Source organism: Zootoca vivipara, chromosome 11 (genome assembly GCF_963506605.1).
Source record: "Zootoca vivipara chromosome 11, rZooViv1.1, whole genome shotgun sequence".
In the NCBI taxonomy this organism is placed as follows: domain Eukaryota; kingdom Metazoa; phylum Chordata; class Lepidosauria; order Squamata; family Lacertidae; genus Zootoca; species Zootoca vivipara.
Genome location: NC_083286.1, coordinates 49,818,916 through 50,103,067, shown reverse-complemented (window position 1 = coordinate 50,103,067; position 284,152 = coordinate 49,818,916). Strand labels below are relative to the sequence as shown.

Sequence of the window (284,152 nt, the reverse complement as noted above, 5' to 3'; positions counted from 1 at the left end):
ACAACGAAAGGGTCATATCATAGTCATTGATTTTCATGTGGAATTCGCCATTGATATTTCATAACCTCATTGAATATTTCAGAGCCATAGATTCCATCGGGGAGTCCAACTTCAAAACCAACAGCTCAATATCATCCAAAGCAAATTACTTTTTTTAACGTATCAATACTCTTGGTTTCAGGGCAGAAGTCTCTCCTTAAAGCAAAGTGTATGATTCACGACCATGCATTTCCTATATGCTGTTTTAATCCTACTTTTGAAAACTGGTGTGATCCTACAGTTGTTAGCCAAAACTGTAAATAGCTTTTATTTTTCTGGTGGCATCAGTTGAAAGGACTTTCACTGTGTTTGTCCAAAGCAACCCCATTGCCGAGCCCAAGAGAGGCTGTTCAGCAATCGTATAAATGCTTGAGTACCATCAGTCCTAGAATGGTATGTAACACTCATGCAACATAGATTTTTAAATGAGTTGTGAATTCTAGGGTGACACAACTCCTTGAGTAGCATGGCTTCTAGAGTAGCATGGGTCCTTGACTAAGAGATTCAAGAGATAGATAGATGCAGCAGAAATGTAAATATAGGGTAGGGCAGGACTTAAAAAAGATGTCTATCAAAACAAACAAAGTACTACCAGTAGTTACAGGTAGGTAGCCGTGTTAGTCTGACGTAGTCGAAACAAAAAATTAAAAAAATTCCTTCCAGTAGCACCTTGGTCTCTAAGGTGCTACTGGAAGGATTTTTTTATTATTTTTTGTTTCGAAAACAAACAAACTTTAATCCAATTATTCTAGGACCTCTGTTCACCATTGTACCAAGTGATCTGTTCTGGGCACAAGTGTTCTGGTATGTGCACACAACTTTTCCCACCTGGAAGGTTACACAATTCATTTTAGTGGAAGGAACCAGTTAAGCCACGTAGCTTGGCTCCCTTCATTGAAATTAATAGCGGGGCACAAGAGGTCCATGTGTGCACCATGGCAGACAGTAGACGTTTAGACTGGGGTGCTTGACATCTTTGCTGTTCTTCACAGCATCGTGCATGAAGACCTACCCTGCATTCACTGAAATTAAATGAGAAACTTGCACTGCCTGTGGTGGAAGGAAGCTCACATCCAAATGTATGTGTTCAAGGTGCATGCATATTCCATTGTCCACGTCTGTAACATGCCTTCATTCTCACCTGCAGAAGACCCGCAATGGCATCAAAGAGATATATGCATGTGCTAACACTCCAAATGGCAGCCCCCAGTGCAAGAACCATGCTGGTACACACTGCTGTACACAACACGTGTTGTTAAGCTCTTAATTTGATTATACATCGGAAAATAGGCCTCGGTCTATTTGTAGTTTAAATCTTTGTTAGAAGCTGCCCAGGGTGGCTGGGGAAACCCAGCCAGATGGGCAGGGTACAAATAATAAATTATTATTATTATTATTATTATTATTATTATCGGTCAATATAATCAAAACTACCTATGAGGATCTGATGACTGGGCTGGCGATTGCAACACACAATATTTCCAGACTGGAAATCCAGCTCAAGTCTATGTACTCTGGCTTACATGATTGTCCATTGTCAATTGCTCTATATAAAATATAGAACAGAGGCATGCAGAAGGGAAATTGAGATCTACTAGTAGATCTCTGAGTGACTGGCAGTAGATCAACAAAGATTTCTGATTCCCTAATTTCATGGACTTATGTGCAGGTGTCTACTTCTTAGCATCCATCCATTTAAAATGGGCCTGCACAACATTTGATACAGGTAGGTAGCCGTGTTGGTCTGAGTCGAAGCAAAATAAAAAAATTCCTTCAGTAGCACCTTAAAGACCAACTAAGTTTATATTTTGGTATGAGCTTTCGTGTGCATGCACACTTCTTCAGATACACTAGAAACAGAAGTGTCAGACCCTATATATATACATACCCTATATATATATATATATAGTTGGAGCCAAAGGCAGACAGTTGTCCAAGCATGATCCAAGTATAGGAGGTCCAAGGAAGATGGGGGGGGGGACTTGCCTGGGGCCGCACAGCCAGGGGGAGGGGGCTCCTGACAGACCATAATGTGGTGAGTATGTTGAATGCAGGCCCAATCAGATACCAACAGGTCGTCTGCTCCCATTTCTTTCCTTTAAGCATCCAAAATCCCAAAAAAGCCAAGAATAGGAAATGTGAATGGAGGTTGCAAGCAGAGGACATAATCCTGTAAATAAGTGTGAACTACTCTAAGGAGCTTGCTGTTCCTTGCTGAGTGGCATCATCTTTACACAGAAACCGCATTTTTCAGAAATTCTGCCATGGTCATCAAAACCAACCATTTGTTCTTAAATAGCCATATTAGAAAGTCTTTATTTTTCAGGTAGCAAATGTACACTAGAGTCAGGATTTAATCTCAGGTGAAATGGTGTGGAAAGCTGCACAATGTTTCAAAACGTTTGGCATGGAGGAGGAAAAAACCTGGAGGTTGTCCTAGTGAAGTCAGTGGAGATTTCACTGGTGGAGAAGCCAGTCAACGAAAAAGCGCCATTAAATGAATGAAGCATTGCCCTGATACACAACTTAATTCATTTTTGATGGAGGAGTTGTTCCCAATAGCTTGTGTAGGACTCGGTTCAGCTCCAGGATAAAAAGTATTAAAGATGGATGAAACAAGGGCCACACCTCTGAGATTGGAATGTGATCTGTACAATGTAATGTACATGTAAATATTTTGTCTGACTTGTTCATTGCCAGCTAGTTCATTCAGCCAAAATTAAGATGCTTCAACCTTACCAGTTTCAGTGGGAACATCAGAAATCTCCTCTGAAATCAAACAGGCTGAAAGGTTGGGTCCAATTTGGATGGACTGTACACCTTGGTGTGTGTGTGTTTTATTTTCTTTATTGTTTCCTTGTAGATGAATTCTGCATAGCTATTGTGATTGAAAATTATTGGGGGTGGGGTGCGGGAGATTTGCAACGATTCCTTTTGAATATTTCAACAACGTTATTGTCGGGTGTGGATGTGCCTGCCACATTGACTCATGTGCCAAAACATGATATTGAATGCATTGTTTTTAAATAAAATGTTTTATTGTGCACTGGAAACCCCCAGGCCTTCTCTATCTCTTTGTCCTCGCCTGATTTTGTAGGATCTGTTAGTTGTACTGGATGCTCTGCAGATGTTCACAGCAACATAGCAAGGCAGAAGACTCTAGCTCAACAGCGTATACAGTGGAACCTCTACTTACAAACATAATCCGTTCCGGAGGTCCAGTCATAACTAGAAATGTACATAAGCAGAGGCGCACTTTTCCATAGAAAGTAATGAAAAGGTGAATTGATCCGTTCTAGACGAGGAAAAACACCCCCTAAAACAGCAATTTAACACGGATTTTACTGTCTAACAAGACCATAGATCCATAAAACGAAGGCAATATTCAATCTACTGTACTATAAAATAAATAAGACAGTATTGTAGATGGAAAAAAATAACATTTTTTTCCTTATGTGCGCTGAGGGTGGGTGGGCCTACCTGGCTACAAGCTGGGGGTGGCGCAAGGGTCAGTAAAGAGCTGATTCACTTCGGCCAGGGTCACTTTTTTTTCTTGCCAGGCCAGGTTCTTCTCTGGACTTTCTCAGGTTAGTTCCTCGGCGGGGTTTGGGGCTGCAGTGTGCCCTGCTGTGCCTCTTGCAGGCGGCACCTCTTCTACAGCTTCGGGGGTGGGATGGGGGCCCTCTCCCCAGCCCAGCAGCAGAGGCCTCAGCGCTGCTCCACAGCCTGCGGGGTGAGCTCTGGGCTGCTGGCAAGGCCTCTGTTCATATCTAGAGGAAGGTTCATAAGTCGAAGCACCTACTGAAGGTCATAACTGGAATCGTACGTAAGTAGAGCCATACATAAGTTGAGGTTCCACTGTAAATGCAACAGCCTAATCATGCTGTGGTGTAGTGGTTAAGAGCGGTAGACTCGTAATCTGGGGAACCGGGTTCGCGTCTCCGCTCCTCCACACACAGCTGCTGGGTGACCTTGGGCTAGTCACATTTCTTTGAAGTCTCTCAGCCTCACTCACCTCACAGAGTGTTTGTTGTGGTGGAGGAAGGCAAAGGAGAATGTTAGCCGCTTTGAGACTCCTTCGGGTAGTGATAAAGTGGGATATCAAATCCAGACTCCTCCTCCTCCTCTTCTTCTTCTTCTTCTTCTTCTTCTTCTTCTTCTTCTTCTTCTTCTTCTTCTTCTTCTTCTTCTTCTTCTTCTTCTTCTTCTTCATGCTAACTTGCGTATTTATGTGAAGGTTACCCAAAAATTGGAGGTTCCCTTTTCTTTCTTATTTAAAAAAGAAAGTAGTCTCCACTTTTATTACTTCGTGACCATGGTTTCAAATTTCCATTAAGTACCACCATAACAGTTCAATGTATGATACAGATATCAACCGAGAACCCATCAGGAAATAAAAAACCTTCTCTCTCTCTCTCTCTCTCTCTCTCTCTCTCTCATTATATATATATATATATATATATATATATATATATATATATATATATATATATATATATATACTGTATATAATAATGCCAAGACAGGAGACCACTGGGAGACCACTATGTAAGTTGGCACCAGTGTGTTCACCAGCACCTTCTGTGGCACCCGTAAAAGGACTCAGTAGATATCCCCTCAAAAATCCACAATGCACAGGAAACTGATCTTCCTGCTCAGCTCCTGTTTGCTCCAGCTTAGCCAGTCCTACAGTAAAACATTCACTTAAATATGCTTATGTTTCACTGGATGCCAGGACTGGATACCCTCCCTTCCATTCTGGACAGAGGATGGATGCAAAGAGTATCTCTCTCTGAGTGAGTTTGGTGTTGCCTAGCTTAGATGCCTTTCCCCGTTTGGCAAAGAGGTGGCCCAGATACATGAGTCTGCTTGTCATGTTTTGTGCTCTTGTCTTTCAAATAATAATACTTATTATTATTATTTACCCCAGCCACTCTGGGTGGCTCCCAACAGAATATTAAAAACACAATAAAACATCAAACATTAAAAACTTACCCACTCTTCGCCACAAGTTCCTAGGACAGGTTACAATAATAAAATGTAAAATTACAAAACAAACACAGCAGGTTTTTTAGGGGGAGAAAGGTGCCGGTAGTCCCCATGAAGTTGTTACAGTAAGTGCCATATTTTTACCCCCAGAAAAAAGCACTTGTTGCAACCATGAAACAAGTGTGATGGCGGGGGGTTATGAGTATAAAAACAATTCTGTCCAGTGCTATTTTTCTCGGAAAAGAGGTGCCGGAACTCACCACGAACTTCTCCCTTGTTCTCTTAGAATGGCTATGGCACCCACCTGAGAGGTGCTGGAGCTGAGCTCTGGGTGTGGGTGGGTGGGGGAACCCTGATTATGTCACGCCTTTACAGCAGCCATTTTGTGCTATAACACAGACTCCCCCGCCACAGCAGCCATCTTGTAGCGGGCTAACAGCGATACTGGATACCTTCATCTGCCCCATTTGCAAAAACTAAAACATGTTGTTCTTTAGTCATTTAGTCATGTCCAACTCTTCATGACCCCATGGACCATAGCACGCCAGGCACTCCTGTCTTCCACTGCCTCCCGCAGCTTGGTCAAACTCATGTTCGTAGCTTCAAATAAAACATCTCTCTCCAATATAAGTCCCTACAGCCACAGCAGGCACTGTAATTCTCCTGTGCTATGACTTTACCCCTGATGGCACACTCTTCCATTATCTCTCAAGACAGACAGATGCCAACAAGGACGACTAAAACCACAGTGGTGAGACCTAAATGCATCTCTCGTCTTGGAGGCGCCTAAGCCATTTGAAATAAAGACTATCAGTTGTCATTCTGTTTTATTTATGCACCTGCGGATCAGAAAAACTTCAGGGAGCTTTTTCTAGTCAAGGAAGACAAACTAAACAAGATTGCAATTACTTGTTTTTCTCTTTACCCCACCCCGTTCCTAAATTCCTTTGCACAGCCCTATTTATTACTTCATAAATATAAGACGGAGGACACCTGGCTTACCAGTAGTACATGGGGAAAGCTTAACATGAGTCAACGGTGTGATGCAACAGGGGGGGGGAAAGCTAATGCTATTCTGGGCTGCATCAGCAGAAGTGTAGTGTCCAGATCAAGGGAAGGAATGGTTCCTCATCATCCTGGGGGAAAGTGACAAGTGGGGTGCCACAGGGTTCTGTCCTGGGCCTGTTGTTGTTCAACGTCTTTATAAATGACTTGGATGAAAGAATTGAGGGGGTGCTCATCAAATTTGCAGATGACACTAAACTGGGAGGGGTAGCTAATGCCACAAGAGACAGAATCAGAATTCAAAATGACCTTAACAGATTGGAGAACTGGGCACAAGCTAACAAAATGAATTTCAATAGGGACAAATGTAAGGTTCTGCACTGAGGCAGGAAGAGCCAGATGCACAAATAGGATGGGGGACACCTGGATTACTAGCAGTACATGTGAAAAGGATCTAGGAGTCTTGGTGGACCATAAGCTTAACATGAGTCAAAAGTGTGGTGCAGCAAAAGAAAGCTACAGTATGTAATGCTGTTCTAGGCTGCATCAACAGATGTATAGTGTCCAGATCAAGGGAAGTAATAGTACCACTCTATTCTGCCTTGGTCAGAGCTCACTTGGAAACCTGTCAAATTCTGGGCACCACAGTTTAGAAGGATGTGGACAAGCTGGAACATGTGCAGAGGAGGACAACCAAGATGATCAAGAGTCTAGAAACTAATTCTTATGAGGAGCACTTGAAGGAGCTGGGTATGTTTAGCCTGGAAAGGAGGAGACTGAGAGGAGATAGGATAGCCATCTTCCAATATCTTAAGGGCTGTCACATGGAAGATGGAGCAAGCTTGTTTTCTCCTGCTCTGGAGGGTAGGACTCGAACAAATGGATTCAAGTTACAAGAAAGAAGATTCTGACTAAACATCAGGAAGAACCTCCTGACAGTAAGAACTGCTTGACAGAGGGAGGAACTACCTCAGAAGATGGTGGACTCTCCTTCCTTTGAGTTTTTTTAAGCAGAGGTTGGAGAAGCGGACACGGAGCAATGGATTCAAACTTCAAAATAGAAGATTCCACCTAAACATTAGGAAGAACTTCCTGACAGTAAGAGCTGTTCGGCAGTGGAATTTGCTACCAAGGAGTGTGGTGGAGTCTCCTTCTTTGGAGGTCTTTAAGCAGAGGCTTGACAGCCATATGTCAAGAATGCTTTGATGGTGTTTCCTGCTTGGCAGGGGGTTGGACTGGATGGCCCTTGTGGTCTCTTCCAACTCTATGATTCTATGATTCTATGATAACTGTCTGTCATGGATATGTTAGTGAAGATTCTTGCGCTGCAAGGAGTTGGACTACATGACCCAAAAACACAAGGCTCAAGGTTTTGCCAGCCCTTCAACCAGTTCTGATTACTGCAATCTTCTCTTACACATAGAACCCTTTCCAGCTGCTTTTGCAGAGCATGCGCCAACCACATGTTAGCATTTTCAAAATGGTCCCATATTGGAACAATATATGGCAGGCTTCCTCAACCTCGGCCCTCCAGATGTTTTGAGACTACAATTCCCATCATCCCTGACCACTGGTCCTGCTAGCTAGAGATCATGGGAGTTGTAGGCCAAAAACATCTGGAGGGCCGAGGTTGAGGAAGCCTGATATATGCCCATACAGGGGGAAATCTTTTCTGCCGATGATTTACAGCATAATCTTAGACCAGTCACGAAACTTAGATCCTATTCTGTAAAAAATTCAAGTAGTAACCTACTTTGCAGGACTGTTGTGAAGATGAAACACAAAAAAGCTTTGTACATATTAAAACTGCTAGCTTTTCTCGCACCTCTGATGGTTTCAGTCACAGTTTTATATTTCTGTATATCTTGAAAGTCAACACTACTTGTTATTTCTTAATTCTGATGACTGTACTCTCCACTTACCTGTTTGTAGCTCATCGCAAATATCCATATAACCAGCTATATTATTTCCCCTTGTGAATGAGATATCCCATGCCAGCCTTGGTTTTCTTTGGTTTGGTTTTTATGTGTAAGTCTCATGGTGTTCTATTTTGTCATTGGGGTTATATGGTTAAGTAAGTTCAATTAAAAACAAACAAACATTCCAATGCAAAAGTGCTAGAATTGCTGAGTTTGTCCATAATTGTGTGAATTTTAAATGAATTGTATTTGGCTCCAAAAGAGGAGGTAGTTCATGATGACTGTGATATGAAGAAAAACATTAAAGCTATATGGAAGAAATGAATGGGGATGCAGCATTATAAAATAGAAAAGATCGTGATCAAGGAGAAATCATTCCATGTAGATCATTCAGTTCTCCCCCCCCCCTTTTTTTTTGTATAGTTGTTTGGTATAATACAATGCACAGCTTCTGAAACTGAGTATCTTACAGAATACACTGTACTTTTCCGTGTATAAGACTAGGTTTTATTTTTTTTTAATTATGCTAAAAAGTGGGGGTCGTCTTATACATGGATAGTGCACAGGGTGGACGTTTGATTGGTCGCTGCCATGGCTGTCAGTGGCTATCAGGTGTGTTATTGGTTGCTGCGTCAAGGGCTAGTGCTGATTGGCTGATGTTGCGGCAATTGGGTGAGGGGACATACGAGAGGCAGATTTTGCACTGTGTGCCGCTAAGCGATTTTTGGCAATCCCCCCTTAAAAAAGCTCAACAACCCTGTGCAATCCACCCCAAAACTCTGGGCAATCGTACGAAAAAAAAAAGCTCTGAGCCATCTCCCCATGTTCTTAAATTTGAGTCCCCCAAAATAGGGGGTGTCTTATACATGGGGGTGTCTTATACATGGAAAAGTATGGTATATTACTCTAGGGTTGGTGTAATTTTAATGAACAGCGTGCATCAACATGGACAAATGGGCACATTTGCACAGAGACGTAGGGAATGCACACAATCCACAATATCAACAGCAGATTTCAAATACTGCCTTGTCGATATGGATAATTACCAACTGATAGCAGACAATGTGAAGACTGAGGAAGTTATGTGCAGCACATGACCAGTATCCATACTCCCTAAGTCGGGGATCCAAACAGTGACCAGACCATATACACATGCGCCAATTTTTGTTGTTAACTTGTGCACATTCTTCAACATCACTTGGAAAATCTGCATTTTATCGTTAGGTATTATATTTATGAGCCACTGTGCAACAGAGTCCTCTGAGCAAACCACAAGTAATATATCGGCTTAGCAAAATTATAGAAGGCAATCAAACAAGCACTGAAAACCAATGACCAAGCGAGCTTCATGACCAGGAAGTGTGCAAAATTCTCCGTTCATGCTGTCAGTTTGTGTGCATTCTCTGTTCCTTCGATAGAATGCACACCACTATTGGTGTTCTTTGCGCTTTTACCATTGATCGCAATGCGTGCATGAATGTGCATGCGTCCAGGAGAATCCTTCCCTTGGCTCGTCCTGAATTAGATCACACCGTTTCCTTTCTTTCGACCCACTGGTCTTCGAAAGGGAAAGGCCTATGCTAATAGAAAGGACCTCGCTTGGCCAGGCCTGAAGGTGCTGACCTTTGCTTGCCTGTGCCCTGGGAGGCAAAGGGTGGGGTGAAATCAGGCTGGCTGTCTATGGATAAAGGCAGCTCATTAGATCATCACCTCTGAGATGCTGCATTGAAAGTGCAGCAGGCTGTATCAAGGACTTCCTAATGCCAGCCTCCTTAAGGCAAAAGCCATTTGTATCCAGTGACAGTGGGGCAATCTCATATAAAAGGTCAGCCTCAAGTGGAGTTACCAAGTGACCAGGAAGTCAGGGGAAGGGGGGGGGGGCTGAATCCTGAGCCCTTAACTACAGAAATAAGCAGGTGGATTTATTTATTTGTTTTCCAGCAGGGAGAAATAGACATGTTCCCTTGTTAATACTTGCCTGTTGAAGTCGCAAGTACCATGGGCCACCGAAAAACTGGCAATTCTCAGAGGTTCTCGAACTGTAATCTGTGCAGCACAAGTCCAATTCTGCCGGGAAGATTTTTGAACAGTGAAGAATATCTGTATTTGGTCTAGCGATCCATTGATTTTCTGATTGTGGCAGTTTTAACGAGGGACAGGTGATCAAACGAGCTAGCAAAACTCTGGCCTAGGAACCATGGTTTTCATAATATGACACTGGTTTTGATGAAATGCACCAAAACAGTATGGGATTTCTCTTTTGGAATTATAGGAACAAAATCCAAAAACTAACGGACAGGATACTTTTGGAGAAGGAAGCTAGGTTGATTCGTAGGTTGACATCATGGCTCTTATAGGCTTTAATAAGACTCTGGGGTGGTTACCATAACTTTGAGGTACAGTTATTTGGAATTCGGAGTAGCTGGGGTGGTATATATGGCCCTAGTTGCTTGATTTAGTATAACATAAAAATGCAACACATTTAAATGTCGAATCATTATTTCACCAAGCAAGTAATCAGTCTTACATGCAGGTATGTATACTGTTCAATCTAGTATAAGTATTAGAATACTTTTACTTGATCACTGTGTGTTTCACTTTCTGAAAAAGATCAATGTAGGGTGTTAGTTGCGCATGTGCTCCTTTTAAAGTCAATTATGGTTTTATATACTTTACATCGTATCTATAGACTATAGTTTTATATCATAGGACACTACTCAGCTCTGAAGTTTAATATAGATTCTTAAAACAGATTTTGGATTTCCCTGTTGAAGAACCAGCGGGGTCTGAAACATGCTAGATTAGCATCTTTTGCCTACCTGCTGGTTTTTGTTCCTACTTCCAACTGGTTTTGATGATGGTGGTGATGATGATGGAAAAACAGGTTTATTAAATGCTACACGAGGAACCACGGCAATTCTCAAGAAATACACACAGAAAGCACTTGAGGACCCCTGCTTTGGTTTGAAGGGACAGGGGCTGGGCAGGGAGCAGGAGATAGCATGTATGGGCACAAGCTTTTTTGAATATATCACATTGGCACGCCACAGAAAATGCCCATGTGCAGATGCATAGGTTTTGGGTGATTCCTTCCACTGTAAGAAAACTGTAAGCTATGAAATGGTTATAGCTTTCTTCTCAACCAGCTCCTGGAAATCTTGTGGAATCAATCAGGAAATAACCCTTGCAGGACACCCTGTTCCAGGACTTCAACTGGGTGAATGTACAGACTGGGAGGGAAATAATCTGACCAGACTGCTGCGATCAGTTCAATAAACCAATAAAGAAAAATCTGGATTCACACAAGCCAGCGCTAGATGGATGGCAACAGCATTCCACATTTACAAAGCAAGCTTCGAGTGTTGGAATCATTTCACATACTGTATATTATCTTGGTTAAATTTATGACAGTCCCATAAAGTGGGCCAATATTGTTGCCTGCATACAAGTAACTCGCAACTTACCCACATTTAACTTGCTTGCATTCAGCTTTACGTCCTTGGCAATCAAAAATTAAAAAGGGGCCAGAAGAGGGGTGGGCATCAGGGAAATAAAAGATTTCAACAATCCCACTCACCATAGAATCCAATGCTTTTTGACACTGTGCGTTAATGGCTTTACGCACTAACCCTGCAACAAAAACCCAGCGTAAGCTGAGCGTTGCCTGTATTGCAAGTGAGGAGTCCACTGAGGGACAGCGACTTATCCACAGCCCTCCTCTCTAAATTCCTGGCATGGGCAAAAAATAAAAATAAAAAACTGTAAAGTTGGCATGGGCAAAATTTAACCTAAGATCTTCCTGGCCACTGTGCTCTAGATAAACTGATTGTTTGGGAGCAACATAGATTTTAATTGAGCGTCATGCTCTATCTCAACAACAACAGCTGCATCTACCGTAGTCCACAACTGGATCTTAGTTTGGTTGGGATATTTCATTCCAGTGGACAACTCCATATCTTTTTGGAACATATTACAAACAGTGTGGTTCCATGGAGCGCAAGGCCATTGCTATCTGCAGCATATCACAAGGAAAGCCTTGGGAAGACCAAATATAAACCTGCAGTCCGGAAAGTATTAGGGTATCTCTCTGTAAAAGGTAAAAAGTTAAAGGACTCTCTCTGTAACTCAACATATTTATATGTATCTATCCAACTGAAGTGTTTTGTTGTATTATCTACCAGGGCAGGAAAAAGGCAAAGATAAAAGTTCAAACTCTTTAGAAACATTTGGGCAGTCATTCTGCTCCATTGAAACCAAGGGGGGGCGGGTTGCTGATGACTCCAACAGCAAAAGGATTTCATCACTTTCACCACTCCACCTGTTTACTCTGAAGCAGGCAAGGCTGAGAGCAGCGGGACTCTGAACCCCTTTCTGAGTACAGAAAGGAAGCCTAATGCTGTGCACTTTTGCTCAGAAGTAAATTCCACTGAGTTCCGCTTGGCTTAGTCCAGGAAAAAGTATGCAGAGGAGGACTGCATCTTTAATTATGGGAGCAGGGAGGGATATGAAAGGGTCGTGTTTTCTGGTGTTTGCCGGAGTATGTTTATTTGCACTAACCTAAACTGCCTGCTAGATTCTTCCTACTTCCGTTGAAAAGCTAAAACAGCTAAGAATCTTAAATAAACAGATTTATTGTGGCATTCGCTTTCTTGGACCGCAGTTTCTCCTCCTTTCTCAGTTTCTCCAAAGCCGCTTGTCAGAGAATCCCAAATCAGCCAAGGATGGAGAATCTTCTTCTCCAAGCCGCAAGGAGGGTCTCCTTTTCCGTGGCTGCTTCAGGGGGCGGGGGCTCCGCGGGAAGAGAGAGAAAGGTGGGACCCTGGAGTCCCAAATTTGCCCTCTGGTCTCCTTCGCCCACTGCTTGCAGCCGAGATGAAAGCCTTTCCTTGGGAAATGCCAATTGTGTACTTGGGGGGGGGGGGTTCCCCCATATTTGGCATGGGAGCTCTCTTTCTGTCTGGGCGATTCCGGGTATTCCTGAAGAGTTTTAAACTACAGTATACATTTGCCTACAAAAATAGCATCTTCCGAACAGATGGAAGGGCGCCCACAAAAATCACAATCCTGGCTGGATGGGTTGTTTGGTTTTTCGACACCCCTCCTCCTTTTTTCCTTTCAGCTTCCCATCTCCAGGACACTTCGTTTCTAACATTTCTGACACTCTTAGAAGACAGCTAGATCTCTCTTAAAACCAGAAATTTCCAGGAAAAGTTGGGACAGCCATGTGTATATGTATTTATATGGCTAGTCTTTTGTGTAATTAATAAATGTCAAAGAAATGAGATATATATATATATATACACATTTTAATCTATGTGTGAACATAAAGCATGCAGGAATTATATTTCTTATTATTGAAATTGCACCCTCCTCAGCGCAGGAGGCTGGCAGAATTAAATATATACCTCAGGAAGTCCACTACGAACCGAACTTTTACAAACCTCTTTCAGTATAGGTATAGCTTGGATTTCTCCTACTCAGAGCTGTAGGATCTTACACAGTTTTATATATATATTTAAAGCCAGCTAATGGAAAACGAAGAATTTGACTCTACTAAGTCACCGCATCAAAAATTTAAAAAATTAAAAGTTTCCCTCTTTTCCATATCGCCGACCACGCCGAGATCCAAATCCGAGTAGGTTTTCATTGTGGGTTGGATTTAGATGGATCTCTGAGTCGCTTTGAACTGAATTCCGCTCGAGTGCATTGCGGATCGAGCTGCAGGGAAGCTCACGAGCCGGTTTACAAGGCTTTGATTTCCTCGCTTAATTGGAAGTTTGCTGCTTTCAACAAAAGTTACTACCGAGGAGTTGAGGGAAGTGCTTTCGGGATCTTGGGAAGATGTTTGCGCGGAGCGCGAAGCCGTGAAGAAATTTGTTGGGTGTCAGGGAAACTCTTCAAGCAAACACCGGAGAGTTAAAAAAATATACAAGTTTCCTTTGTTCCCATACCAGCTTAGAAAGACATTTCCAAAAATATAGTTTTTCGGGCACCTTCTACCGAAAAGAGTTGAAACCTAGTAATTTTTTTATGCTATTCTTAAAGTTTCCAAATACCTCAGATCGAAGCAGGCTTTCCTATAGCTCAGAGTCGCTGCCTGTAGGTTTATCGTTTCCAACAAGTGGGAAACTTTTCCCTAAAGTAAAAAAGAAAAGAAAATTATTTATAGGTCAAACTTCTCAGGTTTAAAATTCGTATGTCCTCCTCCTCCTCCTCTCCCTCTCCCTTTCCTTCCTTAAACTTCAGAAAGAGAGACGTCGGCTGGATTTCTCTTTTGAATTTCTCATAAGTAAACGTGAAATGTTCTGGACGAGCGAGCGAGTGCACCCCAAAGTGGCGATAAATTTACAAAAAATCGCGGCCCGAGTTTTTCCTCCGAAGCAAGCTTCCGCTTTCTGAGAGTTAAATTTGTCCCTTTGACAATCAGCAGCAACTTTTGCCTTCCTTTTGAAAGCGCAACAAAAAGATTTCACGCCCAACTTGAGCGGAACAAAGAGACCTCGCGCCGCTTTGCTTCGGGACCCCCCCCCCCGCCCCGCCCGCCTCCTCCTCCCGAGTTAAACGGGGGGTGAGTCGCTTGTTAGGGGGGGATGAGAGGAGAAGACTCAATTTTATACATACTTTCTTATTTGAGGGAAGGGTGTCCCTGAGTTGGAACCACGAGAGGACTGCGGGTTTGAAAGGAAAAGGAAAATTCGGGGTCTCTCCATAAAGGACGTTAAAAGCTTTCAGTCTCATTGGGGTTTTTATTTTATTTTATTACTAAAATGTTCAGAAAGAAAGAAAGAAAGAAAGAAAGAAAGAAAGAAAGAAAGAAAGAAAGAAAGAAAGAAAGAAAGAAAGAAAGAAAGAAAGAAAGGGTAAAAAATAAGCCACGTAGATAAATAAAGAATGATTAAATAATCCATATGCAGAAAGTATTTAGAAATAAAATGTAGACAGAGGTATGCATAAGAATATATAAAAGGGGGTATAAATCTACACATATAACGTCTAGTTGTACAGTCTCACAAATAAAGCATGCATAAGATAAAATTGGGTATGTTTAAGAAAGGTACTGCATAAGATGTAAGGATGGGAAGGTTCAAAGTTGCCTTTGAATTTAAATAACTAAAACGCATTGTATTGTATTGTATTGTATTGTATATTGCTATCACCAACTTGCGTGTGCTCCTGGGGAGTCTGGTGTATGAATGCATACATGCAGGTCAGCATAAGGGTACACACACCTCGCGTACACAAGCCTCACACGGTGGGGTCAGCATCCCAGTTAAACCAAATTCTTTGGCGTTCAGCCGATGGAGTCCTCTTGGAAATATAAACAGCACCGGAATCGAATCAAGAGGAAAAATACGACGATGGAAACGCCAGCCTGCTGAACTCCTAGGGTGTCTTCAGTTTAATGGGAGGGACAGGGGCAAAATGACACCCCTCTTTCACCATACACAATTACCCACCCCCTCCCATTCCCCCCTTTGAGGCTTTCAATTGGGAAGTTTTCCTCTGTTCATAAAAGGAGGCTGCTCCCCCCCCAATGCTCTTGCGCCCAAGCAGCAATCGTATTAGCGACCAGTACTGTAAATCGCATTTTTCCCTTTCCAGAGGTCTACGCGGTTGACGCCAGGCTTAAGGTCATACAGTTAGACTCGTGGCTTTTAATGGGACTTAAGTAAGCCATGCCTAACTTTATGCGCGACTAAGTCTGGATCCAGCCCTAGATCTTTCCTCTGCTTTCAAGGAAACCTGTGACCTTTTTCTTTCTTCCACGCTCAAAACCCAAAATAGTATAATTGAGCTATCTTGATGCAAGGATTTGGAAGGCTGCGCGCTCCTCTCTTTCTTTTCCCCATTCTTTATTTCTATTCTGTCGAATTTGAAACTCTCCCTGATGTCCTCCTCGGTGGGTTAGAATAGAAACAGGATTAACTTTCTCTGACCTTAAAAGAAGGTGACATTTCCATCTAGCGATTCCCAGCAGCAAGAAACAGATTCCTGGAGGGGGGGGTGTTGGTGGGTTGGTTGGAGGGGTTTGAAAAGGGTGGAGAGGGTGAATTGAAAAGAGGGCAGCTTTAACAAAACAAAAGATGGCCACAGGGTTGCCAGAGATAAGATTGTCCCGCCAAACAAGGAGAGAGAGAGAGAGAGAGAGAGAACTTTCGAAGTTACTGATTAAAAACTGGGAGGTGGAAAATAAGGGGGTGTTGGACGGAGAGAAAGGAGACTCTCACACACATACGAAAAAATAAGCCCTTTAAAGCTCGAAGTGAAAAACGTGGGAAATTCAACAGTGGTAGCTATGTTAGTCTGTGGCTATTATTATTATTATTATTATTATTATTATTATTATTATTATTATTATTATATCATCATCGTCGTCATTATCATTATTATTATACTGTACATTGGTCAACTGTACGGACGTTTTCCTGGGCTGGAGCTGGAAAAGCTGGTGGTGACTGACTCCACAGTAATGTGTTAGCCTTGCAGGTGTCACAGGACTCTTGGGTTGAGTTTCATCCCCCGAAATGTGCGATCTTTCCTGGCCAACTGACTTGACTCGCCAGCCTGTGAGTCAAGGAACTTCGAAGCTTTTGGGGAGGAGACTCTGTCCTCCCTTTTCTCTTGCGCCCATCTCGGTTCTTTGCACCCCAAGCTTTTTGGAGTGGGGAGAGGGGGGGAGATGGAGAGAGGAGGTCACCGTTCCCCCAAATCCTGACAGGTGGCCAGTCTTAAGACTCACCAGTTTCAAAGCCACCATTGCCTTGACCATACCTTGAGGCCAGATTTGCAGACCACCTCATTTTGCTCCCAAAAAAAAAATTCCACCCAAAAAAGCGCTTCAGACTACCGGTACCAATCCTGCCTCTCTCCCTTCAACCCCAACTGCATTCGGCTTCAATAGAAGCAGGATCCCTCCCTTGCCTAATCGCTTTCTTCCTTTCCTTTCCCTTTTCTCCTCTGGCATTTACAGCCGCATAAATCTTGCAATTCACACCCAACTCTTTCTGCCCCCCCCCCCCGGCTTTCTCCAACCAAGAAAGCTATGAAACTCTCAAACTCCACTTCGGACACATTGCAAAACTTCTCCCTCTTGCCAGAAGAAGCGAGCCTCTTCCTCACTTCCTTACCTAGATCATCCCATAACGATGACCCTGGGGTGGTGGGCGGAAGTAATAGGATTTTAAATTCATTCACTTTGAAGTGACACCCAAGATCTCAGCGCCTCTTCTGACTCTTTCTAAAGGGGCGAGCTCATTTCAGCAGCCAAACCCTTCTCCCCTTCGCGTTCACCGTCCGGACATTTCACTGAGGTCCCTGCTTTAAATACATCCACAGAGAAAGCGAGTCCACCTCCTCTTCCAGATGTTAAACGCAGCGCCAGATGGTCTGGGGGGCATCTTCCAGCCTAGGCCTTCCTGCAAACTCCTTCCTGCTATTAATTCGTCAGTATTATTATTATTATTCATGTTCCACGAAGTCAAATCGGAGAAGCTCGCCAAATGCAGGAAAGCCTGGTCTACGGCATTTAGGTCCTTTCTCTCCCCGCCAGCCCCCACCTCCCCAAAACAAAATGTGGAGAGAGAGAGAGAGAGAGCATGACTTACCCCTGAATGGAGGCTGAAGTTGGGGCAAAGGGGGACTTGAAGGAAGGATCAGAGGACTGTTTGGGAGCGGTACGGGGCAGGCAGATGCGCTCCCTAAGCAAAGCTGATGGCCAGCAACGCTATAGATTAGCATGGGGTCACCAGCACACACGGATTTGATCAATACCCCCGCACTCACGTGCCAGATGGTTTTGGAAGAGGAGAAAGAAAAGGAAGAGAAGGAGGGGGGGCAGGAAAAACCTTCCAAACTAAAGAGAGAGTGTGTGTGTGTTCAGATCCACCCAACGCCTGCCTCCCTAGTATCCCACAGACCTGTGGAAGGGTTTTTTTTTAAAAAAAAATAAAGACATTTCACCAACAAAAATTATCAGTGACGCGTTATTCTTGGCTTCTTCACCTCCTAGAAAAAAATTACTGCCCCTGCCCCCGGATTAAATGTTGAGGTTTCACCCTCCCCCCTGTAGCAAATAGAAACTCGCTTAAAATATCTATTGCATGTGTGTATCTATTGGGCTGCGTATTTAAACACGTGTACCCGAGGATTTAGTTTGTTTCAGAGGAGACCAGGGGGTTAAAAAAAAATCAGAGGGCACTGTTCGATGGACCTTCACAGAGAATCATCAAGCACACCGTGTACAAGTAGGTTGTACCAAAAGGAATGGAGGTTTGCAAACTTTGCACAAGAGGACACAGCCGTTCGTGCTGCACACGTGCACACGTGTGTGTGAGAGAGGGGGTGGTGGTTCAGCCTGGGATCTTTCCACAATCCTCGCTCAGGACGCGAGCAAAAATACTGATAGGTGCCTGAATGCCTATCAGATCAAAACATATACAATGTATGTCAACACATTTCTCGAATAGCATTTTGTGTGTGTGTGTGTGTGTGTGTGTGTGTGTGTGTGTGTGTGTGTGTGTGTGTGTGTGTTCTTTTAAACATTTCATTGTTTTCATTGGGGAGGGGGGTGATGAATTAGAGTTAAATCTCCCTCAGTGGAATGGGACTTGAGTGCTCAAATTTGACTTCAATCTGCCCACAATTGCTCCTCGAATATTGTACGCTGGTGTCATGATGACATAGATTTTTTAAAAGAGAGAGGGGGGGTTAAGTATATATGGAGAACACACACACACACACACCCCTTTTAATATAAAGGACTGAAGAGGAGAAAGGTTAAATTCTGGCACAAGCATGCAGCATTCCTCTTTCAATTATAGAAAGACGTTGAGAATATTTGATATTTCTATTGGATGCGTAAAAACAGCTGCCTGCAAACCCACGTCTCCTATCGTTGGGGTGCATGCAATTTTTCTCAAATGTTAATAAGGGGGGACAATTCATGAGTCACTCTTATTTACTGCTTTTGCGGGGGAGAAAGAAATTAAAATAGCACGGTAAAAGGCAAAGCACTTATGTAGATCAAATAGCATGTTTCCTTTTTTAAACGAATATTATTATTGCTGCTAATAAAGGCAAATATATATGGTGACGCTTGCAGCTGAGGTTCCCAGTCCTCCTGTGAGCAAGGCGCCTTATGTGTGTTTGTCAGTCATTTAATGCCCTGGATAGGAAACGATCCTAATCTGAAATAATCCTGTGTCGTGTGCCTCTTTCCCTACAAAAGGGGTGTTGGAGACTGTTTTCATTTCGCCTTCGAGACGCTCAGCGTGGAAATCCAGAGCCGAGTCAAAGGCATATTCACCACACAAAGAGCCGCTTGCCTGCCTGATTCCATACAGAAAGCAGAGTATTGATCCGGAGGTGGGAACATGCAACACCTCACCTTTAAACTCTGGCCCACGTGATCAGGGAGCTCAGCAGCCAGAAAACAGGTTTATTTTCCCAGGTTGATCTTCTCCCACCCTAGAAAACCTCAACCCGCCATGCCCACCCCCAGGTTAAGAGAATAGGGGCACTCACTGCTTCCCTTTTTCCCTACAGGAAAATGTAGATAAAAAGGCAGTTGAGATCTTCAAAAATCCAGCCTGGGTTCTGCATGTTTACGCTTTGCTCCAAATAGGGGTCGTCGTCCCCCCCAAGCCTTACAAACGGATGGATCCGGATTTTGAGAGATTGGAAGCTGACAGCGCAGTCTAAGCCATGCCTACTTAGAAGTAAATCCTATTGCACTCAGTGGATTTTACTCCCGGGTAGATTGGCGTTGGGATTGCGGCCTGAAGTGGCACAAAAGAACAGGTGGAGCGATCTGCTGGGGCTTCGTCCGATTTAGCGCAGCGTCACGTGTGAATGGAAGCACCTTTTCGAGTAAGTCGGCTAGAGATCAGTTGGGCTTAACTTTCCGGGAAACGGGTTTAGGAGCGCGGAGTGGAGCTAATCCTAGCTAATCGTTTCCATGGGCTACAGTGGAGCCCCCTGTTCTGAGGCGAGTCAGAGAGGAGCAAAGAGGATTCGCGCCCAGGAATTGCGATTGGCTCTTCTGGAGTCAGCTATAAAGACACCTCCTTCTTAGTTTAAAACTGACACGTGGATGGATTTCCCTATTTCTACCAAACAGGAGATCCCCCCCTCTCAAGCCCCAAACTGAGCACGTTTCAAAAGTGTTCCTCCCGTCCCCACCCCTTTTTTTTAGAGGATTTATGTTGTTGTTATTTTAATGGGGAGGGAGCTGAAATAATTCTAATTGCTTTTTATTCTGCTCTGACGTACCAAAAAAAAAATCTAGAATTTTTTTTTTGCTGAAAATGTACGTGTGTGCCCATAAATTAACACACATTCTCTATCTAAAACTGTTTATGGTGACGTTTCTATTCTCTCCTCGCTCCTTGGAGAAGTCCCCTTTCCAACTTCTGTTTATCCTCATATTAACCGTGTGAGGTAGACTGGGCTGAGAGACAGTGCTCGACCAACAATTAAAAAATGCAGCAGGATGATTGGGTAAGGAACTGGACTCCTGTCTCCCTGAACCCAACTCAGAAGGGTTGCATCTCAAAGTGACTTCCTTCAATTTAATTATTATTATTTATTATTATTATTATTATTATTATTTTATGGAAGGGGTCATACTACCCACATCAAGATACAGGTAATCATTAGAGAGATTTATTTTAGCACAAAATATAACGTGTTTGGTTTTTTTGGCAAGCCTTATCCTATTTGATCATTTAATGCTACAGAAATTAAGAAAAAGCTATCTGGAAGGACTGATACCTCAACGTCTATTGAGTTAACCATGTTGCTTTACCTGAGAAGCTGGGAGTTTCCTTCCCACCGCTGTCTATGACTCTTGCATCCACGTAGGGCTTCAATTCTGAAAGCGACTGAACCTCTCGATCCTCAAATTATCCACTTATCCTCATCATCAGCATTATTCCTATCACTACCGTTGTTAGCCTACATTCAAGAGGACCAATCCAGAAGTGAGTGGTTTGAGAATTTACCGCTCCCAAGGCCAATACTGAATCAATTTCAGGTCCATGTAGTCTTGATCCTAGGCATGTTTACTCAGGAATTAACCTCGTTGGGTTCAGTGGAGCTGCCTCCTAAGTAAGCGTGCATAGGATTGCAGCCTACTATGGCTTCCATTTCCAGCCAATTTACGTGGGAGACAGTCCCAATCCACGCGGGGTTTACTTCAGAATAAACACGCTTGGGCGCAGGCCATATGTATTCATATTAAGGGCTTTACATACGAGTAACCCACCGTCTCCTATACGCAGACCTTACTTAGGGGCAAGTCCCATTCAAATGACCACGAGCACAATCCCAATGAAATCCTATTGAGTTCAGTGGCTAATAATAATAATAATAATAATAATAATAATAACTTTTGAGTAATCACGTCTCGTTCGAAGTCCTGTTTTTTTGTTTTAGCATGAGGGTTTCAAGCGTACTTAAGATTTTGGGGAAGGGCGCTACTATTCCCCCCCCTCCGCCCCCACCCAAAAGTGGTCCAAATGTCACTGGTCCAAAGATTTATTTTGCAAGCTTTTCTCAAGTTTTTTTTTAAGTGGGGCTTCTCTTTCTCCGCGCCCCCCCCCCCGCAACCCACCATTGTTTTCCGAGCCAAGTTTTCTCTAACAGCTGGAAGTGGTTGGAAGGGACTGTCTTAGGAGACCCCCCGCTCTTCTTTTGACAGCTGATCAAAAGAAAATAGGTCACGCTTTTCAAACTTATGTCCCTCCTGCCCTTAATTACTGTCTCTTTAAACAAAGGCAACATCTGCGCAGCCTCAACCTGCTCTCGCCCCCCCCCCCTTGGAGAAGCTGTTACTTCTGGAAAGGGGCTGCGCGCTCTCGTTCTCTCTCTCTCTCGGCGGCTGGCTAGTCCAAGGGGGCTGGCACAGAACATGCGAGGGATGGATGTGTACTAGGAATGAAGGGGGCGGGCAGGCAAGGGCGCTGGGGGGGGGAGGACCCCAAAGCTGCAATCCTAAGTAAGCATCAGGACTGGGGCAGAAATCCCAGGGCGCTAAATGGAGCTTAACTGGTGGATCAATGCGCATGGGATGTGGCTGCAAGCAGCCTTGCTAGGGAGTAACCCTCGCCATGATCAGCGAGGGAGGAAACATGCATAGGATCCCACGGCGAGGACGCTTGCTAGCCGAGCTGGATAGGGTTTACTTCCGAGTAAGAACGCTTAGGGCTGCACCCTCTCAGGTCCGGAATTGGCCCAACCCAATTCAGCGGAAGCCCTCAATTTCTGAATTTTGTGGGGAATGCGGGGGGGGGGAGAGAGATTTTGGGGCTGGGGGCTGGACCGCTTTCAAGCTCGACTCCTTACTCGGGAGCAAGTTCCTTAGACATCAATTTTACTTGATGTGGGTGATCTACAGGAACACTTCCCTTGGGTCAGCTTGCAAGCGCCGTCCTATATGTTTACTCAGAAGTAAATCCGACTGCGTCCAATGGGCCTTACAGTAGGTATACACAGTATAGGACTGCAGTCTGTTTGAGTCTCGGTTCTTTCACTGGCATTTTTTTCTCTCTTGTATCTCAGTTTGAAGGCATGCTTACTCAAAAACTGAGTTCAATGAGGCTTACAAGTGAATGTACATTGGACGGTAATTTAAAAAAAGTTCGGTGCAGAACGTGCAGCAGGATCTTAGGCATATTTGCACTCAGAAAGGTAACCCATGAGCTTATTAGGGCTTACTCCCAAGTAAATCTGTAAAGGATTTACTTGCACGAAGTCAATTTCCTCCTTGCAACCCTGGGCGAAGTGACCAGAGGAGGAAGCTCTGTCGAACTTCGGGAGAATTTGCTTCGGAGTAAATAAGCTAAGGAGCAGGTTCCATGTCTTGAAATGAGTCGGTCCACCTGCATCCCTTCCGGAGTCTCTGTGTTTCTGGTTATTAAGAGTTGTTTGGAAAGTAACCACCAAAACTACAGGTTTTTAATAGTCATAATTACCATAAATTTGTATTTTCTTTATTATCTGTTAATTAAACTTGAGGGTGTTCAAGAGCAGGCCTTTGCCATTTGTTTTGACTCTCTCTCTCTCTCTCTCTCTCTCTCTCTCTCTCTCTCTCTCACACACACACACACACACACACACACACACACACACGAAATCTCATTAAACTTCCTGAAGGCACAGCTACTGCAAAGTTTGTGCCATATTGGGGGTCCCTGACACAAGACAGCCAAGCGTCTCCTTGGATTTTCTCACCTTAGTGAGGTTTACATTCGAGGAAACCGTGCTTTTATAAGCTTGGCATCTATCCTACTTCCGAAGGAGGGTGTATGTGGAGCTGAGCTCCACTAAAATCAAAGGTCTTGCTTCCAAGGACAGCTAAGCGCATTGGCCACGATCCAGCCTAAATGAAATACCTTGTAAGTCCCCATTGCAGGCGCTGAACTTTCCCATTGAAATCAATGGGCATTTTAGCAGCGGCGCTTAGCTGCGGCCGTGGCTTCGCAACTGCAATACACTTCGATGTCAGTGCGCAGCTCCGACGCGTTCAGGACCCGCGTCCAGGATCGCGATACTTGCATATGCGCGCGCAAAAAGGCGACCTGGAACATTGGTAAATTTAATGCTTCGTGCCTCGGGGCAGAGACCTCTCTATTCCTTGCGTCAGTCTGTTTAAGCACCATGCGTCCTAACAGTTTAAGGATCGAGATGCCAGTTTCATAGCCCATAACTGCAGGACTCATTCGGCGCAGGCTTCCACGGAAGTCTCTTTTTGGAAAGAGGCGAGGAGGAGGAGACTGGGATGGAATGGCGAAGCAGCCCAGCTATAGGCATTCTTGGGACTGCCGAGATCTCCATAAAGGGCCATCCCCTCTCCATAAATAGCGCATATATTATGCATATTCACACACACCCCTTGTTGTTGTTTGTGGTTGCAACGAGGCAGGCGCCGCCGCTGCCGTCTACCTCGCGGGAGCTGCAGCCTCAGCCGCTGCGCTCCCTCGCTCTCGCTCCGCAGCGATGATCAACCCCACCGCTAATGAGCATGGCTGCTGCATAATGAAGCCAAGTTTGGCTAAGTTCAGTGGCGCTCCAGGAAGGCGGTGCAGGGTGGGGGGGAGAGAAAAGGCGGAAAGATTCTCCGGATCCAAAGGCGATCGGCTAGGATCACAAGCTCTGTTCTCTCCCCCGCCTCTTCCTACCCAAGAGACAGTCGGTTTTATGCATTTATTATTATTTACGATTTTTATTCTTTCTAAAAACCAGCCATCCAGCAAAGCCAGCCCAAATATTCACAGTAAAAAACAAACAAACCACAGAACATCGCCTTTGACGGACTTTGAGCTGGTGTAGAAAGGCGATGCTTGGGTAGGGGGCTGGGTGTTTGGTGAGGAAAAGCCGGATCCTCTGCCTGTCTTACTCGAAGGAAACCCCTAGGGAATCCAGGGAGGCTCGCTTTCAGGCAGTCGCGCAGAAGCGTTGCAGCCTTGGACACCTGGGTTGGCAGTGGATGGGCTCCCTACCTAAATAAAGGCCGACCATGAAAATGTGGGGGGCATCACTAACATAGACATGTGTGTGTGCTATAGCCTTAGACCAACGTTGACTAGGCGGTGCCTGTGCGTAACAGAGAAGAGATTTCTGCTAAGGCTACCGTGCCGGGCATCGCCACCCCTTTTAGGTATCTGACCGCCTCTGAATACTGCCTTGGCGGCACCCCGTTATTTTATTTTTATTTCCGAGAAGGGAGGCAGCTCCCGGGCGTGGCTCTCCTCTCCCATCTTCACAAGCTCCCTCTCCCGCGTTCCCTTTGTGCGCGCCGTGCGCCCTGCTTGCGCCTGGGCGCGGAGAGAGAGAAAGAGAAAAGGAGGGCTGGCTAGCTCCGTCTCGACACCCAAGGCAGGAGGACGCTGCATCTTTAAATTCTCTCTCTTTCATTCTCTCTCTCTGCCTCTCTCCTTGGCGTTTGATTCCAGTGCCTGGGAATCTTCAGGCAAGCTTGAAGCCTCCCGGCGCGTCGCTCCTCCTCCTCGCCTCTGCCATTGGCCGGGCTCCCGCAGACCTTGAGCCGGCTGGCTCCACCAGGCATCCTGAGTGGGCGATCGCCTCGTCCATCCGTCCGCAGAGCCCGCCTTTTCCCCGGGGCTGGGCTAGGTTGATGGGAGGCGAGCCTCGATCGCAACTCTGGACAGCTCCAGCTACCCAAACAGACGACGTAAGAGCAGGAAAGGGCTCGGACATGGCGAGGCGGCTGCAGCGGCGCTGGCCAGGCTGACGGAGAGGCTGGTGGCTGCCCTCCCTTCTCTCTCTCTCTTTCTCTCCCCCCACCCCCCTTCTCTCTCTCTCGGCTCCCCTCCCGCCCCCCACACGCACTCACCACACAATTCACACACGCACACAACTGAGAGGCCTTATATCGACACCCCCCCTGTCCAAAAAAAGAAAGAAAGAAAAACCCAACACAGCAGGAGCGTCAACAGCAGCAGCAGCATCCAGCATCCTCCTTTGGCGAAGCGCTGCGGCTGGAGCTTTCTATTCCCCCCACCTCCTCCCCATCCCCAGAGCCGAGCGACCCCCAGAGCTCCGTCTGCCTGCCTTTCCCCTCTGCACCCAGCCCCGCGAAGCCCCCCTGGTGCCGACCACCCCTCTCCATGGACTGAATGAAGACTGCGTGCACCTCCTATCGATGCCTAACCAAAGAGCTGGACAGCTGCGCCATGAACCCGGAGATGACAATGGAGACGCTGGGCCCCTTGCACGGGCCCTCCAGCCATGAGCAGGAGCTGATGGGCAGCCCCAGCCCCCACCACCACCCCAGCAGCCGGAGCGCCGGATCGCTCCGGGTCCAGCCGCCGCCGCCTCCAGGCCCTCCGCCGCCGCCGCCTTCCCACCAGGACTTGGCGTCCGCCTCGTCGCGTTCAGCCATGGTGACCAGCATGGCCTCGTTGCTGGACGGCGCGGGGGACTACCGCGCGGAGCTGTCCATCCCCTTGCACCACGCCATGAGCATGCCGTGCGACTCGTCTCCTCCGGGCATGAGCATGACCAGCACCTACACCACGCTGACGCCGCTGCAGCCCTTGCCACCTATCTCCACCGTGTCGGATAAGTTCCACCACCCGCACGCGCACCACCACCCGCACCACCACCACCACCACCCGCACCACCACCCGCACGCGCACCACCACCACCACCAGCGCCTGTCGGGCAACGTGAGCGGCAGCTTCACCCTCATGCGCGACGAGAGGGGCCTCCCGGCGATGAACAACCTCTACAGCCCTTACAAGGAGATGCCCGGCATGGGGCAGAGCTTGTCCCCCTTGGGCGGAAGCCCCCTGGGCAACGGGCTGGGCTCCATCCACAACACCCAGCAGGGCCTGCAGAGCTACGGCCCCGCGGGCCACGAGAAGATGCTGAGCCCCAACTTCGACGCGCACACTGCCATGCTGGCCCGCGGGGAGCAGCACCTGTCGCGGGGCCTGGGCACCCCTCCGGCGCCTATGATGTCTCACCTCAACGGGATGCACCACCCCAGCCATCCCGGAGGCCACCCTCAGTCTCACGGGCCGGTCTTGGCCTCCGGCAGGGAGAGGCCCCCGTCTTCTTCCTCGGGAACCCAGGTCAACAACTCCGGGCAGCTGGAAGAGATCAACACCAAAGAAGTGGCGCAGAGAATCACAGCCGAGCTGAAGCGCTACAGCATCCCCCAGGCCATTTTCGCCCAGAGGGTGCTGTGCCGTTCTCAGGGGACCCTTTCAGACCTTCTAAGGAACCCTAAACCTTGGAGTAAACTGAAATCGGGCAGGGAGACCTTCAGGAGAATGTGGAAATGGCTGCAGGAACCCGAGTTCCAGAGGATGTCAGCCTTAAGACTTGCTGGTAAGCCTTCCCACCCCTCCCTCCCTCTCGCTCTCGCTCTCCCCGGGTCTTTCCTTGTGTTTTCTTGGAGTCACGGCGGGGTCACCAGAATATTCGCTCTCCCAGGGAGTCAGCGGCCAAGTCTGTTGGTCCTCGGGTCAAAACAGGTTGGAGGCTAGGGAGAGAGGTTACTTCGCCTACACGTGTGTGTGTGTGTGTGTGTGTGTGTGTGTGTGTGTGTGTATGTGTGTGTGTAGGGCCTGAATACTCCAGATCATCTGCACAGGCTTTTGAACTTGGCTGATGGGTTGTCCCAAGAACCAACCGCCTTGGTTTTGGGGAGAGGATGCTTGCGAGACAATACCCAGGCCCTTTGCTCTCCTCCCCACCTCCCCCCGCGCCTTGTTATTATTATTATTATTATTATTATTATTATTATTATTTATTCGGTGATCTCGGTTTGGGTCTCTGTGTTACATCTGGATGGCGACACCCATAAACAATCCCCGAGGTTTCAATCTCCGGGCATGAATGCTCCAAAATTAGACATCTTCTTTGGAGAGGGTTGTGTTGTTGTTGTTGTTTTGTGCCCCTTCTCTTTCTCAGGAAAGTTCCCTGGAAGATGGAGAAAAGGGAGCAGCTCTTCTCCCCTGATCAGCTTTTAGGATGCACGGGGAGCGGGCGCGGGAGAAGACAGCTACAGCTTTGTGTATACTTTGAAACAGGGTTCGCCAACCTAGTGCCCCCTCCCCAGGTGATGCTGGACTTCATTGCTGACCCACTGACCATGCTGCCTGGGGCTAATGGGAGTGCAAAAAGCATCTGGCGAGCGCCACGTTGACTATCCCAGCTTTGGGAAAGGACAGTGCCTTTCTCAGCTCCAATCTCTGAGTGGTGTTTGTGAATTCATTCGTCTATTTATTGCATTCGAAGTGGAGCACAAAACCGAAGACTTCCTCTTTGGAGTCTGCAGCTAAGGTGTCTGTAAGATAAATAAAAGCGTGTGTGGTTGTGTCGAGGTGGAAATCTTCCATCCTCGTCTCCCCCTCCCCCTCCCCCACCTTTCCCTTCAGGTATGTGTGTGTATCATTTAAAAGTCATCATGAGTGGAAATGGAGAATTAAAACCCGCGTTTGCTCTGCGAAAAAATGAGGCGCTGAGATTGAAAGCTGCCAGATGAACGCATCAGAAAGCTTGGAGACTCTTTTGGGAGGGAGGGAAGGAAGCAGGGGAAAGGGCGCTATTTTCTGCAGAACAGATTGGATATATTTGAGCGTGGGGGGAGGAGAGAGAACAATCACATTTTTTTGGTATATTGTTCTTTTGATGTGTGCCGAGTTGTTTGCGGGCGCCCTCTAGTGGCAGCTGAGGGAAGCCTTCTACCCCCTTCTATTGTTCTAAAGATGGCAAGGAATTTCGTCCATTTGTGCGTAATGAAAAAAATATTACAGTACGGATTGTTGACAAATGAATCACCTGGATAAAGGTGGGCAGGGAGATCTGGTCGGCAGATCTTGCTATGCAAATCACGCTGAACGGGCTGAAACTGGGAGACTCCAGAAGGGAATGTGTATAAATATATATATAATTCCATCCCATATAATGTATGCATCAGAAGGGGAAACTGATTGCACCATGGTTTTGACAGTTATTTTGCGGTGCAGTCTCGGGTATGGAAAGATAACCCTGCGCGGAGATTCGCCTCTCATCCTTTCATCACCGTTCATCACAAGGTAGTTAGATGCCCAAGGCTAGAGACACAGAGGAGCGTGTTGATTTCTGGTACATTGAGATCTATTGTTTCCTAGTCTTGCTCCAGCTGGGCATTTTTAAACATTCTCACGCATTCTAACGCCCCGTCCAATGTTTACAACCGCGTTTAATAAAAGGAATCCCTCCTCCTCCTCGATCCTTGACAATTGCTTCATTCACCTGTAGTTTGATTGATTCTGGTCTGTTGCAATTAATCGTTGGCTGGTATTGATTAGCAGAGGGGGGAACTACTACACAGGGATACCTCCCCCCCCGCCCCCAAGAGATGACTCTTCGCTTCCGAATCCTTCTCACTACCCCACCCCATCCCCAAAATTACCCTTGCTATACTATAGATATACCAAAGGAGTGATCGATCATTTGCAGATTTGAAATCCCTCTCACCTCCTTCGTGGAGGGGGCGCTAGGAGGGTGGGGAGTGGGGGGGGTTCTGACGCATCTCCGGCGATTTATTAATAATTAGCATTCCTGCTCTCTTAATTATGAGCTGCGTTACCAGCTCGTGGAAAACTAAGTCAGGAGAGAAAGTGAGTTTGTAAATGTTTTGCTTTCCTGGAGAGGCTGGGTGTGTGGCCACATCCTTTGTTCGTGTGTGTGTGTGTTGTCACGTCACTCTTTCCCTAACAAGACAGTTTGTGAACAACACCACGTCTCCAAAGATGAGCTCCGCTTCCACACACCCTCCTGCCCTCCCTCTCGGCCCCCCTCCCCTTTCTCATTGGGTCTTACTGATGATAATTAACGTGAGAACCGTCTGAATTGGTCTATCGACCCGCCTTTTGCATGGTATTCCCCCTTTTAATAGCAAGGTTGTTTGCGGTAATAAAGCAAAGCGTTGGGAACGAAGGGAGGGGGGCCGGAGAGAGTCTTACGGTGGTGTTTTCCTCTTGGTTTAACGCGGCCTTATTTTAGATTGGGGTGCTGTGGGGGGGTCCCATATTTCTTTCCGATTTTTCTGAGAAGGGATTGACTCAGAGCCGAAGGAATTTAAGGATGTGGAGGGAACGCTGGAATGCACCCCCCCCCCAAAGTCTCTTGCTTTTTAGGATTCAAGTCCTCAACGCCCTTATTTGGAAGTAAATCCTATGGAGTCCAATGGGATCGCACGCACATCTTGTGTCTAGAAGCTTATATTTCAAAGCATTAAAAAATATGCTGACCTTCAAAGCTGCTCGATTATAATCCAAAATCAGAGGTGCAAGGCTGACAATAGGTGGGAAATACATTCATGTCCTGCCTATTAAATATCAGTAGGTTAAGATACTATTGTGAACATCTTTGGCGTCGCAATCCCATTTAGGTTGCACTTTTAACTCCACAGCGACACTTACTTCCGATTACAGGTAGGTAGCCGTGTTGGTCTGGATCGAAGTAAAAATAAAAAAATTCCTTCAGTAGCACCTTAAAGACCAACTAAGTTTTTATTTTGGTATGAGCTTTCGTGTGCATGCACACTTCTTCAGATACTTACTTCCGAGTAAACGTATAGAGGCTTGTGCCCTTAGGCTGCTTCCCTGCAGCTCCCCTCTGAATGCGCTACGCGAAAGTAGGGCCCATTGAAATCAAGGAGCTTTCCTTCCAGCAGGTGCGTTGAAGGTGCGGCTAGGAGTCAGTTAAAGAGTAGGGAAAACTTGATTATTTGATAAGGTTTATGGTACGGCCACAATCTCGTCCCCTCGTTGCTTTCAACAGTATGCGGGTTGCACTTTTTGAAAAGTCGCGTGTAGACGCGCTCCGGGCCCGGCTCCGTTTCGGATGTTGATCCGCTGTTTTATTCCGAGTAGCCTTGGCACACTTGTTGCAACGCAGCCTAAGGAGTTCTCCACGGTGCGGGGATGGCCAATATTGCCATATTCACCATCGCAGCAGCTTGTCTATTGGAGAAGTTGCTGGCATTGCTCGAAGGATCCAACCGAGGGAGGAGATATTACCATGGACTTTACGCGTAGCTGCAGACACCAGCAAAAGCGCGGGGGACGTGCGCAGAGAAAAAGAACAAAAGCCCTCTTTCTATGAATTATTAAACTAAATCTGGGTGCTTATAGAGAGCCGGAGAAAATGGGGGATGCTTGGGGGTGGGGGTGGATTGCGAAGCACACTCTGCTTTGGGTTGCTGGGGAGCCACAGAAATGGAGCCTTGGCAGCAAACCAAGGATGGAGGTTTCTGCGTATTTCAAGGGAGTGACAATCCACCGTTTGGTCCAGTCAATTTCACAGCTGCAACAGCAGCGACCTGTGCAGAGGGGTGGGGGAAGGTCTGGTCAATTTCAAGAGCCGCCTTTGAGTGATGATGGAAGGTGACTTGGTTTATTCTCTCCATCTCTCTCTCTCTGAGCTATTAAAAATTCATGCTCAACCCCCACAGGGCGAGATGGGCCGCTGTGCCGGGGTGATTTCTTTACATATTTAATGTCTGTTTAGGCTGTTTGCTCAAGCAGATAGCCGCCTGCAATAATAATAATAATAATACGGTAATAATAATAATAATAATAATAATAATAATAATAATAATAATAATAATAGGCAGCCACTCGAAAAAGAAGCAGCAGGAGGAGCCGACGGGTTTCACTGGTTCGAATTTTTCTATTATTAAAATTAATCCACACACACAGAGAGAAAGAGAGAGATGCAGAAGTCAGACGTTTCTCCTAACAGCCTTTTCTGGGTTGGGCTGGTAGTGGTGGTCTGTCCCTTTGGCCGCGCGTAAGATCTGAACACACCAGTTAATTGTTTTCACCTTTGCGATAAATATCACTTATGCAAAAGTCGCCCCGCCACTCTCTCCCATCCACTTCCTCGGCGCCCCCTCCCCCTCCCTAAATTTAACGATTTTCAATTAAGAGGAAGAAACATAACAGGAAGAGGGAGGAGGGAGGGGGAGAGGGAGAGAGAGGCCAGATAATCACTATAACGCATGCACTGGTTATATTTGTATCTACGCATACAACACATGCACACATTTCGCTGGCTGGCCAGTAGTACTAGGTGGAAACATTCCGAAGGATGTAATTTGCTCCACGCATATATATTCCTTTTCCATTGCTGTGCAGCGCTGGTTATTAATGAGCCTCCACATTTTCCTCGAACTGCTAATATTAGTGCTATCAGGAAGCTATCGTTTCGATTAACACCCGATGTTCCTTAATTACCATTCCCTCATTTGCCCTCCCCGCCTCCCTCTGGGGAGGACTGCGGGGAGGAGTGTGTGTGTGGAGAGAGAGAGAGAGAGAGAGAGAGAGAGAGAGAGAGAGAGAGAGAGAGAGAGAGAGAGAGAGAGAGAGAGAGAGAGAGAGAGAGAGAGAGAGAGAGAGAGGAGAGAGAGAGAGAGAGAGAGAGAGAGAGACCCGGCTGACATTTTCTCCTCTTGTTATGGCGAGTTCTGAATGCGCAATGGCCGTTGCGCAATTCCAGAGCATCAGATGTGCGCCTAATTGGCACAGGAGCACATGGCCGGGTTCCCACTCAGATCAATGCAAATGCTTCGCTCTGTTTGCAAACAGGAGGACTCTGTGTCCTCCGCCGCCGCGCCTCCCTTCCCAGAAGACACCTATTTCGTACAGAACATTTCCCTCCTTTAACAAAACAACAACAGCATTTATTGTGGGATATGCAGATCATGGAGTAATAGGGCACAATTATAGTGGCAATTAAGCACCTCTGAAGTCTCACTGAAATCGGAGAGAGAGAAAGAGCCTTTGTGTGCTTTAGTATCGCACATAGGAATCAATGGGATCTGAGAGTGCTTAACAGTGGCTGAATCAGCCCTGTGTCTGCTTCGTTGAACACATGCTTCTTTATAGATCTCTGCTATTTGCTTTATTCATTCATTTATTTTGCTTGCTTGCTTTAATTGCAATTTTTGTGTTGCCTTGCGCGATTTCATGCCATTAGCTGGCTGAAGAGTCTTCGGCCTCTGAATATGGGGTGTATATATTATATAAGGGAGGAGAAGCAGAGCATACTGGGATTTTCTCCAGTATAGACTGGGAACTGCACAAGAGTGGTGCAAGAATATTCATTATGAACCATACAGATTAGTGAATACAGCTGTAATGGGTCAGTGAAATGGGGAACGTCTTCGGCCTAATCACCATTGAAAGAATCTGGTAGTGCCCTTACACACCTCTGACTTATTTCTATGGAGCTTTTGCAGGACCATCTACCAGTGGGTTATGTTCATACATTGTGCATGATAGTTACAAAATAGGCTTACTCCCAATAATATATACCTGATTCCTGCAACCTGATTGAATTATTCCCCCTCCCCCAATTTAAACTGCAATGCACACACTACCAGAACCAATGACCAAAACCCCCATTAAATTGTTGTGAAATTCACCCTGTACTAAGGATACAGATCTATACAGACTTGCTTTGGAGTCAGCCCTGTTAAATTCATTGATACTTATTTCTGAGCAATTTTTAATTAACCGTAAATACTCCTTAAACTTATATCAATGGACACAACCCAAGAGAGTTTGAAGCATTTTTAAAACCAGTGAACTTAAGCATGAGTAAGAGTTATAGTTCAGAAATATGTTTAGAAGCAGAGTGCTATTATAATATACCAATGCCGAAAGAATACAGTATCAGGAATAATAACCCAAGAATAATGTAATGCAAACCACTCTGTTAGTTGAATACTGCACGTTTTGGCTAATATTTTAAAAACAAACTTATTTGTCACAATGTGCTCATGTGTTGTGCTATCCTGGTATAAAAATGGTGATGCACATGTGAAAATAAGATTCTGCAAATAAATAATCATTTTGGATCCTGCGCATGAAATAGTGTGTTGTGCAGAAGGAGGGGCATACACACTAAGTCATATTGCCATTGTCAAACAGATCATCAGTACAGTACTAATCTCCAGGTCATTTGTTTGGTCATGCCTATGGAATGAGCACTTCCTGAACAAACTGAAATACATATTTTCTTCAATATTTGCACTCATCCAAACTTAGCAATGCAGCTCTCTACCCCAAAAGTGCATACAAAATTCTACATATTAAGGGGAGATTGCCTGTATTCACAAAAATAACATAAAAAAATGATGGGTGTGTATCTAAGTGGAAACTACTGTACTAGCAAAAATATCTATATTAGACAAGGTTGCATACAAAAATGTGTGCAAGTGTTCATGCAAACTATATATTAAATATATTAATGAAAAATTGCAAATGGATATGGAAATGGGGAGAACTGACCTTAAGGCTGAAGAAATGAGAAACAGAAATTGACCAATCCATCCATTTTTACTTATCACATATAGATTCTATCTCTAGACTCAGAAGGTAGTGAGACCTGTCCAAAATACAGAACATAGTTTTGAATGTTACAGTTTGAGAGTTTTGCATGCTATGGTTTATGCAGTCTTTAATTCTATGGTTTGTGCAATATGGTTTGTGGGGAGACAGGGAACTGTCTCAGTACTTATATATAAAGCACTGCTTAGTGGCGGGCTTTTTGAGTTCAGCAGTGTGTATGCAATATCTCTGATTGGTGCCTGCATGTATATTACATGTATTTTGCTTTATACATTGATATCCCCACCCTTTTTTAGCAATTTCAATGAGTACCTTCCAAAATTTGCCTGGATTTGTTTACACATCACTCTCTGTTTATTCTGTAGCCTGTCATTGCAACATGCAGATATAAACAACGAAAACATTATGAGAGAGAGAGAGAAAAGATTTGGAGCACCTATTCATATTAAAGCCTTTATAACAAAACACACAGCTTCCCCTCTTCCAAAACAAACCATCTTGCAATACCATAACATTCAATACTATGTTCTGTATTTTAGACAAGTTGTCACAATGCAATTCCTTTTTATTCATAGATAATGGTGGGCAAAATATTTGTGTGCACAGATACCTTATGGAATATGCAGCAATAGAGAATATGCAGCCAAGAATCATTTGACCCTAATCAAGATGCAAAATTCTGCCCCACATATTTTTCTTCCATTTCCCCCCAGCCTACCGTAGCACACCTCTGTCCCTTGAGTGTATGGGAGGTTTTACTTCTAGCCAGACCAACAATTCCTTGTTCCCTTACAGAAGCTGGACAGGGACTGTAAACATTTTGGCAGTTTTTGAGTGACTGGAATGTTTATGAGCATTCTTGGTCATAATAATAACCCAATCAATTGGTGTTAGAAAATTCCTGATCACAACACTGCTGTGTTTGAAACATGTGCATACACAATAACGATCATGTATTAATAATCTGCCTTTTAACCAATTCGCTGAATAAAATTTAAATAATTTACATACTACAAAAACAGAGTATGTGGTTATTTTTCAGACCTTGAAATAACTTGCAATTTACAGTGCAATCTATACACGTCTACTCAACTGAACTCCACCGATTTCAATAGGAATGACTCCTAGATAAGTGTACGCAGGGTTGCAGCCTTGAGAAATAAAAGCTACTTCCCATTGTTAGTACCATGGACATACTTACTGTAATGTTATAATTTCCTTTGCTTGTTGCAGTAACACAGCAGAATTTTCAAAAGGTGTATGGAGGGATAAGCAGATGCACCAACTCAAATATTGCCCTCACCCTTTAAAATTAGCCCATTCCCAAACAATCAGACTGATTAAAGCTTGCTGTCCTTATATTACCAACTTTTTAGCTAATTGGAAAAGTTTTGATTTCCTGGATGTTGGCATCCGTCTTTCTTGGGAGGCAATGGAAAAGTGTCTCCCTTTTGGAGGTGATGTCAAACTGTTGGGAGGTTGCAGCGCCTGCTGTGGCTGCAGAGACTGATACAGGAGAGATATGTGTTGTTGCAGCTGGAGCAGATGAAGGCATCTGGTTGTGCTGCTGCAGATGCACCATGGCATTTCTTCTCTCTGCAGTTGTTTCTCCTCTGGTCACGGCTATGAAGGCATGCCCTATCTGTCTGTCTCCAGGCACTATAACCAAATCATATGTGTATGTATTATTCCGTCTTGCCTACCACTGTAAGTATATTCTGAAATGCAGTCTCTTGAGTCTCTGGTATGTTTCTGCATCAGGCTTTGCCTTGACATGTACAGGTATGTGTACAGAATTATGGAGGGGCCATAACTTAGCAGGTATTTTGCATACAGGAAGTCTGAATTTTTATCCTTGGCATGTTCACTTAGAAAGGCCAGAAGTGTGGTTACGACTCAGAACAACTTATCCCTGAGATCTTGGAAAGCCACAGACAGCAGTAGGCTTAGAAGAACCAATAGCCTAATTTGATTTTAAAAAAGAAAGAAAAAGCTTTATGTTACACTCCTGTATTATGATAGGCCATGACATGCTGCACTAAATATTGCTTCCATAAAATTCACTCTAAAAATATAAGCATCCTAAGCTCAAGAGAGTGTGGTTCAGAGAAAAATGGGTATTCTAGATTCAAATTCTAATCCAGAAACTTGTTAGTCAGGACTGGGCCTGTTGTTGTTTATAGGTTTGGGCAAGTTGTTCTTTTGACTTGCCCATCTGTAAAATGGGAGCAGTAATGAACTACCTAGAAGAGCCATTGTGTGGCTCAAGAAGCAGTGTTTGTGTGTGCACGCGTCATGCTTGCTTTAATATGAATTTTCTTTCAAATAAAATAGTGTCACTTGGCTTGTTCTAAATTCATGTCCTCATTGAACCCCTTACATGCCACCCAGTTTTACACTGGAACCACAACATGAATGATTTCAATGTGTGGGGCTCATCCCAGACAAATCTAAGCACATTTAATTGTCAATTGCTTCAAATGGAAGAGATTTAAGCACATGTAACAGGTAAGGACTCGACTCAACACCCCATGTACAAAAAAAGCAATCAAGACATATGTAGTAGGAGCAGACCTTCTCCCTAACCTATAGCAGTGCCCATGTAACTTCCTTAAAAGGAGTATGAAGTGGTTCTAACACCACAGATCTATGGAAGTGAGTTTATGCACGGCATAACATAGTGCTCCCTTTTGCTCTGTCATTCACTGTATGAGCAGAAGGCTCAGATCCCAAGCAGTAACGGCACTGCTTCACTCTGCTTTGGTTGGATACTTTCTTGTTTGGAGATCTGTCTCCAGTCCTGGGCTCTTCAGTTTAAAGGACATTGGCCAAGTGTGTCTGGAGGAGGGCAAAAGTGCATTGCAGGGGATTGGACCGGATTGACCCTCAAAGTCTACAATTCTATTATTCTTTTTCCTTGGAAGGAAAGCAGCTATTGTGGTTATTTTATGCCAAAGCACCCAGATAAGGCAGTCTCTAGTCTCATCAAACCAGAGGGGACAAATGACCTAATTTAGTGGTATGGAACCAGGTGTTCTTGGGCTACAGCTCCCTGCCCTCTGGCCATTCCAGCTGGGGCTGAGGGGAGATGGTACCCAACAACAGCTTGGGCACCAGAGGCTTCCCCCCACCCCTGATCCCTGCACCTTGAGTTACTCCAAGTCCCACGGCCAAATGAAAGGACGGAGTTCAGTGTTAGAGTACCTGGCATAGCTGCCAAGTTATCCCCTTTTTAAAGGGATTTTCCCTTATGCTGAATAGGCTTCCTCGTGAGAAAAGGGAAAACTTGGCAGCTATGGTACCTGGTAGCGAGAGCTCCTGCCAGTCCGTGCAGGCAGTACTAAACTAGATAGTCCAATGGTCTGACTTGGTATGAAGCAGCTTTCTATGTTGAGTTCCACTGTTCCCCTCAGCCTCTGGATTGAATATTGGAAAGTTGGATAATAAATTGGTGGGGCTCTCATTTCACCAAAAGGCTTTCAGTTCCTGATCCATGTGCTATGAACCATAGTGTCAAAGAATCATAGAGTTGGAAGGGATCACAAGGATCGTCCAACCCCCTGCAACGCAGGAATCTCAATTAAAGCATCCATGACAGGTGACAATCCAACTTCTGCTTAAAAACCTCCAAGGATGGAGAGTCCGCAACCTCCTGAAGGAGACCATTCCACTGTCAAACAGCTCTTAATTTCAGAAAACTCCTCCTGATGTTTAGTCGGAATCTCCTTTCTTGTAACTTGAAGCCATTGGTTCGAGTCCCAGCCTCCAGAGTGGGAGAAAACAAACTTGCTCCATCTCCCATGGGACAGCCCTTGAGATATTTGAAGAATATTATGCACTCGCTGCTTTCCATGTTTCCTTTTTATAGGAAATTCAGGCCCTTCTTCCACATTATTTAGTGTGGTATACAACCAACCAGTTACGCTAGCATGACTTAGTGTGCATTTAACCTCCCTACCCTATCCTATCCCTGTGTGCTCTCAGCACACCCCTCCGCTCCAGAGGACTGAGAAGAAACACAGAGCAGATCTAGAGGGGACAGGGCAGTGCGGGGAGAAGAGGGAGGTGGAAGTTTCATTGCGCAGCTCAAAGGCATTGCTTGCAATAATGCACCAGTTGGATACTGCCCAGTCTGTCATTCCTGTGTTTGCCTTATTCCCTGGGCCTCAACATTCCCCTTGTCCCTCAACATAAATTTACTGGTTTGAGGTATCTGCATGCTCAAACCAGAAAATTTTGCATATTATACTCAATATTTAAATTTGCATATTATACTCAAATGAATGACCAAGAGGGCTGCCTTATCGCAGTTTGATATTAGTGAAGTGATATACTCTGTCCTCTGTAGAGGACAGAGGCCCTGTTAAGACCAGTTGGTCCAAAGTCTAAAATTACCTAACTTCACCTCTAAAGCAAATGGCCAAAAAACCAACACCACGTCCTTGTCCATGCCAGTTTCATCCTTCGGCATGACTGCCACTTCTGTCCCCACAGTCTGCTCATAGGTGGGTCTTGTCATTGCACAGGGGCATGTGGGAACTGGAAAATGAGGCCGCAGCGAATTGCTCCATACATGTTTCCAGGAAAAGCTGTTGTCTGAATGCAGGTCATAGGTCGGTGGCAGAGCACATCTGTACACAGAAGGCTCCCGTGATCCAGCTGTGCAGGGAAGGGCCATAGCTTAGTGGTAGAGCAGCTGCTTTGCATGCAGAAGGTCCCAGGTTCAATCCCCGACAACTCCTGATATGGCTGGGAACGATTCCCAGTCCAAAAACCTGGAGAGCTGCTGCCAGTCAGTGTAGGCAGTGCTGCACTAGATGCACCATTGGTCTGGCTCAATAAAACACTTTCTATGCTCCTACAAAGGGTCTTGGGTTAGGGCTGCTAGAAAAGGCCTCTTCCTGAGGCCTTGCTAAGCTGCTGCCAGTCAGAGCAGGCAGTACTGGGCAAGATGGGCCAATGGTCTAAAGCAGGCACCCCCAAACTTTGGCCCTCCAGATGTTTTGGACTACCGTTCTCATCTTCCCCGACCACTGGTCCTGTTAGCTAGGGATCATGGGAGTTGTAGGCCAAAACATCTGGAGGGTCGCAGTTTGGGGATGCCTGGTCTAAAGCAATTTCATATGAGTGTGTTTTCTTGCGATGCTAATTGTATGTTTTAAGTATGTTATTTCCCCAGTGGGAAACATCTTATCTGGAAGTAAATCTGGATGGTTGCAGTAGGACTTTGCTTTTGTATAACTTACCTGACCCAACCAAGAGTGTTTATATTGGCTCCTGTTCTTCTGCCTGGTTTTTCTGGGTGCTGTTTAGAAGTCATAAGCCACTTTCAGTTCTGTAGGCCAAGCTGAACTCATTACAGTATCTGGCCTTAGGCAAGCTGTTAGATCTTGGCTTGCAACATGGGGTTGGGGGATAACAGCAATGACAGGATCCTAGAAAGGACAAACAGAAGCACTTAGTTTGGGCACTTAATGAAAACCGTCTACAAATACCAGAGCATGACTGGGAATGACTGGGACTGATGGAAGTCCAACCACAGAATAGCCATAGCTGGTGGGCAGGGTTGCAGCCTTATTGACTAAGAAACCCTCTTAGATCTGCGTAAGCATGTGCAAGACTGGGTTGAAAATTTAATGGCACATACCTAACACCCACAAACTTTTGATTGCTTAGTAATTGGTGCAGCAATTAAACTGCTAGCAAATTTGCAAAGCTAAGCATGATTTGAAATTGGATGGGGGACATATTTGTCCTGGACTGGTTGGATGGATGGAGAGGAAAGGTGGGAAGAACCAGCTGGGGAACCATCAAAGGAAGATGGTCCAGAGCCCAGAGAGTGGTGGTGGGTTGACAATGAGTGGTCAGAGGGAGATGACTGGGAAGAGGGGGTGGTGAGCTGGGAGAGCCTATGGCAGAGAGAAGTCAAGAATCAGAATCAGAGAGTGGGAGAGTGGGAGGAGAGAGACCAAGAGGCAGAGATTATTCAGGCCGATGAAGAACCATGGGTATATCTCCCTCCGGCTGTGACAATCTCCTCTCCCCACTGTATTCCAGAACCAGGAGAGGCATGCAAAGGGCGGAGGAGTGATTGGCTGCTCCTAGGTAGACACAGTTTCCGATTGCTTGGGGGGGGGGGAACCCTGGAGAGGAGGAGACATAGACAGCTGTGGGGGAGGGGAGGGACCTTCAGTCTCAGCAACTTATTTCCTGGAGGAAGACCCACCAGGAATAAAATGCTGTGCTAATAAAAAGTTAGCTCCAGCTTTGGACTGTGATTACTGACCAGTGTGCTTTGTGACACCTCATGTTGAGATTCCTGCATTGCAGGGGGTTGGACTAGATGACCCTTGGGATCCCTTACAGCTCCGAAATTCTGGGATTCTATGATTCATCAATCCAGCCAAAGTTAAGCCTCCTAAGGACACACCCTTATGAACTTTCTAGTATGTGTGTACCAAATGGGGCAGCACTCCATTGATTTTATTGGCTGATATTTTTAGAAGTGTATTTTTAATTCTCCCTTTGGGGTAAATGAGACCAGGTGGGTCATGCTCATAGTTTATCCTGATTCTCCACATTCCCGGTGCTTTGACAGCCTTGAGTCGGGAGCAGGGAGAGCCGAGTGTAACTCAGTGATAGAGCACTAAGGTCTTGGGTTCAGCCCTTGCCTTATATAGCTGGGAATAGCCTGGCGATGTGAAAGACCTCTTTGCCTGGGACCTGTCCTCTGATCTTTGTGTGTGCCAGTCTGCAGGACGGATTAAGACCTTTAGAGGTCATAAACAGGGGAAAGATTATGGTGCGCTCCCTGCATGTGCCATTCAAAACAAAAAGAACACTAGACTGTAAAAGAAAGTATTATTTTTAAAAGTGACACAAAATTTCTATGCATGCAGGCATTAAAACAGTTCTCTCTCCCCCCCCCGGTTTTCTGATTACAAACTTATTTCCAGGAGAGATCCATCTTCCTTCTTTCCTACTGGCTGCTACTCTAGCGCTGCCAGTCAGAGCAGGCAGTAGCAGGCTACCTAGGCGAGCAGCCTGGCGGCCAGGTCTCTCAGACAGCTTTTGCATGGGCGAAGCAGCTGTGTACGAGCGAGCACCTTGTCAACAAACCAACGGAGGTGTTCGATTTGGCGCAGGGCCATTGCAGACCCCCCCTTCCCTCTCCACCTCTCTGTACTTGGCGGTTCTTGCTTCCTCCCCTTCCCCCTCCCCTCTATTTGTTTCTATTTATTCCCGCCTGCCTTCTCGCTCGCCCCTGTGGTTGTGTCACTTTCTCGAGCCGATGTGTATATGCAGCCGGATCGATGCTGATAATGTTGCGAAGATTAAAAGCGCATTAATGCTGCCAACGACGGCAGAGCGTGCGCGCCCGACTTGCCATTGATTGGCCCGGCAACTCGAGCCGGCGCCTTTCCAGGAACTGCGAGCTGGCGGCGCGCGCCTTTCCCAGCAGAGGCATCAAAGGCTGCCGCCCCCCCCTCACCCGGCACCCCCCGCCCCCCGCCCCTCACCCGACTTTCCCAGCCTGGGTGGGTTTCTCGTCTGGCTCGGGCTGGCCCCCTCCCTCCCCTCTGGCTCCCTCCCCCCGGGGCATCGCCCCCTCCCCTGCCTTTCCCAGTCTGGGTGAGTTTTCTTGTCTGGCTTCCGCTCGCCCCTTCCCCACCCCCGGGCATCGCCCACCACTCTTTCCCCGAAGTCTGGGCCGTTGGTGGGGGTGGGAGGATAGAGGGAGAGACAGAAGCTGGAACTGACAATGTGGACGGCAAGGAAAGGGAGAGAGACGAAGCGAGCGTTCACTCCGAATTAAGCGCCCGCGCCGAACCTGAATTGGTCCCTCCCTTTCTCCAAAACAGTGTTTCCCAAACTTAGGTCTCCAGCTATTTTTGGACTACAAACCCCTAGCTAGCAGGATCTGTAGTCAGGGATTATAGGTACTGTAGTCCAAAAACATCTGGAGACCCAAATTTGGAAAACACTGCTCCAAAGTCTCTCCCCCCCCCCGCCGCCAATCATTTTACAATCCGATCCCAAACCCACCCGCCTACTTGGAACTCTATGGAAAGTATTTTCCCCCGCTTACTCGGAAGCAAGCCTTCCTGCATTGACCAAGGACCTATTTCGGGCGCGTAGAATTGCAGTCTTGTTGCTTTCATTCGTTTGGGCCTTCCCTTAACCGGGAGACAGAGTTAAGGCGCTAGTCCCTTTGAAGTGGGTGGGCAGTCGATGGGAATTTCGTCGATCCGGGTGTGTTTGCCTTTACAAAAATCCAGCGCCTCAATCCCCAACTGGTTTCCTTGGAAATAAATCCGCTTGGTTTCAGTGCAACAGGTTTCTAAGTTCACGTGTTTTGAAGGGTGGCAGTTGGCATAGCCATGGCTGCCAAGTTATCCCTTATTTTAAGGGATTTTCCCTTATGCTGAATAGGCTTCCTCGCAAGAAAAGGGAAAACTTGGCAGCTATGGGCATAGCTGCCTTCTGGATCGCACCTGAATTCCAAGCACAGTGAACGGTGGCAGGTAAGGCAAAATAGGGAGCAGAATCCGTGAGCCATTTCCTCGGTTACCCATTTCCAGCCCAAACGCTGGATACAGAAATATGTATACAGTATATCGCTACAGTTCTATTTTTCCTTGCAAGTCAGGTCCAGAGCGTCGTTGCTGCTTTTAATCCAAGCCCACCAATCTATGTTCATCCCGATCCTATGAATGTCTGACTCGGAAGCAGGGGCAGCAAAGTTGTGGCCCCGATGATCAATCGCTTAGATGCATTCATTAAAAACATCACCCGCTTAATCGAGCAACCGATTACCCCTCCCCTTTAAAGAATTTTAAGTAGAAATAAAATTGCAGATGAGATGGCAAAGGGTCAACTTAGAGGAGACCTCCCCCTTTTTAAATATTTCCCGCGCATCTATCTATCTATTTGTTTGCCACCAAGCGATTTACACAATACTCAATAAAACAAGCTATCAAAATGAGAGGGGGGATTGAGGGAACGCCCCTTCTAAAATGGTGCTGGTTGTGACAGATCTGAGCATCCTAAAAATAAAATAAAAACTCACCCACCCAAAATATGCCATTTCCTTCCAAACTGTTGCTTTTCCCACAGGCAGATCTATTTATTAATTGACTTGCAGCTGAAAACGCATAGAGTTAATCGACTGAAGCCGTAATCCTATGCGCACAAGGAGACCTACTTCTGCGTAAACAAGCATAAAATTGGCTGTTCGGTGTTTTTTAGTCCGATGATGCTCGGAAGTAAATCCCACTGGGCTCAGCGGGGCTTACCTTCGAGTAAACGCCGCGTGCAAAGACCTCAACTCTTTCTTGCGCGTTAACTGAATTCATTTCAGTGGTCTTTAGGCAGGTCTCAAACCTCAGCTGCTGCACCCATCGGAGCGCAATTGTCACTGTCTTCAACGGAAACAAATTCCATGGGAATCAATGAGGTTTACTTCTGAGTAAAAAAGCACCTAGGATCAGGATGTTAAACCCCACCGGGTGAATATAATAAAATCCTTCCTAGGTGGTGACTTCCTGCTTGATCTAAGGCAACTTTCCTAAGGACGCTTACTTGGGAGTAAGCCCCATTGAACTCTGTGTGCAGTGCAGATTTAAAGAAATCATGCGATCCGGTCCTGTGCGTGTTTTTTGTGCACACGTGGTATATTTAAGTCTTACCTCCACCCCCCCAAAAAAAGAATCATTGGAATTATATTTTCTTAAGGGAGCTGGGAATTGTAGCTCAGTGAGAGGTAAACTACAGTTCCCACGATTCTTCTTTTTGGGGGTGTGGGTAAAGAAACGTCCTTTCAATAAAAAATGATTTCCCAATGCATGGGAATCACTTTCGCCCTGGTCTTCTTTACAAATCCCTATCAAATCGCTTCAATGGAATGTAGCTCTCGGTTTGTGAATTTGAGGTCGCACCACAAATTTAAATACCTACGTAAATAAAGACTGAAATAATTAATAGAAGAGGCCCCCGCCTGCAAAAGCCGGTCGCCGCCCACTTTAACGCTCAGCAGCGGACAATTCGGATTGCCGAAAGACAGGGTCTAGAGACTCTAGTAGGCTTGAAGCTGTGGGGAGTCAATCTGATTTGCCAGCACGCCGCTCCGATCCCTAAACTAAGGCTTGATGCTGATGCACAGGGGCTCAGCCCCCTCATCCCCCCCCCGCACGAAGGGAAGAGAGTCGCAGGGCATGCACAGAGCGCAGTTCACTGAAAACCGCATCATCACTACAACCTTTATTACTAGGGGACACCCCTGCTTCCAAGGGGAGTTGGTTGGGTCTCATTTTAGAAAGCAAATGTATGCACGCCACCAGCCCATCCTCAGAGTGCTTTAGTTGTTTAAATAATAAGTTAAATGCAAACTGCGCGGGTGTATGTTGAGAGAATAAGGCTAGAGGTTTCCACTCCAACTGCTTTCTACATTCCACCTCCTAAATACAAGCGCCGTTATCTCCTAATTGCTGCTTAAGAATTGCAGTGCGGTGCTTTACCAAGAGGACGGTAGCAAGCCCGTTTCCCCCCCCCGCCCTGCCCCCCCCTTAGCCCCTCTGGCCCCGCAACCCTTTGGAAGGTCAAATAGGTTGAGAAAGAGGAGCAGAGCGAGCGAGAGCTTTTGTAAATTTCATACTGCCCTTAGGAATTGATTTTTTGGGGGTGGGGTGGGGGGAGGTTGTCACGTGATGTGGCCGAGCCCAGTTAAGCATTCAGGTTTCCAGCCTTTGTTTCTGTTTGCTTTCTGGATCCACACAGCCCCGAGCTGCGGGTTTGGATTTTGAAAATCGGTCGCCACACCAGTTGCTAAGGCTTCAAGAGAGGCGCTTATTCATAAACAAACATGGGGCAGGGAATGGTTTTGAAAAGGCCTTTTGGTGGAAACGTACTTATTTCCCTGGGATTTCCCATTTATTTATATAGAGATTTCTGCTCTGCCCGTCTGATGGTGCCACCGTTTGGGGTGGCTTAGGACAGATAACACCACAATAGCACAGCCTAATAACAGTATTGGATAAATTGCATTGGGGTTCAGCTAAAAGGAGGTACTTCTTCACGTAGCATGGAGTTAACCTATGGAATTGTTTATATGCAGTTATTAAAAAACAACAACAAGCCACCTGAGTTATAAGAAGGACTGACACATTGAATCATGGAGCTGTAGAGTTGGATAAGACCACAAGAATCATCTCAAGAATCTTTTGCCCAGCATGGATGGTGGAAGCACATTTGCCTTCTCTTTTGCATCCAAACCAACTGGCAAGGAAGGAATTTTTGACTATACGTTTGTGGCACGGTGTTTAGAGTACTGGATGGTACTGGGTGGTAAAGGGTAAAGGTAAAGGGACCCCTGACCATTAGGTCCAGTCGTGACCGACTCTGGGGTTGCGCGCTCATCTCACATTATTGGCCGAGGGAGCCGGCGTATAGCTTCCAGGTCATGTGGCCAGCATGACAAAGCCACTTCTGGCAAACCAGAGCAGCACATGGAAACGCCGTTAACCTTCCCGTTGTAGCGGTTCCTATTTATCTACTTGCATTTTGACGTGCTTTCGAACTGCTAGGTTGGCAGGAGCTGGGACCAAGCAACGGGAGCTCACCCCGGTCACAGGGATTCGAACCGCCGACCTTCTGATCAGCAAGCCCTAAGCTCAGTGGTTTAACCACAAGCGCCACCTGGGTCCCTGTAGGATCTGGGTGACCAGGGTTCAAACCTTAACCCCATAAGGCTCATTGGGTGACTTTGGACCAGTCATGAGAATGAACATTCTTCTGGATCAGGCCAACAACCCATTTAGTCCAACATCCTGTTCTCAATCTGGCCAACCCAAGGATGCCAAATAAAATATTGAATAAAATATTGGGCAGGGGGACAGGTAAGCCCCGCCCCAAATAATCTATCACAAGACAAGGTGCACACACACCATTTGAATGGCAATGCCTATCAACTTTGGGGCCCCCGGACTCCTCTCAAATATTTTATTGGGGGGACCAAAGGACCTAAACCCCTAGGAGTTGACTCCTATGGGCCAATTAGATGGCCATGGGAAGCCTGCAAGCAAGACCTGAGCTTAACAGCACTCTCCCCTCCTGTGGTTTCCAGCAACTGGTATTCAGGAGCACTACTGTCTGCAAAAGTGGAGGGAGAACGCAGCTATCAGGGTTAGTTAGTAGCCATTGAGAGTTTTATCCCCCATGAATTTGACCAATCGTCTTTTAAAGCCATCTAAGTTGGTGGCCATAATGATGCCCAACTGTTGAGCTGAGAGAGCCCTTTTCTCTCTGCCTAAACCTGGTCTCTTGGGTTATTGCGAGGACAAAATGAAAAGGGGGAGAACCACGTATGCTACTTTGTGTTCCTTGCAGAGGCTGGGATATGAATGTAGTTGTCATAGTAGTAGCAGTTTCACAGTGCAAGTTCGACTGCGGAACAGGCTGCCTCAGTTGTGGAGTCTCCATCTGTAATATTAGTAGATTTCCTGCTTCAGCAGGGGGCTGAGCTAGATGATTTTTACAGTCCCTTCCGATGCTACGACTATGTGATGCCCTGTGACAGGGGTGAAATTATTAGGGCCCGAGAACATCTTTTAAAATTTACAGTCTTAAGCACACTTACTAGAGGGAGGGATTCTCATTGTAGGATTTCCATCAGAGCACACTTGCTTAGGAGAAGTAAATGAGTAACACAAACTCTCTTTGAACCTGTGATTAAGAGGGGGGGGGGGAAATCTCATCAGGAGTGATATAATATCTCTTCTAAATTGTAGTAAAATCTCTTGATTACTCATATCTCAGCAGTGATTTGCTTTGTTGTTGTTGTTGTTGTTGAAAGAAAAAAAACCCCACGTGCAGTATTTCTCACTTCTAATGGGCAGATAAAAAGCTCCCTCTATTACACAAGAGATTCGTTTAGCTCTATGCACATACAGTAGTTAAAACCCTTCCTTGATTTTTAGCAGCATCCATTTCATGGGACCCCCTCATTCTATCTACATTATCAGTTGTCATGGCAGCTGCAGCAAGGGGAGGACCACTTGATATAACGGTGCTGAGCATGCATTTCGATAACTGTATGTTAAGGGCAGAGGAAGAAACTCAGTGAGGTCTTGCTGTTTTCAGCAAGTACTTATGATGTTCCTTGTCTGCCCTAAGGCAAATGCCTCAAGAATTCACAAAATTATGTGTGGAAACCAGACTGTTCAATGCACTTAGTTCCTACTGATTTCAATGCAACTAATGGGTGATGGATGGCTTAAGAAAATGAACTTAATGGTCCTTAATGGTCTGGAATCTCTCTTTCGCCTTTGGGATGTCACACTCATCAGAGTTTTGGAAAGGGACTGAGAAACAGCTAGGAAAAGTTTCGACACAGAGAATTGGAAATGTTACACTGGAGTCGGATGCGTGCAGGATTATTAGCACATGTGCTGCCTACAACAGAAGTTTGTTTGCTTCCACTATGTTCTCCTAATGCCCTCTCATCCAACAAAAACTATAGTGTTGTCCTTGACTCACCTATGCTCACCCTGGAAGCCTAGAACAGCAATGCCATATGAACATGCAGCATGTAGCATGTTCGCATGTTCATGTTGTGCCAAGAAGATATCTGGAGAAAATTAAGCACCATCCTGATGCCCTCCAGATATTTCAGATGACAAGTGTGATCCATAAATTGCAATAGCACCAATGAGAATGCTGAGCTACAACACAAACTATTTTTTCCTACTGTTTTAAGGTAGGGACAGGGTGTGAAATCGGATTCAGTTCTCATTGAATGGCAGACTTGCCCAATTTTCATATTCCGAACTGAAACAAAGGCATCTTTCAAAATTGGTGTTTCTCCAAATTTTGCAGTGCAGCCTTCTAGCCAAGCAATGTGTACAAAAATGCATAACTAGGCTAAAGTATGCATATAAATATACATATACTCCCCCCACACCAGTGACAATAGCAAACAAAACTGCATTATGTTGGAGAAATTTTTTTTGCAAAAGTGTGTAGATTGGGAAAAATCTACTCCAAAATGCTGATGAATTTCCTGGTGTGGAAATGTGGAGAACTGAACATAAGATTGGAAAAACGAGAATCCAGAATTGACATATTCACCCAACCCTACTAAGGTATGAGGCACAGTGAGACGTGGCTGTCTCTATGGAGATATGAATAGATGCTAGCAAAATACGCCATGGAACATCAAGTCAATTCCATCCCTGCCCTGCCATTGGTTGTCCTAATCAGTCCCCAGGGATGCAGGAGGTTAATGGGAACACATTTCCTTTTCCCCTTAATGGTATAGCACACTGAAGGCTGCCTTTGACCTCTAGCCCAATATTGTCCACTCTGGATGGCAGAGGCTTTTCACATCATCTGCTGCCCAGAGAGAGATCCTTGTTTAACTGGAGAGACAAGAGACTGAACCAAGGGACCTTCTGCATTCAAAGCAGCTGTTCTACCACTAAGCTATTACCCTTTGCCTGAGACTGTGGTCCCCTCCTTACAGTACCCAAAGCCTAGTAGGTGGCTTTAGTAATCTGGAGCCACTGCAATGCCAAATACAATGCCCTGCATTACTGCAGCCCTCAGCTTGTGGCACACTGTGGTGTGGGTTATTTATGGGGAATGCATGTGTGAATGGTGGAGGCTCCACATCAGTCCCTTGAAAGTCCACAGGTCCCATCTTACAATACACAGGGAAATGCCCATGAATGCAGTAGCGCTCAGGAGCTCTTCCCCTCGCATCCATAAAGCACCTGAATTCCCACTCCACACTGCCTCTTGGTGAGGACGGTCCCTTGCCCTCTCTTGAAACGTACACAGAGCTGAGGAAGTTGAAAGAGTGGCACTCTTTCTCACTTCCTCTTTCAGCTCTACGTACCTTTCAAGGCTCAGATTATACGTAATGTAAAAATACACAGAGCTGAGAGAGGAAGTTGAAAGAGTGGCACTCTTTCTCACTTCCTCTTTCAGCTCTACGCACCTTTCAAGGCTCAGATTATACGTAATGTAAAAATACAAAGAGCTGAGAGAGGAAGTTGGAAGAGTGGCACTCTTTCTCACTTCCTCTTTCAGCTCTACGTACCTTTCAAGGCTCAGATTATACGTACAGTGGTACCTCTACTTACGAATAACTCTATTTACGAATGTTTCTACTTACGAATGGAGCTCCGTCCGCCATCTTGGATGCGGTTTAGATAGGATTTTTTCTACTTACAAATTTTTAGATAGAGTTGCTTCGACTTACGAATTTTTTCTCCCAATGCATTCCTATGGGATTCGACTTACAATTTTTTTTGACTTTCAAATGTGTGTTCGGAACGCATTAAATCCGTAAGTAGAGGTACCACTGTAATGTAAAAATGGCACTCTTTCTCACTTCCTCTTTGAGCTCTACTTTCAAGGCTCAGATTGTAATGCATCTTACATTTTCCCTTGGAAAAGAGAGGTGTGCATGTCCACTCTCTGTCTCTTAGTGGGTAGCTGCTCTGATCAAGGGTGGGGCAAAAAGTAACAGAGGGGGGGGGAGATATGGTGCCCACAGTGCTCCTTCAAAAATCCAAATGTGTCTGTGAGCCTAAAAAGGTCGCCGACCCCTGTAGTGCACTATAATATCTTTTATTCAATCTTAAATTACTTTTTAATTTTTTATATACTTTATTAAATATAGCAAATTTAAAACTAGACATATAACATAGAATACAAGTTTTGTTTTCCATTCATATCAACACATTACAGTTATCTTTGAAATAATGCTAAAGACAAAAGAAAAGAAATAAGAAAAGAACAAAAAGAAAGAAAAAAGAAAAAGAGAAGAGTAGAAAAAGAGAGAGGAAACAAGAAAGAAGACATTGTAAGATAAAAAGACTTCCACCACATTTCACACAACGCTCGTATGTTTCGAACCAAAACATTCTGTCATTCTTAAACTATTCAATCTTAATTTTACTCTTTCACATTGTTATCCTTCATTTGTTATCCTTCATGCAATTCCTGCAAGGTTAATCTTCTAGAAATAGCCAAATTTTAGTTCCTGGACCTTGTTTTCCCAAGTATTCATTCAAATATTCCCATTGTTCGTAGATCTTATCTTTCAATTTTCGTCGGATCAAATCCGTCAACTTTGCTAATTCCAGATATTCCAGTCTTAAATTACATTTATTACCCACAAAGCATTTGATGTCTGTAGGCACCAACCAGAGAAGACAACGCCACAACTCCTCATCCAGCCACTCCTGGTGTGTAATTTCATTGCCGACAGGGGCGATGGGAAGAGGGGGGTGATGGGAGTGCTCCGCCCCGGCAGCGCGATCCCAGTAGGGTGCCACCACGGCTGTCCCCGCCTCCAGAACGCATGCCACACCCCTGCAGGTGCCCATCACGCCCCCAGAACGCGTGCCACGCCCATGCAGGCAGTGCGCTCCACCCTGGGATGCGCGCCAGCCCCGCCCCCGTCTGCGCTCCGCCCCCGGTGCTGGAGAATGAAGCTCCGCCACTGAGTGCCGATCCAAGCCAGGTCTCAGGTGCAGTGTAATAAAGGATGGAGATAAAGGAATGGGGAGAGAAAAGGGTTGCTTGCCTAGGGGGAGTGGGGGAGAGAAAGATAGGGAGAAAGTGAAATGGGCACTGGAAGAATATTACGACATTTGAAAATACCTGCTGCCAATGTTTTTTCCCTGGGTACGCATACCCCTAAACATTTTGTGAATCTTCGTACTTTCGTCCATTTACTGTTTTTATTTCCCCCGATTTGAACTATAAAATGGTGATTTTCTTGAGTCAAAATGAGAGTACCCCTAAACATTTTTTTAAAGAAAAAAGCACTGCCTGCTGCCATATATACTGCAGCAGGCAAAGCTGTCTATTACTGTTGTTTTCATGCTCGCAAGGCGGCATACATGGTTCTCTCACCACTCGTTTAACCCCCGCGATACCCCTGTGCAGTAAGTCAGGTTGAGAAGCAGTGACTGGCCCAAGGTCACCTAGTGAGCTTCACACCTGGTTGGGATTTGAACCCTGGTTGGTCCCTCGGGTATTGGTCCAAAATTCTAACCATGCTTCAGAGTGCTTAACTTTGACCAGACGGTGCCATTGGATTTTTGCGTGCAGCTGCGATTTGAACACTGTGTTCCATTTTGTTCTTCTCTGAAAGGATGTTGGAGGAAATCAAAGTGATCAGCAGGTTGGAACACCTTCCCTGCAAGTGCAACAACCTAAAAAGTTTGAGGAAAAAAGATTGAGGGGGGGGGGTAGGGAAGGGTCCATCAAGTCCAGGATTGTTTACCCTCTCCAGGGTTTCAGGCAGTGATGTCTGCCCACCCTACCTGGAAGATGCTGGGGATTGAATCTGGGACTTCCTGCATGAGACAGAGAGACATTTTTGTTCCTTTCTCGTGATATTGAAAGTGGGAGCAGCCAGTGAAATAGAATGGCTGGGAGATACTTCTTCACCTAGCAGGTGAGTTAATTTATGGAATTCAGGGGCACATATGTGGTACGGCAGGACTTTAGATAAATTTAGGTAAAGATCTTGTTAGAGACATTTCAACGCTCCGGTGAGCTGTTGGGAAAGGACCTTGTGGCTCAGTGGCGGTGCTCTGCGTGCAGAAAGTCCCGGAATCAAATTCAGGGATCTCCAGGCAGGACTTGGAAAGACCCCTGCCTGAAATATGTGAGAACTGCCACCAGTCATTGCAGACAATGCTGACCCAAATGGACCAACGGTCTGATTTAGCTTCCTATGTTTCTCAGTACAGATGAAGGACACATTGGTCCCAAGATGGCTGTGAGAACCTTGCAGGAAACAAGCAAGGTACCCTCACTGGGGATACTGTGCCCATTGTCTCTTCCAAAACACCTAATAAATGCTTCACTTAAGTGGCTATCATTAAGGAAGATTACTGTAGGATTGCATAGGTCTCACCTTGGTGCAGGATTTAAATGCAGGGTACAACTATCCCCGAGACTTGGCCATCCATCCTCTACTTAAATACCTCCACTGAAAGACAGCCCACTACCTCCCAAAGCAATTTCTTCCACCGCTGGACAGCTTTTACAGTTAGAAAGTTTCTCCAGTGTTCAGCCAAACAGTGCTTCCTTGCAATTTCCATCCATTAGTTCTAGCTCCTGCCCTCTGTGGTAAAAGGGGAGAAGTTTGCTCCATTTTCTGCATGACAGCCCTTCAGACAATTGAAGTTAGCTGTCAGGCCTCTCCTTAATCTTTGCTCCTCCAGACACAACATGCCAAGCTACTTCAACTGTTCCTCACTGGTCTGCTTTCAAACTTTTTGCCATTTCGTCTTGGCCGCTCTTCTCAGTCAATGTCCTCCTTAAAATATATGGTGCTCAGAGATAGATATAGTTCTGTCCTGATATTCCATTCTCCACGCCATTTGCCTTCAGGAATTAAGAAAACACTGGATGGGCCAGTTTCAAAGCTAGCATCTCCATTAGGTAAAGGTAAAGGGCCCCCTGAACATTAGGTCCAGTCGTGACCTATTCTGGGGTTGTGGCACTCATCTCACTTTACTGGCCGAGGGAGCTGGCATACAGCTTCCAGGTCATGTGGCCAGCATGACAAAGCTGCTTCTGGCGAACCCGAGCAGCACACGGAAATGCCGTTTACCTTCCCGCCGGAGCTCTACCTATTTATCCACTTGCACTTTGATGTGCTTTCGAACTGCTAGATGGGCAGGAGCTGGGACCGAGCAACGGGAGCTCACCCCATCACGGGGATTTGAACCACCGACCTTCTGATCGGCAAGCCCTAGGTTCAGTGGTTTAACCCACAGCGCCACCCACGTCCCAAGCTATTAGTTGGCCCCAAATTCTCAAGCCTCAGTGGCTAGGTGTGGTTGGTCAAAGGTCCAGAAGCAAGTTCTGCATTCAAAACCATCTCACTTTGAAAAGAACAACAAGGTATTTCCTATTGGTGGGGGTGTGGGAGAGGAGAGAGAGTGTGTAAAAGAAATGCTATTGGTCATGTTTCACATTACAATGGCAGGGCTTTCCTTCAAACTTCAGGGCTGGCCATATCATTAAGAAGAGGGAGGCAGGTAGCTGGCTTAGGGATCTGGGTATGTTTAGCCTGGAGAAGAGAAGGTTAAGGGGTGATATGATAGCCATGTTCAAATATATAAAAGGATGCCATATAGAGGAGGGTGAAAGGTTGTTTTCTGCTGCTCCAGAGAAGCGGACACGGAGCAATGGATTCAAACTTCAAGAAAGAAGATTCCACCTAAACATTAGGAAGAACTTCCTGACAGTAAGAGCTGTTCGACAGTGGGATTTGCTACCAAGGAGTGTGGTGGAGTTTCCTTCTTTGGAGGTCTTTAAGCAGAGGCTTGACAGGCATATGTCAAGAATGTTTGATGGTGTTTCCTGCTCTGCAGGGGGTTGGATTGGATGGCCCTTGTGGTCTCTTCCAGCTCTATGATTCTATGATATGAGGTGCCCCAGGTAGCAGAACCTGGAGAACTTGCAGTGGCAAGATGCTGGAGCAAAAAGCTGCCTGAGTCATCCCATTGCCCTCAGGTGCAGTAGAGGATATTGCTGTAGCCAGGGTTGAAGTACGATTCATCTGCCACTCTGGCCAGCATTCATCCATAGACTAGGGCACTATTCTATCCTTTGCCTCAGACAGCAGAATGTCTGCTCCGATTGCAGCTACGGCAATGGCTCGTCTCTCCCAAAGGGTGTGGGAGAATGTGATGCTAATGTCCGATAGCAAGATGAAGGTCTCCGAGGCTTGCGTGTTGAGCACACTGCTTTATGGAAGTGAGTCACAGGCAACTTACAACCGCCAGGAGTAATGCCTCAATGCCTTCCGCATTCGCTGTTTCAGGAAGATTTTGGGCATCACATGGCAGGACAGAGTCTCAAACAAAGATGTGCTCTCCCAAGCCCTCATTCCCAGCATGTTCACACTCCTGTCTCAGTGATATCTAGGCTGACTGGCCATGTCCGCAGAATGGAAGATGGCAGGATCCTCAAGGATGTGCTCTATGGGGAGCTGGCTTTAGGCACCAGGCGAGTTGGCAGACCAACTCTGTGTTACAAAGATGTCTGCAAATGTGACATTGTGAGAATGTTCAGGGTGGCAGGAGAGGATATATTGTTTATTAATATCCTTCCTAACGTGTGCTAGCAAGTTCCTTTACTTAGCAGAGTTACATTCCCCTTTTACATGCACAGCAGATAGCTGGTTGCAGGCTCGTGTGAGCCTCTCACTATTATACAATTCAGTCTGTCTTCAGATTGAATTGTACATGCCTGGTAAGTTCCCTTGAATCCCTCTTAAAAAGAATAAAGATGCCACAATCTTATTCAAAGTCAATAAAAGAATTCACAGTTGGATTCCTGAAGGCAGACGTAGTTACAAATATGTATATGGGGATCTACTCCCTATGGGGGAATAATCACGGTGCTTCTGCTAGCTGAGAGCTAGCAGAGCAGTCCTAGCTAAAAGCTGGTCAAATGAAGAAAGAAGTCAAAAAGAGAAAGGTTGCTGTGTGGCTCATCCTTTTTTTACCTGGACAGGTTAGGTCACGCCCACCTTCTATCACATGCAAAAGGAAGGATGCTCCAGCCAGGAGGAACAGGAAGTTCCGACTGGCTGGACCAAACATTCCCTCGCGTGTCTTCTCTAGCCTTTCAGGGAATGTTGCATTTGACTGCCTCTCATGGATCACATCCCACAGACATGAAGGCTGGCAACAACAACCCTACCATGTAGGAATCCCTTGCAGACAACTGCAGTGCCTGGAGACAAGTCAGTCAGGTTGTGTATCTGCAGCAGTGACAAGAGGAGGAATCACTGCTGGGAGGAGCGCAGAAAGAAGAAACACCCTGGTGCATCTGCAACAGCACGACTGGACACCTTCATCTGCCCCAGCTGCAATAAAACATGCCTCTCCTGCATTGGTCTCTACACCCACAGCAGGCGCTGTAACTCTCCAGGGGTTTGATTTCGCCCTCAAAGGCACACTCCTCCATTATCTCATTAGACAGACGGATGCCAGCAGCATATATAATTACGGCAGGTGCCGCTGTGGTCTAAACCAGTGGTCCTCAACCCCCGGGCCACGGACCGGTACCAGTCCGTGGATCAATTGGTACCAGGCCGCCCAAGGAACATTAAATATAATTAAATCAAAACTATTAAAACAATCTAAATAAAATATAAACAATCAATGTCCCCCCCCCTCAGCGGGCTGCAGTAAAATTATCAAACGTTGACTGGTTTGCGGTGATAAAAAGGTTGGGGAGCACTGGTCTAAACCACCGAGCCTCTTGGGCTTGCTGATCGGAAGGTCGGCGGTTCAAATCCCCGCAGCAGGGTGAGCTCCCGTTGCTCTGTCCCAGCTCCTGCCAGCTTAGCAGTTCGAAAGCACGTCAAAGTGCAAGTAGATAAATAGGTATCACAGCGATGGGAAGGTAAACCGTGTTTTTGTGTGTTCTGGCATTTGTCATGGTTCTCCGTGCGCCAATAGCAGTTTAGTCATGCTGGCCACATGGCCCGGAAAGCTGTCTGTGGACAAACGCCGGCTCCCTCGGCCTGAAAGCAAGATGAGTGCCACAACCCCAGCGTCGCCTTTGACTGGACTTAACCGTCCAGGGGTCCTGTACCTTTTTGTTGTTGTTGTTGTTTAGTCGTTTAGTCGTGTCCGACTCTTCGTGACCCCATGGACCATAGCACGCCAGGCACTCCTGTCTTGCACTGCCTCCCGCAGTTTGGTCAAACTCATGTTGGTAGCTTCGAGAACACTGTCCAACCATCTCGTCCTCTGTCGTCCCCTTCTCCTTTTTACCTTATAAATTATGGTTGTGGTAATTACAGAAGAGCACAAGGGGGGGCGGGTTCCAAATGATGATCTAACAGAAGAAGTCCTGCAAACCCTCTAATGTTTCATAAAATACAACATGCACAACCTGAGCCAAATATTACTGTATTCAATCGTAGCGTTTCCCCCAGGCACTGGAGCCATAGGCCAAAATACTAATACAGGCAGGGGAAATATTAGCATTCATTCCTTGCTGCACTGTATCATTTTAAAGATGAATTATTCTCATAGAAACAGGTTGGCTTTGTCGGGGTTATAAGCATACCTCGGCCGTAATTTAATCACATTTGGACTTTGGCTCCAGTAATCGAATATACATACACATTCTCCTTCAGGAAGAGAATAATTTAAATGTATATAGCCAGTATTGACTTTGGAGCATGTCATAAGTACTAATCATATGAAATCAGGATGGAGCAAAGTTACATTAAGAGGAACGAATAATTAAAGACATTTGGTAGAGGACAAATGGGATGTGTGTGTGTGTGTGTGTGTGTGTTATATATATATATATATATATATATATATATATATATATATATTCATTCATTCACTTCCTGGAACATCTCCTCCAAACAACCTAGACCAGAATCTTTCTCAGCCTTTGCATTCTAGGTGTTTAAAATGAAAACAGTATTCGGGGGGGGACGGGGACGGGGACATACAACCTAAAACACAGCTATCCTTTGAAACTCACACTTGCCAGAATTTTGCAAAGCAATTCTCCAGACAATGTTTTTAAAAATGCATATATTGGGGGAATGTGCCCATAGAAATCAACATATCACAGTAAAAATAACATTGAAATGCATTACATTAGGGGGAATTGCTTGCAAAAATGTGTACACCAGTCAGAACTGTGTATAACTATGTGTCTACTATGATAAATTCACTCTAAAATGCTGGTGAATTTTCATGAAGGTTTTATTATTATTATTATTATTGCAAATTGATGCAAAATGTGGAGAGCTGAACTGATTTATAGGATGAGAGACTGAGAGCACCGGAATTGACCGGTCCTTCCATCCACTCCTGGTGCTTAGAGCCTTAAAAACCAAAATCCTTGGTTCAACCAAGGCTCTGCTTCCCACTTTCGGCACATTATACTTCCTCGTCCCACAATGCACCAGGGTCATCTGTTGTTTTGTGTGCTGAGAAGCTCAAGAGCAGACATACCCAGACTTCGGCCCTCCAGATGTTTTGGACTACAATCCCCATCATCCCTGACCACTGATCCTGTTAGCTAGGGATCATGGGAGTTGTAGGCCAAAACATCTGGAGGGCCGCAGTTTGGGGATGCCTGCTCAAGAGATATTCATTTCTGGGAATAAAATCAAAATGGGAAAAAAAACTCCTGGAAATGTCTGGGGGAAATGAGTGCCCGTTGGCTAATGAATTCCCTAGTAAGTTTTCACAACGGAATATTCTTAACGTTAAGAAGACTTTGAACCAGTCCACCTTGAAAATAATAATGCAAGAGAGCAAATGCCCCCTTTTCAGCATGAGCCGATCAGTGGGTGGGTGGGGGAAAATAAAGTCAAACTACATCGGGGGAATAAATAAAGGCAGCAGCACCACCCTAGGGGAGCAGGGGTTGTATAATATGAGTGGAAAATGCAGTGAGGGGCAAAATAAAATGTGACAAAGGGTATTGATGTGCAGACGGCCTAAGGCAGAAAATCCCCACTCTGGTTGAACCACTGGGAATCTTGTTCAGCCAAACACAGCAGGATAAGGTCTGTTTAATAATTAAGGATCCATTTACATGGCGGGAGCTTTTCTTGCAAGACCTGACTGGCATGTTATCCTGGACAGCCAGATTGCTGACCGCTGCTTGCATCTCGTCAGTGTCATTCTCCTTCCATCAGGTTGGAGGCTCTAGATACACCAGCTGCTGGGTTTAAAAAGTAGGGTGGGCAGATGGAACCTGCCAAGGGGACCCTGTGGTTTCATGAAGGAGCATGCAATATGCTTGCCACGGGGATGCCACTGGGCATGGTTCCCCTTGATGACTGATCTCCACCCCGGAGCCAGCGGTGGAGCAAGCCAATCGGGTGCCTGGGGCCCAGCCGCCCACGGGGGCCAGGCCAGCCGCCTGCAGGGCGGGATAAGCCAGGGCAGGACACTCTGCGGGGCCTCCGAGGAGCCTGACTGCCTCCTCCCACTCAGTCGCCCTACAGCTAGCGGGGGGGGGGGAGGCAGCAGGCAGGCTGTTTGGGGCAGTGTGGAGCCTGCGGGCACCCAAGCCACTGTGTCACTCCCAGGAGAGATGTGTGGCTTGGGCGCGCTGCAGGCCCCGTATGCATAGCTGCCAAGTCTCCCGTATTCCCCGGGAAACCCCCGTTTTTCCAGCTGTCCCCAGCCAAAAAAATGGATTTTTTTTTGTTTTTTCCCGGTTTATTCTGGCGCGACGGCCATTTTGGAACTGGGCGGAGCATGCTCAGAAGCGACTTTTGATGCTGCTTTGCCCAGTTCCAAAATGGCTGCAGCGCTACTTCCGGTCTGCTACTTCCGGTCCAGTCCCTTATTTCTCAGGCCGGAACTTGGCAGGTATGCCTGTACGGTGAATGCCACCCGGCATTTTGTCCCCCCCCAGTGGTGACACCCGGGGCTATCCGCCCCCACCACAACCCCCTTCCTCCGCTCCTGCCCGGACCATAATGCTTGCAAGTTCTCACCACATGGATTTGGGGGCAGGGTTGCCATATTTTATTCCAACAAGAAAGAAAAGTAGAAGGCATCTAAAGAGACTGGCGTGGCTGTGCAATGAGCTTTTGGAAGAGCTGTGGTTTTAAAAGGGGAATGTATAAGAAATGGAAGAAGGGGCAAATCACAAAGGAAGAGTATAAATGAGTAGACAGCACTTTCAGAGAGAAGGTCAGGTGCGATAAAACTCTGAACAAGCTCAGGCTTGCGAGAGAAGTTTTAAATGGCTCCCCCCCCCCCAGCTATGTTGGAAGCAAGAGGAGGGACAAGAAAACAATAGATCCTCTGCATGGAGAAGACAGGGAAATGCCATTGGGTGACAGACAGAAGGCGGAAATGCTCAATGCCTACTTTGCCTGTGTCTTCACCCAAAAGGAAAGCAGCGCTCAACTTGGTTATAATAATAGAACAAGTGATGATGCAGAGACAGAGCTGCAGCCCAGGAAAAGGATCCAAACTAAGGGCTGTCACATGTAAGATGGAGCAAGCTTATTTTCTTTGGCTTCAGAGGGTAGAACCTGAACCAATGGATTAAAGTTGCAAGAAAGGAGATTCCGACTAAACATCAGGAAAAACTTCCTGATAGCAAGAGCTGTTCAACAGTGGAATAGATTCCCTTGGAAGCCCTGGGTGGTTTTTGCACATAGGTTCAATGGCCACCTGTCAGGGATTCTCTAGCTGTGATTCCTGCACTGCAGGGAGTTGGGAATCCTTTCCAACCTCCAATTCTGTGATTCTGTGAGGGCCACAGGTTCCCCATTCTGTCCTAGACCACTGTGATTTTCTCATCCCTCACTGTAGGTTTTTGAGAATGCACAGGCAAAAGTTCTCCCTCTGTCCCCATCTTAGCTGTCATTCTGGACTGAAACTTGCAGTCCTGATTAGATGCAAAGAAGAGTTACTAAATCCAGTGGGAAATAGATCGCAAGACATAATTAGTATGTGGCACCATGCATCTACGGTATATGAAAATTCGGCATCTCCTGTTTTCTTCTTACTCTGCCACGTGGTGGTTCATGCGGAGCTATGTTCTGTTGTATGCAGAGGTGATAAAGAGGCTGGTGGGGAGGGGATAATGCATGAAAAATTATAAAGTCCCCACTACTGACACCGTACGGCCTATTCTTCATTTGCAGGTGCTGTGGCTGAAAGGCTCCCTCCCCTGCCTGCTTTGGCTGCTCTGTAATGTTCTGTGTACACTGATGGCATTGCATAAATTATTGCAAGCATCTTTTTTAAAATCCAATTTGACTCTGTTGCCTGCCTAAGGTTTTGAAGATGGGTCGGGAGGCCTGTGCAGTGTTTAGCCTGCATCGTTCCTGCCGAATCCCCAGAGCCTATTTCCATGTTAAACGTAAGGGCACCTTCAATGTTTTCCATTTTATGTAAATTGGCTGTGACCCAGGGGTCTTCTGGCAGCTGTCCAGCACCATTGTCTTTGCTGGGTCTTTTCTTTTCTTTCTTTCTTTCTTTCTTTCTTTCTTTCTTTCTTTCTTTCTTTCTTTCTTTCTTTCTTTCTTTCTTTCCTTCCATTGGCTTAAGTGATGGCACTCCCCAAGTCCAGTCTGTTAGCGGAATCTGTTGTAAACACACATCCATTGATTTGCATTTGCCAGGGAGGGAAGTTAAACCATCACGAAAAGAAGGCTTCCGTCAGTTGTGTGTGTATGTGTGTGCATGCTTTATGCAGAGCCAGGGAAACCTTTTCTATTGATCCTATTGATCCAATCTTTCCCTTTAAGGAAACCGCATAGTTAAAAGGCACCCTCCCCCCCCACTCCCGCCACCCAACACACCCATTCGATAGATTTATCCTTTATGTGCCTGCAACATTCTTTTAAGTGGTTTCGTCTGGGTAACAGCGGATGGTATTAAACAAGTGGACGAAATGGAAAGCGAGCTACTTCCGCCAAAGAAAGAGATCTCGGAATTATTAGCACAAGCTCCCTGAAGATGCCCATGCAATGGCTGGCTGCTATCAAAAATGCAGCCAGTTGTGTCACAAAAGGCATGGAAGAAGAAGAAGAAGAAGAAGAAGAAGAAGAAGAAGAAGAAGAAGAAGAAGAAGAAGAAGAAGAAGAAGAAGAAGAAGAAGAAGAAGGAATAAACATAATGCCCTTTGCCCTGGCTCTAGGATTGGCTAACCTGCAGCCACTGACCAAGGTTGATAGGAATTGGAGTCATAGACTTGCAGGGTTGGAAAAGGCAACAAAGGTCATCTAGTCCAACCCCCTGCAATGCAGGAATCTTTTGCCCAACGTGGGGCTCAAACCTACAACCCTGAGACTAAGGCCTGCCCCCTCTTAATATTTCATTCAAGTTGGCACCCCTGTTTCCAGGCCTCCCACCCACACTGGTCCCAGGTGTGTGGGAGGGGAATTATTGGTTTGCCTTTGTATTTATTCTGTATTTTGGGTTCTCATTTTGTATTTTTATGCTGTGAACTGCCCTGTGATCTTTGGATGAAGGGCGGTATACAAATTTAAACAGCAACACCAATTCCAGATAGGGCTGGAAATGACTCTCCACCTTAAATCCAGGGAGCCACTGCCAGTCAGTACGGAGCTAGATGGATCAATGGTCTGATTCGATATAAGGCAGCTCCCTACACTCCTATGGTTTTATCAGAACTTGGATTATCTGAACATACTTCAGGCCAGAGTTACTCAATCTTGGGTCTTGATGTTGTTGGTCACCAACCCCCATCAACGCCATCTTTGCCAACGGTCAGGAATAATAGGCATTGACATCCGACAATATCTGAAGATCCAAGATTGAAGAAGGTTGCCTCAGGCTATTTACACAACAAGGCATTCTGGATTACACTCTCTTTCGAGTTCCCGGGTTCACATTGCAAATGTCTGCAAGGAAGGAGGCTTTGCAACTAAGTACGCATCAAGTCTCCTTCCCTATGAATGTCCAGATGTGAGGAGGTGGGGCCAGCTGGCATGTCTTGTCGTGGGGAAGGGGTTACTTGACACAGGTGCACTTATGGGTTGGGATCTGAGCGAAACATCTGCATAGGGCTGTTGTGCATTTTTAGAACCTCTCAGTTGATCTTATGAGCAGGAGGAGGGGTCATGATGATGATGGTGAGATTCAGCAGTGTTTGAGGCAAAAATATTTTAGGTAAAGGTAACCCTGACCATTGGGTCCAGTCGCGGACGACTCTGGGGTTGTGGTGCTCATCTTGCTTTATTGGCTGAGGGAGCCGGCGTACAGCTTCTGGGTCATGTGGCCAGCATGACAAAGCTACTTCTGGTGAAACCAGAACAGCGCACGGAAATGCCGTTTACCTTCCCGCCGGAGCAGTACCTATTTATCAACTTGCACTTTGATGTGCTTTCGAACTGCTAGGTTGGCAGGAGCAGGGACCGAGCAACAGGAGCTCACCCCGCCGCGGGGATTCAAACCGCCGACCTTATGATCGGCAAACCCTAGGCTCAGTGGTTTAGACCACAGCACCACCAGTGTCCCTCAGCTTTTATTTTATTTTAGAACAGATAATTAAACAGTTGGTCTGGAAACACATAGAAAAGGATGCTGTGATTACTAAGTGCCAACATGGGCTGGACGAGTTAACTGTTTGGCTGATTTGTAGCTGGTTGACTGACCGAACCCAAAGAGTGCTCACTAATAGTTCCTCATCATCTTGTGGGGGGGGGGTTGACAAGTGGGGGGCCACAGTGTTCTGTCCTGGGCCAATTGTTGTTCAACATCTGTATAAACAACTTGGATGAAAGTACTGAGAGGATGCTCATCAGATTTGCAGATGACACCAAACTGGGACAGGTAGCCAGTGATGCTGTAGACATCCTTCTTGGACCAGATTCAGAGCAGCAAAGCCAATGTCAAACAGAAACCCTTATGAACAGGGCTACACAATCAGGGGCAGCCAGAGACTGTCCCAGTAGCCCATGACAGGCAAGCCACTGAGCTACCCTTCGCCAGAAGGTCCTAGATCCCTGCCACCTCTTCCTGTTTGGGGATCTTTCCACGAACTGCACGGCTTTTTAGTTGGTGCAACATTTCCTGGAAGTCATTCTGGCCGGGATAATTCTCATGGAAGGAAACATTAGGCTGGCTCCAACTTTGGCTTCCCAGAGGCACCATTGCCTTTGTTAGGCTGAAGGTCCTTTAGTTGGATGAGAAGCAAGCAAGGAAGTGGGTGGGATGAAAATAATAATAATAATAATAATAATTTATTATTATTTATACCCCGCCCATCTGGCTGGGTTTCCCCAGCCACTCTGGGCGGCTTCCAACAGAAAAATGAAATAAAATAATCTATTAAACATTAAAAGCCTCCCTAAACAGGGCTGCCTTCAGATGTCTTCTAAAAATCTGGTAGCTGTTTTTCTATTTGACATCTGATGGGAGGGTGTTCCACAGGGCGGGCGCCACCACCGAGAAGGCCCTCTGCCTGGTTCCCTGCAATTGTCAGGAAATAGTTCTACTGTCTGGTTAACAGGGCTGGTGTGTTTTTTTTTATTTTAAAACCCAGCAAACCCAGTTCAACCAGGAACAGAAGAGCGACAGTCCAGGGTCTGATGGGAATTGTAATCCAAAGTAGCTGAAGGACACCAGGTTGGGGAAAGCTGAGCAAAATCACTGCTGGTACCATTCTGAAGAGTTCAAAGAGCAGAGCTCAAACGTGGTTCAGATTAATTGCACACAAAGCCAGGTTCCTAGGGTCTGTGTGCTCCTGCAAAGCAAGTGAAAAAATTTTAAGAGAGAGGTGCTACATCAAATCCAGGGTAGGCAAACAGCTGCATTTCTGGGGCAGTGCCACAAGGAATTCTGTTTACAGAAATGGAAGTGGTAAGACAGGCTCACGCTGCTTGGTGATAAAATTTTGTTTTCTGTTTTGTTTTGTTTGTTGAATACTTCTTATTTTTGAGGGTTTGAACCGCACGTTGAGCAAAAGATTTCTGCATTGCAGGGGGTTGGACTAGATGACCCTTGTGGTCCCTTCCAATTCTACAGTTCCATGACTCTATGAATATTCACTGGATAATTGGTATAATGGAACTACTGAGCTGCAGAGGTGAAGCTGAAACTGGAGAGAGAGGGCAGGCAGGGGGACACTCAGACCGATGAATAATAAAAAGTGGTTCTACTAGAATGGAGACAGCCTTTTGTTTATGCAATTAGGGGTTCCAGCAAGTGTCATTAACCTGTTTCTCATTTGCTGGCTGAAATATACTCGGAGTCGAGAGTGAATTTCATGCTCTTTATTCAGCTCATATTCATCAAGGAGAAGAAGAGAAGACGAATGGCTCTTTTCCCAAAACCATCTGCTTATATACATTATTTACACAATGGGCCTTGCGTGATTGGCTACTTCAGGGCTACACCTGTGGGCCAATTATATTGTGGATTGACTTCTGCCTGCAGCCTGATTGGCTGCTCCTACAGGCCAATCAGGTAGCGGATTCACTTCTGCCAGCCGCCTGATTGGCTGCTCCAGCAGGCCAATCAGGTTGCGGATTCACTTCCACCTGGAGTTGGATTGGGTAGCTCCCGCTGATTCTGAATCCTATTGTTCTAGGATTCAGCTCAGTACATAACACCCCTCCCCTCTAAGTTCCAGTCCTGCCCGGGAAGTTGCATTCGTAGTCCCCAAGGTCTGCTGGCCGCCTCCGTGTGCGTTGTGGCCTGGGGTGTTCCTTGGTCAGGGGTTCTGGTTCTGGCTCGTGTTCCGAGGCTGCTGGCTGTGCCGGGGCTGTCTGGTCTGGCGCCACTGAACCACTAGGTTGTGACTCTGGTTCCGGTGTCCTTCCAGCCTCAGGGCGCCCCTCTCTGCCTACTGCTTCTGCTTCCCCTGCCCACCCCTCTCGCTCTACAGGCCTCACTGCCCTGCTGTCCCCTTGGGACCCCTCTGTCCCGCTCTCCTCCCGGGTTCCTCCTGGGAATCGTCGCCGTAGCTGGTCGCAGTGGCGGCGCCAACATTGCCCCCTGTCACAGTGGCCGGAGTGGACTACTTCAGAGTAACGACGCTACGCAGCTCTGCATTTTATTCTTTTATTGGTGCTGCGTATTTACAGTGCTCAAGTCATTGCTATTTACACGGAGCGATGTTGTCAGTCGGTTTCAGAACCTCCTAATGGCTTTTGGCGCGTCTTTCTCCAACACAAAAGCTTTGGCAGACCCATCCTCTTGCCCCTCCTCTTCCTGCGTAATTCTGGAGTTGGGGGGATGGGTCTTCCCCCCTTACTTGCCCCTTCCTGTCCCACCTGGGACCCTGGCTCCTCTACCTTGCCTGAGCCTCGGACACGACTTCCTGCTTCCCCACTGGAATCGGAACTCTCCCTGCTTTCCCCTTTGCTCGGGGACGGGCTTGAACTCAGGAGGGGAGGGACTTCGCGATATCCCCTGTCCCTCACATCCACCCCCCTCCCAAGCTCTCCTTCACCCCTCCCCAGGCCCCCCCCATGTGTCGGTGACGACTGGAAGCCTAAAAACTCGGTGCTCTCCGAGCCCGTTGGTGTGAACACCTCCCCCCAGTCCTGCGAGCCCCCCCCTTCCGCCTGGGAGGACGGGAATCCCAAAAAGTCCGTGGCGTCAGAGCTGGTGGGGGTAAAAATGTTTTGCCAATCTGCTCCTTCCTCTGACTGGGTGGATCTTGGCGACACCCATACCTCATCCTCTGGTTCCTCAAACTCCGCTTCCCAGCGCCATGGTGAGCTGTTCTCCCGTGCCTCCTCCTCCTCCCCCTCCCTTTCCATGTGCCAGGGCTTGGGTCTGTGGGGAAAGAGGGCGTGAAATTCTTCCACCAAGAATTCCTCCTGTATCTGAGTGGCGGGGACCCATTCATTCTGGGACGGTGGAGCATCCTCCCATGCCATGAGGTACTCCAGGCCCCCCACCCCCCACCTTGAATCCAGGATGGCCGTGGCCTCATTGAGTTGCTCCCTGCTTTCCCTCTCCCCCCCTCCCTCGGGGGTTTGTTCGCTGTCTCTGAGCCTGCTGCTTTCCCTGTACGGCGACAGCAGCGATCTATGAAACACTGGATGCACCCTCATGTCCTCTGGCAGTGCCAGCCTGTATGCCACCGGGTTGACCTGTTGCGTGACCGTGAAGGGGCCCAGCCATTTGGGTGCCAGCTTTTTGCACCTCCCTCTGGTGGGAAGGCCCTCCGAGGACAACCACACCTTGTCCCCCACCCTGATGACCTCCCCTTGTCGCCTGTGGCGATCTGCCCCCTTTTTGTACGCTTCCTTGGCCCTCTCCAAGTGTTCTCTGAGCTGCTGGTGCACCGTCTCCAGTTCCTCTGCCCAATCCGCAGCCTGTGGGCCCTCCTCCTCCTCCTCCCTCTCCCTCTCTGGGAAAGATCTGAGGTCGCGCCCGTAATTGGCCTTAAAGGGCGACACCCCTGTGGAGACGTGCACTGCATTGTTGTAGGCAAATTCTGCTAGCGGCAAGCGATCCACCCAGTCCGTTTGCCGCTGGCTGACGTAGCATCTCAGGTACTGCTGCAGAATGGCGTTGACCCTCTCCGCTTGTCCGTTGGTCTGCGGGTGTCTAGCCGTCGACAAGCTGACCTCCACCTGCAGGAGGTTCATGAGCCGCCGCCAGAACCTGGAAACAAATTGGCGGCCACGATCCGAAATAACCCTTAAAGGTAATCCATGCAGTCTGAAAATGTGATCAACAAACAGTTTGGCTGTCTCTTCTGCCGAGACTGCCCTGGCACACGGTATAAAGTGACACATTTTGGACATGAGGTCCACCACCACCAACACTGCAGTCTTACCCCTGGACGAAGGCAGATCTGTGATGAAGTCCATGGACACCACTTCCCACGGCCTGTGTGGTGTGGCTAAGGGCTCCAGCAACCCTGGTGGCGCTGCTCTGACCACCTTCGCCCGCTGGCAGGTGGTACAGCCCCTTACATAGTCTCGAACATCTTCCCTCACCCCTGGCCACCAGAAGTGTCTCATGACTAGGTGAGTGGTCTTGTCCCTTCCAAAATGCCCCGCTGTAGGGTTGTCGTGCATCTGCTTGAGGACCGTACGTCGAAGCTGGGTGGTGGGTAGGTACAGCGCACCCTTGTAGAAAAGCAGCCCTCTGCGTTCTGCAAAGTCTTTTGCCTGCTCCCTCCCCCCTCTCAGTTCTCTGAAGATGCGGTTGGCAAATTCATCCGCTGCCGTCAGTGCTGTGAGTTCTGCCTCGCTCACCACTGCTGCTCCGCAGGACCATGCCGACGGGGGGAAAATGTGCCTTGGGGCTGGTGGCGCCTCCTCCTCCATGTACTCTGGCTTGCGGGAGAGGGCATCCGCCCTGACATTCTGCTCTCCTGGGATGTAGTGTATGGAGAAGTTGAAGTTCGAGAAGAACTCCGCCCACCGTATCTGCCGCTGGTTGAGCACCCTGGCAGTTCTCCAGAACTCCAGGTTCTTGTGGTCTGTGCACACCTGGATGGGGTGCTTGGCGCCCACCAGGAAGTGTCTCCAGTGCTGGAACGCCGCGTGGATCGCAAGAAGTTCCCGATCAAAAACTGTGTAGTTTCGCTCGGGCTGGGTCAACTTCCTGGAGAAGAAGGCACAGGGTCTCCACTCTCTGTTGGCGTCCAGTTGCAACAAAATGGCGCCCACAGCCTTATCAGAAGCATCTGTTTCAATGCGTAGGGGCGCGTCCTGAACCACGTGGAACAGGTTCTGGTCTGAGGCGAACACCCTCTTGAGGCTTTCGAACGCTGCTTGCGCCTCTGGTGTCCACCTGAACTTCTGCTTGCCTCTCAGGCAGTCAGTGATGGGAGCCGTAACTCGAGAGAAGTTCTTGATGAACTTCCTGTAGAAGTTGGCAAAGCCTAGTAGGCGTTGGGCATCTTTGCGCGTCCTGGGGCTGTGCCAGTCCAGGATGGTCTGCACCTTGTCCTTGTCCATTGCCAGCCCCTTGTCTGACAGCTTGTAGCCCAGGAAGTCCACCTCCTTGGTGTGAAACTTGCACTTCTCCAGCTTCACATACAGGTGGTTCTCCTTCAGGCGCTGTAACACCTCCCTGACGTCCTTCACGTGCTGCACCGGGTCGTTGGAGTAAATAAGGATGTCATCCAGAAAGACCAAGCATTTCCTGAAGAGTAGGGACCCCAGGACGTGGTGCATGAAGGCCTGGAAGCATGCTGAGCCCCCTTGCAACCCGAAGGGCATCACCAGATATTCAAAAGAGCCCAGAGGCGTGAACATCGTGGTTTTCCACTCATCGCCTTCCCGGATCCTGATCAAGTTGTACGCCCCCCTCAGGTCTAGCTTGGTGAAAATCTTGCCTCTGCGTGCCGCTGTCAGGAGATCATCCACTCTGGGCATGGGGAAAGCCACTGGCTCTGTCACCGAATTCAGCCGTCTAAAATCCACCACAAGACGGCGCTGTTGCGTGTCTTTCTTGTCCACCCAGAAGACCGGGCTGCCCCCTGCTGCCTTGCTTTCTCTGATGAACCCCCGCTTGAGGTTCTTGTCGATAAAAGCGCGCAGATCCTCCAGTTCCTGGTCTGACATGGCGTACAGCTTGGCTGGGGGTATAGTTGCCCCAGGCACCAGGTTGATCTGGCAGTCAAAAGGCCTGTGTGGGGGCAGGTGGTCGGACTCCGCTTCACTGAAGACCTCCTGCAGGTCCCAGTATGGTTTGGGTATCGCCTCACCCCCTTTGACGTGCATGGTGGCCACCGTGGCTATCGGAGGCCCCTCCCCTGGTTGGTGCTGCATGCAATGTTCCAGGCAAAAGTCCGATCCAAAAGTGATGCATCTCTGATGCCAACTTATGGAGGGGTCGTGGCGCGCCAGCCAGCTCATGCCCAAAACGATTGGGGGGTCTGAGATGGTGGTGACGTTGAATGCCAGTGTCTCTGAGTGCCTTCCAACCGTCATTCTCATGGGGGGGGTTTGATGAGTGATGGCCCCTCCCAGCAGCTCTCTGCCGTCAATGGTTGCCACGTGCAGAGGAAAATCCAGCTGCAGAAGCTGGATCTGGTGCTCTTCTGCAAAGTTTCTCGAGAAGAAGTTGGCTGAGGCACCACTGTCAATTAGGGCGAGGACCGTCAATGGATAGCCATTTGGGAGCGTGAGCGTCACTTCTAGAACCACTCCTGCTCTGGGAGGGGTGGGCTGGCTCTGCTCCTCTCTGTGCGGGTGGGTGGGCTGGGGCTGTTGTCTGCTGACTGTGCCTGGCTGCCGCCCCTTGTCTCCTGCAGCCAGGCTTTCCCGTTTCCCTGCTGTGGTGCTGCGTCAGTGGGGGAGGGCACAACCGTTCCCGCCTTTCCTTGCCACTCCCTGCGATGTGGGCAGTCTCTGACGAGATGCTGGGGGGAGTTGCAGAGAAAGCAATTCCCACCCCTTCCCTCCTTGCGTCTTGGCGCCGCTGGGGTTTGAAAAGCCCGCGCGCGCGCGCTATCAATCTGCATGGGTTCCTGGTCCTGACTGGCCCCAGGCGTGGCTTGAAAGGGTTGTTGAGGGAGTGGCTTCTCCTGCGACCGTGGGAACCAAGCCCGCTTTGCGCGCGTTGCTTGCTTGTCGCTCCATCTGGATTCCTGCCTCACCCCCACCGCCAGAGCCGCTTTGCTCAGTTGATCCATATTACTGGGCTTTGGACCTCTCGAGAGCTCATCCTTCACCTCCTCATGCAACCCCAAGTAAAACGCCGCTTGCATTGGGGCAGACTCCAGATCCCACCCCAATCTGTGCACCAGCATGGTGAATTTCGCCCAATACGCTCGAACTGTCATATTTCCTTGGCGTAAATTATGAAGTTCCTCCTTAGTCTGGTCCATATGACTATCGGACGAATACATCGTTTTCAAACCTTCTAGAAATAGTTTGACATTCTTCATGCAAGGATTCCTTGTTGCAATTAACGGTCTTAGCCACTCCCTGGCCGCCCCTGTAAGGTGCTCCACAATAAACGCTACTCTGTGCTCATCATCAGGGAACTCATCGTGGTGCAGCTCAAGAGCATACACAATCTCAGTCTCAAAGCCCTGAAACTCCTTCGGGTCTCCATTGAACTTGCTTACTAGGGTCCCGGCTCTCCTTCCTGGCAGCACTTGGACTTGGGGTGCCCCTCCCGCCTTGTTTTTCTCTGCATCCAGCTTGTTTTGGAGGTCTACCGCCACCGCCCTTAAATGCTGCTCTTTTTCCTGGAGCTCTCTCACCTGTTCCGCAAGTTGTAGCCGGTCGTCCTGGACCTTCTTAGTCTCCTCTTTAGCTGCCTTCAATTCTCCCTGCGCCTGCAGCGACAGCTGTTGCAGTTCTAGCTGGGCTTGCTCAGCGATCTGCCGCCACTTCTCCGCCTCTGACACGCTCATCCCGGCAACTCCAAAGTAGCCCAAAAATGATTAGGAGGTTGCTGTCACAGTGGCCGGAGTGGACTACTTCAGAGTAACGACGCTACGCAGCTCTGCATTTTATTCTTTTATTGGTGCTGCGTATTTACAGTGCTCAAGTCATTGCTATTTACACGGAGCGATGTTGTCAGTCGGTTTCAGAACCTCCTAATGGCTTTTGGCGCGTCTTTCTCCAACACAAAAGCTTTGGCAGACCCATCCTCTTGCCCCTCCTCTTCCTGCGTAATTCTGGAGTTGGGGGGATGGGTCTTCCCCCCTTACTTGCCCCTTCCTGTCCCACCTGGGACCCTGGCTCCTCTACCTTGCCTGAGCCTCGGACACGACTTCCTGCTTCCCCACTGGAATCGGAACTCTCCCTGCTTTCCCCTTTGCTCGGGGACGGGCTTGAACTCAGGAGGGGAGGGACTTCGCGATATCCCCTGTCCCTCACATCCCCCTTCCGTTAGTACCTCGTACGACACGGGACCGGTCACCTTGGTGACTGTGGCAGGTACCCATGCTGGGCCTGCCCCAAAATTCTTTGCATACACTGGGTCCTGGGTCGGTCATCTGATGCTTGTCGCCAGTGAAATATACTCGGAGTCGAGAGTGAATTTCATGCTCTTTATTCAGCTCATATTCATCAAGGAGAAGAAGAGAAGACGAATGGCTCTTTTCCCAAAACCATCTGCTTATATACATTATTTACACAATGGGCCTTGCGTGATTGGCTACTTCAGGGCTACACCTGTGGGCCAATTATATTGTGGATTGACTTCTGCCTGCAGCCTGATTGGCTGCTCCTACAGGCCAATCAGGTAGCGGATTCACTTCTGCCAGCCGCCTGATTGGCTGCTCCAGCAGGCCAATCAGGTTGCGGATTCACTTCCACCTGGAGTTGGATTGGGTAGCTCCCGCTGATTCTGAATCCTATTGTTCTAGGATTCAGCTCAGTACATAACACTGGCTATTTGCAGAAGCCAGGGGTCAAGGGTCAAGTAGGCCTACTGTATAAACAATGATAGTCCATCGAAAGAGTCAAAGGCAGCAAGACCCCCTTCTGCAATCTACAAACATTGCCGCCTTTCTGCATTTTCCCTCCCCTCAAGGTTGATGAGCAAAATGCTTGCATAAGTTGAATATGGATCCCAATTGCTGAACGATGTGTTTTTAAAGTACATCTCAATAGATCAGGAAAGGGGAATTTGTGGCCTTGCAGGTTGTCTGGATTCTCATCAACCTGCAGCCAGCTTGGCCAATAGGGATTATGAAAGGCATGGTCCGACAGCAACTGGGATGGGGGGGGGGAGGCACGGGTAGAGATGGGGGAGAAAGAAATGTGTTCAGGTTGCAAGTTCAGGCGACCCCACCCGATTCACATTTCCTGAGTCAACAAGCAAACCGAAATGCAGCCATCCTGTGGATATTGCACTCCTCCAAATTTTGTGATGCATTTCTTCAGCCAAAAAGTGTGCAAAAGGATGCATGCATTAATGAAAATAATGTGCGAAGCTACATTCTAGTAGACCCAAATGCGTGCAAAACTGCACATATGATTTGTGCGTTCTGTGCAAAAATGTATATGGCTCTTTGTCGGAATTTTTAAGAGAAAATGTTACATATGGATGCAGAAATGGGGAAAACTGAAAGTTCGCAAAATAAGAAATTGAAATGGGCTGATTTGTCCTTCCCTACCCACAGGTCCCTCACCCCTGCCAGAGGTGCTGACGGTGAAAGCTGGCGCAGCATCATGCCTAAGAATGGGAGCCAGGCAACTCCATGGCAAATATTACTAATAGCTTAGGAACAAAGATATGTTTATTTTCGGTACGTTGCAACAAGATTTAGCAAGGTCCAAATTCCTGCTTTTGGAGATGTTCAAGGTTAAACTGCAAGGGGGAGCGGTTAAGAGTATCATTGTGTGCCCATGTGTTTGTGTATGCTGCAATCAATAACTGTTGCAGCGTTATTTACACAGCGCTCCCACTTTTGGTTTTGAATCGTTGTTGGACTGTGTATGTTTTAAAGCAATGGAATGGGTGGTTTTGGCGTGGCTAAACAAAAGCAAACAGCTCTGCTTCATAGTTTTCTTGTTGTACGCAAACATGGCATTCAGTTCTTAAGTCTGATTAGCACAAAGCATGGTGGATCTGATGTCTTACCTGAGCCCATTAATCAAACCATCGTTGTAGGTGCTCTGGCCAAAGCCAGGCAAGAGTTCTGCACCTCCTTAAAGACTATAATTGTGACAAAAGCTTTCATGGAGTGGAACCCACTTACCCAGGTGTCTTTCATACCTAGGGGTGTTTTTGTGTGTTGTTAAGTACCATAGAGCCAAAAGGCAATGAAATTTAAGAAATGTAGAGGAAGGCTCAGTGGTAGAGAATCTGCTTTGCAAGTAAAAGGCCCCAGGTTCAATCCACAACATCTGCAGGTAGGGCTGGGGATGCCCCCCCCCACCTAAAATCCTGCAGGTTCTTGGAGGTTTATAAGCAGAGGTTGAATAGCCATCTGTTATGGATGCTTTAGTTGAAATTCCTGCATTGCAGTGGGGTTGGACTAGATTAACCTCAGGGTTGATTCTAAGTCAGGTTGCCCACTAGGGAACACATCCATATGGCTGAAAAAGGTTCCATGGACCTGCTCTAAACTAACCAGGTATAGTTTCAGACTCTGTTCTGCTGTTAGTTTGAAATAGGGTTCAAATGCCAGTGCAGTCGAATTCCGCACATGAAAAGGCAGGAGCATCTTGGCCTTCAACTCAGGCAGCAAAAAGTCCTGGGTGGTCAGCCCTGTGTAAACAGAGTTGGCTTCCCTCTCCCAGATGATGTTGTGCCACTAATGAACATGTAGCTGGACAGACATGGTGTTGTTCTGGGATTGGCAGCTCTGTAGACTAATTGGGAAAGCAGATACAAAATACACTTGGTACCATCTTGGGCTCTGAAGAAAGTTTATATTTGCGTGTGTAGACCTTTTAACCACCCCCTAAATAAATTCAGACAAGACTTAAATTTTTGGTTTGGTTTTTGGCAGAATTTAGGCCACAACTTTATTGATTACAATCACGTGAGTGGTTGCATCGGCTCTGGTTGGACTAGCTCCCTGCACCCTTGCAGGCAGCGCTGACCCAGGGCACACCAAAGGAACACCTGGCAAAGTGGAAGGCAGGGTCAAGCCAGTCCACCAGCCAGATGACCCCCTGGACTCAGGCTCAGGGCACAACCCCTCTCAGGGTTGACCAACCAAAGAGTCCCAGGATTCCTTTAATGGAATACCCATCGCATAGGGGTGGCCAGAATGCTCTGCCACCCCTATCGCCGGAACCAGAGCCTATCCGCAACCTTACAAGTTGTGGCAATTTGCTACACGGCAGGTGAAACCCAAATGGCACCAGCCAATCAGCCAAGTGGGGAAAATTCCTGCCATGCCCCTGTCCCAACGACAGGAGACACATGACGGCATAGCAAGGTCATGCGTGCAAGTCCTAAATATAGGGAGAGGTGGGCGGGTGTTCTGATGCACTAGCCCAAAAGAGGAAGCTCAGGGACACGTGCATGGCCTTAAATAGAGGTCCCTCGATGGACTTTAGCTGGCATCCCATTGGTCTAATTGCACCCAGCATCGAGGGACCTCCAATAGGGTATTGTGGCCATCCAAATGTTCCCACCCACAACACAGGGTTTGGTTGCCAGGTCGCACTGCAACATGTGCCCTCTGGTTAGGGAGGACCCGATCTGTCTTTGCCAAACCTGGTGTCCTCCAGATGCTCTGGACTGCAACTCCCAGCATCTGGGCTGATGGGAGTTGTAGTCCAGAGCATCTGGGGTCACCATCTTGGCAAAAGCTGCCCTATATCCTAGCCATTAAAACAGGCAGCTTGAACAAAGAGATATATTGCTTTCGGTTTAGTTGTTCAAGACCGAGTGTCTTCCAGGATTGGGAACAGACTCGTGGAGCTATTTGAGAACCATGCAAGGTGCAGAAGGCGCATCTGCCACGCAAGGTTTTCTAAATATTATGTTATGCAGCTCTGGGTCGCATTGCACGCAGCCTGTTTAAACCCCAGTGAAGAAATGGGCTTTCGGCTGTAGGTCTGGCATCAACACTTGGCATTCCTGGGCAGACGTGGGGCCTGATGATCTATTGGGATCTATTGATGTTGACCTGTGTGGGACTGGGGCCCTCCTGGCCTCCTGGCCTGGATTTATGTGGTGGTGCGCAACTGCTAGTATTGTAATTCACCTGCTCTTAGGAATTTCCAATAATACTTATTCCATTTGTGGGAAGTCCTAGTGACGTTGCCTTGACACGAGAACATTAATCTTAGAAGGATGGAACAACTGAATCGCATGGGGTATTTTCTTGTTTTATAATGATTATTATTTGTTAGAAAGTCATTTTCAGGAGCATACCGAGGCCTTTCTCTTTTTGCTTCCTTTGGTTTTGTTTTGTTTTAAAAAAATATTTCGTTTTCATTTTTTAACAACATTCTTATACGTTCACATCATTTTCAGTTTCTACACTTCTGGGATTACTTAGATTGCTCGGACTTCCCACCCCACCCCACCCCCTGGTTTCCAATTTTCCCCTATTTTTATTGCATCTAATTAAAAGGTAAATGTAAAGGGACCCCTGACCATTAGGACCGACTCTGGGGTTGTGGCGCTCGCATTATTGGCCGAGGGAGCTGGCGTACAGTTTCCAGGTCATGTGGCCAGCATGACTAAGTCGCTTCTGGCGAACCAGAGCAGCACACGGAAACGCCGTTTACCTTCCCGCTGGAGCGGTACCTGTTTATCTACTTGCACGTTGATGTGCTTTCTGTGTTTGCAGAAGCTGGGACTGAGCAACGGGAGCACACCCCGTCGCGGGGATTCGAACCGCCGACCTTCTGAGCTTAGGCAAGCCCTAGGCTCTGTGGCTTAACCCACAGTGCCACCCGCGTCTCTGATTGATCTAATTACATTTTTCTAATCCATTTTGGGGACCCAGGTGGCGCTGTGGTTAAACCACTGAGCCTAGGGCTTGCTGATCAGAAGGTCGGCGGTTCGAATCCCTGTGACGGGGTGAGCTCCCGTTGCTTGGTCCCAGCTCCTGCCAACCTAGCAGTTCGAAAGCACGTCAAAATGCAAGTAGATAAATAGGAACCGCTACAGCGGGAAGGTAAACGGCGTTTCCATGTGCTGCTCTGGTTTGCCAGAAGCGGCTTTGTCATGCTGGCCACATGACCTGGAAGCTATACGCCGGCTCCCTCGGCCAATAATGCGAGATGAGCGCGCAACCCCAGAGTCGGTCACGACTGGACCTAATGGTCAGGGGTCCCTTTACCTTTACCTTAATCCATTTTATCTCCTTTTTCAACCTTAAGTCATATTACATTGAAAGTGTTATAACAATCCTGCTAACATTTTAAAGTATCTACAGTGGTCTTTAAGGGATTCTATAATTTCCTCCCACTCTTGACTAAATTTTTTTATCATCTTGGTGTCTGATCTTCACTTTCATCTTTGCCATTTCGGCGTATTCGATCATATTGCTTATCCTCTCTACTTTGGTTGGGACTTTCTGCTTCCTTTGGTTTTTGGTGTTGTTCTTCTTTATGCTGATGTGGGCGCTGATGCTAGGAAAGTCGCTGGCCAGAACTCAGCAGTGCCACTCGTAAACGTGTGCTCAGGATTGGGATCCTTTTTTCCTTTCCCTTTTTTTTCCAATTTCAACAGGTTTCGCAAGTTTTCGTGTTTCACATTCATTTGGTTCCACTGGAGTAAATGCCACACTAACACTTTCTCAAGATAGTTGGGTTTTTAAAATATTTTTTAAAACAAACCCTCTGGCATTGGGAAAAACGAGGAATCCTCTCACCTCATTTTCCATATTGCACAGGGGTGCACATGGGCAGCAGGCAGGCCAAAGGGATCTGAAGAAATGCACTTCCTAAAAGAGATGGGAATAAGGGTCCCCTGGGTCGAGGCAACATCCTTTGCAAAGAGGAGAGGGCAAGAAGGGAAAAGGGCGATGAATAGACACCCACTGGTTCCCCCCCCCCTCACAACAGTTGCAACCAGCCGGTTCCTGTGCTTAATTAATGGATAATATTTCGTCGCTGCACACTTTGTGTAAATTCAGTCAATCACAACTGACGACACAGATTTACCAGGGACGGCCCCAGATTTACAGAAGCCCTCCCAGTTTCTCATTTGATCCTGGAATGTCCTGCTTTTCTTCAGGACATCACTATTTCCATCGGAGAAATGTTAGAGGGTATGGACTTATGCAACCCCTGAGCCAAGGAGATAAGTAACTATACAATCTTTAGAAGACATCTGAAGGCAGCCTAATAATAATAATAATAATAATAATAATAATAATAATAATAATAATTTATTATTTATACCCCGCCCATCTGCCTGGGTTTCCCCAGCCACTCTGGGCGGCTTCCAACAGAAGTATTAAAATACAATAATTTATTAAACATTAAAAGCTTCCCTATATAGGGAATGTGTTTTTATAAAATGTTTGTTTTATAATGTTTTTATATATTTTGAAAGTTGCCCAGAGTGGCTGGGGCAACCCTGTCAGATTACATATAATAAAATTGTTGTTGTTGTTGTTGTTGTTGTTGTTGTTGTTGTTGTTGTTGTTGTTATGGAATAGGACATACCTGTTTTCATCAGAGAAGTGTTGCAGGGTATGGAATCATATGGTGCTTTCTGCAGGTGGAGAGTAATTTTATCAGCTTTTTTTCATGTATATCCTATCTTTTCTTCAATTATGGACCCAGGTAGTCAGACCTGAGGCAGTTTTAGGGCAGTGCCACTGGTTCACCCACAATTGACATGCAGCCAAGGAGGGCACCTTCTCAAACCTAGTAAGCACTTGCCTGGTAGGGTCCTAGAGTCCTCCTACCTCCTTCCTAAAGCTGGGCATTAACTTACCGGGCATTGGGAAGGAGGAGGAAGGGCTTTAGGACCCTGCCAGAGCCTCACATCTCATTCTTAAAGCCCATCCACTTACCTAGCTTTGGGAGGGTGGGGCAAGGCTGGAGAGGGTGTCAAATTTTGGCCTTACACAGGGTAAAACATCACCAAGGTCACATATCCAGACTTGAATGGATCCAGACCTGCTTAGCTGCATCAAGGTGGTAGCTTCATTTGCTTTGAGGCTGTACCCTTGGACCTTGCATATCAGGGAGAAGACATTGGGGGGATCTGTCTAGGAATTCAACCGAGTTTGCCTTTGACTCCCAGAACCGTTCAGAAACCAAGGCGTGGCTTCCGATTGGCTGCAGGAGTTATGTTTGAGAACAAGCTACGACTGTAGTTGTTTATTTCCTTGACATCTGATGGGAGAGTATTCCACAGGGCAGGTGCGATGTTAGGTTAGAGCCACTACCGAGAAGGCCCTCTGCCTGGTTCCCTGTAACCTCACTTCTCACAGTGAGGGAACCACTAGAAGCCCCTTGGAGCTGGACCTCAGTGTCCGGGCAGAACGATGGGGGTAGAGACGCTCCTTCAGGTATACTGGGCTAAGGCCGTTTAGGGCTTTAAAGGTCAGCACCAACACTTTGAATTGTGCTCGGAAACGTCCTAGGAGATATGTAATAATAATAACAACACCATCATTCTTAGCCTCTTCTGTAAAAGATAATATAGACTGAAATCATGTTCATGTGGGTCTCCAGACACAAGCTAGCTCACCCTTTTGTCAAAAAGAAAGAGAGAAAGATCCATGTTCAGCGTTGCTCTGACAGAAGGGAATGCCATGAAAGCAGAACAGGTTTGTGTGTCGAAGTGAAGGGTCTTTTATCTAAGCCTGTTCCTGCCAGGTTGACCCCCCACCCCCATCCCACTCCACCCCCGCTGCTTTCAGATCTCCAATTGATCTCTGGCAGAGATTTGCATGTGAAGAGTGTCTTGCATTGCACTCTCATTTGATAGTCAACCAGACTTTTCATTGATTTAAACTGTAAGAAGAATGATGGGCAGTTGATAGAGGGTGAGAGATACAGAATCAAGCTGCTAGGGTGTGAAAATATGAGGTAGCGAGAACATCAGGCCGGTGGTGATGTGCACATTGTGTCGAGAAAAGAGAGAGAGAGAGAAGACAGATGGGGCATTTTTGGCAACCCAAGTTGCTCCATAGCTGCACAGAGCTCTTTGAGAACAGCTTTGGACACTCCAGAATGGAAATGGAAGAGGAAGCTTAATCTACTCTCCCTTCTCACTTCTTGAGAGCATGTTCAGAATGGCACCAGGTAACTTTCATCTCAGGAAGGGTGAATGTTTTTTTGGATTCAGGGCCATAACTTACAACCGTCTTTGCAAATCTGGTTCCCTGCAGAATATTTCGACTGCAGCTTCCACCAGCTAGTCCATACATGCTGGCTGGGAGTTGTGGTCCAAAACATCTGGAGGGCACCAGGCTGGCAGTGGCTCTTCAGCGATTCAGAAAGGGGTCTCTCCAGGAAGATGCCTGGGATTGAACTTGGGACATCCTGCATGCAATGCAGATGCTCTACTAAGCTAAGCCCCTCATTGTTAGAGCACATGCATTGCATGCAGACGATCCTTGGTTCGATTCCTTACACCTCTAAGTAGGAAAGATCCCAGTCTGAAGTCCTGGAAAATTGCTGCCCATCAGCATAGACAGTTTTGAGCTATTTGGACCAATGGTCAGACTCAGTACAAGGCAACTTCCTGTGTATCTCTTCCTGCTAGGAGAAGACACCCCAGAGAGCCCATGCCACTCAATGTAGGCACGAATGAGCTTGATGGACCAGTGGTCTCATTTGGTAGCCTCCTGAGTTCCTGATACTGTAGATGTGGCTGGACTCCAGCTCCCATAATCCCTGAACATTGGCCCTGTTGGCCAGCAGGGGCAGATCTCCTATGAAACTAATGAAGCTTAAGCTTCAAGGCCCCTAATCCAGGAAGGGCCCCAGAAGCGACTTTCGTCTGCATTGCTTTAAGAAAATTAGGTCCAGTAGACCCAATTTGAGTTGCATGACTCAAATTGTTTAATTTCTTGTTGTATATATGTTGTATATATGTCAACAATCCCAAAGTTTGAGAGTCAGTAGCACATACGTTGTAAAGGTGGAATGTCACGGTAAGAGTGCTTAAATTCTTTATTCCTATTGTCTCTAGAAAATGATATTGCAGGGAAACTCTCATAGGATGAATGGATTGCGAGAAAAATCAGAAAAGGTGTATTTTTGCCTCCTAAGAACAGCTCCTCCAAGTGTACCTATTTTCCAGGGACAGTCCCTGATTTACAGAAGCCGTCCCAGTTTCTAATTTGATCCCGGAATGTCCCACTTTTCTTTAGGATGTCCCTATTTTCATCAGAGAAATGTTGGAGGGTATGGAGTTATGAGCCTCACGAACCAAGGAGATAAGTAGCTGTATAACCTTTACAAAACATCTGCAGAATGCCCTGGATAGGGAAGTTTTTTAAAATGTTGGAAGCCACTGGGGCAATCCAGTCTGATGGGTGGGGTGTTGTTGTTGTTGTTGTTGTTTCCATCAGAAAATGTTGGAGGGTATGTAAGAAGCGTGCTCCTGATCAGGGTTCCAGCCAGCCAAACCATGGCAACTCCCACCTGGTTTTCCATTTCTCTTTGCCTATGAACACTCAGCATACCGAATCCAGACTACTGAGCATGCTCAGTCTATATTGTGAAAACCATGAATATACTGATGCCACTCCTTCTCTGTCGTCCAGTTTGGGCTTCTGTTTTAGTCTGCACTTGCCACCTGAGTTCGCTCTTATAAGCTGCCTTTGGTGGGCATTTCACCAAGAAAGATGGAATGTGCATTTTCATAATGAAAGAATGACTGGATGAAATATTTGTGGCTAACTTCACACACACACACACACACACACACACACACACACACCACTTGGAGATGTTGGAAAATTCCAGTGGAAATGGAAACAGGAGCGGGAACAGTCGCCGTTTGTGTATTCATTCCATGCCCAGAATTGAAATCAACCCAGCGAATAAGATTGCTATTCGCTGTCGCTGCTGCTGGATTCTGTTCCACCCCACTGACATTTCCTTTCCTTGTTTGCATTGGTACAAATGGGATGGAGTAATGGGATGGAGTAATTAAACCACAGAGCCTAGGGCTTGCCGATCAGAAGGTCGGTGGTTCAAATCCCTGTGATGGGGTGAGCTCCCGTTGCTCAGTCCCTGCTCCTGCCAACCTAGCAGTTCGAAAGCACATCAAAGTGCATTTTGTAACGGCATTTTGTAAACGGCATTTTCGCACGCTGCTCTGGTTCGCCAGAAGCGGCTTAGTCATGCTGGCCACATGACCCAGAAGCTGTACGCCGGCTCCCTCAGCCAGTAAAGCGAGATGAGCACCGCAACTCCAGAGTCATCCGCGACTGGACCTAATGGTCAGGGGTCCCTTTACCTTTACCATAAACACAACGTAATTTAATGATGTAACTTATGTAATTTCACCACAGTGGACAGCGAGGCGAATGATATAGTATTGGGTGGCAGATGAACTGCAGTGCACTAGAAACAGCGCTGCATGCAGTGGAATGGGAAAAACAATGCATTCTTACACCCCAGGCGCTGGTGTGTGAAGTACCTATGCAATCTGGGTGGCCCATATGGTAGGAAACTTCTCTTGTCACCAGTGCAACTTGAGCTGACCTTGGCATGGCAACCACACTCGCTAGGGCAATGTCTGAACTGGGCTTACTGTCTCTCAGTGGTCACCAAATCAGCTTGAAGTTCCAGCATCCACCAGGGATGGGAAACTTCTATGCTGGTAGGAGAACAGCTGGCTTGACTAACGGCTTCCGAATGCCTGTTTTACAGTGATATGTAAAGTGTCTTTAGAGGGTATTCCTAAGGTTAAAAATAACAGGCAGGCTTAATGGGCGGAAATAAGCAGATAAATATGTTTACCATCCTAGCCTCCCCCCTTACGCTATGTTTATTTGTGTCTTCATTCCAATTGTTCCCTGTTACATAATGGTTTTGTACACAGCGGAGTACTTAACCTAATTTATATCGATCTCAATTGCTCTCATTTGTGCATACTTAATTCAGAGAGGTAATCAAATTGATTTCTGGGGCCTACTTTTTAAGAGATTGTACTAACACAGATATACAAGAGGTTGCTGTAACTAAATTAGAGGAAAAAAGGAAAACATTTTAAACCTTTGGAAGCCCTTTTTTGACAGTCATTTCATTGTGTTCAGCATTACGGACATAATTGAATTTCTCTTCACATTGAGGTCTGTTTGAAATCAAATTGAGAAACTGCTTCGTCTTCTTTTTTAGTTCCATTGGGCAGATAACTCGACTGAGCTAGATGCACTCTGCACACGCAGAAAACAACGCATAATAAACCAATATCCAAGCCTTTCCCTTGCAAAAAATGCAGAGTGACTTAGGAATGTATTGGCTATGGATTTGATCCAGCCGAGGGTCAACGGGTTTTAGGCATATGGGTAAGGCTGCACTCCACACGATACTTCAAAAGCGGTTCGCTGGGTGAAGGGTGTTGCTGTGATAACTTCCCAGTGAATGGGTTACTGTTGTTTACCAGGGTGGTGTAGTGGTTAAGAGAGGTAGACTCGTAATCTGGTGAACCGGGTTCGCTTCCCCGCTCCTCCACATGCAGCTGCTGGGTGACCTTGGGCTAGCCACACTTCTCTGAAGTCTCTCAGCCTCACTCACTTCACAGAGTGTTTGTTGTGGGGGAGGAAGGGAAAGGAGATTGTTAGCCGCTTTGAGACTCCTTAGGGTAGTGATAAAGTGGGATATCAAATCAAAACTCCTCTTCTTCTTCTTCTTCTTCTTCTTCTTCTTCTTCTTCTTCTTCTTCTTCTTCTTCTTCTTCTTCTTCTTCTTCTTCTTCTTCTTCTTCCCAGGAGGGAAAAGAGGGGAGGGGCTGAGGTGGTGGGGAGGTCAGCATGGTGCAAATGTACCAGCAGGAACACTAGATGGGCAAAGCACTTCACAAACTGCTGCAATCACACTGGCTTTGTTCACACACCACTTTAAACTACACTTTAAGCTTAACTATGTTTTTAAGGTGAACACACAGCATGCTGGTTCACTGGGAGAAAATTGCAGCCACTTTGCCCCCCACCCCGACCCCCGATTCTGCTGCTACCAAGAGCTAAAACCATGGTTTCGCTTGGCATTCTATCCAAGCCTGGGGTGGTGCTTTGCCTCTCTCCAAGACTCCAGCTAGCCTTGGTTACAGCCTGTGCTTTGTTTGGAGAGAGGCAAACCATGAACCTGGATTTGGACATCATGCTGAGCCAAACCATGGCTTAACTCCTGCTAGCACAGAAGGAAAGATGGAAGAGGCTGTGGCTTTTTCCCTGTGCACCTGTGTGCTGCACATTCACCTGTAAACCATAGTTAGGCGTAACTGTGGTTTTAAGTGATGTGCGAACCAACCCGATGAATGCTCCATTCCTAGGTCTCTGCCCTGGGTGTTTCTATCTTAGTTGTTTTTAGTTGTATGCTTATAAATTGCATCGAGGCTTATGTGAAAGGTGACAGAACAACAGCATCAATAGCAACAGTCCCCCTCAAGTGCATGTCCTGGGGAACTGTGGAATTTGCCTTCCCAGCTGATCTCAGCAGGTGGACAAAAAGGTATTGAGAGAAGCGGTCCCTCAGGCAGTCAAGTCTCAAGTTGTTTAAGGCTTTATATACAAACAGTAGGGACCCAGGTGGCGCTGTGGTTAAACCACTGAGCCTAGGGCTTGCTGATCAGAAGGTTGGCGGTTCGAATCCCTGTGACGGGGTGAGCTCCCGTTGCTTGGTCCCAGCTCCTGCCAACCTAGCAGTTCGAAAGCACGTCAAAATGCAAGTAGATAAATAGGAACCACTACAGTGGGAAGGTAAACGGCGTTTCCATGTGCTGCTCTGGTTTGCCAGAAGCGGCTTTGTCATGCTGGCCACATGACCTGGAAGCTATACGCCGGCTCCCTCGGCCAATAATGCGAGATGAGCGCGCAACCCCAGAGTCGGTCACGACTGGACCTAATGGTCAGGGGTCCCTTTACCTTTACCTATACAAACAGTAGCACCTTAAACTTGACTCAGTAGCCCATTGGCAGTAAGGTGCCAAATGCAGATACTAAGGCTTGCAATTGTTTAATTTTGGATACATGCTCAGTGGCGGAGCAAGCTGATCAGGAGCCTGGGGTGGCGTGTGTGCCCTGCGCCCAGGGGCAGGGCCAGCCACCCGCAGGGTGGGGCAAGACAGGGCAGGACGCTCCATGGGGCCTCTGAGGACTCTGACTGCCTCCTCCCACTCAGCCGCCCTACAGCTGAGGGGGTGGCAGCGGGTGGACCGTTTGGGGCAGTTTGGAGCCTGCGGGCACCCAAGCCACCGCGTCACTCCCAGGAGAGATGCATGGCTTGGGCGCACTGCAGGCCCCACGGTGAATGCCGCCGGGCATTTTGTCACCCCCCTCAGTGGTGACACCCGGGGCAGCCTGCCCCTACCGCCCCCCTTCCTCTGCCCCTGAACATGCTCTGTGTGAAGACTTTTCTATCTCCAGTTTCCCACAATTATGCCTTGACTTGCTTAATTGTATGTATTTAATTTGAAATCTGAAATTCTGAATCCTGCTGTTTTAATTCCAGAACTCTAGGAGACAGTGGTGCAGGGGAAGGTGGGGGATCTACTGACCCATCCCTGTGTGCCTTCCTTGGACTGCCCTGGCTCTCCCTCCCCCCCCCAGCTCCTGCCTTGTGAGTGGCATCACACCCTACAAATCACTGGCCCCCTCTCCTGGGTCACTCCCCTGGTCCCCTCCCTTTGGCACACACTCTGCAGAGCCATCCCCGACTAGAGGACCCTTGGGGGTCCCTTCCAACTCTACAATTCTATGAAGCATGGCAAACCATGGTTTTCTCTGGCAGTGGCAACAGCACAAATAGACCATTGACTGTGGTACAGATCCGACTCTGGAAAGGCCCCTGATCTCCAAATAATTTGGGCTGTAGGTAACAGGCTGGGTTTTCGGCTCACCCAGTGGAGAATTCACCAAAAGCAGACTGTGACTTTCTGAGCATATTGAAATTTGGCAGCTTGAATGCAGACTTGAGACATGACCTGTGAAAGACGTAGGAAATTGTAAAGATGTGAGCTTGTTAATAATCATAATCATAATTTATTATTTGTACCCCGCCCATCTGGCTGGGCTTCCCCAGCCACTCTGGGCGGCTTCCAACAAAAATATAAAAAACATAAAAAGTGTATAATGTTGTTTTAGCGTGTGTGCGCGCAAGCGCATTTTAAAAAAATAATGGGGAGAGCAAAAGTGTTGTCTTTAAAAAGCACTTGCGATTGTTGCTTTTTAAAGCTTCATAATAATTGGTTGAAAGTTGATGAACCAAGAGTCACCGCAGCCACCCCTTGCACCAAGGATATGTACCCATTTAACTGTTTGTAGAGATAGCCACTTAATGTGTCGAACCAGTGAAATATCCATGCTGATCACATCAGAAACAAGGGGAAGGGAGGGCACTGCTTCCCCTCTGTCCTCCCTAAATGATGCCCTGGTTTCCATGCAGGGATTTCCTTTTACTGGATCAGGGGAATTGCATGTGTAAGCAGCTCCAGCTTCAGACAGCTCCAACAGATAGCTTAAGAAAGCCTGAACTTCCCTGCCCTCCATTAATCTTGCAACAGGATCAACTAAAATGCTAACACTTTTAATGTCAGCATTAAGTGCAATTTTTTTTTTAGCATTCTGCATTGGGCAGGCTTGCAAGCCTGTTTCATTAAGGATCTCACGCTAATTGAACTAGCTTTCCAGTTCATACATATAGAGTGATTCATTAATCACTCTTCCTCATTACAGATCTGATCACTTCTCCATAATGCATCCAAGGGGACATTATGATGCTTTGCTCAGAGTTAAGAAATGGATTGCACAATTAGTTGAACACAGTCACCCTGACTTGCTGAAAAGAGATATGCAGCAGCTTCCTATTGCATCCCTGGCAAACCTGCTGTCACACCTCTCAATCAACGGGGGTGTTTGCCATTGACTTGCTCGTGTGCATGACTTGCTGACTGCAACATCAAGTGATGGATTACAACAGGAGTGGGAAACCTTGGGGCTCATTGACAAATGCATGTACATCACCTGATGACTGCAACATCAAGTGATGGCTTGCATCAGGCGTGGGAAACTCTTTAGGTGTTGTTGTACTACAGCTCCCATCAGCTCCTGCCAGCTGATGTTGGCCAGGGATGATGGGCATTGTCAGGGGCGTAGCCAGGATGAAATTCAGGGGGGCCAAGGGGCAGGGCCAAGGGGAGGGGAGGGGCCACAGCGGGGCAAGGAAAGCTCCCTTCTCCCTTGCCAGCTTTCCCTCCTCCCCCTCCGCGATCGGCAGGGGCGAGGGGGCGCCAGGATCAGCCCGAAACTGGGCTGCTCCGACTCCCTCCTCCCCCTCCGCGATCGGCAGGGGCGAGGGGGCACCAGGATCAGCCCGAAACTGGGCTGCTCCGACTCCCTCCTCCCCCTCCGCGATCGGCAGGGGCGAGGGGGAGCCAGGATCAGCCCGGAATTGGGCTGCTCCGACTCCCTCCTCCCCCTCCGCGATCGGCAGGGGCGAGGGGGAGCCAGGATCAGCCCGGAATCGGGCTGCTCCGATCCCCTTCTCCCCCTCTGCAATCGCCGGGGCAGGTGGAGGGAAAGCCCCAGAGCCGCGCAAAGCGGTTGCCTGGCTTTCCCTCCACCCGCCCCACAGCCAGCCAGGGACACATTATGCCAGTTCACAAGCTGTGCAAGCCTTCCAAAATCTTCCCAGCCTGCAAAAGTGGCTCAATATGCAGAATGCAAATGTTGCAAGTTTGGGGGAACATTCTGTCTCAATTCTCCTGGAGTGGGCTCTCCATATCATCACTCATCTTTGCAGCTGGTCTCTTGTCCTCTGGTTACCAGAGTCTGCATTGTTAGATGTCTGGTAAGAACTAAAAATGTTCTTGTTTGACATGACTTTTCCTCTCTCTCTTTTTTCTATCTCTCGAGGCTTTTGCTTCTGAGAAATCACCTGATCCAGTGGCAGCTTCTTTCTCTGGCTGTGAATGCTAATGATTTTGCTGAGTGTCTCACCAGAGCGTCCCTCCGAGCCTTTCGGAGATTTCCTCAACAACGCTTTCCAAATTTCCCTGGCAAGTAGCTGACATTTCCTTATTCCCTTCCAGGGACAGCCTCAAGACAATCCATCCCAGAGACAGCTCAGCTCAGCAGTGATAGTCCGAGACATTTTGCTTCCTGAACCAAAGCGCCAAGCCGTGCCCCTTGCCCACCCCCCTCCATAGAAAGGCCAGTCCTTTCACACATCAATGCCCACCTTCATCTGTCTCCTTCATTTGGAAGGCTTCCTTGGAACAGGGATCTAACAACTGCAGCTGCCCTGGTTGAAATGTACCCAAATGATGTTAACTCTAAGCAACTCGCTTCACTTTGTGCTCTGGGCAGCTTCCAACACATATAAAAACATAATAAAACATCAACTATTAAAAATCTCCTAATTCAGGACTGCCTTCAGGTGTCTTCTAAAATGATAAAGCTATTTTTAGCCATCTCACCCCTTGCTTTTTCCTGTAAGACCAATTGCAGTCGTTAACAGTCGTCAACAGGTTTACCATACCTATCAGCCAATCACCCATTCCCACCACCCTTCTGAGTAATACCCCTCCCCACCCTCTCACTATATATAAGGGTCTGGTGACTTCTGTTTCAGTGTATCTGAAGAAGTGTGCATGGGCACGAAAGCTCATACCAATGACAAACTTAGTTGGTCTCTAAGGTGCTACTGGAAGGAATTTTTTGTATTTGTTTCGACTACAGCAGACCAACACGGCTACCTACCTGTAACTAAAAGTTGTATAGTTATTTATCTCCTTGACATCTGATGGGAGGGCAATCCACAGGTCAGGTGCCACTACCAAGAAGACCCTCTGCCTGGTTCCGTGTAAGGTCACTTCTTGCAGTGAGGGAACTGCCAGAAGACCATCGGAGCTGGATCTCAGTGTCTGGGCTGAACGATGGAGATGCTCCTTCAGTTTTGCAGGACCAAGGCCGAAACTCTTTGAATTGTACTTGGAAACGTACTGGAAGCCAGTGTAGGACCGGTCCACACACACTCAAGAGTGCTTAAAGCGGAATTGCCAACCTGTTTAGGTCCATGGGCACATGTGGATTTCTGGGTGAATGTGGGTAATTATAAAAACAAAAATATTGAAAAACATATAAAGAGAGGAATTAAATGTAGCGCTATGGGAATCATTCTGTCAGCGCAAGCATTTTGCTTTGCTGGGCAGGAAAATCTCCCCTGTCCTCCCCCTGCACAACATTCTGGAGGTTCTCCCAGGACAATTTTGTGGGGTGTATGGGGAGAAGAGAGCAGGGGGCAGCCCCATTGAGCTAGCAGAAGTCTTCTGCTTAGCGAGACTCATTAGTTGAATCCTGCCCAAAATGCTTTAAAGATGATTTGAATGGCAAAATATTATAAGGAAAGATGGAAGCCGACAAGGCTACGTCCATTGCAGTACATTTTAATACATGGTAAATGCTTGTCAGCATCTTCAAACCCCAGTCAAATGCAGCTGTGTGATACACAAATAAAAATCCTCCTCCTCATTTAATAGGAGGGAGCATAAAGGGGGATGGGCATGCAAAGTGGCTATGTGTATACTGCAGCAAGTTATGCCTTGGGACGATGGTTGTCTGCACTCAGAGCTGTCTGTGATCATACAGGGACGGGTCATAGCTCAATGGCAGAGCAGCTCCTTTGCAACATGCAGAAGGTTGCAGGTTCATTCCCTCGGCATCTCCTGGTAAGGCTGGGAGACACTCCTGTCTGAAACTTTGGAGCATAGCTGCCAAGTACCCTGTTTTCCCTGGGAACCCCCCGTATTTTCTTACTTGTCTGGAAGTGCATAGAAGCGACTTCCGGGGCCGCGGACATTTTGGAAATGGGCACAGCGGCATCGGAAGTCACTTCTACGCATGTCCGGAAGTGCGTAGAAGCGATTTCCAGGGCCGCGGCGTTGCTGACCCTGGATTTTTCAATCTGGAACTTGGCACCTATGCTCTGGAGAGGTGCTGTCAGTCAGTGTGGACAATACAATGTGTGTTAGGCCATCGCAAGGTAATTTATTGTGCTTCTATCCTCAAACATTCCTGCCTCAATCCCAGCGCACTATACATTCTGCCCGGAAACAAACCCTCAAGATTCCTCGTGTAAATTTCACACGCTTAGCCGAACGTGTATTCCTGGTGTGTAGTGTGGCGCTGGATTTTTTTGCAGCCGTGAGATGTGATTTCAAATTCAGTGGTGGGGCAAGGGGAGATGAGGAGGGCAGAGAAGACCCCCCCCCCATAATTCCTTTTCCAGAACAAACTTAACAGCTGGAGGAAAGTATTTACCGAATCGCATCGAGACGCATTCAGCCTTTGAATTATTTATTGTTCGCTACTGAGAAGGATAAGGCCATGAATTAGTGATGTGATAAAATAACCTCCCAAAAAACCTTTTAGGAACTACAGTGAAAAGGTAAGAGCTCCTGATCATATTCCGTAACTTCTCTTGGCTTTTTGCGGGACCATATTGGAGACAGGCATCATAAATAAATAACCTAAGTGAAGCAAAAAGAAAGGGGGGGGAGTGTTGAGGTTGGGGAAGAAATCTCATACAACCCTATTAAACCGGTAATTATTCCACATACACACAGTTTAAGTTGGGGGTGGGATTTATTAGAACCTTTTTTTAAAAAGCCTCTTTTAGTTCCTGCCTCATGAAAAGTACAACTAGGAACAACGGGAATGGAGCGAGGTCTTTTTCAGTGGTGGCCCCTCATTTTGCAATGTCAGACTCATCTGGCACTTCCAGGTGCCTGGTGAATACCTTTCTTATTTTCCCAGGCCTTTTAAATCCGTTTTAGATTTGAGCCATTTTTACTCTTAGCAAAAGAGTATGTTGCTGCTTCCATTTGTTGAGGGTTGGGGGGTTTGACTAGATGACTCTTTGAGTCCCTTCCAACTCTGTGTGGGTTTTATGACTTTTAGATTGTTTTATTTCTTGTTGTGGACTGCTCTGAGAACTCTATAAGGCAGACCCACTGTAAGTAAAATAAAAATGAAATTAGATAAAAGCCACAACGCTGTCATTTAGGACGTCCTTACACCGTTACACCATCTTGGAGGTATAATTGCTCAGTGGTGCAGGCAAAGTGCTATTCATATGCTCAGAGATACTCTTGCCTTTAGTAGGACTTTGCATGTTTGAAGCCTGAGTCTTGACAGTGAAAATACCTTATTTTTCCATGTATAAGACTATTTTTTTAGGGTGTTGTCTTATACACAGATAGCGTAGGTGGGGAACGGGCGATTGGTGGCATTTGCGAATTGGAGATTGTGATTGGCGAATGGGCGTGTGATTGGTGGCTGCGGCAAAGCCTGCTGATGATTGGCTGCAGCAGCAGCAATTGGGCGGGTGATTGGTGGCTGTGGCAAGGCCTCCTTGCGATTGGCTGCGGTGGCGGCAATATGGCGGGCGATTGGCGGCTGATGGTGGCGAGTGGGCAGACGATTGGTGGCCTTGTCGAGACGTACGATTTGCAGTGGGGGTCAGGCGGGTGAGAGATTGTTGGCAATTTCCGCCCCCAAAAGGGGCGTCTTATACATGGAAAAATCTGGTAGATTCCAGAGAGACAAAGGCAGGTATTGGTGTGGTTACTTGAGAATAATAATAGACTGGCTTACTTTACAAGGGTAACTGTAAGGGTAACTGAAATAACATTTGTGACATGAGGGCAGGGATTGGCTTGATGGCTGCTGATGTCATATGATTGGTTATCAGCAGTGATTTGTTCCAGTAGGGAATGGGTACTTTGGAAAGGGGAAACGTTGCAAGCTTCCTCAGCAGCTTGTTACCTTCTCTCTCATCTTTCTTCTTTCCAAGGCAGAAAACAAGTTTTGGAGACTGTGAACAGAAACTCCCCTGAGTGTGCAGGGCTATTTGTACTACTGATACTACTACTAGTAGTTGCTAGTAGCAGTGGTGGAGCAAGCTGATCGGGCACCTGGGGCGGCACGTGTGCCCTGTTCCCAGGGGCAGGGCCAGCTGGGGCAGGATGCTCCATGGGGCCTCCAAGGAGTTTGCCTGCCTCCTTCCCCTCAGCTGCCCTACAGCTGAGGGGGAGGTGACGGGCAGACTGTTTGGGGCAGTGCGGAGCATGGAGACGCATGGCCTGGGCACGCTGCAGGCCTCAGGGTGAGTGCCGCCCAGCATTTTGTCACCCCCCCAGTGGTGACACTCGGGGCGGACCGCCCCTACCACTCCCCTTCCTCCGCCCCTGGCTAGTAGTAGTTACTAGTAGTTGTTACTACTAGTACTGGTAGTTACCATTATTACTACAAATACTATCACTACAGTGGTACCTCGGTTTAAGTACACAATTGGTTCTGGAAGTCTGTACTTAACCTGAAGCGTACTTAACCTGAAGCGAACTTTCCCATTGAAAGTAATGGAAAGTGGATTAATCTGTTCCAGACGGGTCCGCAGAGTACTCAACCTGAAGCGTACTTAACCCAAAGCATGAGTGTAATTGGTTCTGGAAGTCCGTACTTAACCTGAAGTGAACTTTCCTATTGAAAGTAATGGAAAGTGGATTAATCCATTCCAGACAGGTTCGTGGAGTACTTAAACTGAAAGTACTCAATCCGAAGCGTACTTAAACCGAGGTATGACTGTATTCCACTTATTATAGTTGTTGTTGTTGCTGTTTTTTATTATTCCTAAGATCTGGAGTCATAAGAGTCATAGAACTGAGTCTTATCAAGGGATGAGGATGCATATCTTTTGGTGCCAAGATCTCACGGGAGCCAGCTGACTCACACAAGAGCTTAGCATCAAAAATAGGACATCCGATCAGAAGCCAGGATGGTGAAATCGGGATTGTTGACGGGCATGTTATTCCTATCCAGTTAGGGTGAGCACACATCATCATCATCATCATCATGTAGAAACAATCTGCCTTGGGCCCCGTTTCTAGCTGGGTGGGGAATCCTGCATCTAAACACTTGCTGCAGACATGCTTCCTCCACCTGATCCAGCCACTTATATGCTGCCCAATCAGTCACAGCAGGGGAAGACCTCCTGCAGATCTTATCAGAAGGTTCATTCCATAAAATATAGGAACCAGGCCTTTAGTGTTGTAGCATCTACTGCCCTTGGAATTCCCTCCCCTTGAATATTAGAAAGGCGCTATCTGTTGTCTTTTTGGCAGCTACTGAAGAGTTTCCCCTTTCAACATGCAGCCTAAGGCTGCATTCAGACAGCATTTATTCCATTTCCCCCGTGTTTCCACACCTGATGTTTTCTACATTTTATGTGCTATTTTGCACAAAAGCCACTCCTTGAAATCTAGCAGGTATGTTGCACTCATTTTCACGTTGATTGCTTCCAGGAAAAAATAAATAAAGTTTGCAACCTCGTTAAGCAAGAACGTTGTAGGAGTTTCGTGCTGTAATTCCCCCACATTTGTCACACATCATACCGTGGGGAAATATTTGGGGTGGCATTCCAGCAGACAGTTCTTTCCTGCCATTTTCATGGATGAATCATGTGGAAACAGAAGCCCACATGCGTATAAAAGGCGGCAGCACGTCCAGTGGTGTCAGAAGGCTGACACCAAGACCCAACAGAGGAACACTTTCGCCCAATCCAAACCATTCCCAGCCATGTGCAAAGGTTTGGTTTGCTCTGCTAGTGTCTAAACTGAACCTAAACAGTTTCTCAAAGGGAAATTGTTTTGTTTTGTTTTGAAATACATGTAGATCAGGCATGGCCAAACTTGGCCCTCCAGCTGTTTTGGGACTACAACTCCCATCATCCCTAGCTAACAGGACCAGTGGTCAGGGATGATGGGAACTGTAGTCCCAAAACAGCTGGAGGGCCAAGTTTGGCCATGCCTGGTGTAGATGTTCCTCACGGGCTTTCCACATTTCATCCAGGGAACTTCAGTTCTGCAAATGTGCATTTGGCAAGGCCTTTCCGCGCTCAAAACAAGGAGGGGAGGAGAATTATGTTGGCTCAGCTTTGTCTCCAACCATGTGCATTAACTTAGCAGATTAATGTTGCATTTACTCAGCATAGTACTGCCGAGCAGAGCAGGAAATATGGCACTGTAGAGTTCATGGGAGTAGATATAAAATATTAGGTCAAGATTGTCTGACCCGCTATGCTAAAAGAGTTATTTGTTCTGGATTCATTTCACAGCCGTTTTCACTTGCTTCAATAATATGCTATACTTTGCCTACCAGATTATGGACCAGGGCCACCTCCGTACCATCACTATTTTGTAGGAGGGATTCGAGAGCATACTAGGTTTGTGCAATTAAAGCACTTTAAAGTGTTCTGGGACTCTAGTGCAACCGATTCACTACTATTTTAAAAGCATGCCAGGGAACTGCACTGGAAATTGTGAGATGAATGAATGTTGAACGGGAAGGCATACGAACACCTTGCAAGCAAATCAGGATAGCTGCAACTCCTTGTCATATAACTGCTCTGCAAACAAACCGGAATAAATGCTCAGTAATTACCAGTCTAACCTCTGCATAAGCTTTCTGCAAGCAAATCTGCATGAATGCCCAATAAACAGATCATCTGGAGGAGCCCCGAGGCTGCCAATTCTAACCACAGCTAGTGAGAAGTAAGTCCTGTTGAATAAGGACACGGGTGGCGCTGTGGTCTAAACCGCTTGCTGATCAGAAGGTCGGTGGTTCGAATCCCCGCAACAGAGTGAGCTCCCGTTGCTCTGTCCCAGCTCCTGCCAACCTAGCAGTTCAAAAGCATGCCAATGCAAGTAGATAAATAGGTACCGCTGTGGTGGGAAGGTAAACGGCGTTTCCGTGCACTCTGGTTTCCGTCACGGTGTCCCGTTGCGCCAGAAACGGTATAGCCGTGCTGGCCACATGACCCGGAAAGCTGTCTGTGGACAAACGCCAACTCCCTCGGCTTGAAAGCGAGATGTGCGCCGCAACCTCATAGTCACCTTTGACTGGACTTAACTGTCCAGGGGTCCTTTACCTTTTACCTGTTGAATTCAGTGGGGCTTACTCCTGAGCAAGTGGTATTAGGATTGCAGCCTAACACAGGGCTGGATTTGAGGGACAGGCAGGCAGAGAAGCATGTCTCGTGAAGAGACCTTGTAGGGAAAGAGCAAAATGCTTCCATTTGGGAATATCTCCTATAGCGTTCGGATAATCAGGTCTCTTCATTTGGGGGGCGGAGGAGGGAATCAGTAGTGTAAGCCAAAACTAATAGCTATATCTTTTGGAAATACAATAATTTAACTGTGTCTGCGATAATTCTTCCCAAGGGATTAACACAGGCATAGGCAACCTTGGATCTCCAGATGTTTTGGAACTTCAACTCCCATGATCCCTAGCTAACAGGACCCGTAGTCAGGGATCATGGGAGTTGTAGTTCCAAAACATCTGGAGAGCCAAGGTTGCCTATGCCTGGATTAACACAAGACCTGCTTTTCAGTTTGTTTTGCACATAGATTTCTCAGTGTTCGTTTCCATGAATCTGTGAATGCCCAGCTTTCATTTAGGATTGTGAGGAAGATGTGAATCTTTCCACATGACCATTGCCCATAGGAATCAGTGATTGGGATTTAACACACTTTTAAATGTGTTGGGGGGGGCGCAGGGTGAGTTATTGTTTTGGTTTGCTATGTGTGCATGTGTTTTTATGTCTTTATATGTTAATGTGTTTTTATGTTGCAAGCTGCCCTGTGAGGGCAGTATATAAATTTAATTTTAAAAGGTAATGCTATTTTAGGATGCATCAATGGAAGTATAGGGGCCAGACCAAGGGATGTAATAGTCCCACTCTATTCTGCCTTGGTCAGACCCAACCTGGAGTACAGTGTCCAACTCTGGGCACCCCAATTTAAATAGGATATTGACAAAGTGGAACATGTGCAGAGGAAGGCAGCCAAGATGATTAAGGGTCTGGTAACTAAGTCTTACAAGGAATGGTTGAGGGAGTTGGGTATGTTTAGTCTGGGAATGAGGAGACTAAGAGATTATAGCCACAAAATATCTTAAGGGCTCTCACATGGAGGATGCAACAAGCTTGTTTGGAAGGAGGAATTTTGATTTGGCTCACATGTAAAGGTGGACCTTTTAAATTCACACTTTCTGAATCAATACACAAAACCGAAATGCAGCTGCCCTTCAAAATTCACACTTTTGCAATTTTGCAATGCAGCTCTCCAGCCAAGTAACGTGTACAAAATGCACATACTGGGGAGAAGTGTGGGGAGAAATGCACATCTTTGTGAAGAGGACATGCAAAATGCATTACATTAGGGAAAATGGGAAAAGAATGGGCACATTAGGGAAAATACACTAAAATGCTGTTGAATTTTCTCAATGACTTTTTTTACAAAAAAAAAAAACCAACCAACCGCAAACTAATGCGCACATCTGGATAACTGAACTTAAGGCTGGAAAAATGAGAAACTGAAATTGTGATATTCATCAAATTTGCCTAATATACACATTTCTGCAATGCAGTTTCCCCTAAAACAATTCACTTTTGTATGTTATTTTTGTATGTTATCTTCATATCATGAAGAGTCAGACACGACTAAACGACTAAACAACAGCAACATGTTATTTTGATATGCTTCTTGTACACATTACTTGCCTGGAGAATTCAGTGCTGCAAAATTCAGAAGAGCGCGAATTTCGAAGGATGGCTATTTGCATATTGTTTGGGAAAGTACAGAATAGGGTAGGTTCCCTTTGAAATGTGAACAGAACAGGGTTTCTCCTCCATTCCTAGGGCAGAGCCATGGTAGTCTGCCTATATGCTAACGTCGACCGGTTAATTACACACTCCGTATTAACGGAGGTGGTTTTTACTTTGCCTGCATTAGTCACTCCCAGTCAGAAAAGATGGGCCTGGGCAGGTTGGATATTGACGTTTCTGCAATTTGCACAATAAAAGTTTATCAGTTTACATCTTCTCTACAGCTTCGTCAATGTTTTCAATGTATCACCTGCTCAGTTGACTGGTACTTATGCACACATTGATTCTTCTCTCTCTCTGTTTCTCTTTCCTAAGCATGCAAGCGCAAAGAACAAGAACCAAACAAAGATAGGAACAACTCCCAGAAGAAATCCCGTCTGGTTTTCACCGATCTCCAACGCAGAACACTTTTTGCCATCTTCAAAGAGAACAAACGTCCGTCCAAAGAAATGCAGATCACTATTTCTCAACAGCTGGGCTTGGAACTTACTACTGTCAGTAACTTCTTCATGAATGCTAGGAGGCGGAGCCTCGAGAAATGGCAGGATGATTTGAGCACCGGGGGACCCTCCTCAACCTCCACCACTTGTACCAAAGCATGATCGAAAATCAGAATCTAAATTGGGCACAACTCAACGAATATATTTGAAAAGGAATGGATTGTTACTGGGGCCCTTCACTGGTGATTTGAAAGCACAATCCTCTTAAAACAGTAATACTGATTTACAACACAGGGCATTTTAATTTTATTTAAATGATTCTTAGGGTTTGTTTCCTTTTTAAAAATATATATATGTGCAGGTCAAAAATACATTAAAAGGCAAGACTAAGCATGTATGAAACAGAAGTAGGTCATTCATGACCCAAATTAATCCAGGGCTATCATGACAGACCCAATCAAAGCTGAAAATGTTTATCATCTTCAAGGGCCAAGGAATCGGCCAACAAGACAGTACCACCTTTGCTAAGATTTGTTCACCAAAGGAAATCCAAACACACTGGACCTATTTTGTTTCCAACATGCTTAGTTTCTCCACACTACTATACCAAAGCTCACAAGCATTGAAACATATAAGTACTGAGCACAAACTTAATCTAGACCTAAGAACAGGGGGGGGGGTTATTTTAGAAACTCAGGCATTGTTACGTTAAACATTTTCAGAACTATCCGACTTGCTTTCTCTTAAGGGGGGGGTGGAAATGTCAATGAAGATAAGGTCTTGGATCAGTACGATTCGGTTCCCTTGAACCCAAACTATCAAGCACAAAGACACCAGAAAACAGGAACAGCTCTGGACTCTTTGCCTGTTCTTACAAGACGTGCTCGGAGTTAGGGGGCGTTAGCGAACACATTGGTTTCAAGCACACTTTTGCAGGTCTTCACAATTTCTATTTGTACATAGTGCAGACACACACTCAGGAAGCCAGTTTAAGATGCTACCACGGATAGAGCAAATGCAAGACTTGAAACGCTCTAGACTTTATTTTTTAAAAGAAACTAATCATGAATATGTCCTAAAGAGTTATGAGACATCCAATTTCATCCCGTCACTTTTTTTTTAATTTAATTTTTGCCACATTGATTCTGTGTTTGAGTTAGTTGGTGTTTCCAGGCGGGAAAATAAAGCCAATGCCTTCATGACTTCACTGACCACTGGAGCACTTACTTACTCCAAGTCTGTTCCATGGATAAAAAGCATCCCACCCACCACTTCATGTAAGAATGCAACACACCAAAGATGCAGGATATTGCAAACCAAAGACCATTATAACTTGCCATTTCCCAACGTCATTGTCATCGCCATTGTCCTTGTCATCAGTGTAGTCAGTTTTTGAATATGTTTGAAATAAACGTCAGTCCATGTACAGCTCTATTCCAGTTCACCTGTCCAGTGAGCTGAAAGAGACAGTGTTCTCAAGTGAAGCATCAAATATAACTTTTAATCTCACTAGGGTACAGTGTTCACCTAAGGATACCCACACACAACACAATCTTTCTCATCAGAATTGCTATGGTCACTCAATGTGCATATTCACCAGTGAATAGCCCCCCATTCCTTGGAACACCACTTGAGTGTTCAAAAGCAAGCCAAATGCTGTAACGATCCTTTAAAGACACTTGAGACTCTTTTATGTACTACTTAATCGAAACCAAAGAAACTTTTTCTGCACCTACTTCTTCTGCAACAAACTGTTCCATTTAGGGGGGGAAAAAATAAAGAAATGAATAATAATTTAAATATAAAAAAGAACCAAACCAAGGAAGCACGTCAGGAAACAAACCAATGCTAACACACTGTGTTTTGACAGACATCTTGGAACATTTTTAGGAAGCAGAGTTCAAAGAAAGGGTTGACAAGAAAGGAAACGAATGGAAAAGCCAATGGGGATTGCTGCTTCATTTTGACAACTCAGTAATCTTAAAGTTGAAGATTGTCTTTAATTTGTGCCTATGCAGTTTTTTCAAAAGAACAAGGAACAGAGCAACCGAGACCTCAACAGCTACAATACCAAAGATGAGGATTTCTCACGACTTTTAGTTCAGTTCATTCTCCCCCCTTGCACAGCTAATATGCGTATCGCACGATTGATCTGTGCAAAGGTAAATTGATTCTGTTTCTTTTGAGCAACAAAAAACAAACACACAAAAAGGATGATTATTTTTTTTAAATACTAAAAAGTTCTTTTCTTTTCTTTTCCAATTTCTGCTCTCACATGGAATCTTCCAAAGGATTCCATGGGCTCCAAGTATAAGATGTTGGGATACTAAGCTAATGGATCTTCTCCAACCCGATGTTGTGCATGTGTGGAGGGGAGAAGCACCTCACTCTTTAAATGATAATTTGGGCTCAGTGGAGTTGCACATGTTATGTGATTTTAAAATGATAACCTAGGAGATGGGTTAGAGGGCAACTTTTGTGAATGCAAATGAATGGTATGTGTTCTTGTTTCTCATACTGTTGGAAAGGAGCTTGACGCATATAATCCAGACAGTGAATAGTTAGTTCTTTGTCAGAACCTTGGGCAGTTTAACTTCACTATCCAGTGTTCTGCACATGGCCATTAAGTCTTGACCACTCAACACCAGACCAGTGTTTCTCAAATTAGGAAATCACAGACCTTCTAGACCTTCTAGCAGTTTGGTCCCCAGCTCCACCAAGCAGGCCCAAACAATCCTATGCCTAGCTTCTGCTCACACAGTATACAGCTCCGATTCATCCATGGTATACAGCTTCTTCCCTCAGATTCATATACATTCACTCTTCCTGGGAGAACTCCTCTCTGAACTCAGGAACTGGACATAGAACATCAGAGATGCATGACTCTACCCTTCTCAGTCATCAATGTGAGTGGAGTGATAATCCTTCCTTTGGAGAACCCAGAATATTGAAAGTGTATTAGGTAATAACACACCGCCACCCTGGTTGAGAAACACTGTTCTTGGTGACTTTTTAAATATTGTGGACCCACCAATGGTATTCTGTCTCCATTGAGAGCCTGCATTCTGCTAATTCGAGCTAGTAATGAAATTTTCATAACCGCTATATGCAAAATCCACCTCCAATCACCCCACTTAAAAGGTGAACCACCCGTAAGGCATCTCCAACTCCTCTGTAGGGTATTGATTTGCTGTTTGGGAATCAATAACTTAAGCTGGATGAGGAGCTGGAGATGTTTACTTGCAGGTATCATCCACACCCATTAAAATCGTTGCTTGTATTGCTAGACTTTGGTAGCAAAACTCCCCCCCCCTTTTTTTTTAAACAATTCTGGACTAAGCTCTCAGCTCAGATCCATCACTATAACAATAACAGGGTAGTTATGATTAATTCATTGTAAGAACGAAGTTGGAACTGTTTCGCCAGTAGAACAAACTTGGATTCTTCCATGAAAAAAAGTTCAAGACGAAATGTCTTTTCAAATCCTAACCTGAAAATTTAAAGGAAAAGCATCCAAAATTCATTCCGAAGTGCTTTGGTGTGAGAGGTAGATTTTGCTTTTATCAGAAAGGAGTGTTGGCCCTAAAAGTCTTTGAGCCAAAAACCTAAATTCCCCCTTCTAATTATTTCAAGAATCGCCATGGCAGAAACTGAAAGCCTGGCTTGAGGTCTAAGCATTGCCACAGTGGCTTCTCAATGGTCACAGAACATTAACACTGCGTGAGTTTTGCAAAGCCTACAGATATACCCTCTTGTGCAAATGAAAATGATCACAAGGGCCATGTGAAAGTCTGGGTATTGTCAGATCCACCCATCGCCCGGATGATAGATGTGGCCCATCCCTACAAAATAAGATACTGTACACACTTTGCATCTTGGGCCATATTCAAGAATGTTCACTTATGCAATGCTGTTGATTCATTCTTGCATTTGATTTGCTCATATGTCTCAGACGTGTAACAATCTCTTATTGGGATGAACATTGAACTTCAGCTGAAGAGCAAAAGGTCATTTCCAATGTCTTCAAATACTGCTCTCTGTTTTCCTTCCCTTGCCAGGGAGAGAGGGGTGATTCTGGGGAACTTATCCTAGGCAGCACAGTCAGTTCAAGCAGCTCACTGACCTGCGGTCTTACTCTAAAAAGAACTCTGACAGCATTTCTGGCATAATGGTCATATTGGTGAAAAGGGATAATCTCAAACTTTACACTGTCAAATCCCGTCATCTGGTATATCTACTCAGGCATGAGACGCATGTTCTGTTTTAATTATATGAATACGAAAGACAGTGGTCTTTGACATGCCATTTGTAGCTCCACCAATGGCTGCCAACAGTTTAGCTGGTGATTTCTACTCAACGTATAACACACCTTCTTCCTTCTCTGAAGTTATCCAGTTTCTCTGTTCCCATTACAAGCAGCCGCTTCTGTTCCTAACCTCTTGTGGTCTTACTTGACTTGTCCCAACCATATTTCCTTCGTTGCAGTTGCACTGTTGGTAAACAATTATGTAACTTTGCCACCTGCCATTCACCGAATGACAAGGGCATCTTGGAGACATGGCAGCCATTGTTAAGATTTTGTTTTATTTTATTTTTTAAAATGTCTTGGCTTAAACTTCTGTATAATTGCAATGAGTACTGCTCATTTTGTCTGTTCTGCTCCACCAAGAAATGGTAGCGATCTAGTATCCCAACATCTTCCTTACCTTTTATACTTGGAGTTTTTTTTTCATGGGCACATCCAAGATGAATTCAACTTTCAAGAAACCTTGGATATTGTTTAATCATCTGTGGAGGAACAAAGAATGTGCTTGATTACTTCGGTTGAATAGCTTTATACTGGATCTCTCTTAACTAAAGCTAAATCCAAAGACCTACGGAGGACAAAAACCAGCAAAACGTAAAGCTCAGACCGACTTACGGGAATAGCAACCTCCTTTTTTTTTACCCAAAAAAAAGAGGAGATGTGGTAATGACATAGCTATGGGGGAACAAAAATTCTGATGTTTTTCTTGCTTGTCACCATATTTAAGTATTTTGTGATTTTTTTTATATAGATTATACTTGGCCTACTCTATATTTATTATGGGAATTGTTATTTTTGCTATTGTTTAAAAGTTACGCCAGTCATCTTCAAAGCCTTTTTCCTTTCCTGATACAATATTGGTGGTTATTGATCGTAAGATTTACTTTGACGAGATCAAGACCTAAGCCGAAAGCCTTAGCTCCAGTTAAATTTTCATTCCGACCAAAGCTTCTCTTGGTTCCAATGGAGCCAGTGCGCCATCTTGGATTTTCGGATGCAACTTTAGCTGGAGCTAAAACGGTAGGGTCAGGCTTCTGTTGATTACCCTTTGTGATTATTTTGATGACGTTGCGGGTTATTTTGGTCGCAGCCCACTTGGATGCGCTCCCAAACATGTCCCATTGAAATGAACCAAAGTTATGCAGGAGTATGGATGCGTGCTGCTGCCTCAGATTTCAATGGGTCGTGTGCAAGAGCCTTTTTCTGCTGGGCTGGGCCTTTTTGTTAGACTTAATTTGCTCCGCTCCCCCCCCTTATTTATCAATCCTAGAATCGTAGTGCATCCTAGATGCAAATCTGAGGTTAGCACATAAATTTAATGGGGAGGGAGGGAGTATTAGTAAAGTTCTGTTACAGACACGGGGGGGGGGGAGAGAAGGTACCAAAAAAATTAAAGAGTCCCCCAACCCCTCTCCCCAAAACTGGAGCATGCTTTATTTCTTATAATCAATCTCAATGGTTTTTATAAAATGATTGACCCTTAAGTTATTTAATTTAATTCCTCCTCACCTCACTCAAAATAATGAAACCAAAAAAACCCCAGTGAGGGATACCTTTTTAATTATTATTATTATGGCACATAAGAGCCTTCATAATATAACTTATTTATTTAACTTATTCAGCATCTACTGCAGGTGCCCTTGTATAGTTTATATTTTTATTTTTTTTATGAAATCAACTTAAAGCACTACAACTTATTTGCTGTCAGAACAACAGAGTGATGATTCTTTTTTTTCCTTTTCACTTTTTGGACAAGCAAGGAATATTTTGTCTAAACCATGCATTCAGGAACAACAGGGGATTTTTTAAAGAAAAAAAAACCAAGACACTGCAACACTTTGCCTGAACTTTGTGGCTTTTTAAAAACTTAAGCTGGGGGAAAAATATAAAATAACAACAAGCAAAAAATAATAATAATAATAATAAACGAATGAAAAAAAAACCTAAAAAGAGAGAAACCCTTAAAGTAGCTGCTTCCAAGAATGAACTTTGTGTGTGTGTAAAAAAAATAAAAATTAAAAGGATTAAAAAAAACTGAAAAAGGAAAAAAAAACTTTCTATTTCTAGTGAGAACCAAAGAGGCTACCTCACTGACTTTTTCCATTTGTAATTTTAATCGTGTTGATGATACCAAAGATACCAAAGATTTCTTTCTCTGTGCGGTCTGCATTTTGCTTGTGCTCTTTATAGTTTTAACTTTTCCTCCTTTGCATCCAATATGTACAGCTCCAACTCAGATGCCCTGTCCTCTGTCCCGACAAACACCGTTATCGGAGGGAACTGCTAATTCTGACAAAGTCATTTTCTGTGTTTTATCCTTCTGCCACCCCTTCTTCCCCCTGCCCCAGTCCCTACCCACTGCCTCCAAAAAAGGGGGACCCACAGCTTGATCTCAGGCAGAGTTGCCTACTTACAGCAAGAATGATCCACATGCAGAAAAGAGAGGGTGTGTGTGTGTGTGTGTGTGTGTGTGTGTGTGTAGCTGATGGAATTGGCCAGCAATTTTTGCATCATGATGCTCACGCTTGCTACACTGAAGGATGGCAGTTTGCATCCCTTTCTGAATCTGAATCAGAAAGACCTGAATCAGAAAGATGTACAAAATCTAGCATAGCGCTCTCTGGAGCAGACTCTCCAAATGCTCCTGTTTTCCAGGGACAGTCCATGATTTACAGAAGCCGTCCCAGTTTCTGAATTGATCCCAGAATGCCCTGCATTTATTATGGTTTTTATATATGTTGGAAGCTGCCCAGAGTGGCTGCGGCAACACAGTCAGATGGGCGGAGTATAAATAATAAAATTATTGTTGTTATTATTGTGGAATAGGATGTCCCTATTTTCATCAGAGAAATGTTGGGTGGTATGCTGGAGTGGCCTTAGCCAGCTGGATGGGAATGTGATTTCCTTTCTGGAATCTAGTTAGTTTACTGGAGCTGGTTGCCCATGAGTACAACTTGATTGGGACTATTGCCTGGGACCAATGGGGAGAGGCAGTAGCTTGGTGCTAGGTCACAGGCTATGCACCCATGAGGGCATAGCTTCAACCACTACCATCGCCCATTACAAAAATAATAATGTATCGCTGCTGAAAGAAGCATGAGATACACTACAACTACAATTACAATTGATGGGACACTGGCCTCGGACCCTGCTGGTATGTGGCATCCAACAGCTTGATTCCTGAGAGAATTCAGTTCTTGAAGATCAAAAATGTTGCCCGCTACTAGCTAGCTGGACCGGACCAGACCAATGGTCTGACACAGCATAATTTAGCTTGGTTTGTTCATAGACACACAGCAAGTGCACCAGTTTTAAGGGGACTCACATTAACTTGAGGGGAGCATTCAGACTCCGTGTAAGACTGTGATTATAGATTCCCATCCTTGGATGCAAGTTCCACTGAGAACAATGCAATCTCCAAGCAGGTGTGTTTAGGATCCGGGTCAAAGAGATGAATGCGCTAACCGTACCAAATCATACCCTTCAAGCAGGCTTTGCCTAACCCGGCATCCTCCCCATGTTTTGGACTACGATTCCCACCATCCCCAGATGGCCGGGAATGATGGGAATTGTAGTCCAAAACATGGGAAGGGTAGGCAGGTTGGTGAAGGATGCCGTAAAGTATACCCTTCCTCGGAAGTAAATCTAACTAACACCAGTGGTGCTTACTTCAGAGCAACTGTGGCTGGATCATCAACCTATGCATTTTATTAACTTCAGTTTGCCCAGTGTTCTTCCGGCTTGTGGCCGTTTGGAGGTGGAGCTCCAGCCATGTGGGCTTTTGTGCATAAACAAACTTCCAGGACGATCATGTTTCACTTCAGCAGAAGCTCAGCAAGGGATCTCTTCAAATGCAAAGAATGGCCCACTTCATTGAAGAGCTTGATTCTCATGCAAGCTTCTGCACAAGGGTCAGGGGTAGATGTGTCTGAGATCAAGTTGTGGGATCTACTAAGTAAAGAAGGCAAATGTGTTGAACATGAGTCATATTTTATTACGATTCTTGTTGTTCCTAGGAAATTACCTCAGCCGTTGTTGCTTTTCCTTCTGCTAGCTGCTAAATACTTGTTGGAAATATCTGAGGGACTTCACCCAAGATTTGTTAACACCATTTGATTCTGGCATACTCAGGTTGTCTGTGTGTCTTACTTTACAATACATAGTCATCTATTTCAGGACGGTCCTCTACTAGAAATCCAGTTTAAAGGGATAAGAAAAGAGGGTAACCGAAAAAATCACAAATATACATCTTTTGGTTATTATTATTATTATTATTATTGAAAAAAGCAAACCACAGGCAGATTAAATCAGTATAGTTTATTCAGTGGTAGAACATCTGCTTTGCATGCAGAAGGTCCAAGGTCCGTTCCAAGGCATCTCCTTGGGGAGTTCCCTGCCTCCTGAAAACCTCAAGAGCTGCTGTGCTGCAAGTTGATGTAAAAACACTTCCAAGGTAAATGCAGCAATGCCCTGACTCAGTATAAGGCAACTTCCTGTACTCCAAAATATTCAAAAGACCTTGCAAAATTTGCTTTTAGAAGTTCCTCACAAACTCGGGGGAGAACTTGCTTCTGGGTTTTGCCTGGGCTCGGAATTCCATAAAATTGACGCAGGAGAAGACCCTTTCGTAGCCATCACCAATTTGGCCTCCCCAAGAGGAACATCTGAAGCAGGAACTCATTGTCCCAGGGAAAAACAACAACTGCTTCTTAGAATACCGCTTAAACTAGCTCTATTCTGCCATTTCCCAGGTTAAAAATTTGCAAAGCTCATTTTACCTATTCCCAGAGTTTGTTCAACAATCAACCCCACCCTGGAAACAATAGCCCTGTGAGGTGAAAAGGGGTGGGGTGGGGGAAGCCATGGCTGTTTATAATAGTATATAAATGTATAGTGCAGATGAGACCTTGGTTTGTTGTTGTTGTTATTATTATTATTATTATTATTATTATTATTATTATTATTATTATTGCCTATTTCTAAGAAAGATCCAAGGCATTTTACAGCAGATTAAAATATACAAAAAGTAAAATGAGACAATATTGTATACAAATGTAATTAATAATAATAATAATAATAACGGTTCCTCTCCTATCTTCCACTTTGCTTTCTTCCAACAAGGTTTTAGCAGATCGGCATAGATTTTTTGATGTGCAAACTGTGCCCTTCATCAGTTCAACACAACGAAACCCCAATCCTGTCACAGATTCCTTTTTGCCTTCGCATCCTTCCTTTCCGCTCCTTCCTCCCATCCGCTCCAAATGACATACTTCACCCCCTCCTGCCGCCACCACTTTCTTGATTCCTATTGTGTAAAGTTTTATACATTGCGTATGGCGATATGCCTTCAACATAGAGCTATAATAATTCTCAGGATGCCTTCCATGTGTGGAAGACAATGATTGATCCTTTGTGTTGAGCCCTTCCCGGCCGGGCCCTCCATCGACCTCTCGCCCTGCAAGGGAACGTCGAAGGAAGTCCCAGAGCCTGGACACAGAAAATGATCAAAATTAGCAGGGCCCTTTGATGGCAAACCACATTTCCTACCAGACTCATGCTTCACGTGCAAAGTGTGAACTTACCACAGGATGAGTGCCTTGCTTGAACCAAAGCAACGATTTTGCCAGTCTAGACCTCTCTGTGCTTTTTTTTTTAATTCTTCCTGTGAATACCTCAGCGTCAACTGGGCCGCCATATTGTAACTGGTGGGCTTATTGTACTGTGGTGCTTTGCAATGCAACCCTGCAAAGAACATGACTTGTAATAATAATACCAAAGGTCCTTTCCTTCTCCTCCTCCTCTCCTCCTCCTCCTCTTCTCCTCCTCCTCCTCCTCCTCCTCCTCCTCTTCCTCTCTCCTCTCCTCTCTCTTTCTTCATGGTTCCAAAGCTTTAAAATATAACCATGGGCATGTTGGCAACGCAGACCGCTCAATTCCTTACCGAATTTTCTCAGATATACCTCATAGATGATAGTGTTTAGAGTAATGTTATTATAGCGTATGTAATAAATTATTCACTTGTTTCATTTTGGTAACTGTGATTTAAAAGAAATAAAAAAAAGCTTTATACGTTTTAGGTTGTGCTTTTGTAATAGACAGGAAAAAAAAAGGTGCGCTTAAAGTTGTATGTCCGTTTTTCTTCCCTTTGGATTTTTATTTATTCTGGATTGGGGAAAGTTGCAGAATGAGCCCAAAGTTTACAGTTTTTCATATTTTGCTGAAGAAACAATCTGTGTTAATTTGCTCTGTTGAAGAAGAAAAAAAAGTATGATTTATTTTCTACATTTGTGCTACTTGGTCTGAACAATTAATTGTTCTGTGTTAACGGTGTAGTATTATAATTAGCAACTGCTATAATTTCAGTGCTATAATTTTGATGCATGAGGCAAAAGAAAAAAACTTAGCAGTGTAATGCATTGTGGTTCTTAATAGCAATTTATTTTTCATTTGGAAATAGATGTTTTCCCTTTCATTTGATGAAATTTATTTATGCATGAGAGCCTGTTATCCGTTAGCGGTTGTGAAACAGTTTGTGTATACATTGCATTTAGACTGTGAAAAATGTGCACAGTTCTGTCTCATACAGTTGAAATATTGGTTTGCAAAGTGAAGGCATTTCCATTCTAATATGCATTTAGATCAGTGCACACTGGGGAGAAAAAAACAACCACACCCAGCCCAAATTAGATTCAAATTATAATGTTAACAATTGGCCAATCGGTAGTTCCCTGTTTCTGAGACAAATGTCACTTATATGTGGGTACTTTGACACCTCTTAATTGGAAATATGAGTCAGCTGTGCATTGTTTTCCAATACAAAAGGAGTTCCTTTGGCTTTATGGTTAAAAAAATAAAATAAAATAAATCTCCAGCAATACATGAAATATTATAGCAAATTTATATAGCGATTCTGAGAAGATGAAGAAGAAAGAGCAGCAATTTTCCTCCTAGCTCTGCTGGGAATGAACACCATACTGATGGTTCAATGCTTTGTTTCTCTTGGGGTTTATACAAGGTGGTCAATGTTTGGCACGAGCCAAACCCCACTGGAATTAGCAGGGTCTGTTCAAGTCTTGTTGTCTGCTGTGATTGACAACAGGCTCTTTTGGTAGTTCAGTCTTTAAAAAAATAAATTCAATTAAAAAAAACCCACCCAACACGGTTATAATAGCTACTCACCTACCTTGCCTATGCAACTGTATTTCAGTTTTCAAGTGTGTCCGAAGGGTGTTTGTCCGTTTTGTTTTGTACCTCGCCAAAAAGAGAGAGAAAGAAAATGGGGACAGCCTTCTTTACAGGACAACGTAAGGTGCCACGGCTTATATTTATGAAGGTATATTTTGGAGACAGGTCAAGATTGACTTGGTGCTTTAAGAAGCATTTTGCTAAGGAGGGTGGGCAGCAATAGATTTTGGTCCTTGGTCCTTGGTCCTTTGGTCCTTTGGACCTTTGTTGATTCCATCCATGAACGCAAAAACTGGACACCCACAAGATCCGGTCCAGCATTTTGGAATCAAAGGCTGCCTCAATCATATAGGCAGAGGAAGCCTTCGGCCTGCCATTATCAGATGTCAAGAACGAGTTCTTGCATTTGTCTCAGCCAGCTCCTTGCAAGAGTGCTTTGCAGAATCCTTGCGGTTTAACAAGAATGATGGGGTGCACTCTCAGGTTATGAGGGGAATTCCTTTTGGCCCAATTCCTGCAGCACACTCTCCTGTCAAGGGTAGGACACAATACTTGAACCAGCCTTGACCAAATTAAAACAAGAACAAAACCATAGTATGTGGCAGAACTGGCTTGTCATTAGCACACTGGATCTCCTTTGGGTTCATTACTGATCCCATTTGCAAACTTTCTGCCTCAACCCATCCACCCGGCCACACCATAAAGCCAAAAAAACTGCTAAGTACACTTTACTATGTTTAGGAGAGTGCCACTTAGGAAATAGGCCGTGTGTGGAAAACGGCAGTCTGCTATACAAGACGACGTCCAACATGAACATCCGTAGTGTGTTTCTATGTCTTTTGTCATTAAGAATATATTGGACGTGTGCTTTACATTAGTGCAAAGGAACATATTTTTTATTTGGCCTTATAAAAGTAGATTGTGATAAACGAAAGCTTTGTACTATAGTCTGTTTATTTTTGTTTTCCTATTTATCTGCCAAAGATGGTACTGGATACAAGGATTTTAAATAGGTTTTTTTGTAAGACAGTTAATGATTGTAATAGTGTTTAAAAAGAAAAAGAAAAAAAACTTCCCAAAAGCTTTATATGTTCTTCCGCAATAAGCCGAACCAAATATCTGTTTCAAGTGAATTCCAGTCATGCTAACAGATTCACAAACCATAGTTATCCAAAACGCAGCCGTTGGTTGTAATGTTTGCATAACACTCAAATGCATTTATTTTATTTTTTTTCTTTCGATCCAAAGGAAATAAGGGGTATGTGAGAGAATGGCAATGCCAGTTGTTGTTTAGCCAAACAGCAGGTGGTCCAGCTTACTAGGTTTTGCCAAGAATACTTGTAATTTAAGGTATATTTTATAATGCCATTATATGTCTTGGGTTTTCGTTTTCGTTTTTTCATTTTTCTTTTGTGAAGGTGATATGTTAAATCGAGTGTTCCAGACAAATAAAAGTAGCTACAGAATGAATGTTATTTTATTATTAAATGGTTTTTACTCAATTATTTGTGCCAACAGACATCCTTTACCTTAATAACAAATTACTGTATATGTGTCAAAGTCTTAATTTATAGTTCTTGATGTGAAAATAAAGAGAAAAACACGTATGGTTTGTCAGAGTTGAATAAATGAAGAATGCCTACTCTTTTTTATTTTTTATTTTACTTTACTTTTATTTTGTTGCATCCCCTTGTGCCATGAACAGAAAGGGGGTGATTGCCTGAAACCCTGCAGAGCCTCTGCCAATCATTGTAGACACTGAGTTATGCCCAAATGTGGTTAGAAAGCTACAAAGCCGAGCTGGTGGGAACGGACATAGGCCTGCATCCAGGCAAAGCTGCTTCCCATTGGAGCCAGCGGAACGGAAATTAAGTCAGGACTAACTTGACCCCCAACTGATTTCAATGGGAACTAAGTTCAGCTAACTTGGTTTGGATGCAACCCACAATTGTGCAGTGGACCCTCTACTTACATACCACTCTGGATACGTAACTTTCGGGTTACGAACGCAGCAACCTAGGAAGTGTATACTTCCGGGTTTTGCTGCGCGCGCATGTGCACAAACAATCACGCCGCGCATGTGCGCAGAAGCGGCGCCTCTGCCTACAGACTTTTCGGGTTGCGGGCGGACCCCCGGAACGAATTTAATTCGTATCCGGAGGGCCCACTGTATAAGACTGCATTTCTAAACACAAATGCCTGAGAGCAGTGTTGTTGTTTTTCTGGGGGGTACACAGGGGTATGCATACCCCTAAACATTTTGTGAATCTTAGTTTGGTCTCATTAAGGGGCAATATTTCAAAATGGTAGGAAAATGAGAGTACCCCCCCTAAACATTTATTTATTTTTAATAGACAAAAAGCACTGCCCAAGAGTAACTCCCACTGAATTCAGCGGGGTTGAGTACGCATGCATAAGGTGGCTTAGTCCAGAATTCATCCCAATGAAGCGGGAAACAAGCTAAGAGAGAGAATAGCGTCAATCTGGAGTTTCTGTTATTATAGTTCCCAAAGGGCTTGCCTCACTTCCCTGAGTGATGAAAAATTCCAGGGGGTGCCACTCGTAGTATTTGCAACACTTAGAACAGGCATCCCCAAACTTCGGCCCTCCAGATGTTTTGGACTACAATTCCCATCTTCCCTGACCACTGGTCCTGTTAGCTAGGGATCATGGGAGTTGTAGGCCAAAACATCTGGAGGGCCGCAGTTTGGGGGTGCCTGAGTTAGAACCATAGAATTGTAAAATTGGAAGGGAGCACAAAGGCACCTCTAGTCCAAAGTGGAGTTGGGGGGGGGGGAACTGAGGCAAATTCTGCATACAAACCATACCTTGCAAGCGTATGTAAGGCACATTCCACTTTGCCCAAAGAATGCAGGGTACTGTATACTGCGTTAAGGGTGCTGCAAATTGTAGCTATTTGAGAGGTAAACTACAGTTCCCAGAATTCTCGGGGGGGGAGTGCTTTAAATGTGATTTAAATATATGCTGTCTATGCCACCAGTATGTACTAAGCGTGTTGTGTAGCTTTTGACCTTCCTCACAAGTTCCCAATAAGAAAGACTGTCCAACAGGGGTGGGTGGGTGTGGGTGTGGGTGTGTGTGTGTGTGTGTGTGAGAGAGAGAGAGAGAGAGAGAGAGAGAGAGAGAGAGAGAGAGAGAGAGAGAGAGAGAGAGAGAGAAAATAAAAGGGCAGCCACTCCAGAGAATCCAAATATAACTGGGATAGTTATCTTTCAAGAGTTGAGCGGAACCATCCAATGTAGGCACAAAAAATTCCCCCCCAATAAAAGTGTTTTAGTTACCTAGAAGAGAGTTGAAGTCTTTCTGACAATGGATTCCGTTGACCTTCATTTTACTTTGAATGGAAAAGTCCAGCATTTGTCTCTCGAGTGGCCTCATGCAGAGTAGAACAGATGCAATTGCATCAACAAACAAGGGAAAGCACTTAGGAGTGAACTTTCCCTTTGTGTCTCGGAGCTGCTGCTTTTTTAAAAAGGAAAAACAAAGTTAAAGCATTTAGAGAAGCCATTCCCTCTGTTATCAACTGAAATGGAAAAACAGCGCACACACAAATACAGACACAGGACCTTAAGTCCGTTTCCCTTTGAAGTTAGATGATGCAACTGGTCTGAGGGCTGACATTGGCTCATACTAACATGCTGAAACAATATTTAAAGCCATCATTCCCAAGCCGGTGTGCCAGGGTACACGAGCAGGCAATGAGAAATAAATTAATTGAAGAATAAAAAGCCGCCGCCCCCACCACCCCAAAAGTACCCACCCAGAGAAACCATTGTCTTCTGTGCTCCTAGGTGGCTGTCTTTCACTACTCTGGGCTTGCGTCTTGAAGCGTGGCTCCAGTTTCAACTAAGAAGAAGAAAGTATAAGACTTCAGTATCAGACTAGGAGAAACACGGGTTTGGAACAATGGTCACAAGTGCAACAACTCTTTGCATGTGGCATGGGATGAGATCCGTTTGCTCAGAAGCAGCCATGGAGGACGACTTGTGTAAACCTGGTCCAAGGAATCTCACGATGACTGTTGTTCAGGGTGTGGGGGGGAGCACTTGCATGCGACCTAAAGCAAGGGTGCATGATGCCCTGAGTGGCTGGCAGGGAAGGGCAGTGCTGTGGGGCCACCTGGAAGCAGCATCAAGGTGAGGCAGGGCTCCAGCCAGGTGCGTTGGTTACAGGGGCACAAGATCTGGCCCATTGGTGGACCTCAACAATGCTGAGCACCAGATTGTCTCTGTTGGTGCAATGGCCTCTCAACTGCTTCATCTCTCCCCCCCCCCCCTCTCTCTTCCACCTGGTAAACAGCAGCAGCCCATCTGCTGGGAAGCTAACATAGCAACTCCACCTCAGCTGGGCAACCATTCTGCATGTCTTCCCATAAGGATTTGCTCCATCTTCTGTGTCCCCATTTTTGGAGAGGCATTTCCTCTTCTTTTGGCAATGCATAAGTGACATTCTACCAGTCCAGCAACTGGGAGGATCCATCTGTGTTGCCCTTCCATTTGTGAGTTCCATTTTGTAGACTTCGGAGCCTATATTTTGCTTGACATGGTGATAATAAGCAGCACAGACCGCGAAGATGGATGGCAGATCAACCGGCTGCAACCAATTGTCACTTCTGACTCTGAGCCACTTGACTAAATCTAAGAAACCACTTCATATTTTTCTGGAGTGGATGACTGGAGCAAACCAAATGGCCATTAAGAGGATCTGAAGTGGCAATTAACTGATGGGATCAATTCACTGTATTAATTACCCTGCCCTGCATTGTGCGGCTTGATTGACAACATCCTTTCTGAACATTTCCATTCACTCCAACAACCACCCCACTGGGAACAATATTAGACTTGGTTTACACATGCAGCAGGATAAGGTGGTGATATGGGAGGGGAGGGGGGTTGAGTGGAATGTACTATTCCAGACTGCAGATGTCAATTGTATCGCTGTCCTATACTCCAATGTATACTGGGAAAATGTTGCATGGCAGGGTGTTTGCCCCACTTTGCTAGACACAGGAAGTTTGTGTGTATTTATAACACAGCAAAGCATTCAATAATGTGACTTGTACTCTGAAGCAGTAGAGTCCATTCTACCAGCTTTGGCTTTCCAGATGTTGTTAGACTATAACACCTACCATCTCTAACCAGTAGCAGTGCTGGCTGCTGGACTCAGAGGTGGAGTCCAACAATGTCTGAAGGCCCACAGGATCCCCGGCCCAGATCTAGAATTGTTCGGGCTGATTAGCAGCCCATTCAAGACGGACAAAAGGAATGGCTTCTTCACACTCAAGTTGCAATTAATTTATTGCATTGACTGGCTTCGCTAGCTTTTAAAGAGGCCAATTTATCCGCCAACCTCTCATCCAAGAAAGCTAAACGGAGTCCCCAGATTTAAGACGCACTCTCTTTTATTCTATTTTACTTGTTTGCGTTAAGGCATCTCTGTGCCGCCCTTCCGTTTAACAAAACTCCCAGTCGTCAGAGCAATATCAAATAAAAAGAAACATAAATTAAACACAGCGGAGCAATAAAGAAAACTAAGCGGAATTAATAAAAAACAAACAATCCAGCAGAATCAATAAAGCACAGAGGCAGGGCGCTCACATTAAAGCCAGCTTAGTTGGTAAGAGCATCTGATTTGCCTGCAGAAGGTCTCGGCTCGGGTTCAATTCCTGGCATCTCCAGGGACTGGTAGAGTCTCTTGTCTGAAACCCTGGGCAGCCCTGCCAATGGGTGTGGGCAATAATGAGCATAAAAATGTGAGAAAACACTGTTGGATCAGGTCAGGTGCCCATCTGGTCCAGCATCCTGTTCTCAAAGGACTAACCAGATTGTTGTTGTCGTCGTTAAAATTTGTATACTGCCCTATACCCGCAGATCTCAGGGTGGTTCACAACACAAAACAACCACATTTGTTTATTATTTTATTTTATTTATTGGATTTATATACACGGGGGTCTCAGGGCGGTTCACAAAATAAAATCAAGATATAAAACCACAAAATACATAATAAAAATAAAAACAACAACCCAACAGCCACACACAAAACACATTTTAAAAGGGCATAGGATGTAAATCAACCAAAGGCCTAGTTATAAAGGAACATTTTTTTGCCTGGAGCTTAAAGGTGTATAATGAAGGTGCCAGGCGAACTTCCTTGGGGAGAGCATTCCACAGACAGGGAGCCACCGCAGAGAAGGCCTGTTTCCATGTCGCCACCCTCCAGACCTCTCAAGGAGGAGGCACACGAAGGAGGGCCTCAGAAGATGATCTCAGGGTCTGGGTAGGTTCATATGGAAAGATAAAAAAAACACAAAATACACAATAAGCAGGGATAAACCTCCCTTTCCCCAAAAACAATAGCCATACTTTGATAGTACAAAGATGTCTCTTGCGCACAAAACAGAAGCAATACAATTGACCTTCCTGCTCTGCAATTCCCAGCAACAGGCATTCAGAGGCTTACTACCTCCAACAGAAGAGGCAGGATATAGCCATTGTGGCTGGTAGCCATTCCTCATCTTCCAACTAGCTGAACAAATACCCTGTCTTGGCGTCCTCTGTTTCTAAATAAAATGGCCTTTGCTAGCTGTGCAGAGAAAACATCAATTTAGGCTTCAGATGAATGAACCATTTTGGGATTGTGTCTTCATCCTCAGGGGAGCCCCAAGATTTCCAGAATCACACAAAGTTTGAAAACGGAGCCCTGTGTCCCAAAAGCAGCCCCATGGGGACTGAATATGCAGGAATCTCAGCTAAGGTATCCATGGCAGATGGACACTGTGAAGAGCTGCATTTTTTTTCTCCAGAGCATAAATGGGGGGGGGGGTAGCCACCCTACACAAAATATATTATCTTCTTTGCCAGCAGGGAGACAAGAGATTGGACAGAAAATCTTTCTAGGATGTTTATGGGCTTCTTTAGATTGGTTGTCATTATAAACCACTTAGGACGAAGACTTTGGAGTCTAATTAGTCTCCCCACAATGTATGTATTTAAAAGCCGATGGATGTGAAACGCTTTTTGTGTGATTATTTCCACACGCCCCGGGTGATTTAAGCTCCCTTCTGAGGAATCTCAGCTCACTCTCGGAGCGCTTCAGTAAAGGGAGCAGAATTTGTGACAGAAGATTCACCATTTCTCAAGCCCTGCAGGTCTAACACCTGTCAGGGATGGATGGCAAGGAGGTACTGGGTGGAAGTCTAAGGGGGGGGAATTAAGTACACCCGAAATTCTGCAGCTGGCAGGTAGCAAAATTAGGGAGGCAATTTCACCAAACATGCTCCAGGAGAGGACTGAAAACTGTTCACTCCCTAGCAACTCCAAGGGGACTGAGATAACCAGAGCACTTTTTAGGCTTCATGGGCTAAATCCTGATTAGGATCCAAATTTGACAGGTAGATGGGGCTGCCCACCAGTCAATCCTCTGGTGTCCCAATGCTCAAAATGACGGCCAAGTTTGACCAGAAGACTGGAGGTTCCCCACCTTGGTAGAGACAATACCCTAGTTAGATGGACCAATGGGTCTGACTCTGTACAGTCATACCTCAGTTTAAGTACACTTCGGTTTGAGTACTTTCAGTTTAAGTACTCCGCGGACCTGTCTGGAACGGATTAATCCACTTTCCGCTACTTTCAATGGGAAAGTTCGCTTCAGGTTAAGTACGGACTTCCAGAACCAATTACACTCATACTTCGGGTTAAGTACGCTTCAGGTTGAGTACTCCACGGACCTGTCTGGGACCTGTTTCCGTTACTTTCAATAGGAAAGTTCGCTTCAGGTTAAGTACGCTTCAGTTTAAGTACTCTGCGGATCGTCTGGAACAGATTAATCCACTTTCCATTACTTTGAATGGGAAAGTTCGCTTCAGGTTAAGTATGCTTCAGGTTAAGTAGAGACTTCCGGAACCAATTGTATACTTAAACCGAGGTACCACTATATTAGCCTGCTGCCTATGTTCCTTCATTGTTCCATAATTATGTGTCACGTGGAGATGTCATTATTTTTTTACCCCATCCTGAATGTATTGCCGATTTCATCCTATAGTGGAGGGCGTGTGGGGCACTGAGAATTTCTCCCAGTCTTCTCATCATTCATAATGTTATATCCCTCTTTATAATCTCATTCAGTGCCACTTTATAATCTCATTCAAATTCTTCTCTCTGTATTCTTTAAAATTAAGGCGCAGCAAGCATAATTTTCACTAACACCACCAGGAGTTGTGAGGAGAAAAGCATTCATTTACCACACAGGAAATGCCTTTCCCTCTTGGCTGGCAAACATCAATAATATATATTTTAAAAAGCCTTCTAAGACAAAAATTACATTTCTGTCATACGGTTGTTTCTATCAGTTTAAGGTCGTGACATTTATACTCCATTCCCCACTAACATTTTACATTCTGTGCCAGCCAGATTAACTTCACTTTGTGCAATCAGTCTATTCTCATGACCTTGCCCTGGTCTCCCTGCTTTTTGACCCGACAAGATCTTGCATGATTATTTCACGTTAAACCGCTTTCTCTCTCTCTCTCTCTCTCTCTCTTTTTAAAGAAACGAGAAACAATTCTGACCTTGAACAGAGAAAAAACAACAGCACAAATGATTAAACACCTATACGGAAATATGTATTCAGAGGAGTGAGTAGTTATTTCAAAGTACTATGATTATTATTATTATTAATTGATTGATTTACCACACTATTCCTCAAAGGTAGGGCTGCATATTCCATGCAAATCCAGCACAAACACAGAGTTTTGATATCGTGTCTAGAATTTGGTATCAGGAGAAACGGAGATGATGAGGTTTGGCTTGGTTTTGGCTTGGTGACTCATAAATTAAATAACATTACATAAATAAACTGGGTCTGCCTAAACCTGGTGCCAGTCCTAAAGCCAAATCTTGGGCGAAGTAAGATTGCCGTGCTCTCCACTCTCCATAGTTTCCCCTTCATATTCTGAGCACTCCCCATTTTGAGAGTGCCGTTCCTTGACAGTGCATTCCTAAGATAGGGGTAGGGATTACAAAAAAAAAGCAGAGTAAGCAATCTGTGACTCTCCCGCCTCAAAGCAGTGGCATAAATTGGTGATTGTCTGGTCCTGATCCTCTACAATGGGAACAGAGTCATCTGAACACATGCAGATCATGGCTGTGAGACACCTAAGCCTGAATGGGGTAACTGTGTCCTTGAAGGACCAGGTGCGCAGCCTGGGAGTCATTTTGGACTCACAGCTGTCCATGGAGGTGCACATCAATTCTGTGTCCAGGGCAGCTATCTATCAGCTCCATCTGGTACACAGGCTGAGACCCTACCTGCCCGCGGACTGTCTCGCCAGAGTGGTGCATGCTTTAGTTATCTCCCGCTTGGACTACTGCAATGCGCTCTACGTGGGGCTACCTTTGAAGGTGACCCGGAAACTACAACTAATCCAGAATGCGGCAGCTAGACTGGTGTCTGGGAGCGGGCGCCGAGACCACATAACACCGGTCTTGAAAGATCTACATTGGCTCCCAGTACGTTTCCGAGCACAATTTAAAGTGTTGGTGCTGACCTTTAAAGCCCTAAATGGCCTCGGTCCAGTATACCTGAAGGAGCGTCTCCACCTCCATCGTTCTGCCTGGACACTGAGGTCCAGTACCGAGGGCCTTTTGGAGGTTCCCTCGTTGCAAGAAGCCAAGTTGCAGGGAACCAGGCAGAGGGCCTTCTTAGTAGTGGCACCCACCCTGTAGAATGCCCTCCCATCAGATGTCAAAGAGAAAAACAGCTACCAGATTTTTAGAAGACATCTGAAGGCAGCCCTGGAGGCTTTTAATGTTTAATCGATTATTTTATTTTATTTTATTTTTCTGTTGCAAGCCGCCCAGAGTAGCTGGGGAAACCCAGCCGGATGGGCAGGGAATAAATAATAAATTATTATTATTATTATTATTATTATTATTAGGAACAATGCACACCTCCAGGCAATTATGCCTCCATAGGGAGAGCTGCCTCACAGTGTGAGGCCCACAGCCATAATGCATGCCTCTCCATCTCCTGTTCTGCGTAAGAGCTGTGAGAGACCAAGAGTAGCGTTCCCTCTTATGGTACAGGGCCATTTGGAGAGAGGGGTTGGTAGGGAACGAGGGAGGGGCGGAAAGCTTTATGTTTCGGCCTACATATAGAAACCATTCCCAATTACTCCAGGGTCCATCTCTTGGAGAAGCTATAATGGCAGGAAGCCATAATATATTAAAACAGTAGATTAAAACAAACAAGAGCCTTTTGGATCGGATTACACATCACTTTCCTCACGTCTGACAACAGACGAGATCCAAGGCAGTAAAAGACAATCGTCGGCCATAATGGTCTAATAACTCTGTGCTAAAAGTACTTGTGGGAGTAGTCCGTGACCAGCTCAGCACAGCCTCCAGGATACATAGTGGGCCTTAAAATCCGCAGCGGCGTACTCTGGAGCATTACTGCATAAGTGCTCGTTTAAGACTTCCTCCGAAATGCAACACGCTCACTTAAGAAACGTAATTAGGCCTCACTTGCGGGTGATGTTCACACATTGTGGATCATCCTTAAAAATGACAGGGGAGGGGTGGGGAGGGGAGGGGAAAATGAACGACCTAGAGAGCTCTGAAAGCTCCATTACGCCTCTTGTTCCATTACGTTGCCACGTGGGGAAATTACCACTTTATGACAAACACAACGAACAAGCATAGCACGTTTTGAGTGTGCCGAACTAACTGATGGGAAGAAAACAGCGCATCTCGGGGGCCCTTCTCATATAAGGGTGTGCTTGCTGGCGCCCCTGTGTTTTCCGCACAGAAATTGAGAAAGGTGGTGGTCTTGGCAATGCTTTCCCATTTATCTCCCACATACACATGCCAAGAACTGGCTGAGTTCTACTTGTTGAAAACAGAGGGGGCAGATCCACCTGCCAGGGAAGGCCCCATAGTTCAGGGGTACAGTGGTACCTCGGTTTACAAACACAATTGGTTCTGGAAGTCTGTACTTAACCTGAAGCGTACTTAACCTGAAGCGAACTTTCCCATTGAAAGTAATGGAAAGTGGATTAATCTGTTCCAGACGGGTCCGCAGAGTACTTAAACTGAAAATACTCAAACCGAGGCGTACTTAAACTGAGGTATGACTGTACAAGGCAGCCAGCATCACATTGTTGCTTTTTCAAATAAGAGGCTTCAGGTGAGCATGCTTACTTCTGAGCTGAACATGCTCTGGAGGGTAGTAGGACTCGAACCAATGGCTTCTCGTTACAAGAAAGGAGATTCAGCCGAAACATGAGGAAGAACTTTCTGACCGTAAGAGCTGTTCAGCGGTGGAGCGGTCTCCCTTGGGAAGTTGTGGACTCTCCTTCCTTGGAGGTTTTTATGCAGAGATTGGATAGCCATCTGTCATGGATGCTTTAGCTGAAATTCCTGCATTGCAGGGGTTGGACTAGACGACCCTTGGGGGCCCTTTTGACTCTACAATTCTATTCTGTGCAACTGTTTTGGTTCAACCTTCAAGGAAATCTAACCAATCTATATCTATCTGTCTATTTAAGCATTCCATATCTCCATCTACCGAGAAACAGATATTCTAGGCAAGATCCCCGTAAGCATAAGTGCATGGCCTAGGACAGGCATCCCCCAACTCAGCCCTCCATATGTTTTGGGACTACAATTCCCATCATCCCTAGCTAACAGGACCAGTGGTCAGGGAGGATGGGAATTGTAGTCCCAAAACATCTGGAGGGCCGAGTTTGGAGATGCCTGGCCTAGAAGGACGCAAAGGTTTATAATGGGAAGCTGTAGCTCAGTTGTTATGAACGCCGATGGTCCCAATCCCCAGCTGGGAGAGATTCTCTGCCTGAAAACCAGTGTAGGCAGTCCTAATCTAGGTGGACCAGTGATCTAACCCAGTATAAGACAGCTTCCCATGTTCTTATATCATTGTGAGAATTGCATTCTAAATGAGGAAACTGAGAGGCAGGTTATTATTCAATCATACTCCCCCCCCCTTTTCTACTCAGATTAACACCTAGAGCAACTCAGAAAAGAAAACAGAAATACAATAGGCAATATTAACGCCACCAATTAATATAGCAGTCATTTAAAGCAGGAGCAGATCTAGACATCGACAGCCTCTGAATTAAAAATAAGATCAATTCAAGCAATGTATTTCTAACAGAGAACAGGGAAGGGTGGAACCAGGTGAGAACCCCACAGGGAGGGCAGTCCAAAGTCTCTATCAAGCAAGCTTTGTCTTTTCTACTCACTCGCTTAGCCACCTATAATGAGGGCACAAAGAGAGCAGAGATTCTGGAGAGATTAAAATCCGGGCAGCAGGGCCAGTCCAAGAAATTTTGCTGCCTGAGGCAGAATAGCAAATGGCACCACCTATACTCCAGTACATAGCGCCAAAGATAGTCAAGTTATGAGGGTACTTGAGCAACTGCCCTGCTTCCTAGCAATAGAAATGCAATGATAATAAATTTTAAACAAATGCCTTTCTGCTTTTTCGTGACACCCAAAATTTGCTGAGGCAGCCACCTCACTCTGCCTAATGGCAGGGCCGGCTGTTGCTATAGAAGCAAGCAGGTAAGGCCTGAGGTGACTGACACCTTGACCATTTTTTGTTTTAAGGGCCAATACCGAAGTTTTTAATTGAGCCCAGGTAACCAGTGATGCTGGAACAAACTCAGAACAATATGCTCTCGTCATCTAGCACTAGGCAAAAGTCTGGCTGTCATTTATTGAGCAGTTGAATGTCCTGAGCAATTTTTAAAGGCACACAAAATACCATTCTGTGTGATCCTATTAAAGTTTCACATTGTTCTGTGTGCGATGTCAGAAAGGAGTCTGCCTTTGTAGTCTTCTGCCTCTGTTTCAGAGATATCTTGGCCTTCTCTGCATACATCACAGTCCTGAAATGTGTGTTCACCATGACTCAACATTAGAGGAAAGTTTCATCTCAGAGTTCCTTTCTGTGAGTAAGCTCAGTCATCTATGGTCCATAGAGTTCTTTCCAGCACCTCATCCTTGAATGATGATGGTTGATCATGGTCCACTTAGCCTCCTACTCAATGCCAAATGTGACACATCTACAACATGGTATGCGAACGCATACCCCTCAACTGTTCAAATGATTGAGACATTCTGTTTTGAGGGGGTGTGCTCTTTGAAAAGCATGGTCCCCCAAAAACATGCATTTTGGGGCACCGCAGGGAAAAAAGGTGCGCTTCCTTCGGGGCAACGCAAGATTGCAGTGCCCAAAAAATCCATAACTGCCTAAATGTAACAGTGCGATCCTATGCAAGTCCACTCAAAAATGCAAAGGGCAACAGACTGTTGCACATTACTGAATGTGCCAGAATAACTTTTTGGTTCAGTTGATTAGCCAGCCTGTTTCAGAAGCCAACAGAAGGCAGAGTGGGCGACTACAGTACAATGGTACCTCGCAAGACGAATGCCCTGCAAGATGAATTTTTCACAAGACGAATTCGTCTTGCGATCTGATGGTGACTCGCAAGACGAATTCGTTTTGCGAATCATGGTTTCCCTTAGGAATGCATTGAAATTTTATTTTCCTATGGGCAAAAAAAGAAATTTCAATGCATTCCTATGGGAAACCGCGATTCGCAAGACGATTTTTTCGCAAAACGAATTGATTCACGGAACGAATTAAATTTGTCTTGCAAGGCACCACTGTACACAATAGGTGCTTCGGAAATGTCTAAACAAGGGGGAGTGGAGGCAAAGGAAGATCCTAGTCCTTGATAGAGAAAGAGAAACATTGCAAATACACGAGAGTTTCCCTCTCCTTTCCCCCTCCATCTGAATTGTTGGGATATCATCTATGGCTGGTGTGTGTGTGTGTGTGTGTGTGTGTGTGTGTGTGTTTGTGTGTGCAGGCATTGCGTTTCAAAGCGCTTTTGGCACAGAGTTAGGTGCACTATCACGACCGTCAGGGGATATTGTTTGAGGAGAGATTTCTATTTATAATGGCTCTTTTCAGACACGGCTGTGCACTCGCTGCTCTTAAGCTTTCAGCTTCACTCACATATTTTGTTTTTCTGCTGCTGTATAAGGTTTTCCGGACCTCTGGGGAGTGTAAATGTGCCTCCCCGTGCATTTCCGAAGAGATCTTTGAAGCCTTGGCATAAATCAGCAGAAGTTAATTTTTTGTAATGTATTTTTGTAGTGAGACAATGAGACACTTCCCTTGTACTCCGTGGAGGCCTGGCTTACTGGGAAATTCTGAACACCCAAGGCGTCCATAAAAATCTCTGGGAGCACCGGGGGGCACAGTCCTTCAAAGCGTCAGGAACACTAAATGTGTTCGGATTCACTTTACCCGGTAGTTGTTTTATTTTGCTGTGTATTGAGATGCTAACCTTATTCTCTGCTCTTATTCCAAGTAGATTTTCTCACCTCGAATTAGGGATGGGAAAAAAATTTGGTTAATGGTCCAGTGAGAGCTGGACCATAAAGAAGGCTGATGGCCGAAGAATTGATGCTTTTGAATTTTGGTGCTGGAGGAGACTCTTGAGAGTCCCATGGACTGCAAGAAGATCAAACCTATCCATTCTGAAGGAAATCAGCCCTGAGTGCTCCCTGGAAGGACAGGTCCTGAAGCTGAGGCTCCAATACTTTGGCCACCTCGTGAGAAGAGAAGAATCCTTGGAAAAGACCTTGTTCTCGAAGCTACCAACATGAGTCTGGCCAAACTGTGAGAGGCAGTGGAAGACAGGAGTGCCTGGGGTGCTCTGGTCCATGGTGTCACGAAGAGTCGGACACGACTAAATGACTAAACAACAACAACAACAAACATTTGGTTCAGTTTGCATTGCAGTGCAAATTCCTTATCTCATATAGTACGCAAACTGAACTGTGTTTATCTTTCAAACTTTGCACTTTCCCAGATTTGGTGATCTCCTCCAACCAAACGACGCACGCAAAATGTGTACACGAGAGGAATGCATATATTAGTGAAAATATAACATACCAAAAAAAAAGTGTTGAATTAGGAGAAAATCCATGCAAAAATGTGTACATCCAGAGTGATTTACACTAAAATGCTGATAAGCTTTCATGACAACTTAAAAAAAATATTATTACTTAGCAAACTGGTAGGGAGGTTTGAAGAACAGAATTTATGAATAGAAAAATGAGAAACGGAGAGAAACCCATGTTGAGAGAGTCATTCCTCCCGCCCTCTAATGACATCTCGCTGTGTTTTGAAGCTTGGGTTGCTGCCAGTCCTCTTGGGGGTGGCTGTGTTGTGTTTTTAAAAAGCAGTAATAGTTACTATTATGACATTTTTTAAAAAAACTTTTTATTCCATTGCTTGAACTGTGAGGGTAGATTCTCTCTCCCTCCCTCTACCGCTTCTCTACTTCATTCTCCCCATTACGTGTAAGACAAATAGCTCTTAAAAGAGCTTTTAGGAATATCTGTTTGGGCCTAATGAACCTCATAAGATCTTTGGTCAGGGAAGGAATATCACATCAATGCTGATGGTGGGGGGGTGGGGCATAATCAATATGTGGGTGGGTGGAAGGATAGTAAGAAGCACCTCAATACTCGCTAAGGAACAGCCCAGTTACCCAGGAAAATTGAGTGGGTGAGAACCAAAGGTTCAGAATTGTGTAAACTGGAAACATTTGCTCTGCGAATATACAAGAAAAGGAGAAATGTTGGTGTGTTTTGTTACTTTAGTGCACACCCTCCAACATTTTTCCGATAAAAATAGAGACGTCCCATTCCATAATGATAATTTTACCAACAAAAATAAAAATAAAAGAGTAACAATATAAAATCAAAACAAAGCAAAACAAATTGACTTCCCCCCTAGTCCCTTCCTTGGTTCCATCAACATACCACACGTCCATTGTAAAGTTATAAACCATTTGAGTTACTTATCGTCCATTCATAATTGAATTACAAGTAGTCTTAGGTAAAGGTAAAGGGACCCCTGATGATTAGGTCCAGTCGTGACCGACTCTGGGGTTGTGGCGCTCATCTCGCTTTATTGGCCGAGGGAGCTGGCGTACAGCTTCCAGGTCATGTGGCCAGCATGACAAAGCCGCTTCTGGCGAACCAGAGCAGCACACGGAAGCGCCGTTTACCTTCCCACTGTAGCGGTACCTGTTTATCTGCTTGCATTTTGACATGCTTTCGAACTGCTAGGTTGGCAGGAGCTGGGACCGAGCAATGGGAGCTCACCCCATCACGGAGATTCGAACCGCTGACCTTCTGATCAGCAAGCCCTAGGCTCTGTGGTTTAACCCACAGCGCCGCCCACCCTTAAGTAGTCTTAAAACCCTGCTAATGTATTAACCTGTGGACATTGCTTCCGTATATATGCAATAAAGTCCTTCCAATCTTCCTTAAATTCATTGTCATCCCTTCCTCTTAGTTTCATTGTCAACATACCCCACACATCTTACTGGGTTGCCCCAGCCACTCTGGGCAGCTTCCAACATATATAAAAACATAATAAAACATTAAACTTTTTAAAACAACAACAACAACAACAACCTTCTCTATAGTACAGGATTGCCTTCAGATGAGTCAGGGGTTGGATAACTCCATACCCTCCCACATTTCTCCAATGAAAATAGGGATGTCCTAAGGAAAAGTCGGACATTCCAGGATCAAATCAGAAACCGGGATGACTTCTCTAAATCAGGGACGTCCCTGGAAGACAGGGGCACTTGGAGGGTCTGTTAGTGCAGTGCTTAATCAAGGACTAAGCTGAATCAAGGATTCTCCAGTTCAAAGAATAGTTCCCAGGATTCTCTGGGGGAAGGCATGTGCTTTAAACGTGCACTGAATATGCTGGAGAGGTATAATGTGGATCTGCTTTTAGTTGCCTAAAAGATTGCTCATCCCTTGTATACCCAATTGATCACCCAGCTCTGCAGGTTCTACACAATGTAGGAACTGGGCTTTTAGTGCTGTGACACCCACACTATAGTATTCCCTCCTTAGACAAGCACTGCCACTGCGTTGTGTGGTATATATGGGAAAACCCATCCCTAAGACGGTTGGATAACGCCTTGTATGCCTCCTTCCAGCAACTCCTGCAGCTAAGCTGGTGTCAAACGTCTTGCTCTGCTTTCCTTTGGACCACATCAGCGAGGTCAAGAGAGGGGGGTGTCTTGTCATCTGGGCATCTCAAGACATCCGTACACACTGCCCAGGCTTGCACCCAGGGGCGGAGTCACTTTGGTGTTTCTAATGCAGAGGTTTGACTTCACCCCCGGAGGCACACTCCATTGTCTCTCAAGACAGATGGATGCCAGCGACAACCACCATTGCTGTCATCCTTTCGGTGCCTACTGAAGAACTTCCTCTTTCCCAGTCTGCATCTGCATTGGAATTGTTCTGGGGATTTTTTTATCATTTGCCACCCTGGGCTCCTTTGGGAGGAACGGCAGGATAGATATTTAATAAAGAAATAAATGATAGTTAGCTTGCGTCTACCATGATGGTAATGGAGAATCAGGATGAAGTTGCCTGGGAAAGAAGCTACCTGCATCCAAGGAAAGGAAGCAGGTGTACAAATTAACCACTTCCAAGTCGGGGAGGTGGTGATTTAAAAAATAACCATATAGGACTCTTTCAAGTCCCTGTATTTGGAATGAGTGTGCTTTAAATCCTTTAACAAGGATCCATTGGAGGCTGAGTCTGGTTCCAGCAGCCATGGTAATTCCAGCTGCAGTAGAATATCTTAAAGTTGCTGCAATTTAAAAAGCTCATAGTAAAGCACGATATAAATGCTACGTATATTATCTGTTCAGGAAATTGAAGGAAAACATTGCAAATCAGCACTATTTTGAAAAATTCTCATACAGCCATTACTTACATTGCTTTTCAAACCCTGGCGGAGGGGGGGGAGGGAGGGATTGAGGGAATCATAGAATTGGAAGAGACCACAAGGGCCATCCAGGGAGGGAGGGAGGGAGGGAGGGAGAGGGGGAGGGAGGGAGGGAGGGAGAGAGAGAGAGAGAGAGAGAGAGAGAGAGAGAGAGAGAGAGAGAGAGAGAGAGAGAGAGAGATCACAGTATTTCAGGGAGGGATGCTTTTGAGGTTGGCTCCAGCAAACATCACAAAATGGATCCTAGCCAAAGTGTTTATGCATTTTTAAGAATCAGACACATAATGCAGTGTGGCCACATACATAGCCATGGAAGTTGCTGAGATCTAGTTTATATCAAGCGACTGGGAAGGGGAGGGGGCAGGGAAGCACAAGAAAGTAAAGAGAATGAAGAAAATGTCTGTTTGAAGCAACACGTGTACTCTGTGGGAATCCATCGCTTGTGGCTGGGAAAACAAAATTGGTGGCAGAACTCCTCCTGAGCCACAACGAGGCAGAGGATTAGTTTGTAAGATTCCCGGCGGGCAGCCATGCTTGTCGGTTGTGGCAAAACCAACGCCATGGTGGCATCTTAAAGGCCTGCAAGTATATTGTGGGGTTTGGCCTGCAAAACTTTATGCCGCAAGAAATTTGTTGCTCTTTATGGTGCCACCGGATTCCTTGTACTACTACTATTATTTTAATTGCTAAAAGAGTTTCGTTCCTTTCCCTGCTTTTGTGTGCCATCCTTAAAAGAACATAAAAATTGCTCCGGCGGGGAGTTATGGCTCCTTTATTATCGACAAGCTCTGGACAGTCCTGACCAAAAAGAGAGAAAAGCACCCTAGAGTTAACCACCTCGGCGAACCGTTTCTGTACATGTGCGAAGCAGATTTTAAAAAAATGGAATGTCATGTTATTGGCTTTAGATAGATATGAAAAGCATGACAGAAAAGAACGAACATTTGCTGCGCCCTCGTTAAAATGGGATGCTTATAAGAATATATGTGGGGTACAAGAGTGACCCCCAAGGCTCAACGCCAGTTCTTAATCACAATGGCGGGTGCCATTTCCCCTGTTATTCTACCCAGTGTGAGCCATGTGGTGCAGCCTTAAACTCTTCTCCTTCGAGAACAATGGGGATGACACTCTCGGTGCCTTTGCCTTCTTCCCTGGCCTCATGACCTCCTGGCCTTTGTGGTTCATAGGTCACCTCAGGCAGCAGGCAGGCAGTTTTTGATGTAACCTCTGAACTCCAGAGGATAAAAGACTGTGAAGCCCTGAGAGACGATCCATCTCTGCGCGGTCACAATAAAGAATGCCATTCAATCAGGGCACAGCGTACAAATTAAATGACGCTCTCTCTCTCCGGCGTTCGCTCCTGAATCTAAATTCGCCTTGTGTATTGGGGACCGGGAGAGGGAAGTGTGGGGCGAGGTGTTGCGAGGGGAGAGGGAGCTGCAACAGAGCAGGGGAGGACGACTCTCCGAGCCAACTCGGTGAGGTGCAAAAGCAAATTGGTGGCGTGGGACAACGGGGGAAGGCTTTCCAAGCTGTGACTGACAAGCACGATTAATTTGCAAGCCATTCCTCGCTGTGGTTTGATGAGGAAAGATGCTCATCGGTGGAAGGAAACGTTCTCTCCGTTGCCTGGGATAAGGAGTAGGTCTTCACCTGGCCCTGGAAGGATGTTAATGTTGGCCTTCCATGAATTAGATTACCCAGGCGTCATTCCTTGTTGTTTTAAGTCATCCCTTTCACCATCCTGTTCCAATAAATAGTACAGAAATACAGTGGTAGCTCGGTTCAAGAACAGTCCTGTTTACGAATGATTCCGTTTATGGACTCTGCAAAACTGGAAGTAGTGTCCTGTTTGAGAACTTTACCTCAGTCTAAGAACAGAAGCCAAACGGTGGAAGGGCACCGGCGGTGGGAAGCCTCATTAGGGAAAGCGTGTCTTGGTTTAAGAACGGTTTTGGCTTAAGAACGGACTTCCGGAACGGATTAGGTTCGTGAACAGAGGTACCACTGTACTTTGCCAGCGGAGAAAGGAGTATTCCAGATGCCGAGCCTCTACCATTAGGCAGGGTGAGGAAGGTGCCATCTCCCCAATGTCTCAACAAATGAAACTGATTTGTAAAAATGTTATGAGAGACATTGCACATAGAATCATAGAAAATCATAGAATCATAGAGTTGGAAGAGACCACAAGGGCCAGTCCAACCCCCTGCCAAGCAGGAAACACCATCAAAGCATTCTTGACATATGCCTGTCAAGCCTCTGGCTAAAGACCTCCAAAGAAGGAGACTCCACCACACTCCTTGGTAGCAAATTCCACTGCCGAACAGCTCTTACTGTCAGGAAGTTCTTCCTAATGTTTAGGTGGAATCTTCTTTCTTGAAGTTTGAATCCATTGCTCCGTGTCCGCTTCTCTGGAGCAGCAGAAAACAATATTTCTCCCTCCTCCATATGACATCCTTTCATATATTTGAACATGGCTATCATATCACCCCTTAACCTTCTCTTCTCCAGGCTAAACATACCAAGTTCCCTAAGCCGTTCCTCATAAGGCATCGTTTCCAGGCCTTTGACCAGGCCTTTTTCTTTGTAAACCCCCCAAAAAACTTTAATAAAAAACAAATTGCCCATTTCATATTGTACCACAGTGGAGGGGCACCTTTCAGGTTGGGTTTTTGCAACACAGGTATTGCAGCACCTTGAGATTTCCCTGGATGCAATAAGCCTACGTGCGGTGTTTTCTTAGCAGCGGTCAAGCATTTTCCAATCTGCCTGTGGTGTGATGAGTGGGAAGAACTGACATGATTAGGCCTGTGACAGCCAGAGGGGTCCACTATTCACTCTTCCCTGCAATAAAGGGGGAAGCTGCCAGATTCAGAGCTGTGACAAGCCGAAGCATCTCAGAGCGTTCTCCTTTAAAATATCTCTTGCCTGCTTCCTTCCAGATGAGTCTAGTGGCTTTTGTGAGGCTGGATGGCTAGCTGAAAAACAACACAATGAATGCAAGCCCCACTAAATTCAATAGGGCCAGTGTTCATAGGGTTTGAGGCCTAGATCATTTAAGATTCTTGGAATTTAGTTTCAAGACCAACAGACAACACATATCCTGTTGGCTGTACCTTTAACTAATTAGCCTTGTCCATAATTTACGGCAAGAGTAAAGGAAGCAATTTATGATGAGTGTCAAGAAAATGACTGACCGCTATTATCAACTGTACTTCTCATTTCCATATTGAGTGCCTCAAATCCTATTTTCTACAGACTTCTCACTTGTCACCCTTCTCTGATTCTAATAGAGTTTGAGAACTACTTTATTTCCATATTTTTCCCCCCATATGGGCATGGATGGTGGAAGACGCCCCACTCCATTAGCCGCCACACTGATCTGAATGGATTTAAAAGATTCATAATAAACCCCCATTTTAGGGTCAACAGAAAGCTCAAACCCTGTTTATCTTTAATTAATGCAATTAGCCTTGCCCAGTGATTCTCTGAGCTGCATCACAAACCAAATGTGAATTGTACCTTCCACTTTCCTCTATACGTTGGTTCGGCCCATGGATAGAATGGAAGGATTTACATATCCCGAATTGTCACGTGAGGCTCAGCTGGCCTAGTTGACCAGTAGTACCTATTTCTCCCTTCAGCTGATTTATCTGCTATGCGTTGGTTGGCAAGGGGAAAAAATAGGTAGAAAAGGATCCACCATAGAGTGGTAAACATGCTCTAATCATAGTATTTAGAGTTTCAAAATGTTACGATTTTTCTTCCCTGAACTCTCGCAGGGGGTGGAATATAAATTAAATATACTACCATTCTAGATTTCCTTCCAGAGGGTTGGGAAAGGCATAATTTTCAGCAAACATTTGAGGCTCAGTATTGAATTTTTGTCACTTAATTGGGAGAGTGGCCCAGAAGTGTTAGATTCAAGCAGACACTGGATGTGAAGACAATTTGTTGCAAGGGTGTGTGTGTGCGCGCGCGCGCACGCACGCATGTGTACTTAGTTTTAAAACTGTTTCCTCTTCTAATGCAAAGGGATGTCTTTCTTTGGCATGCCCAGCTCTCTAGTACATAGGCCCACAGAGCCTTTTATAACAGAAGAATTAAATTAGTCAGTAATCTAAATACTCCTCAGGAAGTATTTACATAACCCTTTTTTAAAAAAACAAAACAACACAGAGCCCCAAATGGCACCCCAAAACCTTGTTAAGAACAGATAAACCAAAATTAACTAGTACAGTGTTACCTCGGTTTACAAACGGATTTGGTTTAAGAATGGACTTCAGGAACGGATTAAGTTCGTAAACCGAGGTACTACTGTAAACCTGAAGAAAGGTTTAAGAAGGCTACTATATAAAGAGGTTGACAACCCCAGTGATGACAACCCCAGGGGAGGTGTGGTTCCCTGGGTGATCCTGGTATTTGAGGGGTGGTGGGGGAGGGTTGAGGAAAGGTGAGGGTCCTTGGGTGGTGTTGGTATGGTCTCCGGGGCGTGAGGGATTGTGGGAGTATGTTTATCCATTGTTCATTGAATGTCCACTGGAGGGCGCTATTTTTTTGACCACAAATCCAGGTTTATACCTGTCTTAGGTGTGGCTCTGTGGGTTAAACCACTGAGCCTAGGGCTTGCTGATCAGAAGGTCAGCAGTTCGAATCCCTGTGGCGGGGTGAGCTCCCGTTGCTCGGTCCCAGCTCCTGCCAACCTAGCAGTTCGAAAGCACGTCAAAATGCAAGTAGATAAATAGGAACCGCTACAGCGGGAAGGTAAACAGTGTTTCCGTGTGCTGCTCTGGTTCGCCAGAAGCGGCTTTGTCATGCTGGCCACATGACCTGGAAGCTATACGCCGGCTCCCTCGGCCAATAATGCGAGATGAGCGCGCAACCCCAGAGTCGGTCACGACTGGACCCAATGGTCAGGGGTCCCTTTACCTTTAGGTGTGTCAGCTGGTCAGTGTAGGTGCATGATTACCTGCTCACATGTGACTCTGAGGTTGTGGCCAAATTTCAGGACGATCGGGTAAGTGCTTGTGGGAGAAAAGTGCACATGCACATGCACCTTCACCATTTATATATACCTAGATTTGCTGTGATTGGATGCAGCCATGAATGAGGATCACAGGGTCATGTGCGTGGGCTTCCACACACACACACACACACACACACACACACACACACACACACACACACACGTATACAGCAATACATTCATGTTGGACCTGCATTTAATGGCTAATCAGAGCATCCATACAGCATCTTGAATCTGAGCTCACCCTGGTCTTCCCTTCACCCTCAATGCCTTTTCTCCATAAATAAACACACACACACACATGCCAGAGATCAGTAATGAGAGCTCACTAATGGATTGGCTTAAGTATAGAACAACATCCCATCACTGTTCCAGAAAATAATCAATCAAGCACTTAATTTTAAACGTAAAAACTAAGCTGCCTAGAGACTGTTAATAGATAACCAAATAAATTAACAGTTGTGGGTGGGTTTTTCATTTGAGACAAGGTCAAAATGCCTGCTCTCCCTTCCCCCTCCTCCTCTTGCCACCTCCCCCCCCCCTCTTAAAGCTCTTTGTTAACGCTGTCCTTGGGTTTCAGCTGATTTTTGATAAGGGAATGGGAAATTGTGCGAGGCAGTCGTTTCCAAAGGGTGCTCTGCAGGAGCATGTTAGGAGTTTCTCACAGAGTAATGAAGGAGGGCAAGCTTCTGCAAATTATAGCTTGTCCACCTTTTGCTAATCTCCTCCACATAATATTCAGCTTCAGATGGGTGAAGGTAGGTTTTTGAGGCTCACTGTTGTCGTTATTTATTATTATTTATTGACTTTATAAACTGGCCCTATACCCGGAAGTCTCAGGGCAGTTTGCAGAACCCAGGGTGCCTTACAATTTTAAAACACTAAGACAGGCATCCCCAAACTGCGTCCCTCCAGATGTTTTGGCCTACAACTCCCATGATCCCTAGCTAACAGGACCAGTGGTCAGGGATGATGGGAATTGTAGTCCAAAACATCTGGAGGGCCGCAGTTTGGGGATGCCTGCACTAAGATATAAAATGCAGAGTAATCAGAGCCCTCTCAGGCCAACTGGGAGCCAATGGCATGTGTGGCCCTTGGTCTGGGCCAACTTTAATAAAATATGGGTGGGGGAGGCCCTGCATAATCGATCACATGACATGGTGCACACGCACCATTTGAATGACAATGCCCATCAACTGGGGGGTGGCCCCCCCAATATTTTATTGGGGTGGCCAAGGGACCTCAGCCCCTAGGAGCTGACTCCAATGGGTCTTTAGCAGTAGCAGGGAAGGTGGGGGAGCAGCTGCCCCAATTGGGGTCTCGCAGGCCGTTGATGGTTCTGCCAGGAGCCAATGGTTTTATGTCCTTGCATCCTTCAAGGATCTTTCAGCGCATTGCAAAAACACACACCTGTTTTGCCTCTGACGTTTGGAAAACGACATAGTGCCAGGGGTTCAGCATGCTTTTCCTAAGCAGAGACAAGCACTGAAGGCAGCCGACGCGGCTTCGCTATTTGTGCTTTAAGGGTGAAGACACCGCTTGCGTTGAAGCTGCATGTCACGCTGCACATTTTCTATGCGAGCGCGACTGGTTTTTACACCACGTCTATTTCGATGATATTGATGACGATGCACCAGTTTCTAGAAGCCTACATCCAGGGCACAAGTGCCAATAATATTTTCCTGCTTGGGTACCCTAACAGCTGGCAGTCAGTTACTGTCTTTGATACTGGGGGTAAAGAGCCATTGTGATTAATGACCATTGCCAGCTTTATGCTCCACAAATTTGTCCAGTACCCCTTTAAAGGCATCCAAGACAATGACCACTCCTATCTGTACTTTCTGTTCCACTCTACAGCTAGTAGAGCGTCGCTTTCCCACGCAGCCTCAAAACTAATGCGCCTTCAGCCAACTATCAAATAAAAGCTGTGTGTGACATCCTGATATTGCCTTACAATGGAGTAAGTTTAAGAGATTTAGTGATTGGGCTAGGCAATTCGTACAGTGCACTCAAGGATTTGCTTTGCCATCCTTTTCAGATGCAAATGTAAACAATTATAAACTAATGCTACCGAAAAGATGTCAGCCAAATAGATGTGGCAAAAGAAAGCATCTGCGCTAATTATACACTCCCTGCTAATCAAAAGCCACCCGTGTTTCTCTCCCCATCATCATCATCTGCCTGCCAGAAGCTGGGAAATTAACTGTTATCTACATTATGGGCTAACAGCGAAAAGCAAACCAAACAGGTTGGGGGTAATTATCCCACTTGAGGTTAAGGATACATAAAAATTGAATTTTAAATACCTCCTGCTACCGTGGGATAAAACACGATGCCTCATCGTTAATGCCAGCTAATTCTTCCTCCCTTCTTTGGTACGAAGATAAAAAACCCCAATCAATTTTTATAGCCATTATAACATTCCCACGAAACTTAAGACTTCAGTTTTCATGTCTGGGCAGATTCTCAGCCGACAGCCAAGCAATCTGCATGATCGTCCAAGTGCTGTCTGTTGGGGTTTGAGGAAGAGGTAGAAAGAAAGAGTGTGGTCCTTTGGTTTTGTGCATTCTGCATTGCCATCCTCTGTTCTGCACCACACTGGCTTATTAGCAAGCCAAGGTTAAGGTGTAACTATTGTTATACAGTTACAGGTAGGTAGCCGTGTTGGTCTGACAGAGTCAAAAAAATAAAATAAAAAATCCTTCCAGTAGCACCTTAGAGACCAACTAATTACTGGTAGGTAGCTGTGTTGGTCTGAGTCGAAGCAAAATAAAAAAATTCCTTCAGTAGCACCTTAAAGACCAACTAAGTTTGTCATACCTCGGTTTGAGTATTTTCAGTTTAAGTACTCCGCGGACCTATCTGGAATGGATTAATCCACTTTCCATTACTTTCAATGGGAAAGTTCGTTTCAGGTTAAGTATGGACTTCCGGAACCAATTACACTCATACCTCGGGTTAAGTACGCTTCAGGTTGAGTACTCTGCGGAAGCGTCTGGAACAGATGAATCCACTTTCCATTACTTTCAATGGGAAAGTTCGCTTCAGGTTAAGTACAGACTTCCAGAACCAATTGCGTTTGCAAACCGAGGTACCACTGTATATAAAGCCCTTAGTGCCTAGGGACCGGTTTACTTGTGGGATCAACTTATCCCACATGCGTCCATTCAATTATTTACAAATTGTACATAATGCTCATTCTGCAGGTGTAAGAAATCAAGTCTTTTTGGTGTGGCAGTACACTTTGAAACTCCCCACCTATTGACATTAAAGGTAAAGGGACCCCTGACAATTAGGTCCAGTCGTGACCGACTCTGGGGTTGCGCGCTCATCTCGCATTATTGGCCAAGGGAGCCGGCGTATAGCTTCCAGGTCATGTGGCCAGCATGACAAAGCCGCTTCTGGCAAACCAGAGCAGCACACGGAAACGCCGTTTACCTTCCCGCTGGAGCAGTACCTATTTATCTACTTGCACTTTGACGTGCTTTCGAACTGCTAGGTTGGCAGAAGCTGGGACCAAGCAACGGAAGCTCACCCTATCGCAGGGATTCGAACCGCCGACCTTCTGATCGGCAAGCCCTAGGCTCTGTGGTTTAACCCACAGTGCCACCTGCGTTCCTATCCATACTTACCCTTAAAAAAAACACAGAGAGAGATAGAAAAAAGAGAGTCCAACATTTTATTTGACGCAAGGAAATTTATAATCTTCTGCCTGCCAAGAGCCAGCAGTACAAGCTTGCCACCAGCAGTCTCGCGTGTTCACCACCATTTGAAAAAGAAAAAAAACGCTCTAATAGATCATTTGGAGTTTAATTGACAACATGAATTAAATCCAGATCAATTTGCATCCATAGAAATACCACAAAAACCACAGTGGCTTGACAGCTAGAAAGCGATAAGCAGATCTATAATGCAGCTCTGAAGAACGGCCTCATATTCCCGCTTGTTCAAAGAGAAGGAAGCCCTCCGTGAAGACAAGAACGCTGGTTTAAAAGACACAAGGCTTCTCACACAGGAGCAATGGAGGAAAATGGGAAGGGCACTCACTTCTCACAATAGTCTACATTCAACGGGGCAGCTTTCTGGAGTAGAGCAGTTACCACTGGAGTACAAACGGCACCTGCTGTCGGTAAGTGTCAACAGTCTGGTGAATGTTTTACATTTACTGGCAATTCTTAAGAGATCCTGAAGGCATTTCAGACAAAGTTGACATTTCCCAGGAAGCACCAAAACTTTGCTATTAAGCAAGTGCCCAGGTGTCATTCTTCATTCCATAATTTTACCATGCACCTGAAGTAACATATGTCAAGAACAAACAAGTCCTTATGACGCACATCTCTAAAATTCCCCACTGGAAATCCTCCTCACATCTTAAGACCTACCAATAAATGACAACATTCACCAGATCCGACATGTCGATTGTTAACAATCTCCAAGAACTGGAATGATCTAAAGTAAGAGGCTGTTGGAAATAGAGCCTGAATTTATAGGCGGTTCCAGTTCAGAAGCATCAGCCAGGCAATTCGCAAGGGTAAAACATCCATTCCAATCAGAGGCGCACACACACTGCGGTTAACGCAAGTTCAGAAATGTAGGTTTGCAAATGCCAATGGCTGTGCACATATTCAGAGGTGTGCAGAATATGCACAGGTCATCAAAAGTGGATTTTTATTTTACCATCTCCAGATCACATTGGTACCAAGCATAGCAGTCGTGGAGAATACAGTGGTGCCTTGCAAGACGAATTTAATTCGTTCCGCGAGTCAATTCATTTTGCGAAAAATTCGTCTTGCGAATCGCGGTTTACCATGGGAATGCATTGAAATTTCTTTTTTTGCCCATGGGAACACATTAATTAAATTTAAATGCATTCTTATGGGAAACCGCGATTCGCAATACGAATTTTTCGCAAAACGAATTCGTCTTGCGAGTCACCATCAGATCACAAGATGCATTCGTCTCGCGAAAAATTCGTCTTGCAGGGCATTCGTCTTGCGAGGTACCACTGTATGCAAGACGGACAATGATCACCAGGTGACGTTCACATTCTCCCCCTAGAATAATTCCCCCCCCCAAAGTGGCATACAAAATTTGCACACAAGCTATGTGTATTAACCGAGCAATGTAAAAAAAAGACACCTCTGATTGATTCATTCTCTGACATTAGTTGGCCATTACCCATACTGAACAAGCAAAGCACAGCATCTCCCGTTGATGATATCAATTTTGCACCTATTCTGCACCTTTGTGTGTAGAGCTGCACAATCGTCAGTGTTTATGCACGTAAACATGAAAAAATCACCTGCCCAACTTGATCACTGAAGGTCTCCAACTGAAACTAGCCTCAGCTTATAGGAGCTGGGACGAGGGTGGCTAGCCCCCATTTTGGAGGCCTGATCAGGACCCCCCCCCCCAAGTAATGTTTTACGCTCCAACCACCACCTATACATTTGATTTGACAGCAGCAAAAACAAATCATAGTACACCTGATGTGGGGGTGATAATCCTCACATCTCAGCTCACCTGCACAGATCAGGGGGCCTGCGTGCCTTACCTGTGTTCCAGGTAGAGTGGTGGGTGGCTGGCCACACTCATAGCTGCAGGCCCCAAAGGATTGGCCAAGGCTGAATGTGGTTCCTGGGCCAGAAAATAGGAGTCACTCCTCAGGTCCAAGCATGGACGCAGCACTTCCCTGAGTCTCATCCAGAAGTTACAGAGAGACATTTGTACTTGTTGAACCACAATACACACACAATCGATGCTGTCTCAACGTAGCTTCCCCCCGCCCCAAGCCAGAGGCTACGGCGATTTCTTTACAGGTTATGCTTTCCAAGGGGAAAAAATAAAAGCTATCCCTTCATACAAAGGCCAAGTTTGACCGTGATGATAAACCGAGAAGCCTGGCTTAATACGCCATATTGTGGACCAGCAGAATGCCGCTGTATACCAGCTTGGTGCGATGTCAGAACTAGGGATCACGGTTGGTTTGTCCCTAACAATCCAAACTTTGTTGCTGGCTTAACGAATCCTGGCTCCTTAGGGAGAAACAAACCATGAATGACAAGCTAAGGTGGTTTGTTTACCTGGCTGGGCCTCAATGGCAGGCCTGAAAGTACAGGAAAGCTTATGAGGCCAAGGACCTGGGCCGTAGATTCTCTGGCCCTCACAATGTTGTTGGACTGCAATTCCCATCACCCCTGACCACTGGGCCATGCTGTCTGGGGCTGATGGAGTGGGAGTCAAGCAAGTTCTGAAGGGGCACAAGTTCTCGATCTCTGGCTTATTGGGCAGGCGCTGCCACCGAGACCGCCGAAATCTCACAAAATCGAACAGTTTCCAAAAGAACATCAGGGGGAGGGGGAACCACACCCGTTCAATTTGGATAACTCTGCTGTCAAAGGAACTGAAAGCTGCTGGGCAGAAATGGCAAAACTGACAGACTTCGGGGAAAAGACAACAGTGACTTTGAAAGAGAATGGGAACCATTTATAGTATATTTGCAGAAGCAAAGGAAGACTACTGACTTGATGACAGAATTTAAATAAACATTCACATCTTTAGTGACAAAATATGTAGAAGATAAAAGAATGAATATAATGTGTTTCTTTTTAGAAACAGCAGTGTGTAATTAGGGGGAAATAAATCAGAAAGGGGAGTTTGAGGGTGGCCAGGAGGGAGAGAAGAGGGATTGTGATATGAATGTTATGGATATGTGATGCATGTATTAATAGAAAAATAAAAATAAAAAATCTTTTAAAGCTGCTGGGCTAGTACAGAATCAATCCTGCCTTCTTTGGGGGTGGAAGGTAGGGGAAGAATGAACCCCACAAAAATAAAAAAATAATAAGCTTCATTTTAAAAAAACAAAATACAAATACATGCTTTTAAAAAAGGTGTCAGTTGAAATGAAACAAACCAGTATTAGCAGCATGGCGGTCGGTGTTGTTAGTTGCAGAGTTCCAAGCGCGGAAAAAAACAAAACAAAACACCCCACATAGAGGGGAAAAAAGTAGTATACTACATGGAAGGATTTTTAAAAATACTATTTTTATGACAAGTACATATTAAGAGATCTATGTTGTAACTCTCAGGTCAAGATCTTTGGAGTAGTTCCTTTAGAAGTAATCAAGCTAACCTGGACAGCAAACAGCCCCTGGAAGCTGAAATTGAGCCAGTCGCTATTATTCAACATCCCCGCTGAATCACGAACTCTACTCCAGTATATACGCAGCTCAGTTTTTCAGTGCCTAGTGCTGAGCTTGATGCTGCGAGGTGCTAAGAGTCCCCTGAATGCCTTTATAGGAAGACAAGTGTGTTCTCAGCAACCCCTGCAGGATGAAGCCCTTTGAAATGTTACTTCCCTTCCAACGCAAGATCCCTCCATAGAAACAAAACAAACAAACAAAAGATTTCAGATTCATCCCTCCTTCAGCCCAGTGCAAACCCCATTTGGGACCCTTCTTAGCACACACAGGAGGCTAATCGTCCTGTGTGAAGCGGCCCTGAGCGGGGCAAAAGAAAGCAGTGTAAACGGGCACACGGGGCAGGATCCGCAGGGTTATACTCTGTCAAGTCAACCCACTGCAGATGCGCATCACAGCTCCTGGCTGGTGAAGAACGATTTTGTCTTTCGGCAAGTGGGATTCACGCAAAGCGGGCAACTGAGGGTTAACTGCTTGGAGCAGATTTCGTTCGACTGGAGATGGGAAGAGACCAAGTCTGCGAGGGCCTGAAAATAAGTAAAATAAAATGTTTTTTTTAAAAAAAAACAAAACAAAGGACACAAACCACAAACATTAGGCTTCCAACTAACAAGGTAAGTGCAAGTTGGTGATCTTACAACTTTTGTACATTGTTGTTGTTGTTGTTGTTGTTATTGCAAACTCTATTTTCTCTATTTCCTGGTATCAAGAAACATAAGAAGGGCCTTTACTCTAGCCAGAAGCTCAGCCTTGCCCTCGTCGGTTTTGGAAGGAGCATTTGGAAAAGTCCCTTATGCTCAGAGACTTTGTGCCTGCCCATTAGGGGAAATAGGGAGGCCTCGAACATTTATTTCTTAGATGCCCCTTTTATGACAAGGTACGCAGAGATACCACTGACCCGCAGCTGGTGAGGCTTGCTGACCTTCCGGATAAGTCTAAACTCAATTTTCTCCTCTTAGGCAAAGACCACAAGACGACCTGGACGGTCGCCAGATTCTGCGCGCAGATTGCAGGCTCAGACCACCCCCCCAAAACAAATTAGTTCGCCAGGAAAACAGTTGAAGTCGGCCTCCAGGGTGTCAGGGCCAATTTGTAGTCCAAATTTTTAGGTCTTTATGTGTATATGCGCTTATCTTAGATTTTAATCTTTAAGCTGTTGTGGCACACTGCTTTATATGTATATTTTCTTCTTGTGAAAGCTGTCCCATTTGTGCATTTCGAGCATGTCCAGGTAAGACCCAGAATGGCCCAGACGAAACCCTAGAGCACTGCTGCCAGCCAGTGTAGACATTACTGAGCTGTGAGGGACGAATTCCCATTGTCTACAGATACAATAGTTTGCTTTCTGGCTTCAACCTTGTTCCATCTGTGTGCATGCAAAGCAGAAGTTCTGCCACTGAGCTACATCCCTTCCTCTTACTTAACAGGAGCGGTAGGGGGAAAAACCTGAACCCCTGTAAAATCGACAAGGATGGGAAACATGTCCATTCCGCCATCCCTCACTAGGAAACTGGAGACTCAAAAGGGGTGGAATTACCTTGGCAAACAATGGGTTTCCATTAAGGGATTCTGCTCTTCGGATGTTTTCGACTCCGCACTGGAGAAGAGGAGAGAGGGCAAATGCTTTAACACGTGATATCATCTCACTAAGTCCATAGCCCTCAGACGAAGAAGCCCTTGTTTCAAGGATGATGCAGAGAGCAACAGGAATTAATGAGCCAGAATTAAGCCCAGTTCATACGTTATTAGAGCAGCAGTACGGGAGCTTTCCTGCAGTCCAGTTATGGTGAGCTTGTGACAGCCTCCAGGTGATCTGCAACTCCTGGTTCCCATCAAACCCAGCCAGGCTGGCCAACAGTCGGGGATGATGAGAGTTGTAGTTCAGCAACATCTGGATTCCCCACTGCCATATGCCACTCTAGTACCGGTACCTTGGAAAAATCTGCAAACACACTGTCGGACTGCCAAGGGACTGGTGAAGTGGGCCCCCCACACACACACAAAAAACCCAAACCAACCCACTTACATCAACTCTTTTCTGCTACCCAAACCCCCAGAATTTTATCCAAATATGGTTTTTTACTTGCAAACTGCACTGATATTTAGTGCTTGCGCCCAACCAACAGCACATCAGTGAAAAGGGCTGCTTCTATTGGTGGTCGTTTTAACCATCGCAGCCTACCTGCTATTTCACATCCTGGACCTGCTAAATCCTGGACTGTGTCATTCGCTAACAGAGTGCAGAAGAAAACACCCAACACACACACCCTTTTGTCTTTAATGTCTAGTTCCTTGGTGTTGAGTTTTAATTGTTGTTAAGACATACACTACCAGGCTGTGTTCAAGGTTCTTGTTTATATACACAGAGCACTGAACACTTGGGTGTCCACTTGGTAGTGTTTTAGGCATTAATTGTGTATACCAGCCTGACATTTTATCAGACAGAAATACTTCCATGAATAAGGGCAAAATCTCAGGGGTTAGTCTGGGCTGAAAAGTTGGGCTGTAAGCAGACAATACGTAAAATATAACCAAGTACGGTGGCACCTTAAAGTCTAATAAATGTCTAACAACATGAACTTTCATGGACTACATCAAAAATACTATCTTTAATTACAGGTACATACACTCAAACATGGTTGGGGACGAGGGGCTATTATACGCCAACCTTTGCCATCCTGGTGCCTTCAAGTGTTTTGTACTACAAAAGCCAACAGGCCCTGGCAGGGGCACCTGGTTGGCGAAGGGTGCCAACACAGACTCGCGGAACCTACCTACCTTTTTTTAAATCACAATAATACTTCATGCAGGCGGCTGATGAAAGTGGGAGTGTAATCCACAAAAGCTCATGCCATAATGAAATCTGTTAAGTTTTTAAAGGTGCCACAAAGATTCTCTGCTGTTTTTGCTGCCAGCAGATAAACGCAGCTGCCCCCTGGAAACAAAACCTACAGCCCTATTTTAAACATGGTTACACAGAAATAAGCATCATGCTACAAGAAAGGAGATTCGAACTAAACATCAGGGGGGGGGGAACTTTTGACAGTAAGAGCTGTTGGGACAGTTGAACGGTCTCTCTCCAGAGGTTGTGGAACTCTCCTTCCTTGGAGGTTTTTAAGCAGAGGTTGAACAGCCATCTGTCATGGATGCTTTAGCTGAGATTCCTGCATTGCAGGGGGTTGGACTAGATGACTCTTGGGTCCCTTCCAACTCTACAATTCTATGACTCCATGTTTATAATGGGATCTGCTTTCTATTAAGCAGGCTTAAAGCCTTCAGCCTACAACTGTGCAGAATGACAATGAAAGCAGAACAGTTTACCTCACTGGCTAAGACTTGCGCGTATTCGATGTCCAGTTCGTAGAGCGTTTCTATGTGGTCACTAGTAAATGCTATTGGAACCAGCAAAATATTCTTCTTTCCCCTCTGGCAAAGCCCTTTGATCGTCTCATCTGTCTGAGGACCCAGCCAAGGCATAGGACCAACCTAGGGTAAAGGACAAGGACACACACACACACACACACACAGAGAGAGAGAGAGAGAGAGAGAGAGAGAGAGAGAGAGAGAGAGAGAGAGAGAGAGAGAGATTACATTATCAAGTTGTGATACAATATATACGCCACATTTTAAAGCAGGCATTGTGGGTCAGATCCTTATCAGGATCTACTCTCACGGGCAAATTCTGACCACTGAACAAGCTTATTGCTAACTGTCCTGCGGGCTTTAACTGGACAGTATACGAATGGTGTCAATAAATGAAATAAAAATATACCTTGGACTGCCACACAAGCCTATACGGGTTGGAGTGGTTGAGTTTCTCCATAACCCTCTGAACGGTTGCTCCCACCTCTTGTGGGTACGGATCGCCACGATTAACTACCTATGGCACAGAAAGGGCAAGTTAGCTAAAACAGCTCTATCAGGGTTAAAACAAACACTACAAATGTTCCCCCTGCGCTATCAAACCACTGCAATTAGTCCACACTTTGCGGCAACACATGCCAGTTAAAGGGTTCCCCTTACACATAAGGAGTCCCATCAGATGCAGCCCCAGCCTAAGCTTAGAACCAATTGTTTCTTATACCCAATAAATTATAGCCCCCGTCTGCACTATATACGTTTAAAGCAGTATCACGCCACTTTAAACAGCTATGGCTTCCTGCAAAGAATCCTGAGAAATGGAGTTTTGCCAAGGGTGCTAAGAGTTGCTAGGAGACCCTAGTTACAGGTAGGTAGCCGTGTTGGTCTGAGGAGACCCTAATTCTCCTTACAGAGCTACATTTGACAGAGTGGTTCTGCCATCCATCCCACTTCCTATGGAGATAGTTTAATACAAGGAACAAGACATTTCAACCAGATGCAATACGTTATCATATTATTTAAAAAATAATTTTAATTGGGTTGCTCTTCCACTGAAGCGACATTTGCGCCTTCAAACCCCAGACAGCTTAATTCAGAAGTGCAGTATTGCAAATTATTTTTGGGTGCTAAAGAGAACCACTAGATGGCACCAAATTTCCACAGATCACAAAAATCCCTGGAAAATGATATGAGGAAGAACCCAGTATTTCTGGCGCTCTACACTCATCGACATACATAATTTTATTTGTGTGCCGCCTTTTCGGCAGTTCAAACCATGCTCAAGGCGGCTTACAACATGAGAAAAAACCACAACATAACAAAAGTAGCCATGAACAACAAATAAAACATTTTGAAATGCACAACCAAGCTGTACACTTTCCATATAAATCACAAGATCTAAAATAAAGATACAACAACAGCAGCCCTGGCCAGGAGTTGGTTCAGCAGCCTCAGCTTTTGTAGCTGGAGTCAGTCCAGGCTCCACCCTCCCAGGCCAAGTGGAAGAAGGCCTGCAAGGCAGGGAACAGGTCTTGTGCATGGACAGGCAAACTGGTGTATGGATCATTAGATCATACAAACAAGGATTTTTTTAAATAAAAAATCACCCCTCTAAGAAAATATTTTGCAGCTTTGGAAATGGATTGCTGTTACTCACAGACATTGGCAGAGAGTGAGCAGAGAACAGGATGACTACATCTTTCCTTTTGTCGGGTGGAAATAAGTCCAGTTCCTTCTGGATATGGTCTGAAAAGCACTGAAAAGCAAAAGTTGGGAGGGAAAAAAAACAAGTCTAAATACCAGCCTCCCCAATCATGACAGTGATCCTCAAGCACAGTTGAGAATTTGAATGCATTTAATAGTAATAATAATAATAATAATAATAATAATAATAATAATAATAATAATAATACAGTGGTGCCTCGCTTAACAAATGCCCTGCTTAACGAAATTTCCGCTTAACGAAAGGATTTTTCGAGCGGAGCTTGCCTCGCTAGACAAATGCGCTATACGAAGAATTCGTCTAGCGAATCGCGGTTTCCCATAGGAATGCATTGAAATTTAATTAATGCGTTCCTATGGGCAAAAAAAAAGTCGAAAAAAATTCAGTGCATTCCTATGGGATTCGCTAGACGAATTTTTCGCTATAAGAAAAGACCTGTGGAACGAATTAATTTCGTCTAGCGAGGCACCACTGTAATAATAATAATAATAATAATAATAATAATAATAATAATAATATCCTATGTTATACCAAGATTTTCTTCCAACCTTTCTAGGCATGCACCAACCAACAACCATGCATTTTTACATAAGAATAAAACAAAAAACAATTATAAAATATGGTAAAAGGCTCCAAGTAAGAACCCTTACCTATTCATCTATCTACGGGTGAAACTCGGAAAATTAGAATATTGTCAAAAAGTGCATTTATTTCAGTAATGCAACTTAAAAGGCGAAACCAATATATGAGATAGATGCATGACATGCAAAGCAAGATATGTCAAGCCTTTATTTGCTGTAATTGTAATTATTTGTCGTTAGGCGGGTCAATTATAAATGGAATGTAATTAATGAAATGTAATAGCAATGTTTATTTTTGTTTTTGTATTATTGTAACTATTTGTTTAATTACTGTGGAATTTCCAAAAGAAAGCATTTGTAAAAATTAAAAGAAAAATAAATAATAATAATGTTTCATTACTGAAATAAATGCACTTTTCGACACTATTCTAATTTTTCAAGTTTCACCTGTATTTGTTTCACAAGTACAGCCTCGAGCTCCTTGAGGAACCTACATTCTGACTGCAAATCGGAGAGATCCTACCAGCGTTTCTCCAACTTGGGGTCCCCGGCTGTTGTTGGACTACAACTCCCATCATCCTGTTGGCTAGGGATGATGGGAGTTGTAGTCCAACAACAGCTGGAGACCCAAGTTGCAAAAACACTGTCCTGCATCCTGCCCCCACAGACACTTGGCACCTTGGTTTCTGCTGCTCCTCGCTTCGATACCCACCAAGAATTCCGTACCTGAATGAGAAGGGGGTGCGTTGGCCACCTGTCAATTGCGCTCCACTTCATCTTTGGCTTATCCCCCCTTTTGTCATAGTAGCGATAAATAGCGTTTAAGCTGCTCCCTGAAGGGGACAAAAGCAATGAGCCCATCAGAAAGGCAAAAAGAGCAGAAAATGCGACTTGTGGTGAGGAAGGAGGGGATACAGAGGCTCTGCAAAGGAGGAGTCCCCTGCTGGATCAGACCCAAGGTCCATTTAGTCCAGCATTCGACCTCTCACAGGGGTCAGGCTGGTGTCGCCAGGAAGATACGCCACTCAAAAAGGACATATTGTTCTTGTTAATTATTAACTGTTACTGAATTTACATACAGTGGTGCCTCGCTAGACGAATTTAATTCGTTCCACAGGTCTTTTCTTATAACGAAAAATTCGCCTAGCGAATCCCATAGGAATGCATTGAATTTTTTTTTGCCCATAGGAACGCATTAATTGAATTTCAATGCATTCCTATGGGAAACCGCGATTCGCTAGACGAATTTTTTGTAAAACGCATTCGTCTAGCGAGGCAACCTCCGCTAGAAAAAAACCTTTCGTTAAGCGGAAATTTCGTTAAGCAGGGCATTCGTTAAGCGAGGCACCACTGTACTGCTTCATTGCCCAAGTGGCTCTGAAGCCGTTTACAAGTTTAAAGACAGCTACCAGAAAATATAAACGCACGTTAAAATACACAAGGCAATTCCAACAAAACACTGAAACAGACACACACAATTAAAATGAGCGATAAAACAAGACCTTAACATTAGCAAGTTAAGAGAGGAGGTTTGGGGGAGAGCTCATGTAATGAAACATGTCTTCAAGAGGAATTCCACAACTAAAAAGCTCACCTCCATGTTACCACCAGCACAGCTAAGCAGGTTCCACATTTCCCCTGCCTATTGTTCCTCAGAAACCGATATTCAAAGGTTCTAAACCATTTTTTTTAAAATCACGTTTTGAATACCAGTTTCTGCTGCACGTCCACATTTAAGTAAAATCATACCTGCCTGGCTGCTTGCTGACATAACCGCCACCTCACTTTCACATAAAGCAAGACCAGAAGAAATTATGCAATGGGCCATAGGAGAACCCTGTACAATATTGCTGCTGCTCCTGCCCAAGTAGAGCTCAAGTGGCAGAGTACTTGCTTGGCATGCAGAAAGTCCAATTCCTGGCAACTCAAGGCAGCGCTGGGGGGGGGGGGACTCCTGGAGAACTCGTGTTGGAGTTCTAGCAAGCCTAGATGCTAGTACCCGACTTGAGCCTGCTCTGTAGTACTAGATGTGCAGAATGGGCTGCGGTTACTCAAAATCAAGAGGAAAACACTCTAGACATGTTTGTAGACTAACTCTTTTGATATTGCCTTCTGTATTCTTGTTGAGGCATAGAATAACCAGGTTCCCAGAGCTGGTCCCCGGATTAGACCAAGCCCTGCCTTTGGAGGCCAGGCAATGATTCTGTCCTCCAGGTACGACCTCACCTGTGGTGGAGCAGCTGTACTGTGGGTACTGTGTGAAAGCGACAGCCCGTTCAATGCCATCCTCCTCCATCTCTTCAATGGCTTCTTCCGTCAGAGGGTGGACGTAGCGGAAACCGATGTAGTACTTGTGCGGCGCTGGAAACAGAAGACAGCTGGTGACCTTATTTTGTGGAGCAACATGATCTAAACATTATGCGAGGCAGCCTTTTGCTACCCTGGCACCTTCCAGATGTTTTGGATCACACACGTGATCCAATGGGAGTTGTAGTCCAAAATCATGTGGCGGGCACCAGGTTGGCGAAAAGCTGGTGTAAACATTGCCTGTACCTTCCAATTGCAAGAGCGTCTGCACTGTGGTCTTTTCTACTCTGTTGTTGTTGTTGTTTAGTCGTGTCCGACTCTTCGTGACCCCAATAAGTTTCTACTCTACCTTATTAATATTTTTAAAAACAATAAAGAGGGGCTAGACTAGATGACCCTCGGGGTCCCTTCCAACTCTACGATTCTGAAAGGCTCCCCAAGTGGTGTATTTACAACAGTGTTAGAAACTGGGATATGAAAGCTAGGAGCTAAACGGCACCTTAAACCAAGGTTATGGGTGCAACAACAGAATGCCTAGGCACACTTTTTTTTAATAGCAAGAATACAAAGCTGAAAATGAACGAACTGCAGCTAAAACATTATGTTCATTTTTCACATGATCTAGTCCTTCCCCTGCCAGCCCCCCCCCCTTAATATTCTTAAGTTTGTCTTTTCTCCAGTCTTCAGAGAGTAGCTGGCAGGAAAAGGTCCTCCTTTCCTTCCACTCTGCAGTTTTAATCTGAAATCTTAGATGCAGTACTGCGCCCAGAGCTCAGAAACTGCTCGTGCTAATGAAATTCACTGTCACAAAATGCACCTAGAACAATGGGAGTTTTGGACTTACACTAGAGGGTTTGTGTGTGACCTAAATCCTCAAACTGGAAAAAAACCAGCTGGTTTGCACATCTTTTTAATAGAACAGGAGCACTTTGGGCAAACATCATAGCAACTCCCAATGACCCACTAAATCGGTATTTTGCCAAATAGGTAACCCTGACAGCTGGAAAGGAGAAAATAAGACAAAATAACCATTTGAAACAGAACTCCAAGGAAGCAAAGACTTCCATCATGTTGGAGCCACAGACTTCAGCATGCTTCCAAGAAGCGTTGTTCCCCTTTCCTACCTGCTTTGTACTTATCTAACAAAAAAAAACACTAGCCTGCAGCCATGGTAGAAGCAGAAGAGGCCTGCCCGACATAATAGGAGTGAAAGTTAAGATGCAGAGGATGTACAAATAGATAAAAGACAGGGTGGCTTTCACTGGGGAAACCAGGCTGTAAAATCAGAGGGAGTGATGAGGTCTGACAGGAGCAGATAAGGCTCCCTAAACCATTAACTTAATGCTCCCAATTCCCCAGCCCCTTTAAACACACTAATTTTACTATAAAGCTCCTGACTTGCCTGACAAGGCAAGGGAGTACTGGAGACTAGCCTTCAGACCTTTCGCAGTTTGCTTACTCGTGTCACGAACATTATCTATGTGTGCTAGTCCAATTACCGCAGTTCGCACGTGCAATTGCTCTGCAACGCACATCATTCTGTGACCCACGCTAGCAGGTTCCTTCATAAAGCACTGTGCTTGCGGATACCAAAGTTCCGCCTGGTGGCTTTGATCCAGAATGGCTGATGGAAACACCACCGGGTCAAGAGATGGACAGGCAATGCATGGTAACCAAGTACATCTGGGTCTGGGTCTGCCGATGGGGAGGGTTCAGGTGCAGTTGTTACTTGGTTCAACCTGTTCCACCTACCACAGAACTCTGGTTATTTGGGTGCCTGACAAATGGACTGTTTAGAGAGTGGGGGAGGGTGTCTGATAAGGTTCCCATTTTGCCAGACTCCCCCGGTGCCCTCAAGTTGAGCAACTGTCATCGGCCCCACCCAACACTTGCGAGGTTCCTCCCTTGAGTTCAAGCTGGATAAGGAAGGAGTAACGGTTTCGGTGGGAACGGCGAGCCACACTCGGATCTGCTTGTGTTCAGACTCAGGGGCCAGGGAGACTTGTTGGAGCTGCTTCAAACATGAACAGGCAGCGTTATGGCCGGGCTACAATCCACCCTTCTCTTTCTTTGAGAAGCATCGCTCACTGTTCCTCACAACATCCGTTCGAGGTCTGCCGTGAAACGGGCCGCTAAACGCAGCAACTATGCTGCGGAATTTGTTAGCTCTGCGTATTAGGCAGGTGCCTTCTGTGTTTACCGAGCAAAGCACTGCTCCGTCTAGCTCAGTACTGTCAATACGGACTGGCAGCAGCTCTCTGGGGTTTTATGCAGGGGACAGTCCCAGCCCGACCTGGAGATGCTGGGGATTGAACCTGCGACCTTTGGCCTGCAAAGCAGATGCTCTACCACTGAGCTACAGCTCTTCCCTAGAGGGCTTTGCCTCTGGTTATAACTAATATTATAATTATTTGTACCCTGCCCATCTGAGCAGCTTCCAACACATATAAAAACATAACAAAACATTAAACAACTTCCCTACACAGTGCTGCGTTCAGATTTCTTCTAAAGGTTGCATAGTTACTTATTTTGTTGACGTCTGATTGGGGGCATTCCACAGGGAGGGTGCCATTTCTGAGAAGGCCCCCCCGCCTCGTCCCCTGTAACAGCGCTTCTCGCATTTTAGGACACGACAGTCGTACCTCGGAAGCCAAACGGAATCCGTTCCAGAAGTCCATCCGACTTCCAAAATGTTCCGAAACCGAGGCGCGGCTTCCGATTGGCTGCAGGAAGCTCCTGCAGCCAATCGGAAGCCATGGAACCCACGTCGGAAGTTCAGGTTCCAAAGAACATTTGCAAACCAGAACACTCACTTCCGGGTTTGTGGCGTACCGGGAGCCAAAACGTTTGAGTCGCAAGGCGTTCGACTTCCAAGGTACATGGTACAAGGTACATGGATTTTTTCACATGCACCACTTGGACGAGAATATTTTTCTTGGCTTTGCGCCATACTAATGTGTGCATAGTTTTTTTAAAAAAGTATTTATAGGACATGCCTAAAGGCAGGACACACATACCAGAGTGAGGAGACATTTCATCCAACAGCTTCACCATGCCTTCTCCTTGCATAGCAGTCCATTTCTTAATAGGCGACCCTCCACCAATCCGACTATACTGTTCCTGGATTTTGGGCGTACGTCGCTTGGCAAGAAAAGGCGCCAGCTTACTGAAATGTCGAGAGACGACCGTTAGCGATAGCAACCTCACTTTACCTCTGTCCCGCTCAGCATCATAAAAAAGGTTTTTTGTTTTTGTTTTTTAAAGCAGCATCTTTAAATTTATAATTTATACCCTGCCCATCTGGCTGGGTTTCCCCAGCTACTCTGGGCAGAATATTAAAATACAATGATTCATCAAATATTAAAAGCTTCCCTAAACAGGGCTGCCTTCAGATGTCTTCTAAAAGTTATTTCTTTGACATCTGATGGGAGGGCGTTCCACAGTGCGGGTGCCACTACCGAGAAGGCCCTCTGCCTGGTTCCCTGTAACCTCACTTCTCGCAATGAGGGAACAGCCAGAAGGCCCTCAGTGTCCAGGCTGAACGATGGGGGTGGAGACACTCCTTCAGGTATACTGGACCGAGGCCGTTTAGGACTTTAAAGGTCAGCACCAACACTCTGAATTGTGCCCAGAAACTTACTGGGAACCAATGTAGGTCTCTCAGGACCGGTGTTATGTGGTCTCGGCGGCCGCTCCCAGTCACCAGTCTAGCTGCCGCATTCTGGGTTACAGTAGTTGTAGTTTCCAGGTCACCTTCAAAGGTAGCCCCACATAGAGCGCATTGTAGTAGTCCAAGCGGGAGATAACCAGAGCATGCACCACTCTGGCAAGACAATCCGCGGGCAGGTAGGGTCTCAGCCTGCGTACCAGATGGAGCTGGTAGACAACTGCCCTGGACACAGATTTCAGATTGAGCCATCAGCAGCTATGCACATGTTAGCACATCTGGAAACCACTGGCTGGCTGGCATGGCATGGCACTGCAAGCCAGCCGTTTGCAGGAGCTGAAGGCACTGTTTCAATTTTACCAGACATATGCAACACCACACAAGGTGTCAAATACTTTCCGCTTACCTGCATCACATTTAAGTCAGTGCTAATGAAAACACCAACCAAGGCAAGGAAGTCAACCATCATCCTTCCTGACCAAAAGCCTGCTCAGATTGATGTGTGTTTTAATCTGCTTTTAGCTTATTGCTAATTATTTTACAAATGTTCTGATTAGTTGTTTTTAACTGCTTTTGCCGGTCATTTTATTGCTTTGCTCTCTTCATGAATTGCTTTAAGGGTGGGTGTTTTTAAACAACAACATCAATCAAAGGGTGTATACATTTTATGAAACAAGAAGAAAAGAAAGCCAGGTGTTTAAAAAAGGAAGGAAGGAAGGAAGGAAGGAAGGAAGGAAGGAAGGAAGGAAGGAAGGAAGGAAGGAAGGAGAGGTCCTAAGCCTCCTAAATGAACAGTGAGCAACTCAGCACAACTTCTGGCAGACCATTGCACTAAGCCTTACTTTTGGATCGGAAGAGTCATTAGGTCTCTGTCGAGGAAAAGCCTAAGCAGAAAATCATGGACGTCTCCAAGTGTCTCTGGGCCTCCCATGTTTAACATCAAGATCCCCGTTTTAGGTTTCCTATAGGAAAAAAGAGAACAGGAGGATATGTTTAACACATCAATTTGAAATAAAACAAGGGCTGCCGCCTTCCACTTTCCATTTTTTGTTTGTTTCCTATTTACCCAACTGTGCAATATTTTAACCTGGGGGGTAACCAGCAGGGTGGCTGCCACATAGTGCAAGGACTACAACTCCCAGCATCCCCCAGCTACTCCTGTGTCCCCAGATATTGGCCATGCTGGCTTGGGCTGATGGGAGGTGGAGTCCAACCCACATTTGGGAGGCATTGTAATGGGTACCCGTTTTAAATTACTGTTATTTTATTAGTTACACGTAGGTAGTCGTGTTGGTCTGACGTAGTCAAAACAAAAAATAAAAAAAATCCTTCCAGTAGCACCTTAGAGACCAACTAAGTTTGTCATTGGTATGAGCTTTCGTGTGCATGCATGGAAGTGTGCATGTATCTGAAGAAGTGTGCATGCAGACGAAAGCTCATACCTATGACAAACTTAGTTGGTCTCTAAGGTGCTACTGGAAGGAATTTTTTTATTTTTTGTTATTTTATTGAAACTCTATATTGAAGTTTTACATTTTATTTTACGTCCAAATTGCTTCGGAAAGGCCTTCTCTCCCCCCACCCCATCCTGAAAGGCGGCCTAGAAGACATCGGAAGGCAGCCCTGTTTAGGGAAGTTTTTAATGTGTGATGTTTTATTCTATTTTTAATCTGTTGGCAGCCGCCCAGAGTGGCTGGGGAAACCCAGACGGATGGGGAGGATATAATATAAATAAATTAATAATAATAATCATAATCGTTAACATTGCAAAATAAATAATTCCACCAAGGCTTTTTTTTTAGTCAGAACTCACCGGAACTCAGTTCCAGCACCTCCCAGGTAGGCTCCACGGCCATTATAAGAGAACAAGGGAGGCTGTTACCAAAAGGTAACACTAGCTTAACAGGTAGGTAGCCGTGTTGGTCTGACGTAGTCAAAACAAAATTAAAAAAAACTCCTTCCAGTAGCACTTTAGAGACCAACTAAGGTGCTACTGGAAGGGGTATTTAAATTTTGTTTTGACTAGCTTAACAGGCACCAAAATCCTAGCCATTTTTATTCCTAAGCAAGCCTCACTGTGTTCCAATTGGGCTTACTCCCTGTTAAGTGTATGCACAGCCTGACATTACTCTTAAAATTTTTTCGCAGGGGTGAGAAGCCTGCTGCCCTCCAAATACTGGTGGGCTGCAACCCCCCCCTCGCCCCTGACTGTCAGCTGTGCTAGCCAGGGCTGATGGGAACTGCAGTTCACCAATATCTGCAGAGCTGCAGGGTCCCCCGCCCCTGCTCTGAAAAGCATGTACCCGGTAATTTCTCTGCAGTTCTACAGTTTGAACTACACCCATATGTAGGGCTTTATCAGTTCCTGTGCAGATGAACCACCCGCACAACAGCTCCCTACCTCTTTTCAGGTTGGGCCTGAGGCTTGGTTTTTTTGGCCTGCACAGCTGCTGTTGCTGTTGACTGACATCTCCCTTGTAGATGGACTCTCGCCCGACTGCAGCCATTGCTTGCTGTGACTAGACAAGAGCAAGGGGAAAACAGAACAACCCACAATTAGTTTATTACTTGATTTGTTTCTTTACAATGCTGTATTTCGTTCATTCAAAATCCATAAGAAGCTGCCTTATACAGAGTCAGATTATTCGTCCCCACTAAGCCCAGAACAGTCCATGCTGACCTCCAAGAACTGATCGAGGGACTTTCTCCATGCGTAAAATGGCCTCTGTCACTGAGCTACAGCGTTTCCTCGAAAATGCACACACGGATGCAAATGCAATTAGAAAATAAACACAACAGAAAATCCCCCGGTAAGCAGGTGTCAGGCCTTTAGGAAGAAATTAAGGACTGGTTTATTTCACTCTACAGTTGTTAAATTTAAGCATATTTCTAGGGCCATTTCTAGGACTCTTATTGTGGGGGTTTTCTGTCTCCGCAACGCCGCCTACCCACTTAGTGATGCATGCACAATGGGCATACTTTAGTAATCTTTCGTAATATGGTGCCTTGTGCGAGGTCAAAACTTGACGCCCCCAAACTTCTATTATGGATCTTTTCCAATTTGCCTATAAAACAACAAGAAGGGCTGCATTTGTAGGCAGTTGAGTTTCTCTAGAGCAGGGGTCGGCAAAGTTTTGTGGCTTGGGCCAGTTCACGGTCCCACAGACGCCGCAATAGGCTGGAGTGCGCATATGTGCAAACGATATTTCCGGTGCTCCTTCCGGTGTGGAGGAGGCGTGCGCAGCTTGCCATTGGGAAGCCGGCCAGCGTCGCGGAAGGCGGTCCCCGCTCTGCTCCGCGCCAGTTTAGCATGGCGCATGGGAGCCGACCGAGCGGGCGGCGGGGGTCCATGAGCCGGTTAAACGACCCCCATGGGCCGCTTGGGGTCCCCCATGGGTTGCCGACCCCTGGTCTAGAGCTTGGGGCGGGGGGGGGGAACCAACTTCACAGCTGATAACAGGAGTGCAAGCTGCTCACCTTCACTTGCAAAGTTGGCAATACCTAACCTTCATAGTCCAGGATCACACTTTCAACATTTTGTGTTTTGGTCAGTGTTAGAAACTGAGATATGAAAGCTAAGAGCTAATGGGCACCTTAAACCTAGTAAAATAAAAAAATTCCTTCAGTAGCACCTTAAAGACCAACTAAGTTTTTATTTTGGTATGAGCTTTCGTGTGCATGCACACTTCTTCAGATGCACACTTCTTCTTCTTTTGGTATCTGAAGAAGTGTGCATGCACACGAAAGCTCATACCAAAATAAAAACTTAGTTGGTCTTTAAGGTGCTACTGAAGGAATTTTTTTATTTTACTTCGATCCAGACCAACACGGCTACCTACCTGTAACCTTAAACCTAGGTTATGGACGCAAGAATGGAATGATAAAAAGGTAAAGGGACCCCTGACCATTAGGTCCAGTCGTGACCGACTCTGGGGTTGCGCGCTCATCTCGCATTATTGGCGGAGGGAGCCGGCGTACAGCTTCCAGGTCATGTGGCCAGCATGACAAAGCCGCTTCTGGCAAACCAGAGCAGCACATGGAAACGCCGTTTACCTTCCCGCTGTAGCGGTTCCTATTTATCTACTTGCATTTTGTCGTGCTTTCGAACTGCTAGGTTGGCAGGAGCTGGGACCAAGCAACGGGAGCTCACCCCGTCACAGGGATTCAAACCGCCGACCTTCTGATCAGCAAGCCCTAGGCTCAGTGGATATTATGTTCATTTTTCACATGGTCTAGTCTAGTCCTTCCCCTGCCCACCCCACTAATACTCTTAAGTTTGTCTTTTCTCCAGTCTTCAGAGAGTAGCTGGAAGTGGGGAGGCAGGAAAAGCTCCTCCTTTTCTTCCACACTGCAGTTTTCATCTGAAATCTTAGTCACAGTATTGAGCCCAGAGCTCAGAAACTGCTCACGCTGATGAAATTCCCTTCTGCAAAGAGTGCCTAGAACAATGGGAGTTTCGAACACTGGTTTTGGTAGAAACATTTCATTCTAGCCTTCCAACGGATGTGACAGGTATAATCATACCTGCAAGTTCGGTATGAAAGCCTTGAAATGGGCTTCAAATTCAATTACAGGGGTTAGATTGGCTGCTTTGGTTTCCCCTTCACACCTTTTAAATATTTTTTGTTCTGAAAACTTGGGAGGCTTCCCAACATGCTGAAACCTCCTGTTTTTGCTACAATTCTTTTGACATTCACCACCTGAGTTTTCCCTTAAAGGAAAAGATTATACCTAGTGGGGGAGGGAGAAGACACAAGCATGCCATATTTAAAAATGAGCCTTGCAACATCTAGCTGAGAGGCAGGTCAGCAAAAACTGCAGATATAATAATAATAATAATAATAATAATAATAATAATAATAATAATAATAATTTATTATTTATACCCCGCCCATCTGGCTGGGTTTCCCCAGCCACTCTGGGCTGCTTCCAACAGAAAAATGAAATAAAATAATCTATTAAACATTAAAAGCCTCCCTAAACAGGGCTGCCTTCAGATGTCTTCTAAAAATCTGGTAGCTGTTTTTCTCTTTGACATCTGATGGGAGGGCGTTCCACAGGGCAGGCGCCACCACCGAGAAGCCCCTCTGCCTGGTTCCCTGCAACTTGGCTTCTCGCAACGAGGGAACCGCCAGTGTCCGTGCAGAATGATGGGGGTGGAGACGCTCCTTCAGGTATACTGGACCGAGGCCATTTAGGGCTTTAAAGGTCAGCACCAACACTTTGAACTGTGCTCGGAAACATACTGGGATCTCTTTTGTTTCTTAAATGTTGACAATATTCATTCCACAGTATTTATTCCTTCACCCTAAGGTTCCCAGGATGGGTTACAGCACCATAAAATACAGCTATTAAAAAAAACAAAAACCCACCAGATTAAAGCAGTTGCAACTATTTAATTTAAACTTAAACACACCCCAAGGTGAAACAGTTCCAAGCAGAACAACAATCAAACTCCCTGCAGTTTGCGCTTTCCAAACTCCCCCTCTCCTCTCCCTGATGATGCACGCCGGATGCACAAGCTCTCCAGAGGTAGCGCTAAGCCCTTTACGCAAACTCTCCTCTCCGGCAGCCACGTTGTATAACAAGATCTCGGCGTCAGCAACACGGATCCCCTTTCCGTTTCTTTTCGCACCCAAATCAACGATCGCTTGCACAAAACCAACCGCGCGTACCTTACTTAGCCTTACCTGGCTGGGAGGGCTATAGTCCGCGCGCATTCTGCGGGGCTCAGGTGGGCGTGGATTTTTATTTTTCTGAAACTATCTCTCCCTTTTCGCTCGCTCAAGTACTAAACAGGCTTGCCTTGTTTTGCTGATTTATGCAAGGCGTGCTGGAAACCCCCCCACACACACATACACACCTGATTCCGGTTAAAAAGTTGCACCGGGTTGCGCAAAAGCCGTTTCAGTGCCGTCACTTTAACAAAATAAAAAAGCAACGTATTTGCTAGAAGTCCTTATGTAAGAGAGACGCCGGGCAGAGAGCCCTCTGCAACATGCTGTTTGCATAACGCCGTTTCTCTCTCTTTCCCACCCACCCACCCCTCCAATGAAGACCCCGGGAGATCGACCTCCGCAGCAAAGGCGCATCTCTCGCCACCCCGGGGGAAAGGAGGGTGCAAGCGCAGAGGACCCCAGCCTCATTTCTCCAAGCAAAACCCACAGTTAAAAGGGACTCTCCCCATCAGCAAGGAAGAGAGGGGGGAAGGAAATAGGAATTGCAACGACCCTTTGGAGAAAGATGCAGCCGGTTGTTCACTTACATGGGTACAAGGCTCGGTTTGCAGCTCTGAAGGCAGCAGCCATGTTTGTGTTAACTAAATGCATTCCGTTACTGTGCAGCAGCCCGAGTAGTACAGTTCCTTCTTCAAGTTAACTGAGCTGCTTTGTTGCATGCATGCCTTCCCTGGGAGTCTCGCCTACACTGGTGGTTTGGTTTTTTTTAATCTCTCCAGAAGAAGCACTTATTGCTCGCCTTGGCTGTGACAAGCCAGCGAGAGGGGCGGGGCGACGAGAGAGAAAAGGCGAAAAGACCTTTGTGCGCAAAAAGGGGCGGAACGCGGCGCCTCCTTCTCCGCCCTTCCCACGGTCTGCAAGGCGAGTCACGTGCAGGGACGGGGACTCGGGGGGGGGGAGCCAGCAGACGCACGAAGGAGGGAGTCGGCGCTTTTATGCTAGAATGGGACTTCGAAAGCCCCTAACTCTTTTTTTAAATGTTTTTTTGGACCATAAGAGAAAAAACAACAACCCCCAAACCTGACCTTTATCAGGTCAACTGAAATGTCACAAAAAGGCGAGGTTGCTTCCAGATGTCCTGCTTCTTAAGCATGCACAAAACAAAATTTGGCCGATTTATTTAGCGTTTGCTGGGAGGTGGGAAAATGTTAGGCTACTCGCGGGGGAGCATCATTCTGGGGTGTGCAAAAAACAGTTTCCAGAGTGGTTCAGCAATGTTGACTTCGTATTACACATTCATTCTGATTCGATTGTGAGGACCACAGAGAATCATAAGAGTTGGGAGGGACCAATGCAGGAATTCTGCCCACAGCTGTCCCTGGGTGGGTTTGAACCACCAACCTGCTGCTTAACAGCCAGACACATTGACTCATTGTGCCACAGGAAGAAGACAATGTCGGCTCTTTATTTAGCCCTCATTCTGATATGTTTGTGCAAAGTTTCTGGAGAGAGTTAAGACAATGACTTTTTGTTGCATATTCATTCTGATTTGTTTGTTGGGAGGTTAGATGGCAGTGCGTCAAACAGATGTTATCCCATACTTTCCAGTAATAATAATATAATAATTTATTACTTATACGCTGACCATCTCCTAGCCACTCCGGGGTGGCTTCCAACAGAATATTAAAAACACGATAAAACAAACATTTAAAACTTCCCTAAACAGGGCTGCCTTCAGATGTCTTCTAAAAGTCAGATACTAGTTATTTCCTTGACATCTGATGGGAGGGCTTCCACAGGGCAGGCACCACTACCGAGAAGGCCCTCTGCCTGGTTCCCTGTAACCTCACTTCTCGCAGTGAGGGAACCACCAGAAGGCCTTCGGAGCTGGACCTCAGTCTCCGGGCTGAACGATGGGGGTGTCAACACTCCTTCAGGTATACAGTGCATTTTTCATCACTTTCCGTTTTGCCAAAAGTTTTATTTTGGGAGAAGTAGGTTTGACATCTGAAGGCAGCCCTGTTTAGGAAAGCCTTTAATGTTTAATAGATTACTGTATTTTAATATTCTGTTGGAAGCCGCCCAGAGTGGCTGGGGAAACTCAGCCAGATGGATGGGGTATAAATAAATTGTTGTTGTTGTTGCGCAGGAGCTCCCAACCATTTTAATTGCACAACTTAAATTTGCTGGTACGAGATCGAATTCTACCTGAAAGCAGCAACAATCTGGAAGTAACCCTTATAAACTTTTTGAGTCGTCCAGAACTCTTTTGTCTGGTTTTATTGATTTTTTCTGTAAACCACCCTGAGCTCCTGATTCTCAGCCATGAACCTCACTAGATGACCACGGGCCAGCCACTGTCTCTCAGCCTAACCAACTCCCAGGGTTGCTATAAGGGTAAAAAAGGGGAAGAAGAAAAAATGGGGAGATGGATGTATACAAGATTTCTGCCATCTTGAATTTCTTGAAGGAAAGGTGTGATATAAATGTAGCAAATAAACAAGAAACAAACCTTCGCTATTGGGCGGAATGTAATATTGGAAATAAAATGAATAAAAATAATAGCCAGGTACCCAGATTCAGTGCCGCGAGACTGGAGATAAAGCCAGTTTTAAAACAATTCTTTGTTTTGCTGAGGGGCAGTATTCTAGTTGCTCATTTCACACACACACACGCACACACACACACACACACCGCCCAGTTTAACATCCCAGCCAGCTGTGTTTTCCCAGATGCTACACAAGCACACATGGGGTGGACATCAGGCCACAGGGTATTTAATCAATCCTGTCATGTCAATTTTTGGTGGGGCGGGAGCTACTGTAGGAGAAGAACATGCCTATATTCCAGGGTATTAAGCAAGGGTAAATGTGGTGATTGTTCTCAGGTCAGTAAGCACACCATCCCCTACAGTTCCATTGTATCCACCAACCCAGAAAACACTTTTAACTACTAACGCATGAGCTGGCATGTCTCTGAAGGACGATGCAATAACCTTTTGTTTCAGGTAGACACGCAGGTAGCCCCACTGGGAGGCAAGGTGGAAAGTGTTTGCCTCGGGTGGCAGGCCGGGGGTTTCATATTTGCATGTGAGGAAGTTCTGCTACATGGGGACTACAAAGGGAACTTAATTTCCTGACCAACTCAATCAGAGGGTATACTACTAAAAAATTCCATTAAAATTGGGAAAAGTTTGGAGAATATATAAAGGGACAGTGCCCCACAATAAAATATTGGGTTTATTTCTAATACCTCGTATTGAGCCAATTTGAGTTTAAATTTAAATGGATAAAATTAATGGTGACTTTTTTTCTTTCTTTTTTTGAGTTTTGATGTTATTTGAATTTAGATATTATTTGAGGATTATAGGATATATTTATATAATTATATAGAATTGAGGGGTAGCAGTATAAGAGAATAGTAATTAAAGAATCTGAGATAGAGATAAGTGGAAGTCTAATATGGGAGGAGGAGATATAGGGGAAGGATTAAAATAAACAAGGTAAATAAGGAATTAGGAATATAGTTGAAGTGTATGCTGATCTCGTGATTTTGGACATGATTGAATAATTGAATGTGTGTTTATTGATTGTATTGTCTTTATTATGTTTATGATTATTATAATTATTATCATTTACATTATATTATTTGTAGTAGAAGCTATACGGTATTATTTTATATGTTTTATTATGGTTATTATTTATATATGATTTTGTATATTATGATTTCTATATTATTGTTTGGATTTTTTGTATGTCATTATTTCTATATGGTTTTTCTTTCTTTTTTGTTTTTGTGTGTGAATGTATTTTAATTTAAATTCCAATGAAGTTAAATTAAAATAATAATAATAATAATAATAATAATAATATCCTCAGCTTCATTTCCATCAGTTTTTTTGTGTGTTTTTTGCAGAAACTCCTACTGTTGCTCGTGTTGAATTTTAGACAAGATATAGGGGAAGGGCGGGCGATGATGCTCTGTGGTTTGGAGAGCAGTGGTTGGCTTTTCTGCCTCAGGCACCAAAACTAGCCATATGTAGATGGAGGGAATCATAGAGTTGGAAGACACCACAAGGGCCATCCAGTCCAACCCCCTACCAAGCAGGAAACACCATCAAAGCATTCTTGACATATGCCTGTCAAGCTTCTGCTTAAAGACCTCCAAAGGAGGAGACTTCACCGTAAAGGTAAAGGGACCCCTGACCATTAGGTCCAGTTGTGACCGACTCTGGGGTTGCGACACTCATCTCACTTTACTGGCCGAGGGAGCTGGCGCACAGCTTCCAGGTCATGTGGCCAGCATGACTGAGTCGCTTCTGGTGAACCAGAACAGCGCACGGAAACGCCGTTTACCTTCCCGCTGTAGCGGTACTTGCACTTTGACGTGCTTTCGAACTGCTAGGTTGGCAGGAGCTGAGAACGAGCAACGGGAGATCACCCAGTTGCGGGGATTCGAACCGCCAACCTTCTGATCAGCAAGCCCTAGGTTCTGTGGTTTAACCCACAGCGCCACCCGTGTTCCCTAGATGGAGGGAATACCAAGGCCCCAAGTGACCGCATCACATACTAGTATTTATTTATTTTTTTAACCAAACACAACAGGCCTAACTAGATGGTCAGCCAATCTTTATTCTATTGCTAAATTAAGGGAGGTTGGGGAGTTAAGTCTGTAAGGGACCATGCCCACTGAAGCTTTTGCATGAACAAGTTGTGCATTGATTCTATGCCTGGAGAAACTGCTATTGAGTCCAAGATGGGCAACCTTGCAGACAAGAGCAATGGTTAATATAATTGTGTAGACCGCATCTTAAAAAGCAGAGACATGTGGTCTGAAGCTCAACATCAAAAAACCCAAGATCACGGCCACTGGTCCCATCACCTCCTGGCAAATAGAAGGGGAAGAAATGGAAGCAGTGAGAGATTTTACTTTCTTGGGCTCCTTGATCACTGCAGATGGTGACAGCAGTCACGAAATAAAGAGACGCCTGCTTCTTGGGAGAAAAGCAATGACGAACCTAGACAGCATCTTAAAAAGCAGAGACATCACCTTGCCGACAAAGGTCCGTGTAGTTAAAAGCTATGGTTTTCCCAGTAGTGATGTATGGAAGTGAGAGCTGGACCATGAAGAAGGCTGATTGCCGAAGAATTGATGCTTTTGAATTATGGTGCTGGAGGAGACTATTGAGAGTCCCATGGACTGCAAGAAGATCAAACCTATCCATTCTGAAGGAAATCAGCCCTGAATGCTCACTGGAAGGACAGATCGTGAAGCTGAGGCTCCAATACTTTGGCCACCTCATGAGATGAGAAGACTCCCTGGAAAAGACCCTGATGTTGGGAAAGATCGAGGGCACAAGGAGAAGGGGACGACAGAGGACAAGATGGTTGGACAGTGTTCTCGAAGCTACCAACGTGAGTCTGACCAAACTGCAGGAGGCAGTGGAAGATAGGAGTGCCTGGCGTGCTCTGGTCCATGGGGAGAGTCGGACACGACTAAACAACAACAACATTTCACAGAACCTGTCCACTCCTACAAGTGGTGCTCTGCAGATGAAAGTCGGTATACAAATTTAATAATAAGCAACAATAATTTTAATTTGATTTTTTACACACCTTCCACCCTAAGGTCCCAGCATGAGCCACAACAGTTTAAAATGTGTCAAACTGTTTTAAACAAATTGCAATTGCAAGAATAGGATGGGTTCTAAAAATACACACCTTAAGTGTCAACGGTCAGGTTAAAAGTAGAGAGGGGCCCTATAGCCCAGAGTTTAATTTCACATAAAACTGGCAGATTGCTGCTGAATGTTTTTTTTAAAAAAAACCTAAAGCAGCCTTTCCTAATCCTGGTACTTTCAAGAAATTTTGGACTACAAGTCCCATCACCCCCAGCCATCATGGTCAATGGATGATGGAAGTTGTAGTCCAGCAACATTTGGAACGTATCAGGTTGAGCTAAATAATTCACTACCCAGGATATCTGACATGTTTGTGAATCTGGGATCAGTTTTGGGTTGGCTTTCAGGACTCACTAGGTCAGCCTTATTTCACACTGGCACCAAACATAGTCGCAAAATTTCTTTGTTTACATCCAGATAGTGATTTTTGGATATCAAAGCCAATAATAACAACAATGTGTGCACAACTTTTATATTTCGCTCAGGTATCTTTCTGGTCCTTTTGTTTAGCTTTCTTGTGTAATTTTAGCAAGAGTTATTGCATTCCGAGCAGCTGGTAGCTTCTGCGGGGTTAGACAAGAGCTTTTGAATGCCCAGGGCAAAACAAAGAGCCACTAAACTAAACAATAGTGGGGTCTTGTTTCAAGAATCCTTGCAGCATAGATAACTCACTGGTTTACCAATCAGATCAAGTCCCTGATATTTTATCAACTCAAACTCCACATTCTGTGCTTGAGTGCACTCAAATGTCACACACAACAGGCCACAAAAGGAAGCAAAACAGGAGACTAAAGAGCCCTGTTCCTTCTAAGGCCAGTAGGATAAATGCAGAGATTTGATAAATAAAAGAACCGCATTGTGAATTGGCTGAAGCAGAGGGAAAAGGCTGTGCTCCGTGAAAGGGGTTTGGAAATAATGCAGTACGTTTAGAGCCCAAATGCACCATCAAGCTTCAACTGTGGCCTGCGGCATTTTTTCCACATCAAGGGCAGCAAAGCAGACGCAGCCAATTTGCACGTGCCGAGATCTTGCACATAAGGAGGACTTGCGCACTGTCTCCACTTTGCAGGAATGGACTGGGGAAGCCAAGACGCTTCTACTGGAGCCATGCCCTTGGGGTTTGACAAATTAATGGAGGTCAAGGCTACCCTCCACGAAGTTGCCTAATCCAGCTACCACAGCTCAGTCAGGAGAATGCGAGACTCTTAAACTCAGGGTCGTGGGATTGAGCCCCACTTTGGGCAAAAAGATTCCTGCATTGCAGGGGGTTGGACTAGATGACCCTTGGTGTCCTGTCCAAATCTAGGAACACAGAATGAGGGGCAGAGAGAGGCTTATTATCAGCTGATGCACTTCCAGCCTGACGCTGGAAGTTGCTAGCTTGATGCGTAGACTAGCCTTACTGAAGGCTTTGTTGAGTCAGCATGTGTTTACAAGAAGGACCGGACACAGGAAGATCCATATATGTATTTGTAACCTATGACCCTCTTCCGTGCGCACTCTTACAGAGGCAGGGGGGGGGGAAGGAGCCCAATAAGTGGATAAGAATCTTGGCAAATTTGTCTTTCTTTACTCCTGTCGTGAAGCTGATCACCAAGAGTCTCTTAAATTTAAGAATTAAATTCTTTCTCTGGATTCAACCCTCGGAGTCGTTATTGACTGTCTCTGTCCTTGCCTGGGCGCAACTTAAGGACCATTGTTAGCAAATAAGGCTACAGAGGCAAAAAGTGGGAGGATAGGATTCTCTTACCATATGTGAAAATGAGCAAAATTAGAGCACAACAGTTGCAGTAGCAGAACCCTCCAGTGCGATGAATTTATTGATTGCGAGATCCAACCAGCTTTGAAAACAAGGCATGCACAATCATCACAAAAATGTAACAGTGTAGAAGAATAAGAGAAATCTGATCAGGCAAGGTCCTACAGCAACAACCCAGAGCATCCCTAGTGTTGTCCCACCCCCACCCCTTGCTCCAGTTAAATTATTCTGATAACTAAAAACCATTTTCACAGCACTTGCTGGAAAGAGGAGCAACAAAGACGTCAGTCAGCTTCATCACTTGACATCTCCTCCAATTTTCAGTTGGCCCCTCTTTCCTAAGAAACCCAAGACATTCAGTGGGTAGGATGAGCAAGAGACCGAGGAGGATCAGCCACCTTCTCAAAACTACAGTTCCTAGGGTTTTTGGAATGCAAGCTGTATCAGCCCATCTTTCTGAACTACGTAACAAGAGGCAGGTTGAAAAGCAACTTAACCGAGTGTGAAACATGGGAGGCTTCTGCCAAGAGAACATTTGCTGAAAACATTTTGATGGAACTGGGAGCCTGGACAGCAGCAATCCTTATTTGGCAAGTGAAGCCATCAATTAGTGCCAAGTTCAAAATGCAGATAGAATGAAAATACAGTGGCAGGAAGGGATGAAGCACCTCCTTATGGGTACAATTGCTTAGGGTTGATTTTTCAGTTGTCCGAAGCAGAGGCACACAGGATTTTCACATGAAAGGCTTAAAAAAAAAAAGGCCATCATATTCTCTACCCTAATCTCACCCATTAGGGAATAGTAGGTTACTACAGCTTAGGGCTGTCGTACACTTTAGGGCAGCATTTTGTTAATGCGCCTCTCTGAATAAATTTTCAAGGCAGAGTTAAAGGGCCCCCCCTTCTGCCCAGCCACCACTTCTAAGAATTCAGGCTGAAAACCTTTAATGAAGGAGGTAAAAGGTATCTAGAGTTTGGTTCTCCTCTCAGTTGGGTGGTTCTTTACACTGTAATGCTTTTATCATTCTAGTCACCGAAAAAGGAATCTCTTTGTTGTTTTGGGGAGAATAGTATCATCTCTACACTTCAGCTGTTTACCTGAAGAATGGAGATGGCATGATTTTCTTACAAACTCTGATGTTGGATAGGGAAAAGGTTTAAATTGGATGCTACTGACCACGGCCAAAATAGTTGGGGGGCTTATTTTGTCCCTCAGGGTGGCAATACACTACTCCAGATTATTGTATTATATTGTGTTACATGGTGCACTTACTAATGAATTTTGTTTTGGGGAGAAAACTCAAATATTCCCTTTTCAAAAGCCCCGCTTCTGGCTCCTTTTTACCAAACGACCCAATTATTTTATGGCAGGCATCCCCAAACTTTGGCCCTCCAGATGTTTTGGCCTACAACTCCCATGATCCCTAGCTAACAGGACCAGTGGTCGGGGAAGAGGGGAACTGTAGTCCAAAACATCTGGAGGGCCAAAGTTTGGGGGTGCCTGTTTTACGGGCTCTGCACCGCTACATTAGTGCAATTCTTAAGTACTGCACACTGCTTGTTTATCCTAGCAATCGATAAGTTAAAATACATCAATAGGATTGATGAGGGGAGAAAATCTGGGCAAGGGAGAGAGGGGGGGGGCTTTTCTGAAATCAGTGGACTGCAATTCAAATTTCCAAATTCTCATTCGGAAAAGGCTGGAGGTAGAAAAAGGAAAAGAAGTTGATCTCTTGGATTTCCAGGGTCAGGATGGCTTTATAAGGATGATGAGATGTGCTCTCCGGAACTTGAGGGGAGGAGGAGGGTTTTGCGTAAAGACTGCTGGACTTTTGCCCCCGAGCAACATCGGTTAAGGTTTGCAGCGCTGGACAAAGCGCGGGTACAGACACACATCCCGGATATGGTGCCTGTTCAGGATCCAGGTGAGGAATCTTTCCAAGCCCAGGCCATAGCCACCGTGAGGGCAAGTGCCGTATTTACGCTGCAGAGCCAAACAAGAAAGGAACAAGTCACAGATGGAAAACCTTGGGAGCAGAACACGCCTGTCTCCAGCCATCTCGCAGCCTGGTCCCAAGAGCAGTGTCCCACTGCTGGCATGCCCAGAATTATTTACATTTATATCCCACGTCCATCCTCAGAAGTGGCGCAGTGGCACCAAAGCAAGCAGGCACCTCAAGCTTTTGCCTATCCCTGGCAATCGCAAACAAAATCTGCCCCCCTGCACTCCACCTAAGACCCCTCCTGTCAGTCCTGATGTGCTGCCGCCTTGGGTAGCCGGCTGGGGTTAAGATCAGCCCAATCGGCCCACGCTCTCTAGACACACGGCGTTTTCAAAACCGGCGTTCAGTTCAGCAAATTATGAAATGAACATGATTAAGGAAAGACAGCACCTCCCCAAGGTTTCGAACGCTACAGTTGAAGCCACACAGCAGAACTCCGTGTCAGGAATGGCAATGGGAAATTGCAACGAATCGGAAGGAATGGCTCCTTCGGCAAGCGGGGTGGGGTGGGGTTGGGGTTAGGGGAGCCACCCCCTGCCGCAGAAACCAGCCAACTGCAACGTACAATGTGTCAAGCATGCCCATTTGGGTCACGCAGCAGCAGCAGCTGGAGAAAAAGGAGGCGGCCCCTAAGCGAGAGAGTTTCAAATTCCTCTTGCCAGATGAGCTCCCAAGTTGCAATTCAGAAGAATCTGAAGCAGTTTGTAAGAGAGGGCAGCAAGCTGCCAGGAGGGAGGAGCGGTTCCCCTTCCGGTCCTCCTTACCCAGCATGCTACGGGTTTGTGAATGCGTTGACATGGTTTCGAATGAAGCGGTATGGCCGTATGTGGTGTCCACAGTCCAAAATAGGCAAGACACCCTTCCAGGGAAAACTCCCAGCTCAAAAGATCAGGGGATAGATTTATATCCTCATCACATTTGCTCCAACATCCAAGACCAGGCATCCCCAAACTGCGGCCCTCCAGATGTTTTGGCCTACAACTCCCATGATCCCTAGCTAACAGGACCAGTGGTCGGGGAAGATGGGAATTGTAGTCCAAAACATTTGGAGGGCCGAGTTTGGGGATGCCTGGTCTACGTGTTGCATTTGAGCATCGTGGCTGTGCTGCAACAGTTGGCGAAAGCAACAGGATAATCAACACACACCTGGTCGGTGTACCAATAATAAGGCGTGGGGTCAATGCCTTCTCTCTTGTAGCCTTCCAGCAGCTCATCGCTGTCCCAAATACGCATTGAGCCTCCAACAATCTCGCCAACATTGGGCATCAAGACATCAACCTAAACAGAGGCAAGACAAAGCATGTTGAACAGTTTAAGCAAAAGCCCAATAATTAGCTGCTGGACAAATATGGGGCCCTCCAGGCGTTTCCCCGAACACAGTTTCTGTGGCTCCCAGGTGGGTTGGAGACTTCCTACCAGGCCCGGCTCTAGGGGTAGTCTCAGTGGCACGGGGCGCCAGGGCACCCGACCGGCTAGAGACGGCCCTGCTTCCTACAACTGGACTGAAAGCATAGCTCCTCTCCTTGCCTCTGCTCCGAGGCTGGTTCAACGCACGCATTTTCATGCCTTGAGGACTGCGGCACCAGCTGCATTCATTCATTCAAGTTCTATGCCACCTCTTATCAGAGGATCACAGTGTGTTTTACAATATAAAAACACAAACGTCCATACCATAGTAACAAACACACACAGTTGAAAAGGCCTGTGGTGGCTCCCTATTTTTTGGAATGCTCTCCCTGAGGAGGCTCGCCTGGTGCCTTCATTACCTATCTTTAGATGCCAAGCGAAAAACATTCCTCTTCTTGTGTCCCGTCCCACCCCCCCAAGACCTCTCATGGAGGAGGCACTTGAAGAATAGCCTCAGATGATGATCACAGGATCCAGGTCAGTTCATACGGGGAGGCGCGATCCTCGAGGTATTGCGGCCCTGAGCCATTCATGGCTTTATAGGTCAAAAACAGCACTTTGAATTTGGGCTTAGAAACTAATTGGCAGCCCCAGTGCAGTCAGACCAGGATTGGCATTCAATGCTGAAACCATCTTGCCCCAGAGAGCAACCTGACCGCTGAATTGTGCACCAGCTGAAGTTTCTTAACAGTTTTTAGAGGCAGGCCCACATATAATGCGCTGCAGTTATCTTAGAGGTTAAAGGTAAAGGGGCCCCTGACCATCAGGTCCAGTCGTGTCTGACTCTGGGGTTGCGGCGCTCATCTCACTCTATAGGCCGAGGGAGCCGGCGTTTGTCTGCAGACAGCTTCCGGGTCATGTGGCCAGCATGACAAAGCTGCTTCTGGCGAACCAGAGCAGCGCATGGAAACGCCGTTTACCTTCCTGCCAGAGCGGTCCCTATTTATCTACTTGCACTTTGATGTGCTTTCGAACTGCTAGGTGGGCAGGAGCTGGGACCAAACAATGAGAGCTCACCCCATTGCAGGGATTCGAACCGCCGACCTTCTGATCAGCAAGCCCTAGACTCTGTGGTTTAACCCACAGCGCCACCTGGGTTAGAAGTTACCAGAGCATAAATGATAGAAGTTAGGCTATCCCCACTCCAGATAGGAACACAGCTGGGCCATCATCTGAAGCTGATGGAAGGCACTCCGCACCAAGAAGGCCAGCAGAGATTATATCATAGGATTATATACAGGAACCAGCAGAGATTTAGAACCTATGTGTCACTAGAAACATACAATGTTTTTTCTAGAGTAAGAGCTACTCTACACAGAACTGGGTGGCAGAATTCTAAGCTCCATCACTTTAGACTTCAGGTGGAGGTGGCACTAAAGGCAGCCATTTTTGAATGCCTGACCATATTTTAAGAGAGATTCCCTGCATGTAGAAAACGAGCCTATCAGAAAGAAATTTAACACAGCTCTCTCCAATGTGCTAAATTACTACATGCAGGGAACACTCAAAATACATCAGGAACCATAAGACAGAGAAACCAGTAGGAGAACACTCCCAGGACATTCTATACAAGATCTCAAAGCAGCTGTTTTATTACAGAGAAATTTCAGGAACAGACTGGAAAGAGAAGTTGCTGAATTGGAACTCATTACCAAGCTTAAAACCATGGAGCCACCTGGGATGAATAAAGACATTGGATTCTTATCTCATTATGCATGATCAAGCTTTCTTTAGCGCCTCAGCCCTTGCTTCCCCCCCCCCCCCCCCCAGGACTAATTGCAGTCATCAGCAGTCGTTAACAGCCATCTACAGGTTTACCACTCCCATCAGCCCATCACCCATTCCCACCCACCCCCACCACCCTCTGCATATATATAAGGGTCTGACACTTCTGTTTCCAGTGTATCTGAAGAAGTGTGCATGCACACGAAAGCTCATACCAAAATAAAAACTTAGTTGGTCTTTAAGGTGCTACTGAAGGATTTTTTTTCTATTTTGCTTCAAAATACATAGCAAGCCTCCTACCTGCAATTTGACGTGACACTTCTATTCTGCAGACTGTTCTGACCAGATCTCATTCAGCGAGTGCCAGAAATCAAGGGATTATCATGCATGTGTGATGTAACCCTTAAAAAGCAGGGTTTCCCCACACCTGGGTCCCCAGTTGTCTTGGGACTACAATTCCCATCATCCCTGAGCACTGGTCCTGCTAGCTAGGGATGGTGGGAGTTGTAGTCCAAAAACAGCTAGAGACCCAAGTTTGGAAAACCCTGCCTTAAAGTATAGCTCAATGACATTGTGCATCAGCCTCTTAATGTAGTTAAAACCTGAAAACGACAAGGCTTGCCTCGAGAGGCGTGTTCTGCTCGAAAGATCACACTGGTTGCGAGAACCCTCTAACCGGCTTGACAACCCTTAGGTTCACACCTCTCTTAGAATATATCTACGGAGCCTTTTAACAAAGGGCAAAAACACCCATTAAGAAGATGTCTTAACAGCTCCGTCCCTCTCCCGGCTCAGCAACCTGCATGGGATATGTGCGGGGAATGCAAACTGACCGATTCAGTAAGGCGGGAATCCTCCGGGCAGCGCTGCATGTAGAAGGACTTTATCTCAGCAGGAAATCGACACAGCAAGATTGGCTCATTAATGGCATCCGTCATCTGTCTCTCGGGGGCCTCTGGAATATCCTACGGACAGCGAACAAGACTTATTATTAGCTCATCTACTGCCTAAGAACACCTTTGCCATGTTTCCGTTCATTAAGCCACTTCCCTGCTCAAGGGGCCAAGCTGTTTCTCGAGCCACCCTGGCATTTCGTGTTACTTGCCGCTGCTTATTTATAGGGAGATTGCAAACTCAGCTTGCGATTTGGAATGCCCGTTGTTTGACTAGGCAACCAATAAATCAGGTGTGTGGGGAACCTTTGGCCGTCCCAAGTGTTGCTGAACTGCAACTCCCATCAGCCACAAGAAGCATGGCCAGGGATGATGGGAGTTGTAGTTGGGTCACAGCTGGAGGTTCTTTTACCTGCAACACATGCTTAGATATACATGCCAGGCTGCCTTTTCGAACCACATATTCCCCGGCAGCTGGGAAGGAAATCAGGGCTGGGGCTGATGTGAGTTCGAATCCAAAATACCTGCATGGCACCAGGTTCTGCAAGGCTGCTATAGGCTAATAGCAAACTCATTCTCCAAATATGCCTCATAGAGCTAAAACAGCTAAAAGAGAGAGGCATCAGCAGGCTTTTTTGTGGTGAGGCAGAGGAACATAGTTTACAGGAATACAAGACAATATTTGATGGGGAATCCCTTAAACAGAGCTGGGAGACTTGAAGTGGAAACACAGAACTGTATTTGCTATCTACTCCATCTGGAAATGGACTGGAAGCCAGTGTAGCTGTTGTTAACTTGGGAGTCTCATATTCCATTTAACTGGCCTTCCTGGTCAACTGCTTGGATGCAGAATTCTGCCAAGGAATTCTGCAAACAGCCTTCTTCTGCATGGCAGCCCCACATAGAACACTTAACAAGTAATTCAGTAGATTTTTAAGGAACCGAAGTGGGCAAAAAAGCAGGCTGAACAATGAACCAAGAGGCTCACCTCTCCAAATTCGTAGAATGTGCCGTCTTCCTTCTTCACGTTATTTTCCTTCAGCCATACAAGGGCATCTGTGTAGTTCATCCGTCTGAAGGGGCGCTTCGGGGGCTCAAAGTTCTGCAAACACAGAGGAAGGAAAAGGTCTGAAGAAGACCACAGTATCCCAAAAGTAACCATTTGTCCTGCCAATCTCCCAAAGTTGTAAAGGCAAGTTATGGTAGCTTGTGGACCAAAGCATACAACATAATAATAATAATACACATTTATTTCATCATTTTTGTACACCCACCATCCTCACGAGATGGGAGCTCTGATCAGCTTACAGTATAAAGTAGGTCTCTTTCGGTTGTAGGCAGTGCTTTTTTCTGGGGGGACGTAGGGATATGCATACCCCTAAACGTTTTGTGAATCTAACAGGAGAAGAAACTAAAAAAAATTTAGTTTCTTCTCTAGCACGGTGAATCATCAGTTCCGTTGCTGCCCCCAAAGGCGGCCTCATTTCCTTTTCCCGGTGTTTCCTGAGCCTCAGATGGAAGCGAGCGTTTAATGTGTGAAGCAGTGTGGAATGTGGATGTGTGGTGTTCTACTGACGAAAGTTTGGCCTCATCGAGGGGCAGTGTTTCAATATGAGAAGTTAGTGCACACAACCTCATGCCAATGTGGAAGCTACTGTGAGCTGTCAGCTACATAATAGGAGGTAATGCATGTTCTTTGTACTTTTGTCCATTTACTGTATTTATTTCTCCCGATTTGAACTATAAAATGGTGGTGTTTCCCCGAGTCAAAAAGAGTACCACCCCCTAAACATTTTTTTAGGGGAAAAAGCTCTGGTTGTGTCACTTTGGGTTGCCTTGGGCTCCTGAAGATTTAGAAGCAAAGACGTTGAAGTAAAAAGAGGAGAACTCTCTTGTTTCCCACGCTGCCACTTACTGGGTTGAGGGCATAAAGCAAGTCAGCCGCAGGGGATTTCAAGACTCTGTCCACTACATCACAGACAAGGTCCTCGAGACGGTTCAGCAGGTCTTCAAAGGTCATGAAAGGGCATTCTGCTTCAATGTGTGTGTATCTGCAGGAGAACGTGGATGCCTTCAATATACAAAAACGTTGGGAACTCGCAGACTTATTGCCTGCAAACTGCTCCCCCTCACCTAGCACCAGCGGAGCACCTTTTCTTTAATCACAGCCTTGCAAACGGTGGCTTATTAGACTGAGATCACAACATGGGAACTGCACTAAACCAGACACAACGTGGATCACAATTCTAAAAGATTGGCAGGTGCCTGTCTCTTCGTGACGCTGCTGCAGAGGTGGAAGGAGCCACCTGCACTGAAATTCTCCCTTCTACGTAGCTATGAAAAGCCTACAATTACTTACAAAGTGCCGTGAAAACTTGCAAACTCCCTAAAATAAAGTGAACTTGCAATATCAGATTTTACTAGCTTCTTACAAATTCTTGACTCGTTTTTTTTTGTTTTTTTTAAAATAGGTTCAAGAAGATTCAAGAAAAAGGTAAGTTCAACGTCGTTCCCGGTAGCTGTGAGGTGGTGATGAACCAGCATATGAAGTTACAAAGACAAGGTGCCAGCGTTTCGCCCTAGCAGTCCATGCAGTTTAGAGGCCCCAGTGGGGCCGATGTGTTGGGGCTGGCGGATAGCACACTCCCTGAGCAGAGTTTTCTGGGCTTCTTCAGTAGTCTTGTCTCAAGCCATTGATGCATCTACTAGTGCTAAATATCGTTGAAGATGCAATTTCTTGGCTTAAGCATAAGCCAGGCATCCCCAAACTTCAGCCCTCCAGATGTTTTGGACTACAATTCCCATCATCCCTGACCACTGGTCATGTTAGATAGGGATCATGGGAGTTGTAGGCCAAAACATCTGGAGGGCCGCAGTTTGGGGATGCCTGGCATAAGCTATTCAGTCTTTTCTAAACAGCAGCCTCTAAGCTGCATGGACTGCTAGGGCAAAGCGGGGATAGAACGCTGTCACCCTATCTTCTTTATAACTTCATACAGCACCTCACAGCTACTGGGAACAACATTAAACTTACCTTTCTCTTGAATCTTCTTGAACCTATTTAAAAAACAAGAAAAAACAAAAAAACTGAGTCAAGAATTTGTAAGGACCTAGTAGAATCTGATATTGCAAGTTCATTTTATTTTAGGTAGTTTGCAAGTTTTCATGGCACTTTGTAAGTAATTGTCTCTTTCTCACAAATTTGATAAAAGGTGTAAAAACATTTTTCTGAACAACTGTGTGAATATTTGTCGCCAACGTCCTGTATGAGTTGCACTATCTTTATCAAGAGCACAGGTTATATTTTTCTAGCGTGAAAAGCCTACAAGGCTAGGCCCGAAAGCCTCTGCAACTCAGCCTTATGACCTCAGTCAGTCAAATACTTTTTGAAAAAGTAAACAAAGTGCTCAACGATCAGTTGTTACTATAACAAACTGCAGGCCACTTCCTTCCTTGCTCTGAAATAGCACAAAACCATACTCTGCGCAAAATTCTTAGGCGAGCAACATTTCGAAAGAAAAAAGAAGAAAGCAGCAATAATAATAATAATAATAATAATAATAATAATAATAATAATAATAATAATAATAATGGCACGCCCTCTCCCTCACACAGAAAATCTCCCAATGCTCATGTGGGTGGACTGAGGAGCAGATTTTGGAGAAGAAGTCTGGTTTCTAGGACACCCTCTGCATGGGCTTTAGAAAGATAACCGCTCCCGACCAAGCCCCTGTTCCGCTATGGTAGGTTGCCGAATGATTGCCCCCGTCAGTTGCCGGTGCTGAGGATACATGCCTTGCCCTGGGCACTGGCAACCTATGCTACAGCACTGTTCTGCCCCATACATTAGGTGTGAGGAATCTTTGGCCTTCCTGTGACCCTGTTGAACTACAGCAGGCACCCCCAAACTGCGGCCCTCCAGATGTTTTGGCCTACAACTCCCATGATCCCTAGCTAACAGGACCAGTGGTCAGGGAAGATGGGGATTGTAGTCCAAAACATCTGGAGGGCCGAAGTTTGGGGATGCCTATTTTATGGGCTCTGCACCGCTACAGAAGTGCAATTCTTAAGTACTGCACACTGCTTGTTTATCCTAGCAATCAGTAAGTTAAAATACATCAATAGGATTGATGAAGGGAGAAAATCTGGGCAGGGGGGGGGGGCTTTTCTGAAATCAGTGGACTGCAATTCAAAACCCAAACAGCTGGAACCACTAAAACCAGCCTAACACCCAGCTAAGGGACAACCTGGTACCCTGTTTCTCATATTTTAAGACATACCCATAAAATAAGCCATAGCAGGATTTCTAAGCATTCAAGGAATATAAGACATACCCCGAAAATAAGACATAGTGATAGGCGCAGGAGCAATGCCGGCCGCGGCAGGAGGAGAAGGAAAAAAATAAGACATCCCTTGAAAATAAGCCATAGTGTGTTTTTTTGAGGAAAAAATAAATATAAGACATGTCTTATAATATGAGAAACACGGTACAAAAATGGAAGCACCCGATACTCTTAGAAGTAGACTTGTCCTAGCCAAGTAAATATGGCATGGGTTTCTTTGGATTCTGATTTGTAACTTAACCCTCTAGGGCAGGCATGTTTTGGACTACAATTCCCAAAACATCTGGAGGGCCGAAGTTTGGGGATGCCTGAATTACAGCAAGCCCTCAACATACATGGGGGTTACTTAAGTTTCAGATTATCGTGCCTAAAGCCAAAATTGTACATAGTCAATAGGAGGTGGCAAAATCTTTTTTCCTGGATGCTCACCCCCTTTTTAATTTTCTTTTTTGTTCTGCCAAGCGCATAAATCTTAATATGCACAAGTTAAATGTGTGTGCGTGCAAGTTGCAGGCTTACTGTTCAATTCCCACCATCCCTGGCTGAGGATTATGAGGGCAGTAGTTCAGGAATATTTGAAGGGCTATAAAAGGTTCCCCAGCTCTGCAAAAAAAGGGTCTCTTACTCAGCCAGGTGCCTGCGGGTCCGAGACTGCTCAGCTCGGTAGGACTGGGCAATGCAGAAAGTGTCTCCCAGGGCAGGGATGCAAGTTTCCAGGTAGAGCTGGGACGACTGTGTCAAAAAGGCTTCTTCGCCAAAATAGTCCATCTTGAAGAGAGTGGAGCCACCTTCAACCTGAGTTTGGACCAGCGTTGGAGGGGTAACCTAGAAGGGAAGCGGAAACGAGATTATGCATGATTAGTGAGTAACCCCACTTCCTGTCCCCCATGAAGAGCTAACTTAATCCCAAGAGCTAAATGTTGGATTTTTTTGTGTACAGTTCAGAAAGAACAGGACAGAAGTAGTCTGCTGTATCAAAAACAAGAGGGAAATCTAATAAATAGCAAGAACAATAATAACAATTTTTTTAAAAAAAAAGTTTTATTAAAACTTTTTAATATCACAGTTAAAAAACAAACTACAGTCGTACCTTGGAAGTCGAACGGAATCCGTCCTGGAAGTCCATTCGACTTCCAAAACATTCGAAAACCAAATCGCAGCTTCCGATTGGCCGCAGGAAGAAGCTCCTGCAGCCAACCAGAAGCCGTGGAAGCAGCTTCGGACGTTCGGGTTCCAAAAGGACGTTTGCAAACCGGAACAATCACTTTTGGGTTTGCGGCGTTCGGGAACCAAAACGTCTTGAGTACCTAGGCGTTCGGGATCCAAGGTACAACTGTAAATCTAAACAGAAAATAAGGTAGTAAAAGAGAAGAGAAGAGAAAAAAAGAGCTAACAATAACTTTATAGAAGGCTGCAGGTGTACTTCTTTGAGTGGGAAGGACGATCCCAGAGACTGGAGAACTTTCCTTTAAGATCCGCAAAAGCAGCAGATCTACTTACTTCGTAATACCCTCGGTCAAAGAAGTGATCCCTGAAGCACTGGACAACCACGGAGCGCACTTTGAAGATCCTGCTCATGTTCTCTCCTCGAATCATCATGTGCCGGTTGTTCAACTGCACGTCCACATCTGACTCTTCATTGACAAGGTTATCAGCCCCACCAGCGGGAGCCAGGCCAATCAGCTCCCAGTAGTCGCAACAGAGCTCATGGCCTCCTGGAGCCTATTGGTTGGGAGTGTGTGCATGGGTTGAAAGAGAGAGGTGGAAGCACAAATATTATGCTCTGTTAAAATCACCAGTAGAAATTGGAGTTCTTGGGAAAGTCCAGAAATAAACGATAAATTTCAAGAACTCAAGCCAAAAGAAGATGGATTACGAATAAGTCTTCACTAGGTTTTATTGATGTGATACAGAGTTTAAATGGGAATCAATCCCAATGTTGCTTATTTGGTACACTTTGACCTGTGAATCTGTGCTGACGAAGAATAGTCGAAACAGGGCCTTGTCCTGATTTTTACTGGAATTTACCTTTATTTGCCTTCAACATTGGGATTGATTCCTATTTAAACTCCGTATCACATCAATAAAACCTAGTGAAGACTTATTCGCAATCCATCTTCTTTTGGCCCGAGTTCTTGCAATTTATCGTTTATTTCTGTTAAAATCACCTGCAACTCACGACCAACAAGGCTGCCCGAGTCAGCGCGAACAAACAGCACCACATCAGGTGGTCCAAAGTCCACATGCAGAGATTAAAATGGGACAGGGACACATCCTGCAAGCCCCTTCTCCTTCAAGGTCCACACAAGCCCTTTCTCTTCTCCTGAACTTCACGCAAAAGACCACAACGGGGGATTTCTAACTGTGTTCAGCTGGAACCTTCCAGCAATCAGGCTTCCCAATCAGTTGAACGCAGTTATAAGACTCTTCCTGCAGGTCTTTAAGTTAAATGTGCAAATGTCAGGAGAGGATTGGGGGGGGGGTTGTGGGGAGACTCCCTCCAGAGAGCTAGTTTCCAGCGTGATTTATCAATCAGTCCCTCTTCCCAAGGAAATCTGGGAATTGTAGCTCTGGGAGGGAAATAGCACTCTTAACAAACTACAGCTCCTGGGATTCCTTCTGGGGGGGGGGGGGGAGCCAGTTAAAGTGATATGATACTGCTTTAAATCAACAGTGCAGATGGAGCTGGAGATTCAGAAAACAAGAATGTGGGTGTGGGAGGCGTCCCCTGACAGTATGATTTTGCATTGTTTTATTCTTTATACCTGAGCCAATAGTACAACATGGCTGGTACTAAACATATCCCAAAGGACAAGGCATTATTTCTCAGGCAAATTAAATTCTTTCTCTAGATAAATCCACAAGCTCCCCCTGCTGATTAATATTACAGATTCCATTTCCTGTGAATTTATAAGGAGCGTCTCCACCCCCATTGTTCAGCCCGGACACTGAGGTTCAGCACTGAGGGCCTTCTGGCGGTTCCCTCACTGAAAGAAGTGAGGTTACAGGGAACCAGGAAGAGGGCCTTCTCGGTAGTGGCGCCTGCCCTGTGGAACACCCTCCCATCAGATATCAAGGAAATAAGCAACTATCTGACTTTTAGAAGACATCTGAAGGCAGCCCTGTTTAGGAAAGTTTTTAATGTTTGATGTTTTATTGTGTTTTTAATATTCTGTTGGAAGCTGCCCAGAGTGGCTGGGGAGGCCTGGCCAGATGGGCGGGGTATAATCAATTATATTAATTAATTATTATTATTATTGAAATATATGTATCACAATAGAAAAACCAGACTTGGAGGATAATACCATCAAAATTATTTCCTTCACTGATAATATCCCATTTAACCAGCCTGGCAGTCCTTTGTTCTTGAGATGGCTGGGTGTTGGGGGGAAACTTTCAAGGAATATATTTAGCAGGTAACACGTGTGATGTTGACACAGGGCTACAGCAGCACTTAACCACCATGCATGCTGTGTTTCTGGCTTTGAAACGGAGATATCCCACAGGTTCGTTTACATTCCCATCTCCACATCAGAGCTATATAGTCAACAGAATTATGCAGTCCAGGACTAAATGACTTCCAGCTGCTAGTGGCAGAAACTGCATGTCTTGAGTACTCTTCTCGCTATCAAAACATCCCTACTACCTGCAGAACAGGGAGGCCCTTTCGACTGGCAGTGACTCTCCAGGGGCTCAGATAAGGGGCATTCCCCAGACCCACCAGGAAATGCCAAACAGGAGACCTTTGGAATGCATTTTGGACTCACAGCTGTCCATCGAGGCGCAGGTCAATTCTGTGTCCAGAGCAGCTGTTTATCAGCTCCATCTGGTACGCAGGCTGAGACCCTACCTGCCTGGGGACTGTCTCGCCAGAGTGGTGCATGCTCTAGTTATCTCCTGCTTGGACTACTGCAATGCACTCTATGTGGGGCTACCTTTGAAGGTGACCTAGAATCTACAACTAATCCAGAATGCGGCAGCTAGACTGGTGACTGGGAGCGGCCGCCGAGACCACATAACACCGGTCTTGAAAGACCTACATTGGCTCCCAGTACGTTTCCGAGTACAATTCAGTGTTGGTGCTGACCTTTAAAGCCCTAAACGGCCTTGGTCCAGTATACCTGAAGGAGCGTCTCCGCCCCCATCATTCTGCCCGGACACTGAGGTCCAGCGCCGAGGGCCTTCTGGCGGTTCCCTCGTTGCAAGAAGCCAAGCTACAGGGAACCAGGCAGAGGGCCTTCTTGGTAGTGGCCCCCGCCATGTGGAACGCCCTCCCACCAGATGTCAAAGAGAAAAACAACTACCAGACTTTTCTTAAAAGACATCTGAAGGCAGCCCTGTTTAGGGAAGCTTTTAATGTTTAATAGATTATTGTATTTTAATATTTTGCTGAAAGCTGCCCAGAGTGGCTGGGGAAACCCAGTCAGATGGACGGAGTATAAATTATTATTATTATTATTATTATTATTATGCAAAGCAAACTCTCTACCTTTGAGCTAGAGCCCTTCCCTTGGCAGGAACAAGGAGAAAGCAAGCAGACTCCCTTACTCACCTGTTTGCCTTCCGGAAGAAGGTTGAGTGTTCCATAGATAGCAATTGTGCTCTCGGTTGAGAGGACAACTCCATTGTAACACTGGCACTAGAAGGGAGAGAAACAGAGGAGGAAATTCAGGCTGTGTGGGCTAGGATTTTACCTCTGTTTTCTTTTATTTATTTTTTGAAGAGCAGATGGGAGCACACCACTCCCAAGGAAACACGTAGAATTCTACATCACGAGAGCCAAGAGTTGTCTCTTGCTTAGGGATGGAGGAAGAATCCACAGATTGTGAATTCCAAAGACAACTCGTCTGATTTGATCTGGGCAGATTCATGACGCAGATCAGATCCCGAGTCCAGGCAGGTTTGCAGTCGGCAGATTTCAGCACTGCCTCTCCTCCCCACCCCACCCTTTAAATTGTTCTCCAAAATCCCAGATATCACGGAGGAGCCAGCACACCAGGATTCGTACTGCCATTTTCACCCTGAATCAAGTTCCTCCAGGGAGAAAGGGAACTTGACAATGTTCCATTGCTCTCAGAAGGAACTGTATAGGGGGGGAAAACATGGCGGCACCCATAGAATTCCATTCGAGAACAATGGAATGTCATCAGGTCCCATTGCTCCCTTTTGTTTTCTCTTAGTGGTTCCCAAACTTTCTTCTCACCAGACCGCTTGAAGATTGCTGAGGGTCTAAAGAGACCTTGATGGACCACTTAATTACTATTTTTTGCCTGTTTTAGCGATTGTAATGCACTGTGTTGGATGATCGCTGCCATCTCGTCCCACTCAACTTCTAGTGGGCCGCCAGATTCTGAGGACAGAGCACTCCAGAACTGGGACGGGCTGGATCGTAATGGGTCCTCTTCTAATCTTTCCACATCCGAACATTATTAAATTTCCGTTCCAAAATGTGTGTTGTGGCTGCACGGCATTGCTGGACCACAACTCCCATCATCCTTGGCCTATCAAAGGGACCCAAGGATGCCGCGCACCCAGACCTCCTTCTCAGCCTCTCTTTCTCTGTATTTTCTCTTTGTTAACTTGTGGGGGGTTAGGGTTAGGAAGAAGAGTAAAAGCAAGTTGTGTGTGTTGGAGAGATAAGGGTGGGGGAGAGCGTACACACACACACACACACAAACACTTCAAAGCAGCTTACCAGTTCGTCTGACAAGACACATTGAAGGAATCCTGTGCCATCTCTTAATACAATAAACATCAAGTTCCTCCCTAGCAAAGAAGAAGCAGCGTTGTTAGAATTTAAATTTCCTTTTGTTGAAAGGCATCCTTCATCCCCTTTCCATCCCAAACCCTCAAAACTATCTCTACTATTAAAATACAAAACAAAACAGGGAAGATAAATATATCCAAGGGAGGAAAGAAAGAACGAGAGAGAGAGAGAGTCCCATGACACCTTAAATATATGATTTTATTTTGTGGAGAAGCGCTTAGAACTGCATGTGAAAGAAGCATGGAGAGAAAGAGAGAACAGGCTTGTTCACATATTATCCTGAACACATGTACAAGTGCTTGTGTGAAAATGGGTGTATACTTGTTAATTTGTGCAGCTCGCCTGTGTACACAGATTGTACACTTGTCAAATGTAGTGTGTGAAAATCGAAAGCGAGAGAGAGAAAAACTAAGGATGAATCTAGGTAAAAGGTAAAGGGACCCCAAACCATTAGGTCCAGTCGTGACCAACTTTGGGGTTGCGGCGCTCATCTCGCTCTATAGGCCGAGGGAGCCGGTGTTTGTCCGCAGACAGCTTCCGGATCATGTGGCCAGCATGACTAAGCCGCTTCTGGCGAACCAGAGCAGCACATGGAAACACTGTTTACCTTCCCGCCGAAGAGGTACCTATTTATCTACTTGCACTTTGATGTGCTTTCGAACTGCTAGGTTGGCAGGAGCTGGGATCGAACAACGGGAGCTCACCCCATCGCAGGGATTCGAACCGCTGACCTTCTGATCGGCAAGCCCTAGGCTCTGTGGCTTAACCCACAGCGCCACCTGTGTCTACACACAGGGAAAAACCCACTATAAATAAGTCAGAAATTAAATCGTTATAACAAAAGAAAAAAAGTTATGGAAAACTGCAAATAATTATTTTTGCTCTCCAGCTCCATCTGGTGTTGCATGTTTAAAACGCATTCAAAAAGCTGCTATTATTTTTTAACTATTGTAGCTGAGGCCTAACAAGCCAAGGCTTCCAGGGTGTTCTAAGAAACAAGTCAAAGAGCCTGTTATTATCGCTATGTTATCACCAGAAAGCGACAGCCGGACTGGTGACTGGGAGTGGCCGCCGAGACCATATAACACTGGTCCTGAAATAATAATAATAATGATAATAATAATAATAATAATTTATTATTTATACCCCGCCCACCTGGCTGAGTTTCCCCAGGTACCCTGGGCGGGTTCCAACATAAAAATAAAATAAAATAATCGATTAAACATTAAAAGTCTCCCTAAACAGGGCTGCCTTCAGATGTCCTCTAAAAGTCTGGTAGTTGTTTTTCTTTTTGACATCTGGTGGGAGGGCGTTCCACAGGGCGGGGGCCACTACCGAGAAGGCCCTCTGCCTGGTTCCTGCAACTTGGCTTCTCGCAACGAGGGAACCGCCAGAAGGCCCTCGGTGCTGGATCTCAGTGTCCGGGCAGAACAATGGGGGTGGAGACGCTCCTTCAGGTATACTGGACCGAGACCGTTTAGGGCTTTAAAGGTCAGCACCAACACTTTGAATTGTGCTCGGAAACATACTGGGAGCCAATGCAGGTCTTTCAAGACCAGTGTTATGTGGTCTCTGCAGCTGCTCCCAGTCACCAGTCTAGCTGCCGCATTCTGGATTAACTGTAGTTTCCGGGTCACCTTCAAAGGTAGCCCCACATAGAGCACATTGCAGTAGTCCAAGCGAGAGATAACTAGAGCATGCAGCACTCTGGCGAGACAGTCCGCGGGCAGGTAGGGTCTCAGCCTGCGTACCAGATGAAAGACCTAAGGTAATGGCATCCGCCCTGTGGAACGCCCTCCCATCAGATGTCAAGGAAATAAGCAGCTATCCTATTTTTAAAAGACATCTGGAGGCAGCCCTGCTTAGGGAAGTTTTTAATGTTTCATGTTTTATTGTGTTTTTAATATTCTGTTGAAAGCTGCCCAGAGTGGCTGGGGAAACCCAGCCAGATGGGCAGGAGTATAAGCAATAAATTTATTATTATTATTATCATCATCATCATTATTAATGACTTAATGCCAAAATAGGCTTCCAAGCAGTTTGCATAGTGCAAAAACACAAAAATATAAACATCCACAATTCAAGATGCAATACAACAACCCCATTAAAGTATTACTTAAAATATGCACGATAAAAATAAGCCTACATGCACAGACTCACAAGGAAGTTTAACTAACTGAGGTGCAAAGCTGCAGCTCTGAACTATTGGTTTCAGTTTGCAAACAGCGGAGCTGAAAGTCCCATGAAATAAAAAAATGAGCATCACATTCTATGCAGAGCCCAAATGCATGCAAGGTAAGAACAGAGTCGTTTTCTGAGGGGAAAATGCTCTGAAACGACAGCCCAAATCTTAACAAAAGATAGGCTGCTTTGACAAGATACATACCACGAACTACGTCAGCCTACAAAATTAAACTGGCTTTTCCCAAGGAAGCTTCAGCTTGAAGTTTTGCAATGATGCTGGGAAATTTCTGACTAACTTCCCTAGTTCTCTCACAAAATTTTTAGGCTTTGATCCTTTTGTGGAGCAGTTTACAGATGGTCCTAGAGTTTGTTGTTCCCCCTTTACAGAGCTGGTTCCTTTTAACACGACACTCACCTTGTCTACGCAGCCTGTGGACCCAGCCAAAGACCTTAACTCTCTCTCCTCTGTGGGCCTCTAGGTGACGAATTTTCACCTGTCAGAAAGCAGCCGAATAATTTGTTTTTCTTTGAAAATATTATCAAGGTATAAACACATATTGCTTGCCTAACACCGAATCAAAAATATGGAAGATATTCTCCTTGCGTGTTAGGGTAGATTTGATTTATATCAAATTGATTTAAATCATGATTTAAATCACTAGTCAGTAAGACTTGATTAAAATCACTAGTCAGTAAGACTTGATTAAAATCAATTTTTTATAGAAAGCCTCATTCTTGATGGTTTAATCTTAATATTTACAACCAGAGGAAGGTTTCATTTTTGGAATAATAAATTTTCAGACTAGTTTTTACAGTTATATCAAAAATTACTGATTTGGTTATACTATTAGAAATACATAGACAGATAAGTATGAAATTCTTGTGAGGTCTAAAAAGTTAACTGTTTATATTTAGACATCTTTTTCTGCTGTACTTTGTTGGAAGGAGAAAAATAATCATTTCCCTAATAACAATTTAAACATATTTATTTAACTAAAACAATAACATGTATAGCATTATGTATCCATGTTTGTTAACTGATGTGGTTAAACTGTTTTTAAACTGGCTAAGGATGTCTGCACAAGCATTCAAGCTTTACTCACACATTTGGGGTCTGGGAGACTGGGGTCATTCTTAATGATTATCTTCTTTGCTTCCTCCAAGTTCTTTTCACGGCGCAAGAGATCTTCTTCCTGCAGGTTGTTTTAAAGAGTGGTTTAGTCGAGACCCTACTCTGAATGCAAGCGTGTGGGGAGTGATCTGGGAATACTAGAACCAGTGGGAACATTAGCATCAAGGCCCCATTTGAGCTACAGTTCCCAGAATTCCGGGGGGGGGGGGAGAGGACTGATTGTTACACCCCCACTGGGAGTCTTGGAAGATGCCACAAGAAAAAGGAGCAACGTTTGCAAACCGTACCTCTTTCTTTTCTCTAGCTTCAGCTTTTTGTTGTTCCCTGTGCCACAGCTTTTTGACATTCTTCAGCTGGGTCTTGGAAATCGTTTCCCATCTCTAGGGCGGACAACAAAAATAGAGTTACGCTTTCACTTTCCGATGAGAATGTAAAACCCCAGGGCCCATCTAGTGGCCAGCCAGATGTCTCAAAAGTTCCTTAGAGCTATCATCCCCTTTCCACAATGTTCAGACAGTAAGTGCTGTTATTTACACTGTCAAAATTGCACCATCCAGGGGCAAGAGGAGTTCTCCAGCAAGACTGAGAGAACCCCAAAGTTTTGCAGAAACACAATATATTAGGAAAAGCTGGAGGAGGAAGAGAACATAATGAAGTCTCAGGGAAAGGGTGTGGCTGGCTGACTGGTATAGTGAACAGAGGACTCCACGCTGCAACATTTTGTTGCAGGTCCCTTTTTGTCACTGTTGATTAATCCTCCATCAATTTGCTTAATCTCCCTTTAAAGCTAAGCAAGCGAGTGCCGTCACTACACCTTGCAAATTCTTATGTTTTGGTGTGCAGACTCTGTATTTTGTCTGTCCTGAACCTACTGCCAATCGAAACCAAATCCTTTCACCGTGGAAAAGGCAGAAAAACACCCATTAATACTCAACCTCGTCTTTTTTTTGCGAGTCCACGTAGATCGTGGGAAACGGCTCCTTTCCAGCAGATAGCAAAGCCTTTAAAAAAAGAGGAAAGGATGAGATAAGTTTTATTTTTTTAAAGACAGCTAGTTCTAAAAGCAGGGGCAGCCAGTGCACGGTCAGATTACAACTCCCAAAATGTGCCTGGCAAATTTCGAACGCTGCTTTGAATGCTCTTTGGAACCCCATTGTGCAGACAAATGTTAAGGATGCACGAAGCAGGCAATCACAGACATTACGCAAACTGCTGCAAGCATCGTTGCAGCAAGCACTTCAGGAACCGCCACAGAATAAGCCCCCTGATTGGCCTTGGATGTGAACTCCTGGAGGGAAATGGAGAACCTAAACCGGGCTAGTCAGGTACCTTCAGAGCAGTTTTGAAAGGCTTCTCCTGTGACCCGTCTCCAGTAGCGTCACTTCCCTCTCGATCGGAGACATAGACCTCTCCTGTAAAAGCAGGCATGGAAATTAGGAGTCTTACACATAGCACACAAGAGATCCGTTTACACAAAACTGTTGCTTTGCACTCGCCAACCTCTAAAAACTGGTGGGGAAGCTCTGTTGCTGCTCTGGGGGCCCTAAGACTCTCAGCTCCCTTCACAGCCGACCACTGGGCAGGCTGGATGGGGCTCAAGGGAGATGGCAGTCCAACATCTAAAGATGGAGACTGTCGATGGATCCGACTCGGCTAGGAGCACATGCTGCAGAGAAGAAGGTGCTAATCTCCTCTCTGGAATGGCTACCAATGAGCTCGTTCTCTGAGCGACAACTCTCAAGTAGCCCAAACAGCTCCACTCATACACAACAGAATGGCGTTAGTAGGTGTGGAGGAAGCATATAATAATAATAATAATAATAAGGCATCTTATTATTCAAGGACCCTCACCAAGTGAAGTAGACCAGGCAGCTGTGGCCAAAATCAAGCTTTTCTACTGCGGTACCATCCTTCCCAAACAAGCCCAGTATTAAAGACTTTAATGTCTTCTTGGTTCTAAAAAGAAGACTCTGTACAGTTTCTGTTTCATTATCTATAATGATTTGTTTGTTTCTCCCTCCACCTCTATGTCTTTAGCTGTTCCTGTTTTATCTTCTAGATTCAGGTAGGTAGCCCTGTTGGTCTGACACAGTCAAAATAAATAAAAAAATTGTCCAGTAGCACCTTAAGAGACCAACTAAGTTTGTTCTGGATATAAGCTTTCGTGTACATGCATGTATCTGAAGAAGTGTGCATGTACACGAAAGCTTATACCCAGAACAAACTTAGTAGGTCTCTAAGGTGCTACTGGGCAATTTTTTCCCAATTATTCCTATTTGATCTGTAAGCCACCTTGAGTCCCTGTGGGGGGGGGGGAGAGAGAAGCAGGGGAGAGTTAATCCCCGCCCCCAAGTGCGCTGCCAGCCTCAAACCTACAGAGCAGGAGAGGAAAGTTAATTATTGGTATATAACATTTCTTCTCATTACCTGTGTCTCACAAGCTTCCTTCAGTTGGTCTGTGGATTTGTGGTTGAAAATGGGAGTCAGCCACCCCAAAGTGGCTAAAAGGCCAGCCACTTCGCTGTGAAAATGACAAGCGAGGGCCTGCCACAAAATGTGGCAGCACGAAGCTCTGCCTTACGCAATTGCAGGGTGGATAAAAATCATGATTTTTAAAAAAATTATTTAAATTGGATTTTTAAAACAAAGTGCTTTGGGAGGAAAAATTTTTTATAAAGATGGTTTTCTGTTTAAGTTACATGATAGTCCATAAGCTATTCATCAGGAAATAAGGATTTGTTTTAAGTTTTTCATGTGTGCTAAAACTGTCTACGTTTTTGTTTTGTTTTGAAAAAAAGTTTAACCACATCAGTTAGCAAACATGGATACATATGCTATGTTATTGCTTTAGTTAAATAAATTGTTTAAATTGTTATTAGGGAAATGATTATTTTTCTCCTTCCAACAAAGTACAGCAGAAAAAGTTGTCCAAATGTAAACAGTTAACTTTTTAAACCTCACAGGAATTTCATAATTATCTATTTATTTCTAATAGTATAACCAAATCAATACTTTTTGATATACATAACTGTAAAAACTACTCTGAAAATTTATTATTCCAAAAATGAAACCTTCCTCTGGTTGTAAATAGTAAGATTATACCAGCAAGAATGAGTCTTTCTTTAAAAAATAAATAATAATTTAAATCAAGTCTTACTGACTAGTGATTTAAATCGTGATTTAAATCAATTTGATATAAATCAAATCTACCCTGACACGCAAGGAGAATATCTTCCATATTCTTGATTCGGTGTTAGGCAAGCTATCTGTGTTTATACCTTGATAATATTTTCAAAGAAAAACAGGTAGGTAGCCGTGTTGGTCTGGGTCGAAGTAAAATAAAAAAAATTCCTTCAGTAGCACCTTAAAGACCAACTAAGTTTTTATTTTGGTATGAGCTTTCGTGTGCATGCACACTTCTTCAGATACAGTGAAATGAAACTTCCATTTCACTGTATCTGAAGAAGTGTGCATGCACACGAAAGCTCATACCAAAATAAAAACTTAGTTGGTCTTTAAGGTGCTACTGAAGGAATTTTTTTTTTATTTTACAAAGAAAAACAAACTGAGTAATAAAGAAGGAAGGAAGGAGACCCGTTTCCAAGCACCAGAACATGTCTGGCAGGTTGAACCCCGACTTTCCAACCCCAAGGATAACTCTGGTAAGCTGCATTTCTTTTAACTCATTGCTACAAGCCGCTTTTCCCGACAGGGGCTGGCTGGAAGGAGACAGAAGAGCAGCAGGGAAAAAAGGGGACGTGGCTATAGAGCAGGCAAGGGAAATGGGTGACTACAGCAAAAGGTCCCCTGCCCCGAGGCACCAGCAAACCTATCCAGTGGCGTGCAGCGCCTCTTCCCAAGGAAAGAAGAAGAAGGGCGGGTCTATGAGTTGCCATTTAAATCATTTTAACACCAGCCGCTAACTGATCTTTTTTTAAACAGCTGCCAATGGGGAAGGGAAGGTCTAGAGCGCCCGGAGCGCGCAACCAAATGCCTCGTGGCCTTGAAATCTGGTTCCGACGACCGCGGGGTCGCGCGTGGAGATGGCGGGCCCCTCATTCATCCGAGGCCAGGGCTGCAGTTGCTACCATTGCAAGAGAAGGGGGACGCGGTTCTTTTGTTCCTGGGCCCTTTCTGCAGCTGCCCCATCTCACCCAACGTGAATTATTTCTATTATTATTATTACTGCTTATGAATGAGACAGGATCTCCGCCTGCCCTTGCCAGATCCCAGGGCCTGTTCTGAAGACATCCCTCCCGGGCGATCCTTGCCAAAACACACACACACACACACACACACACAGCCCACCAACTCACCCAGGGCCAGCGCGCCCGTCTGCTTGAGGATCTCCAGAGACATTGCTGCTCCTGCGTAAAGCGCCGGGCGCCCCTCAAACAAGGCAGGTGGCGGCCGCCTCTTTCCCTTTCCTTTTCAAGAAGGGGATTGCGCTTCCCGGCAGGGAGATTGCATCAGGCCAGCCCGCCCACAAGCCCGCCCTTGCCGCAAAGCGAGGCCGGCTGCCGCAGCAGCTGCTGCTAATCCGTTTTGCGCTCCGCCCCGGCGTCTCCACCCATTGCGCGCCGCTTGCGCCTTGTTGGGGAGAGCCGGCGGCGTCAGGAGCAGGATGCGGGGACTATTATTATTGTTATTGTTATTTATTATATTGCTTTAGAATTTCAAGGGCATGTGGAGGGAGTCTCATCAGTTAAATCCGGAGTGAAACGTCGCTGGAGAAAGTCAAAGTACTGTATATAGGTGAAACTCGGAAAATTTGAATATCGTCGAAAAGTGCATTTATTTCAGTAATGCAACTTATTTATTTATTTATTTATTTATTTATTTATTACAAATGCTTTCTTTTGGAAATTCCACAGTAATAAAACAAATAGTTACAATAATCCAAAAATAAACATCCCTATTATACATGATAAGCGATCTTCAGCCATCTCAACCCTTGCTTTTTCATGCAAAACCATTTGCAGTCGTTTTCGGTCATCAACAGCTATCAGTCAGTCAATCACCCACTTCCACCACCCTTCTGAGTGATCCCCCCCTCCCCTCCCCATCCCCACCCCCTCCCCACCCCTTCTCTACATAAGTGCCTGGGGACTCCTATTTCACTGTATCTGAAGAAGTGTGCATGCACACGAAAGCTCATACCAAAATAAAAACTTAGTTGGTCTTTAAGGTGCTACTGAAGGAATTTTTTTATTTTACTTCGACCCAGACCAACACGGCTACCTACCTGTAACCATCCCTAATACATTTCATTATTTACATTCCATTTATAATTGACCCGCCTAACGACAAATAATTACAACAAATAAAGGCTTGACATATCTTGCTTTGCATGTCATTGCATCTATCTCATATATTGGTTCCACCTTTTAAGTTGCATTACTGAAATAAATGCACTTTTCGACGATACTCTAATTTTCTGAGTTTCACCTGTACGTTGAAAGCAAATGTAATGAACAGGAAGCAAAAATGTTATATTAAAACAGCGTTTTCCAGGGCCGGATTTAGGTTTGATGAGGCCCTAGGCTACTGAAGGTAATGGGGCCCTTTAAATGTCCAGCTGTCCTTTGTCAACAACAAACTGTCACTGTTTTTTGTGTTGAATACAGTATATATGCTATATGGTAATTTATGGATGTAATTGGTATCTAAAGCAGGCTTCTTCAACCTCGGCCTTCCAGATGTTTTGAGACTACAATTCCCATCACTCCTGACCACTGGTCCTGCTAGCTAGGGATCATGGGAATTGTAGGCCAAAAACATCTGGAGGGCCGAGGTTGAGGAAGTCTGATCTAAAGCCACTTGCACATGTTGCAATGCAGCCAGTCCATGCAGAATGTTGGCACCCTATATATAGAAATGAGCAAACCAGTGATACTTTAGGGAGCAGGCTAGCAAACGGGGCCCATTACTTACATAATAGGAGCCTACACAACACAAAACACCGTTGCTGTATGTAGGTTTTATTTTTTATTTTTTTATCTTATATTTTGGAAATGTACATACAGGGTTTTTTCCCCTTTAACTTTTTTGGGGGCCCCAAAGAGATTGAGGCCCTAAGCTAGGCATGTCAAACTTGCGGCCCTCCAGATGTTTTGGACTACAATTCCCATCTTCCCCAACCACTGGTCCTGCTAGCTAGGGATCATGGGAGTTGTAGGCCAAAACATCTGGAGGGCCGCAAGTTTGAAGCTATAGCTTGTTTAGCTTATACGTAAATCCAGCAGCTAGGGTTTCCCAACCTTGGTTCTCCAGCTGCTTTTGGACTACAATTCCCATCATCCCTGACCACTGGTCTTGCTACCTAAAGATGATGGGAGTTGTAGTCCCAAAACAGCTGGAGACCCAAGGTTGGGAAACACTGTAAAAAGATTTCAAAGTAAAGCATTGCAAAGGAGGTCAGCTGCAGAATGTACATTTAAAGCAGCAAAGTTAAAAAAAAAAGTATAATCTGCCAAAGGCCTGGGTTTTTGTTTGCTGTTTAAAAGATATATATATAATGAAGGTACCCAGCAAACCTTCCTAGGGAGTGTGTTCCACAAACCAGGAGCCATCACAGAAAAGGCATGTTCTCCTCCTGCATTCAGATCTAATGCTTAATTTTTGCTTTGCGCACTGGTAAGCCCAAGCAAGAGCTCTGTGTTACTCTAAACTAAAGATTAAAGATTTTACGTACACACAGAGAGTGGGGCGGGGATGAGTGGTAGTTGTTAATAATGGAGCCAAATGGCCATAAAATACCTGAAATTTTCCAGCTAGACAGGATGGGGGGTGGGTGGGAAATGAGTGTGACAAAATTCTCATATTTAGATTCATCTTTCATTTTGTGGCATCCATGCCTCCTGATACTATCCTGTCTCCCTCACTGCTCCTACCCAGAGCATTAATTCGGTTTGATAGCTCAGTGGGAAAGAGACAGCAGCCTTGTGCTTTATAAAGCACTGTGTACATTGAAAATGCTATAGTGTTAATAATTAGAGGAGGAGAAATATTGTTGTTGTTTAGTTGTGACCGACTCTTTGTGACCCCATGGACCAGAGCACGCCAGGCACTCCTGTCTTCCACTGCCTCCCGCAGCTTGGTCAAACTCATCTTAATAATAATAAGAGGAAGAGGAATATTACCAACCTATTTTTCTTTGCTCTGTATAAAAGGATTAACATATTTAGGAGGGTTAAAAACCAAGCAAGCAAGCAAACAAACAAACAAAAACAACCCTGATTGACAATCCTATATACTTAACCAGCCCTGAACGTTATGCTGGTTTTGCAAATTGCAGAACATGAGAGTATGCATGGGTTTATGTGCATGTTTGTTTTAAATTTGCATGCTTGAATCATGAGCGTTCATGTTGTAATAAACTCCTGCAAACTCCTTGTAATTTTTTTTTGCTGCTGGCTTAGCTATTCTTATGTAGTTCTTTTTAAAAAAAGCTATCTTAAGGGGGAAAGCACTGTATGTGTACTGTATTAAACACACATTTTTCACTCCTCTGTATCAAGGAAAGCAAGGTGCTTGTGCATCATCTAGCACAGTCGTTCCTAATTAAATACTGCAGCTCCATGTTTTTCATTTTGATATTTCTATGGTAGTTTTTGTTATGTGAATGGTGCCACAGACCCCCCTGGGTAGGTTATGCAGACCCCCTGGGCTCCACAGACCACCACTTGCCTAGTACTGTACAGTACTGTATAGCTATCTAAAGTCAGGTCTGTGGGGAGACCTCTAGTGGTGAAATGTCAGGCTTCACTTTCAGCAGATTTTTGAGCTGGAGCAAAGACTCAAGTGAGACTCTTCAATTATATGTTGCTTAGTCTTAGTCGTGTCCGACTCTTCGTGACCCCATGGACCAGAGCATGCCAGGCACTCCTGTCTTAGACCTGCCTTATAAACATGCAACACCAGATGGCGCTGTAGAGCAGTGGTCCATCGCCAATGGGATTTTCCTTTAAGAACTTTTATAACGTGACGTTTTTTAAAAAAATCTGTATAGATCCAACCCAAGTTCAAAGAATCATATAATTGTGGAATTGGAAGGACCCTGAGTGTCATCTATAGCTCAACCCCCTACGATGCAGGAATCTCAAACATGCAGTTCCCCATCCAGTTTGAAACCATACCATACTCTGCTTAGCTTTGCAAATGCTGTAGCAGTTTTTACTGCTGCACCCTGCAGAGAGTATACAAATTGGAATTGCAAAAGGTGGTGCACAGAAGCGACTGGAAACTCCTGTGCAGCATCTCCTATCTCTAAGCCCTTTGACAGGAGTGAGCAGCAGTAAATCACCTGAGTGAATCAAAGTTAACTCTTTATTAGCAAGAGAGGATCTGTACAGGAGTGTTAGGCCTAATGAGCACAGCAACTCATCTCCGGCAGGTCTTGCCCCCACGATGCAGTTGCCAAGAATAAACATCCCCAACTCCCCACGGTCACCTATGTCTCTGCCTCTCCTGGGTCCCCCCCCCCCAACAATCTGAGACTGCGGCTGCATGTCTGCCTTTGCTCCTCCTGATTCATGCCTATCTTGGTTTTGGGAGAACAGCAGGGAGGAGAGCTTGTCACAGCACAAGGGGGAGACACCTGCGCCTCTTCACAAGCCTGACCCATCTCTGCTTCTTGTCCTCCCTTCTCTCCTGCTTCAGCTTCTGATTCTGGACTTCTCTCTGCCACATACTCTCCCAGCTCACTAAGCCCTGTTACCTCTTCAGCTTCCAACACCTCCCTCCCAGTCTTTTCTCCCTTTGACCCCCATCGTTGTCCCACCACTACTCAGGTTCTGAGCCTGCTTCCCTTGGTGGTTCCTCTCTTCATCCAATCAGTGCATGACACTATCTCTGGGGCTCTCTCTTCTACCCCTGCGCCTTCCTGCAACAACTTTTTCCATCTCTTGACTGCCCAGACTCTTCCTCTTTTTCCCTGCCTCACAGAATCCCCTTCTCTTGGTTTGTCCTCCTACCCTCTGCCTCCTTTGGACTCCTGCCTGTCCCTGACAGATGGGGAGAACTGTGTATGCTACCCTTGAGTTACGTGTTGGAAAGTGATAACATAAACATAGCAAATAAAGTACCGTAACAGTCGCACTCTCACGAAAGTCGCTGGACACTATATGAATATACAAATATATATTTGAAGTATAGTTTAATAAAAATATTTCAGACCAGTGAAAACACTTCTTTCATGTCAGTCAAAAGCGTTAAAAATTAAGGCCTGTTAAATATGTACATTATCTTTAAGCAAATAAAATATTTACAATTTATGGTTTGGATACAAGTGTATGGCATATCTATCTCAACCAGCACGTTAAAATTAATATTGCACCCAGATTAGGAGCTTGAAACATGTGGCTAGCAACTTCCTCATCTTTGGATCGAGAGAAATCATTCTAGGAAACTAAAGTCAATCTTCCCCCACCTACTGAAAATAAAAAGCTGTAAACCTTTGCACATTAAATAACAATAATGATGAAGAAATGTATGAATTCCATGCTCCTAAATGACGATTTTTAGACACCGAGCTGCATGGTTTGAAAAAAGAAAGTGGAACTATATAGTGAATATTTAACCAGACACATTGGTGTATGCCGAAATTTTTGAAATGTAAACCATTTATATGTCCCAACACAAAAACCCTCTGAAGACCTGTACATTAAAAATCTCAAACATTTTTTTTTACTATTAAAACATAGTGAAAAGGAGTCATCCTTGATGTGATCAATTCTCTTGTTCCAATTTGTGTTTTGAACCATCACCCAGTGAACAAAAAAAACATTTTATTCAGTTTAGTCTGTTTCACCCACGACTTGTAACATGGGTCTCACTTAAGCGTGCACATCATCATGTACGAAGAACCCATGCACACCTGGTTTTAGCCACATATACATGTGTAGTAAAATAGTCAACACATGTGCCTTTTAGGTACAATGGTGCCCACATGTTCTACATCAGGTGTGGGGAAGTACAATTCCCATCACACCCAGCAAAAATCAATGGCTAGGGATGATGGGAGTTGTAGTTCAGCAACATCTGGAGGGCCAAAAGTCCCTCACACCTGTTCTACATGGAAATAATTCCCGTAATGTGAGAATCGTTGACGTCTACCTTGCATAAAGGTTAAGCAGGTAGAAAATCAAGGAAGTATGCCAGTAATACACCCTTCACTGGTTTCATATCTCTTCCTGTTTTTCTTGTTTTTTTGCAAACAAGATACAAAGAACACAGATACTTTTAAAAAGAGGAAAGGCAGTGGTATAAAACAATACACCAGAAAAGAGATTTGATTCACCAAGTCCTGCTGGCGAACAATTGGTAGTCATTTCAGTAGAGTATCCCCCAAGAAAGTCCTGATTGAGTGCATGTGGCAAACTAGCTATGCCTCCTGGACCAGACCTTGATGTCCCTAGAACAGAGATAGGGAACTTCTTGCCTCCCAGATGTCGCTGAACTACAACTCCCATCACCCCTCACTCTTGGCCATTGTGGCTGCGGCTGATGGGAGTTGGAGTCTCAACAACATGCACACAGCCACAGGCTCCCTATCCCCAATGCCAGATTAAGAGGCTAACCTGATTAAGATGCTTTGCATATACTGAATTTTCCCCGCCCAAATCCCTGAAAATTATTCAAGCCTTGGGCCACAATACCCCGTAGATCGGTGAATAATGGTTCTGAATGCTTGCAAAGTAAAACTGCACACCTCTCTGTCTTAAACAAAAAGAGGACATCTTTGGTTAGCTAAAAATCTTAAGTATAGCTGAATTACTAGAATGAAGTGGCACACAGAACCGTTTTGCTTCTCAGCTAAGTCCATTTTTGGTGTTGAGGCACGGAACATCAGTTGAAACTGTATTTCATGATTGCATTAAAAAAACACACACATGAAGTATCATTTTAAAGGAACAACAACTGTTGCAATTGTTGGTCTTTAAGCCCATAGATTTATATCCTTCAATTTCACATGAAACAAAATATACAAGGATCAAGATCTGAAAACACTGCTCAGTTCTTCAGTTCAGTTATCTCAAACGAAGTAGCTTGAGGAGGAAATCAAGCTGTCTTCATAACCTTTAATGTCCCACCCCCCCAAAAAAAAGAATCCTGAGTTTTTCATTAAAAAAATAAAAACTTTGTGCAATTGTTTTTCGGGGGGGTGGGGGGAGGAATCCACTTCCTTTAGGACACAGAAAATCATCAGCTGGCTTCTTCAGCTTGCCTGACTTCTGCTAAATTGTTGCCAAGGACTGCTGTTAACGAAGCTCTCCTTTTACGAATGATCCGCCCAGAAGCTATGAGGTCAGCGTAACCCCGCTGGTGGGAGAAGGCATAAGCAGAACGGCGGCCCGAGATCCCGCGGCGGAAGACGCTTTGCCTTCGCTTCCACTTTTCCTCTTCGGCCTTGAACTTCTTGCGATTCTTCTGAATCTTTTAAAGGAGAAAGTTGCACGAAAGGTTAATGACGAAGCAGGGAAACGGACTCTCTTGCTACAGACAGAACATTCAGTGAAGCAGTGAAGTCCTGTGGACTCCTGGAATATGCTGGGAACCTAAGATGCTACTTTACATTGAGGCGGACCAGTGGGCGAGCTCAGCACTGCTCGCCCTGTTTTAAGTTAATGCCCCATCACATTTCTCATACGTACCTTCTCACTTTCCGAAGGCCAAATGGTCATGCTCAAGAAGCGGAGAGCAACCACTGGCAGCAAGCAAAGTGCAATGGATAGGATTATTGTCAACCAGAGATATGGTTGCCGGAGAGCGTTTGGAGCAGTACCTGTAGGAGGAAGAAGAAAAAGTAATGTACACATAGCTATGGTTGTGGTGCTCCCCTTCATGCTAATAGTATCACACAGAAAGCAAACATGCTTGCAATGTTATTACTGTAAGAATTACTGGCTTTTTAAAAACGGCTTTGGTGATGGGTTTATGTTTTGAGAAGTAACTTGCAGAGCATTTGTCTTGAGCATGGCGTCTTGAGGCCAAAATACTATGGCTATTTGCTGCAGGCTTCACCAACCTAGCACCCTCCAGGTGCATTGGACTACAAATCCCATCAGCTTCAGGCAGCACAGGGCTGATGGGAGTTGTAGTCCAAAGCATCAGGAGGGCACCAGGTTGCTGAAGGCTGAAGTAGTGTGTGTGTGTGTGTGTGTGTGTGTGTGTGTGTGTATACATACATATATATGAAGCTGCTTTGCATCAAGCAAAACCATTGGTCTACCTCAAGTATCCCCAAACTGCGGCCTTCCAGATGTTTTGGCCTACAACTCCCATGATCCCTAGTTAACAGGACCAGTGGTCGGGGAAGATGGGAATTGTAGTCCAAGATTTCCCTCAAGATTTCCCTAACTTGGGTCTACAACTCCCATGATCCCTAGCTAGCAGGACCAGTGGTCAGGGATGATGGGAATTGTAGTACAAAAGCAGTTGGAGACCCAATTTGGTCTACCTTGTCCAACACTATCTAGTCTGACTTGCAGCAGCACTTCTAAGTCTCCAGCAGGCGTACCTACCAGCCCTGCTATTTGAGATCCTTTGAAATGCCGGAGTTTTAACCTGGGGTCTTCTGTAATGTGTGTCCTTCTACTGAGCTCTGGGGTCCCCAGCCCCCGGCTCCATCTCTAAAGCCACTTTGAGGATGACTGCTTTTGTGGAAAGGTGGCAGCGGAAAAGGCAGGGAGGGAGGGGGTTATTGGCTTGTTTTCGTTCTTGCTTTTATTCTGTATTTTGTGTTTTTTATCTTTTATGTTGTGAACCGCCCTGTGATCTACGAGTTAAGGGCAGTATACAAATTTAAATAATAATAAGATGGTGATGTTTTTATTATGATTTAAAGGAATGCAAACCAGATACAGATATATAGATACCGTATATTCTGGCGTATAAGACGGCTTTTGAACCCAGGAAATTTTTTTCAAAAGTTGGGGGGCCATCTTATACGCCGGGTACAAGAATTTGCGGTCACCGCATACGGTGGGGGGAGCTCAAAAACGGCCACATCCCCACTGTATGCAGTGACCATATGAACGCAAAGAAGCGCGCTCGGGAGGGGGCTGCTCCCCGCCAGGGAGAATGGCTCCCTCATGGCTTTGCGACCTGGATCAGCGCAGAGATACAGTTTTGTGTATTTCATTGGTGTCAAGCTGCTGCCTCTTCTCTTTTTGTCAGCACAAAGCAAAGGGATCTCTCCGTCTCTCTCTCTCTCTCTGCTCTCTCTTTCACTGCTGCTCAGCGTCTTTCGCTGGCTGTGTGAGGTTTCTTTCCCCCTTTTGCTCGATGTCTCTGCCTCTCTATCTCTGTCCTCTCTATGGTTTCTTTCCCCCCTTTTGCTCGATGTCTCTGCTTCTCTATCTCTCCTCTCTCTGGCTTCTTTCCCCCTCTCAATAACTAAGCAAACAAACAAACAAACCACCATTTCCCCGGCTGCAGACTTGAGTGCTGGAGAAGACAGCCTCCCCTCCCCTCCCCGCCAAAAAAGGGCTGGAGTACATCCCATATTCTATATTTTAACTTGAAAAGTAAGGGGTCGTCTTATACGCCCAGTCGCCTTATATGCCGGCATATATGGTATATGATGTCCCAATGTGAACTCAAATTTGAAGATTAGTGGTTATTAGCAACAGCCCCATAAAAAATTGCTAGTGTGCATGTGGTTTGGTTTCCAACCATCCATTTTCTATGGCCTCAAATATGCCTGTGATACATTGTCAGTTTTCTAAACTTCAACAGCTTCAGCAATACATAAAATTCAATTAAATTGAATAAAATGGAGCCGCCTCCTTACCAGGCCCAAACTTTAAACACTTGCTTCTCTTTTAAGATCACCTTTTCCAAATGCTGTTGAACTTCATCTCCAATCAGCTCCAGCCAGCATGACTGGGGATGATGGGATTTTTAGTCCCAACCACATCATGGAGGGCACACCATGATAGTGTAGACCAGGCATCCCCAAACTTCGGCCCTCCAGATGTTTTGGACTACAATTCCCATCTTCCCCGACCACTGGTTCTGTTAGCTAGGGATCATGGGAGTTGTAGGCCAAAACATCTAGAGGGCCGCAGTTTGGGGATGCCTGGTGTAGACTCTTTGGGGTGCATCACATGGCATTTGTAGTCACTAATGTGGCTACAGCTATGGTGAGATAGTTAAGTACTGACCTGTAAACTGAAAAGCAGAAGGGAAAAGGACATGGATCCCAGCACTGTGTAGATCAAACATAATTCCGAAGTAAAGTGCAATACTCCCAAATATTGAGAAAGCATTCACAAATGTCCAGTAAGATGTGTCCAGCCCCATCTAGAAGCAAACAGACAGACATGCGGAAGTTAGAAAGAGGACAAATCACGGTGCAGGTGGGAGGTTTCAATAGATTCTGCAAAACCTTGAAGAAAGTTCTCCAATGGGCAAGGTGAACACAAGGGAGGGGAGGACAAAGGAGAACAGCACCCCCATTTGCTACTTTCCCCCCAGCTATCTCCAAGCTGTTCTTCAGGTTGACTTTCTGAGGAATCGCATGCTCAAGTGGACAGAGCAGGGAGCCATCCCTCAGCCCTCCTGGTCTACCGCAAGAGCAATTTCTCTCTCTCTCTCTCCTCTCTCATTTCCTTTCCCTCATACCATTCCCCACAGCCAACATTTTGCCTCTCCTGCTTTAAATATTTTTGGGTTTGCTTCAAAGAGAAGCAAGAGTTGCTTGTGCTCGGAAGACAGCATGGAAGAGTTATCATGAAACTCCCTCCTTGCAAAAATCCGGCTATCGTCCACGCGTTGTTTGCACATAGGAGAATCAGCTAAAAACCTCCTCATTCCTGTAGGCCTTTGGAACACTGTGGAATCGGCTTTGACCTGCATAACTTACTTATGTTGTGGGCTGTGATTTTACTTTGGGTTTTTAGTGCTGGGTTTTTATGATTGCTGTAAAAGCTGTGTCCTGGGTCTCTCGTGAGAGGAAGGGCAGGATTGTAAGAAAAATAAAGAATAACTGCAAAAGGCCCAGATCGCTCGGCACACTTGCACTCTTGCCAGATGCTGCTTCAGGTGATATGGGCCACGCAGGTTCACTTGCTCCTCTTGCAGGAGTTGCAGTGGTTAAGATGCACAGATGTGAGGGACAGAGGAAGGGCAAAGTTACTACAAGACAGAGCCATAGCAACACTCTGGGCTCCATTTGCACTATACATTTAGAACAGCATCATGCCATCTGAAAGAGTTATGGGCTTCTCTCAAAGAACGCTGGGAACTCTAGTTTATTGAGGCTGTTGAGAGTTGTCAGATTCCTATTCCCCTCATAGAGATACAGTTCTCTGAAGAGGGATTGATTGTTAAGTCGCTCTGGAAATTGTAGCTCTGTGAAGGGAATAGAGTTCTCCTAAGAGCTCTCAACAAGCTACAGTTCCCAGGATTCGGGGGTGGGGGGGGAGATAAGCCAGGACAGTTTAAAGTGGTATAATAAAGGTAAAGGTAAAGGGACCCCTGACTATTAGGTCCAGTCGTGACCGACTCTGGGGTTGCACGCTCATCTCGCATTATTGGCCGAGGGAGCCGGCATATAGCTTCCAGGTCATGTGGCCAGCATGACAAAGCCGCTTCTGGCAAACCAGAGCAGCACATGGAAACGCCGTTTACCTTCCCGCTGTAGCGGTTCCTATTTATCTACTTGCATTTTTGACGTGCTTTCGAACTGCTAGGTTGGCAGGAGCTGGGACCAAGCAACGGGAGCTCACCCCGTCACAGGGATTCGAACCGCTGACCTTCTGATCAGCAAGCCCTAGGCTCAGTGGTTTAACCCACAGCGCCACCTGGGTCCTAAAATTGGTATAATACTGCTTTAAATTTATAGTGCAGACAGGGTCTCTCTCTCTCTCTCTCAGCCCTCCTGAGTCTCTCAGCCCTCCTCAGTCTCATATCGTCACACCAGCATAAAGCCTCTCCAGGACTGAGAAATGGCCGTTCAGTTTCTCAATCTCCCACCCGCACACACAATGTCTGGCCATAAATCTCTGGTTCACAACATCAGAGAGAGTCTTATTGCCAAGCTACCCATTTCACTGATGCGCTTTGTGCACAGCAGACGGAGGAGCTATTTGAGATTCATTTACTTGCCTGAAAGTTGACTGCGATTATGAGAGAGGAAGATGCTGTCACAGCGAAGGACTGGTAATCCGAGGGCGCTTCTCCATCTTGCCCCATGGTTTGTAGGTAAGCGCCGTACGGTATGAAGAAAATAATCAGCGATGTTATAACACCGTGCAGGAGGCTTATGAAGAACTTCCTGTAGTTGAAAAGCAAATCTCTCTGTCCCGATACGTACAAGGCAGGAAAACGTATGCTCAGCTTGTCACTCACGTCCTTAAAGAAATAATTACAATTTTATAATCACAGCAGGGGTTTTTTTTTTATCTTGATAGGTAACTATAAAATATACACCCCCACAACTACTCTGTAATACTCATCAGAAACATTCCATGTAAAACAGAAATATCTCAATTACAGAAAGAGTGAGAAAAATTGGTCCCCCATTAAAAAATGGCCCAGTTTGCATGTAACACTATGAACATGTGAGCATGTGAGCTCTCAGAGAGGCAATTGTGGCCTCTTTGCTTCCCCTCTGGTCCTGCTGCACTGCACATGAGCTGCACTGCACATTTGGCTTAGCGTTTCATCTCACCCCATGTTCATGATTTGTCTCCTCTGGACAAACCACAAGCTGAAACCCAAGAACAAGCCTTCGTTACAGCTTTGGCTTGTCTGGAACACAACAAACCACCACCCCTGGTTCAGATGACGCACTAAACCATGGGTAGGCAAACTAAGGCCCTGGGGCTGGATCAGGCCCAAACGCCTTCTGTGGACGGTCCGGGAATCAGCGTGTTTTTACATGAGTAGAATGTGTCCTTTTATTTAAAATGCATCTCTAGGTTATTTGTGGGGCATAGGGATTCGTTCATTTCCTCACCAAAATATAGTCCCCCCCCCCCACAAGGTCTGAGGGACAGTGGACCTGCCCCCTGCTGAAAAAAGTTTGCTGACCCCTGCACTAAACCCAATCATGGCTTGCCCCACAACAGCAGCAGGCCTGGAGCATAGCTGCCAAGTTATCCCTCTTTTTAAGGGATTTTCCCTTATGCTGAATAGGCTTCCTCGTGAGAAAAGGGAAAACTTGGCAGCTATGGCCTGGAGGAGGAGCAAAGGAACCACAATCTTATCTTCGAGAACCCGCTAAGCAAACTGGGTCAATATTTGCAGGCATTTCAGCTTTGACCAGTGGAAGGTTACACCCTTATTTCCATACTGCTCAACAAAAGCTCTGCATATACCTGCGCTATGGGACCAGAAAATGCCCAGGTCCTCCCTTATGCTGCTTATGCAGATGCTCCCTCACTGCGGACATCCACACCAATGCATGGATGTCTAGGAGGTGGGGCCCAGTGGCATGTTCAGCACTGAGGGTGATGCCAGCAGTATGGTTCTGCTTCTGCAGCCTTGTCAGCATATAATATACTATGGAAGCTCCAAAGTTGCTCAGAAGCAACCTGGTGCCTAATGTAAGACACTAAGATGTTACCGGCACAGGGCTTTTATATAGCTCCCTGATAAGTCTTGAAACACAGGCATTTTGCAGGGTTTTACTTTGCCCCCCGGAGGCACGCTCCATTGTCTCTCAAGACTGATGAATGCCAGCAACAACCTCATCCAAAAAGGAAGAGGAATCTGGAGGCTGGTTATACAAGAGTCCATTCACTGAACACCCAACCTCACCTAGAGTCACATGGGTTCTTCCTATAATAGAATCGGCAGGTCTGAAGGTGTGGCCTTGATGTGGGAGGTAGTTACAAGGGTTTGTTCTCCTAGTTCTACAGTATACCAATAGAGCCAACCATGGGTAAGTGGTTTTGAGCAGGATGGAGGTCACTAACACAAAGGATTCAGGTCAACTGCTTCCATGGCATCCAAAAGTCTGCACTGCTTTTTAAAAAATAAATAAATTCTGACTTGTTGGCATACCTGGTCAAGCAACCCAACGAGGAGAACTGGCAGGCTGGAATATAATACGTTGTAGAGAGTGATAAACCAATCTTCATAAGCTGTCTGCAATAAACAATATAATAATAATTCGGTAAATCATTTTTCTATCTCCCATGCACGTATGTAAAAAGAGAGTCAGTCAAGAGATTGTAACTAGAATTGAAAGAACAGGCATCCCCAAGCAGAATTAACTGCACATCTTATTTTTCTTATTTTTCTCTTGCAGTTCTCAGTTGTTGAAAAGTTACACAGCAGTTCAGTTCCAATTGTAGGCTCTCTTCATAACACAATAAATTAGTTACAGGTAGGTAGCCATGTTGGTCTGCCATAGTCAAAACAAAATAAAAAAATTCCTTCCAGTAGCACCTTAGAGACCAACTAAGTTTGTTATTGGTATGAGCTTTCGTGTGCATGCACACTTCTTCAGATACCTGAAGCATCTGAAGAAGAGTGCAGGCACATGAAAGCTCATACCAATAACAAACCTAGCTGGTCTCTAAGGTGCTACTGGAAGGAATTTTTTTATTTTGTTTCAACAATAAATTAGGTCACCAGGAACTGTTGACTGGAACAGCACTTAAATCTTCAGCACAATTCTAGAAAATTCACTTTGGAGTAAAACTTCATGAATATTATTTGGTACTGATGTTCCTGTCTCTTAGACTATGAGCTAACTTGGGACATTTATGAGCCTCCCCACCCCCACCCCCACCCCACCCCGCTTCTCTCTCTTACCTGGGCAGAATAGCCATTGAAGAAGGAGTACCAAAAGTGGACTAACGTAAATGCAAAGTTTTTGTAGAAGAAGTACCGAAGGAACTTGCACATCCTTATGTATGACCATCGGCCGTGAACAAGCAACAACCTTTGGAGGAATCTGAACTGGGCAAAAGAGTAGTCGCTGGACATGACTGCTTGCATCCCTTCTTGTCCACTTATGCCAACACCAATATGGGCCGCTAGAACAATAACAATGAAAACACACCGTTGAGAGTTCCTTCCACGAAAAGCAGTCACCAAGGGAGGGAGGGAGTTGAGGGCCAGGTTTGCACATAATGCTAGCCAATGATTAACATTAACCAAGCTTTATCAACTAACAACAAACCATAGGTTAAGAGTGTGGCTTGTTCATGGTGAATACACCTTTGTTAAGCCCCTGGGTCGGGTCTGGATGATCCAGTTAACCATTTACCTTAGGATTATATGTAAACCAGGTCTAAGCATCATAGAGGCTTCACATTTTGATAAATCAATCATATCTGTATTTTCACCTGCTGTGTACAAAGATTAAAAACAAACATTTTCACTGCACGTGAGGCTATGCCGTCCATTATTTCCTGCTTTCCCAACATTACATTCTGACATGAGTGCACTGTGTCATCAGAATTCTCAAAAATAGCGGAAAGGAAAAAGTAGACCCAGAAAACAAGGAATGTGGGTGGCAGACTGGGTCAAGAAAAAGAATTTGCAGCATTAAAACATTACTCAGTCCTGTATACCTGAAGGAGCATCTCCACACCCATCGTTCAACCCGGACACTGAGGTCCAGCGCCGAGGGCCTTCTGGCAGTTCCCTAATTGCGAGAAGTGAGGTTACAGGGAACCAGGCAGAGGGCCTTCTCGGTAGTGGCACCCGCCCTATGGAATAGCCTCCCATCAGATGTCAAAGAAATAAACAACTATATGACACTTAGAAGACATCTGAAGGCAGCCCTGTTTAGGGAAGTTTTTAATGTCTGATGTTTCAATGTATTTTTAACCTTCTGTTGGAAGCCGGCCAGAGTGGCTGGGGAAACCTAGCCAGATGGGCGGGATGGAAATAATAAATTATTACTATTACTACTACTACTGCCGCAAGAATAAACGATTGTGCAAATGCACTTGGGTGCATTCCCCCCACCCCCAGCAAGTTAAACTGAAAAATAATGGAGGTGAGGCGAGCCTTCTTGTTTTCTGTCTTAAACTGCATCAGTGCAGCCCTGTTCCATATGTTTACTGTGGCCTTTCCAGGCTACTGATGACAGGCATCTGTCGGAAACTGTTAAAGTTACATTTTGTATAGACTGTTAATACCGCTGGCATTCTTTTATTGTTGTTACTGGGTTTTTATTGGATTTTATTGTATCCCGACTCGGTTGTTTTCACAACAGGAGACACATAAACATTTAAATAAACAAATGTGTTTTGGCAAAAAATAATAAAAATGCATGCACCACTTACTTTTTATCATATTTACATCGTTAGCACCATCCCCGATGGCCAAGGTGATTGCTTTCTTGTACTTCTTCACCAGGTCAACCACCATGGCCTTCTGCTTGGGTGTTACTCTGCAGCAAATCACTGCGCTGCACTCGCAAGCTAAGTCAACAAAGTTCTGCTGCTGCTGCTCCTTGACCAGCTCTGCTCTCCTTTTACTCTCCATCTGCTTTTGCTTTTCTTCTGCTGTTTTCGGAAACTTCAGTTTCAAGAGTTTCTTCTTCTTCTTTTTCTTCTCCAGTAGAATTTCATTCTGAAAGAAGCAATTGTTCTTGGTAAACTTCCACTTGCTATAAAAATTAGGAGTGTAGTGGCTGAATAAAGAGGTAAATACCACGCTGCAAGTCAGATCAGGTCTACCAGAAAGCCACAGAGCCCTCTGCATTCATGCTTTGCTGTGCCAATACAGCTCTACACTCTCCTATATAATACCTTTATGTTTGACTAGGTCTATGTGCTTTGAAATAAGTGAGGCTGTAATAAATGTTACCTCTTGAGCACTGAAGAGTTCTGGATTTTTAGTTTTTTGTTAAAATACAGCAGAGGAGTTTGGTGGTGGTGTTTTTTAAAAAAGGAAAGTTAAAAGCATCATTTAACTTTTTAAAATAAAAATTCTACACTTCTCTTCTTTAGCAACTGCTTCCCCCCTCCCAAACTTCAGAAATCCACATGTAGAATTCTAGACAGCCTCATACTGCAAGATCTGTAAAGGCAGATAAGTTGTTTTTTTTTAAATGTCCCAGCAAGAATATATACTTTGCCATCTCTTAATTATTTTGAGCTTCTTCTTTGGCTATCACTCGTAGCCGAATAAAATTGTCTTCCATAAACACGGTTTAAACAATGGGTCCGTAAGTGACTGTGGAGGCCAATTCTGGACCCACACGTCCTTCCACAGTGGGGACATTGGTTTCCAGGCGGGAGTTGATCACGGTGTGGATTTGCCAAGCGTGCCTTCCTCTTAGCATGTTTCTCCCTTGCGTCCTGAGATTTCTTCAAAGCCCATGACACCTTTGGTAAAGGCTGTTCTCCAACTGGAGGGCTCGCAGGCCAGTGTTTCCCAGTTTTGAGCTAAGAAACCAACCAACCCACATTTTCCCCTCCTCATCCAGTGATATGGAGGAAAGTGAATCCCTTTTACTTCCTCCACAAAATGTCTCCAGAACTATTTGACTGCAATTTGGGAGGCTTGATTTACTTTTGAAGTGGCACTATAAATTTCATCCACTTTGGTTGAAAAGATTATTGTAAAGCAAGTCAGAAGCCTAAATACAGGCAGCAAATGCACAGAGCAACTCAAAATCTGATCAGACTTCAAAAACACCACCACAACAGAGATAGAAAGTGAATCTGGGGTCCTGTGCGCACCACCCCCTATAAAAATGGCATGTTGAGGTTTTCCCTCTTTTGTTTGCAATGACTTGAGACATCTAAAGTCATACAGCATCAGTAAAAATGCCCTCAGGTTGCTTATGAGTATTTGGCTTAGCCACATTGATTCTGTGTCTGAAAGGGGCTTATAAACATCTCTGTGGATCAATTTGCAAAGACCTTCTGCAATGCCAATTCACCATCAGATACATCTTCTAATAATACACAATAATTAACAACCTTATTCAGTAAAATATCCTTATGGAAAATGCTGCCTGCTGTCAGTGGTATGTGTGTTCGTCCAAAAGGATGATTTATCAGATCCTGTACACCTGCTACACTTATTCAAATGGCCAAATATCTCACTGAGCTGGGCAAACAAGCTAGATAAACAGAAATCAAATATTCTAACTCCATGACTCCACAGGAAGCAGTCATGAAAGGCAAAAAGCTTTGATCCATTAAAAAAAAAGGAGTAACTTTATGAATATTCTCCAGTTTCCTGAATGTGAAGACAGTTGGTATAGTTTTAGTTCCATATGAGTGTTGGTGGCTTTTCAAGACCATGTGCTTACCTGCCTTGGTTTTCTAAATTCTTAGCATTTTATTTTCTGCTATTGGGGTATGGAAAACTCTCACACAAAAGTAATCAGTGCACCTTTAATCCATACTTACCAGCCATGAGCCAGTGATAATTAGGGCACGGTTTCTACCCGACTCAAAAAAGGGATCGTTGCCTCTTTGGGATGAATTCGTGTTTGATCCAACTACGTTCCTCTGGTTTTCCAACCTTGTCTGCAGAAGAGCACTAAATAGGTGTAGAGGCAAAAGCAAAATCTCACAAAATCTTACTATTTAACCACGATGGGTGTAACAATTCAAGATGTCCAAGAAAATGGCACTAGGATTTAGCAGGAAATGCCACTTTGCAATTGAAGGTGTATGAAACCTACAGCATATTTCAAGTTGGTCTTAGTGGCATTTGATCCAAAGTCTTCTATAACCTCGGCATATTACACTGACTACAAGGCTTCTGAAACCTCTTAGTCTTGATTGTGAAATTCTTTAATCTTACCCTAACAAGAAATCCTAGGTATTTCACCAGGAACTAAACCCCTGTAGCAAAGGTGAGTCTACAAACTACAAGCTACAAAGAGTCATTCTTTCTCTTACTCAGTGGCAGTGGAAAGCTGATTTGAAGCAGAGAAGCTGCAGGTGAGAGGGGGTGCTTATCCCTCCCCTCCACAAACTTCTCTCTCTTGGTATCTGACGAAGTGTGCATGCACATGAAAGCCCATACCTATGACAAACTTAGTTGGTCTCTAAGGTGCTACTGGAAGGATTTTTTATAATTTTTTTTTTTTACTACATCAGACCAACACGGCTACCTACCTGTAACTACTTCTCTCCACCTGTAATTCACCTAATGTTTTCCCTATAACTGGGGTTCCCAATGTATGTGTCACATTGAGTGGGAGGGTGGGGTCAGCAGTTAGAGGAAGGAGGGCAAAAACTGACTCCAAGCTCAGATAACTTATTGTGCACTGTAATATTCTGTACTGGACTTGTAGCACAAGAAACTGGAAAAACAATTCGTCACCACTGTTTTATAGATCAATAGCTGTCAAAGGTGCCAGTCCTTAAGAAACCCTTGGAATTACCCTCCTAAGCACGGGTCACTACACCAACCTAAAGTACTATTTCTTTCATTCATCTATTCCCCAAAATTTATGTATTCCACCTTTCCTCCTAAAAGCTAATGGGAGGTGTGCATAAGAGTTGTTGTTGTTGTTAATAATAATAATAATAATAATAATAATAATAATAATAATAATTATTTATTTATACCCCGCCAATCTGGCCGGGTTCCCTCAGCCACTCTGGGCGGCTTCCAACAAAATATTAAAATACAGAAATCCATCAAACATTAAAAGCTTCCCTAAACAGGGCTGCCTTGAGATGCCTTCTAAAGGTCTGGTAATTGTTGTTCTCTTTGACCTCTGATGGGAGGGCATTCCACAGGGTGGGTGCCACTACCGAGAAGGCCCTCTGCCTGGTTCCCTGTAACTTGGCTTCTCGTAGCGAGGGAACCGCCAGAAGGCCCTCGGCGCTGGACCTCAGTGTCCGGGCAGAATGATGGGGGTGGAGAATGATGTTGTTGTTTTTGTTTTTGTTGTTGTTGTTGTTAGTATTTGTTAAATTTATTAGTTGCTTTATCTTGCCCAGGGCATCCCAAAGCAACTTACAACAAAACAAACAGACAAGACAACTCCCTACCCCATACATACATTAAAACCAAGACGAAAAAGAAATGCATTAAAAAAACATCCCACCCACTTCTAAAAGGCCAGAGATTGTCAAATGCCAAAGGCCCAGTTATAAAGGAACTGGTTTTTGCCTGGTGCCTAAAGTTATATTTTGTCCTCACCACTGCCTTTTAAGGTAGATTTGGGCCAATGAGGATGTTGGGTGCTGAGCTCCATTTGTCCTAATGGACCAGCCTACACTGTGACTCCATTCATTAGAGATCCCTTGCATGCAAGGGTTTTTCTTCCCGTTTACCTGATGTCCTCTCCATAGTGGATAGTTGTTTCATCCGTTAAGAGTTCACAGGAAAACCCGATGTTTTCTGCAGTTTCTGCAAGAGAACAACAAAATGCCGTGTCATGGTGTGTTAAGCTCATCTGACTTTTCACACGCATAACCCGACACTGCACTCACGACAGCCATTCAGACCACAAGGAAGAAACCCTGGAACAGAGCTATCCGCTTCGCATTCACACCCCTTGGGTAAATAAGAAGCAGCTGTTTATATACACGTTACCTTTCTTGTCGCCTGTCAAAACCCATATCTTAATATCTGCCTTCGCCAGCTTGGATATTGTTTCTGGAACTCCATCCTGCAACTTGTCTTCGATTGCTGTGGCACCCAAGAGCTGCAGGTTATTTAAAGAACAAGCATTTTTAGTATGATCGTTGTAGGATCTGCAGCGTATGACTAACCCCCCCCCCCCAAGCATCCTGGGAACTGTAGCTTCCCCCCCCCTTACTGGGCTACAATTCCCAGCATCCATAAACTACACTTCCCAGGATTCTTTGGGTGAAGTCACATGATGGATGTGTTTTAAATGTATGGTGTGGCTATACTAGAAATGACTAACAGAATCTATCAGGTTACATTCAAAAGCCAGAGGTTTCCCTACCCGGACATAGGAGGTTGGATAGCTCAGTCGGCAGAGCATGAGACTCTTAATTTCAGGGTCGTAGGTTCCCCCACGTTGGGTGAAAGATTCCTGCATTGCAGGGGGTTGGACTAGATGGTCCTTATGGCCCCTTCCAGCTCTACGATTCCATGATCTTGGCATGGAAAATATCACCCCAAAGCAACTTACAACTTATGCCAAAGCAGCCTCTACTGCAAAGAAGTTGTTGAGGCGTCTGTTCCCCTCAGGATGCATGTATGTGGGTGCCAATTGAAAATAAATGTGTAACCATCCAAGCAGTGAAGAGAGAGGGCCCCAGAAAAATACGTGTGTGCCTGGAGGGCCGAGGTTGAGGAAATCTTTCATAGGAAGTATCGCAAGGTCAAGTGTGGAAGCAGACAGCAAAAGCTCCCTTCCCCAGCCACTCCCAGTAGACTTACAATTAGATTTCTTTCAATTTCTTCATACACTTTGTCCAGAGCTTCGTCACGGTTTCTTGAAGCAACACTAGCAGCCATGAATTTTTTATTCCACGCCTCATACTCCTCTTCGCTAATGTCCTTGTAGCAAAGGCACAACGTTCTAAGGGTTTCATTTGCAAAGATCTACCAGGGGGAAGGAACGAGAATGTCTCAGGTTTTAAAGCAGAGGTTGGACGGCCATCTGTCGAGGATGCTTTAGTTGAGAGTCCTGCATTGCATTCCAACCCTGCAATTCTATGATCTGAGAAAGCTCTCTGTGACAAAAACAGATCGACAGGTATCACTCTGCCAAGCAGGGATTGTGAATAAAATGGAAGGCATTTTAGAATAACCGTAAAATATGCCAATAAATCTAAGTAGAAACAAATGCAGCAAACCTGCCCATTGCTTCGGGGTGGGGGTGGGGAGCATTTGTTTCTACCAGATGGTGTTGGACTACAGCTCCCGTCATCCCCGAACATTAGCCATTGTGGCTAGGACTGATAGGGATTGGGGTTCAACAACATCTGGAGGGCCAACCTATAAGTGTAACCTAATCCACACTCCTGGATGATAAGGCTATATTAAAGGTTTCCAGCCACCATGGCTATGCTCTGCCTTGCGTGGTTGGAGGCAGTAATGCTTCTGAATGCCAGTTCCTGCAAACACCGGGAGAGTCCTGCTTGCAGGCTTCCCACATGCATCTGGTTGACCATTACGAGAACAGAATGCTGGATCAGGTGTGCCAGTGGCCTGATCCAACAGAGCTCCTCTCATGCTCTTCTATAATTGCCAACCTATTCATTTACTAAATACAATTGAAAGTCATCACATCAGTGGCTGCAAAAACTAAAGGATTAAGATCGGAATTGTGGAACTTGGACTAATTAAGAGAATTGGTGCAGGACCAAGGAATGACATCAACTCCTGATAGCCAGAACACAGGAAGTCATCCAAAAATGTTTTGGAACTGATTAATTGGCTCTTTTGATTGTATTGTGATTTGACATGATTTGGTATTGTGTTAATGCGGCCCGCATTGGATTGTTATTAATGAAAAATTAATTTAAAAAATTAATTCTATCATTGCCAACCTATTCCTGACTCCAGCAGTGTTTAAACTTTATGGAATACGAAAAGAAAAAGAAAAATGGCAAACAAAGCAAAACAGAAACACATGGAACCCAACTTACATCCAATGCTTCCTGTGTTGCATGCTTCGTAGGGTTCCTTGGATGCAGACGTTCATATATCACTGTATCCGCTCCTTTACAATAAAGCTTGATTGCTCCATCTGGTTCTCTCGCTACAAAAGCAACAGATGGATTAGGAACACAGTGTTATTGGGAAAAAATGCACTCCCCCTTCCTGTGGCCCATGCTGCACCCTTTAAGGAACATAGGGAAGTGCTTTCTAAGGAATCAGATCATACTGTCTAATTGACTGGCAGTCCCTCTGCAGGACTTCAGATGGGGGTTTCTCCTAGCCCTACCTAGAGATGCTGAGGATGCAAAGCAGATGCCCCACAGCTGAGCTATGGCCCTTTCCCAAATTGCCTCCATGCTTAGACTAAAATGACAGCAGCAGGAGGAGGAGGACTGTATTAGAAAAACATGTGGAAGATTCGTTTGAAAACTGGAGTCTGAAGGATATCAGTGCTGTAAAGCTAAGATGATGGGCTGGTCTGCTGTTATGCTGGAATTTACAAATTATTTCTGTAAGGAGGTTTTGTTAATTCTTTCGTTGTTGCTCCTTCAGAAAGGGCGGAGAGTACAGTTGACGTGTTTTTCAACTTCCAACAGAGACCTTCTAGCACACGGTTTTAGGGTTTATGAACTTTGTTTTGTTTTTTTTGTTTTTTTAGCTTACTCACTGATAACAGACATCCGCTTTCTATCGCTGTTGAAGTCCAAAATGGCAAGAACTTCGTAAGTTTTCACAGTTCCCATCTCGCTTATTGTAATAGTATTCTGTGTCCGTGAAATAAAAGCGAAACCAAAGTTTCTGGCTGCAGTTACCAATGCTCCTTCGTCAGGGGAGGCCGCCTGATAGTTGAGCTCACCTAGAATATTAACACAAAAAATTAGAAAACCTTCATAGATGGGAGAATTACATGAGTCGATATACATGCAAGTCTCTTGCCCATGTGTTCTGTTCTCACACCGGCTGCTCCCTTCTTGACATGCTGCAATAACCCTGGAAGTTCTCAATTAATCAGTTTCCCATTACATCTGAACCTGTACACTTTGGTTAGCAAGCACAAAATAAGCCAGACCTGAAACCAATTTTGTGGGGTTGGTATAAGGCTTTTCCCTTAGTCTGGTAACCATCATTTCCCAGTTCAGACAGAACAGCAAACTATGGTTAATTCTAGGCTTCCAGGATTAATTGTTCCAAGAGAGGAGGGAGGAAACAGGATGTGTGCAGGTGCAAGACTCATTCATATGCCAGTTTATTAAGCCGAAATATAAACTGACTAGAGTGCGGAGAGGGGACTGTTATATTAGGGATGATGAAAAGCCTTGAGCACAGATATAGGTAAAGGGGCTTCTTGGCAACATCATTAGTCCGTGTATTTGCCAGCATTTTGCTATTTCATAGTAACACCTGAAGCACAAAAGTGCAGCTATTGCTATATAGATGTAGAATTCTAAACTAGGCTGTCTTATAAACATTCCATTTCAATGAATATTGGGTCAGCTCAGTGTATATTATCTTTGTGGATGCAGTACTTACCATCAGAGGCATCCACCATCACTGTGTGGCAAATTGCAAGCAGGAAGAAGAACTGTCGGATTTCAGGTTCCTTGCCAGACCGAATTTGTTCGATCAGATACTGATCATGAAAGGTGAGCTTCCCATCTGCATACATATTCCAACTGAAGTCAACTTGCTACACAAGAAGGGAATGTGAATAATCTGTTAGTGCACACAGTCTATCTTTCTGGCAATGCACAACCAGTTCAAAGTATAAACAGTATGTAGGCCACATCCTGGGACAGTTGGGGCAGCTTCACCTTTGCTGAGAAAGGTCAGCAGTAGAGAAGCAGGTGTAGGTCCAACTGTACCCCATAAAACATTTTTAAAAACTTTCGAAAAAACTTTCTGACAGTAAGAGCTGTTCAACAGTAGAACACTCTCTTTCGGGAGGTTGTGGACTCTCCTTCCTTGGAGGTTTTTAAGCAGAGGTTGGATGGCCATCTGTCATAGATGCTTTTGCTGCAATTCCTGCATTGCAGAGGATTGGACGAGATGACCCTTGGGTCCCTTCCAGCTCTAAGATTCTATTATTCTATATTTGGGCACGTTGCCTGGAAAAGAAGAGCTTGGATTTGATATCCCGCTTTATCACTTCCCGAAGGAATATCAAAGTGGCTAGCATTCTCCTTTCCCTTTCTCCCCCACAACAAACACTCTGTGAGGTGAGTGGGGCTGAGAGACTTCAAAGAAGTGTGACTAGCCCAAGGTCACCCAGCAGCTGCATGTGGAGGAGCGGAGACGCGAACCCGGTTCACCAGATTACGAGTCTACCGCTCTTAACCACTACACCATGCTGGCTCTCAGCTAGATTTAGCTAGATGTGCATGCCATTTACTCATTTGGTTTGTATACCACTCATCCAACGAAGTCCTATGTGTTGTTCACAAGCAACAACAGCATGCAATTTGCAGCCAAATCAAATCATGAAGCCGAAAGGCCCAGGTGCCCCCACCTAATAGCAGCATTTAAAAAACCCAAACAGCTGGAACCATTAAAACCAGCCTAACACCCAGCTAAGGGACAACCTGGTACAAAAATGGAAGCAACCGATACTCTTAGAAGTAGACTTGTCCTAGCCAAGTAAATATGGCATGGGTTTCTTTGGATTCTGATTTGTAACTTAACCCTCTAGGGCAGGCAAGTTTTGGACTACAATTCCCATCTTCCCCAACCACTGGTCCTGTTAGCTAGGGATCGTGGGAGTTGTAGACCAAAACATCTGGAGGGCCACAGTTTGGGGATGCCTGCTCTAGGGTGTAAAACAAAACAAACACCTCTTCTTTCTTGGGTATTAATTATCAAAACGTGTAGCCAGCCTCACTGACCCTCCAACTACCTCCCAGGTGTTTCACAAACTCCTGCTTCCTTTGATCCTTGTGGCATCTATGTCACAGGCTGGCTACCTGGGGTTTAAAAGGAGCCTCAGAGAAGGGTCATATCTCTGCTTCTTTTGAGGGGGGTGTGTGTATTGCTTGCTACTGAACGTCACCTACCTCAGGGTGATGAAGCTCTTGGCCTGTTTTATCCCTGCATGCTCCTGCAAGGAAAATAGATATAAATATCAAAATTTGATACAAGATCTGCATGCTGACTAGCCCAGCATCCTATTTTCAGGAGCCTGACAGTACCTTTAAAGAAACATACAAGCAGCAAATGAAGAGAACAGGTTGTCCCCTGTTGCTTGTTCCCAGGATCTGGTTTTCCACAGTCCTGGCATGTGAATGTTTGATTAGCCACAGTGCTCAATGGTATTGGTCGGCTCAGCTTCTATTCATTTGTTTAATCCTCTCTTGAAGCCATCTAAAAGGTGCTGGCCATCACCATGGTCTGCATCCAACTAAATGCTACTCAGAGCAGATGCAATGAAATTAAAGCACCTCGCAAGGAGCCAATCTTTTCGTGTGACAGCTCCTATGGGACTCTGTGCCCATTGACATCTTCCATGCCTGCTGACAGCTTTTCTGTTTTGGCAAACGCACCCAGGCATGTAAAGCTGATGTGCATTTTAACATTTAAAAGTTTACACCGTAAACTAAAATTAAATGGTTATTTTATTTATTCTGATTTTTTTAAAAATAAACTTGTTTTTAACATTGATTCTTATTGAAAATGCTAACGTTTATTCTGCGTTTTTGGCAAACCACTTAAGAGGTTTTATTTACAGTTAAGCAATCAACAAATTGTTAAATAAATACACTTAAGTTAGTAATACCCACTAATTTCAATGTGTCTGGTCCAAGAATGGCAAACATTGGACACAAAACCATCTTCTGCAGTGGTGAATTCTATCATTTTTGTTAGCAAGCGAAGGAGTATTTCTTCCCGCTAATATTTCTGTGGCATCCAACCCATTTCTTTGGGAAACTCCAGTGATGCCTAAACTTACCATAGGTTTGTCCATTTATGCAACACTTTTTGAATGCCATTATGTTCTGCGTCAGTGTGCCTGTCTTATCTGAGAAGATGTAGTGGATCTGTCCAAGTTGTTCATTCAAAGTGGTTGTCCTGGCTCTTGCCGCTGTATCCTTGTCTGGGTAATACATTTGCAAGTCCCAGTTGATGAAGTAGCTTTGGCCCAAACGGATCACTTCAACACTGAGGGAGTAAGATGCAACAGTGATTATTATCCTTGCTTAAGTCAGAGATCTTCAACGTACAAAAGCAGGGCATTTAACAAAACTTTGGAGTTGTGGAATTTTAGAAAACCTTGCAAGATTCTTAACCAGGCATCCCCAAACTTTGGCCCTCCAGATGTTTTGGACTACAATTCCCATCATCCCTGACCACTGGTCCTGTTAGCTAGGGATCATGGGAGTTGTAGGCCAAAACATCTGGAGGGCCAAAGTTTGGGGATGCCTGTTCTTAACTGTTAAATCTAGGGAGGCTGTTCAGATCAATGCAGTTATGCGCATTGTAAAAGTAGCCATAGAACGTGCACTCGCTCTTGCATGCATGCACCAAACTCACCACCCTTTTTTTCTTCCCCTATGCAAGTTGGTGCCAAGACAAATGAAGAGGTTCTGTAAATATGTCCCACTTCCCTGCCGGCAAGACCAGAATGAGAAGTGCACCACCAAAGGACTGCTCAGAAAGAACAGGCAAATATATCTCCATCATAGGCTTCTTGTATGCTCACTAATTGATAGCATTGACTTATTTGCAGAGAAGGTATTTATAAAAAGCGGCAGGATTGTCAGGGGGGAATATCTGAATCATTTTTACACTTACAAGAGAAACAAATAAACAGATATTGTTGCAGCCTTGCACTGCTTCCAAACTGTCACCCTTTTGTGGGTGTGATTCTGTAGTACAGTATACCCACAATCTTAGGTTACAGAATTGAAGTAGATTGAGCGCTCTTCTGCTCTTGAATAAAAAATTTAAAATACACTTTACCCAAAATTGATTTTTATTTTTATTTGTAGTAGGAAAAGTGATGGAGAAATGCATTAGGAATTGTGGAATAATGGTGACACCGGGCAATATTATACAGTGGTACCTTGGTTCTCAAACGCCTTGGTACTCAAACAACTTGAAACCCAAACCCGGCAAACCCGGAAGCAAGTATTCTGGTTGCGAACTTTTTTTTGAAGCCGAACGTGCTCCGTTTTGAGTGTTATGCTTCCAATTTGAGTGCCACACTTCCGTTTTGAGTGCTATGCTTCTGTTTTGAGTGCTACACTTCCATTTTGAATGGCACACTTCCATTTTGAGTGTTAAGCTGAGGTCTGTCTGTTTTTGCTATTTATTTTGTGTTTTTGGTTTTGCAGCTCTTTCTGTTTTGTTCTTGTGACTGTGTAGAACCCAGTTCAGCTACTGATTGATTGATTGTGTGACTGCAGCACATTGTTTATTGCTTTCATTTTATGGACTAATGGTCCCATTAGACAGTAAAATTTATGCTAAATTCCTGTTTTAGGGGTTGTTTTTAAAAATCTGGAACGGATTAATCCATTTTGCATTACTTTCTATGGGAAAGTGCGCCTTGGTTTTGGAACACTTTGGTTTTGGAACGGACATCCGGAACAGATTAAGTTTGAGAATCAAAGTACCACTGTATAATCTCTATGCAAACTAATTTGAACAAAATCTCAGCAATGACATAATATAACCTCCACACACATGTTGTATAAACAAATCAGGATGAATGGTCAATAAATGGCCATTTGGAAGAACCCATATCCGTGGGAGAAACTAGTTACGTAGGAAGCTTCTTGGACAGACTGAGATTTCATTAACCTATAACAATTTCAATGCTTGCATGCAGAAGTGCAGTGAAGTTACATATATTTGTTACCTCACGTAGAGGGAAATTGGAACCATAGTGTTAAGGACAATGATGTAACCCCAAAAGTTAAAGAAGCCACGGGTAGCAGGGGTCTCGTCCTTCCCATCGTAGAGGTACCAAGAAGAATTACCAATCTGCTGTTCCCAGTAGGTGTGCCCAATAGCCAAGCCAGCTGACACTAAGATGAGCAAAACGAAAATCTGGAGAAAAAAAACATTAAGACGACAAAACTTTGTTAAAGATTAGCTGAAGCCCATGCATTTTTAAAAATCCTTTCCTGCTTCCCAGACTAACTACCATGAAGAAGAATTAGCCATCATTCGCTGATACTTGAGAAGAATAGAAACAGGAGTCATTGACAGCTGAAGCAGAATTCTTTTATTTTCTGTTATGTATAGGCTACTAAGGTTGCTACTCTCAAAGTGGCTCTCAACTTGTTTTTTTCCCTTTAAAAAAGCCTCAAAAACCACCACCCAGCAATTATTTTATTACATTTACACCGAACCCTTCCTCCCAAAGGAATCCAGGGCAGCAAACCCATGTGTGATAAAACAGTACCCATGAGGACTCAGCTACATTAGTCAAAAAACAATGTTATAAACATGCAGCACCAGATGGCGCCAGAGAGCAAAAAAAAATCTATGCCATTTTTACATAACGTTTTTTTCCTTTTGTTATAACAACTTAATTTCTGACTTATTCATAGCATTTTCCCCTTGTGTGTAGATCCACTCAAAGTAAAGCAAAGCTATTTAAAAAACCTGAAGCATTTTTTTATTTTTTTTAAAAACAGCCATTAAAGTATTTAAACAAGTTTAAAAACAGTTGTACCCAAATTCTGGATAGGCCCACTGAAACAAGAAAAGTTTTCAGCAGGCATCCAGAACAGTACAGGGAAAGCACCTCCCTAATGTCAATAGGCAGGGAGTTCCAGTGGATGCTAAACGAGCGATCCTGTGCAAATGAGGAACCAAGGCTGTGCGGCACTTGTAAAAGTACAAGGGATCGAATCAAATAAAAAAGGTGTTCTAAAACAGAAAGGTCACATTCAAATGCAATGCTGACCATGAACAACAGTTGGGAAATTAGTGCACAAACTTCTGAAGACTCCTTGCTTTGCTCCTGCATTCCTAGAGTGGGGAAAACAAATCGTGTATCAGCTAGCTTAGCATCAGGGCTTTTTCTTCCCAGTTGGAACTCGCTGGAACTCAGTTCCATCCCCTCTCCAAGAGGATGCCATGGCCATTCTAAGAGAACGAGGGAGGTGTTGGTGGTGAGTTCCAGCACCTCTTTTTCTAGGAAAAATAGCACTGCTTAGCATTGCATGTGGATTAGTGCCCATGGTTTGTTTCTCCCCCCAAAAAAATTATGAGCAGAAAACCAAGGGCTAAACCTTGATTTCTGCTCATGGTTTGTTTGGAGAGAAACTAACAATAACTGCTATTGGCACATAATGCTAAACCAGCCACCCCATAGCTTGCTTCTAACTTCCTTGAGTGGAGCGGGGGAGTAAAGCAAAGTGCACCAGCAAGCAACTCAGGCACTGGTTAATTTCTCTAATTGTGATTTATGGGCAGTGTTACATGTGAATGCAGCCAAGCTAAGAAGCATCACAGCACCTGATAAAAGCAATAGCAACAGCCCAGACTATGACACATATAAAAGCAGACAAAACAGCAGAAAATAGTACATTGGAAGACCAGAGGCAGAAAAGTACCAACATAAATACCAATTATAAGCAACTTGGAATGAAACAAAAAAAGTCTTTAAGGCCCCTTTAGGAACAATCAGTGTAAGGACCATATGCATCAAACTGCTTAGGTCGTTAAAGGTAACCACCAGCAGTTGGGCCAAGGAACAAATTGACAATCCAGTGCCGCTGATAGAAAATTAGTTGTGTGTACTAACGGCCAAGCTACTCAATGCAGCCAAGCAGCGCGTACTGCACTGATCACCCCAACTTGATGCTTCTAGGTGTTGCTAGTCTACAATTTGCATTGCCTTTTACCATTGGCTATTCTGAATGGGGCTTGATGAGAACTGCAGTCCAACAACATCTGGAGGGCACCAGGCTGGGGAATGCAGCTCCACACCAACCGGAGCTTCCAAACCATCTTTAAAAGCTGCCCTTGCTGCAGAACTATAGTTTGGATATAGCCAGCAGCAAGTATCTGGGCAAAACCTGTTTCTCCAGGTAAGTTCTTTTTTTATATATATGCCAGCCGTGACCCTAACAAAGCACATAAGGCAAAGCCAAACCTGCGGATCTCTGCGTGACACTGCTCCGTGTTTGCAATTCCTGGCTTCTCTCTGCCTGCCTCACTCACAGAAAACCATCCGCCCACACAAACGTCAGTAAAGAAGCAAGCAGGAAGACTTTGCAGAGCCTGTGCTACGTACAGCAAAACACTAAGCAAAAGAAATATTTAATTTGCACAGAACTGCAAGCTAGCAATCAGTAAAGAGCTACAGCTTCTGTAAGCTCTAAAAGCAAACACAAAACTTCTTACCGTATAAACCATGTAATTCATAAGGTAGTCAATTTTAGTCCTTTTAAACCGTGTTTTCCCACTGTTTTTCATTATTTTTGTGTCTGCTCCTAAAATCACATTAAAAACTGCAGTGTAAATGTCACTGAATTTTAAACAAATATGAATACTTTAAAACTGCTTTCTTAACGGCTAAACACAACTACGAACATGAATAATTTTAAATAATATAAGTACATTTGGTTCTCTCTCATAGATTTAGGTGAGGGAGTAGGATCCATTGAACACAATGAGTCTTACTTCTAAGTAGAAATGTATATACTTGTGTTGTTAATAAAGTGGCAACTCTAACAAATGACTTTTTAAGCTGCTTTTTCTGCTTCCAAAAACAGCAAACTGAATATCCCAGGCGCAATACACTATCACAGGACTATTCCTCTAATTCAAAGTGTGTATTGTGTGGCTTATGTAGAGGTGCGGGGAGGATCCTAAGACATTTGGGGGTGTTTCTTTGCATGAATATGCAAGTAATTCCTTTTCTTAGGTTTTTTTTAAAAAAGACCTTACTGATGCTTATATTAGTTTGGCTTCTCACAAGAGCCTATGGCATTCCAGTCTAAAGCAGAATGCCACATGGGAAAGATGCAAGCTTCAACAAGCCTTTTATATTTTATTGTTTTAAAAAAACACTCACTACCTTGTGTTAAGGTAAAAAGACTTTCCTTCCCCAAATAGTTTCATCCCTGCCTGAATCAATCTGTGGATGGGGCATTACATATCCCACAAGAGTCCCAGAACAACCGGAACATTCCATTCCCCCCGACAAGATCTCAGCAGCCATTTTGGGTGCCGTTATCTCACATGACTTCTTGTCAAGATCTCGCCCCCCCCCAAAAAACCCCACTATTTTGGAGCAACGATCTCACCCAGTGCCCCCAAACGTATTTTTTGGGCTCCATGAGCCCTCACAGGTCACATGACGTGTGGGAGCACATACGGGCGTGTCTCAGTTTTGGGAATCAACATGTTGGAGGGTATGGCATTAAGTGAAGGGTGGTACTTTGTCTACAGAAGGGCTCAGGCTCAGGTTCCAACAACTCCAGGCTGTGCTAAGAAAGACGCCTACATTTAGCCCTGAAGAGCCACTGCCAATCAATGTCAACAATTACGGTACACCCCAACCACATGAAATAAAAGGGAAAAGGGAAAAAAGCTGGGGTTATTGCTTTGGTCCAGTTCTAATATAAACAGGCAACAACATTCCATTCCCAACACAGATACCTGCAAATATAACAAGCCCATGGGAAACGTCCGTGTTCCGGATTTTGCAGCCACGCAACAAGATTTTATCAGCATCCAAAGCATAGCTTTTTCCTTTCCACTTCAAAGTCCCTGTGAATTTATCTAGTCGGTTGTTGGGCTCTTCGCATTCTATAAAACCTGGTGTGATAGTTTAAAAAAAAGAACAAGGAGGAGAGGGGGGGGGAAGCACCACATCAAAAGAATGTATTAAAACATTTTCACGGTAAGCCATTCTCTTTAAATATTAAACAATGAATTCTGCGGAAGTGCAATATTTAAAAGGAGATGTTTGAAGGAACAACCACCCCTAAGCTTCCTACCGCATCAACTGTGGCAGAAATGCACTGCAATTTTTACATAAAGTTATGCACCACTTTTAGAGTCAGTCTCTGTGGCAGAAATGTTTCAAAACACTGGGGGGGGGGGTCATTTATAGGGTTGCCAGACTTAATAGAGGACAGGACTTCTGTGCCTTTAATTGCCCTGCTCTCTTTTGAGTCTGGAAACCTTAAAGAGAAACCAGCAGACCCTTTGTTTAATTTCCAAGCAAAGGGTCTGCTGGTTTCTCTTTAAGGTTTCCAGACTCAAAAGAGAGCAGGGCAATTAAAGGCACAGAAGTCCTGTCCTCTATTGAGTCTGACAACCCTAGTCATTTAACCAAATCCTTTTCTGCCTCCCCCTCAAAAAACAACAACCCCAACCCCGAATGACTACCCTTGTGTGAAAACTACTACAGATATAGCTCTGAAATTTGTCAGGATTTGTGCCTTCAGAAGGGGCAACCTTGCCTGAAAATTTCATCCAACTATTTTCAATAATAATAATAGTAATAAACCCACAGACAGTTCCTGTTTGGGAGGAAAAACAACACATTTTAGGAGTGTCCAGAACAAAGTCCTCTTCCCCTATTTGCCTGGAATTTAGCAGGCTGCATCAATTGAGAAGAGAACTATGTCTGCAGATGTCATCTCCTTCTGTCAAAAAGGGAGAAATGTTATTGCAATTGTTTAGTTTCCCAACAATGAATGGGGTGGAAATTAGCCAGACTCAGATGGACCGCACGCCAAATTGGGCAGCCTATGTGGTAACTCAGACTGAGATCAGTTGTTTTCCAAAGTGCTGACTTGGGTCCCAAACCAACTTGTACAGTCTTGTGCACATCCTGTTGCTTATTTATAGGTCACCTTTCAGGGCTACCTGCTTCAAAGTGGCTTGCAACGTATTAAAACACAAAACAGTCCAAGCCATAAAAACCATAGTATAAACACAAAATGTCTAAAAATATAACAGCAACAGCAATTGAAAACAATGTCAGTGGAATAAAAACAGACCCAAACTTTTTCAAAAGCTGACTAGATGTTTCCCCCCTCCCCCTCAAGGCTTTTGTGTTCGTTTGAAAACCAGTAGAAAGGGTGCAAGCATATATCCTTGGGAAGAGACTTCTAAAGTGATGGCCCCACTGCAGTCAGGCCCCATGAAGACATGACTCCGGCATCAGCTTAAGACTGTTCATCTATCTAGCCTAGTGCTGCTGACTATGACGAAAGGGAGATTGCATTTGGGGCAGCAGGTGGCAAAGCCCCTTTGCTGAAACCGTCATCTCCCAGGATAGGCGCACAGCACAGGTGAACAAGGAGGAAGAGGTGACACAACCTTGCTTCCCCTACTGCTCATAAGAGAGCAATCAGGAAAGAGTATTGTGCAAACCAGGCTTTTGTTTTTGAAAGAGACTGGCTTTCCCCTCTTTTTGTAATTACAATGGCATTAGGTACTTGCAGCTATAGCTCATTTGTAAAGCATGGGATAATTCTCATCTGAAATCACTAGCTGGGAAAGTCTCCATTCGCAAACCTGGAGACCTGCTGCTGGACTATCCTGCATTAGTTAGTCCAGTGGCTTGACTTGGCATAAGGCAGCATATTTATATGACTAAACGACTAAACAACAACAAGAAGAAATGCACGTTTGTACAAACCATCAAATGCTGCCAAGGCGCTCTCTTGGTGAAGGTATCTGTCCGTCACCTCCAGAGACATCTTGAACTTCAAGTTGGTTTCACTGAAGCACAGGAGGAAAATGCAAAGTTGTAATGTTGCAAATTCTATAGGGACAATGAACCATTAGAAATAGTACTTAAAAGAAACCTTTGCTTAGCTGTGCTTCTGCAAAAGTATTTTCTGTTCTGTGGCTTTCAAATGAAACAGCAGCTGAACAACACACAAAGCAAACAAAAATGGCAAAACCCCTGGGCTGCAAAAAGAGAAGAGAGCTAAAAAGCTGGGTATGAGCAACACGATGTGCTTTGTCACACAGTGTTCTTTGCTACTGAAGTATGAGAATACACAGTAGTGCATGTCCATTTTGGTCAATCAGATGATGATCAATCCCAACAGGGCAGAACATGTTTTCCTAACACATTTCATAGAATCATAGAGTTGGAAGAGACCACAAGGGCCATCCAGTCCAACACCATCAAAGCATTATTGACATATGCCTGTCAAGCCTCTGCTTAAAGACCTCCAAAGAAGGAGACTCCACCACACTCCTTGGTAGCAAATTCCACTGCTGAACAGCTCTTACTGTCAGGAAGTTCTTCCTAATGTTTAGGTGGAATCTTCTTTCTTGTAGTTTGAATCCAACCTTTCTCCCACCTCTATATGGCATCCTTTAATATATTTGAACATGGCTATCATATCACCCCTTAACCTTCTCTTCTCCAGGCTAAACATACCCAGCTCCTTAAGCCGTTCCTCATAAGGCATCGTTTCCAGGCCTTTGACCATTTTGGTTGCCCTCTTCTGGACACGTACCAACTTGTCAGTATCCTTCTTGAACAGTGATGCCCAGAACTGGACACACATTGTTGCACATTGATTTTATTAAGCACCGCTTGGGGAAGCTACCTGGAGCCTGCTTAGACATGCAAGCAGGCATTTTCTTCATTTCGTTGATCACAAAGGTAGAATATGCACCATGATTACAGAAACAGATGATCAGGAAAAAATGGCTGTATGAAGCCAGGACCACAGAAATGGCTGCACCTGTCCCTGTGTAAGCCCCTTATCATTCAGGCTAATTTCTCTAAATATAGTCAAGTATTCCGGCAAATGCTGAAGGTCAGTTGGCCATCTGCATTGCAGGGGATTGGACTAGAAGACCCTTAGGGGTCTCTTCCAACTCTGTAATTCTATGATTCAAAACAACAGAACCAATTATAGTGTTTATCTTTCAGCGGAAATTATCAGTCGCAGCCCTGGCCATGGTGAGCCATCCCCTACAAAAAGCACAATTTATACAATGGCTCGATGGATAACACTATATTTGGCTAGGTCTGAGTGTCATGTCACTCAGCTAGATCCAAAACCTACAACCTCCCAGGATGTAATGGTAAAGAATAGCCCCACCTCTGCTCTTGCTATTCCCAGAAATCAATACTTATATACATTGCTACCTTGGTTCTCGAAAAGCTTGGGTCCTGAACGCCGCAAACCCGGAAGTAAGTGTTCCAGTTTGCGAACGTTTTTCAGAAGTCGAACGTCCAATGTGGCTTCTGCTTGAGTGCAGCCAATTGGAAGCCACCCCTTGGTTTTTGAATGGTTTGGGAGTCAAACGGGCTCCCAGAATGGATTAAGATCGAGAACCAAGGTACCATTGTACAACCTAATTATGTTTAAGAGCAGTATTTCCTTATCCCATGCATGTTGGGTCAAAATGTGTTTTTCTGAATCCATGCAACCTTAAAATGGACAGAGCAAGTTTTAAAACACAGTACACAAAAAAATTGACTGGGAATTTAGCATGGCTAAGGCTGAGACTACAAACAAGAATAACTTTTTAATATTATAGGGAGGTAAACGTTAGGAGAAAGAACCCTTACCCGTCTAGTTCAGCTGTCTCTACATAGCAAAGGCTATTAGGTTCTGAAGTGGATAGCAGCAGGATATCAGCCTGATTAAATAAAGAATAAAGCAAATTAAATGCACGTGAATGATACTGCTGTCACACTGCAAAAAAAATCCCTCTCTCTCTCTCTCTCTCTCTCTCTCTCTCTCTCTCTCTCTCTCTCTCACACACACACACACACACACACACACACACACACACACACACAGCATTTCACTTACAGGAATAAATGCATTTTTCCTAAGACGGATGATATCACCAACTTTGATGTCCTTCCATTTTGTATTTTCGAACCTGAAGTAGTGAGAAATAATATATATTTTAAAAGTGAGCTGGGTAACATTTAGGAAAAAGGCTGAATGCTCTCAAAGAATATATGCCATTTCTACTAGGTAATATTAACGCTAACTTTCCACAGAAAACCTTTTTGAAACATGTATGATTAGTGCAGAGTGATGGCTATTCGCTCAGACAATTGTTAAGGTGACACCTATAGAACCATACCTGCCCTCCTTGATTACATCACACGTGCGGTTGTTAATTTCATTGTCCATCCGATGCCGAGCCTAAAAAGAAAGAAGGAAGGGAAAGAGGTTAAAAGAACCTATATCGTTGTTGCTGTTGTCTTAGACTCCTCTTAGGCTCTCAGACTCCTTCAACACAACCCCTTAAGCCCAGAAGAATGAATGGAGTTGGAATGAAGGAGTGTGTGTTTAGAACTCCAATACCTTACAGAACATCATCTTCTAAGTGGGCATTCCCATGTCCCAGCACCAGAGGCCTTCTCTATTTCCCACACCCCCTAGAAACTATCTAGGGGATGGCAACAAGGGAATGGGCTTGTGTCCTCCCCCCTCGTCTACAGAATTCTCTCCCCCAGAGAGCCTCGCCTGGCACCAACACTGACATCTTTTCAGTACCAGCCAAAGAAGTTTATCTTCTCCCAGGAAACTGAGTGGTGTTTGTTTTTGCTTTGCTATCTGTGGTGGACAGGGAATGCGTTGTTCATATGGTTTGTATCTCCTCCTGCTTTGCTTTCAATTAATGCATATGTTACTATTATTTGTAAGACCTTTTTTTGAGATGTTTGTTTAAAGTGGCTACTAAACTTAAGAAACAGTCATAGTAATAATCTTCCTTTCTATTTTGAATGAACAAAATTAAACTTTGCACATTTCTTGATGGGTCAGAAGGCAAAGAATATGAAGTCCCAATTGCGGTGAATAATCATGCTAGGGACGAAGGTTTCGCAGATTCATTCTTTGGGGCGGCATAAACACAATTCTCTCTTCTATTAAAATTTCTCTCTGTTATTAAAATTATAATTGGTCATTCACCCTTTTTGTTCTTTGGTTCAGGAAGGTTTCTTCTGACAGTTCTTTTAACTACAGTGGTACCTCAGGTTACAGGTGCTTCAGGTTACAGGCGCTTCAGGTTACAGACTCCGCTAACCCAGAAATAGTACCTCGGGTTAAGAACTTTGCTTCAGGATGAGAACAGAAATTGTGTGGCGGTGGCACAGCAGCAGCGGGGGGCCCCATTAGCTAAAGTGGTACCTCAGGTTAAGAACAGACTTCCAGAACGAATTAAGTTCTTAACCTGAGGTAGCACTGTACCCCAATAAAAAAATGGGGGGGGGTACCCTGAAATGTAAAAATAGGAAGAATAAATAAATAAAACGATGCTTACAATATCATCCACTAGGTCTTTTATCGCAGTAATGCCGAGAACCAAGAGTAAAGGTATCAGAGTTGTATACCATTGGAGGGTGGTTATTTGAGGAATGCACTGCAAGAAAAAGCAAATAGGAATGAATATTTATTTATTTGGTTATTATTTTTGAAATTAAAAAAACAAAACCTACTACCCTGAATTTATGTCTAAGGTGTTTTACACACCTGGAGACGCCATATCTCAGTAGTAGACCACACGGCTTTGCATATACAAATTTTCCACACAGTAAATATCTTTGAACTGTTAACTCTCCTTGCTTGGCAATATGGGGAGTCCCGTACCCCCACAACCTCCACTAAGGTACGTTTTGAAAAGCAGCAATGGTCAGAAGAAGAGCTGTGCCAGCAAGTAAACAGGCAGGTGTAATGGGAGAGCAGAGCATCCTGTTAAGCGAGACAAACGTGCATCTACACGTTAAGCTCAGAACCAGTTTGAGCACCGCAGCTGATCCTCCAGGAATGAATGGAATTGCAGTTACGCAGCGGGAAGGACTTTAAAAGGTCAATATGACAAAGCTGGAGAGCCACTGTTCTCTCAAGTCAGGGTAGAGTGATTCTCTGAGCCCTAACACCTACATGCTCCATCTTTCATGCACTAAAATATTAAATACAAAAAAAAATCAATCAACCCAGATATTTTACCATTTCCTACTGATAATGGTACCTGACTTTCCCAACCCTTCAGCTTCGATAGGCTCAGTTGCAGGAGCAAAGGCAGATTTAGGGGAGCACAACCAGTCCAGTCCAGTATGGAGCCTTGGGGGGGGGCAGCTGGGGGCACCGTAACTACGCTTTAGAATGAAGTGTGATAGGTGGAGGGGTGCTGAATTTTGGCATCACACAGGGTGCCGCTGGAATTTGAGACACCCCCCCCCCCGAGATCCGCCACCTATGAAGAATTGTACTTCATTGCACACCTGCTTTAAATGGGGCAAAAAGGGGTGGGGGGGTGGGGAATCCAATCTCCACAATGAATTATACAGTCATGTTTTACCTGTAAAATAAGTAGAACCAAGAAATAGAAGTTGGCAACCCTTTTAAACTGTTCAAATAAATTCAGTGGCAAGAAGGTAATGGGATTATACTTGTAGGTTTTGATTGCATTCCCCTGTGGAAGAAGACAAAGAAGCAAATTACAGAAAAAGCATTAAATATACTAATAAGGTACCATTTCATGCAAAACGTTATCATTTAGTGAAATCATCCTTCATTTAGGCAAGTGAATTATAGTTTTCCCATTAGTAACCACCTTGAACAAGTCATATGAAACGGATATGGGTGTGTTCATGTTCGGTGTAACCCATGGGTAGGCAAACTAAGGCCCGGGGGCTGGATCCAGCCCAATCGCCTTCTAAATCCGGCCCACAGATGGTCCAGGAATCAGCATGTTTTTACATGAGTAGAATGAATCCTTTTATTTAAAATGCATTTCTAGATTATTTGTGGGGCACAGGAATTGGTTCATTCCCCTCCCCCCCAAAAATAGTCCGCCCCCCAAGGTCTGAGGGACAGTGGACCGGCCCACTGCTGAAAAAGTTTGCTGACCCCTGGACTGTAACCCATTTCACGTTATCGAAGAGTTTAGTTCCGTCATTATTTAAAGAGGGCTAAAACGAGGCATTAAAAAAACAAAACCTGCAGGAATTTTGTCCTCCAGGTCAGGTGTTGAATTGGAATGGATGAAGGATAAGGAACTTGTGGTTCTCATGCGGGTGGCGCTGTGGGTTAAACCACAGAGCCTAGGGCTTGCCGATCAGAAGGTTGGCGGTTTGAATCCCCGCGACAGGGTGAGCTCCCAATGTTCAGTCCCAGCTCCTGCCAACCTAGCAGTTCGAAAGTACGTCAAAGTGCAAGTAGATAAATAGTTACCGCTACAGCGGGAAGGTAAATGGCTTTTCCGTGTGCTGCTCTGGTTCGCCAGAAGCGGCTTTGTCATGCTGGCCACATGACCTGGAAGCTATACGCCGGCTCCCTCGGCCAATAATGCGAGATGAACGCCGCAACCCCAGAGTCGGTCACAACTGGACCTAATGGTCAGGGGTCCCTTTATCTTTACCTTTAGATACTATTAGACTCCAAGTCCCATCAGTCCTACCTAGGGCCAATGTTCAGGGATGATGGGGTTTGTGTACTCCAGTAATGACAACCAAGAATCCACGACTAGTTGATCCCTGGACTAGGTGAAGGTCCCCTTCAACACCATGATTTTAAATCCACTTACTGCATATTTACTTTTCTTAAGGCACAGATAAGTCGTTTGCATAAATTGGGGCTGTTCATAGAAGGCACGATCATTTGCTTTAACATGCCAGCCGCATTCTGAAAAACAAAACAAAAAAAAGGAAAACCAGAAAGTGTGATAATCATGAATCAAGTGACTGAAAGCAGGAAATTTATTAACTCCCCCCGGCATACGAAGGCTAGAATGGTTAGGACCCCCATCCCGCTCCCCAGTTAGCAGTCTTAGCATACCCAAGATCAAAAAGAAACTACAAACGCAACGAAGATGAGCAGTGGGACAAATGGCGAGTGTACTGCTTTTAAACATTTACTTCTTGTTCAAAGAATTAACAGAACAAGGGAACCCTAAGGAATTCCAAACAACTTCCCTTGATTTGCATAATTTCAAAACTACCTACAAGCTGCTTACTTTTGCTTCCACTAAGGCAGAAGTGGGAGAACAAGTTAGCCGTGGGAGAGAGAAATAAGCTTTACTACCGGAATGACCTCGGGGAGAACATCCCAGGTAAATACGATGAAATTTGCGGTGATGTCAACCATTTGTCTTTTAGAAAATTAGTAAAGAACAGACTGGAAATCTCGCTTAAAGGTTATCCTTATGACTCATCTACTGGTGGGTCCAGTGGAGAGAAAAGTTAATTTACTGCCACAACTGTTTTTCTTCATCTCAGACCTACTTTTCATTTCAGCATGTAGAGCAGGCTTCCTCAACCTCGGCCCTCCAGATGTTTTGAGACTACAATTCCCATCATCCCCGACCTCTGGTCCTGCTAGCAAGGGATCATGGGAGTTGTAGGCCAAAAACATTGAGAGGGCCGAGTTTGAGGGAGCCTGATGTAGAGCCATTGGCAGGGTGGATAAAAATAAATGATTTAAAAAAATAAAAAAAATGGATATTTTAAAAAATTTAAATTGGATTTTTAAAAAATAAAATGCTTTCAGAGGAATAATCTTTCTAAAGATAGTTTTCTATTTAACTTACATTATAATCCATCAGGAAATAAGGATTTGCTTTTAAATATGTTGCATGAGGCTTTATATGCAATGTTTTGGTAAATGAATTCCATTAATCCATTCACAATGTCATGCTCTTCCAGAGGTTTCTATAAGATTATTTGGGACAGTTTTTCTAACAAGAAGATATTATCACAGATGCTTGTTTTTGCGGTTTTAAAAAGTGTGAATTTGTGCCTGCAGGGATAACATGCCTTTTCTTCACAGGAAAAATGTTATAAATTAAACATACACAGGGGGGGGGGGACCTTAATCCCATTGTTCCATTGCAAATTTATATACGTACGCAGAACCAGCCCCATAGCTCTTAAATGCTAAGTTCCAAGAGGTTCAATGAACAGATTGTTTCGAGTGGAATAGATCTGCACAAGTAGCTAAGTGTGAAGCAGTAAAAATGAAAGTGCAACCTTGTGAGCAGCATAGCTGCCAAGTTTTCCCTTTTCTCGCGAGGAAGCCTATTCAGCATAATAGAAAATCCCTTAAAATAAGGGATAACTTGGCAGCTATGGTGAGCAGAATACTCCACAAGTCTTGGGATCTTTGTGTAATAATTGTGCAAGTTAGTTGCATGTCTGTGCAACTCAGACTTGAGCATACCCTCCAACTCCCAGTAAGAAAAATCCGGGATCAGCAGCGGCACAGCTCCGGAAGTTGCTTCTGGACATGCGTAGAAGCAACTTCCGGTGCCGGCGGTGCCCGATTTCCGGTGCCCAGACATGGGCAGAGAGGCACCGGAAGTCGCTTCTACGCATGTCCAGACATGTGCAGAAGGAGCCTCCCTGGCAGGTAGGAAATCTGGGGATTTACAGGATTTTTCTCTATTCGGGATAACACGGGAAACGGTTTTAAATACGGGGGTTTCCCGCAAAAAACGGGAGACTTGGCAGCTATGGACTTGAATCAAGTGCTGAAGGCACTTCAGGGCTGGCAACCTCTTCCCAATCCCAGTGGGTTCCAACAACTGCACTAACACTTAACTATACAGGATAGGCACCTGAATGTGTAAGCAAATCCAAAGAGGTGGTGATGGAGGAAATAGTAACTGGGATCTGTTAAGTCCTTGGTGAGACCTTGAAGTGCTTGCCAGTCAACTAATAAGAGTTCACTGGTTCCAGGCCTTTCTTCCCATTTGTAAATATTAAGATTATGCCAGCAAGAATGAGTCTCTCTCTAAAATAATGATTTAAATCAAGTCTTACTGACTAGTGATTTAAATCGTGATTCAAATCGATTTGATTTAAATCAAATCCACCCTGCCAAATTTCAGAACTGTTATCTTTGTTGAAAATTGGGCTAGTCAAGCTAAGCAGATTTTTTTTTAATGTACTTTTGGAAGTACATTACATATTCTAGGAGGATTTTTCTGGAGTGCCAGAAAAACTAAGTTAATAAAAGTAGAGAAAGTATGCTTTAAAATGTGGTGGTTTATGAGAGTTAAAAGAAGGGGGAAGTGATAATTTTTACAATATTGCTTTGCATCAACTTGAAAATCCAAGCTCGTGAAAAAGAGAGTTGGAAATAGTTGGGACAAGGATTGTTTATATGCTAGTGTAAAATACTGTATATAGGAAGTTAAATATTGCAACCTATTTATCCACATCCCTATATCATATTTTCATGCATAGAAGCTGGCTGTTGGAAGATTTAGGGCAGACAAAAGAAAGTACTTCATACAGGGCAGTGATGGCCAGGGCTGGCGCAATACATTTTGCCACCCGAAGCAAGCCACAAAATGGAACTCACCACCACCACACCAGGGAAGAAGGGGTGAGTGAAGATCTCCATCAGAAACAAGTTGGGAAACTCAAATCACCCTTACTCAATGGTCAAGTGGAAATCAAAGGCCATTGCAGTGAGGAAAATGGGCCCGCTCTGAATCTTGTTAGGTGGGTGCACAGCCCAGGAGACCCCAGAGGCAGCCCCCACCATTCATAGCTGCCAAGTCTCCCGTTTTCTCCAGGAAACCCCCGTTTTTCCAGCTGTCCCCAGCCGAAAAAACTGATTTTTCTTGTTTTCCCCCGGTTTATTCTGGCGCGGCGGCCATTTTGGAACTGGGCGGAGCATGCTCAGAAGCGACTTTTGATGCTGCTCTGCCCAGTTCCAAAATGGCTGCAGTGTGACTTCTGGTGTGGCAGCCATTTTGGAACTGGGCACAGCAGCATCAAAAGTCACTTCTGAGCATGCTCCGCCCAGTTCCAAAATGGCCGCTGCGCTACTTCTGGTATGCTAATTTCAGTCCGGTCCCTTATTTTTCAGAGAGGAACTTGGCAGGTATGCCACCATTTCCTCCCTAGGGGTGGGAGTAGACCAGCCGCATCTCCTATTCTCCAAGAGGGCACTGTGGGGGCAGCACTGGAGGGGGCGTCAGCCAAGGAGGTGGCAGATTCCACTTCCAAGGAGTGGGCCCGGCTATCGCTGCCACAGTGGAAGCAACAGCAGCAGACCAAGACTTCCTTGGTGCTGCTGCTCCTGTGGTTCACCTTGCCTCTTGTGTGGGTCGGCCCCGGTGATGGCCACCAACTTGGATGGCTTTAAGAGAGGATTAGACAAATTCATGGAGAATAAGGCTATCAATGGCTGCTAGCTATGTTCTATCTGCTAGCTATACAAGTTACTGGGGGTGTCACAAGTGGGGAGAGTGCTGCCACGCTCAGGCCCTGCTTCCCAGCAACATTTGGTTGGCCACTCCACGCAGAACTGGATGGGCCTTTGACCTGATCCAGCACGGCTCACCTTACATTCCCCTTCCAGAATCATTCACGTCCGACTCACCTTTTCTAAGCGTATCTCGAGTAGCTTCCACCTCTCTGTTGATGCGGTTTTGCTCCGGCTCGACAGGAGGCGGAACGTCCAATTCATCCTCTGTCTCATCATCACTATATGGCACCTCTTCGTCGTTGGGCTGGGAGTCCTCGTCAAAGGTAGTTTCCGAATCTCTTTCAGAATTCATCCTCCTAGCCGTTCCTAAAGCCCGAAATGAAAGCAAACCCAAGTTCAGCCTAGCAGGATAGCCACAGGACACAGACCCACCCCATCCCCCACCCCCAGTCCCTGCTGTTCCTTAGTGAGAGACTTTGCAAGCTGGAACAAAGTTCCCTTAGCACCACTTAAAAATAATAATAAAAGGTATTAATTTTTCTGAATCTCAGCCATGCATCTGTTTTCAGTTGCCTGTCTCCTGAAGTGGCTGAAGTCTAAGACATAGTCCCTGGTAACAGATTAAACTGCCAAGAGAGGTTGGGCTGAGAGTTCTGTAGTCTTGTGCAAATACACCTGGCAGTTTACAGGCAGTAAAATGTAACGGTGGCAGTGGGGAAATTTTAAAGGATCGTTTTCTAAGTGCATAGGTACAGCTAATTTCTTCGTGTATTCCAGCCTCGATTGTTCTTGGCTCACGTTGCTAGCAGACAATCAAGCTCAAGGTGGACTACTGAGGGGAGGGCGTATACTTTACATCCAAAGGGAAGTCAATTCACCCATCAAATTCCTCTCAAAGAGCCAGAGGGTTTTAGCTGTTTCCATATACGTGAGCAACACACATGCTTTCCAGGTATTAGATCATGGGTGGTGAAGATCTTGTGCCCCTACAGAGGATGTTGGACTCCAACTCACATCAGCTCCCAGCCATGATGGCTCATAGTCAGGGATGATGGGAACTGAAACCCAGAAACATCTGAAGGGCCACAGATTCTTTATCCCTGCAACAGGACTTCCATTCGAACTATCAGAGAAAAAAGGGAAATCAGCATGGATGTGCCACAGTGTCAACAGTTGCCCAAACTTGATAATGATTTCAAGGATTCAAAATGTTCCACATGAAGTTGTTGTAAACAAAGTTGTTGTCTTATTATCTCCCGTATTAAAGATGCGAAGGACTGAGGCTGAGAGAGAGAGAGAGAGAGAGAGAGAGAGAGCAGTGTGCCTAGTGAGTTCACAGCAGATGTTAAAATTTGGACTTTCTGATTCATTGCTCTGGTTCTTTACCCACCCCCTACACTGGGATTTCTGCACTCATCCCTTTTTAGCCACCACCACCACCATCATTAAGGCAAATTTAAACACTTCCTGATCAGAAAAAAATCTCAAAGTGGTGTACAGATAAAATGCAGCTAAAATCCATAAAAGCAATGAAAAACAACATCAACATTGGGGGCAAAGATAAAACCAACACAACATTTTTAAAAAATGAAGGCAACTGAAAGATGTGCCTGGATAGACTTCAAAAACAAAAAAACTCTCAGATTGCATAAAGCTTCAGCAAACTTCCAGTTAAGCCATTTTAACCATGTTGAAAGGTCAGATTTATCCGCATCTCCAACCTTATATAGACAGTGTTATAAATGCAGTATTTGTTTCCCCAACACACAGGCAAAGACAATCCTAGATTTCTTCTCGATATCTGCATCCTGAAAATATACCTTATTCTCTCATTCACTTGGAGACGCAAATTTAGTTAATCGATGTAATAAAACTAAAATGTTTAGCAAACCTTTTTTTCAACAAGTGGCAGGATCTAATAAAATGACCACATGCTTCTATCCTGCATGTGTACAGAGGCTGGACAGCTATCCGTCAGAGACGCTGGAGCTGCAGTCAGCATTACAGATCCTGCATTGCAAGGGGGCTCAGCTGGATGACCTCTGAGTACACATTTTCATCTCTATGATTAAGGATCTTTTGCCTAAGGCACAACCTTGGCATTGCCACCTGCCTTCTGTCCCCAAAAAACTCCTTAGAATGAGATGTGCAATTATGCAGCCATCCCTTATCAGTACAGCAACTGAATACTAAAAAGCAGGCCTTTGTTTGTGTGTGGAAATGAATAATAAAAGGGAGAAAGCAAAATAGGTGCTTCAGAGATGACAATAAAGACACTTTTCCAATAAAACACAACAGCACAAAGAAGTGCCCCTCTATCTTATAGACCGTTTTGTTTCTTCTTAACGAAGCCTAACAGAACAGAATATGTTGTATTTGAAGTATGACTACAGTCCTTCTCTCTCAGGGGAACTGAACAATGGTTTTGCAGCAGAAAGTTGTAATTTAAAGAAGACACACAGCTTTACCCTCTGCCAATACCAAGCATTACACTCCACCCCACCCCACAAACTGATTGACTGATGATTTGATTTGTATACTGTATAAGCAGTATGCAGAAAACTGAAAGAACAACATTGCAAAGTTACAAAACATATGAAAATCAACATCAATTCATTTTCCCTCTGGCACACCCGCTTCCTCTCAGCATCTGGGTTCTCCCCTAGGGCCCAAACAAACTCTCAGCTCACCCACAAAAGTCTCAAAATAAGAGTTCCTGGAAATAGTCACCCTAGCCTTTCACTCCAAACTTGCATTTTACGGGCTGGCCCAAGGTGGATGGTACCGTACTTCCTCAGGCTGCCTACAGTTGTGTTCTATTCGGTTGCCCTCTCCACACCCAGTTCTAGGTGCAGCACAGTTTGAGTTTCCCAGGGGGTCCAGAGGATGGGTTGAGGAACCTATGCTCCTCTGAAAAATTGCTGGATGACAACTTTCACCATCCCTGACCATTGGACCCTGCAGGCTGGGGCTGGGGCAGGGCAGGGAGGTTGGAGTCCAACAACATCTGGACAGCCACAGGTTGCCCATCCCTGCAATAAAGCTTGTTAAAAACTACTAAAAATGGGAAAGAAGCATATGCAATGGGAACCCAAAGCTCAAGGGAAACTCATTTGAAAGTGGAACGAACTTAAATAGTGTTGAAATTGAACACGAATGTCACTACGCTTTAGGGTGCTTAACAGACAAATTAGTTGGATTAGATCATTACATTTAAATTTGAATTTTATCAAATATAAAAGCTGCCTTTCTGGGATGTATTAAGGAGGTAAGCTTACAATTTCACAAGCAGTTACCATTTCCTAGAGGGAAGGGCCGTTGCCGTTGCTTCACTTCCCATTACACTGACTGCAGCCGCCAAAACAGACTGAAGAAATAAAAAAGTGTGTTCTAAATTCAGAGCCCCGACGATTAAGATTTGGGTTTAAAAGGAAATTGAGTAGGAGAATGGAGCTCCACACCTCCGGGCAAGAATCACGGCCTGCAGAGAGACAGTAGTCATAGCAGCACAATTCCAGTCCTCAGTCCTCCATGCCACAAGGACTTTAAACCATGATTTTCCATTTGAATTCTAGTAAGGCTACACAAATGTGCTTCCACACCTGCATATTATAGGAACACTGTTTTTGCTGATACAGTCTAGGCTAGGGAGTGGCCCTGTTAATGCCTAACAGGGTAGTAAAAAAACACACAAACCAAAGCCTTTTAGCCGCTCCCCTAGCCAACTGTTCAACAAACTCTTTGTGCTGGATACCGGATACTCATAAAGAAAAGAGTATTATGACCCTGAGCAGTTCCTTTACAAAAAATAATAATGAGAGAGAATCGTGACAAATCAGTTATGCTAACTACCCACACAACAGATCCCCATTTTATATGAAAGAGGTATACTGATGTATAGTAAGACGCAAGGCAGAATGCTCATAAGACATGTACAATTGCTTTCATTTTTTTCAAAAATAAAATAAAATTGCAGACTGTCGAGTAAGTTGAGCAACACACTCCAAACAGGTTGAAAGAAAGAAAGCCTTCTGGCATCGATTTGGTTTCTGACGTCCTAAATGCAACTTGGGTGATCTCATTCTGACTCAGCAATATTTTTCTCCATCTCAAAACACAACAAGCCTAGCTTGCTAATAAAGGCAATAACAACAAACTCAAAAGAATTGTGTATTATGCCACTTAAATCAACAGTCAAGAAGAACTGAAGCAACATGCCAGTTTCAAGGATACAACCTCTCTCCCTAACTAGCTTTCAGATTCCATGGCTGCATATGTTTACTTGTGAATGAGCCGCTTTTCTGCATCAAATGATTGCCAATCTCATAGATTTTTTGATAGGATATGGAGCAGAGGGTTTTGTTGATTCTAACTAAGCAGAACTTAAGTAATTCATATTAACAATAATTTTAAGAAGTACAATTAGGAATGCAGCACTTTCTTTGAAAATGCAAGAGTTTTGCAAACTCCAGCAAGGCAGCAACCCCACTTTCCTGGGAACCATTTCTAAGGACCACAACAGTGTCTTTGCTTCTCCACTTTCAGCAATCCCTTTTGATTCAATGGTTCCTATCAGATTCAAAAGAAGAATCCTTCTAAAAACTTGAACTCGTGAAACTTTTGTCTGCCAATCGTCCAGACAGAGAAGGTTGCTGCTCGAAAGCAAACCTTGATCAGTAGCGATCAAGACTTTAATCATCCACGTAATATAACACAGACCAAATATTCGCAGCGGACAAGATGGTATCATGTTCTTCCAAATCTTCATAGGGAAAATTCTTTTCTATCCATGGGTTTCCTCATTTTTGTATTTAATAGTGCCCCAGAAGACACACACTGCAATTAATTATGCTCCTGAAATAAGCACTTTTTAAAGATAACCCCACATCAAGCACAGTACAGAGCTAATAAGTTTAAGGCATCTAATTCTTTTCTGCCACTCAAGTCAATGGCTTTGCTCAACGCAACAGTCTAGTCTGGGGGGGAAACCCCACACTTTATCTCTTTGATTACATTGTATAGTCTTGCTCATGAACTATGCAACTTCACTAACTTCAACAAAATACAGTATTTTATGTAAGGTCATCCAGGAACCCTACCCCTTGTACAGGTGACAAGGTGAACTCCTATGTCCCTCCTCAGTACCCAAAAGCTCATCATCATCCTGCCCTCGGTAGCACATGGCAGTACACAGAGGGTAGCCTTCAACCCACTGAGGCGAGGAGTTTCACTGGCACAGGGCAAGCAAGCAGACTGCCATTTGCTTCTTCCTGGTCTGGAAACCGGTTTGCTAGCCTAGGTCAGCTGAGCCCAGCTATGCTGAAGACTCAAATTTGAACAGGTTGCAGACCTTTTACACATCCCTTTACCCTCTTTCCAAACAATCATTTTGGGCATTGAAGGGGGAGGGACTATTCAGGCTCAGCCTACCGTTGCCTCTGAAATAACTGCAGGTGAAGGAAGAAAGATCTCAGTGGCGCTATACCTTTCTCTTAGTCCATTCTCCCCACCCTAGCCTGGCTGATAAGGTGGGAGGGAAGGAGCAGACAAAAAAGCCAGTCGTTTTCATTTCCTCTGCAATTACACTTGAGTATGCATACAGATAACATGGACTGGCCTAGAGATGGATTAAACAAGTTTCAATTCTGGTCTCCAGGCATTAACACATCAGGTGAATAGGTAGGGCAGCCACAGTGACTTCATGACGCCACAATCTATACAGCAACAGTGCTTGCTGAAGGTATACCAAAAGCTTGCTGGAGCTCCCTACTGTACAGTACTTCCAAACATAAAAGGCAATCGTCCATCCTCAAGTGGCTGTGTACATGCCTCAGGGAACATGCAGTTCACTCAGGACTTCCCAGCACATGAATAGAGCTGTTTAAGGAGACATCTGAAAGATTATACATTTTTTGCTGCAGCATGCAGGAAGGCACTGGTGTCCAGACTGTCATTCCAGCAAGATAACAGGAATCAGTGTTTTACTGAGCCAGTAGTCATTGACATCACAGCAGCAGTACAGCATCCATTTTTTAAGAAGTTATATACAATCATACCTTGGTTTTCAAACAGCTTAGTTCTCGAACGTTTTGGATCCTGAATGCCACTAACCCAGAAGTGAGTGTTCCGGTTTGCAAATTATTTTTGGAAGCTGAACGTCTGATGGGGCTTCCGCGGCTTCTGATTGGTTGCAGGAGCTTCCTGTAGCCAATCAGAAGCTGCACTTTGGTTTCCAAACCTTTTGGAAGTTGAACGAACTTATTGAACAGATTCTGTTCGACCTCCAAGGTACGACTGTACTGTGTTTAAGCCCTTTGCCTTTATTTCTGAACCCTTAAGTTACATGCACTGAAAACTAAGCAGTTTGCAGGAAAATGAAGTTATGTAGCAAATGATCCAAAACAGGGTCCCTGAAAGAACTCATGCTCATTATTTCAATTACTCTGGCATTTTGCTATTTCTTTATTGCTATTTTTTTAATGCCAGCTTTCTGCAAACTAAGATAGTGTACGAAAAAAATCAAAGCAACAGCAGCATTATAAATACCATTTAAAAGTATAAAACTGTCCCCAGAGAAAAACCCACGCTTGGAACACGGATCAGGAAAGCACAGACTTGTGCTGGGGCAAAAGGTAAGTGTAGATGAGCCCCTACTCCAACGGGTAGCTTACAAAAAGCACAAGACAACTAAAATGTAAACACACACACACACACAAGCTAAAAACCTCAGAGTTATGAAAGCCACATATGAAAACGCAGTCTGCAGGATTAAAACTGCATTGGAAAAAGCTGGGGGGGGGCGGGGTGTATGCAGTAGGGGAAAAGAAAAGTCCTTGCAGGGCCAAAAGGACAATAAAGTGCCAATTTAAATTGTGTTCTATTGTTGCACACCATCCTGGTACTGCAATATATATATAAACAGCAGAACTGCTGTATATAAAATAAATTAAAAATAGGTCCCAGGGACAGCTCTGCCTCCAAAAAAAGGAGAGGCTGCCCCACAGTTACAGCACCACTGGAGCAAAAGTCCTCTTTGGTTTTCCATCCATCTCACCTGACAATGATAGGAGGCTCTCCATGTTACCTCAATGTCTGTGCATGCCCATATGGCCAGAGGAAGCTCTGATCCAAAGCCATTAAATGTCGTACGTACAGAGCACAGGCTGCCAATGTGTACGCTATGGAGGCTCATTTGGGACTGTTGGCAAGAGAATGTAGGACAACTGTGTTTTCCTTACATATTCTTAATTCAAAAAAGTGAACAAATCTTAGCTTAATTGTTCTTTCATTGAGATTACAGATACAGTCATACCTCGACATCTAAACGAATCAACTTCCGAAGGTTTCGACTTCCAAAGTTGACAACCCCGGAAGTCTTTTCCCCGCGCGTGCAGTCCACACATGCACAGAAGTGCAAAGTCATGCTTTGCGCATGTGCAGAACGGGCGCTTCAACTTCTGAAGACTTTGACTTACGAAGACAGCCGCGGAACGGATCGTCTTCGTAAGTCGAGGTACCACTGTATAGTGTAAAGGAGTTAGAGAAGAGCTTTCAGCAATATGCTGGGACAGGTGGGAGGTTTGATTTGCCTCGAAAAGTGAACTTGCTAATTCACACTTTCTAAAACAATAGGTGCACCGATGTACAGCCAACCATCAAAATTCACACTTCTCCGTATTTTGCAAGGCTGTTCCCCAGCCAAGCGAATGTGTACAAAATTGTATATTCCAACGTATGCATATGAATGCATATATTTGTGAAAATCGCATTTTATCAGGGGAAATTGCCTCGCGAAAATTTGTATACGAGGCAAAACTGCACACATCACATGAATAGAGCAGGAGAAATTTGCACACAAATGCTGAAGTATTTTCGGGGGGGGGGGGATTCGCAAACCGAAGTGAAAATGTGGACGACTGGACTGAACAAAGAATGGGGTTTTTTAAAAAAGTTACTTGAAAGAACACTGTAACAATTGAAAGCATTAGCAAGATTTTGAAAACACTTGCAATGAAGAGAGAACTATGATAAAAAATAGAGTTTTAAGAAAATATGGAGAATACGATACAATGCAGTTTGAAAATAATATCTGGGGAAACCATGGAGGGGTGGAGGGAGGTTCAGGGATTCTGAGAATCCTGTTTGTAAAATGATTATGATTTACCGGTATGTATGATTATAAATGTTAAAAGTGAAAATGAATTTTAAAATGTGTAAATAAATAAATAAAAAAGAAGACTGGGAGAACGAGCAGCTGATACTGGCAGATCCCTAGCAATATGGAATGAGAGGGAGAGGAAGCTCAGTTAGCCTTGGTAGGAGAAGTGGGTAGTATAATAATAATAATAATAATAATAATAATAATAATAATAATAATAATTTATTTGTACCCCGTCCATCTGGCTATGTTTTTTCAGCTACTCCGGGCGGCTTCCAACAAAAATTTAAAATACATTAAAATGTCACACATTTAAAACTTCCCTGAACAGGGCTGCCTTCAGATGTCTTCTAAATATCAGATAGTTATTTATCTCTTTGACATCTGATGGGAGGGCATTCCACAGGGTGGGTGCCACTACCGAGAAGGCCCTCTGCTTGGTTCCCTATAGCTTTGCTTCTCGCAGTGAAGGAACCGCCAGAAGGCCCTCGGTGCCGGACCTCAGTGTCCGGGCAGAATGATGAGGGTGGAGACGCTCCTTCAGGTATACTGGACCAAGGCCGTTTAGGGCTTTAAAGGTCAGCACCAATACTTTGAATTGTGCTCGGAAACGTACTTTGACTTGTGCTTGGAAAAGTGTCCCTATTTTCATCTGTGAAACATTGAGCAGTATGTACTCTTACCAACTTTTCCTTCACACCTGCTTGCTGGCACAAATGCCATGCCACTCAGCATGCACAGAGAGCCTTTTCCTGTACTTTGGACTGCCTCAGATAACCCACCCACCCCCACCCCCTGTGTACATGTATGGATCTGCACTTTGGGGACAAAGGGCTTTTCGATAAGATGACATGCTCAAGCCTACCAGGCATATACAAAAAATCGAGCAATGAAACTATACAAGACAGGCTGCAGCTCATATATGTACGGCTGAGTGTACCAACACAAGACTACGCAGACAGGTGGCATTCACATTTATGAGTATATTCCACATGCAACTGGAATTCCAAGAACCATGCACAATGCTTGCTGAAGAACAAATATTGCAATAATGGAGCAGGGTGTGGAAAAGTAAACACCAGATCTTTTGAAGTTTCGGAGCCTAAAAGGAACAGGCATTTTCTCCCCTGCCTCCACAATTCTCCTGAACGCCTTTCCAATTCCAAACTTGCTCTAATCATCCTTTTCTCCCTGCCATTCTTCCTTCTGTTGAGTGACAACAGTGGTCTCTGGGCACAGGGTGAGGATGCCAGAGGGAACCATAAGCAGAATGCTACCAATGCCCAAACTGGGTCACATTTGCCACCGATCTGAAAGGCAATTGAGGAAATGCCAATTGGAGAAGACTCCCACGGGAAAAGAAGCTCTTCTCTACAGTACTGATTTACTTCTACCTCCTCCATGATCCTGATTTACCACTTAACTACCCCCGCCCTGGTGCAACTACCCCCAAGAAAACTTTCCCCACAAAGTACAGCAGCTGTCGCAAGAGTTGCAGCTGGAATCTGTTTCCGCCCTGTGGAACGCCCTCCCACCAGATGTCAAAGAGAAAAACAACTACCAGACTTTTAGGAGACATCTGAAGGCAGCCCTGTTTAGGGAAGCTTTTAATGTGTAATAGATTAATGTATTTTAATATTCTGTGACGTGGGGTTCATGATTTCAGCTCTCTTGACATAATATGCTGGAGACAGTTCTCTAGTAACACTTCTTTATTAAAGCAAACAAGACTGAGCTCTGAGGAGAGGAAAGCTACATTTATAGGGACGGGGGACTAGCTAGAAAGGGATACTGTACCGGTACATTTTGGAGGGAACAATATCAGGCAATCACAGTGCTGCCTTTTGGAGGAAACCAATAAGACAGAGAATCCAAATACAGCGGCTTAAATGAACCAATAGTAGCTGTACCTTCTGGAACCAAAAGGCAGTTACTTTACCCTAATGCAAATACAGACAATAGTAATACAGTTATACAATCATTTGACTCAATACACAATATTATTATTATTAGTTTACAACAACTTAGTGCCAGCAGCATGACCTAGGGTGCTGTGATCACAGATCCATACATCCCCAAGAACCGCAAAAGTAGTTATACACAGCCAAGTAGGTCGGGAGAGCTTTTGGCTCGTTGCTTTCGAAACAAAAAGTGCTTTTTCGAACCAATGAGGTTTTCAAATGTAGTTTAGGATAAGGTATCTGGTCTCTTGACCAAAGGCAGTGCTTAGGGAGGCAAAAGTTATTGGCCACACCTAAGGTAACTATTTGAATCCCGGCCTCTTATCATTTACTAATAAGATTCTCAATCATTGCGATGGAGATGGGGCGGGCGCTGCAGAAAGAGGTCAAATATATTACAGATATTGTGCTGCTAGAGATGTGCGATTCCAGAATCAGTAGCAGAAGCAGCACAGTTGTCTCTCATTCACTAGAGCAGGGGTAGTCAACCTTTTTATACCTACCGCCCACTAATGCATCTTTCTTGATGGTAAGATTTCCTTACCATCCACCAGTGCTCAATGGAAGGAAGATTCAGCTTGTGCCATAGAACTCCCTACCGCCCACCTAGAATCCTGAAACGCCCACTAGTCGGTGGTGGGAACCAGGTTGACAACCCCTGCACTAGGGTCAAGACACACAGGAAATTTATATGCTCACTTAATATACAAGGGCAGAGGAGTGTCTGTTCAAGTGGAATAAAGTTCAGATGGAATCTTGGAGAACCAGGTGGCAGTAGAGGAGTAGACATGATAAAGTGCAGTAGCTGAAGAAAAGATGCATTAAGGACTACAAATGCACTCAAATGTCAGCCAGTGAAAAATGCAGCCACGCAGGTAATGGCTGGTACTAGGAAGTTGATTTGCTACACTTCATGTGTATTGTACCAGTTGCACTGTGTGACAGTGTGTTCCCAGGCCCAACACAAAGTGCTGGTGGTGACATTCAAAGCCCTAAGAAGTTTGGGAGTGGGTTACTTGAAGGACCGCTTTCACTCTCACCACCCTGCCCTTATCATGCCATCCACATTACAGGCCCCATTCATGTACCCACCTACAGGGCCGGCTCTAGGGGTAGGCTGGGTGGTGCAGGGCGCTAGGGCGCCGGCCCGGCAGGGGGGCATCGTGTGCCAGAGCCGCGCGGAAGCCGTGCTGCGCCCTGTGCCTGCCCACCAGCCACGACAAGAAACGGGGCGGAGTGGGGGCGCTGGAGCGATCTCCGCACCAGGGCGCCCGACATGGTTGAGACGGCCCTGCCCACCTATGAGAGCAAGCAGAACGGCAGGCACACAGGACAGGGCCTTTTCAGCAATGGCCCCACTTCCTGTGAGATTGGGCTTGCCTTATCCCTACAAAACCTCAAGCAGGGTCTAAAGATATCTCTGACATTTTTATAGAACAGTTTTAAGTGATCTGGGGATATGGCAGGCTGTTTTATTCTATTCACATTGTGTCATTTACACCTGTGATGGACAGGCTCTTATTTTAATGTGCTAATTTTAAAACTAAAAGTAGATTTAGTTTTCAGCTGTGTTTTGCTGCCTTAAACCACATTTGTCACATTTTCCGGCATTAAAATATGTTAAATAAAAAATTGATACCGGTATTGAGAAAGAAAAGGAAGACACGAAAGAAAGCAGCTCTGGGCACAGACAGCAATTAGTTCCAGAAAGAATGAGTGGAGGTAATGTTAAGAAGCAGATAAAGGAGGCCAAAAGTAAAATATAAAGACAGCAACACAAGATCTCTAAGAGTTTACATCAATCACAATATCAAGCAGCTGAATACATACTTCTACAGTTCCCTCTTGTCCATTTAATTCTTCACAAAAGGATCCGTCAGATATGCACAACATATTGAAGATAAGCAATTGCTCTTGTCATTTTGAGCAATCCCTAACCAAACAGCCTCATGGAATATTATCCTTCATTAAAGTTGTATTAGTTGCCTTTAATTGCTTAAAGATGTATTAATTGCTCCTGTAACAGGAGATTCTGCCAGAAAAAAAGAGTCCAATTTGCACAACCAGATATGCTTCGAAAATATTAACAAGAGTTCAAACCAGGTCAAGCATGACATTAACATGTGTCAAGCTGAAGATGAGTGTTCAGAGATCTTCCCGCTTTATCACTTGGATCAAAATAAAGGCGATAGAATACCCAAATCCCAGAGCAGAACAGGACCTCCTTCGCGTATTATAGTCAATCTTGGCACTGAACTGGGAGATTCACAGGCTAGGCTTCTTCTACCTCCTTTTTTGAAAGCTGGAATCTCACTTCTGAAATAGCATGAGCGACTCTATGGATTCTAATTTCACAAAACACCACGGTAACACCTTCTGTTAGCCCTAACTAGTATAAAATAGCACAGAAATACAAAGCATAGACTTCTGAACTTAAAAAGGATTTTGGAAGTAGATACGTTAAATTGTATGATGAATTACACAGATAATTTCTTCCACCAGGGTATTTCTAGCTGTAGTGCTGGCTGGTGCCTAAAACAAGGTGGCATTCAAAAGCCCAGTATCTTCCAACTCACCAACCCACGGCCAAACCCATCAAAGTTGACAGTGCCCTGTTTCCCACACCCCTCTTATTTCTATCCTTAGCTACCAATCCTATTGCACATCTACTTAAAGTGTGTGTGTGTGTGTGTGTGTGTGTGTGTGTGTGTGCAACACACACACACACACACATTCTCTTGTCAAATTGCTCAAGACTGTTCTCAGAAGTTTCAAGCTTTTTTTAAAAAAAGTACTTGAACAACATTTCTCTAAACGTTTCCCCTAAGAGGAAAGGAACCAGATTTGCAAAGCTTCAGGCATAGATTGTGCATAAAACCCAAATGCGAACCAGGAAAACTTCAGAAGAAAGTCGGTTAATTTCTGCACCTCATAAACCATGAGCTAGGATTATGTCCACACGCCCTTCCGATCTCAATCTATTTGCTCTTAAAATACCACTAAGATATAGATTTGTGCATCTGTAGGCAGGTGCGGAACCAAGTCCGAAAGAAAGCAAGTCTCCCCCAAGGCCATCTGATTATATATAAGCAAAGACGAGAAACCATATTTCTAAAAGGCTATCACCAAATCTCACGCATAAAGCAGTTGAAAGGAAAAAAGGGGGGGGGAACAAACAGTGAAACTTATGAAACACCTGCAATTGTTCTTCCTGGAGCCAATATATATTCCCCCGACCCAACTGTCATTCTAAGATAAAAGAAAGTGTTGGGACAGAATTTATGGTGGGGGTTGCCTTAGTTGGGGTGGCCGAGGGGCTGACATTGTAGGATAAGGTTCTGACATGCAGGGGCTCACAGCCACACCATATATCCAAAGCACTATTATACCACTTTAGCACCAGCACCCAAATGGCAAGAGAAGAACCTAATCAAGGTGGTCTTACCCTTAAAGAACTCAAGTTGAACAAAACTGGAAGTGGCGCCATACAGTCCACTCCAAAGCTGCCCCAAAACACCACTAGTGCCCTATTTGGACTCTGTTCAGCTCAACTTCATTATTATTGTTGTTATTTTGTTTGTGTGCAAAAAAAGCATTTCCCTCCAGTTTTCTTTCTCCCTCCCTCCCTCCGGACACTTCAGCCAAAAACCACCACATTCTAGCTAGCACTTGATGTGTGTTGGGGAGCAGGGAGGGAAGAGAGAGCTGGAATCACATGCTCTGCATTGCAGAAAGAAGCTTGAAAATCTAGTTTGGAGCTATCCAAAAGGCGTCTAAACAAAACAAAACAAAAAACCCTATTTTCCTCCAAGTGGTTTACAGTTGCCAACTTTTTTGCAACACTGTCTGGAAGAGCCGTTAGACTGGATTAAACTTGACTTACCTGATGAGAAACTTGTCCAGAATTAGAGATACTAACGAAGCCACTCTTGACTGTTAAAAATGTGGAAAATGCATCACTTACCAGAAGGTATGTGTGATTGTGCTACCTAACATCCTTAGTTAGAGATCTGTGTGCCTATAAAACAAATTACAATTCTATAAGCACACAGCAACATGCAAAAAAATCAGGTAAGTGCAAGCATGCCAATATTCACTCAGCATAGAATCAAGGCACACCTAAGGCAGCTCAGGAAAACACACATCCTGTTATTTAATTTTATAACTATTTATTCAGGCTTTCCAATAGAAGCCTGGTGCCTTTTAACTATATTTGGCAGCATGAATTGTTGATCTTAAGCCTGTTCTAGCAAACCAGGAAACTAAAAAAAACCCTAAACAACAGCAACACTGACAGAACTGAGCTAAAGCTACCAGTCTAAGCCTGTCCACATTTTTTTAGATTTGTACAAAATAAGATGGTTACAATTTCCAGAATTTTCTTTTCTTTTTCACCTTACGTCTCTCCACATTATGTTGTTCACAGGCGTTTACAGAACAAGAGCTTAGGTTAAATCACTGTAAGACGATAAACAGACTTAGCCCCACAAAAACAAAGCAGCATTAAAACCCTTAAGAGCAGAATTAGCCAAAACACTCAATCTCACTGAAGCAGCAACTCCGGAAAAGAATATACAGTACAGTACTCTTCGTTTAGCGTCCAAATGATAGAAGTGTAGCCATCAAGAACCCTGGGAGGGGGTGTTCCCGAACAACTGCTTAGCTGCAGACTAGCACATCTGATGGCACTGCAAGCTAACAAAAGCTTCTCTCTTTTTCTTATGGCTCCCACGTGCTGAGGTAGTAATGAGAAAAAACTTCAGGCTCGCATGCTAGAGACAGACAAGATCATGAGCTGTTGTTTTTAGACCAACTGGGCATTTTAAGAGCATGAGAGGAGCAAAGAATCATGGGAAATGGCAGCAGAAATTTGTCTGTTTGCAAATAGTGGTGACAGGCGTCAATCATAAGAGTGCCCTTGCAATCCAAATCAGTGATTCAGATGATTCAGATTTAAAATTAACCAACAAAAGCAGACCATTCCTGTTAAATGCTACATCAATGAATTGAAGCTGATCTGCTTTGGAGGCCCTGTTCCAGGTACCTGTATTGTTTTGAGGGGCATATGTCAAATGGGAGGGACGCGGGTGGCGCTGTGGGTTAAACCACGGAGCCTAGGGCTTGCCAATCAGAAGGTCGGTGGTTCGAATCCCCACAACGGGGTGAGCTCCCGTTGTTTGGTCCCATCTCCTGCCAACCTAGCAGTTCAAAAGCACAAAGTGCAAGTAGATAAAACAGGCACTGCTCCGGCGGGAAGGTAAACGGCATTTCCGTGTGCTGCTCTGGTTTGCCAGAAGTGGCTTAGTCATGCTAGCCACATGACCCGGAAGCTGTCTGCCAGCTCGCTCGGCCAGTAAAGCGAGGTGAGCGCCACAACTCCAGAGTCGTCCACGACTGGACCTAATGGTCAGAGGTCCCTTTACCTTTATGGCAAATGGTTAGGACCTCTGCCATATTGGCACCAATGTATCCCTTCCGGTGGCAAATGAATATTACTTTGTCTTAAAGGACAATTGGAGACTTTTCTCAGGATGGTAGAGGGCATGTGTGCTGTGTCCCATTGATGTAGTGGTGGCAACACCCCCCCTCTTCTGATAGGAAAGGAGGGGGCAAAAATGGGGGGGTCAAAGAGCATCAGTTGTGGGGGAGTGAGAAATGTCCCTATTTTCATCTGAGGAATGTTGGATGATATGAAAGTCTGAGACCAGAGAAGGCAAGGAAGAATGGGAGGCGTGGTCTACTTTACATTGTGTGTGTGTGTGCATGTCTTTAATAAATAAAGTTGCAGGGAATCTGGAGCTGCAGAAAGCGAGTTCTCACATACATGCAAGCACTGGCCAGAGTGAGCTCTGCCCAAAGAGCATGCTGGAGCCAAACTACTTTGCCAGAAATTAAAATGCTTGGGTGCGACCACCAGCACCCGTAAACCTGCATCTCGTAAACAAGCAAGCAGAAGGTGATGTTCCAGATGTTTCTCTTCTGAGTAACATTTGGCCATGCAGTGCATCTGCAGACCTATACTGTTCAGTGCACGCGGATTCCACAAGCAGCTAGGCACATTTCAACAGAACGCACGTTCCGCTATTATATAATTAACCACAGTCACATCTTGGCTCAGCGTAGCCAATTCGCATAGACACCAGGGAGGAGGTTAACTAAAGCGTAGTGTGAAGCTTTGTCACTTGGAATGTGTCATGGAAAGTGTGCCCACAAAGCGTGAATGCAGTTCACTAACCAGCAATGCATCTGCCTAAAGAATGGAAGTGAGGGGAAGAAAAGAGGATCTGAGCGATTGGTACTGTCGTTTAGCATCGCATGGGAATAGATGAGGCTAGCTTCCTTTTACAGGAGCACATGTTTAAAGGGAGTGGCCTGGACCCAGGCAACAGGTAGACCTGCTTGTGCTTCCATGCATGTGTAGCCCCTTTTATGTTGCACAGGTGCCCAAGCATGCCTTGGGAGACGACAACTTCTACATCAGGATGTGTGGGAGAAGAGGAGGAAAGCAGGCGTTCCAAGTCAGAGCATGCCCTTTTGAAAACGGTATAGTCTGAAGGTGGGATGATGCAACTTCAGAAATTAAGGTGCAGCAAAATACCAGGAAGAGAAAACATTTATTTCCACAAACAGGGGTGTTGAACAAAAAAAAGAATTTATTTTTTTAAAAATAATAATAATACAATGCAGTTCAATCTTCAGTCTTTTCAGACCCACTTTTAATTTAACACTACCTACAACATGGGATCCACTTTTAATATTTGTATCATGCATGCCTAATGTTGCCCTTTGTTTCCAAGGTGAACAGATGCAAATGAGGGCACGGATATTGTACCTGTAACAGCTTAGCAGAGGAAGTAGTTTGGGCAGCTACAGGTTCTCTCAAACCCAGCTTAATAAGTCGCACCTGCCGAAATTCTCCTTCATAAATCTTAAAAGATACTCATTTGCTTCTGGTCATTCTGTCTGTCTCTCCTTGGCCTCCTCTCCCCCACTCTATTTTTTTTCTTATTTAAATGTTATGTCAGTTGTACCATGGTTGTTTGTTACTACAGTAATTTTAATAATAATAATAATAAATTATTATTTGTACCCCGCCCATCTGAGAGCTTGAAACCAAGTGAAGATGTCCGAGTGCCACCATGGCACCTGAGATCTTCACCAACTGGAGGCGCACGCTTGGGGATCCTTGGATTGTAATTTCCCCCCCACACTTATACCACAACCTGTAGAATACTGCCTGAGTTCTAGGGGCATACGGTGGTATGCAAATTTAATTAATTAATTAATTGACAATATATCTCAACTCGCTTTTATATATGCTCTATACAGCTGACTGTGCCCCCAAATACCCCAGCAAGAAGATCATAAAGTTTGCAGATGATACAACACAGGTTGGTTTAATCACGGCTGAAGAGGGGGAAGTGGCCTATAGGAAAGAAAGTTGAGCAGTTGGGGGAGTGGTGATGCAGGAAAAACAACATACTCCTTAACTTACAAGAAAACAAAATAGATTATTGTGGACTTTAGGAAATTTAAATTGAATATTCAGCCACTTATATTATTGAGGGGGAATGTGTCGGAACAGGTCTCTGTGTTCTGATTTCTGGGAATGGAGTTGACAGATGACCTAACCTGGGGAGAAAACAGCAAAGACCTGATGAAGAGAGCACAACAGAGGTTATACCTTTTGCGAATTCTCCGGAAAAATAATCTCTCAAAGGACTGTTGAGAGTGTATTAACTTATGGTCTGTGTGTATGGTTCGGGAGCTGCACGGCCAGGGAAAAAACAATGCTGCCCAGGGTTGTAAAGACTGCGGAGAGAATAATTGGGTGCACTCTTCCCACCTTGGATCAAATCTATGCTTCCAGGTGCCATAAGAAAGCTGCAGAGAAAGCACAGGATAGTGCGCACCCCGGAAATGATCTCTTTCAGCTTCTGCCTTCTGGAAGAAGGTACAGGGTTATGAAGACTAGAACTAGCCGCCTGAGAAAAAGTTTCTATCCAAATGCGATTTTGGTTTTAAATGCAGTGTAAGGTAGTCTTTATGGGGGTATATTGTATTTAATTATGGAGTATCAGAGTCTGTGGGGGGCTAATCAGGATGGGATAGCAGGCTTGTTGGTTCTGAATGTCTGATGAAGAGGGTTTTTTTTCCATTTCGTTGTTCTGTATGGGACAATGACAATAAAGATTATCTATCTAACTCCTCCACGTTCAGGAATGCTAAACAGTTGATCCAATTGTTCAGCAGCACACAGGGTTCCTGCAACAATATTAAAGAGCCATTACATGCAATCTAGCTGTCTTGTGCTTCCTAAAACGAACCAGGAACTGAGAAGCACCTGCTTTAAACTTTTAGCGAAAAGGAACTGAAAGTTGTGTGGGAAAGCAAAGATGCTGTGATCCAACACGATCTGTCCCAACGGATCTGTAGTAATGTACCACTGGAGGACTGATTAAATCAGGGCAAAAACAAGGAGGAGTCACGTCGAAGACTAATAGATTTACTGCAGAGTAAGCTTCTGGGCTACAGCTCACACCATGAGACACATGAAGGGAATCATTCTGCCCATCCCAATGTGGCAGAATTAAAATAGGCATTGAACCATTTAGGTAACTAAAAGGAGACGAAAAAAGCAAGACGAAAAAAATTCAACAATGATATATAGATAAATAAGCAGAGACGCTGTATGTTGATTTAGTGGGCTACCACTAGAGAAACAGTCTGTACGTATTTTGTGGAAGTGGGTTATATTATGGAACTGAAAAAAACCAACTGCAGCCATCTGCTTAAAAAGAATAGGGATGTGGGTTCTTTTCTTAACATCATGAAGTATCTGATGGTATTGTTCACTGTATACAGTTTAAGATATTTCTAAAAAAGCATATCCAGAATTTAATTTTTTGCAAACTTTGTCTTACTATATATTTAAAAACACACCCTTATTTACATTCCGTTGTTTCAGCGTACACTGCTGAATATATGGAAGACTTTCCATTGTTTTGGTTTTCAAATCCACAGGTGCATTTTGACTGTGCCTTGTAATCAAGTCTAAAGATGTGTTTATCATGCATTTTAACAAAGAAGTAACAACAGCACAGTCCTAATTGTGTCTATTCAGCAGGAAGTTCCTACTGAATTCAATGGGGCTTATTCCTGGGTAAATGGGGTTACAATTAGTACAGTCCCATTTTCCAATCTAATCCTAGATCTATAGCAGCACGGTGGCTTTCTTCCTGCTATAAACCATTTAGATTTCTTATAGACGCGATTTAATTGTTGACTTTTTTGCCCAGCAGAACAGAATGCTTATTATATAAAGAGCAGGGAAGAAAGAGATATAGTAAACAGGGAATTACTTCCCTTGGGCCAGAATGAAATGGGGCTAATTAAAAGTCTCTTCCAGCACTAATGAGAATTGCTTGCAGCATTCAAGTCAGTTCTGCACCTATACAAACTTTCCAGGGCTAAAAAGAAGTTGCAAGACTGCTGTCTAATGATTTCTTACTTGCAAATTTCTGTAGACATCAGGAAGTACAGAAGTACCCTGTTTCCCCTATTTTAAGACGTACAGTAGTCATAAAATAAGCCATAGCAGGATTTTTAAGCATTCAAGGAATATAACCCTGAAAATAAGACATAGTGATAGGCGCAGCAGCAATGCCGGCCGCGGCAGGAGGAGGAGGAGGAGAAGGGGGAAAAATAAGACACCCCCTGAAAATAAGCCATAGTGCATTTGTTTGTTTGTTTGTTTGTTTGTTTGTTGAGGAAAAATAAATATAAGACAGTGTCTTATTTTCGGAGAAACATGGCATATAAGCATTGAAACTTCATGTAGAAAGGATCAGAAGTCTGTTGCAGCATTGCACAGGATGCTTTAAAGCGGGGGTGGGGAGCTTGTTACTCTCCAGATGTTGAACCCCCCCACATCAGCCCCAACCACCTTAGCCAATGTTCAGAACATCTGGGGGGCACAGGTTCTCTATCCTTGTTTTAAAACTGCACTTACTGACAGCTCTGGAAGAGAGTTTGAGACTGTTCCTACTGAACACTATCATGCTACAAATGGTTCAAAGCCTAATTAGCACAAATTTCTACCACCATGCCTGGAGACAGGCAATTAAGTTTTGTATCCACAGCAGTGACCAGAGGAGGAATGACCACTGGGAGGAGTGGAAAGAAGAAACGCCATGGTGCATCTGCAGCAGCACAACTGGATGACTTCATCTGCCCCAGCTGCAACAAAACATGTCTCTACAGCCACAGCAGGTGCTGTAACCTTACAACAATTTGACTTCACCCACAAAAGCATACTTCTCCATTGTGTCCAGAAATGGACAGATACCAACAAGCCACCAGCAATCATTCCTGGTCACCAAAATTGTGTCACCAAGTAATTTCTGCCCCCTTCATAGTCTATGTTTCTGCCAGCAGTGATCAGTTGCTGTGGCGGTGTTTTGTGGTAACCATAAGCTAAAATACATTTTTATTTGGCCAAACTTTTGGGTCATAAGTGACTTTGTCTTTTACTGAGTCCCACCAGAGAATATATGTTGCTGGTGATGATTTAACTGTGATTTTACCCATTATTTTATTATTGTATGTTTTACTAAGTTTATTGTAAAAAAGAGAAGAAGTACACAGTCTCACCTGGTGTGACAAAGTTCTTTCACCAAACATTTCCCACCATGACCTTTATAGAAAGTTGACATTAAGTAATACAACGGACAATATGCTTTGTAGCAGAATGAATGTTTGGCTTAGCATGTCATCTGCAACCCCTGATTGTGGTTCAGCTCTGTCCTCACAACCATGAACTGTAGCCAAGGTTTCTTCTAGACCAGGGGTGGCCAACTCCCAAGAGACTGTGATCTACTCACACAGTTAAAAACTGGCAGTGATCTACCCCCTTTTTGGGGGGTTCAGGTCAAAGTTGTTGAGCTTTTCTTAGGAAAGAGGTAAAATGTTGAGCTTTTTTTAAGGGGAGCCACAGTTGTCCAGCTTCTTTGGGGGGAGCCAATGATCTACCAGTGATCTACCGCAGACGTCCAGTGATCTACCAGTAGATCACAATCTACCTACCTGTTGGACATGCCTGTTCTAGACTACTGCTTCTGATAAGCGAGGAGAGCACTTAAACACAAGCCCAGATTCAGACAACATGCTAAGCCAAACCTTGACATAGCTCAAGGAAGCTCAGGAACAAAAAGGCCTACAGAGGAGCAAAGTGGCAGTAAAGCCAGTGTTTGTTTTATCAAGTCATGGAACCAATTCCAGCAAGTTATCAAACCAGATCCCCCTTCCCTGCATGCTGTAGTCCTAATGAAAATGGCAAAAGAACCCAGACGAGGTTGCTAACCACACAATTAGGGTAACATGTAGCTTTTGCCTGAAAAGGACTCGTGAAAGTCAATTAATCATTCATACAGAGTTTTCCCTGATCAACTTGGCATGCACCAACAGGATTGAGCAGATAGCAAGATATCACATAAAGGTGAGATAAGATATATTGGGGACCATTCAAGTACTGGACAAACTGAAAACGCCTACCGTATGACGCATGGTAGTCTGTGCACTTTAATAGCCCTTTTCCAACGGTGTTCCCTTGTACAGGAAACTTCTCTACTGCAAAGAGGCAAAATGTTTGAACTTTACACTTGTAAAGTTCAACAGAAAGCAAACCAGTTCTGAAGACATTCGTGTAAAGCCAAAGGCAGCTGCATCTCTCAAGAATGATTTCTTAATACTGTATCAGAGGAACTGAGGGTGATGAAGCAACAGGACCAACCTCTCGAGTACAGGGATCACAAGACTCACAATGAATGTGACCTAACACAGGTAAAAAACACATCTGCAGTCATACTCTGTGCTTGTGATGTTGTTGAAGGAAACTTACTGCACCACCAACATCACATCTACACAATGTCATTCGGTATAGCTGTTTCATGTGGCGAGAGGTTTCCTGGATGTGAACTCAAGGAAACAGAACCTGGAATCCATGCAGGTCTGTTGTGAAGTGTTGTATCCATTTGCATATAAAAGCACATCCAACCAGGATGCCATAATTAACAAAGTAAATAAGAGCATAGGGAGAGCCCCACTGTATCAGCCCAAAGGCCCATCTAGTCCAGCATGCTGTTCTCACAGTGGCCAATGAGATGGCTATTACAAGCAGGACATGAGCACGTGGTCCCCAGTACAGTATTACTGACGGAAACAACCTGCTATACACACAGAAGTAAAGCACCGAGGCCTTAAAAAAATTAGAGGAATGGGTAGGATTGGGGCTATGTGTGCATGCAGAGGCCGTTGACTTTTTGTGCAGCCTAGTGCACAAAGGTAAGCATCACGTCTGTTGCTCAGCCCACTTTTGCCTATGGCGCTGCTAGTGTTAGATATGAAAGCTAGGAGCTAAATGGCACCTTAAACCTAGGTTATGGGCAGAACAATGGAATGTCTAGGCGTGCTTTTTAATAACAAGAATACAAAGCTGAAAATAAATGAACTACAGCTAAAATATTATGTTCATTTTTCACATGGTCTAGTCCTTCCCCTGCCCACCCCCCTAATATTCTTAAGAGGGTCTCTTCTCCAGTCTTCAGAGAGTAGCTGGAAGTGGGGAAGCAAGGAAAAGGTCTTCCGTTCCTTCCACTCTGCAGTTTTAATCTGAAATCTTAGGTGCCTACCGTGCCCAGAGCTCAGAAACTGCTGGCCCTAATGAAATTTTCTGTCGCAAAATGCACCTAGAACAATGGGAGTTTCGAACACTGAGCCCTCCCACCACAGGCAAGTGGCCCCTGGAAGTTTGCCTATGAGGGAATGTGGCCCTTCTGCTGAAGAAGATTCTGCACCCCTGTTCTATAGCTTTTTTAAAAATTGCAGAGTGTGTCTATTGAGATCAGATATTTATCAAGGGAAGGAGACAATAGTTTCGTCGTAATTTCACTGTGTTTAAAAACAGCAGTAAAAACTCATTTAACTCGGAATGGTGTCATCGAAAAGGACGGAGCCAAGAACAGTTGAATGAGGTTTTGTACTCTTTTTTTAAAAAAGACACACACACACAAACCTGCTTCACAATCAAATCTGTCATCTCAGTAAAGAGCTCTCAGGCTACAGCAGAAACTGCAAAATTAACGAGGAGGCCAAGACATTTGGCAGGCAAGTAGCTCACCTAAGTCTCCATTGTAACCTGCAAGCCTGGGGACTAGAATATTGGTAGATTGCCCAAGGGGAAAACAAGAAAAGAAAACAAGTTATAAAGATTGAATAAAGTTAAGGTTGCAAGGTTGAGCAGCAATTAGGAAGCAAACTTCCGAACAAGATACTAAAGGTGCAATCCTATAGCTGGCATTTAGGAACATAGGAAGCTCCCTTATGCTGAGCGATTGTACTGTGGCAAATCTCAGTATTGTCTACGCCAGTGTTGGTGAACCTATGACACGCGTGTCAGACGTGACACGCAGAACCCTCACTGCTGGCACGCTCCCCATCGGCCCATTTGCGCTGTCCCTCCCCCATTTGTTCTCCCACTCCTCCTCACGCTACAGCTTGTCTCCGCTGTTAAAACCCGGATCCCTTTTTGTTGTTGTTGTTGCTGGTAGCCAGAAATTGGTTTTTTAACCCGTTCTGTGCTGGGTTTTTTGGCGCTTTGGTAGACTTATGTTGGTGCTGCGTGTTAGTTCCAGTGAAGGTATTATTTATTTCTGTTCTCTCCCCCCCCCCAAAAAAAGCACAGCAGCTTTGGGGCATCCCCCCAAAAAACAAAGCAACTTTTGCACCCCCCAAAAAACCCTCCAAAACCAAAATTATGGGTTTTTTCTTGAAGTGACACACCACCCAAGTTATGCTCGGTTTTTTGGCGAATTTTGACACACCAAGCTCAAAAGGTTGCCCATCACTGGTCTACGCTGACAAGCAGTAGTTCTTCAGGATTCTGGTGGTGGTTTTCCCCAGTCCTACTTAGAGATGCCAGGAATCTGGAGTGTTCTGCATGCTCAGCAGATGCTCTTCTGCGAAAGCAGAGCCCTTCACTCAACAGAGCATCTGTAAGAAGGATATAAGCGCTGTTCTGCTGGTGGTGAGAGAGGCCTGGTGCAAGGATGGAAAGCTCTTCCACCAGCAGCGCTTCGACGAGAGTTTAAGCAGGGCTTACTGAGGCATATAAGAATCTGCAGGATCCTAAACCCTGTTTGTTCCCTGATATGCCCTGCAAAGGAGCCCTCAACCATGCCAGCCGTAAACCTTGCAATGCTAATTTCCTTGCACTACCCACAGGAGGAGGATAATGTGGAGAGAGAAAGGAAGGGTAAGTGAAAGTCGCACACATCCTCCCTGCCCCAGCTGCAACAAGACAGCAGGACCCACAGACACTGGCACCCGAAACTTTTAATAATAAGATGGAGGACACCTAGGCGGCCAGCAGTACATGTGAAAAGGATCTAGGGATCTTAGTAGACCACAAGCTTGACGCAAGTCAGCAGTGTGATTTGTTGTTGTTTAGTCGTGTCCGACTCTTCGTGACCCCATGAACCAGAGCACACCAGGCACTCCTGTCTTCTACTGCCTCCCGCAGTTTGGTCAGACTAATGTTGTTAGCTTCGAGAACACTGTCCAACCATCTCATCCTCTGTCATCCCCTTCTCCTTGTGCCCTCAATCTTTCCCAGCATCGGGGTCTTTTCCAGGGAGTCTTCTCTTCTCATGAGGTGGCCAAAGTATTGGAGCCTCAGCTTCAGGATCTGTCCTTCCAGTGAGCACTCAGGGCTGATTTCCTTAAGAATGGATAGATTTGATCTTCTTGCAGTCCATGGGACTCTCAAGAGTCTCCTCCAGCACCATAATTCAAAAGCATCAATTCTTTGGCGATCAGCCTTCTTTAGGGTCCAGCTCTCACTTCCATACATCACTACTGGGAAAACCATAGCTTTAACTATACGGACCTTTGTCGGCAAGGTGATGTCTCTGCTTTTTAAGATGCTGTCTAGGTTTGTCATTGCTTTTCTCCCAAGAAGCAGGAGTCTTTTAATTTCGTGACTGCTGTCACCATCAGCAGTGATCATGGAACCCAAGAAAGTAGAATCCCTTACTGCCTCCATTTCTTCCCCTTCTATTTGCCAGGAGGCGATGGGACCAGTGGCCATGATCTTGATTTTTTTAATGTTGAGCTTCAGACCATATTTTTTGCTCTCCTCTTTCACCCTCTTTAAAAGGTTCTTTAATTCCTCCTCACTGTGATGCAGCAACAGAAAAAGGCTAACGCTATTCCAGGCTGCATCAACAGAAGTCTAGTGTCCAGATCAAGAAAAGTAATAATGTTGCTTTATTCTTCCTTAGCCAGACCACACCTGGAATAGTGTGTTCTGTTCTGGGCACCACAATTCAAGAAGAATATTGACAAGGCAGGACATGTACAGGGTGACCAAGATGATCAAGGGTCTAGAAACCAAGCCTTATCAGAATGGATGGGGGAGTTGGGGATGTTTAGCCTGGAAAAGAGGAGGCTGAGATATGATAGCCATCTTCAAATATCTAAAGGGCTGTCACATGGAAGATGGAGCAAGCTTGTTTTTTCCTGCTCTGGAGAGTATGGCCCGAACCAATAGATTCAAGTTGCAAGAAAGGAGATTCCGACTAAACACCAGGAAGAACTTCCAGGTGGTAAAAGCTGTTCAACAGTGGAACCGACTCCCATGAGAGGTGGACGCTCCTCCTTTTGAGCTTTTTAAGCAGAGGTTGAATGGCCATCTGTCAGGGATGCTTTAGCTGAGATCCCTGCATTGCAGGGGATTGGACTAGATGACTCTTGGGGTCCCTTCCAACTCCACAATTCTGTGATTCTATGATTTAACATGTGTCATTTGGCTTTGTATACTGATATTATACTATAAACAGACTAGATCTGGGCAATCAGCAACCAACCTTTCTTCCCAATGTAATACTGCTTTGAGGTATCATGAGATCTACTCAGACTGGATTGAAACAAAGCATGAATCACTCATACCTTGTTTGCTTTGGTTCTACTATTTTTAAGTCAGATGTTTTGGCGCGTGAGAAATATCAAATATTGTCTCATAAACGTGCTCTAAAGAATTATACAAGGCTTGTGTGAACTGTGACTAATTCCTAATTACTGGTCTTATGTGAGAATTTTTCCATTCCAAATCCAGTGCATTTTACAACAATGGAATCTGATGGCAGCTTGAGGGAATGATCACATTTCATATGCCTGGCCACTGTCTCATCATTTTTATCTATCTCCTCTCCTTTTTGGAGTTCGGTACCACAGGATGTGATGATGGCCACTAGCTTAACTGGTTATATATATATAGACCATAAGTCCTTCCATGGCTATAAGTTATAACAGGTCTATGGAAGTGCTACATATCGTCTCCAGTGCAGTATCACACCAGCCTACATAGATTAACCCTTGGGGTTCTTAACATTCAAACACTAGTTTTCCAGTGCGGATTAAGACAGGATTAAGCAACCGGAACGGACAACAGAAATGCTGCATATATGTCTGCTTATGATTGTATTCTGAAGGGGGAAATATTCTGGGACCAAGGAAGCTCAAGGAGTTGTTCCATCATAATATGTTGCAAGCCTGGTTAGCGGTGCGGCAATGTGGCAGGTTCTGAGAGGAGAGAGAGAGATATGAGACCACATAACACTGGTCCTAAGAGACCTACATTGGCGCCCAGTACATTTCCGAGCACAGTTCAAAGTGTTGGTGCTGACCTTTAAAGCCCTAAATGGCCTCGGTCCTATATACCTGAAGGAGCGTCTCCACCCCCATCGTTCTGCCCGGACACTGAGGTCCAGCACCGAGGGCCTTCTGGCGGTTCCCTCGTTGCGAGAAGCAAAGCTACAGGGAACCAGGCAAAGGGCCTTCTCGGTAGTGGCGCCCACCCTGTGGAACGCCCTTCCATCGGAGGTCAAGGAGATAAACAACCACCTAACATTTAGAAAACACTTAAAGACAGCCCTGTTTAGGGAAGTTTTTAATCTGTGATATTTTAATGTATTTTGGTATTTGTTGGAAGCCACCCAGAGTGGTGGGGGAAAACCCAGCCAGATGGGCGGGGTATAAATAAATAAATAATAATAATAATAATTGAGAATTCAATAGGTGAAGGTGGAATTGGATGAATTTGGACAAATTGGTCTGGGTGAAAGGAGACTCTGATTGGCCAGAGGTTCTAGTTGCTTGAGAGTTAACTGCCAGTTGAGGGAGAGGTAGTTGAGATTTTGCCAGCTAAGGAGTTTGGGTGAGAATGGATTTGATGAGGGTAATGTGAAAAATAGACCAGAGATGAGCTGAGGAGAAATGTTGAGGCCTGAACTGAATACCCAGTTTCTTATTAATACATATATTTTTTTTGGTGAAAACTAGGAGAAGGGAGCCAGTGACTGAGTTGGTCCAAACAGCTGTCCTGTGTACCAGAGAAAAGTGATACCCGCAGGTTTTTAAAATCTTCCTAAACTGTCCAAACAGTCAGGAATACAGATGGAGGAGTTTTGGGGTACAGAGGCAGATTGTCCCCAGTAGCTGGACAGGGCTGTGGGAGTGTTTGGTCAGGGCAGAGGTGTAAGGGCCTGAGGTAAAAACCACTTGAAGGCTGGTATCAGCAACAGTGTCTCCCAAGTCTTCAGAAACTGTCAACAAGCACCTTTATGATCCCAATATAAGTATCAGTATTCCCTTATGTACCTAATATTCTTTTAATAAACCAACCATCTTAGTGTAAAGTTTATCCTGTCTCTAGCATTGGTGTCAATCTTACACCTAAGCTACCAGGTGGTTCGGAGATCTCTTCTTTTGTTTACTCATAAGTGAGGCCGGGGGAACTAAGTATCCCTGACAATAATAAACAAGGGTTTCTTTTTAAAATCCCAGTACAGGACTTATAATGTGTTCAGAGCTGACGTGGTCTGTCTTCCAATCATCGTGCCTCAGCTTATTAAGTCAATATATGCACAACTCTTTTAGTTTTAACATTTTCGATTTCGACTCCCTTCCCCCTCTTTCTGCGGTTCCTTACATTTATTTTTGTCCTTTCCTGCATACTCCAAATTGTCTTATATATAGAATACTGCAGACAATTAAAAGAATATATTATTTAAAACTGCAGGATTTTTACAACAATCCTGCCAATGTCTTGATCTGTTTACAGTTTGTAAATACTCAAAAAACCACTTCCATTCCTTTCCAAAAAAATTGTTGCCTTGATTCCGCCCCCCCCCGTAAGTTTTGTCATTTCTGCATATTCCATTAGCTTCTGCATCCAATCGTTGGGACGATATGTATGCACAAGTCTTTTCCCACACATGTAGCCTGTTCACTATAACCTGAAGCTTCACAGGAAAGTCTCATTAACCACAGTTTAGTGTTGCTCCAAATTGGGAAACTATGGTCACCAGCTTCAAAACAAGCCAGGCTCTTAAACCATGGTTTAAAGTTGATGAAAGATCCTGGCTCCTTCTGTAGCTGGTGACTATAGTTTACCACAGGAGTGTGAAACTATGGCTAATTAGAGGCTTCCTAGTTTAATCACAGCTCATGCCAACGGGAGGAGTGAAGCGGTTCTGCATGGAAGCAAAAGGCTCGTGCATACCTTGGCTTACTAAGACAAAGTGGCTTCTGATAGAGCTAACAGCTGGTCTATTTTCCTACCCCACATACAAACTCAAAAAACAGTAACATTAATTGGGCATGGAGAAGTGTTTCAATTGGCTTAAACAAGCAAGTTAATAAAACAAAACAAAAATCCCTGAACAGCCACAAACCATTATTCCTTATCCTCTCCGTTTCAGGTGCAATATGAACTGTGCCAGCCCAAATTATTCTAAAGGAATCTGAAAGAAGCAGCCACATCGAGTCATTTTACAAGCAAATACCCCAGAGACAAGCAAGTAGCCTGTAGCCACATAAACCAGAGGCAGTAAGAAGTAAATTTCTTTCAAAACTACACTGATGTTGTTTGATGGAAAATAACCTGATTTCGCTTCGGAATAGCACTTTGTGTTTACATGCCATGTCTACCATGGAAAGTTCTAAATCTCTGGGCAAACAGTGCACATATTTTAAGAAGGATGCTCTGAATTCTGGAGTAAAGGGTGGAATCTCCAGACTGACCACACTCTGCAGTCTGGTTGTGACCTGCTTGAATTCCTGCTCTAGTGAATCACTTATAGATATTCAGTGTTGTTCTGGCCCAAGCAATATCCAGCCAGGAAGGGGTCATTTTTATCTGCCACACCTAGAACACGTATTTCAATCACAGAATAAAGGTTAAGGCACATAACAAGCATATCAGAAGTGCTAGTGCCCAAGGCAGGCAGCCTGCCTACTCACACTGTCTTGGAAATAGACGACATTAAGCACAGGGAGACTTATTTCCAAGTAAACACTCTCTAAGGGACAAGTTATTAGCCAATTCCTGCATCGCAAGGGGTTGAGCTAGATGACTCTCAGGGTCCTTTCCAGCTCTACAATTCTATGATTCTATCTGCACCATGTACCTCAACACCTGATTCAAGGAAGATACATGCCGGTAGTAGTATATTGAACTAACAATACATTCTGTTTTTTAGTTGCAGCCTCCCAAATAGTGAAATCCCTCCCTAGAGAGATTTGGCTAGTTATTAGAAGCTGCTTTTGGGGTAGAATGCAGATATAGGAGCTCTTAAATCAACCTATTTCTGTACAGGCAACTCTCAGCTTACATGGGGGTTACGTTCTGGAGATTGTACATAAAGTCCAAATTGTGTAGAGTCAAAACACATTGGGTTCAACATCTGGAGGGATACCCAAAGCCTTTCCCCTCCAAATGCCCATGCCCTTTCCGTCCTCTTTATTTTACCCAGCACATAAAGCCAAAGACAAGCTCCTACTACAGAAAATATTCTTTCCCTAAAGGCCACCACCCTAATCCTTCAAGGCAGTGAGGCTGCAGGTGACTGTCTAAGGCAGGTGTATAGCCTGCGGCTGCCCACCTCTTGGACTCCCAACTTCCTTCAGCCCCAGCCAGTGTGGCCAGTGGTTGGCGATGATGCGAGCTGCAGTCCATCAACATCTGGAGGGCCACAGGTCCCCCATCCTTGGCTCGCTGGGCCTGATTAAAGCTGGTGTACCAAACATCAAGAGCACACCAGGCTGGAAAACGACTGCTTTCGGTATTGTGCATACCCGAAAGGATAGAGGTAGGAAATGGTGGGTTCTACTGTTAGAAACTGAATAGTAAGTCCTTTCTCATTTGTCCATGGAGCATAAACAAAAAATCTGCTTTGATCCAAATTGAGAACAACAACCACCTAGCTATGATTTAAGTCGGTGAGATGTACACAACCCCCTCTGTTTCATATATTAATTTACCTGCTGAATACATAGGTAAATCAAGAAACTAAACAGCATATCTGGGGCTGTGTACACCTCACTGACGTAAAACATAGCTAGGTGGTTCTTCTTCTCAATTTGGATCAAAGCAGGGTTTTGGGGGTGGGGTGGGGTGGAAAGAAACACATCAAAACTTTGAGCTTTGAGGTTCTTACAATCAAGCTGTATATAAACTTTTTAAAAAAATAAACAGAGCACAGCATTTAATAAGAAACAACAGGACAGATCTAGTTAGATATTTTAATAATAATAATAATAATAATAATAATAATTAAATAGGCTGAAGGCAGTAGATCAGTGCCACCCTGTGTCACACATTCCCAGGAAAAAACTCTGAGCCGCAGATCCTCCTGCAACTAAGACACAACTCTCTCTCTCTCTCTCTGCCTTTGTGTCTTCAAACTAGAGTTCCTGCTTTCTCTGCCTCTACTTATAACTGGATAGGTGCACGTGTCACGCTGTCTTCTAACTCTGGCAGGTACCTCATTCACAAACAGAAATTCACAGCTATCAGAAGACTGTCCCCCAACAATTCCCTCCATCAGTGTAACACCAGCACCGATCTATCTCAGATCATTAACTAAGAATCCGCCAAACAGAATTTAACGGGCAGCCAGCCATCCCTAAACATCATCCGGATCTGAATTAAGGAAAATCCATTTGAGAAGTTGCGAACGGGAAATGAAAAGGGAGGAATCTCCGAAGGTGTGGACTGCAGACATTGTTTATGTCTCCAAATATACGGTACTTGGAGTAACAGTTAGATTTGTGGGCAGGAAAACAAGTTGATTGCAATATGGTCCAGGGCATGTGTGCTTTCCTGAATTCATCTGCCCACGTTCCGATTACACAGCTGAGAGATGCAAATCAAAAAACCAACCCCCCAGACATAATATGCCGCATAAACAACCTTGCATAGATTGAAAACGGGGGGGGGGGTAGTGGTGGGGGGGACAAACACACAACAGGAAGTGAAAAGGCAAGAATAAGACCCCGTTCAAAAACAAGGTCGGTCTTTTCGGGGGGAGAAGGAACACAGGAAACGAAAATGAACTTGAAGGCTTAGGTCAGAGGTACAGTCCGTCCGACCTCCGCCCAGCATCTGATACAACTTCGTGCGGGAGAGATACGGAAAAGACTGGAAGAGGGGGGGGGGGAGTTGTGGCGCTATCATGCCACGGGCAGGTGAGAAGAACAAAGCCCAGGACTCTGCCCCAAGTTGCCCCCCTACCTTTGTGCTGCAATACACCTGGAGCCCCTTCCCCTCCCTCCGCTTCCCAACATCCCTCTTGTCTCGCTCCCAAACAATAGCCACCCCTTTCACTTACCCTCTTCTCCGTGTCCAGGCAGAATCCCAAGCAGGCGCGGGGCGGGGGGTGTTTTGCTCAGCTCGCTTTCATGCTTTTCTCGGCCAGTGTCTCCCTCTCTCTCCTTCCTTCTTTTCCCCCTCTCCCCACACCGTTCCCCTTTTAAAACGAGCTCGCTCGCGGAGAGTCAGCCCGGGGAGTGGACAAACAAGTTTCTCAAGTTTGCGCTCTCTCTCTCCCTTCCTCGCTTCCTTCTCACGGCAGCGCGCAAACACACACAGAAAGAGAGGCGCGCACCAGTTGTCTTCCTCCGCGCGGGGAGTGGAAGCGAGAGAAAAAGTCGAGTGCAACGTGGAGAGGCTGAGGGAAGAAGAGTCTAATTGGGATACTCCTGAGAGAAAGGGAAGCCAAATTAAAAAAGGAGGCGGGGGGAGAGAGAAAGACACACACACACCTCTCTGACAAGAAGCCCCGCCCCTTGCCGGAAGGCGAACACGTGACTCGCAGGTAAGGGCGCGAGCGGCTGGGGGACGCCGCCCCCTGCCTACCAGCGCCGCTAAGAAAGGGCGCGGCTTGGGAGAGCAGCCGCTTCTCCGCCTTCGACAGCTGCTGCGTTCACAGGCGCGCGCGCGCGGGCGCGCCGTCTTGGCGCGAGAAGGCTGGGTTGGAAACAGCGCACCTGGCGAGCAAGTTTGCTGGAGCAGCGCGCGCGCGCGCCCTTCCTGAGGCAAACTACATTCGGTTTCCGGTCCTGTTAATTACAGTACAGTATCTGAATTACCTTCCTGCGCTATGTAAGTGGTAGATAGGTGCATCACACGCGTCACTGTCGCCTGTTCCCAAAGAGTTAAAAAAAAAACCTAACTGGTATTGCAGGTGCTTTGCAAAGAATAGGGAAGTTGTAAATCTATAGGATGTAATCAGTATAATTGCCTGGAAATTACCTGAAAGGAAACGAAACCCCTCTCTATTTTGTCTTCATAAGAAAAGCTTGCCCATCTAGTTCAGCGTCCTGTTCTCATAGTGGCCAACTTTGGGAGGCCAGTAACCAGGACCTGAGGGCAACAGTGTGGTGCAGTGGTTTGGGCTAGCCATGGAGATGAAAGTAACGTGTGAAGTGGGGCTTAGTTGACACTTATTTCTCTATGACTGCTTCATAGCTGCCAAGTTTTCCCTTTTCTCGTGAGGAAGCCTATTCAGCATAAGGGAATTTCCCTTTAAAAAAGGGAGAACTTGGCAGCTATGGACTGCTTCCATGCGCCCACTAGGAGTTCTAACTTGCCCTTGTCTCAAACTCCACCACTCCAGCTATATCAAACTACTGTACATTGAATCTAGTGCATAGCTGTCAAGTTTTCCCTTTTCCTGCGAGGAAGCCTATTCAGAATAAGGGAATTTCCCTTAAAAAGGGGGAGAACTTGACAGCAATGATCTAGTGGCACAGCAGTTTTTTAAAAACTGCTAGCGCATTTTCAAAGCTAAGCAGGGTCTGGTATGGTTGCAAATTGGAGGGGGAGGTGTCGCATGTTGAGATTTCTGCATTGGAGGTTGGACTTAGATGACCCTTGTGGGTCCGTTCCAAGTCTATGATTATGTCAAACTCAGGGTAAGATCCTAACACTACATAGCAGGGAAGAAACCCCACTGAATTCATTAGACTTGTTTCTGAGATGCAGCCTGTTTCTGGTATCGTATGGGTTGGGCATCTTTTCTGAAGTGAAAGCAAGTCAACCTTCCTAACAGGATCCATTCAAGCCTTGGGTGTGCCCAGCTTTTCTCTTTGGGTTTTGTTTGTGCAGCTGCACAAACATCAAAGAATGAAGTCATATTGGCTTTTAATAACACAAAATATTGCAATAAAAGTGAGCGGACACTGGTTTTGGGTCTGGTGATCTCGTTTATCAGTTCCTGCAACTTTGTGCTATTTGGCTTTCCATTTCCATACCTTAGGCCTGTGTCCTTTATCCAGAACCTTACTGCCAAATCATTCACCTCAAAGTTCAGACCATGTGGTACCCCTCTTTAAACCCATACCCCGGTTCTCTATATAATAGCACTGCATGCAGCCTAACAAACAAACAATGTCCTTTCTTCAACACCCTCCATACTTTGCTCCCCTTATAGCTCTTCCCTCATAGCTCAGTTGGCAAGAGTGTGGTGCTGAAACACCAAGGTTGCAGGTTCAATCCCCGTATGGGAGAGCTCCATATTCCTGCATTGCAGGGGGTTGGACTAGATGATCCTCAGGGTCCCAACTCTATGATTCTATAATATCTCAGTATATTAAATGGTTTAGAAATGATTTCAAATAAAATAGACAAATGACCACTGTCTGCTACCCTCACTCTTGCTGCTCCTTTGGTTGTTTGGAACATCCTCCCAGAACACGTCTTCCTTCTCATTCCTCCTCAAAACCTATGCCTTCCAGGAAGCCTTTGTCTTAACCTACTGTGCCTCATCCTTCGAGGCAAACTGTGCTTAAGTAAAGGCGGTTGCATTTGCACATTCTCTTCTATTTTTTAATGCTTCAGTCTCCTCCCTCTAATTTTGATAGTCTTTCCCACTATCAAAATGTAAATTGCAAAAAAATTCTCGGTGAATAAACCTGTATTTTTGCTTATGTTATTCCATAAAGTACTTTTATACCGGTGATGCTCTGTTAATAACTAGCAGCCTTATACCCAGCATTGCTAGGAATTCAAAGAAACCAAAAGATCAATACAGTTTTGAAATCAGTGGTTAAAATCAGTACAGTTTTGAATTGAATGACCTCAAATAAGCTCAGTAAGTACAGCATATGAGCGGTTTTTGTTTCTTGTTTTACTGTTTCAGAAATTTCTGCAAAAACCTTCCAAAATTCTTGAACTTCTTGGCATCCCCACCACATGTGCAGGTAGGTGCCTATCAATGAAAAAAGATTGCTATCCTTGGAGGCAATACTTTGGGGGCTAGAGATGGGTGGGTCCACCCCTTTTATCTTCTGCCACCATCTTTCCTGCCTCTCTTTCTGCCACTTCTTCTTTTTAACTCTCTCAATTTCCCCCACACACCATTTTTTAATCATTGCCACCTGCATGAATTAGGAAGGGCTCCATGAAATGAGATCCAGGGGAAGTACTAAGCAGGCTGACAGAGGAGTGTTGTGCTCCTGTGACACCAGACATCCCTAGTGAGATACTTCCCCTGTTTCCTATGCCTCCACCTGCCAGTATTTTACATCCCTCTACGTACAAAGCTTTGTCTGTCTCCCATTTTCTTTCCTTCTCTTTCTGAGTTCTTTTTCTCTCTCACCTGTTAAACTGTACAAAAGGAATTGTGTGCCTAAATGCAGACAATTCCGAGAAAAGACGTAGCAGTGTTGCTACATCTAATCCATGTAAGGATTCCCCACACTTTAAATGAATGTAAATTGGACAAATTGGACAAGGTGAATTTGTGCTGTTTTTCCTCACACAAATATCTGAAAGACCTCCTCTTTCCCTACAGACCCTTGGGTGCTTAGATCAGCAGAGGGGCCCTCAGAGGCTCTGAGTGTGTGGGTGTGCAGCATTTGACAGGGCATTCTCTGTGGTGGCCCCTAAGCTGTGAAACTCCTTCCCCACAGAGTTGTGTCTGGCACCTTCGTTGTACAGTTTCTGGAGAATGCTGAAGGCACACTTCTTTGCTCTGGCTTTTGACACATGAGGTGTATATTTTTAGGACTCACATTATCTTGTATGGTTGTAGGTCATTTTAAACCTGTTTTTAATCTTGTGTTTTAATGTCGTAGCCTGCCCTGGGACCATAGAGTGAAGGGCAGGCAATAAATAAATAACACAGAAATCCTGTTTTCATAAGTAGTTTACTCACTTATCTATAGCCTTGCAATGAGCGTGAGTTGTCCATGTTACTGTTTTTGATCACATGACTATCTTTTCGAACACCATGATGTGGCCGATTCACCTTTTTCTTTATAGGTTCCTCCCTTGTTTCCAAGCTATTTATAGCACCTTCCAAATGTGTCAGCACAGCATTCCCTCACCACCACCTCCAGGTGACTGGTAAATTTAGCAATGGGTTACTTAAGAGTTATTATAGACCAGCAGTGAGGAATGTTGTGACTCTTCAAAAGGCGAATGCATGTCAGGACTAACAATGGGGGAGAGAATTCAATTCACTTCGTAAACATCTCTCATTCGCATTTCCCAAAACAATACGGGAAATGAGATACAGCTATCTTACAAATTTCATAGCTCTCCGAATATTGCAATGTCATTCTCCAGACAAGTAACACACACACACACACACACACACACACACACACACGATATGCACCTATTGGACCAAAGTGTCTACAAAAAATGCACTGGCTTATGGAAAATTGCTTTACAAAAAAATGTATATTAGGCAAAATTTGTATATTAGACAAATATTCGGAGAAATGTGCGCTAAGATGTTGATGGATTTTCATGAGGACTTTTCTGTTTAAAAAGTTGCAAACAGATGTGGAAATGTGAAGAACTGAATTCAAGACTGAAAATGGAGAAACTAAGAGTAAGCAAAATTGACAGGTCCCTTGTTGAGACTCCTTGAAATTAAAATTACAGTCTTGTGAATTTATATGTGTCCACTCCCTTCCAGATATTCTGTCCTTTAAAAAAAAATATAAAAAATAATTTTTATTAATTTTCCATTTAAGCATGTATAATCACATCATTATTATCCACTTTACTTCTTTGGCTCTTTAGAGCCTGTCAACTTCCTTCCCTCTCACCTCTTGGCTTTCAAAAGTAACCTTTATATCACAGCATTTTATATATTTTCCAGTTTTAATATAACTCATTACAAAATACCTCAAAGTTAAAATAAATGCAGAAAGGTAAAAAAAATTCCCATTACAAGTATTCAGATAACCCTGCTAGTGTTGTTAATTGCTTACAACGGTCTTTCAAATATTGTATAAATTTACTCCAGTCTTTTTGGAATACTTGATTGTGCTGGTTTCGGATTTTTCCTGTCAGCTTCTCCAGTTCTGCAAAGTCCATTATTTTCATCTGCCACTCTTCATTCATTGGTACTTCTTGTTGTTTCCATTTTGGGGCTAAAAGGATTCTTGCCACTGTTGTTGCATACATGAACAGTATTTTATCCTCTTTTGGTATCTCTTCGCCTACTATACTCAGTAAAAAGGCTTCTGGTTTTTTAACAAAAGTGTTTTAAAACATTTTCTTTAACTCATTATATATCATTTCCCAGAAAGCCTTTACTTCTTTACAAGTCCATCCAGATAGTCTGTCCTAACTGGAGGAATTCTGTCTGGTGTTGGAGGGTCTAACCACAGGGGAAGACAAAGTGAGGGACACACCAATCTCAGATCCTAGAAGACAATCTAAGGCAGGGCTAGCTAACATGGTGTCTTCCAGATAATTGAAACTACTGTGCCTTTGGCCTAAGAAAATGTTGTTGCTTCTGCTACTGCTTAGTCACTTGCAAAAGAATAATATGAGCGAATAAGGCATGTTTACAACTGTAGACTGGGGAATGATCTATGAGTTATCTAGTCCTGCTTCCCGCTATGGATTCTGAGCTAAACCCAAATGTTCCTGGTTCTCACTGCATCTGTTGGAAAATAACAACTCCTGGTTCAGGGTCGGGGGAGTCTTGATGAATAAATCTTAATGGCTAGAGGTGTTTGAGTTGGATTACTTTGCTGTTTAGCCCTTTCAGTTTGCAAACAGATTTGCAATCTGTATTATCCCTATTTCCTCATAACTATTCTGTGGAAGTTCTCGGGATAATGTCACTGGGTATACTCTTCCGGTGAAGTTCCTTGCCTCACCATCTGGTGCTTTGCATTAGTTTCTGCTGCTATTACTCAGTCATAATCAAGAAACCAAACTCCTCCATCTTCTCAGGAACCAGGATCCAGGAATCAAAAGGCAGTCACGTACTGATGGCAGCCAGAAGACAGGGTTGGAGGACGAGTTAGGACTCAAGAGTGGAAAGCATTCAGGGGCAGAGGGCAAACCAGAAGACAAGACTGGGGAACAACCCAGGAGTCAGGACCAAAGCGCAAGACTAGAGTACAGAGAGACCTTGTTTCTCAAGCAAAGCACCACTGCAACCCCAAAGCCTATTATACTCCTGCCTGTCCAGAAAGAGCCAGCAGCATACCTGCCAAGTTCCTCTCTGAAAAATAAGGGACCGGACTGAAAGTAGCATACCGGAAGTAGCGTGGCGGCCATTTTGGAACTGGGCGAAGCATGCTCAGAAGTGACTTTTGATGCTGCTGTGCCCAGTTCCAAAATGGCTGCCGCACCAGAAGTCACGCTGTAGCCATTTTGGAACTGGGCAGAGCAGCATCAAAAGTCCCTTCTGAGCATGCTCCGCCCAGTTCCAAAATGGCCACTGTGCCAGAATAAACCGGGGGGGGGAACAAAAAAATCCATTTTTTCGGCTGGGGACAACCGGAAAAACGGGGGTTTCCCGGGGAAAATGGGAGACTTGGCAGCTATGGCCAGCAGTAAGTTCTTGGGACTTAAGTGAAATACTGCAGTAACATGGCTCAACACATGAGGCTGTACTCAGCAGCTCCTGACAGTGAATGCCATTGCTGTAGATGGAATCTACACACATATAAAAAACACTGTGAAAGTGCTTTTAAAAAAAACTGTTTTGGGAAAATACATTGAATTTTGCATAGCTCAATGTTGCCATCTAGTGTCACATTTGTATATTGCACGTTAAAAACATCTTATTTGCAGCTATATAGCTGAGTCCATAGTTATGCCTACAATAGCCACTGTTTTAGTTCACTTGTTTGCAATTTAGGCGACATTCCTGTACACAAGGATGTCTAGGAGTAAGCTCCATTGAACACAGTGGGACTTACTTCTGAGTAAGCATGCACCTCTCTCCCAAAAATGGGCCTCATTGAGGAGGGCACCGCTGCTCCTTCTCTTTTTAGCAAAATTTGCCAGGGAGCAGCTTTTCATACATTTGACCAAGATGCCTGCCTGCACTCTCTTAGCCTTTGACTCCAGTCCAAGGGTAGCAAAACTATAAAATCTGGGTCTGTGCTAGGACGGAGGTGGATTTAGGGGAGCACAACTGGTTCAGGGATACCACAACTATGATGTAGAATGGAAGGTGAGAGGCACTAAATTTGGACGTTGCACAGGGTGCCACTGAAATTTGAGACTGCAAGATCCGCCACTGACAGGGGTGGCCAACTCCCAAGAGACTGCAATCTACTCACAAAGTTAAAAATTGGCAGTGATCTACCCCCTTTTTTGGTCAAAGTTGTTGAGCTTTTTTTAGGAAGGAGGAAGGCCCATGGGGGGGTGGGGGATTCAGAGTTGTTGAGTTTTTTCAGGGAGGAGGTAAAATGTTGAGCTTTTTTTTAGGGTAGCCACAGTTGTTCAGTTTCTTTGGGGGAGCCAGTGATCTACCAGTGATCTACCGCAGACATCCAGTGATCTACAGGTAGATCACGATCTACCTGTTGGACATGCCTGGACTAGGCTATTGGTCAGAAGTGGCTAGTGGTCACATCCCCTCCTCTACTCCAATATCTGTTGCTGTGTTTACCAAAAATCAAGCTTTTGGAAGCAGAAAGGTCGCCAAATATTTGTGTCTTTTCTAAAACACTAAACAGAAGGCTTCTTATTCTCAGTGAGAGTGTAGAATTCTTGCTAGACTCGTTAATGGGAGTTTTCGAGCTAATAATACTTAACTATAAATAAGGCTGTAAATTCTTCTCAGTATGGGGGATTTCTATTTTAAAAAAATCCAGCTCTACTAGGTTGCTTCTTCTCGGCAAGAGACTTTCTGTAACATCTGCTTCATGGCATGAGATTGTTTTCCCATCCATATAAATATTGTGCTGTTAAATCACGAAGTGTGTGCTGTGATTCTTAAACAAGCGTAGCACTATTCTAATTAAATTATTATAAAATAGAAGTAAATCATGTTAACGAGCATATTGTCTAAGGTGAGAGCATATTTAAGCAAGTGTTGTAGCAATTATACTTTTTAATTTTCACTAAGGAAGAGTTAGGCAAATCCTTAATTCTCCAACTGAAACAAAGGGAGGGCGTAATTGCGCAACACTCAGTGGATTGCACCTATTTTTACTGCTGGCCGTTGTGTAACGATGGGTGCCAAGCTGAACTTTTTCTGTGGTTTATTTTTGTCAGTCATTTTGTCAGTATAGTGGGCATTGCATTAATATAAAATATACCCCTCAATGAACTAACTCTGGTGCTGTTACCAGTTCTTCAGTCAATATACAAGTAATGTACAAGTAAATATTCTGACTTCCTAATATTTAATGTGAAGATTAGCAGATTAATCCTTGGCTACCAGCAAAGTTTAATCAGCACACCCTATAAGAAGGAATTAGGTTGTGCACAGACAATGAAATCTTCCAAGAGTAAAGAAATGATGCAGGAAATATATAGATAACCATTTAGACATTTCTCAGTACAGTCATCCCTCGGTTTGTGACCGCCTCCATTTGCGACCGCTTCAGTTTCCGACCATCGCAGACCTGGAAGTGTTTACATCCGGGTTCCGCGGCGCTCAGATGTGCAGAAACGATCTGCGCAGCATGTGTGTGCACAGAAGCACTCTTATCGGCGCTTTGCGCATGCGCAGAAGCGTGCATCGGAGAGCGACCGATTCGGGGAGCGACTGGCTCCGCGGAATGGATTGTGGTCGCAAACCGAGGTATGACTGTACAGTCAAGGTCCTTCACCTTCAAAGTTATTTCAGTAAACAAAATTGTAAATGGATAAGAAATTGCAGGAAATAAAGCAATGGTTCAAAGGAATAAAGATGTCACAGTATAACCAATCAGGTGGGTGGGTCATCGTCATCACCCCCTCACTCAGTAAGCCACCTCCTCACTGTACATCAACCTAAAACTGTATTTAAACCCCACATGTTCAACCACTGGTTAGCTCACAGCTCTAATGATACCCCTTTTTTGCTCTGTGGTTCAAGGGTCAATTTTCACGCTTCCTGGATGGCAGACCAAGGAACAGGTGAGGGAGACTATAGCCTTCCGCTTACGTTCTTCAGGCTTGGATAATTAGGAATTCTCTTTCTCTCCCATAATTAAGGTGTGTATTATACTGCATAATTTACTGCATATTTGTAACCTTGTCTGAAGCGGCATCTACATACTCTGCTTCTTTTTATTTCATGTGATAAGCCAACCTTTTTTTATTCCTCTTGTGTGTCAACTTCTTTATTGGACATATTGACTCCAGCAAAAGGTTTTAACCCACTTGTATGTTAGATACATCTGGGTGTGTGGACAACCAACACTCGTAACAGCTGAATAGTAACAATGACTGAATTGACAACTAGCATTCCTTTTTTATATAACCATGCTGGCCAGTGAGATCTCTGGCTCCCTATCTCAATCTAAGGTCAGCTCTGGATCTTGTTTCCTACATTTGGTCAGAACATCACTTCTGCGTTGTTCCTGGGCCAGCCTGCTAGCTTTTATTTGCAAGGAACTTGGACTTGCCTAGTGATCCATAAATCCTGCTCAAATCCGTACTCATCCCTTTTCACATCAGCAAGGTGTAAGATCTCTGGTTATCTTCAGACTCCCTAAAATATAAACAGACAGATTCCAGGTGGAACATTTGTGGCACCAAGTGTGTATATCGTCCAAGAACACACACAAAAACAGAATAATTTCTATCTCTGGAACTTGGACTTGCCTAGTGATCCATAAATCCTGCTCAAATCTGTACTCATCCCTTTTCACATCAACAAGGTGTAAGATCTCTGGTTTTCTTCAGACTCCCTAAAATATAAACAGACAGATTCCAGGTGGAACATTTGAGGCACCAAGTGCGTATATCGTTCAAGAACACAAAAAACAACAACAGAAGTAATGTCTATCTCTGGACGAAACATCTCAGGTTTCCATTTTTATGTCTTTGCTTTTCTACCGTATGCAAGGCTTTTCTTGTTCAAGGTGAGGTTGTACAATTGCCTTCGTGTAAAGTGCAGCTCACAGAGTAATCGAAAGAAAAACTCAACCCTTATGCGCTGTCTCATTCATATGCTGAATACAGTGGAACCTCGGTTTATGAATTTTCGGTTTACGAACGCTGTGGACCCATCTGGAACGGATTAATTCACTTTCCATTACTTTCAATGGGAAAGTTCGCTTCAGTTTATGAACGCTTCAGTTTATGAACAGACTTCCGGAACCAATTACACCCATGCTTTGGGTTAAGTATGCTTCACGTTGAGTACTCCGCGGACCCGTCTGGAATGGATTAATCCACTTTCCATTACTTTCAATGGGAAAGTTCGCATCAGTTTATAAATGCTTCAGTTTAAGTATTCCGCGGACCGTCTGGAACAGATTAATCCACTTTCCATTACTTTCAATGGGAAAGTTCGCTTCAGTTTATGAACGCTTCAGTTTATGAACAGACTTCCGGAACCAATTGTGTTCACAAACTGAGGTACCACTGTACTTCGCTGAACCAAATGACAAATCTATCCTCAACCTAGGGCAACTGTAATAACAGCACCGTAGCAGCTAAATGTATACAAAGATCTTCCTGTAACTGACAGTACCTCTTTGTGATGTAACTAGCAGTGCAATCCTATACCTATTGGACTCAATGGGACTGACTTCTTACAGGGATATGATGACACCAGTGGTTTTCAACCAGCATGCTGTGGCATCAGGGGTGCCGCAGGCAACACTGGCCTCTGTTCCTCTTTCCTTCTCTTCCTCCTCTGGTGCCCTCTCATGTCTTTGCCTCCCAAAGACTTGTGTGGCTGTTTGTTACAGCAGCCCTGGCTACAAGTTCCCCAGATGAATGGTGTCCAGGCCCCTGTTGGGCAGTGTGAGAAGGCACCTCTCTTTGGGGCGGGGGGGGGGGGCAGCTCAGAGACGACGGGCTGCAGCTGTGGCTGCCCAGAGGACTTCCAAGGAGAGGGGAGAGGAGACTGAGGCTCTGCAGGCAAGGGGTGACATAACTGGGTTCCTGAGCCCCACAGGGGTGTCGCAGAAAGGATGTAGTTGGTCAAGGGAGCTGTGGACTCAAAAAGATTGAAAACCTCTGGATTGCACCATAATTGGCTGGTCTTCTTAGAGTTAACCTAAAGCCCTTTCAGTCCAGCATCCTGTTCTCACACTCACCAACCAGGTGCCTATGGGAAGATCACAGTCATGACATGGGAACAATGGTGCAACAGTGAAGACAGAGTCACAGGACCATTTTTAAAGAATAAACCAAAGCATCATATGAAAGTTCATGCATGTCTCTTAGCAGTGCATCACCTGAAGGTGCAGTCCAGATTCTTCCCTTGTTTTGCAACTGAAATCATAGGCACACATTAAACATTGAGCCAAAGGTCTTCCCACCACCATCCCAGACATGCTATTTGTTTCTTTTTTAAATAAATAAACCAAAGCATCATATGAAAGTTCATGCATTTATACATTAATTTGTATTTTTGTTTGAAAAAAACAAACAGCCAGAAACTATTTTTTTAGTAAGCAAAAGTTTTTCAGGGATCCTGGGGAGGTTTCACAGAGGCCAACCAGTACCGGACAGAGCTGGATTCTGCTTCAAACTTGCAGAGCCAATTTCCAATTTCCCCCCACTCCCTTGAGCTCAACCCCAGAGACTACATGTACATTTGGACCAAATGCAACGAAGGTGCTGCCAGATATTTTGCAATCTCTTGTCTTTGCTTATAGCTCCATCCTAAATATCTGTACGGAGCAGCAAGTGCCTCTCATTTCAAAGGGACATGTTTTTATAATAAGTTCTTGGAATTGCAACACACACACACACACACACAGGGAAAAAAAACAGAAGAAAAAGGTCTTTCAGCTATTTAAAATGCTGTAATAGAGCATTTTCGGTGTGCGCAGAAAAGCGAAATAATTGCCTGTTTCCAGGGCTGGTACTACCATTAGGCAGAGGGAGGCAATAATCTCAAGTGGTAGGTTCTGAAGGGCAGCAGTGGTGGCCCCTAGTCCTTCTTTCTAAGCCTCCTCCATGACCCCTCTGTTGGAGATCAGAGCTGTGTGTACCACACAGCCTGTCAAGCAGCCCTTTGAAAACAATGCAGAGAAGGAAAGTGTTCTTCCAGAGACAAAAGTCATCCAACCATGTATATACGACAGGACTTATCTTGTTGGCATGCGCCTATCAACCTGATGCATATCACATGGTCCCCCTGTTCCAAGGCCAGGCTCAGGTTAAAGTCAACTCTGCATGAAGAACAACTGCCAAGAATAAAACACACGACTTATGAACTTTGCCAAGTGAAGAGCACTTAACCACACCCAAGTCCACCATTTCTGCCTGTGCAACAGTCCCATCCTCAAGCACGGTTTATGATAACATGCTATTGGAAAGGAGCCCTCCTTGACCTTTGAACATGCTAACGGAATTGGGCATGGCAGCCTATCCATTTGCTGGAAGAGTGGGGAGCACTGAGCGAAGAGAAAGGCACATAATCACAGGTCTGAAGCAGCGTCAATAGTTCACTGCAAAGTTTCTTTTGTTTGTTTTAATGTTTTGGATCTTTAAGATACATTAGAACAAAATTGTTGCATCAAAGCAACATTAGATAGATTTTGTCTTTGTACTCTTCTCAACACACTTACTATTTAGCTTCAGTCTTCTGCTTATACTGGCAAAATGTCAAAGTCTTATTACTAGAAGATAAGTACTATACAAAATATAGCACAATTTGTCTAGCAAGCTAATTTCTCTAACATATCTTGCAGGATATGTAATCATCCCTGTTTTGCTTGTTTGCTTGCTTGCTTGTTTGTTTTGAAGCCCTGTTGTATACTAAAATAACTTCTTAGGTTACAATCATCTACTCCAGTGGTTCCCAACAGGTGGTCCGCGGACCCCCAGGGGTCTGCGAGCTATGCCAGAGGGGTCCGCAAGATGCTATTAGAATAAAAAAATATATTAAATATATTTCGTATGATAACAGATTTTTTGTTTTGGCCGCTTCCTGCATGAGCAGAGTCTAGCGCAAAACTAGAATTAGATAGAGGCAGTAGTTCTGCTGTATGCCGTTAGGTGGCGCTTTACAAACACTACTGTTTTGCAAAGAGGCAGCACGTGCATTCTATTAACGCTCACCTCCCCAAGATGCTTTGCGCGCGCCGGCTTCATTTGTGCGCTACTGCGCAGCTACCCTGTCTTCTCCATTCCCCTCCCTCCTCCCTGGCGTGCGCTGCCTCTTTGCAAAACAGTAGTGTTTGTAAACAAAGCGTTGTTTTTCACAGAAGCTACAGTTCGCGTAGTTAAAAATGGACCGTTGGTTAAAAAGTGGTTCATCTCATTAAGAACTGAAAATTAAAACTAACTGTATACTGATGGAGTACTCTGTTGTAACTGTAAAAAACGTATAAATATAAAATATAAAAAGACTCTTAATTTGGCTCTCACTTTTTAATTTTAGGATTAGGAATTAATGGGGGTCCTTGTCACAATAGCGGCTCGATGAGGGGTCCTCGAGAAAATTTTGTTGGGAACCCCTGATCTACTCACTTACCTGGGAGGAAGATGCACAGAACTGAGAAGAATTTCTTTTTATAAGACATGTCATGATTAGTGCTTTTAAAAAAAAGAAAAATAAGTGCCGGAACTCACCAAGAACACCTCCCTCGTTCTCTTAAAATGGCAATGGCGCCCACCTGAGAGGTGCCAGAACTGCAATGTTTCTCAGCACTTCTGCTCACTGGAGGAACCTGTGTGTTTCACTTAACGTTTGGGACAGGTCTGAGTTACAAGCCAGACTCAGAAATGTGGAGCAGACTTTGATTCTTTGTCCATAGAATCCTAGTTGTAAAACCCGATTCCAGGTGCAACTGAGAGGGACTTACTCAGCCTGCAACCTCCATCTTGGAGCTGCGTCCGGAAACTGACTGTGGCGATCACACAGGGTCCCCAGACGTCTCACGTTTGTTGCCCCCTGTGCCACCACTGGGTTTCCCGCTGCCACCAACCAGTCTCTAGTAAAGTACTGAGTCCAGTCAGGGTTAAATTGGAACATAAAAACTTCTGTTTATTTACAGAAAGTCAAAAACGCCATTGGAAACGGGAAAATTCGTAAGTCGAAGCAACCCTGTCTAAAAATTCGTAAGACGAAAAATCCCTGGCTGGGGGAACCCGGCCAGATGGGCGGGGTATAAATAATAAATTATTATTATTATTATTATTATTATTATTATTATTATTATTATTATTATTACTATTACTATCTAAAACCGCCGTGGTTTACTTTCGGATGTTGAGACATTCATAAGTGTGCGGCCATTACCCCCATTCATAAGTCGAAAAATTCGGTTGTCGAGTCGTTCGTAAGTCGAGGTACCACTGTACTGCAGTTTAACAAGCATGTGGTATCATAAACGGTCTTCAAACAAATATAATTACTGTATGTCTATACCGACCTATACCTTCCTATACCTTCCAGCATCCCATTTCCACCCTACTGTTATCTACTGATCTTCTCAGATTCAAACTGTTACTGACTCAGATTTTTATTCCTCCACACTAACTCAACCAACCCACAGACTCCCCTCAATTCACTCCCACTCCAATCTCCCTCATACACTCTCCCTTCAACTCCCCACTCCGGGCTGGTTTTATAGCCCCGCAGACTCCGACCCCCTGGGTTCTTATTGGGTAATCCGATTAACTATTTCACCCCCAGCACTATCCTAGGCCAACGTCACACTGACCTCATGACTACAATATCCAGCCTGATTTTGTTGTTGTTGGACGTTTTGGGTGGTCTTCTCATAAAGGTATTGCTCAGTTCTGAATTCTGTAAAAGCAAACATGGGAAAAGGAAAAATCCTTGTTTTCTGAAAAATAGCCACTAGAGGGCAAAAGAGACCACACATATTCAAAGTGGGCTTTCAAGAAACGAGTGCACATCTGGGTAAAGCCTGTGCATGCATATAATATTACCTGGCTGCTTTTCTCTGTGTGTGGTACTCCACACTGCTTAAAGAGGCACACCTGAGCAAAGCAGAACAGCTACACTTTTGGACACAAGTCAGTAAGAGATTTATAATCTCAAATTTGAGAGCCATCATGGTGCAATGCTTAGAGTGTTGCAAGTAGGAGCTGGGAAGCCTGAGTTCAAGTCTCCATTCAGGTTTGACATTCACTGTGTGACCTGTGGCCAGCCATAGTCCCTCAAGCTGATCTACCTCACAGGGCTGATAGAGAGGTTATCTGATGAGCATGGTGGAATATTTATGGACTACAGCAGGCATCCCCAAACTGCGGCCCTCCAGATGTTTTGGCCTACAACTCCCATGATCCCTAGCTAACAGGACCAGTGGTCAGGGATGATGGGAATTGTAGTACAAAACATCTGGAGGGCCAAAGTTTGGGGATGCCTGGACTACAGCAACAGGGGCATAGGAAGGGGGCAGGCCGCCCCGTGTTCCACTCTGGAAGGAGTGACATGATGGCCCCTGCCTCCCCCCAGCTGTAGAGTGACTGAGGGCACACGCAGTCCGTATGGGTGCCATTCATGCGGCGTCCATACGGGCCTTCTCCAGCCTGGTAATGGGATGGGACGGTAGCTGTTGCAGTCCAAAACATCTGGAGGGCATCTGGTTAGTGAAGGCGGTGTAGATGAACATGTGAAGTGCAGGTGACTTGAGATACGGCAGCTAAAACTCCAGCCTTTGTTTTCTGATCCAGTGCTGTATGCCTCTATAATAAACAACAGCAGGGAATTATTGTCTCCATCATGCCCTGCGTTTGTCCTGGTGGGACCATCACCTTCCTGTTGGTGGAGACAAAGAGGACTGAAGTAGACATTCCTTTTGTCTGTTGCTGCAAGGCAGTTATAATGGTTTTTTAAAAAAAGTATTTCTCTTTCTCCTTTGTGACAGCTTTTTGTCATTAAGCTGTTCATCACACATTTCTGTTAACATCTCCCCCCTGCTACTGTGCCCAATAAGTCTTCCATAGGAGCAAATCAAAGGTCATCAAGTTCACCTCCCTGCTGTTAGGAACAACCAACCCAGCACCAAGCTGCAGCCCTTCCCCACCAGCCTCCACAACCCACCCCCTCCTTTCAGCCCCATCTCCCCCCTATTGCTCCCAGCCAGTTTATATTCCTGATATGGCAGCCTAAACTGGAAAATTCCTTCTTTATCCCTAAGCCATACTAAATTGAGCAATGCCATATTATCTATTATTATTATTATTTTTTGAACAATGCTTCCCTTAATGCAATCCAGAACGGCATTGTGCTTCGTAACCTCATACTGCTTATTCACATTTCCCTGGTGGGCCCCAATATGCAAAACTCTAGCCAGTTTTCCCATTCCTCCCTCCGTTCCTGCCCCCCCCTGCAACACGCACACACACACCATCAGCATCTGCATCCTTCCCAAAATTAAGGAAAGTGCTAGCTCCTAAGACACTTGGATCTTGTCCCTGAGCTTGTCGTTGCGGTTCTAAAAGCTAGCTGCTGGCTTTTTCAAAGTGAAGGTTCCCAACCGAACCACGTGATTTCAATTGATGAACAACAATAGTCAGTACTGAAACTATTGACACTGGAAGGCTTAATGGCAATTGTAGAGTCAAGCTGGGGAGCCCAGCTGAAGGACACGTTAGGACAGGCACCCCCAAACTCGGCCCTCCAGATGTTTTGGGACTACAATTCCCATCATCCCTGACCACTGGTCCTGTTAGCTAGGGATGATGGGAGATGTAGCCCAAAACATCTGGAGGGCCGCAGTTGGGGGGTGCCTGCCTCTCCACTTGGTACCACAAGTGAACAGCCGGCTGCCACAAAAAACCACTGGCGACTGGGGAATTTTGAACACTGGAGTGGATGGACTGGAATTGTTTTATTATCACTATTGTTAAAAATGTGGCTGTCACAAATGCTCCCCCGCCCGCCGGCCCGCACAGGCACGCGCTCCCCCATCCTCCGGCCCACCGCACAATCGGCGCGGTGGGAACCGGCCCAAACGCCGGTAAGTCTGGGGACCTCTGAACTAGAGCATGTACCACTCTGGCGAGACAGTCTACGGGCAGGTGAGGGTCTCAGCCTGCATACCAGATGGAGCTGATAAACAGCTTCCCTGGATACAGAATTGACCTGCGCCTCCATGGACAGCTGTGAGTCCAAAATGACTCCCAGGCTGCGCACCTTCAGGGGCATAGTTACCCCATTTAGGACCAGGGAGTCCTCCACGTTCTTGAACGATGGTTATTTTGTGAGTGCACCATTAATGCAGAGAACTTCTGGCTCCATGTTTGAGGAGAGGCGTCGGGCAAGATGTCCTAAGTGGATCTCCCTCTTTACCACTGTCAATGCTACATGCCCCCCCCCTTTCCACACAACTTCCTGGAGGGAGATGCCAAGGGGAGGGTGCAACCAGGCAGATGGTTCTTGCCCCTGTTTGCCCTTGGTTGGGCAGGTAAGCAAATGGCTATACTTAAGAGAAAGAGCAGTCAGACCACAGGGAACGGTGGTAAGCAGCAGTTCCCCCCACCAAACACAAGACCATGAGAAGAGCGCTACTGGATCAGGGCAAAGGGCCGTCTGTTCTCACAAAGGCCAGCCAGATGCCCATGGGAAAGCCTGGAAGAAGGGTCTGAACCCAACTACAGTTGCATGTCCAACTATTCAGACCCCTCCCCATCCTCCAGCCTGTCTCCTGCCTCACAGGAGACAAAAGCCCTTTAATTGCTCCCCACTCCCTCTGGTCCTGCTGCCTCTTCCACCGACTCCACAGAGCCCTGCCAGTCCCTGACACACACAGAGAGTCATGAACTATGGTCACCAACCTGAATGCACAGTAGGCATTGTGCAGAAGTGAGAGTGAAAACCAGGGTTCATGGGAATTGTAAAACTGGAAGGGATTCCAGGGTTCATCTTCTTGTCCAACCCCCTGTGTAGGTTCGAATCCCTATGAACGCCTCATTGATCATCTTGGAGGAAAATGCGTGAAATATTTATGGAATATAAATGTAATGCATGATAATGAAATGGAGGGAAGCAGAGACTGCAATAACTACATAAACTTCTGCCCTTTAAGATGATCATATATTTGGTTTTCAGTTCGGTTTCAGTTTGTAAGTTTATCGTTCTAGCCAAAGGCCATGACAAACTGGTTTTTATAATATACACATAAAGAACAAAAGACTGGGTGTAAATGTAACCCCATTTACATTTGCAATTTGTTAGTACTTGGCAATTGTGGCAGTGGAAAGGACGTGGTCAGAAGCAAAGAGTTCGCAATAATAAAGACAGCATTTGAACCTCACTCAGCTGAAACCTCCAATCTTTTCAGGAAACTGTAACAGCAACAATGGAAATGTTGGAAGCAACATTTAAATTCCACATTAGGGGACAGGAAAGTTGCATTTATCCTAATTCTATTGGACACTGATGTGAGATTGGAGGGGGCGGGCTTTATGCTTAGCTAGTATAATATAAATGGAATGTCTGGAATTAAGAGGAATCACCAATAGAAGAAACTTTGCAGTCTGCTTTATTTAGTTTCCTTTCTCCACCATGCACGGCCATCCTAAGCACCTTTGGCGCCATGGCGCCGTGGTGCGGACTGGTGGGCGGCCGGGCTCAGCATGCAGCGCGGTTGCCAATGGCGCTCCTGCACGACGGGTGGGCTGGCGGGCGGGCTTACCGTGCAGCGCTGCTGCCGATGGCGCTGCTGCCGATGGCGCTGCTGCGTGGTGGAGCGGTGGGTGAGCGGGCGGGCACCGCTGCGTGGTGCCCTGCGCCACCCAGCCTGGCCGTAGAGCCGGCCTTGCCACCATGCCCATATACACAGACTGTGTAAGACACCATTTTCCAAATGGATACAAGAAGGAGCTGTGACTGTAAAGCAGCTGGGTAAATAGGATTTATGCATGCTTTTCTCTTCCTCAATATGCTTGGAATATATCAATTAACATGCCTTTTCTAATTCAGTGCAAAATTAATTTGTCCTACCGTATCATTGCGGTGCGCCATCTGTTCAAAGTTGAACAGAAAACAAAGAGGTGCAGGGTGCCATGAGTCCTCCATTCACGAAGGATAAGGCTATCAGTAGCTACTAGCCACGTGGCTACATTCTACCTCCACGGTGGGGGGGGGCAGCATGCTTCTGAATGACAGCTACTTGGAATTGCAAGTGTGCTGTCGTGTTCATGCCCCTCTTGTGGGCTTCCCACAGGTATCTGGTTGGCAACTGTGACAACAAGATGTTGGACTATGTGGGTCTTTGGTCTGATCCAGCAGAGGTCTTCAAGAATGCTGCCCTGAAGCACACCCTAGTTCCAGGATTGGGAGGGGAGGCCCACCATACCACTCAAGGTGTCTATTCCTGGCCTGGCCCAAAGTCTTCAGCCAGTCAACCTCACTCTCTCTACCTATGCTGATGAGTATTCCGGTGACAGGCTCTCTTTGAACTGAGATGCTAGCCCCTGAGGCCATCTCCTGGAATGCGGCACCAAGCCAAGACCATTTGCCCACTGACTGGTAGCAGTGGCACTTTGGGGTTTGGGGCAGGAGTGTTTCCCCAGTCCTACCTGAAGACATTTGGGGACTGAACCCAGGACCTCTCACAATGCAGGCAGGTGCTCAGCCACTTAGCTATGATCTTTCTCAACAGAGTGGCTGGCCTGGTGTCACCCAGGAAGCTTCAGGACTTGAACCTGGGTCTCCTCACTTATAGTCTTGCACTCTTACAACTCACTGACTGCATATGTAAAAGAGGTTTATGCTAGAGGTTGGAGCTCTTGTGTGGGTGGGGGTTCCTGAGTCATTGGCTCTCTTAGAGCTGTTTGGGTGGAAGCCAACCACCCAATCACTGCAAGGATTTCTGCTTGCGCAGCAGAATTTCCTCCCACTGAGCATCCTCTTCAAATCTGCTCCTGAGGGTTGGGGAACTCCTAGGATAGATTATGGGCACATGGGGGAGGCGGGGGGGGGGATCCAATTGCACAAGTGGAAATCCTTGCATTGATGGGGCTCATTACTCAGTGCTATTTTGGACTCAATCTTTTTTTAAAAAAAAAATTGCCATCTCCCATGCGCTGCAGAGAAGCCAGTGTTTACTCATACTTTCAGTGCAATGGCGCAATCCTGATTAGTTAATGGGGTGCCTAAGTATAAATGAAAGCTGTGAAATTTTATTACTGTACACTACTGTTCTGGGGATTTCAAAAGAGCTAGGTAATTTATATTGCTTACATTCCCCCGAATATTAGTCCCGTGCCTTTAAGCTTTAAGTGAAAGACTGTAGCTTTCAGAAACATAGGGCTGGTCTGTGTCTCATCGTTCAGTGGATGACTGTGATTTTGAGTGATTAATCGCGGGTATGTCACAGTTCCAAACTTCCTTACAACATCTCACAATAGTAGCCAGTTCACAGTCAGCCACCAGTCATCAAATGCAGAAAACTTAAGTCGTGTGTGTGCATGTGTGTGAACCAGATTAGTGCCCTAAGTATTTGGCTACCATGGCCCATCCCCAAGAGATGTCTATTGGAACAACCCATTCTTTTCTCACTGCTTTGCCGCAACTTCCAGAGACGCATCTGTGTACACCTGTAGGGCGTGCCATTTCAGGAGCTGAAACTTAATGTTTGCAAATTTATTCAATGAGGGGGTCTTTAGAATATGTCTTGGAGTGTGAGGAATTTGAATCTGCTATTATTTTTGTGATTGGACAATATTTCATAGAATAATAGAGTTGGAAGGGATCCTGAGCATCATCTAGTCCAACCCCCATTTAGCTTGGTAAGTCTCTGTTTGATAAAGAAGCACATAAACTGCTTTTGAAAAACCAGAGAATTTTAATTTTACCTTCTGCAAATGTCAGTATATATAGTATGTATTATATACTAATATATAATCCAAAATATATACAGTGGTACCTCTACTTACGAATGACTCTACTTACAAATTTTTCCACTTACAAAGAGAAAAAAATAGTAAAAAATGGTGGCGCGCTTATGAAATTTTCGACATCCGAACAGCCTCGCTGCCCTGTGCTCGCTGCCGCCGCTGGATCAAGCCCTCGCCGCCACCGCTGCGAGGCCGGCCTTCTGCCAGCCTCGCAGGATCAGGGCCTCACCACTGCCACCGCTGCAGCGAGGCCACCTCTCCTGCCCTCGGCTTCTCTGCTCGGAGCGCAGCCGGAGCCGCCATGCGGAGGAAGTGCCCTCTGCCCCTCGCCGCCGCCCCAGCCTAAGCGCCCGCCCAGTACTACTGGCCCCGCCAGAAGAAGCTCTGCATCGCTGCCGCCCACACCGTGTCCGCGCAAGCCCAAGTTCCACACGGCCGGCCGCGGGTGTCCTGGCTCGGCCTACGATGTTGTCAGGACTGCAACTCCCATCACCCCGGCACCTCTCCCTGGGCTGGGGCGGCGGCGAGAGGCGGAGAGCGCTTCCTCTGCATGGCGGCGAGGCCCTGATCCTGTGAGGCCGGCACAAGGCCGGCCCTTCGACGGTGGCGGCGAGGGCCTAATCCCGTTAGGCCGGCAGAAGGCCGGCCTTGCAGCGGTGGCGGCGAGGGCCCAATCCAGCAGCGGCAGCGAGCGCAGGGCAGCGAGGGAGGTGAGGCTCCGGAACGAATTAATCAGTTCCCAATGCATTCGTATGGGAAACCATGTTTCGGCTTACAAATGTTTCTACATACGAATGTGCATCCGGAACGGATTAAATTCGTAAGTAGAGGTTCCACTGTAATCCAAAATTCATGGTGAGTTCCAGCATCTCTTTTTCTAGAAAAGTACCGTATTTTTCACCCCATAAGATGCACCCGACCATAAGACACACTTAGTTTTCAGAGGAGGAAAGGGGGAAAGCCCCATTTGGGGGGGGGTCAGCTCACAGTTGTGCAGCTTCTTTTGCAAAGAGGAAAAGCCCCATTTTTAAAGGATCAGCTCAAAGTTGTTGAGTTAACTTTGCAAAGTGAAAAAATCCTGTTCAACTCACAGTTCTGCAGCTTCTGATAATCTAATCAGCCACATGTTGCTGGGGAAACAAACAGCCTCCCTCTGCAGAACATTCAACAATGGAGGCCTGGACAAGGGGCTGGGGCTGGAAGGGAGCTAGCGTCCCTTATCTATGCAATTCTGCACACATTTTATTTACCATGTGTATTATTTGAATTACCAAGTCATGTTACAACTTTTTAGCACCCCGGGTTTTCAGGAATTAAAAGTTGAAAAAATTCAACACGGTAGCAGTCAACACACCAAAGAAACTCATGGCGCCTTAAAGACTAATAGATTTGTTACGGCATGAGGTTTTATGGATGAGGATCCACTTTATCAGATGCCTAAAGCATTATCCTCAGTTGGCAGCCACACAAACATACTTGTGGCGATACTCATTCGTATGGCACACCAACATCTCTTTGTTTCGCCGACTTTTTCTGCTGACACCTCCAGCACTTTTATCAAGATGGGGATTTGGCAACTCATCTTTTTACCAAAACTCACACAAGCATGGCCCTTCAGATGTTTTGGGACTACAACTCCCATCATCCCTAGCTAACAGGACCAGTGGTCAGGGATGATGGGAACTGTATTCTCTGAACATCTGGAGGGCCGAGTTTGCCTATGCTTGGTGTATGTATTCAGACAGATACCTTCTTTTATCTAATAATGTTTATAATGGTTAAAGTGGTTTAGATTTATTGCTTATATTTTAGATTGTATTTTGGATTGTTTTATGTATATATGTGTATGCTGGTCGAGAACCGTAACAATAAACTAAACTATACAGACAGAGATGGCAGTATATAGTGATCAGCCCATCCGAATCCCTTTCATGCAGATATTTCAGATCTATAGCCATGGGCTTCACACTGGGAAGTATCAATAAATGGACCAGGAGATTACAAGTATCAGGAGTAGCTTGGAAAAATACTGTGAAGTGAGAGCTGAAGCTGTCGCCCCCACCTCCTCCACAATGGACTGCTGAAAACACACCCCCTAATCCACAAAGTAAATAAATGGGAAGCTGGAGGGAGAGTAACTAGGGAACAATAGAAAAATGAGAGTTTTCAGCCCGCACAGCACGGTTTCCAGACCATGCACGAAGCACCCGCCTGAGGTGGGATACTGTCTTCTAGAAGTTGAGGCTTTGAAGCCATGTCCAAAGGTTAATGATGTGGAAGGGCAGGGAGATGCCATAGAGCCGCAGCAGTCTTTTCTGAGTCAGCAGTGCTGTTTCAGAGCAAAATGGTTCTGTGACCCTGGGTGCTGCATGGAAGCTGAACTTATCTGATGACCCCATTAGTCAGAGAAACATCCCCCGCCGTCTCTTCCCTTGTTCAAGCAATTTCAGGCCATACAAACGCAAGCCTTCATTGGTGCAGCCTGTTCTTTGGCCAAAATCATAATAGCATTTACATGGTAGCGCTTGTGTGCTGAACTGCTGCCCACAAGCGCTGCAAGTATGGGTGGGGGAGAAATTCATTTCGGTTCGCATTCAAAGGCAGACTCACCTAATTCACATTTTTAAATATGCAAACCAGATCACAGCCACCCATTGAATTTCTCGCTTCTCTGAATTTTGCAATACAGTTCTCCAGCCCCAAGTAATGAGCCACATAAGTACAATGTGGGATAAAGTGTACATAGCAGGGCTTGTACTGGTAAAATTACATACAAAGATGCATTATATTAGCGGGTAATGCTTTGCAAATAAAAATGTGTACAGTGGTACCTCTACTTACGAATTTAATGCGTTCTGAACGCACATTTGTAAGTCGAAAAAAATTGTAAGTCGAATCCCATAGGAATGCATTGGGAGAAAAAATTCGTAAGTAGAAGCAACCCTATCTAAAAATTCGTAAGTAGAAAAAA

At 44.9% G+C, this 284,152-nt stretch overlaps 4 protein-coding genes across 9 annotated transcripts; 1 reads left to right on the top strand and 3 right to left on the bottom strand.

The window, feature by feature from the left end:
* Positions 1-25,141: 25,141 nt before the first annotated feature.
* ONECUT2 (one cut homeobox 2) lies at positions 25,142-101,319 on the top strand. The gene is made up of 2 exons (XM_035101006.2): positions 25,142-26,807; positions 94,869-101,319. Exons 1-2 carry the CDS (start codon positions 25,589-25,591, stop codon positions 95,153-95,155), a joined length of 1,506 nt encoding a protein of 501 aa, XP_034956897.1. The 5' UTR covers positions 25,142-25,588; the 3' UTR covers positions 95,156-101,319.
* Positions 101,320-133,058: 31,739 nt separating this feature from the next.
* On the bottom strand, positions 133,059-154,755 carry FECH (ferrochelatase). The gene is made up of 11 exons (XM_035100981.2): positions 154,502-154,755; positions 150,638-150,755; positions 149,079-149,198; positions 147,587-147,735; positions 144,489-144,623; positions 142,989-143,095; positions 141,616-141,714; positions 140,371-140,478; positions 139,920-140,084; positions 138,136-138,195; positions 133,059-137,125 (listed from the first exon to the last, which is right to left on the bottom strand). Exons 1-11 carry the CDS (start codon positions 154,563-154,565, stop codon positions 136,991-136,993), a joined length of 1,260 nt encoding a protein of 419 aa, XP_034956872.1. The 5' UTR covers positions 154,566-154,755; the 3' UTR covers positions 133,059-136,990.
* A 6,624-nt stretch (positions 154,756-161,379) lies between these two features.
* NARS1 (asparaginyl-tRNA synthetase 1) lies at positions 161,380-185,278 on the bottom strand. The gene is made up of 15 exons (XM_035100980.2): positions 185,124-185,278; positions 182,137-182,219; positions 181,743-181,808; positions 181,095-181,187; positions 180,779-180,868; positions 180,091-180,169; positions 177,420-177,490; positions 176,277-176,363; positions 173,225-173,446; positions 172,350-172,549; positions 169,297-169,432; positions 168,370-168,483; positions 167,322-167,453; positions 164,503-164,634; positions 161,380-163,337 (listed from the first exon to the last, which is right to left on the bottom strand). The coding sequence occupies exons 1-15, from the start codon at positions 185,164-185,166 to the stop codon at positions 163,206-163,208; spliced, it is 1,680 nt and encodes a 559-aa protein (XP_034956871.1). The 5' UTR covers positions 185,167-185,278; the 3' UTR covers positions 161,380-163,205.
* A 4,312-nt stretch (positions 185,279-189,590) lies between these two features.
* Positions 189,591-260,684, bottom strand: ATP8B1 (ATPase phospholipid transporting 8B1). 6 transcript variants are annotated; one of them, XM_035100983.2, is made up of 28 exons: positions 260,309-260,684; positions 228,636-228,827; positions 224,830-224,927; positions 223,603-223,716; positions 222,565-222,663; positions 221,380-221,441; positions 221,097-221,169; positions 220,850-220,920; positions 218,948-219,030; positions 216,952-217,110; positions 215,692-215,780; positions 213,191-213,381; positions 211,280-211,488; positions 210,387-210,430; positions 208,870-209,026; positions 208,007-208,195; positions 207,327-207,439; positions 206,113-206,277; positions 205,294-205,405; positions 205,032-205,107; positions 203,145-203,277; positions 201,063-201,351; positions 199,579-199,802; positions 198,823-198,906; positions 196,921-197,166; positions 194,976-195,114; positions 192,462-192,592; positions 189,591-192,243 (listed from the first exon to the last, which is right to left on the bottom strand). In XM_035100983.2, exons 2-28 carry the CDS (start codon positions 228,811-228,813, stop codon positions 192,013-192,015), a joined length of 3,759 nt encoding a protein of 1,252 aa, XP_034956874.1. In that variant the 5' UTR covers positions 228,814-228,827; positions 260,309-260,684; the 3' UTR covers positions 189,591-192,012. The 6 variants fall into 6 exon arrangements, with proteins under 6 accessions (XP_034956874.1, XP_034956882.1, XP_034956877.1 ...); XM_035100991.2 differs by lacking the exon at positions 260,309-260,684 and adding an exon at positions 243,128-243,611; XM_035100986.2 differs by lacking the exon at positions 260,309-260,684 and adding an exon at positions 243,167-243,611.
* Between the last annotated feature and the right edge of the window lie 23,468 nt (positions 260,685-284,152).

Excerpts from the sequence above, each read along its gene's own strand:
- ONECUT2 (XM_035101006.2), top strand. The coding sequence starts at position 25,589 with ATGAAGACTGCGTGCACCTCCTATCGATGCCTAACCAAAGAGCTGGAC. Across the intron at positions 26,808-94,868 it reads GTCAGCCTTAAGACTTGCTG|CATGCAAGCGCAAAGAACAA; the intron begins GTAAGCCTTCCC and ends CTCTTTCCTAAG.
- FECH (XM_035100981.2), bottom strand. The coding sequence starts at position 154,565 with ATGCATTTAGTTAACACAAACATGGCTGCTGCCTTCAGAGCTGCAAAC. Across the intron at positions 150,756-154,501 it reads AAACCGAGCCTTGTACCCAT|TCACAGCAAGCAATGGCTGC; the intron begins GTAAGTGAACAA and ends GCTCTTGTCTAG. Across the intron at positions 144,624-147,586 it reads TGAAATGTCTCCTCACTCTG|CGCCGCACAAGTACTACATC; the intron begins GTATGTGTGTCC and ends TTCTGTTTCCAG.
- NARS1 (XM_035100980.2), bottom strand. The coding sequence starts at position 185,166 with ATGTCTCTGGAGATCCTCAAGCAGACGGGCGCGCTGGCCCTGG. Across the intron at positions 181,809-182,136 it reads CTTTCAAAACTGCTCTGAAG|GCTTTGCTATCTGCTGGAAA; the intron begins GTACCTGACTAG and ends CTTTTTTTAAAG. Across the intron at positions 167,454-168,369 it reads CATTCTACGAATTTGGAGAG|GATATTCCAGAGGCCCCCGA; the intron begins GTGAGCCTCTTG and ends CGCTGTCCGTAG.
- ATP8B1 (XM_035100983.2), bottom strand. The coding sequence starts at position 228,813 with ATGAATTCTGAAAGAGATTCGGAAACTACCTTTGACGAGGACTCCCAG. Across the intron at positions 224,928-228,635 it reads TCGAGATACGCTTAGAAAAG|AATGCGGCTGGCATGTTAAA; the intron begins GTGAGTCGGACG and ends TTTGTTTTTCAG. Across the intron at positions 209,027-210,386 it reads AAGAGCTTCATCACCCTGAG|CAAGTTGACTTCAGTTGGAA; the intron begins GTAGGTGACGTT and ends CTTCTTGTGTAG.